Genomic DNA, 288,358 nt, shown 5'->3' with positions numbered 1-288,358 from the left:
CGGCGCGGCGGGACCGGGCGCGGGGCGGGCGGAGGGAGGGCCCCGAGGAACTTTCTCCTCTCGGAGGGCTTCCTTCCAGCCGCGGCCGCGGCCCCGCCACCGGAGCGGCCGGCTCCCGGGCTGGAGGGAGACCATGAAATGTGTTTGAAGAAGCTGACGCAGTTGGTGACGCTCGCGGCTTCCTGACGGGGACCGGCCACAGCAGCAGCGCCTTCTCCGAGGAGGGACCCGCCGAGTCGCCGCTCCGGTTCTTCCCCCGCCGGGAAGCCGCGCTCCCGGGCGCTTCGTGCGGGGGGCCGGGGGCCGGGGGCGCCAGCATCTGGTCCCGCAGGGGGACGGGCCCGGCAGCGCGCGTTGCTTCCGTTCTGATCCGCTCGAGTTATTATATAAGATGTCACGGAGAGGAAAGGGGCGAGCGGGAGCGCGTTGGCGAGGAGCGTCGGCCTGCCGCGCGTGGCAGGAGGGGCGGAGGCAGCCGGGAGGGGACCCACCTGTGCGCCCTCCGCGCCCCCTGCGGCGCGGGGTGGGGGGGGCCCAAAGGGGCGCAAGGACCTGCCCGCTCTCCTCCCAGACCCGGGAACTCGGGCAGCGGCCGAAAGGCGCCTTTTCTCTCGGTCGCCCGGCCTGGGTCTACACGTTGCTGGCTCCGGGCGTTTGCACTTCGAAACGTGTATTTAATATGAAGGAAGCTGCGTGTGCGGCCGTCACAGGACGCTGGGGACGTGTGGCCGCGAGCTCCGGAGCGGTGCATGAATCATCGCCCCGCGGACCCAGCGCCGATGATTCATGCGGGGAATGTACAGGCGCGCGTACCCGTCGCGTGCCTCTGACCCGCGGACAGCGGCCCTACTGCAGCGGCGGCGCCTGGAGGGGCGGGGCAGAGTTCCTGCAAAAGCGGAGCGGGTTTATTCTTTCGCCCCGTTCACGATTTGGGGAAACTTTGGGGGTGTTAAGGTGCCCAGATTTCCCAAGGCTTGTTCCACGTTCCTGGAAGGGTTACAAAGACTCCACCTGGCTGAATTAATGAGTCGGCGGAGGAGCGCTGATTCGCTGCGGGGCTGGGACCTGTCTCATTCAGTATTTGGAGAGTATCAAATGAGGTAGTGGGCTCTGAGAGAATCCTTCTAGTCATTGCCTCTACTTACGTACCTCTAAAATAATTAGCAACTTTAAAGGTAGTGGCTGTTAAAAGAAAAGTAAGTGGCTCCTAAGTAGAGAAGTCCTACTTAAAGATTTAGGTGGGAGTTTGTGTGTGTGTTTTGGGTTTTTTTGTGGGGTTTTTTTTTTAGGGTGGGTGGGTGGGGGTATTAATAGCCAAATCCTAAAAGTTTTCCATTAACATGAAACTTGATCATTGTGACCTCCCTGAAAGACTAAAGACTCATCCCCATCCCAACCCACCCCTGTGAGATTAAGAATAAAAATTTCTCATCACTTAGGACTTTACTTAGCAAGGCCCTCTTGATCACCTTAAGTAGCTTTATTTCCTTTTCTCCATAGTATTTCATCGCCATATGAAATGATTTTATTTAGAGTTGTTCTTTAAATCCCGTTTCTTTGCATTAGAACGTGAGCTCCACTCTGCCAGGAATCTCTTCGCCTGTTCTGTTCATTGCCATGACTACCACCAAGCACTGTGCATGGCACATGTTAGGCGCTTAGTATTTGTTGATTAGTGAATAAATGAGTTCTTTTTTCCTGATTTCTTGGTAGAAATATCTTTGACAGTTGAAATTCAGTGACTTTCTGCGTCAGGCTCTAAGAGGGTACCGCTCTAACTTTTTTTCATCCAATTTTTTTGATTGATTGGTTTCCTCCTTTGTGCTGTGTTAACTTACAGCACAAGATGGGTTTTGCACATCACCTCCTAAGATGCTGAGTCTGAAGAAAGAGAAGGCATGTGGAGCCTTGTCAAGAAGAAAGTGTGTTACTGGATAAGTCAGTGATGATGATTAAAAATATTATATGTGCTAGTTGAAAAAAAGTGAGGATATTGAAATGAAATCTGCAAAGTCAAGTTCTCACAGTAGTGTATGTTTCCACTAGTATTTAAAGTATTGATATTTCTATAGTCTCCTCTTCCCACTGATTGTGCACCAACCCCAAATTTAGCTGCAGTTTGGGGAGGTCCATAGCAGGTAGAACTTATGAAGTACTAATTTAACTAAACGAATACAGGATTTACATCTCTGCAGAGCTCTTAACTCTGCTTTGTTGTTGATGTCGCTAACTTAACTCCACAGAAGACTAGATAGAGGTTATTTAACATTATATTTCAAACATCTTAAGTGGATTGTAAAGACTTAAAGCCATAATAATAAGCCAATGATATAACGGGAGAATTATTTGACTGTAATGCTTAATACTACTTCCTTAGAGGGTAAACTTGAGTAAACCTGATTTTGTGATACATACTAAACTTGGGAAGCATATCAGTCTACCTTAATCTTGTAGCAGTATTTTTAGAACTCAGTACTTCCAAAGTCACTTCTAAAGAAGGTTGGGCATCCAGCAGTTCCCTTCCCTTAACAGTGGCTGTGGTCACTTACAGAAGCATAATCTCAAGAGTGAGCCCAGAGATAATAGAAATGTAAAGCTGAAAAAGACCTTGAAATTGCTTGGCACAAGTCATTGCTTTTTACCAGCTGCTTTCTGAGGAAACGAAGACACAGTGAGATGACTTGCCCAAGATGCAGGGTGGAGATGAGAACCAAGGATTGTCCCTGAATCAGCCAGAGCTCCCATAGGTGGAGGAGGAGTGATTTCTACCATTAGTTGATAGAACTAATGGTATAGTTAAGAAACCAATAAGAATGCACAACTTTCCTGTCATTTTAGTTTAAATAAATTGATTATGAACTCTCAGAGAATAGAACTATATATTATTCAACTTTGTACCCTCCCATGTGTCTTGGACATCTAGGGGCTCAAGGAATACTTGTTTAATGTGGTAGGACAAACAGTGTGTTTAAAATGGAAAGTATACTTAAGAATTGAAAACATGTATCTTTTCCAAGTTGAAGAGGTTTTCTGACAGAGTCACAATGTTGGCAGTAATTAGCCTTAGAACTTTTTTTCTTTAAATATATTTTATTGATTTTTTACAGAGAGGAAGAGAGAGGGATAGAGTTAGAAACATCGATGAGAGAGAAACATCGGTCAGCTGCCTCCTGCACACCCCCCACTGGGGATGTGCCCGCAACCAAAGTACATGCCCTTCACTGGAATAGAACCCAGGACCCTTGAGTCCGCAGGCCAACACTCTATCCACTGAGCCAAACCGGTCAGGGCTAGCCTTAGAACTTTTATAGCAATGAAGCTACTATGGAGTTTTCATGCCTCCAGGATTTCAAATAAAATGGTTTACAACGTACAAGTGTGTGTGCTTGCTTAGCATAATCACTCGCTGGTGGAGAAACAGTAGGAAAGACACCTGGTAGGTGTTGCTCTGCCACAGTGTTTAATTAGAAAAGTCTAAACTTTATAGCCAGATAGAATTGGGCTTGAAGCTCAGCTCTGGCCCTATCAGACAGGGCTGGCTCTCTCTAGCGAGTTACCTAACTTTTCTGAGCATTCTCTCATCTCGAAAGAGGATGGATGTAATACCACTTACCCTGAAGGATTGTTATAAGAGTGGGATAACGTAGGTAAAGTGCCTGGTGTACACTGGGCCCTTGATGAATGGTAACAGCTATAATTACGATTTCTGACTTATGTGATCCTGGGAATAGCTTAAACTCTCAAAGCTTCAGTTTTCTTACCTAGAGAATTGGTGGTTGAGATGAGGGGGTGGGAATTAAATGATCTCTAAGATTTTGTCCATCTCTATAGTTAAGAAACCAATAAGAATGCACAACTTTCCTGTCATTTTAGTTTAAATAAATTGATTTATATTGATCTAAGAAGAGTAACTACAAAAATAGTTAGTTTCTAGGCATTCCTAAGAATTTAGCATAATTAGTTTTGGTGATATTAAGTACATTTTCATTATTTTATGTGCTATATAATGGATACAAAGTTAACTTAATATTTCAACCTCCCAGCTTACATACAAGGCAGTATAAGGAGTGTACAGTTTAATAAGTCATGGGTACCCTTTCTGTGAGAGGCTTGTAGGGAGCATAAGAAAGGAAACCAAAAGCTGAATTACATGAAAGAACTGGTAGAGTGGCATAGCAAAAATGCTTTGTGATTTCAGAGAAGGAAAAATTGGAGAAGACTTAATTACGGAATCTTGAGCAAAGCCGTAAGGAATTGGTAGGACTTCAACTGGCAGTGATGTAAGGATCAGCCTGTATTAAGACTTGAAGGATATCCAGAAATGGAGGGACAAAAACCTGGGGACAGGATAGTGGGACAGAAGGCTACATGGCAGGGTTAGGACCATATTGTGAACACCTTGAATGCTGGGCGAAGGAGCCTGTTCAGTAGGCAGTAGCTAACCATCAAAGGTATTTGAAGTGGAGGGAACAATGTAATTAAAGCTGTGCTTTGAGAAGATTAATCTGCATCGGAGGAGCAATGGGTGGTCCCAGTTAGGAAGCTATTAAAATAGTCTCCAGAATAAAAGCAGTGAGAATCTAAATTAGGGTGGGGGTCAGGTGGCTTGGGTGTGACACTGTACAGGTAAATGCAAGAGGACTTGTTGACAAATTGGATGAGGGAGAAGTCAAAGACTGAAACATAAGAGTAACTTTGGATGGAGATGGCAGGAATTGAAATGGGAAGGGCCACTAGTGAAGGCACCGCAAATAGTGTGCAGTCAGCAATGTTTGTATAATTAATGCGATTATAAGTTTGAATTTGGGTATGTTAACGTTTTGTGTCTATGGACAGTCCAGATGGATGGAAGAGCCCTGGCTGGTTTTTCTCTGTGGATAGAGCATCAGCCCATGGACAGAAGGGTCTCTGTTTTGATTCTCGGTCAGGGGCATGTACCTTGGTTTCAGGTTCAATCCCCAGCTCTAGTCGGGACACGTGCGAGAGACAACCAGTTGATGTGTCTCTTCTCACATCAGTGTTTCTCTCCCTCCACCCCTCCCCCATTTCATCTCCTCCCGCCCTTCCACTCTGTCTGAAAACCAATAGAAAAATATATCTTCGGATGAGGATTTAAAAAAAAAAAAAAAAAAGAGGAAGAGTGAAGGACATCCTTATGAAGAGGGATGGTGAAGCTCCCCTGGTTCAGAGTGTGAGGGGAAGAATAAAAGACCAGCATAGGACCTTCGATATCCACTGTTTGTATATCTAGAGGGGGAGACAGACAGAGGCTGATAGGATGCTGAGAAGAAAGAAACGAGAGGAAAGCAAGGAAGAGATTGGGTTAAAAAAAAAAAAGGTGAGAAAGGAGAATTTGGAGGAGGCTGATAGGGTAGAGGGGCTGAGATTGAAGACTGGGAAGAAGTCATTAGATTTGTCAATGAGACCATTGACAATCACCTTTGAGGTCAGGGTCAATGGGCCAGTGGAGACAAAAGTCAGCTGGTACCTGAGGAGTGCCTGAATGGGAAGGAAACGGGGGGAGTCCGGGGGAGTCTGTATAAGCTATGATTGGACTGTGAAAATCTGAGAGGACAGTGACTTCAGGCAATGAAAACTTTCTTAAAAACCAAAACTATAGTGAGTCTCGAGAATGTTGTATCTGTCAGTGGAGAGGAAGGAACTGAAGACCAAGAGAAGGAGTGGGGAGGTAATTCATGTACCAGGCCCTCCGCAAGTAGGAAGGACAGGAGCAAGATAGGGTGGCCAGACATCCGGATTGCCCAGCAGTCTCGGTTCACACCTGTTATCCCAGTTTAATTATGTGGTAATATTTGGAGAAATAATGTCCATTTTTATTCTAACAGAAGACCCCTTTTTGAATAATAAATTATTTGATGACCCTGGTCATGACACAGATAAAGTAATTACTCATGAAAAAACAGATGTGGCCTGGAAAGAAAAAGAGGTTAAATGAAGGCAAAGAGAAACAGATTTAGAGAGGAAAGTTGGAAGCTGGGAGGGATGGAGGCTGCCTTTTGAAGTGGGTTGGTTCCTTTCTCTTGGGAAAAAAAAAAATAATAGAGTGGACTAGTTGATTTGCTGAACATAAGTTGGGAGTGAGAGGTAAAGTTGGGAGGTGGAGGAGAGTGGGAAGGGTTTAGAATAGCTGTGGATTTATAAGTGATAGGGACCCAAAGGTGATGAGGGCCTGACAAGTTGCTAAAAGGCCTTAGCCTTGATAGAGGGGGTCTTCCCTGTATGTATGGCTTTCTCCAGCAATACTCAAAAAGTTGGACATGGAGATGGTGTGAGTATCATGGAGACTGCGAACTCCATATGGGTGCTCCGGTAAGTAAGAAGGCAAGTGAAACCAGAATGTTGATGGTCTGGGAGAATGAGCAGGAGATGTGAGATTAGAATGTGTAGTGAATGGCTGGTTTCTCAAGAACAAGGAAAAGAGAGAAATGGGAGTGTAGAGGGATGATTCTGAGGCTAGTGGCAAAGGGTATGAGTATCTTACCCACAGAAAACTTTCAGAGTATCTTATCCTCATGGAGGGATCAGTTATGAGCAATTATGTAAATTCTAAGTGTGGCTGAATTTGAGGATGGTGAAGTGACAAAGGCATGAGGAAGAAGGTCATTGATCCTCAGGATCTATGAGGCCAAGGTGTTAAAATGATTATATATCAATGTTAGTGTCTTTTAAACATGCTGGAATACATTTATTAGTAAAGCCTTTCTGAGCTTTTAGACCATAGAGTGGAAAGTACCTTAAAAATAGGGAAGTTTTTCCTTCATTGAAAAGATGAGGAAGCTAACATCTTTTAAAGACTTTCTGGAAAGATTGCAACTTACCCAGATTACAGAAACGTGGCAGAGCTGTTTCTGGGAGGAATCTGAACCACAGTTTCGTATTCCTCTGTAGGACAGTAGAAGTAATTAAGGTGCCCACTGCACAGAGTCTTAGAAAGCTTCCTCGCCATGCAGCTTGCCCACGCCATTGTTTGTGGTCCTGGAACTCCACCGAGGGGAGTGGAGGAATCCAGTCCATGTGTTCAGACTGCCAACCAAAGGCAGGTGATGGCATTTCTGAGGAGGACCCATGAAAAGCACCAGTTCTTCCTCACCAGTCAAGGAACAGATAAGAACTCAGCCAATAGACAAAATGTTAACTTTATTATTGATGAAGGTTAGATCAGAAAGCATAGCTTGGTGTGAAGCCCAAAATAATCTCATGCACCATCTACAGCCTAGTCTAGTCTTCGATTCTACTTGATGGGAAGTTTGAGTCTTCGGAGCAGAAATCCCCAGGTTTCTGCCTTTCACTGTCCAGGTACAGAGAAAGATTGAGGCCAAACAGCTCTCATGGCTAGTATATTTGATAGAAAAACTCCATCCATTTGAGAACTGAGAAACAGAGCCATGGCTGTCACACACCAACCAAACAAACTGCTCCACCTCATGGGGAAGGAGATGGTGTAGGGCAAGCAGACAGGAGTGGATCGGGAATGTGCCTCCTTTGGAAACTGTGCGAGGGGAAAGAGGCAATTGTTCCCCTGAAATATAAAGTTAGTGACCACTCCCTAAGCTTCCTGTTTGCATTTGAGTTAAGCAAACTTCTGAAACAGCAGGTGAATTTTTATTTTAACTAGAAATGAGGGTAATGACTCAGAATGGTTAGTTCATGACTCAGCTTTCATAGTCATACCCAGTGAATCTTCCCTTCCTTCCAGGGAATGTCAGGAGACACACATATGTCATAGAAATCACCAGCTTTGATATTGTGTTGTTGAATTCAGAACTTGAAAGTTCTTTCTCCTCATAAAATATTTAAGGAGCCCTTATTGGACATGGGACGCTTGGAACCAGTCCTGATTCTGTCACTATTAGTGACCTTACTAATAACTATTCAGTGCCTTCGTTTCCTCATCTGCAGCATGGGAGAAAATAATACCTGTTCTATTTCCCAGGTATTCGTTGTGAAAGCTCTTTGCAAATAAATAGTCTTATGCAGAGGTATCAATATTACCTTCAGGGATGCAAGGTAAACTATGGAGTTTAAGAACTCTTTTAATTAAAGTGTTTCAAATAAAACAACTAAGATGACTATTGAAGTTTGGTGGGACTCTTGTTCAGACACTTAAGGGTAAATCAGGGTGACTTTTCTCCTTTTACCTCGGTCATTATGTCTAATAATTATGGCTAAGTGAGTTGAAAGCCCTGTGTTTTCACAACAAATGAAATTTCTGCCTTTTCATTTATTTCTGTTAACTGTTCAAAGTCTTTTTAATTGCCTGGCCAGTGTTGCTCAGTGGTTGAGCATCACCCTATGAACTGGGGGGTCACGGTTCGATTCCCAGTCACGGCACATGTCCAGGTTGTGGGCTTAATCCCCTCAGTGTGGGGCGTGCAGGAGGCCGATCATCATTGATCTCTCTCTCCCTCTCCCTTCCTTTCTGAAATCAATAAAAATATATTTTAAGAAATATTTTGTCTTTTTATTGTAAAATGTGACAAATATATAACTTCAAAAATGTAAATGTAGCCGAAACCGGTTTGGCTCAGTGGATAGAGCGTCAGCCTGGGGACTGAAGGGTCCCAGGTTCGATTCCGGTCAAGGGCATGTACCTGGGTTGCGGGCACATCCCCAGTAGGGGGTGTGCAGGAGGCAGCTGGTCGATGTTTCTCTCTCATCGATGTTTCTAACTCTCTATCCTTCTCCCTTCCTCTCTGTAAAAAATCAATAAAATATTAAAAAAAAAAGAAAAAAAAAAGAAAATGTAAATGTGCAGTTCAGTGAATTATTAAAAAGTGAACATCCATGTAACTACCCACCCAGCTTAAGAAATATAACATTTTAATCTCCCCCTCCCCTTAGGAATCGCTTTTCTTTGTTAGATACATGGTTTTCTTCTCAGGGAGGTCATGAGTAGTAGCCAGAATATGTGCTTTTGAGTGGAATTAGAGCAAAGGTATAATATTCGGGGGGGTTTTCTTACTTTTACTCTGTAGTTATTTCTTGTTTTTATAACTATGAATTTGGTGTTTAGGACAAGTCCTGGATTTTTCAGCCTTCAAGATCAAAATCTTCAGGCTAAGAGTCTTCACTTTTGTATCCTCTGGATGGGAGCGGAAAAGTTGTGATTCTTTGGGTATGAGAAAAGGCCTCGTGCTTAATTATTTTTTAAATGTTCTGATCATCTCTCCTTTGCCTATTCTTGGAAGCAAAACAGCTAAAACTCCAATATTGATGATGACTTTGTGCAGGAGTCAGACGCCTTCCTGGAAAGTACTTGAGCACTATCAAGGCAAATACCTTTCAGCACAGACCACCACAGACTAGATATGAAGTGGAAAGAAAAGAGTCAAGGAAAACAGCTTTATTGCATGAAAATCTGTATTTTCTTTGTTTATTTATAATCTAATGTTCTAAATTCTACCATCTTTTAAAACTGAAAGGGTTAGTAAATCAAAAGTCTTTGGGGGCACCCAGAAAAAGGTTTTCCTGATACGTGTTTTATATTAAAAAAGAAAATGATAAACATTGAAATAATTGGGAAAGTACTTTAGCTAACCTGGTGTGTCTGTAAAAACAGAAAAATTACGCATGTTTAAAAACTTGGCGAAGGCTCATCTTTTGGGGCAGTTTCTGTGGTTGTAAGATTTAGTTATAGGGACTTTAGATTAGAATTTGGTGGACTGAACATGTGTTTACTGTCAGTCCATCCCGAAACACCACTATAGAAGTGGTGAATCTGAGAAGAGGCAACAGCAGATGGGAGGTGCCAACCAATTTTTGAAGGATGCAAAGCAAAGAGACCTGGGGCAGCTGACTTAGTGTAGTAAAGAACGTTGATACTTAAGTGCCCTTAAAGAAGGAGGGTGGGAGTGGATACTGGGAAGACACAGCCAGTTTATTTCCCACCCCCCCACCCCCCCCATCTAAGAAAGGCTCTGGAGTTAGAGGCTTTGAAGTGGGGCATAAAGCTGACAATAAGGAATTGATTGAAAGTCTGTAAGTGGAACCGCACCCTCAGTTAACTTTCCCCATCGCATATGAAGGTGAAGTCCTTGCCAGAGATGGGACATTTTTTCTCTGGAGAAACTGAAGTATATGAACGGTATCCCATTCATTTAGGGATACCAAGCAACAAAGAGAGAATGGGTGAAATGCTCAACTGAAAACAGGAACTTAATGAACTTATATGTATACCAAACAGTGAGACCCTATGCTCTTTTCACCCATCCTGATCTTAGGATAGCTAAGTAATTACCTACCCAGGCAGGATATTAAAGGATTCCTCTCTGAATAAAATGAAGACTCTAGAGAAAAGTCCTGTAGATACTGACACAATAACAAAACTGACTTACTACCCATTCTTCCTATAGTGAGCCCGCTAATCAACAACTCTACTCATTCTATTCCATGAACATGGAACTTGCAAAGAGTTTTTTAGTGTCTTACCCTTAAATACAAATAGATAGCCAAAGAATATGAGACATTTAAAGAAAGCATTCCATTTTTTAAAAAGACAGATATCAGAACAAATGAGAAAAAAAAAATCATGGAGGAAACAGACTGCAAGGAGAAGAATAAAAGTGAAAATCAAAAGCAACCTGCATGTAATTAATGCAATAAGACAGGGCTGTAAAAAAGTAATGAGAGAATAACAGTCTGGGAAATTAAAAGTAACATGACAAAAAAAATCATTGGAAGGACCAGAAAATAAAGTAGAAATAAAAGCAAAAAGAAAGAGGCGAGAAAACAATAGAATTAGATTATCAGTTTAGCAAGGAGTATATCATACTAATAAGACTTCCTGAAAAAAAAACTACAGGGAAAAGTAGATGCAATTACCAAAGAAGTAATGCAAGAATTTTCCTACAATTGGAGGACATACATTTGTAGGTTAAAAGGATTCACAAAATAGCTAGGAGAATGACAAAAGATCCACACCACCAATCTATAAGATATACCATTGCAAAATTTCAAGATACAAGGTAAATGGGAATATCCTAAATCCTGTCAGGGGTAGGGGGAAGATGGAAACTCCAGATCACATGCAAAAATATTGGAAATTGAAATGGTACCAGATTTCTTAACACTGGAACCTGAGGACAATGGATTAATTCCTTCAGAATCCCAAGGGAAATCATTTGCAACCTAGAATTTTCAACACAAATTATCAATTGGAAGATAAAAACAAGACAGTTTGAGGGCATGAAAGGTCTCAAAATTTATCTTTATTCATCATTTTACAGGAAACCACCAAATGGTATATTTTACCAAAATGTGGGCATAAACCAAGAAAGAATAATAAGTTTGATTCTGGAAACAGGGAGTCAAACATAGGAAAAAAGCGAAAGAGAATTTTAGGATGACAGCAAACAGAAATTTCAAGATGATGGTAGCGCAGCAGTCCTAGAGAGAAGCCAGTCCAGATCAGAATAGGGGAAGATCCGCCAGGAGTTTCCAGATGAAAACAAAAACAAAACTGATTGACAATCTGATCCATTTGACCAAGTGCAAAATAGTCTTCAGAGGGGCTTTCCAGTTCCTCGTGAGCATTTGGGATAAATTATTGTTCCAGAAAACCTAGTAAATTAAAAAAGGATGATTATAAACTCTAGAAAAACAATAGCACAAGAAAAGACATATAGAATGAGGTTGGATTCACAGATAATATGTACATGGGTCATAGTATAAATTACTACTGTACTACAGTAGTGGACTAAGCTGCTATAATAGAGACTCCATGGAACCCAGATTCCTTCCATCTCGCTGCTCTGCCATCCTCTGAGACACTGTCCTGATCTGCTTGGTTAAAACCTGGTGGTAACATGTCTATGTTCCAGCTCATAAGATGAGGATAGAACAATAAGGGGCAAAGGTTTAAGGCCCATGCCTGTAAGTGGTACACGTCACTTTCACTCATATTCCAGTGGCAAAAATGTAACCATAAGGCCACACTTAGGGACGATATTCAAAATGTTCAACAAATGGTAACCCAGACACTGACCAGTCCTAACACAGGTCCGCTATAGAGCAGGAGTGTTCGGGTACATATGCACAATGGAATACGACTCAGCCATAAAAAAGAAGGAAATCTTTTGTAACAGCATGGATGGGCCTAAAGGGTATTATGCTGAGTAAAAGAAGTCAGAGAAAGGCAAATACCATAAGATTTCATTTATGTGTGGAATCTAAAGAACAACATAAACAAGCAAACAGAAACTGACTCATAGATACAGAGGACAGACTGTGAGTGGGCTGGTTGAAAAAAGTAAAGGGATTAAGTAGTATAGATTGGTAGCTACAGAACAGTCACAGAGTTGTAGATTACAGCACAAGGGACCTATAATAATAAAAGTGTAATATGCTTATTAGACTGGACAGCTGGACAACCTTCCGGACGTCATTCTGGACATCCTTCTGGATGAAGCCGTGGTGGCGGGGGCTGAGGAAGAGGTGGTTAGGGGTGATCAGGTAGGCAGGCAGAGTGGTTAGGGGCAATCAGGCAGGCAGGCGAGCAGTTAGGGGCATCAGGCAGGCAGGCAAGCAATTAGGAGCATCAGGCAGGCAGACAAGTGGTTAGGGGTGATCAGGCAGGCAGGTAAGCGAGCAGTTAGGAGCCAGCAGTCCCGGATTGCTAGAGGGTGCAAGACGGGCTGAGGGAACCGCCCCCTCATGCACGAATTTCGTGCATCAAGCTTCTAGTATCCTATATAATAAAAGGCTAATATGCAAATCGACTGAATGGTGGAACAACGCGCGCTGACCGCTAGGGGGCAGACACTCAACACAGGAGTTGCCCCCAGGTATTCAGTGCACTCCCACAGGGGGAGTGCGACTCAGCCAGAAGCCCTGAGCCGTGCTCACAGCTGGTGAGTGCAGCAGCAGTGGTGGGAGCCTCTCCATTGGGGAGCAGGCCTAAGCTGTCAGTCAGACATCCCCCGAGTGTTCCTGGACTGTGAGAGGGCACAGGGCGGGCTGAGGGACCCTCCCCCCAGTGCATGAATTTCATGCACCAGGCCTCTAGTAGTTAATAATAGGGGGCCAGGTGGATCCTTGAAGCATTGGTAGACCACTCTGTAAAGTACATGACTTTCTAACCACTTTGCTGTATATCTGAAATAAATACAGAATAGTATTGAGTGTAAACTGTAATTGAAAAATAAAAATTAATTTAATTAATTAATTTTAAAAAAGAAAAGAGTGCTCTGGAAGCTCCTTGCTGTCTCAGACATTAGCCCTTTGTTTGCCATATTATGGCAAATAGGGATAGAAAAGGGCCCCTAGGAGGGTTTGAGAGCAGCTTGAACAGTAGCCATTTACTAGCCAGTGTGGACGTATTTTAATAACAACTAGTACAACAGCACTGGAACATACAGACTGAATATCAACCCTGACCATTTGTGACTGCAGGAGAGGCTGGAAAAAAATGGTGATATAACTATGTGCGGCGACTGGAAGAGAATAAGCTGGTGCATAACAGGGTATCAGCAGTTATATGAGTTATAAAATTAAAGTTGGAAAGTAATAAATCAAGAACTACCAGTAATATATTATTTAGGAATTTATAATTAAATATCAAATGAGATAGCTAAATGTTTTTTTAAGTAGTTTGCCTTTGGGAAGTGGGTTTGGGGGTGAGTGGAGAGGTGATGTGGGTTACTGCTCTGTTTTCATTTTAAGCCTGGTAGTACTGTTTGAGTTTTTAAATAATTTTCATGGGTCATGTTGATAAAAGTAAAATGAATGAGAAAAAAAAGTAATGCAGTGCTAAAAAGTGGATTAGGGCAGTGGTCTAAGGAAACCTTTGGAGCAGCGGTTCCCAACCGGTGGTCCGCTGACCACTGGTTGTCCGTGAGGTCCGAAAGGTTGGTGACCGCTGGATTAGGGAATAATTTTGAATGGATCCAGAGCTTTAAAAAGTGAGGATCCTTCCTCAGAACTGTGATTCCAGCCCTCGGATGATTCTGAGACAGAGTGAGGGCTAGAATCACAGTTGTGAGGAGGATTCTAACTTAGAAACAACATTTTTAACTTTTAATATATGCTTTTTAAAAATTCAGATGATTTCCTCCATCCCAAGATTCTGACTTAACTTTGTTTTCATTAGGTCCCCAAAGGAATCAGTAATTTTTTAAAAGAACCCCAGCTGCTTCTGATGTATAGGTAGGGCTAGCTACTAGCCCAGTGGTTAGTTTCTGCTATTAAATGTTTCTTGTATTCTTCCTAGCCTCTCTCATGCTTCTGCTTCAAGTCAGATCTTCTCTGCCTTTCAATTCTGAACTAATAATGGTCTCTTTGGGGTCAGAAGAGTAGGAGGAGAGAGAGGCAGAGGTCATTGGGGTGACCATGACTAATGAGAATGGCTGTGCCGAGAGCCAATATTTGTTTCCTTCTATTTTTCAGAAGCTACATTAATTGATGACCTTGTCTTGAATTTCTGATGGAGCAATTTTAAAGCTCAAGTTCAAGTAAATTTGAATTTAATAACATTATTCTATGTCTTTGTCTTTATTGTTGCTTCTTGGGACTAAATCAGCTGCACCCTCAGATTGCCCTCAAGTTCTTTCACCTCCAGTTTTGGCCCTGGTGCTCCTAGCTGTGGTCTACCAGATGTTCGTCAATAACAGCATTTCGGTTTTGCACCTGGGATCACTAGCAGTTTTCATAGTTCCCTCATTTTCTGTGAGGCAATTCTTAGCAAAATTGATTAGCAAGAAAGAATATTAGAATTACATATATACCAACGTTAGACATCTTGTTATATTGGCCTTTGACTAGAGATTTTGTACACGTAAAAGAAAAATGGCTGTTGTGTGGATGAGAGAAATATTTAAGACCTCAGAAAAAACTGTTGTTTTTTTTAATCTAACTTCAGATTTTTAAAAACATCAATAATTACAGGTATACTTAAAGTTTCTTTTGTACTTTTTTCTGGGCCCATTTCCTGCTTCCCTAGACCCGTGGTTGGCAAACTGCGGCTCGCGAGCCACATGCGGCTCTTTGGCCCCTTGAGTGTGGCTCTTCCTAAGCCTTAGGAGTACCCTAATTAAGTTAATAACAATGTACCTACCTATATAGTTTAAGTTTAAAAAATTTGGCTCTCAAAAGAAATTTCAATCGTTGTACTGTTGATATTTGGCTCTGTTGACTAATGAGTTTGCCGACCACTGCTCTAGACTCATCGGTTCTCATGAATAGGGTGTATCTGTGATCTCCTTGTGACAGTTACACATCAAGCCAGTGCCCTGCTCCAGACCGTGGTAGCACTGGCCTCTAGCCTTCTGTCCAGTATGTAGGGAGCTGTCCTGACAGTTCCTGAGGAATTACTTTACACCTAGTACATGTATACAGCCAGGCCAAAGTGAGATCTTTAAGGTGAGGGATTGATTCATCTCATCAATAAGTCTTATTTAGAGCTTGCCCACTTGGCTGACTCTTCCAGGCCAGTGCTTCTCACACTTGAAATTGCACGTGCATCACTAGGAATGGCATTACATGGCAGACTCCAATTCATTCATCTTGGGGGAGGGGGGGGGGGGGACGGGGGGGAGCCTGAGATTCTGCATTTCTATGAGTTCCCACAAGATGCTGCTGGTCCACAGATCACACTTAGGGAAGCAAGGGTCTAGCTAATAGTTTTCAACCCTGGTTGCTCTTTAGCAAGAACTATCAGTAATATATTATTGAGAACCATCCCTAGTGTTTCTGACTGAATTGATCTAGGGTGGGGCCCAGACATAATATATACAAGTATGTATCTGTGTGTGTGTGTGTGTGCGTGCATATTTTTTTAACTCCCCAATTGACACCAGTGTGCAAATAGGACTGAGAGTCACTGTTATGAGCTCTGTACACTTTTGCTGTGACTCAGAGGTAAAGCTCTCATGTGGGTTTTGTAGCAACCTGGGAAGCATCCAGAGGGTATGAATGAATCCACCTGCTTTATGATATGAATCCACCTGCTTTATGAGTTGCTGGGTTCCTGGAGATGCGGTGGAGGTGGCTATCAGAGGGGGCAATCCTAAGAAGAAAAACTGGCCTTTCCATTTAAACCCAGGTGTCATCTGATACAGGAAGGATAGTTGAAGTGATGAGTAAAATGCAAAGTTGGTATCTCTTTATTCAAGGGATCCTTCTGTTTCCTTCATCCTTTTAGTAAAAGATCATTGAAAAAAATGTTATAAACTTTGATGCTTTGTTTTTTCTTCAGAGAAGTTTGTAAATTTCTTACTATCCCTACACATTTACTTTGGGGTCCTAATTTGTCCTAAAAAGTTGAGTGACTTGCCATCTTGATGAAGGGGCTGTTTATTCTCAGGAGCTTCCAGTGCTAATGACAGATTGATGATTTGATTTTCTCAAAAATCATAGGTCTTAGCTCAGTTCGAAGGTTAATTGTTTTGTTATTATTACAAAGATGTTCCTAGAAGCAGATAATACAATTTTATGTATATTAAAATTGTTAATTACAATTTTTTGGAGGCAGTAAACTTTCAAACTAGCAGATTAAAATTAAATATAATTATGCTGCTAAGAAATTGGAATCCTCTCCTATATCTCCTCACCATTCAATGATAAAATAGGCCTTTGATTTTATTTTCTTAAAATTATCTTGTCTCCCTCATGGCCACTGACTTCAGTAAATTCTCATTCATGTTAATTTCCTCAATGGACCTCACTCCCGCCAGTCTTGCCCTTTACAGTCCTTCTGCCAGAGTACTCTCTGGTCTCCATGATCCTCTGTGCCTGAGGATAAAGTTCAAATCTCCAGGCTGTCATCTAGAGCCTTCTGACCTGGCCCTACCTTTTCTCCACTCTGTCACCTGTCACTTCCCTACCTCGCAGTTTATTCACTTCTTGGCTGAGGACTGGGGAGGAAATGCTGGAGGCTTTATAGGAAGATAAAGGCATGAAAGAGTGGTTTAGGTGAGTGGGAGGGTAAGTAGCACAAGGACATGAAGTGTGTTTGCCTGGTGGCAGTGAAGGTCCCCTGAGGTAGGTGTTGGGCATAAAGTGAGACCACCTGGCCATTGGCTGCAGGGATACAGGTGTGGAGGAGGTGGAGCCGGCATGCTGTCAGCTGCCTGACTAAGCCATTCCACATTTGTCTCTGCTTTTGTACATGCTGGGTCCTCCATCTAAATCACATTCCTTATCTTCTTTGCCTGGAAAAATCCCTCTCTTCCCTTAAGAAGCCCTGTTGATAATTTTCTTCTCTTTCCAAATAGTCTTTTGTCACCTCCATGGAATTTGGTCATCTCCCTCCATTCTGTCCCCATTGTTCCATTAACCAGCCACTGTGATTGCACTTACCATTGCTGCGGCAAGTGTCCATTCATTGCCGTCTCTGTAGACTGTGAATTCAGCAAGGGCAGGGGTGTGATCTTTTGGTACCCCAGTTCATACCACAGCCCCTGGCATTGAGTACGCACTTACAATAAATGCTGGGTGAATCAATGGAGGATTTCTCTGTGTTGAGAATCTGTTCTTACTGAAAAGGGTCATCTTAAAAGTGAATTCAACTTAGTAGTATGTGGCGTGAAAATTTTTAGGGCTTTAATTTTTAGTCTGATCTACCCCTACCAAATATCCAAGTTAGATCTTTCCAAATATGCACACATATGTGTATGTGTGCATATGCACATACATATCTATCTACATGAAAGTGGAAGAAAGAGAGACCAAAGAGTATGACTATTAAATGTCTGGGATAACGAACTTCATAGAGGCCTGCACAGTGCCCACGGTTCATCTGTTCTCCTTCAGGCGGGCCTCTTCGCCTGGTAGGAAACAGGTTAAAACCTGAGAAACGTATGAGCCGGTATTGAACACGTCTATATTTCCAAGTTGTATTGAAGTTAGCAGTATCAAAATGTAGTTTTCAAAAGGTTTTTCCCAATCATGTAGAGACATACAGAGATTTTAACTGCCAAAACAATTTCATACAGTTGACAAATGAATAAATCCCAGAGAGAAATTCAGGGTACCTTTTTTTCTGAGGTAATGATTTTTCCGTAGGCGTAGAGGGGACTTGGGTTCTGTCGTGATGTGTCATTCAAAGGCTGTTGTGTCAGACAATGTTTCCCACCTCTCTAAGCTTTAGTTTCCCCATGTATAAAATATGAGGTTTGGTCTAAATTATTACCAAGGTCATTTTGAATCATCTGTGATTCTGGAAAGTTATGAAACACAGCCGGTAACCATGGTGAGGAAAGTTGATTGGTGACTCCAAAAATAGACTTATTTTCTCCCTCTGCCTAACATTGATGCTCTCCCATTGAGTAAATCATTCCATGTGTGTTGCCTTCATAAACCAATCTCTTTTTTTTCCATAATGAAGAGTTATCAAAAGTGAATGAAAGATTGCCTTAAATACCAAATAAACAAGCTCTTGTTTTAAATAGAGATCTGAATTATTGTGTGCCTTTGCATTCCTGTTGTAGGTATTCAGAAGGCAGAAGGTGGTGATTTAGAAACTATTCCGCATCAGTTCCTGCTAGTTTCTGTGAGAACCCTATTCAAAATATGCCTTGTTTATTTTTCCCTTAAAATATGCTTGTCTTCATTTTTGCCTTCCTGCTGGCAACAAGTCCACATCTGTAAATACAGATTTTTGTCACGATCCTTAAGTAACAGTTGTTTTTTTTCTGACTAGCTGTGTGATATTAGACAAGTCACTTACCCTCTCTGAGCTTCAGTTTCTTTCTGTGTAATGTTGGGATTTGATTTCTAAACTGCCTTTGGCTCCAAAATTATTTTATTATTTTTCTTTATAATGTTGTCATCCTCTATCCAGCCCTAAAGTGACTGATGGCAATCAGTAATCTTAAACCTCAGCTAATCTCTGTTTCTTCTTCTGGTATTTCCTCAAACCAGTATGGATAGTTTCCCCGCTCCACAGGCATTGGTAGAGATTTTTTAAAAGCTTGTATGACAGTTTATTCCATTTATTTTTCTGTACATTTTGAGACCAGATCAACTCAACAACTCAATTTATTTTACTTGTATATCTGGATAATAACATAAAAATAAATTGTTCTCATTTTTGTAGAAATAATAAACATTTTTTTCCAGCATGCATTGCTCTTAGTCTTTATTAAGGGGAATTATGATCAATAGGTACTATTGATCTTAGCTATGGGGCATATTAAAATATCAGGTCTTTGGTATTTACCCATATTCCTCATCATCAATCAGGAATCTGTTTAAATTAGTGTTTTCAAACTGTTGAAACTAAAAAAAAAAATATGTGGAAACAGGGGTAGAGAATGTTCTAGGATAGGTTAAGTTTATCTGTTTAGTCAAGAAATACTCTTTGAGTATCTACTGGGTAGTCATTGGATTATCAGTGAACAAAGCTCCTTGATGTAATGGAGTTATTTTCTCTCAGGGGAAGACAAACAATAATAAACATTAGTTATATGGTTTGTTATAAGATGGTAAGAGCTATTAGAAAAATGGAAAAGTCGATCAGGAAAAGGGGAGTGAAAGGTGGGTGGGGAGTGGAGAGCTGGGTTGCAGAGGAAATACGATGGTCAGGGAAGTAGGTGAGGTGGGCAGAAAGGCCCCTGAAGATGCCCATGCCCTAATCCCTGAACCTGTAAATCAAATTCCATGGTGAAAGGGACTTTACAGCTTTAATTAAAGTTATAGACCTTAAAATATGGGGATCATCGTGAATTATCCTGGTGGGCCAATCTAATCAGTGAACCCTTAAAAGTAGGGTAGTGATTTGAGTCAGAGAGATGTGGCTGACGTTGGAGTGATTCAAAATACGGGAGAGGCTCAACCTACCAATACTGAAGTGGGTGGGTGGGACATGAGGAAAGCATGGGAAGAAAGCAAAGACCAATAGCCAGCAAGGAAACAGGACTTGTCCTGCAAGAAACTGAATCTAGCCAACAACCTAATGAGCCTGGAAGCAGATTTGTCCCCAGAACCTCCAAACAGGAATGCCGGCCTACTAACACCTTGATTTTGGCCTTTTAGACTCTGAGCCATGGACCAGCTAAGCTATGCTGTACCTAGACTTCCAATCAACAGAGCTATGAGGTAACATGGCTTGTTGTTTCAAGTCCTTGAATCTGTAGTAATTGCTCACAGCAATAGTAGAAAGCTAATACAAGGGATGAGGACATGAGCCAAGGGTGTTGGGGAAGAGTATTCCATGCAGACAGAACAAGGAGAGCCAAGTCCTAAAGTGAGGTCCGCCTGGACTGTTAGAGGGACCGTGTGTGGCCAGTGTGGCTAGAGTGGGGAGAGCAAGGGGACATGTAGCAGGAGATGAGGTCAGAAAGGCAATTTGGCTGGAGAGTAGAGACCATAGAGGTCTTTGGCTTTTATTCCAAATGAGCTCGGGAGACATTGCAGCATTTTGATCAGAAAAGCATTATCATTTGACTTAATTTTTTAAAGGGTCATGCTGGCTGTTCTGTAAACAGACTGTAGAGGGGAAACTGGAAGACCAATTAGGAAGGGACAGCAGAAATTCTACTCTAGATGGTGGTGGCTTAGACCAGTAGCAGTGGAGATGATGAGAAATTGTCCGATTCGCAATCTATTTTGAAGACCAAGTCTGTCTCTTTGTGACTTTGATGGGGAATATGAGAGAGGGGAGTCAAAGATGATCTACAGTCTGGGGCCTGAACAACTAGGAAGATGAAGTTGCCATCAACTGAAATGTGGAAAGCTGTGGTTGGAGAAGATCAGGGTAGAGGGGGGAATTGGAGTTAAATTTGGACATACCAGGGATGAGGTTTCTGTGAGACATCCCTTTGGAGATGCAGAGTATGGTAAGTAGAATTATGGCCCCCAAATTCCCAGAACCTATGAATAGGCAGCAAGAGGGATTTGCAGATGTGGTTAAATTAGGGACCTTGAGATGGAGAGATTACCCTGGATTATCTGGGTGGGCCCCATATAAACCACCTGAATCCTTAAAAGGGAAGAATCTTTCCAGCACTGGCCAGAGGGAAATACAACTCTGGGAGAATTGTCAGAGGGATACAGCATCGCCGGCTTTGGAGATAGAGGAGGGGGCCCTGGGCCCAGGAATGCAGGTGGCCTCTAGAAGAGAGGCATGGCAAAGGAAGGAATCCTCTCCTAGGCTCTCAAGAAAGAAACACAGCCCTGCCAACATCTGCTTTTAGCAGTGAGACCCATGTCTGACCTGCAGGACTTTAAGGTAATAAATTTGCATTGCCTTAAGCCAGCGATTTTCAGCTGCTGTGCGTGCCACAAGAGGCACACTGGTGTGCCACAGGAATTTTTGGAACATTTAATACCTGACTATTTAGTCAGGGGCACTGACCTCTTTTACCTTAGATTGTCAAATAAAAATTAAAAAAAAAACCGACAACTAACACAACAAAAGCCATCTGATTTGAATGAATCAAAATTATACCTATTTATTGTGTCAGATTGGCAAAAAATACATGTTTCGCTGTGCCGCAGAATTTTAGCAATTAGTGTGTGTGCCATGAAATGAAAAAGGTTGGAAATCACTGTGTTGAGCCATTAAATTTGTGAAAATTGATTACAACAGCCATAGGAAACTAACACAGTGTAAGCTGTTGGAGGTAAGTCTGGAGGTGAGGAGAGAGAGATGGATGTTGAAAGCATAGAGTTGGCATTTAAAGCCAAGGGACTGAATGAGATCAGCAACAGAGTGAGTAGAGATAGAGAAGAGGACAAAGCATTGAACCATTTGGCAGTCAACATCAAGAGGTTAGGAAGACAGAGGGAAATAGCAGAGCACCTCAGGAATGATCGGGCAAGGAGGTCGGGGCAAACGAAGAGAGGGTGATGCCCTGGAAGGCACGTGAGGAAAGCAGATCAAGGAAGAGAGAATGACTGCTTGTGACAAATGCTGCTAATGAGTTAAGTAAGATGCACCCAGAAGGCACCTCTGAGAATCGTCTAGGCCAGTGATTTTCAAAGGGGATCCTCCATCCTGATAAAGAGGGAACCAGAGTAGTTTGTATATGCTTCCTTCCTCCTCCCCGATCTCTTCCCTCCTGCCTGGAGAATGGCCAGACTGTAGCCAGACTGTGAAATCCCATTCATTTTAAATCTCACTTCTGAGCATTTGGAAGACACTGTTGTTCACTGTGTTGAATGAATGAATTCCATAAATGCAGTACCTCCCAAACTGCGGGTGCCTCTGTGATTTCCCCTGCATCGAGGCATCCAGTTTTAGAAATTAGAAACATGTTTAGTTTTAGGACCTCTCCTGGTGCCTGAAAGAGATCATAAGTAGGTATTTGTTGTTTTGGCTTCAACGTTGATTTAAACGCAAACCTTCCGAGGAAGTAGAAACATTCTTCTCCTTGTCTGGATTCATATTGCCGTTTAGAAGAGAATTATTCAGGCCCATCAGTGTGGCTCAGTGGTGGAGTGTTGACCTATGAACCAGGAGGTCAACGGTTCAATTTGCCCGGGTTGTGGGCTCTGCTCTATCCCCAGTGGGGGTCCGTGCAGGAAGCAGCTAATCAATAATTCTCTCTTATCATTGATGTTTCTAGCTCTCTCTCCCTCTCCCTCTCTGAAATCAATAAATTTTTTTTTTTTTTTTTGAAAAAGGAAAAGAATTCTTCAGGTTTCTCTCAAGGTGATCCATTCATTCATTCAATAAATGTTGATTATCTATTGGGTGCCAGACACTGGGGGAATCGACAGCAGTGAACAGAATAGACAAAAATGTCTGCCCTCATGGAGCTTGTCTTCCAATAGGTTAAGACAGTCAATAAATAGATGGTGAGAAATGCTATGGAGAAAAATCAGTCTGGAGGAGGGAAATAGAGGCGTCAGATCACGTCACTCTACCCCGTTATGTTCCCATGGCTTCCCATCTCCAAGTAGAAGCCACAGTCCTTACAGTGGTCCAGAAGGTCATACAGACCTGGCCTCATCCCCTTGACCTCAGCGCCCTCAGTGCCCAGTTCTCAGCCACACTGGCCTCCTTGCCGTTCCTCTTTGCTATCCCTTGGCATTAGCATCATTTCTGCCTGTGGCACTTTCATTTCTCTCTATGTAGCCACCCTTCCTTCAGATAACCACCAAATTAACTCCTTACCTCTCTTTGGTCTTTGCCCCAATGTACCTGCTCCGTGATGCCTTTCCTGACCACCTTGTTTTGAAGGTCACTTCCTCTCCTTACCCTAGCCCTCCTTACTCTCCTGGATATCACAGCCCAGCAGAGAAGGTGGCCAGGCACCACCAGTTGGGCACAATCACTGGCAGAGCAGCATCCCTCCTGGGGCAGGTCTGTCTGTGGGTTGGAGAGGTGTCTGTCTTTCAGTTCTGTTGGGAGAGTTCTCAGGAAAGGCCCCGCCTCATGGCTGCACCATGGGAATCTCTGGCCTCTTCAGTCGCATGGTCCAGCCCAGAACTGAGTTAGTGGGAAGTGCCTGCATGGCATTTGCCTTTGTCACACAGGGTCTGATCTCTCTTGTGGACTGGATGTGGATTCTTGAAATAAAGGGCCGTCGTCCCGACGGAGTATTTCTCCCCCATGAATTTGTCTGGGTGTGGTTGTATGTTTAGTCTGCTCCTCCTTGGCAAGGCCATTCTTGTTTTCCTTCTCCGCGAGACAGTTCTCTCTCTCTGTACCCTCTGTGGCAGCCTCGTCTGAGTTCTCGGCTTTCAGTTTCACTAACTATGCTGCCCTTTTATGTATTTCTGGCTTTTGTTCAGAAACTGAAACTGCATTTCATACATAGCTGGTTTATATCTGCCTCATTTCCATTTTATTAAAAACTTAGCCTTTCCCCCTCGTCACTACCACTTGCTGGTCTTCCAGCATGAGAAGGAACAGTCCTGCTTCCTCGGCAAAGTTCCAGAGTCTATGATTTTCATGACATAATAAACAAAATGTAAAATGAAATTGTTACAGGTTGGGCTCCCTGGGGAGCAGATGATGATGTGGCGCTCAGGATGTTTACTAGGGAGTCATCTTCAAAGTGGGGGAAGGAAGCAAGAGGCAGAAGGAAAGTTTGGGGGTGTGCAAGCCCAAGGTCACGTTGGTTGGCCCCAGGGGGAGCCTGCAGCTAGAATTGCTCCTCAGTCTTGGCTTGGGCTGAGATGGCCAGGCGAGATGGCCAGGCGTCTACACTTCAGCATCCCTCAGTCACTGCATGTTGGCTACCTTGGGAAACAAGGGTTTCTACAGCTGAGGCCAGCAGCATCCCCGGCGAGTGCTGAAGAGGGTGTGTGATGAGGGATCTGGGCAGGTCTGGGCAGGGCCTCCCCGCTTCTTCCCCACTGATGCAGGTGTAGTGCAGCTACGGCTCCAAGATAGGATGCAGGGTTTTAGTTAAGAAGTAACCTCCATTGTCAGCTTTAGTTTGATATGGAAATTTGCTTTATTCCATTGAAAGCATAGATGTTAGAGCCTGAAGAGGCCATAGAGAGCCTCTATCCAGCCCTCTGGTTTAATGGATGGACAAAAGGAGTCATAAAGGGGAGGAAATCTCAGTTCGGTTTCTCCAGCAACAGGCCCAAGACAAGGATTTGAGAGTAAGTGGTCTATCTGAGAGGTGTTCCCCAGAAATAGGGAGAAGAATTCCCCCACACCCTCAGGGAAGTGGGCAAGTGGGAGGGAAGAAGAGGAAGCCAGTAAAGATGATTTTCAAGAGAATTACTGCTGTGGACACGTGGAGCTGAGGGAACTCAGGGAGACAGTCCACAGGGCGAGGAAGCTGGGATATTTGCCTAGCAACGTCCCTGTCCATCCTAGCTCTCTTTGCAGTCCCGGCCTGCTCCCAGAGCCAGAGGAAAAGCCGCAGGTGTTCACATGTGGAGGTGAGCCTTGAGGACACAGGAGGGGTGGGGGACAATGAGAGTCTTCCACAAGGCCTTGCCCAAAACGGGACTAGAACTCAGGTGTCCTGACTGTTAACACCGATTATTGAGCATCTCCCTACACCAGGGGTCCTCAAACTACGGCCCGCAAGCCACATGCAAATACAAATGTTGTATTTGTTCCCGTTTTGTTTTTTCACTTCAAAATAAGATATGTGCAGTGTGCATAGGAATTTGTTCATAGTTTTTTTTTTTAAACTATAGTCCAGCCCTCCAACGGTCCAAGGGACAGTCAACTGGCCCCTGTTTAAAAAGTTTGAAGATCCCTGCCCTACACTGTGCGCAAACCTGTCTAAGTAACTAGTGAGGAGAGGGAGGCTGTAGAAAGAGCAGGGGATATAGTCCCTCTTTCTGGGAGACAGTCTAATTGGAGAGCCAAGCGCACATTTGTGCCTGAAAGAACACAGAGAAGATTTAATACTCATTCGCACCAACTGGGTGGATGATACTGCTCTGAAGGCAGAGTGTTGCCTTGTCGGTGCTGAGGTGCTTGTGTGAAGAGCTGCTCCAGAAGGAAAGATGTTTTTTGTTTTGTTTTTGTTCATTTGTTTGCAAGAGATTGAGTCTGGAACAGAGTCTCAGTTGACATGGATTGGTATGGACCGAGAGGTAAATAGCACACTGGTTAAGAATCGGGGGCCATCGGAGTGAGCCGTCCAGTTTTCCTTCCTACTTCCCTCACGCAGGGGTCCTTGGACAGTGGGTGAACTAAGCTTCCGTTGATCCCTCTATAAAGTAGGGCCAGTAAAAGAAACGAGTTCAGTGTACCCCATCTGACCTAAAGTGTGCTGTGTGAGGGCGTGTGGTCCTCAGCTGTGGTCATGCTTATTGTTGATAGAGGAGAATGGGAAAGTCAAGTCAAATGGGAGAATGATTAGGGTCCGAGATCTGAGGAGAAGAGGAGAAATGCTGTGAAGGACAGCTCTGAGGTGCTGGGGGAGGACGAGGGAGGCTTTATAAGTTGAGAAGGTCTGCCCACTCAGACCAGGTTCTCATGGGAGCCCAGGTCCCATCAAAGCGAAAGTTTATGGGGAAACCCAACATGTAAAAGATATAAACAGAGCTGCTCGCCTGAAAGTGGCGTGGGGAAGCAGGGGTCCTGTCTTCCCCCTCCTCCTCAACCACCCACAGCCCCGGAGGGATTCTGAGAAACCCCGAAGCTGCAGGAAGAAAAACAGTTTCTTTTAGAAGGGTTTTTAAAAGCTACTGTTTGTTACACCTCATTTGTTCTGTATTGAGTTGGTTTTCCAGAAAAACTTTTTTTTTTTTTTTTTTTGAAACTCATCTTGGATGAAATTTTGCTTAAGTGTTCCTTTTTTTGCCTTCTTAACAAGGCTGACTGAAAACCTTTTAATCTGTTCTTGATGATTTTTGATTATCATAATGAACACTTAGTTACGGTTCTGTGCTTTAATGTGGTGATTTCCAACCTCAGAGGTTCTCAAGAGTTAGGACTGTTTACTTACACTGTGCTTTTTAAATTGCAACAAGAAGCAGCGTGGCTTCAAGGACTTGGGAGCCAGACTGTCCAGGTTTGTGTCCCCGTGTTGCATCTTATTCGCACTGTGACCTTGAACGAGTACTTAACCACTCTTTGCCTCAGTTTTTTCTTCTGTAAATTGGGAATAAGAGTCGTACTTAATCCATAGGATTATTGTGAGAAATTTTATATGTTTATAGCTTAGAATAGTGCCTGCATATAAAAAGTGACATACAAGTCGTCATCGTCTTCTTCTTCTTCTTCTCCTTCTCCTTCTCCTCCTCTTCCTCCTCCTCCCCCTCCTCTCCTCCTCCTCCTCCTTATTCTTCTTCTTCCTGTTTTTATAATTTTTCTGTGTTCTCATAGCACAGTGATTAAGCCTGTGAGCTCTGAAGCTAAATAACCTAGATTTGAAACCCACCACCGTTGTGATCTCGGGAGAGTTAACTTTCCCCCTGTAGGAGTGCACTGACCACCAGGGGGCAGCTCTTGCATTGAGCACCTGCCCCCTGGTGGTCAGTGCACGTCATAGCAACTGGTCATTCTGCCATTTGGTCAATTTGCATATTAACCTTTTATTATATAGGATTCTGTTTTTCACTGATTATATATACTTCAGTCTTTCCTGTACTCCACTGAACCAGATGTATCATCCTGCTGGTTTCCTCATTAATGATTTCAACAGATTTTTGACACATGCTGAGTTAAAATTTGTATGAGTCATATTTTTTATTTTTAAAAACTGTATCCCAACAAACCAACTACCTATTAATGGAAATTTTCTTTCTTATTGTTTTCTACTTTCTCTAAAAATTTCATTTGCTTTTCATTGCAATTTCAAAATGGAAATATATTTTATAGGTCTTTTATTTTTTTTAATGTAGGCATTCTGTGAAGAGTAGCAGTAAACATAGGTTGTTAAAAGTTTTAAACCTGAAGGTTTTAGGCTAAGCTTCATTGTGAATCTAATGATTTCAGCAAGACCCACAGAGTGTGACATCAAAAATTGTAAAAATATCCCATTTGCTGTAGCTACAACTACAAATGAGACAGTGATAATTTTAGAGGACATTTTTGAAGTTATTTGCTTTTATAAAGAGAATTTTTTAGAATTATGAATATAATTTTTAATTTGTATACGTTTCTGTCCATCTTTACTCCTTATAAAGTACTCTGACAAGTCTTGCAATAGGGAGGAAAGCTATTTGCTAGGGATGTCAGCGTTGGATAATGAACTGAACTGTGGCCTTTAAAGCCACTTGGGTTGTTGAAGTTATATCATCCTAAGGCTGTCATGGAAAACGTTTTGTGTTGGTCTCCCCTCCTTTGGTTAGAGGTTTGCTCTCCACCGATTTAGGTAGTCTTAACTAGTATTTACTTAATAGATATTAATTTAATCTAATTAAGATTTAACTCTTCTAGAATGTAAACTCCATGAGGATAGTCATGCCTGCTTAATCCACCTTGGGTTCCTAGCACCTGGCCTAGTACCTGGTACATGGTGGGCCCTCAGCAAAATATTTCTGGCCTGACCGAATCCCTACCTGCTCACGTTCACTTCATCAGACAACAAGGACACGTGAGGAACTTGACAGTAGGCAGATGATTTCAAATGCTGTGAATGCTCAATGTGGTTGGATGTGTAACCCAGGGCTTCACCAAGCTGTGAGACTCACGGGGACGTAGCAGATCCTCTGAGCTCTCTTATTAGTCTTCTGTGCCAAACACTTCCATTCTCTGCAGCATTTTGGTTTTTGCCTTTTGTTTTTTTTAATTATCCTGCTTGAAATAATGGGGAATAAATTGATATGAAATGGTAGAGCTATTTCTTTGGGGATTTTTTGTTAGTTTGTTTTTGGGGGGAGGGGTGTTTTTAACAGAGAATGCTACTTCACAAAGTTTGTTGGTTTTGTTTTAGTTTTATATATATATATATAATATAATTTTTTTTATTTTCAGATAGGCGGGGAGAGGGAGAGAAAGATAGATCAATGATGAGAGAGAACCATCCATCCCTGCCTCCAGTGCGCGCCCCCCACTGTGTGGGGATGGAGCCTGAAACCGGGTGCCTGTCCTGACCAGGAAACGAACCCTGACCTCCCAGGTCACAGTCTCAGAAGCCTCAGAAGATGATAAACGTAGGAACCCAGAAAATGCTAAGAGGGATAGCTTAGAAGATAAAGCCAATTAGTCGTTACAAAAGTTCCTCCACCCTCAATTCATTGTTGCTCTGCCCTTTTTCTTTCTCTTTCTCAAATTTCTTCCTCCTCTTTGTGTTTCTTTTGCTGAAAATGAGTACTTTTGGTATTGATTTGATACTGTGTAGGTCACCAAGTTTAAGAAACGTGTGTGTGTGTGTGTATGTGTATATATGTATATAATTTATATGTACGTATACTCTAAAATGTTATGATTTTTATCTATATAAACAACTTAAAATTTTATGGGTAAATCAAATTATATGTCCTACAGGTTCACAATCCTAGTCCTTCTCACTGAACTATTTAAGAATAAATTGCAGCCCTGGCTGGGTGGCTTAGTTGGTTGGAGCGTCGCCAGTATACTAAAAGGTTGCAGGTTTGATGCGCAGTCAGGGCACATACCTAGGTTGCTGGTTCTATCATCGGCTCATACAGGAGGCAACTGATGAGTGCTTCTCTTTGATATTTCCCTCTCTCTCCCTTCCTTTCTCTCTAAAAATCAATAAAACATATCCTCAGGTGAAGTTTTTTTTTTTTTAATAAGTTGCAGATATGACTCTTCACCTCTTAGGTACTTCAGTTTGTATCATCTAAAAAGGAGATACAGTTACCATACTCAGGAAGTATAGCATTGATACAATAGCATTATCTAATGTCAGACCTGTCTTAATGATGCCCTTTCTAACAACAGTATACATATAACAACAGGGAGGAAGTCTCAATCCAGGAACAGTCTAGGATCACACATTACATTTAGTTACCAAGCCTCTTTAATCTTTCTGTCTTTCATGACATTAACATTTTAAAAAAATATAGGCCATTTGTTTGTAAAATGTTTCCCAATGTGGGCTTATTTTATATTTCCTCATGATTAGAGTTAAGTTATGCATTTTTGGGGGGCAGAAATACTACATAGGTGATATCCCAACCTCCCAAGTGCATCACCTCAGCAGGTGCATGATGTCTGGTCACATCACTAATGACATTAAATTTGGTCACTTGGTTTAGGTAGTATCCAACAGGTTTCTTCACTGGAAAAGTCCCTTTTTCCCTTTGTAATTTAGAAATAGTCTGTTGAAATATAGTAGGACAGCTACAAAACTATGTAATTGTCCTACTCCCCAACAAACTTTCATCTAATGGTTTTAGGATCTCTGGAAATTCTTGCCTGAATCCATTATAACGATGGTGGTTGCAAAATGGTGATTTTTCTAACTTTCATTCTTTATATATTTATAAGTTGGCGTTCTCTTATAAAGAAGAGCTTTCGATTTACCCATTTGTTTATTTCCTTATTATAAATAATGACTCATGGATTCTTTTCTTTAAAGTCAGTGTGTTATAATCCCTTACTATCATTCATTTTGATGCTCAGATTATCAGGTGGGCCGATCTAATGTAACTGATCCCTAGCATCTGGGGAGAGAAATATCTAATCCCAGGAGTGAGGCATATTTTTAGTACATTCACAGTGCTTCTGAAATTTTAATTGTGTACAAATCACCTTGGGCCCCAGTTTCTGCATCTTGTCAAGCTCCCTGTTGATGCTGATGCTGATGGCCTGTGGACTGCAGCTGAAGAAGCAAAGGTGTAGAGTCTGCAGGCTGATCTGGAAGACTTAAAACATGTCTTGCTTTTCCTTTATTAGGATGAAAATGTTGCCTCATTTACATAGAAGAGACTCATCTTTTGAAGTGTATGAGCTCTGGTAGGCAGGAGGGGAGAGAACTGGGAGGGGGGGCGGGGGGAGGCAGACAATTTGAGCTCTCTTCACCAAAAAAGAAATGTTCAATGTTTTTGCTCTGTGGGAATTACGAGCTTTCTGTCATTGGCAGATTTCAGTTGCTCTTGGGCAAATAATTTTCTCTTTCCCTTTTAAAGCCATTTCTAGACAGATTGTTGCTGGCATGCCGGCATCTGCAGTTTGCGACCACTACATTCATAAAAATTCCAAATGTACATGGTGTTTTGCATTGCTTGGTGATCTTATTTAATCTGTTTACATTTTCATCAGTAATCCTTTTTATTTTCTTACATAATTTCCCTTACCCATCTGTCATCTGACTTTTACATGTTCCCTTACTTCATTCTATTAAAAATGGATGGGGTCTTCCTTATAGAAGAAAACTTTACAATCAAGGGAATCCTTCTGTGGAGGTCTTAGAGGACACATTAGAAATCAGAGGATACCCACCCAGCTGGCATGGCTCAGTGGTTGAGCATCGACCTATGAACCAGCAGGTCATGGTTCAATTCCTGGTCAGGGCACATGCCTGGGTTGCGAGCTCGATCCCAGTCAGGGGCGTGCAGGAGGCAGCAAATCAATGATTCTCTCATCATTGGTGTTTCTTCCTCTCTCTCCCTCTCCCCTCCTCTCTGAAAGCACTAAAAATATATTTTTAAAAAAGAAAAGAAATCAGAGGATACCTGATGTTATGGACTGAATGTTTGTGTCCCTCCCAAATTCATATGTTGAAATCCTACTTACTACCTTGTATGCTGTCCTTAGGAAATGGGCCTTTAGGAGGTCATTAGGAGTAGATAGTCATGAGGGTGGAGTTCTCATGAAGGGACCAAAGACCTTGCTACATCTACTCTGCTCTTGGCCACATGAGGTTACAATAGTCTGCTATCTGCAGTTTGGAAGAGGGTTCTCACGACCACCGAACTATGCTGGCACCCTGAAATAGGACTTCTAGCCTCCAGAACTGTGAGAAATCCATTTCTATTGTTTATAAGCCCCCCTCCCCCAGTTTATGACGTTTTGTTATAGCAGCCCTGAACTGACTGAGACACTTGTTGAGATAAAATTATGTTATCATCCTAGTTTAGCAGCTACTCATGAGCACTGGAGAATGAAGGCGTGAGGAACCAACCAATGATGCACACACCAACTCATCTAACTGCATCTGGAGGATTTCCAAAATGAATGTTCTGTTTGTGTTTGTTTGTTTTAATCTCTACCATTTGTATGTTTTGCTGTTTCTAGTGTCAAGATAGATAGCTGATAATAGTATTAAACTTGAGTAAAGCGTGGGCAGTTTCTGACTTATGAATGAACGATTCACAGCTTTCCGTGCCCCAGTGCTTTCTCAGCTGCCCTTCCTTCCAGAAGGCTGGCCCCACCTCCCTGCTGAGGGACTCGGGGCAGGCTTCCCCTTTCTGCAAAGCCGCTACCTGCCACCACAGCCCTTCTCTACCAGGAAGTGCGTAGCTCTTGTGATCCCTTTCTTGATCACAGCACATGCCTAGTGGAGTTAGGAGGGGTTTTATTCTCCCTCTCCGAGGAATGTGTGTTACAGAGGGTGTTTCAAATAGCCGCACTATGAAAGCCTTACTTCTCAAACCTAATCCGGAAATCTCCTAGTTAGATACATAAACAAGGAGATGCCTTCTATGTTTTCTTTGTTAGAAGATGCCACCTGAAGATTTCTAATACCAAATTGCAGTAATGAGCTTGGCCTAGTAAGAGCTGATTGCCCCACAGAGGTTTCATGGTTGCTATAGAAGCACGGGGCTGGCAGAACCGGTGGTCTGTGCAGGCCACTGTTAGGTACTCAGGAGTGTGGCCATGGCGGGGGGCCAAGCCCCTGTGGAAACAGAAAGGCTGTCTCAGTGCCTTGAGTGCTAGACACCTGGTACCAATTAGACCACACCTGCTTTCTGCTGTTTGTTCTCTCTTTAAAAAAAGTCACTGAAAATCAGAAATGTTTCAGATTCGGACCCAGATTTCTATGTATCTTGATAACCTCTCAAAACTGTGTGTAAAATCTGGCCATAGTAGTAAGAGAGCAAGTTTCCTCTATTCTCTGTTTCAGATGTACAAGAATATCACTCTGACATTGAAAAATTCTCAGGCGAGCTGCTTCACACACAGGTGCACACACACAGGCTCACACACATATGCACACACACATGCATACACATGCACACACATGCATACACGCACACACAACTCCAGAGGACTATGGTGACATCCTTCACAGTGCCCCACACAATGTTTAACATGTAGGTACTAGGAAGTGTTTGCTAAATAAATGATCCAAAGCAAAAAGGAATGTCAACTGGGCACATTTTATTTTCATTTCCCATCTTACTAGCTTTTTCAAAACAACATTTTGACTCCACATTACATTTCCAGGGCTGTATTTAAACACATGTGCATAGGCTGACTGGCTATATCCAAACACAGAAGTGCCTACTTAGTTGACATGATTAACTGAGGGGATTGGGTGGGAGGTTGCGGAGTACTCTGGAAGTTATGTGCACCGTTAATTTTACCCAAAGAGTCTCGAGATGATGTCTTAGAGCAGCGGTTCTCAACCTGTGGGTCGCCACCCCTTTGGGGGTCGAACGACTCTTTCAGAGGGGTCGCCTAAGACCATCGGAAAACACATATATAATTACATATTGTTTTTGTGATTAATCACTGTGCTTTAATTATGTTCAATTTGTAACAATGAAAATACATCCTGCATATCAGATATTTACATTATGATTCATAACAGTAGTAAAATTACAGTTATGAAGTAGCAACAAAAATAATTTTATGCTTGGGGGTCACCACCACATGAGGAACTGTATTAAAGGGTCGCAGCATTAGGAAGGTTGAGAACCACTGTCTTAGAGGGTCACTCCAGGACGGTATGCTGCATTAATTTTACTTACCGTGTGGCCATAGGGGATATTATAAATTCAGGCAGCAGTTACTGACCTGTGCTGAGCCCTCTCTGTCCCTGCCTTCAGGTCGTTTGCCACCTGCACTGATAGAGAACATGAAACACCAATACTGACACTACGCTGGTTAAACAGCAGGTGCACTGACCTCCAGCAGGAGAGACTCAAATGAGGGGAAAAGGCTGGAAGGAGGAACAGGTTGGGAAGATGTAGAATTGTGTAATAATGGATGTTAATGATGAGGAGGAGGAGACAGAGGAGGGAGGGCATTCCACTCCTTGAGAAGCAGTATAAGCAGAGGCTAGAGGTTGGTGTTCACCTTGAGTGTGCGGGACAGTGAGGAGCCTCGTCTAGTTGTGGAGCAGAGGTTCTGAGTTGGAAAGAGTGGAGATAAGGTGGCAAGGCTTGTCCAGTGCCAGGCCTGAGAGGCATTCACACTGCCGAAGATCAAAGTGATCTGGAAGGCGGTGGAACGGCACAGGGACCGTCCTGGAGCTGCTTCGCTGGGTTCCACTCCTGCCTCCATTCGTCGTGAGCTGCGTGATCTAGGCTGTCATACAAGCTCTCTGTGGCATGTTTTCCTCGTGTGTAAAGTGGACAATGATTTTATGTCTCATAGGGTTGCTGTAGGGAAAAAAAAGAAATAAGAATCACGTAACCCTCTTAGCACAGAGCTGGGTACTTGCTAGAGGTCCTCACATCCTCATTACTAGGCAAGGGAAGGAAGTAGAGGCTGACTTTAGGAAGCTGACTTTGATATGGAGGGTGGGTTTCCATTTGTTGAAAACTTCGTGGGCTGAATCTTCAGGGGGCTTTGTGGCTATGCCTTTTACCTGGATGGAGTTGAAGACAGGAATTTAGAGGTGTCATCATCATTCCCAAGTTCTACAGGAAGGGACAGGAACGTGGACAGGGCGATGTGTTGAGGGGAGCCGGTCTGTTTTCACATCTCCTTTCCACAGATTCTAAGAATGATCATGCTTGACAGTCATTCAGGAATGATTTGGTCAAACTAATTAGCAGTGTTTCTTAATAGCCACAGAGAACTCTCATGCTGGTCAGTGAGAGGAAGTGAGTTATTGGGCCAGAAGTAACTGGAAGTTTGTTTGCTTGCCTTTTTGTTTCTTGGTTAATATTTTATATTTTGTACCCAGAGACTGCTGTGCTGACAGGGATGAGATAGAGAATTGAATCTGAATGGACGGAAATGGAAAATAATGATGACTATCCCTGCAAGAATTGTGGTGCCTGGCTTAGATAACAGGTGCATGCTAATTCTGTTGTGTTTACACTTTGTGTGGATAAGAAAATGGATGGCAGCTCTCCATATAAAAACAGGAATTCTTTTCAGACCTTTCCTTGAAGCTTATTTTTTTTTAACTATGAGATTTTGAGCCGAAAGGAACTCTTATTCATCCAGGTTTGAATTTTTAGTAAGCTTGTCTTTGTAAAGATAGGAATAAGTTGCACTTCAGTCCTATCTTCATGGTGGAAGTTGTATGACAATTTTTATAGCACAAGCATTATAATACATGAAGATACAGCATCTTCAATGGATAACATTACCGAACACATTTTTTGTTTTATCACAGTAAGTTTTACTTCCTAAGGTCTGCTTGTCTATATTTTGAGTCTGAATATTATAGATGTTTCCATATATGGTATGAAGTGTTCATATGTACCATTCAAATGGTTTCAAGGGTCAGGACTTATAAATGCTAATAGTTCTGGTATAGCGCTCCAAAGATAATGCCAAGCATATACTGACATCAATTGTTAATTAAGTCTTGATGCTTGTGTCTTATACTAGTAAACAGAAAAGTGAGTGTGACTGTACTGTTATAACACATCTCTCTGCGCTGGCCACTGTTGCTCAGAGGTTAGAGCATCAGCCAGTGCATCAAAGGGTCTAGAGTTCTATTCCCAGTCAAGGGCACATACCTGGGTTACACATACCTGGGTTGTTGGTTCCATGTCCGCCCCAGTCAGGGTGGGTGCAGGAGGCAGCCAATCAATGTATTTCTCTCACATTGATGTTTTTTTTCTCTCTCTCTCCCTCCCTCTCTATTTCCATCCCTCCCTCCCTTCCTCTCTCTAAAAATCAATGGGAAAAAAATGTCCTTAGGTGAGGATTAACCAAACCCCCTCCCCAACTACATATCTCTCTAGTTCTTAGTACATGTGGTCTTGAAAATATACTATCATATGTGTGGACATATATGTATATATGTACTATGTGTTTATGCATATATGTATCAGTAATCTCTGTAACTGTTCAGCTAAACATAGCACAAATTAGTTCTATGCCAGATAATGTAAGTATTCATGGATATCAGATTCCTCTGAACTGATTCAAAAGAAGATGTAGAATTATGTGCAGTGTAAAGGGCACTTATCCCCCTCCCTCCAGGGTGCACTTCTGCTGCCACTATGCTCCATCCCTGCCGTGTCGTCTATGGCATCTTCTCTCTGTGCATTTGTGTCTTCACATGGCATTCTCCCTGGCTGTCTCTCTCCTGTTTTTACAAGGACACTAGTCCTATTAGATGAAGAGCCCAACTATGCTAGTCTGACCTCATTGTAACTTAATTATACTGTCAAAGACCTTATCTCCAAACAAGGTCACTATCACAGGTACCAGGGGTTAGGACTTCAACAACATGTTTTTTTGGGGGGGACACAACTCAACCCATAACAGGCATGTGGAATAAATCTGTGCAATATTTAACATGTAATAAACATGTGTGTGAAATGTGTGTATTTAATGTGGCATATTGAAACAATGAAGTTAATAAGCAGAGTACAGATGTGTGAAACATTCACATTGTTGAGTATGGGTATTATAAATGTCAACTTTTAAAAGCTGTCTTCTACATACTCAATGTTATTAATGACTAGTTTATTATTTGATACTTCTAAAGTGAATTAACTTATATAGTTAATATAAGTTATTAACACTATATAAAATACAGTGTTTAATCAGGTACTCATGCCTCTGCTTGTAAGTTCAGTTTCTAATTACAAAAATTATTTCCTTTTCTGGTAGAAATGAGCAACCCACTTAAAACTTTAGACTTCGTTGGTAAAAAGGATTAAAGAATAAATTGTTCAGGAAATACTGTAAAGGAAATGGTGATCTACTAATTTATAATCATCAACTTCCAATTAACTCCTTTGTCAGTATGTGTGATAAGCATCATCCTTCTAAAGTTTTTAGGAAGTGAAGTATCATTATAAATTGTTTAAGTCAAGAACAACAATTCTTGACAAACCTTGTCTTTAAAAAAAAATAAGTTAATACGTGTAATTACCTCTCTCCTGTGGGTTTTTCTGTAGTGTTCTTAAGTTAGTAAATTGAAATGCTGAATTTCAAGGGCTCCTCATTTGTAACTCAACATATAGGTAATGACTGGACCTCAGTCTGGTCACTTGTATCAAAAGTTTACTTGGAAACTCTTTTACCCTCTTCACAGATTATTCTTGATTTGCATATAACAGTCATCCAAAAGTCTAGAAGGGGAGAATATTGCCAGTCCCCGTGGGCTGCATAAATTCCTTTCAGCATCAGAGAATTAAAAGCATCCTTTTTGTCTCCTTAGTTTGTCAGGTCACATCTAGTTCTCATAGCTGCAGCTTTCTTATTTCAAGTGTGTCCTCTCTTGTTGCAGCTGCGATCCTTCAAAGGAGATGAGATGGCGAGTTCTCACCACCCTGTCCTTCAGGGCCTCTTCTCAGCCCAGGAAGCAGGCTGCTGAGGTGGGCCACAGTGAGGCTGGAGTGAACACAGACATGCCACCAGCCTGACTCCCCAGGCCAGGCCAGCTTGCAGCACTCTCTCTCTAAGTGAGCAGATAGCTTGCCCCTTGAAGCCCTGGGTTTTCTCTAGATCAGAATTCTAGAGTCTCAGGTAGAATGGGAAAACACTTGTTCTTTAAATGCCACTAAGATTGTTTGGTGTCTCGAAGGCAGAGGTGAGAGACCAAGCCTACTCCTTGGCAAACAGGAGAGAATGTTTTGGTTTAATTCTCCCTTTCTCTTTGTTGGTAGACTTTCTCCATTGTGACATAGGAGAAAGATAAGATTGTGGCAGACCTTCACAATGAAGACTCAAAGCTGGTTTCTAATTCTCTGAGCCATTTGATGATGGTGATGGTGAGGAGGAGGAGGATGATACCACCACCTTTTGGAGGTTAAGCTATGGGAATTGTAGAAGTGATCGACCCTGGGCCACAGGAAGCTTCTAATTGCTATTGTCTATGCACGTTCACAGAGATCATCTCCAGGTCAGGGACTGGCAAACTATCCCAAGGGCCAAATCTGGTTCACTGTCTGTTTCTTAAATAAAGTTTCTTGGAACACAGCTACATACATCTCTATATAGTTTTTGGTAGCTTTTGCCTGATACGGGCAGAGTTGAATAGTTGGAACTATGGCCCACAAAGCCTAAAATTTTTACCATCTAACTAACCCATTACAGATAAAATTTGCTGACCCCCTACTTTAGGTAATGTTTCATAATTGTGCAACTATATAATTGAAGAATTTCAAGGCCTGTGAGAGATTATGTACTTCAAGTCTAAAGTGATTTTATATATCGGCAGGTCAAAGCTCATGAAATGACTTGCCAAGGGTCTTACTGTTTGTTGGTGATTTTCTTATACTTTTCCTAAAAGAGAAGATTTTTCCCCCCATAACTTTATTTCAAGATACACAGAACAAAAAATTCATCATTTAACCATTTTATGTGGACAGTTTAGTGGCATTAAGTACAACAATATGAATATATTGGTACAACAATATGAATAAATTGCTCATAATATGAATATACTGTTGTACAACCATCACCACCGTCCTTCTCCAGGACTTTGTCATCTTCCCAAACTGAAACTCTGTACTCATTAAACAATTACGCTCTGTTCCCCCTGCCCCAGTCCCTGGAACTTCCATTCTACTTTCTGACTCTATGAATTTGACTACTCCAAGTACTTCATATAAGTGGGGTCATATAATAGTTGTCCTTTTGTGACTGGCTAATCCATAACATTTTTATTTGAAGGAAATATGCTTTACAGAAACAGGAAAAGTCCAGCCTTGTCCCTGACTGATTCACCACTGGACTTGGTCCAGAGTAAGCTGATCAGATTTTCTTAACGTCCTCAGCTCCAAAATGATACATCTTTTCCTGAAGAATACAACACAATATCATGATGTTCGTCACTTAAAATTACAAAGGAAGATCTCAAAATTTAAGTGGAATAGTCACAAAATATTAACTTTGAAGCTCAGGTATGTGCTTCCGGTATTTTGGTATTATTTGTGAGAACACAAAACAATACAGTGACTTTGGGAATCAGAGCCAGAGATGAAGGATGATAACTCAGGTCTCATGACCCACTCCTGGGTAGGATCAAGCATACTTCTCTGGTGACTAGTTCTGAGTTTGTCAAGTTCAGTGTCTTCCTGTCCAAGGCAGTGTTGCCTACACATTGCCCACATCTTGTGCTTTGTACTTTCCTTTTGTGAGCTTCATACTCTTCATTCCTTTTCTATTTACACAAAGTTATTTCAGACGGGGTAGAATAGAATTGATTACATTTTAGGTTACTAACTATATCACATTTAAGTTCTGCCTTTCTAAGACTATACCCAGGTCACTCAGCTGGAGTTCTGAGTGTTCATAACTCCTTAGACTCCCATGGACATATGCTATTTCCTGGTTTCAACTTGAGATGAGTAATTTAAGCCATGCTTTTCATATTTTACTCAGTTAGCACTTCAAGATAAAACTTATTGTGAAATTCTCGTAGAGGGAGGAAGGGAACCTGGCAGGAAAGTTAGGTGACCAAATACTGCCTCCATGTACTTCTTAATCGAAAATAAATTGTACTAAGGCATTTGTCTAAGTATTTGTTGGCCATCGGGCCTTAAATTTTATCCTGTTTTTATCGCTGTTTTGTCCCAATAGCAGGGAAGGTTATGGGTATGAAATTCTTAAAATCAATTCAGCAAGCATTTGTGTGCTTACTATGTACTAAGTGCATTACTTGTATTAGCTCCTATAATCTTAAAAACTCCTGAGATTTGTACTTTTATTATATCCATTTAAGGGATGAGAAAACTGAGACCAAAAATAGTTCTCTGCTCTATGACACCTAGCCAGTAAGAGGTTTTGCCAGAATTTGAATGTGAGCAGTCTTGATTGCAAATTCATATTTCATGTATTTGCGTGTTCATTTGTCCATTCATTCAACCAATATTTAATGAGCGCCTATTATGTTTTAGACTTGATTCCAGGGATACAGCTGTAATGATAAATACCTTGCCCTCACAGAGCTCATACTTTGTTAACCACTTTTCTATTAAGCCATCTTGCCTTCTCATTCATCACCTCACCTACGATGCTTTGATGCTGGTGCTTTTTTACAGCTTCTCATTAAGGAAGGTATCAAATGAAGGTCTGGTAAATGGCAGGAGTTTTTCCAGTCAGCTAGGATGACTTCTTTCAACAGGCAGAATTGAAGAAACCGTTGAAGATAAATATTGTTTGTTTCTTCTTGAATTATCAAGGATATGTTATCACAGCATCTGAGACTATTGTAGGGTTTATCACCCTGAAGGTCATGAATTAAGGATGTCTATGTTATATTATTGGTGCTATCCACTGCTTTAATTTAAGCCAGTTTTCTCTTAGCTTTTCTGCAAACGTATTTAAAAATCAACCAGCATCTTAGTCAAGTTGAAGATATATGGACATATTAACTTGCCCTTTTGTTTTCAAGAAGTTTTTTGTTGTTATTGTTGTTTTTGATCCAAGACAAAACTGTGAAACAAATTTGGTGGTTTGCCATCCTCTTTCAGATACTCTTTCTTTCATCCTCTGGCTTCCCAGCCTCCTAGCCAGCAAAATGTTTCAGTTAATACCCTGCTAAAGTGTTATAACTAAAACCTCCTGTTCTCCTATGGAGTAAGAAGTCTACTAATCCTGGTGAGCTGGGAATAGATAGCTCAAGAGATGGCTCATAAGGGCTTAATTATGACCCTTCTGGAGAATTTGCATTTTAATGGAAAACATTTCTGCTACCCCTTCATCTGAGGGGAGTGGATAAAAATTTAACACACTAAGTCTACACCAAGCATGTCAAACTCTGCTGGCGGGCCGCATGCCTCGTTTATGTTTATTTAAATGAGGCATGCAGCCTGATGGCCACGAGTTTCACATGTTTGGTCTACACTGTTGAACTAACCCACATTATTAAACATTTTGGGGGAACTGGTTTTCTTTGTGTGATTTTGAATTGCTTAGTGAAATATTTAGGTTTCCACATCTTGATTTTTTTAAATGGGTGCAGAGGAAGGAGTACTTTCTGAACATTGCATGTCTTATTTTATGTTGTGTTCCGGACCCACTGATTGTCATGCCTGGAGTATCTCATTTGTTCTACAGACAATCTTTGAATATGTCTTAGTATCAGGACCTCTGCTGGGTGGTACTATTCAACTGCTGGTGGTTCACAAAATTACCACTGAGACCTTGTATTTTTTATAGTTTGCAATGTAAAAAAAATTCTTCTCAATAATCATCTCATTTAATCTTCTATATGCTCATTATAACAACACACAAGTATATAAAGGTCTTCCCTGTAGACCAGTGATTAAGATGATACTAATGTCAATTTCCATAGGAAGAACACGAAGCCAAAGGAAATTAAGTGATTTGTCCTGACTAAAAACCACATTCTCTTGACTGAGTCTGGGGACCTTTCTTCCAAATCTAAGCCATAGCTACCTGTAAAATCAGGACCTGTTCATCCCTGTGCCTAATCTCCTTTGATACTTGAATGATTGTGTTACTGAGTTTCTGTAATGCATTTTTGCTCGAATTGAATTTCATATCTTTTTTGGGGGGTAGGACATTTTTTTTTTCTAATTTTTCTACAACCACTCCTAAACTTAGAATTATCCACATTCAGATTTGATGAAATATTCTGAGTATCTGCATTTAAGTGTTTTGTTCATTTATGATCCTCAGCAATGTTAGCTGACCTCCCGAAATAACAGTTGTGGTTCTATAGTGATGTTTTAAAATATCACAGCCCTGATAATTGGAGTAAATCCAGTTTTTCCTTAGAGTCTGTACTTATTTTAGTGATAGTCTCTGTTCTTTCTGTGGTAAATGGAACTAGCTTCAGCCAACTGTTGACATCACAGTAAAGAAATTACAGCTAGTTTTTCTGACTCTCAAAGGGGAAAAAATTGTCGACCTGTCTCTTTAGCATAATGTATTTCAAGCACTTTGAAATATTTATTTAGCTAGTTGCACAGCCTTTCACAGACTAATCTAGTCCCTGTACTTATGCTACTTATCTGTACCCACTTTTAGTATATTGACTTAATTTATCTTCCTTTTTTCTGGCTTTCTCATTTAATACTATAACTTTTGGTGTTTTACCTTGTTGTCTTTGTAACTGGCAGAGTCTTAATCATATGGGACTAATTTCTTAACCACCCATGGCATTCCATCTTTCAACTGGAGTTTTTGTCTTTTGATCAGGTTCCACTTAACATTTCATTAATAAATTTGGTGTAGGGAGGAAACCAAGATGGCCGCATAGGTAAACACTGGAGATTGCTGCCGCAAACAACCACTTCAAAAATACAACTAAAAGACGGAACGGACATCACCCAGAACCACAGGAAGGCTGGCTGAGGAGGGATTCTTCAACTAGAAGGAAAGAGAACAGCATTCCGAGGCTCAGAGGAGGCGCAGTGTGGAAAATACAAAGGTACAGAGGTGCGCGTGGAGCCGGCTGGTGGCTGAGGGTGCGATTGTCGTTTTCAATCAGGAGGGAGTCTCAGACTCTGAGCTCCAGATCCGGGCGAGTCTCTAGGGACTCAGACTCAAACGGGAGAAGCGGGATTGTCTGGCATCAGTCGGAACGTGAGGGCAGCTTTCTCTCCGAGGTTTGCAGCGGTTGCTGGGGTTCTGAGAAGCAGAGCCTCTGGGAACGGGACTGAGAGCAGCCGTAACTGCTCCCTCCACCTGCCCTGTTGATCCCCTGCGACCCGACCCACCCAAGCCCTGTGCAGAGCCATTTGCCGGATAGCCTCAGGCAAAGGCTAGATTAGCACCTCTCCAGAGGACAGAAGTTTTCCCACTGCAGACACAGCTGATTCTCACAGCCAGTCGGCCTGGTGGTCAAATCCCTCTAGTATTAACTACAACAATCAAGGCTTAACTAGAACAAGACTGCGCACAAAGACCACAAGGGGGTGCACCAAGAAAGCATAAAAAATGTGGAGACAAAAAAACATGACAGAAATGGAGGATATAGAGCTAAAAAATGCACTTTTGAGGGCTTTCAATAATTTGCTAGAAACTGCCGATAAACTTGATGAGAGCCTCAAGAAATCTAATGAGACCCTCGATGTTGTGATAAAGAACCAACTAGAAATTAAGCATACACTGACTGAAATAAAGAATAATATACAGACACCCAACAGCAGACCAGAGGAGCGCAAGAATCAAGTCAAAGATTTGAAATTCGAAGAAGCAAAATACACCCAACTGGAAAAGCAAAATGAAAAAAGAATCTGAAAATACGAAGATAGTGTAAGGAGCCTCTGGGACAGTTTCAAACGCACCAACATCAGAATTATAGGGGTACCAGAAGATGAGAGACAGCAAGATATTGAAAACCTATTTGAAGAAATCATGACAGAAAACTTCGCCCACCTGGTGAAAGAAATGGACTTACAGGTCCAAGAAGCGCAGAGAACCCCAAACAAAAGGAATCCAAAGAGGACCACACCAAGACACATCATAATTAAAAATGCCAAGAGCAAAAGACAAAGAGAGAATCTTAAAAGCAGCAAGAGAAAGAGACTCAATTACCTACAAGGGAATACCCATACGACTGTCAGCTGATTTCTCAACAGAAACTTTGCAGGCCAGAAGGGAATGGCAAGAAATATTCAAAGTGATGGATACCAAGAACCTACAACCAAGATTACTTTATCCAGCAAAGCTATCATTCAGAATTGTAGGTCAGATAAAGAGCTTCACAGATAAGGAAAAGCTAAAGGAGTTCATCACCACTAAACCAGTACTATACGAAATGCTGAAAGGTATCCTTTAAGAAGAGGAAGAAGAAAAAGGTAAAGATACAAATAGTGAACAACAAACATGCATCTATCAACAAGTGAATCTAAGAATCAAGTGAATAAATAATCTGATGTACAGAATGAACTGGTGATTATAATGAATCAGGGACATAGAAAGGGAATGGACTGACTATTCTTGGGGGGGAAAGGGGAATGGGAGATGTGGGAAGAGACTGGACAAAAATCGTGCACCTATGGATGAGGACAGTGGGTGGGGAGTGAGGGCGGAGGTGGGGCGGGAACTGGGAGGAGGGGAGTTATGGGGGGAAAAAAAGAGGAACAAATGTAATCTGAACAATAAAGATTTAATTAAAAAATAAATAAATAAATTTGGTGTATTGCCCTATAATTGTCTCTTGTGGATAAGTCTGTACTCCCTGGTGTGATTTTAATTAGTAGTCCTACACGCAGCTCATCCTTTGTAAAGATCCCTCCAAGAAGAAACTGAAGGAAAATACACAGAATATGTTTTAGATTTTGTGCAGTCATTCAGCTTTTCAGTCAATATTTATTTGAATGCCTGCCATTTGCCATCCACTCTGCTGGGGATGTACAGACAAGCAATGTGTCTACTGGGCTTACACTAGTAGTTTGTCCAGACAGGTGTATCAGATAATCCAAGACAGTGTGATGTGGGACTTGAGAGAATTAGTATGAGTTATGTATGCATGTGGTGTATGTATATTGAGGAAACTCTTAAGCAACTTTGAGGTGTCTGGGAAGGTGGCCTTTGAGATCATCCGATACCTAACAGGATAAATAACAGTTGGTTAGGTTTAGCAAGGGTGGGGAGATTGAGATAGGGTGCTCATTTGAAAGAAGACCCTTCTCTCTAGCCAGAGGGTAAAAAAGGTTCATTATGGCTGCAGCATGAAGTCCAAGGGAGATGCTGTAGAAGTGACAGGGGTCCAGAAAGGGCTTATTAAGTGTTTGGCTTTATCCTAAGGACAAGGGCTTTTTTTTTTTTTTTTTTTTTTTTTTTTTTTTTTTTTTTTTAAGGCCAGGGAGCAGCATGATCAAATTTGTAGTTAGAAAGAGTCCTCTGACTGTGCTGTGGAGAATGTTTTGGCAGAGAAGAGTTGTAGGGAGACTGCTTAAGAGTTCATTGAAGTAATGGCAAGTAGAGATGAGAGTGATCTGAACCAGGGTAGGTTAAGTGGAAGGATTCAAGAGACATTTAGCAGAGAGAGTCCTTGAGAATTATTGATTGCAGGAGAGGGCTGCATAAGAGAAAAAGAGACATGGTCAAGGGTGATTGGAAGTCTTTCAGTTCTCTGTTCCTCTCCCATTCCTCCACCATTGATTTTAGGCAGTCATAGATTTTGAGCTATAATATCCATGGCCATAAAATAAATATACTTGGACCCAGTAGGACACTTTACATTTTAATATATTCTAAGATCTCTGTAAGAAGATTTTTAGAATACAAAGGGTAGTCTTATGTGAGAAATATTCCACGTTAAAAGACTAAATAGCATTACTTAAGATATATAAAATAATTTACAAGAAAAAGTCATATTATTTAATATTTCAGGCAAATGTAAAGATATAACCCTATTTTTAAAATGTTATGCCATTAAACAGCAGTTCAACAGTTCATTGAAGACATATATTCATAAGATAAGGAAGGAATCTGAACTTTTCAGTACAGAATTACCCATCCATTGCCCAGCCTTAATGGAAATAAAAATCTAGACATAAAATATAAAGTAATGAAAACATTTGTTAGGTATATAGATCGTTTCAAGTAGTTCGAAGGGTTGTCAAGAGCCATATGTGGTTTCCTGGACGAATGTCGATCAGTGCTCAAATGAAACAAGTTACTGCTTTGGGATTATGCTTCTTTGATGGGGAATCACCAGTGTCCAGTTCACTCCTCAATACCATCCAGACAGCTATTTCCTGCCCTCTCTTCATCCATTCTTCTCTCCCTTTGTTCCTTTAAAGTTAACTTGTTTCTTACCAGACGGCCCTTCAATTCTTGGACTTGAGAAGTTCTCCTGAGAGGTGTAAAATAATATGGAACTGGTACCTTTGTTTTGGTCTTGGCTTTACCAAAATCAGCTCTGTGGTTATGAATTTGCCACTTTTCAGGATCTTGCTTTCTACCTCTGAAAAATGAGAAAGCTGAAGTAGATTAGTGATAAGGGAACTCCCAGCTATGATTCTTTTATCTGCCTTTTCTTCTTCCTGGCCCTGCATATCCAGTTGCTTCCAGGCCTTTGTTTACTGAGGGTCCCACTGGTACTTGAGATTTGTTATCAGAGCCACCCCTCATATTGAGGCTTCTCAGGTTTGTTACAGCCCCCACTGTCAGAACCAGGGAACTAAAGAGTGAGCTACTAGAGCGCTGCCCCAGGGGAGAAGAGGAGGCAATGGAGCAGCTGAAAGTCTTATGTTTAAATGCTAAGAACCTGCACGTAGGTCAGGAAAGTTACCCCTTCGTAACATTCTCTCTTGCCTTCTCTTTTGTTATTTTTTTAATCAGACAGATGTTTGAATTTTTTTTCTTTTTTGTGCTTATGCATTTTTGGTTTTGGGGGTGGGGGATGGGAAAGGTAGGGTGGTTGCTGAAGAGGGCAAAGAAGAGACCACTGAACATTTTTTTAGGAACCATGCTGCTTCTAAGGACACATTTCCTTACAAAGGTGGTAATTCTTTCCTCCACCCTCAAGCCCACCATTTGCCATATCTATTGTGAGGTACTGCTCTATAGCGTCTTTGTGACACCCCCCCTCCCTCCTTTGTCAATGTAAATCCTCCTAACATCCATCCTCAAGCTCATTTCTTCAGGGAATGCTAATTAACTCCACTCAAAATGTTGATCACCAATCACATTTAAGCCTCCTGGACTTCATGAAATGTTATTCTTTAAAATCTATATTTAAAGTAGGTTCACATGCAGAGTAGGAAAATCCCAGGTCATATTGTATATGTTGTAGTATGTATGGTAGTATCTTCCATTACATACTTTAAATACACTGGAAATAGAGTGACTAATCACATATTGATCTGTTTAGTCTCCGAGATGAAAGATCTGAAGAGTAACCCTTCAGCTATGAAGTCATTTGACCAGACTTGTTTTTCATTCTCATTGTGATTGCTGTGAGTTATTGAAGTTGATTCACCTTGGAAATGGTCATGTTGGCTTTAAAAAGATCACCTTTGCCTTAAAAATGTGGTAATTGAATGCTGTTTCCGAAAATGTATTGGTCCTGCTATGATATTACAAATGGTCATTTTAAAATGTTATGTACAGTCTACATAAGTTTAACTATAAGTTGGATATTTTAAGGAGTCCTGGTCTACCTTTTTGGTGTATTTTAAATTTGAAACGAATTTTTGAATACCTATATGGCTGCTGGCTTAGTGGGCATTGGGTTCACTGGTTTGTCACTAGAGCCCTCTTCACAGTTGACCACTCTGGTAATAACCAAGGTGACTCCTGTCAATTGGAGGTAAAGCAAATACTTTGGAGATAAAGCAAATATTTTGCATTAATTCTCCCCTCCTCTTCCAATACTGTCAACTCCCTAACCAACCATCACTGCTCTCACTTCTACAGAAGCAAAGATAATGTAATTGCAACACCTTTTCCTCTTTCTAATACTACACAAGATTGAAAGCTGCCCTTTGCGGATTCCCTTTGTCACGTTAGTTTTAACTTTTGTTTTACGGGTGGAGATCACACTGTTTTCCCTGCTACCCCGAGATGACCAGATTGCAGTCTTCTAAGAAGCGAAGAACGAGATCTGATTTATGGTTAGCAAAATAATGGCTGTAGTAGAAATTTATAAGTTTGTAGAATGCAGAATAGGATTGAATGACTTTGAAGAATCTTTTAATGCATGCTTTTGAATACACTTTTTTTTTTTTTTGCAATGAATGGTCGTTTGAAGATCTCAAAGTCCACGAGAAGTTATGACCCTTACAGTCATAACTACCTCTCCCCTAAAACCCCCTCCCCCACCATGCTCCCTAGTGCTTACAGTTGTCAACAGTCATGCTGTCGGGACCCACCCCACAGTAGCAAGTTCGTTAATGATTTTTAAAAATAAGGTGCAAATGAAAGGATGCCTTCGTCCCCCTCTTGGCCCAGGTGGGACTGGCTTGGGGAAGACGCAGCCCAGAGGAGTTTTGCCGGGTGACTCATTCTCAGCACTGACCTTTGCTGTTAAGCCCGCCAGGAAAACGACACCAGACATTGTTAGGATGAAAAACGACCGGGAGGGGCTGGCGGTGGGGAGATGGACGGAGATAAAATTGGCCAAAGCTACGTGTCGCACAGCAGCGCGCGGCGGGGCGGGCGGGGCGGCCCCGCACCTGCGTGGAGCACGGGCCCGCGGGCGTGTCGCGGGGGCGTGGCCGGGGCGTGGCCTGCGGGCGAGGCGCGGGGGCGGGGCCAGGGCGGGGCCAGTCGCTGGCGCCGGCGGTTGGAAGGGGGTGGAGTTGCCCTTGGGGGCGGCACCGGCCCTGGGCCCGAGGCCCGTCGCGCCCTCTCGTGCCCGAGCCGAGTGGCCCCGCGGAGCCGGCGCGCTCCCGCCTGCAGGGGGAGGGCGGACGGGGCGGCGGGACCGGCCAGGCCTCGGCGGGCGCTGTTTCTCTTTCACTTTCCTTCCTGTGAGGCCGGCGCGCTGGCGGGCGAGGAGCGGCGGCGGCGGCGGCGGCGGCCGCGGGTAGGTACCCGGCGGGTTGGAGGGCGGCCGCGGGGCCGGAACCCCGCCGCCCCCGCGCTCCCGCCCAACTTTGGGCCCGGAGGGCGAGCGGCACCGGCCCCTCCAGGCACCTGCCGCGGCCCGGCGCGCGTGGACCGGGAGACTCCTGCGGGGGCGGGGGCGGCCGGCCCGGGTTTGGGGGCTTCAGCGGCGCGGCCTCCCCTTCGGGGCGGAGAGGGCTGCGGGCGCCGGGCCGGGGGAGGCGGGCGTCCTCCCCAGCAGCGCCGGCGGCAGAGCGGCGTGTCCGAGGGGCCGGCACCTGCGGGGCGGGCGGGGCGGACTGAGCGTGGGGCGCCCGCGGACGTACTGCCGGTCCCGCCGCGGGAGGACGCGGAAAAGTTCCTGCCGCCCCTGCGCGGTCACTGCGCGTCCTGCTTCCTTTCTGTCGTGGGGACCGGGCTGTGGGGCTCAGGACCTCCATTCCGCCCCAGGTCCCGACGCGCTTCCCCTTTCCGAGAACTTGGCGTCCTGGGAGCTTCCCTGCGAACCTACCTGTGGGGAGGCGGCCCGAGCCCGGGTCCAGGGGGAAGGCGCGGGCGGCGCAGGGATGGCACAGGCTCGCTGAAGGTCACGCAGAGCCCAGGACCAGAACCCAGACCCCTGAGGGTTCATAATGCTCTCTTTCTGCTGCACCCTCCACAGTCTTCCCGGCCGATAGGATGATTACTCGCAGAGCCGGTTTCTTGCACTTTCCTCTTACCTTCCTGGTGGCTTTATGTATACTTACCAATGAATGAACAGCTAAGAGAGGAAAAAAGTTCCTGTTTACAGAATTAAATTTAGTACATCACCTTTTTCATGCTTGTTTCCTAAGATGATACATTTGTTATAATGAAACCTTTGAGACTTTTTTTTTTTTAAGTAATCTTATGTTCAAGTCAACTGTGCAAAACGTGTCTGGAAAAAACGTAATGATTTTCAGCTTTTACTGTGTGCTAGTTTTATGTATATTGTCTCATTTAATCCTCACCACTCTAGGAGACTGGCAGTCTTATTTTCATTTTACAGTTTGACAAAAACAACAGCAGACTTAGGATAAGTAACATTGCCCAGGTTATATAGACATTTACTAAATTCAACCAGTTTCTAGCAAAGAGTTTTGTAGTCTAATAGAGGAGATAAAGAGTGAATCTATATATATAAAGTCTGACTGTTCTACCATATAACCAGTAGCTATGACGGGCACTGACCACCAGGGGGCAGATGCTCAACGCACAGGCATGGAAACATGGAACAGACTGATGAATCTTAGAGTGAAGGGGGAATGGGGAGGAAGAGATTAACCAAAGATCTTATATGCATACTAGAGGATTCGTGCACTGGTGGGGTCCCTCGGCCTTGCCTGTGGGGATTGGGCTAAAAGCAGCAGTCCTACATCACCCGAAGGGTCCCAGTTTGCGGTGTATGAATCCGTGCACTGGACCTCTAGTATAACTATAAATCAAAATATGTAAAAGGAGCTCTAGCTGGTTTGGCTCAGTGGATAGAGCTTCAGCCTGCAGACTGAAAGGTCCCAGGTTAAGTTCCCATCAAGGGCACATGCCCAGGTTTCGGGCTTGATCCCCAGTAGGGGGTGTGCAGGAGGCAGCCAATCAATGATTCTCCTCTCTCTCCCTCTCTCTTTCTCTCTGAAATCAATAAAAATATATTTTAAAAATATATAAAAGGAAAATGTAACAGGAAAGAATTAGGGGTTAAAAACCATGGAGAGATTACACTGAGGATATCTTTGGAGAAGGGTTTTGAAGGATAGGTAGGATCTAGCCCAGTAGTTTTCGACCTTTTTCATCTCATGGCACACATAAACTACTAAAATTCTGCAGCACACCAGAAAATAGATTTTTTGTTGGTCTGACAAAGAAAAATAGGTAACTTGGATTCATTCACACCAGATGGCTATTGTCATTTTTTAATTTGACAATCTAAGAGAAAAGAAGGCAGTGCCCCTGATAAATGCAATCATGTTTTAAAAATTCTTGTGACACACCAGTGTGCCTCTTGCAGGTGACAATCGATGATCTAGACAGAGGAGAGGAAGGTCTTGTTGGATGGAGGGCATAGAGCCTCCAGAAGCTAAGAAATTTAAACGTTTTTCTGGTTGTAAAGAGGAGACACTGACATTCTTTGTCATTCTTCCTTTGACATTCTTTGCTAACCTGGTAGCAGAATATAAGATAGAGTGAAGGTGAATTGGGTGGCTGTGGATGGAAAGGAAAAGGACATCAACTTGATTTGACTACTGACTGGCTATGGGGTACAAAATGGAAACAGACCATTTTGATAGAGTCAATAATGATTTTAATTTTGAATCCTTTAACTTGTATCGCCAGGAGCTCCTAATAGAGCAGTAAAGCAGACAGAATGCATTACTAAAGAGGTAAAGATGGAAAAACTGGAGTTAATAGCCTTGATGTGATTGGTATAGAGGTGGATAGTTGAGGCTTCAGGAGTCATCAGTTTGCCATTATTCTGAATTAAATTGTAGCAGGTTTACAGACTAAAGTTACAGTAAGGCAATGTTCTCTTCATCTGTTTACCCAATTTAGAACATGTAACACTTGCTGCTAATATAATGGTATTAATACAGTATGATGAATCTAACACTGTTTTCTCTTATCTCTTAAATTATTGTGGAAACAGGTATGGGAAAGCAGAACCACCAAAAGGAGTGATGACCAGCAATCTCATGATAGATCTGGATGTTAGTTCTCATGCCTCAGGATATCCAGTTGGGAACTCCATACCAGCTCTTGGGATCAGACTTTTATCCACTTAAAAAACCCTTCATTACCCGAACTACTGAAGCCAGCCCTAGCTAACTACGAATGGCTACCCAAAGGAAACACTTGGTGAAAGATTTCAATCCTTACATCACCTGCTACATCTGTAAAGGGTATCTGATCAAGCCAACTACAGTGACGGAATGCCTCCATACCTGTAAGTAATTTTGTCATGTACTCATCAGAAGTTATGGGTTACACTTGCTCTTTTAAAATTGCCACATTTTGTTTTTATCTAGTTTTTAACTTTTAAAAAAATGAGTATTCTAATAATTATTTTAACTTTAAATATATTTTCAGGATTGAATTTGTCATTAGGATACTAGTGACATGAAATTTTTCTTGTATTATTTAAATTATAATGGTTTTTTGCTGATTTTTAAATGTTCTAAAAATAATAAGCATATTATTGGTTATAGTTGTTGTTTTTTTAAGTAAACTGTTTTAGGTTTTTAAGTAAAAATTATACTGAAAGCCCTAGCCGGTTTGGCTCAGTGGATAGAGCAATGGCCTATGGACCAAAGGGTTCCCGGATTGATTCCGGTCAAGGGCACATACCCGGGTTGCAGCTTGATCCCCCGTAGGGGGTGTGCAGGAGGCAGCCAATCAATGATTCTCTCTCATTGATGTTTCTATCTCTCCCTCTCCATTCCCCTTGAAATCACTAAAAATATTTTTTAAAAATTATACTGAAGGAATTAATCTGTTCAGAGGCTTTGTTAGAATATGCATACTTTAATCCATTGTTATTTTTTTAAACTACTTTATTGAGGTGTGGTTGACATATAAACAGCTGTACCTGTTTAATGTATACAACTTGATGAGTTTAGAGACAAGTATACACCTGTAAAACCATCACCACATCTATGCCATAAACCCATTTATCACCTCCCAAAGTTTCCTCCCATCCCCTTTTTATTACTAGAGTCCTGGTGCACAGATTTGTGCAAGGGTGGGGTCCCTCGGCCTGGCCTGCGCCCTCTCACAATCCGGGACCCCTTGGGGGATGTTGGAGTGCCAGTTTCGGCCTGATTCCTGCAGGCCAGGCTGAGGGACCCCACCAGTGCACAAATTTGTGTACCAGGCCTCTAGTATGCATATAAGATCTTTGGTTAATCTCTTTCTACCCTCCCCCGGCCCCTTTTCCTCTGAGATGCATTGGTCTGTTCCATATTTCCATGCCTGTGCGTTGAGCGTCTGCCCCCTGGTGGTCAGTGTGCATTATAGCTACTGCTCGAATGGCTGGCTGGTCGGTCGCTTAGGCTTTTATATATATAAAGATTATTTTTGATAAGAGCACTTAACATTAAATATACCCTCTTAGCAAATTTTAGGTATACAACACAGTATTGTTACCCATAGTCACCATGCTGTACAGTAGATCTCAGGCTTACTCATCTAGGATAACGAAAACTTTGTGTGCCCTTAGACTACTAACTAGTAGCTCAGCATCACTTGGGAACTTGTTAGAAATGCAAATTCTCAGGCCCCACCCAGAATTACCAAATCAGAAACTCTGGGAGTTCGACCATCAATCTGCATTTAACCAGCTCTCCATGGGATTCTGAAGCACTCAGGTTTCAGAATTACTGTTCTAAGATGATCGTATCCGTGGAACTCCAAGTTTCTTTCTCAGCTGCCCTATCAGTAGATAAAGAAAAATTTTCCTAGCCACTTATACCAGGATTTTACTTTTGTGGTTCTGCCAATATGAATTTATTTTTCTATTTCAATTAAAGTAATTCCAATAATTCTAGTTTAATGCCTATTTTCACAAAACTAGATATTTTATATATTTACTAGATTTCATTTTAGCTTTAGAGTAACCTTGGAGCAGTTTGGAGTGGGAAGAAAGAAGGGTAAAAGGTTATCTTTATTCTGTGGGTGTGGAAACTTTGAGTTAAGTAATTTGCCTAGTCTCATAGCTAATGAGTAGTGGACCTGTATTCAACTCCAAAGCCCATGCTCTTTCTCAGATAAAATGGTCTCTCTCTCTTTTTTTTAAATCCTCTCATTCAATTATATTACCTCTGCTGAACTGAAATATTATACCATAGTTTTAAACAGGGGTGCAAAATATAAACACCTGGAAATGGTTAAAATGGCAAATTTTATGTTACATGTATTTTATCACAGTTTGTAAAAAATGTAATCACAGCCCTGACCGGTTTGGCTCAGTGGATAGAGCGTCGGCCTGCGAACTGAAGGGTCCCAGGTTCGATTCCAGTCAAGGGCATGTACCTTGGTTGCAGGCACATTCCCAGTAGGGAGTGTGCAGGAGGCAGCTGATCGATGTGTCCAACTCTCTATCCCTCTCCCTTCCTCTCTGTAAAAAAATCAATAAAATATACTTTTAAAAAAATGGAATCACCTAGGAAACAGTTTAAACATACTCATGTTCAGAACTCCACCTGGAGAGGTTTGGTGGCTGTTGTGAGGTCTGGGCAGGTGTATTTTAAAAAACCTTTCCAGGTGATGCTGGTGTATATTCCCTTGGTTATTACTGGCCCATGCTGTTCAGTTGGCAATTAACTATGAATATCTTGAAGTACTAATTTACCATTGCCCTATATCATTATTTAACTTGATCAATTACCAGTTAAATGTCATCAACAGATACTTATTGAATACCTACTGTGTGCCATGCACCATTCTAAGCACAGAGGATACAGCAGTGAACAAGATAGTAAAATATCTCTGCTCTCAAGGAGTTTTAGGGGAAACTAATAATAAATATGTGTCACATTAGTAATAAATGCTATGAAGAGGAACAAAGGCAGTTTGTAGATAGGAGAGGTGGGGTTATTTTATGTAGAGTGTCAGGTTGGCCTCTTTGATATGATGACATTTGAACAGAAACTTGAAGGGATTGAACTCTGTGAATATATGGGAAGAGCAAGCATTGTAGGCAGAGGGAAGATCAAATACAAGGCCTTGAGGTAGGAATGTCCTTGGCAGGTTCAAAGAAGAGCAAATCAGTTAGAAGACCATTGCTACAGGTCAGTGGAAGATTACAGGGCCTTCACCTAGCCGTGGTCGGCAAACTGCGGCTCGTGAGCCACATGTGGCTCTTTGGCCCCTTGAATGTGGCTCTTCCTAAGCCTTAGGAGTACCCTAGTTAAGTTAATAACAATGTACCTACCTATATAGTTTAAGTTTAAAAAATTTGGCTCTCAAAAGAAATTTCACTCGTTGTACTGTTGATATTTGGCTCTGTTGACTAATGAGTTTGACGACCACTGACCTAGGGTAATGAGGTGTGAGATGGAGGTAGGGAAGAGTGATTGGGTTGTGGATGTGTTTTGGAGGAAGAGCCAATAGGATGTCGCTACCCTAGAGTGGAGACTTTATCTTATACTTCCATGTTTCCCACTATACCAAGCATGGTACCTGGACATGGATCACAGTCTGTTTTGCTTTTTTGCTTCTAACATGTGTGCATTGCTTTTATATTTGGATGTCTCCAGCAATAACTGCCAAAGCGTTTGGAAGAAAATAAGAAAGCACAAATTTTTCATTTTCTACCTATATAATACTAGGGGCCCGGTGCACAAAATTTTGTACACTGGGGAGTGGGTTCCCTCAGCCCAGCTTGCCCCCTATCACATACTGGGAGCCCTAGGGGATATCCTACTACCTGCTCCCTGCTCCCCTTGGGGAGCGGACCTAAGCCACAGTCTGGCCTCCCTTTGTGGGAGTCGACCGGCCTGATCAGGGGAAGGCACCAGCCCCATCACCGCACTGTTGCAGCCACTGCCAGTCACCGCAGCCACCAAGGTGTTTTCATTAACACGGACTCCAGTCCCTTTACCATGAAAAAATGACAACTTTCTTTAGGCATTTTCAAGAAGTGTCTTTCATAGGATATGACATTTCTTTCTTTCTTTATCCTCACCTAGGGATATGTTTCCATTGATTTTTAGAGAATGTGGAAGAGAAAGGGAAAGACAGAGAGAAACATCAAAGTGAGAGGAACACTTTGATTGGTTGCCTCCTGCATGAGCCCTGATCTGGGCGGAGCCAGGGAGGAACCTGCAACCTAGATACGTGCCCTTGGTCAGAATTGAACCCAGAATCTGCGTTGGGCAGGCTGAGGCATTATCCACTGAGCCAAACTGGCTAGGACAGGATATGACATTTCTTAACCCTCCAGCAGCAGACCTTCCTTTTTTTCTCCAGGAGTGTGGTTAAAAAAAACCCTAGATCACTTTTTGGACTCTTATTACCCAAGTTACTAAGAATATTACCAGTGGCATACAGGGAGCTTAACCAATCAGCAGTCAGAAAAGGTGTTTCCTCTGTAGTTCACACCAATTGCTGGTTTGGCCCCTGCCCAGGCCTAACACCTCTGGCGAGTCATTAGCCCTGGGCCACGGCACCCCCAGCTCCCAGCCGCCGTGGCCATCAAGGATCGCTGGCTGGCTGTGCCCCGGTTCTGGCCGCCACCACCATCAAGGATCACTGGCTGGCTTCTCCCCTGCCCAAGCCTAAAGCCTCTGGCTGAGGCGTTAGGCCTGGGCCGGGGCACCCCCAGCTCCCCGCCACCGCAGCCATCAAGGATCGCTGGCTGGCTCCTCCCTGACCCAGGCCTAAAGCCTCGGGCCGAGGTTTTAGGCCTGGGCCGGGGCACCCCCCACTCCCTGCCACCGCCGCCGCCATCAACGATCGCTGGCTGGCTCCTCCCCGGCCCAGGCCTAAAGCCTCTGGCTGAGGCTTTAGGCCTGGGCCGGGGCACCCCCAGCTCCCACCACACCCGATCGCTGGCTGGCTCCTCCCTGGCCTAAGCCTAAAGCCTCTGGCCGAGGTGTTAGGCCTGGGCCGGGGCACCCCCAGCTCCCCGCCGCTGCCGCCACCAAGGATCGCTGGCTTAACGATCGCTGGCTGGCTCCTCCCTGGCCCAGGCCTAAAGCCTCAGGCCAAGGCGTTAGGCCTGGGCCAGGGCATCCCCAGCTCCCTGCCACCGCTGACATCAAGGATTGCTGGCTGGCTCCACCCTGGTTCCCCCCGCCATCTCCGCCATCAACCATTGCTGGCTCAATGATTGCTGGCTGGCTCCTCCCTTACCCAGGCCTAAAGCCTCAGTCCGTGGCTTGGAGCCAACATATGCAAATTAGCCACCATCTTGGCTGGCGATTAATTTGCATATCTTGCTGATTAGCCAATGGGAAGGGTAGCGGTCATATGGCTAATTACCATGTTTCTCTTTTATTAGATAGGATAGATTTTATATCTGTTCTTCTCAGAAAATATTTGGGGCATAATGGAATCCCAATTTAAATGTAACTTTTTTGGAGGAAAAACAAAAGATTCTAGAAGTATAAATAACCCATTTATAAGCAAGGGTTATGTTTATGCTTGCAACAGCAATTTAACGTATAAAAAGGTGAGTGACAGTTTAACTGCATTTTCAGTCATTCTGGCCTGAAAAATCACTTGGAAGTTAACAAGCCCCTTTACTGAGAGAGAATAAAAATGGCAGCAGTGTGATGAAAAGACAGTGGAAAAAAACAAATGTGACCTTTTATCATCAACAGAGAACAAAGAACAGAGTTGATGGAGTCAGGTACTCAACCCAGTGTCTGAGGATTCCATAGTGCTAACTATGGAATAGTTATGCACATCCAGTCCTTGGAATTCTATGTATTTTTTTCTTTGTAGTTACAATAGGGCTTATATAAGGCAAAAATTATTTCACTTGTAAAATATTCTCTTATTAGTACTGATAAAATAAATAGCACCACGAAGTAGTGTTTTTCAGTCATTGGTTGGTCTTTGATATTACCTGGTTTTCTTATGTATAATGTGGGACAGATACAGTGGCATTGTGATTTAAGAGCAGTATAAAATAGAAAAGTAAGATGACCAAATTGGACAGGAGGAAAGTGAGAAGTGTTAAATGACAATGTGATACACCATAATATTTTCAGTCTTGACTTAGTCATATAAAAAGAATGTCATAACTTTGTACAAAGACTATACTTTTATGTTCCTATAAGTAAAGAATAATTTTTATTATGAAACTAATTATAAATAAAAGATTTTGGTCTTACTGTTCAAGTTTGAAATATATAAATAGCGCTTTATTAATGGTGAGCAAAACCAGATGTGGAATCTGCCCTTCTGGACTTTCTGGTCAAGTGAAGAAAGATAGAGTAATCAAGTTAAGAAATGTATAAAATAAAATTGGATGTTAATACTAGTAAGTGTGATGAAAATACTAGTAATAAAACAGAATGATAAAATAACAGGTATATGTCAGGTTATTGCAGTAGAATGGAATGCAAAATAAGGAACTAAAGTGTTTTCTGAAATTCCTAAAGCCATAGGTCCTAGATCTTCTCAGGCAGGGACATTAGTTTTTGGGCAGTGGAGGTGCATTAGGGTGGGAAATAGGGATCATGAGTGGCTCTCCCTGCTTTGATATGGATAAATGAAGTTGCTTTACTCTTCTTTCAAAATACTCTGCAAAGGCATGTCAGCTTTTTCTCTCTTCAAATCAGAGAGGTTTTTGCTCTCCCATTCTCCCATTGAAAAATTCTGGAACTAACACTGACTTCTGTATAGATGTAGAAAGAAGGGCCAGAAGGACCAGCAGGATGGCTGACTGCAGCAGCCCTTGATGTTGTTAGCACTACAGCTCAGTAGGAGGAGGAGAAAGGGGCAAGCCAATCAGAAGGAAGGGGGAGCCAGAGATGGCAGGGCTAGCTGTACCCTAGGATTCTGGCAAGAAGTTGGGGGGGAAACTTATAAAAGCTTACTATCATCACTTCCCTTCAGCAGGCCAATGACATTCTATAAAAAGATGAAAGTTTAAAAATTTAAAACATAAATATGAGTTTTTAGTTTTAAATGAGAAAATACTAGAGGAACTAAATCTGCATTTACTATAGTTATAAGTCTATAAGATAATTTTAATAATCCAACAGACCTAAGGAAATAAATATGTTCTCACAAATAATTATTGAATTTTTAAAAATAAATAATTAGCACTTTGCTAGCCTCTGGGTTAGATTGGTTAAAAAAAAAAAGATAATTGGGAACTTAAAACTCTATCAAGCAAAACTTCTCATAAGATAAGAAGAAATTTCTACACATGTATTTGGATCTTTTTCTTTTCTGTGTGAGCTCAGCTGGTGGAACTCAACATACCTAACAATGAATGAATGAGATTCTAACACTCTGTTGTCCAAACAAGAAGTATATTCCACACTTGACTCCATTTACCCTCACTATCAAAACAGGGCCAAAGTCCTGACTGGTCTCTCTCCTTAGTATCTCTTAAATCTGTCCTTTCACTTCCTTCCCCCATGACTGTCCAGGTCCTCATTACTGCTCACCAGTCACTGCAGCCCACTCTTAACCAGTGTTACAGTGGTGGTCATTTAAACATCTTGCTGTCTTCATCACTCACTCTTCAGCTAACCCAAAATTTCCTGAAGATACCCTAATGCCCCCCAAATTAAAGCTACATAGGTGTGACCGATTTCTGTCCCACCATCCAACACACACCATGTGCAAATAATTTGTTTAGCAGCTTGTTCTGCTTGGAATGCACTTCTCCTGTATACCTGGCTAGCAGTTACCCATTCTTCAAAAATCATTTCCTCCAAGATATTCCATCCACCTGCTACCACAGACAGATTTGGGTTAAGTGTATTCTTAGCACCTGATACTTGAGTACTCAATAAAGGCTTACATGAATAAGTAAATAGCCAGTCGGTTGGTTATTTTATTGTGTGTTTTTCCTTTCAAAGATTCAAATGCAGTGATAGGTAGCTTGAAAGGCATGTAGATAGTGTTGGTTAGGAATTACAAATTTTTAAAAACTACCTTCTAAAACAGGGGTGGGCAAACTTTTTGACTCGAGGGCCACAATGGGTTCTTAAACTGGACCGGAAGGCCGGAACAAAAGCATGGATGGAGTGTTTGTGTGAACTAATATAAATTCAAAGTAAACATCATTACATAAAAGGGTACGGTCTTTTTTTTTTTTAGTTTTATTCATTTCAAACAGGCCGGATCCGGCCCGCAGGCCGTAGTTTGCCCACGGCTGTTCTAAAATATAGGTGCGAGTCTTGTGTGCCTTAGGCAGGGAGAGGGAGAGATGCTGGGTTGAGGACTGGAGATTGGTGGCTCTAAGTTAAGGGCTGCTCTATCTTTTGCACTAGGGTTCTGAGGAACTTTTTAAGGTTACATAGAGGATGTATAGTTTGTTGATTTAAAATGGAAGACTTTTCACTTAAACTAAGAAGAACAAAGGACCTTTTTCCAATAGTTAAAATGTGTAGAATATAGTGCATTGGTTCTTAACTCTTTCGTGGTTAGCATGCTATAAGAATCTGGTTATTCTTTTCTCAGGAAAAAAGGGAAGGTTTAGACACAGAATTCTGTGTTATAATACAGGAAAGTTTTCTTCTTTTTGCCCTTTCAGAGATTATTGCATTAATCCCCTAAGATTGAATTATTTGGAAAAACACAATGTTGTACTTGGTTTTAACTTATGCAAAGAACAAGGGTTAATTGATAGTTAAATATAGTTGATGTGACAATTAAGTGACATGATTTTATGTGGTAATATGGAAGGATGGAGGAAGAATTTAATCGTAAAATGGTAAAATTTAAGTACTACCAACCATTTATTATTTTTGAACAAGTATTATAAATACACAAGTATTTAAATTTATAGAGAACTTCTGATGCATTGATACTCAGTGTTTAAAAATCTTGTGGTACATACACTTGCTATTCAAGGTGCTGACTAGCAGCATCACCTGGGAGCTTGTTAGGAGCGCATATCTGTGGGCCTCACTGTGGGTCTGTGAGTCAGGATCTCTGGGGATAAGGCTGGAAGTCTGTGTAATGACAAGTCTCCAGGTGACTCTGTGGTGCACTGAAGTTTGAGAAACACTGCTCTGGACCAGACATTATAATACTAGCATATCTTGAACTAGGCAGCTTGTACTTTTAATCATAGTGTAATTAAAATAAATGCTAATGAAAGATTAAACTAGTAGCTGTTATTTATTGAATGTCATATTTGGGGTCATGAGCTTTACTTTCATTGTCTTATGTAATCTTCCCAAAGACCCTTCTAGTTAGGTGGTAGTATTTAATCATTAACAGATGTTTAGTAGTATCTACATTTTATCAGTTTTTATTCTAGCCAGTGGAAACAAAACAGTAAAGAACACAGGTATAATCTGTGCCCTCCTAGGATTTACGTTCTAATAGGAGAGACAGATAATACATGAATAAACAATATAATTTCAGACGCTGTGTGTATCAAATGCTATGAGGAAAAATAAAACAGAGGAAGTTTTTTCTTGGGAATTACCATTTGAGCAGACCAGAGTAATAGGAAGGAGCAAGCTATGAGAAGGTTTGCGGGCAGAGTATTTCAGATTCATTTTTTAGCATTTTTCACAAAGACTCAGAAAGGTAAAGTGACACAGCTAATAAGTGCTGGACCTGGGTTCTGACTCCTGGAGAGCTGACTTGGGCACATCTTCATATTAAATTGTCATATTCTTAATCTTTCTTTCTGCTTGGCTATATTTTCCAAAAATTCTTTAACAACATGTGAATTTAAAATCCTATATAATAAAATCCTAACATGCAAATCGACCGAACAACAGAAAAACTGCCTGCTATGACGCACACTGACCACCAGGGGGCAGACACTCAATGCAGGAGCTGCCCTTTGGTGGTCAGTGCGTTCCCACAGGGGGTGTGCCGCTCAGCCAGAAGCTGGGCTGGCTGCTCCTTAGTGCTGCCTCAGAGGCGAGAGAGGCTCCCGCCACCACTGCTGCGCTCACCAGTGGAGAGCGCTGCTCAGCCAGAAGTCTTTTTGCCTTCAATACCTACTGCCTCCACTGCAGGCGGGAGGTAAGGAGCGAGGAGTTCCCGAGTGCGGGAGGGATGTCTGACTGCTGGCTTAGGGGGATTGGGTCTAAGCTGGCTGGCGGACGTCCCCTGAGGGGTCCTGGACTGTGAGAGCGTGCAGGCCAGGCTGAGGGACCCCCCCCCCCCCCGAGTGCACGAATTTTACCTTGAAAGGTAAAACATGCCTTGAAACCAAAAAACTAAAAGAAAACATAGGTGGTAAGTTCATTGACATAGTTCTTGGTGAGTGATGATTTTCTGAATCTAACACAGTGATGGCGAACCTTTTGAGCTCAGCGTGTCAGCATTTTGAAAAACCCTAACTTAACTCTGGTGCCGTGTTACATATAGAAATTTTTTGATATTTGCAACCATAGTAAAACAAAGATTTATACTTCTGATATTTATTTTACATATTTAAATGCCATTTAACAAAGAAAAATCAACCAAAAAATGAGTTCGCGTGTCACCTCTGACACGCGTGTCATAGGTTCGCCATCACTGATCTAACACTAAAAGCAAAAATAAACATGTAGGAAGGATTATATCAAACTAAAAATCTTCTGCACAGCACAGGAAACTGTCAACAAAAGGAAAAGGCAACCTACTGAATGGGAGAAAATAATTGCAAATTATATATCTGATAAGAGGCTAATGTCCAAACTATAGATCTCATACAACTCAATAGCAAAAAAAAAAAAAAAAAAAAATCTGATTAAAAAATGGGCAGAGATTTTGAACAGATATTCTTCCAGAGAAGCCATACCAATGGCCTTCAATAAGTACATGAAAAAGTGCTCAACATCACCATTCACCAGGGAAATGCAAATTAAAACAATAATGCAGTATCATCTCAGAATTACTAGATTGGCTATTATCAAACACACGAGTTGGTGAGAATGTGGAGAAAAGGGAACCCTTGTGCACTGTTGATGGGAATATAAATTGGTGCATCTACTATAGAAAACAGTATGAAGTTTCCTCAAAATATTAAAAATTGAACTACCATATGATCCAGCGATTTTACTTCTGTGTCTTTATTAGAAGAAAAGAAAAATACTAACTCGGAAAGGTATATGAACACCCATGTTTATTGCAGCATTATTTATAACTAGAGGCCCAGTGCACGAATTCGTGCACGGGTGGGGTCCGGCCGTCCTGGCCCCAATCAGAGCGGATCGGGGCTGGACCTGTCAGGAGGAGGAGATGGTCGTAGGTTGGCCAGCTGGCCCGCCCCAATCGGGGGCGAACAGGGCGGGCCGGCTGGGGGGAGGGGCCATGGGATGTTGGCCAGCCAGCCCCACCCCCGATTGATGTGTAGGGGGGTGATCAGGGGTGGAGTTGGCTGGGGGAGGAGCCGCTGGCTGATTGGGGTCAGGGGGCCGATCTGGGGTGGGGCCAGGTGGGGGGAGGGGCTGCAGGAGGTTGGCCAGAGGCCCTGTCCCCTGTTGGGGTAAGGGGGTAGATCAAGGGTGGGGTTGGCCAGAGGGAGGGGCTGCAGGAGGTTGGCTGGCCGGCCCTGCCCCCTATTGGGGTAGGGGGGTGATCAGGGGCGAGGCAGGCCATGGGGAGGGGCTGCGGTCCAATCAGGGTGGGAGGGGGCCATCAGGGGCGGGGTCTGCTGCGGGGAGGGGCTGCATGAGGTTGGCAGGCCGGCCCCGCCCCCTATTGGCATAGGGGAGGTGATCAGGGGCGGGGGCCGGTCGGGGGAGGGGCCGTGGGAGGTTGGCCGGCCGGCCACACCCCCAGATATGACTGGTTTGCTGGCTGCAGTGGGTGTCATAGTGACCAGTCATTTTGGTCGTACAGCGTTCTGGTTGCTGGCTTTTTATATATATAGACTAGAGGCCCGGTGCACAAGAATTTGTGCACTCGGGGAGGGGGGTCTCTCAGCCCGGCCTGTGCCCTCTCGCAGTCTGGGACCCTCGGGGGATGACCACCTGCTGGCTTAGGCCCGCTCCCCGGGGGATTGGGCCTAAGCTGGCAATCAGACATCCCTCTGGCAGCCCGGGAGCCCTCGGGGGATGTCCACTTGCCAGCGGGGAGCAGGCCTAAGCTGCAGTCGGACATCCTTAGCGCTGCTGAGGAGGTGGGAGAGGCTCCCACCACCACCGCTGTACTGGCAACCGTCAGCCTGGCTTGTGGCTGAGCTGAGCTCCCCCTGTGGGAGTGCACTGACCACCAGGGGACAGCTCCTGCATTGAGCATCTGCCCCCTGGTGGTCAGTATGTATCATAATGACCAGTCTTTCCCAGTCGTTCTGCTGTTAGGGTCAGTTTGCATATTACCTTTTATTATATAAGATAGAAGCCTGGTGCATGGGTGGGGGCCAGCTGGTTTGCCCTGAAGGGTGTCCCAGATCAGGGTGGGGGTCCCGCTGGGGTGCCTGGCCAGCCTGGGTGAGGGGCTGATGGCTGTTTGCAGCTGGTCACACCCCCTTCAGAGTGGGGGTCCCCACAGGGGTGCCTGGCCAGCCTGGGTGAGGGGCTGATGGCTGTTTGCAGGCTGGTCAAGCCCCCCTCCCCCCCAATGGGGACCCTCACCCCATGGAGGTTTGGCCAGCCTGAGTGAGGGGCTGATGGCTGTTTTCAGGCTGGCCACACCCCTTTTAGGGTGGGGGTCCCCACTGGGGTGCCTGGCCAGTCTGGGTGAGGGGCTGAGGGCCGTTTTCAGGCTGGCCAAGCCCCCCAGCGATGGAAGCTCTCAGCCTCTCCTTTTTTTCTTTTTTTTTTATTCTGAGATTTATTTACCTTCTATAATTGAAACTTTGTAGCCTTGAGTGGAGCTCAGAGCCGTCCAGGGCGTGCAGGAAGCTTGGCTTCCTCCATCGCCAGGGGCAACCCAAGCCTCCTGCTCGCTCCAGCTCTGTGGCCACAGCCGGCTGAAAGCAGGTATCTGGGGTGTATTTATCTTCTATAATTGAAACTTTGTTGCCTTGAGTGGAGCTCAGAGCCAGCTGCGGCAGGCGGGAAGCTTGGCTTCCTCCATCACTGGAGCAACCAAGCCTCCTGCTCGCTCCAGCTCCGTGGCTGCTGGCCGCCATCTTGGTTGGGTTAATTTGCATATAGTCGCTCTGATTGGCTGGTGGGCATGGCTTAAAGCGTAGCGAAGGCACGGTCAATTTGTATGTTTGTCTTTTATTAGACTAGATAGGCAAGGTATGGAAACAACCTAAGTATTCTCCGATGGATGAATAGGGAAAGAAAATATGGTACACACACACACACACACACACACACACACTGGAATATTATTCACTCATAAGGAAGAATGAAATCTTGCCATTTGTAGCAACATTATGCTAAGTGAAATAAGTTAGAGAAAGAAAAATACCATATGATCTCTCTGATAGATGGAATCTAAATAAGTTTTTTGGGTTGTTTTTTTTTTTTTACCCTAAGCTGATAGATACAGAGAATAAATAGGTGGTTACCAGAGGTAGGGGAGAAACATGAACTATTTTTGGTTTTATTTTCTGTGTTTGTTTGTTAGTTTAAATAAATTGTTTATCCTTTTTTTAAGAGAATAGGAACAAAATCAAAGGCCTAAGAAGAAGTTATATTAAAGTCTCAGTGGGTACAGATATAATTTTTTAGGGTTATACTAGAAATGAGATCACTGGTATACTTATATTACATATTTCAAACAGTATTTTGGCAGAAACTAGTCACTCATTCATGAAAGTGATTATAGTGCTCATTTTGATGATTATTTTTCAATAAGGAAGAATAATTATAGGTCTTAATCTAGATGTCATCCATTATTAATGTCAAAGAAGAATTATATGAGATGTATGGTTCTTTTAGCTTTTGAAACTGTGCATTAGATTAGCAATTTTCAACATGTGCCACAGGAATTTTTAAAACATGCAATACCTGACTATTTTATTAGTGGCACTGACCTCTTTTCCCTTAGGTTGTCAAATTAAAAAATCACAACAGCCAACACAATAGCCATCCAGTGTGAATGAATCAAAATTATACCCTTTTTTTGGGTCAGATCAGCAAAAAATATATTTTTTGGAGTGCCACAGAATTTTAATAATTAGTTTGTGTGTGCCATGAGATAAAAGGTTGAAAAATCGCTGCACTAAATAAGAATGTTTAAACAGTTGAGCAAAGCATCATAGTGGACACTAAAAGATAGATAAAAAATGAAATTGTCTTTTGGCTTCTGAGAAGAAATTATGTCTATGTCAGAATGAGTTGGAAGTGATACCAATGATGATTTGAAAGAAAATATGTAACCTAAAATACGTATTCAGAATCAGAAATCATGGTCAATGCATAGGTATGTTTAAGAGTCTAGCAGAAGCCCTGTTTGCCTGCTGTCCACAGCCTGGATCGCTACTGCCTGGATCGCATACCACCTGCTCACTCGAACTGCTCGCTCCCAGAGAGCCTGTAGTTCCATTGCGCCATGTGTGACATTTGGACCCTCTTTGGCAGCAATGACTGCCTTTCTGTTCAGTGTCTGAAGGCTATGAAGGTTGCACACAGGGGTCCAGATGCATTTTGCTTTGAGAATGTCAATGGATATACCAACTGCTGCTTTGGACTTTCCCGGTTGCTGTTGGTTGACCAGCTGTTTGGAATGCAGCCAATTTGAGTGAAGAAATATCCTTATTTGTGGCTATGTTACAACAGAGAAATCTACAGCCACCAGAAGCTACAATGCCATTTTGAACTTGAATATCACACTAACGTGGATGGTGAAATAATCCATCTTTATGTCAAAGGAAGAATTGAATAGACATGATTTGTATGCTGGATGGTGTATTTGCATTTAATTTACTGGATATGGCCAATAAGAAAGTGTTCCTGGGCAGAGATACCTATGGAGTAAGACGTTTGTTTAAAGCTGTAATTGAAGATGGACTTTTGGCTATGTGTTCAGAAGCTAAAGGTCTTGTTAACTTGAAGCACTCCAGCTTTTTTTTTTTTTTTTTAGTGGAGCCTTTTCTTCAGGGACACTATGAAGTTTTGGATTTAAAGCCAAATGACGAAGTTGTGTTGGTGGAAGTGGTTAAATATAATCACTGCAGAGGTGAGCCTCTGCACACCCTGTGACAGTGTGGAGAAACTTCCAGGTTCTTGGGATAGAAACCATAAAGGCAGCCTCCAGATCCTTTTTTGACACTGCCACTAAAATGTTTGATGACAGAAGGATTGGGTATCTTTTATCAGGGGGCTTGGATTCCAGTTTGGTTGCTGCCACCCTGTTGAAGCAGCTAAAAGAGGCCCAAGTCCAGTACCCTCTTCAGACATTTGTGATTGGGATGGAAGACAGTTCTTATTTTCTAGCTGCCAGAAAGGTGGAAAGTCATATTTTCCTTGGAAGCTTATGACATTACAACAGTTCGCACATCAGTGGGTATGTATCCAATTTCCAAGTACATTAGGAAGAACACAGCATGGAAAAGATCCAGATGAACTGATGCAGGGGTACATATATTTTTACAAGGCACCTTCTCCTGAAAAAAGAGGAGGAGGAGAGGAAGAGGCTTCTAAAGGAACTCTATTTGATGCCCTCCATTGAGATCCAACGTGCTGCCCATGGTCTGCAACACCTGAAACTAAAGAAGACTGTTACTATTGTCAAGTCCTTGCATGCCACTACCCAGGCCGGACTGACTGGCTGACCCATTACTGGATTCCCAGGTGGATTAATGCCACTGATCCTTCTGCATGCACTCTGACCCATCACAAGTCAGCCACCAAAACGAGCTCTTTCTAAGCTATAGAATGAAAGTAAATGTGAAGGTAGAGGCCTTGGGGGCTTGGAAGGGTGGCAATGACCATCATCCATCATGGGGTAAAAAAATGTCTTAAACCTAAAAAACAATCTAACAGCAAGATTGAATATAAACATTAAGAATAAGTACAGTCTAACCTGTAAAAAAACAAAAGGTAATTTCCATTTCGATACTTTGAAGACTTTTTATAGGTACTGATGCTTCATAACACACTAGTTTTTCCCAGACGACTATATTATATCAAAAATTTAAATACCAGTGAACAAAAGCTATGTTCCCGCAGAGGCTTCATTGCTGACATTTCTTTACTCAATATTTTAGAAAACTGAAACAGATTTTAGTTTATATTGACTTAAGTCATTTTAGTTGTCAAAAAGATTACTAGTAAACTCAGAATCTCTCCCCTTTATTTGAAAGCATAGGCAGGTTTCTGACTTCACTACAATAGTGCACTTGGCTCCCTTTACTGTTCCTAACCCTGTGTCCTCATTTATTCCATACATATTCACCGAGCACCTCCTCCTCCAAGTACGATTCTGGGCACCTGGGATACAGTAGGCGATACAATAGACAATAAGTAATCATAGTGTATATTAGAAGGTGATAAATGGTATTGTAAGGGAGAGCCGAGTTGGTAAGGGGAATTGCAGTCAGTGGGAAGGTGTTACAATTTAAAATAAGCCTGTGTTCTGGGTAGGCCTCGTTAAGGAAGTGACATTTGAAAAAAAGAAAAAAAAAAAGAAAAGAAAGCGATATTTGAATAGACTTGAGGAGGTAAAGGAGTTAGCCAATTACACGACTGAGGGAAGAATATTTCAGGTAGAGGGAATAGAAGGAGTCAAGAGTCTAAGGCAGGCATGTGCCTGACATGTTGAGAAATGGTCAGGCCAGTGTGGCTAGACAGCAGTGAGCAGAGAGCACAGGGAGGTGATAGGGTGGATGTGACCCACAGGCACAGTGTGCAGTTCTCATAGGGCCACTGTAAGGATTTGGCTTTTACTCTAGAGCAGTGGTTCTCAACCTTCCTAATGCCGCGACCCTTTAATACAGTTGTGGTGACCCCCAACCATAAAATTATTTTCGTTGCTACTTCATAACTGTAATTTTGCTACTGTTATGAATCGTAATGTAAATACCTGATTTGCAGGATGTATTTAGGCGACCTCTGTGAAAGGGTCGTTCGACGCCCAAAGGGATCTCGACCCAGAGGTTGAGAACCGCTGCTCTAGAGATATGACCCATTTCAGGCAGGATTTTGAGTGAGGAATGGAATTATCTGATTTATGTTTAAAAGCATCACTCAGACTACTATTGAAAACAGACCTGTTAAGAGGTGATTGCAATAGTCCAGGCAAGAGGTAGCGATTGCTTGTACCAAGGCAGTGGTGGTGGTCAGAGTGGTCAGATTCTGGTTATATTTTGAAAGTAAAGCCAAATTTGCTAATGACCTGTGTGGGGGTCATAAGAGAAAAAAGAGTCAAAGAGTTAAGTCAGTCTTAAAGGATATCTTTAAGATTTTGGTCTGAGAAACTTGAGGATAAAGATGTCATCCAATCATATAGAAAAGGCTGAGGGTGGAAGATCAGGAGGCTATTTTTGGAGACACCCAAATGGTGATGTCAGTTGGGAGTTGGATGTGTGAGTCTGGAGAGTATCAGCATGTAGATCATATTTAAACAATGAAAGTACCAAGGGGGTGAGTGTAGAAAAAGAAGAGAAGAGGACCAAGGATGGAGCTCCAGGGCGTTGAGGAGGAGTTGTCAGTAAGATAGGAGAAAGCAGGGTGGGATCCTGGGAGGCAAAGTACACATAGTGTCAAGAGGGAGAAGGAATCAACTGAGTCAACTGTGTTGAGTAAGATGGAACTGAGAATAGAACACTGGACTTAGCAACACAGAGGTCATGGATAATCCTGTCGAGCAGTTTCAATGGAGTAGTAAAGAGTGAAAGTCTGGATAAGTGTGAGAGGATGGAAAATTCCCTGGTTTTACTCATTGTACTGTGATTATGTAAGTATTTCATGTTAATGAAGGTTAAAAAAGAGGTGAAAAACAGAATGGGAAGAGAAGAATTGGAGAGAGTATAAGTAGCTCTGAAATGGAATGACAGCTGACAAGGGAAGTAGGGTCAACAGTTGTTTAAGATGAGGAATATGTTTAAATCTTCAGTAGATAGCAAAAGACTAATCTAGTGAAAGGGGAGAATACTGAAGCAGTGTTCTTAGGTCATCGGGGGGGGATTGAGTGCACAGAGCAGAGACTGGTTGCAGATAGGCACATGAAACTTTTGGAAACAGGCAAGAGCACAAAGTACAGATGCTAGTCATATGGTGATGTGAATTCTCTTCTCTTTGTTTCAGTTTTTTTTCCCCCTTCTGTTTTCAGTGAAAGAGGAAGCGAGGTCATCAGTGGAGAGTGAGATTGGGGGAGGATGTGTTAAGGATTTGAGGAGAGAGGAGAAGGTATGAAGTATTGATGGAGGGCATAATGGACTTGGGGTGTTGAGTATGACCATCTGGCAGATGAAGGACCCACTTTAGGTTCACAGTCATGAATTTAAGGTGAGATACCATCAGTGTGGTGCATGTTTTTCTCCCACAGCTATAATTTTATAGAAGCAGAGTATGTTGGATTTAGCCAGGGTTAATAGTTTAACTGAGCAAGTATAATGAAAGAAAAGACAGGTAGAAAAGTTGAAGTACAGAAGAACAAAGCTATCAGGAGTGTGTGTGAGAAATGATCATTATGATTGACAAGAATTTATATTGATCAGGAGGTTATGAGGGCATTGCTGCACTCACTGAGCTACCAAACTCTACCCTGACTCTAAGTCTGTCTATGGAAGTATAACCTTCCAGGACATTTTGGTGTCCTGCCTGCTTGACACAAGATCCTTCTCCTTTGCTGCTGCCTGCTCCTCTGTGGTGGTGAAATCATATAGCATTCTCAGTAGGAAGTGATGTTATCCTAAATGTTCTTCATGAAATTGCAACTCATGTGAGCCTTTGAAAGAAATGTGCCATGTATAACATAACAGAAGGAAGGTGTTTATTAGATCCTTATATAAGTGAAACCAAGAGATACTGTCTCATGGAAGCAAATACTGGAAAACTCTTTTTAAATAAGAATATGTATCAAAATCAGGAAGCTGTTGCCTCTTCTCTTTGCAGATGACTACAATTTACTTAAAAACTGTTAGCAGATAATAAAGTTTTCAAAGCAAACTTTGAAAATAAGTGTTACTCAAGAAGGGCACATAAAGATGATAATGTGCTAAGGAAGGAAGGAAGGAACGTGCTTCTGTGTTGACAGATAAAACGAACACCTTAGGATGATTTTACTAAAGGAGTCAGCATTTGATCACTTTTAATAAACAGAACATTGAGTGATAACACCAAGGACATGAGAGAAAAAACTATTGTTTTATTATCAACTAGAGGTCCGGTGCATGAAATTCGTGCACTCGGGAGGGGTCCCTCAGCCTGGCCTGTGCCCTCTCGCAGTCCAGGAGCCCTCGGGGGATGTCCGACTGCCTTGGAGGCGGGAGAGGCTCCCCCCCACCCCTGCTGTGCTCGCCAGCTGTGAGCCTGGCTTCTGGGCTTCCGGCTGAGCAGCACTCCCCCTGTGGGAGCACACTGACCACCAGGGGGCATCTCCTGTGTTGATCGTCTGCCCCCTGGTGGTCCATGTGCATCATAGCAACCGGTTGTTCCACTGTTCAGTTGATTTGCATGTTACCCTTTTATTATATGGGATGAGAGCAGGATTAGTGGTCAAGAAAAGAAATTTGTGTAGATTATTTTGTGGGTGGACCATACATACAAGATAAGCAACAACAATGGTCCTTGTACCTGTTGTGAAGAACACCCCCACCTCTCAAGAACTTGAAAATAAGGATGTAGGATAGCCCTTTATTAAACTATGAAATCAACATGCAGTAGTACTTCAGAGCAGGTATATGCAAAGTGAAAAGACAGAACAAGATAACTCCTAGACCAGTAGGAATTGTATTAAATATATAAAGTTAAAGAAGGAATGTATACTAGAGAAGTGTTTCACCCAAATGGGAACTGCCTATCTTTGCATGTATGATACTTCTTTTTCTAGGGTGAAGGGTCAATCTTGGAAAAAGAAGTATCATACATGCAAAGATAGGTGGTTCCCATTCGGGTGAAGCAATGTGTAGAAAATATCTTACTTGAGCTGTAAGACTATCTCTAGGGCTGTCATAGCTGCAGAGGATTAATATCAATACATAATAGATATTTAAAGTCCCTTTAGCAAGATCATCTGTTGTTTCAGATGGACACATCAAACTAATCATAGTCTGTTGCCATTCAATATTCGATTACTGATACTCCTTGTTATGATTTTATGCTCATCTGGTGATCTAATTTATAGTTATAGCTCAAATATTCATTGAATATAAGTACATTACGATATACTTATTTACACATTTTACACATATTATCTCATTTAATTCTTACAAGAACCTTGTGAGATAGATATTCTTGTTATCTGCTTTGTACATAGAAGCATAGAGTAAGTAATGTGCCTGGTGGTAGGACTGAGTTTCAGATCCAGTCTGCCTCTAGATTGTCTTTTGTCTAGAGCAGCAGTTCTCAACCTGTGGGTCGCGACCCCTTTGGGGGTCGAACGACCCTTTCACAGGGATCACCTAAGACCATCGGAAAACACATACATAATTACATATTGTTTTTGTGATTAATCACTATGCTTTCATTATGTTCAATTTGTAACAATGAAAATACATCCTGCATATCAGATATTTACATTACGATTCATAACAGTAGCAAAATTACAGTTATGAAGTAGCAACGAAAATAATTTTATGGTTGGGGGTCACCACAACACGAGGAACTGTATTAAAGGGTCGCGGCATTAGGAAGGTTGAGAACCACTGGTCTAGAGCATTATGCTGTCCTACCTTGGCCTCTGCATTACAGGGAGAGAGTATCTTCATCCCATATTTTTTCGATTATGTTTTGTCCCATGACTGATTTCCTGATAGTGAATAGTAAAGTGACTTCTGATTATGATTTGGCAGAGGGCCAAATCCTGGAATGGGTTCATCAATCAGAGGTACTCACTGGTAAGGATTTTGTGGCCAGCTTCTGGCCTCCTTTGGCCAGGATTTCCCAGTTATCTTTGACTGTCTTGGTGGAGAGCTTTTCAAAGTTAAGAGTCCTGTTGTTGATCTCCTGGAGATTCTGATTTAGTTGTTTTGGGATGGGGCCCATTAATCTGTTCTTTAAAAAATCTCATTGGTGATTGTGGTGCCCATCTCAGTTTGGGAACCACCGTTTTAGATGACACATGACTCTATTAATTTGTGCAACAGCCTAGTTCAAATCTAAGAAATGTTAAAAGGAAGAATTTCAGTTTGTAAGCTTTAGGCAGAAGTTTTATGATGTTTGTGATGGGCTAAATATAAAGATCAGTTAAAAATAACAAATCTTGTTGCCAAGGATCAAGTGTTATTGGCTATATGATGCTTAGCATAGTAGTTGGACTTTAGGCCTGCAGATGCACAGCCGGGGAGTGGATGCCATCTCTGCTACACAGCTAGGCAGCTGTGAGCAGCCATGGCAGCCTACTCAGGCTCTCCAGTACTGTTTCTCATTTGCCAAAGGAGGATGGTAACAGTCCATACTTTAATCTATACAAAGCCCTGAGCCCAGAGCCTGATACTAGGTTAGTGCTCAGGTAATGTTAGCACTTGTTGCTATTTAAGTGGTTTTTCAACTGGGAATAATATCATTGGTGAGCCTAACTCCCGTTCTGACCCAGGTGTTTCTTGTGGCCACAGCATCTTTCTGTAGGTGGCTGGTGAGAAGGAAGATTGTAATTAGTCTCCATAGAGTCTTAACCCAGACCTGGACCTTTTTATCTTGCACCTGTTGAGTTAACCAGTATGTATAGCAGTTGAGCAATCAAAGAGCTTAGCATTAAATCTTTAAGATATTTTAAAAATATGTTTTATAGCTGGTATAAACCAAATTAAAGACTAAGAATCAAAGGGTAGATTTGTAGTGATGATTTTGTAAACATCTTAGGGAAAGCAAATCTTTACTGAACTTCTGCCTTGGATTTTCTCAGGTTCTACTTTGTATAAGGTTGGACTTTATTACCAACTTTTAAAATCATGTGGGAGATGTATTTACTACCAGTTGGTTTTTTTTACTTTTTTTTTTAAGCTGTTTTATTGATTTTTAGAGAGAGAGGGAGACGGAGATCGAGCCTATAACTTGGGAGAGATGATATATCTATATAACATTTTTTTCCCTTTGTAAAGTTAAAATCTTTAAAATTTGAGGTAAAATGTGTGATTTCATATCAGAATACCTGGGTTCAAGTCTCTGTGTCATTCATCAGAGTAGACAGGTTATTTGCCTAGAGGAAACTCTTCTTCATCTGCAAAATTAGAATAACATACAGTTATCTCAAACGTTGATGTGAAATATAAATTCACCTCCAGATGGGGCTTTTTATCTCCCTCTATAACAGCATTGTTCAGTAGAAATAAAAGTGAGCTACCTGTGTAATTTAAATTGTTCTAGTAGCCACGTTTTAAAAAGGAATAATTTTAATATTTTATTTAATCCAATGTGTCTAAAATATTTCAGCATATAATATAAAAATCATTGAGATTTTTTTCATGCTAAGGCTTTGAGATGTGCTGTATTTTACATCTCAAGTTGAACTAGCGACATATCATGTGCTCAGTAGCTACACATGGCTAGTGCTACCATATTGGACAGTCCAGTTCTGGAATATAGATTAATATTTCCCATCAGCACCCTTGGGCACTGGTGTTGTCTTGGCCTTAAACAATTAACACAGCCTTATTCTTGAAACTGTGTACCTCTGGATGGATGAGCTTTCATTTCTTTCTTCAACCTAGGTTAGTATTTTGTCCTTGGGAGGACAGGCTCCTACACTCAGCCTTTGGCTGACTCTGGGCATATCATGTGCCTCTCTATTTGGTCAAGGCTGATAGACAACCAGGAATTCCTGAATCCTTGAGTATGATAAACCTTTGGAATCACCAGGGAATTGGACTTTGTAATACCCCTTCATTCTTGCTGTAATGTCTTTTTTTTTTTTTTTTTTTTTTTTTTTTTGCCTTCTTTCCCGAATTTCAGAGATTTGTCTGTTGTCCCTGGGAAAAGAGCAAATACCAGGAATCTTCTAGGAATTCTGCTTTTCAATCCTCCACTACAGTGTGGCTTAACAAGCAGCCCTTCTTTCCCAAAAGTTATTTTGACTTTTTAAAAGATTTTTAGAAACTTTTTGGGACCAAGAGATTTGTGGGTTTTTAAAAAATATTTTTTATATGTTTCAGAGAGGAAGGGAGAGGGAGAGAGGGATAGAAACATCAATGATTAGAGAGAATCATTGATCGGCTGCCTCCTGCATGCCCCCTACTGGGGATTGAGCCTGCAACCTAGGCATGTGCCCTGACAGGGAATCGAACCCTGACCTCCTGTTCATAGGCCCATGTTCAACCACTGAGCCACACGGCTGGACTGGGACCAAGAGATTTAGAGGACAGAGGCTATATTCATATCTAAGTGTTTTTATTTTTAATGTTTTCTAATACTGCGTTTTATCCACATTTTGAGAGAACTGTACTGAAGGGCGTTCCCTAATAGCTGTATGTAATGGTATAAAGAGGTAGGTAATATGGGATTCAAGGATATTTAACAAAAAAATATGCTCAGATGTCACCTTCGTAGAAAGTCCTACCTTGATCACTCTGTCTGAAATAGCCCCCAGTTCTTTTAGCCTTTTTTTGGTTTGTTTTTAGTCTCACTTATTACTAAATTGTTTGTCTTCTCAAATAGAATATAAGCTCCAGAAGGGTATGAATTTTGTTTACTCCTGCACCCCAGCTCCTAGTACAATGTCTGGCCCTCCATAAACGTTCCTTGAATCAATGAAAAGAAGTGCCGAGATATCCTCTATATGTATTAATGATTTTAAAGTTAGATACCCAGTAGAATTCTTGCCTGACCGTTGTTGCTCTAATAGTATATGTAATTTGCTTGAACTTTTCAGACCTAATCTCAGTGGTAGGAATCCTTTAGTTTACTCTTGCTCAGTCATTTAAACTTTTACTTCTTTTAAACAGTGTGGGACATGAACAGTGCTAAAAGGAATCTTTTGTAATGGAGTTGTAAAGTAGGGGTTGGGGGAGCCTAACTGTATTTTCAGATTATAAAGGGTAGTGAAATGGAGGTGGTGGTATTAGGATAGGGAAGTGAGGGAAAATTTTTAATAGTTGGTCTAAGGATTTTGGGCAAGATAGTTGGCATAGTAGGTAATAGAAGCTTAGGGAAAGGTGAGAGATTAGTATTATTTGGAGGAAATGTAGGCAACATATAGGTTTGTGGTAAAAAAAAATCCACAAGTCATATTTCTGTTATCTTAGTTTAGAATCTTTATTTAAAAATCTTAATTTTCCATGTCAGTTTTGCAGTCATTCTTTCACTTTGCCTCTCGTGCCTTTGTGCCAACTGGATGCCACTGCCATGCTTGTTGTGCTCCATGGAATCATGGGATCTGTGAGCGCTGAGCCTCATGCTCCGCAAAGACCGGAAGTTCCCTTGTAATTCCTGCTTTGTTCCAGGAGCACCCTGCTAATGAAAAGTAATCCAAACATGTTGAAAACTCACAACTTCTTCTAAGAAATATTTATTTTGCATTCAAATATATTTCTAGCAAAAGAAGTAAATTCAGTTAAGGTAAAAACCTCATTTTGGTCCTACTTCTTTAAGAAAAACAACAAAATGGTATATACTTTTTATATTGTGACAGTTGGGTTTTTTCCAGTGTTACAATTTTAAGGTTTTATAAAGTTTGATTAAAGAATAGTACTCTATCTATAGTAGGTAATTTTTAAGGACCATTTCTAATTACATTCAGTTTAAATGACGCATTTTAACCTAACGCCTTCTTTCTTCTTAGTCTGTAAGACTTGTATTGTTCAGCACTTTGAAGATAGCAATGATTGTCCCAGGTGTGGCAACCAGGTTCATGAGACAAATCCATTAGAAATGTTGAGGTAAGTAAATACATAAACGCTTAATAATTTTTATTATGCATTGTAATATTTGTTGGCACCTTGGTTCAATTAATACAGATTTTAAGAAGAAATAGAAAAATACGACTGTACATATTAAATATTTAAGAAATACATTTCCAAATTAAAATTATAACTTTATTTCAGGCTCTCAGAGTTACTTTAGTTGTAGTTTTGCTTCAGTATTTTAATATTCTACACAATACACCACTTTTGTTGAACTACATGGCAGTAGAAAGAGAGCAGACCTAATAGTGAGGTAGACTAATCTTGGTACTATTAAATTTTTTAAAACTCAGAATTTTAAAAATGACTGCCATTTACTTAAGTATAATCATATATTTTTAAAGCTGGAAGTGGTTTGTAAGATCCTAATCCAAACCCTTTTTTCCAGTTTAGAAAATTGAAATTTACCATGACTTTGCCTAAGGTCTCAGCAAACTCAAATGCCATTTCCCAGCTTCAAGCCAGGTGTCCTTACCACTAAACTTATTTTTTCCCCACTGTTTCTACCATAGCTCTATCACAGATAAACTGTGGGATCTTAGGGAAGTACACATCTAAAAACAGTAGCCTTTTGTAATGTTCATTTCTGTGTGATGTTTGCCATCATTTCATCGAATCTGGATTTGCAAGTCTTAGATTTTAGACTTGTTTTTTCTATTTTAGTGACTGTAGTTGGAGTAATTTATCTACAGATAAATGTCTAGCCCAGTGGTTTTCAAAGCATGGTCCCCAAACTATGAGTCTCTTGTTAGAAATGGCAGTTCTCAGGCCCTACCTCTGACTTGCTAAAAGTAAATATTAGAAGAAACTGGTTGGATTTGAAAGTAGTGCCTCTGGGGTTGTAGGAATCAGGATGAGAAATTACACAGATATATAACTTTGATGAAAATATTAAATTAAGAAGAGAAATGCTACTTTTTAAATATTACCATTAAATGGTCAGGGGAACTTTGTGAACAAGTTAGTATTTGAGTTAAGTCTTGAAGAATAAGGTAACAGTGGTTTGGTTGGAGAGTAGGAAAAGAATAATTGAGCCAGGATAAAGAACATGAGGGAAACAGATTGCAAAAAGACAAGGCATTCTTATGGGAAACTGCATAGGCCTGTTGGCTAGGGAAGAGAGATAAGAATAACACCAGTTATGGTTTGTAGGTTAGACTCAAGTTATAAAAACACTTGAAGCCAGGTGATGGGAAGAAATTGGTTCTTGAGCAAAGCAAATGGTGACTCTCTTCCTTAAGCATTAATTTGATCATTATGAGCATGTCAAGTTAAAGGAAAATAGGTGTATACTGTCCTCTAAGTACTGTGGTAGTTAAGGAAGTACAAGGGTGGGAAGCATGAAAAGACTATATGGGGGAAATATCGAGAAGGAACTGTTGGTGAAGCATAGTGACTTAAATGTGTGAATCAAGGAGTGGGGAGAGGTATGTGCATGTATTAAGATAATTCTTGCATTTTGAGCCTTTGGTCTCATTTCTAAATTTAATTTTTGAAAAGTATGACAGTGATATTCAATGTTTTGTTGGAGGATGGATAAGACAGTATTGACATAGATGAACAAAAGGAGGTGCTTGAGATATTAAGCATCTGTTGGAAATGTGGCACTTAAGCTCAGCAGAGATGTAGTTTGTGTTTGTGTGTGTGAATATATGTAAAAGCTATTAGCTTATATGAGGTCACAAAAGCCTACTGAAAAGGTCAAGAGAGCAGAACATTGGAAAAGAAAAATACTTAGGGACCAAGAAAGAGTAGACAGAAAAAAAAGAAAACCCAATTGTTCTTTCCTGAAAGGAGCAGTTTTAGACAACCCTATCAAACTGCTGCAGAGCAATATAGGAGAAAAATGACTTTAAAAAAGAATTTAAACATATTAAACTTCAATTCTAAAATAATTTTTAAACCTATTTAGTTGGCAGTTATGGATAATTTGGGGAAACATTAGCAAAACACAGTATGTGACAAATAATGTCGATTTTGCTTTCAAAGTTTTTCCAATTGAAAAACAGCTAACAGCTTGATATAAAGGTTGGATTTTTTAAGATGCAAGGAAAGTATAAATGTTTGTAGTTAGAGAAGAGTAATGCTGCTGAAATGCTGCTGAGCAGGATGAAGGTATGAAGAGAGAAAAGGATGTTCTGGGAGCAAGAGAATGAGAGTAAAGAAATGAAAAGGAAGGGTTACACTCTCATCAGGGAAAAACAATGTCAGATAAATATTTACTTTTTTTTTAATCTAGGAAGATAGAACAGTGATGGCGAACCTTTTGAGCTCAGCGTGTCAGCATTTTGAAAAACCCTAACTTAACTCCAGTGCCGTGTCACATATAGAAATTTTTTGATATTTGCAACCATAGTAAAACAAAGACTTATATTTTATTTAAATGCCATTTAACAAAGAAAAATCAACCAAAAAAATGAGTTCCTGTGTCACCTCTGACACGCGTGTCATAGGTTCGCCATCACTGAGATAGAGTGACAAAGTGGTCTAAATTTCTCAGGAGAGAAAAATGGAGACTGTTTCCTTTATAGGAAAGAGCCAGAGTTGTAGTAGAGATTTTGAGAGTGAATATATCAACTATTGCTGCAAAACCAACCACCCTTTAAAAAAAAAAAAAAAAAGGCATTCCTTATTCCTCACAGTTCTGCAGTTCACAGATCTAGGTGTTTCTTCTGGTCTTGGCTGGGCTCGCTCATGGTGCTGCAGTTGACTGGATAGGTAGAACCAGCTCAGATCAGCAGAGCAGCCTCTCAGATTGGGGACGGGTTCAGTGACCTAGTCTGAAATGGCCTTAGCAGGGTTCTCTTATACATGGTGCCTCACCCTCCACACTTGTTCTCATGGTTGGCAGGATTCTGAGAGAGGGGGGGCATACAAAAGCATGTAGTGCCTCTTTAGGCTTGGGCTCAGGACTAAGCACAATGTCATATTTCACGCATATTTCAAGGCCTGCCCATATTCTTGGGGTAGGGAGTTAGAATTCCTCCCTTGATTAAGGGATGGAGTCTGAGTCATGTTCAGTGGGTGTAGATCAGTGGTTCCCACATGGGGTACACGCCCCACAAAGGGAACAATTCGAGAATGAGTTACTAACAGTGAATTTTTTGCATTTCTTAGGTTCTAGGGGCCTCATATACAGCATATAAATATTGTGACATATTTATACATTTCATATCACTTCATATTATTTTTTTAACAATTTCTTAGTGATTTCTTCCTCAGTATTTCGGCTGTCCTGTCATTCTTTTATTTTTCTCTTTCATGGATTCCATGTCCTTTGGAAGCTTGTTTAGACCAAGTTGGTGGCCTTTTAGGCTTCCTCCACATGAACAGGAGTTCACTTTTGAACTCTAAGAATTATGTGTCACAGGGGAGCATGGCCAAAAAAGGTTGGGAACCACTGGTGTGGATGTGGAGAGAGCCGGGGACTAGGACTGCTTTTGTTATCAACCTACCACGTGGGAAAGGCTAGAAATACGTGTGCTCCGCGTGCAGAAGAGTTCGGTGTAGTAGATGTGCTGAAACTGCATGCTCTACATTTGCAATACACCTAAGATAGAGATCCCCAGCTGCTTATGTATTGGATTTTGATATCTTCATTGTTCCTTTATTCTCTTTTCCCCTTTGGAAGGTTGGATAATACATTAGAGGAAATCATATTTAAACTGGTCCCTGGACTACGAGAACGTAAGTTACTCTTTGGCTTCTTGAAGAATTCTGTGTTTTATGAAATCAATATTTCTATTACACATTTCATGACTGTTTCTATTATTTTTATACTTCTTTTTTCTTTTAAATTAGAAGAACTTGAGCGTGAATCTGAGTTTTGGAAGAAAAATAAGCCTCAAGAAAATGGACAAGGTAACTTTTTCTTACGTTTGTATCTGATAGCTTCTCACAAATTAGCTTTCTATAGCTTTGGTCAACTAATATCTCTCTTCAAGTTCAAGTGTCTCCTGTGCAGAATTCATGTACTCTTTTACTTATATTATGAACCTTTCATGTAAAATCATGAGATCACTCCAGTTAAAGGTAATAGGAAATTGAACTTTGGGAAGAGAAAAAGGAGATAAAACAGAAAACCGACTACTGATTCCTTTAGCTCTCCAGCAAATAATGCAAACTGAAGAAAAGAAAGAGCTATAGCCTGCAACTAAACAGTGAGGGATTTTGTTTTAGTTTGTACATTTGAATAGGAGAGGGAACTGAGATGTGGCTGACAGCATAGCAAGGGGATCTTGGAATGAAGTTTTCATAGGTGGAGCTCAGGTGATACTAATTTTTATATATCTGGAACTGAAAAATGTTTCTAGATGCTTTTGCGAGTTTTCCCCATCACCAGTGCTAAGTGTCCAAATTTCTCTTCTGGGTGCCTGGAGACTCAGCAATCAGTACATTTTTAACAATTTTAGCAAAATAATGAACATTACTGAGCAGAGAAAAGGCTTTTGGTAAGTATATAATTCACACAAAGAAAAGAAAAAGTACAACATACCTGAAATTATAAGAAAGTATCCTTTCAGGATTATTTAATATAAGATTGATTTCAAGATGACCTAAGTACCACTGAAATCTTTAAATATGTACATATGTTTTTATAGGCTCATTGTGAGCTCAATTTCCCATCTCTGGCTTTTCCATAAGATCACAGAATTGTCAATTACACATAATAATTAAGATGGGTGAGAAAATTCTCTTTCTCTTTTCATCTATAAAATGAGGATCATAGTTTCTTTAGTTTAACTTCCTGTAGTAGGAGAGGTTTGAGCATTCTAGTTTTGAATGACAGAGAAGATAGCAAGGGATTATTTCTGCTCTATAACAACAAAATAGGCAAGAAACCAGGCCTGAAAATGACTTAACTAAAGGCTTGTTTTACCCAAGTGTAAAGTACAATTTAGATAGTAGTGCTAAAGTAAAAACATAGGTGATACAAAGTTGACTTAAATGTTTGACTACCTTTTCAAGAGGAGTGGTTCCAGGGGATCATCTTCAGAAGCTGTTAGATTTAGTTCAGGGCTCTATGTATCTTATAGGTTGACTTGTGAAGGACTACTGCCTATTTTGTGTTTTTCTCCCTCTCTAAAGAAAGTATTTTGTCTTTAGTTTAGATCAGCGGTTCTCAACCTGTGGGTCGCGACCCCTTTGGCGGTCGAACGACCCTTTCATAGGGGTCGCCTTAGACCATCCTGCATATCAGATATTTACATTACGATTCATAACAGTAGCAACATTACAGTTATGAAGTAGCAACGAAAATAATTTTACGGTTGGGTCACAACATGAGGAACTGTATTTAAAGGGCCAGAAGGTTGAGAACCACTGGTTTAGATGGAGATTTTGGATTTTTTCTTGGAGCTGGGAGTTGGGTTCTTAAAAGGTGATACTGTCTAAGTGGGTTCCACATAAATATGTAGAAGAAAGAATGCAGAAGAGAACCCACTTGCTTTTTATGATACAACCATAATGCTTATACTGTAGTCATTATAGAGGAGCTAACCTGTCTTTTTTTTCCTGGGCTTTTCCATACTGTAATGCTTGGCTGGCTAATTCTTTCCACTGGAAATTTTCCCTAAATCTCTATTTCACCCCACAGTTTAGGTTTATTATCTTTCTTTATGTGGCTGCGTAGTCTATTTTCTCTCTTCCATCCAACTTCTCTGCTTTCTCTACCTGTCTGTTTCTCCTCCTATACCCTGACCACTGTGAGGATGCAGATGATAATTCTAGTTTCAAAATTGTTCTCTCAAACCTAGCACAATGCATATCTAACAGAGTTAAAGGCACTCAGTAAACTATATGTAGGCTGTAAGTATTTCATACGTTAAATACATTTGGATATAATATGAAGTATATTATTCAGATTTCCTTAATGGAGTTTTAACATTTTATAGCTGTAAACATGTTTAAAAAGAATTCATTGAATTCATTTTATTCATTATATTTAACTAATTTTATGAATATCTAATAATTTGAAATTTTGAGAATTTAGAAATGAGTACTCAGTTTTAAATTAGAATATATAGAGAATTTGGAAGTATTTTTATTCTACTTTCTAAGTGATCTAATCACCAATTGCAATTATTTTTGTGACAAAATGTAGCTAGTCCTGAATCTTTCATTTGGATGCCCCAGTGAGCCTAGACATCTTAGGCTATATTAATAAGTCAGTGATGGTTTTTTAAAAATATTTTTAAATGGTCCAGCTGACTCAACAATGAAAAGTATTGAAAGTTTCAGTTATTCTTCAAAGTTGACTTTTGTTTTGATGATTAAATATTGTTGCTTAACTTCAATATCAACTTTGAGTTATATCTGAGTTTTGTTTAAATTGTACAGATGATGCTTCAAAAGTTGACAAACCTAAAGTAGATGAAGAAGGTGATGAAAATCAAGATGATAAAGATTATCACAGAAGTGACCCACAAATTGCTATATGTCTGGATTGTTTACGAAATAACGGACAGTCAGGGGACAATGTAGTAAAGGTGAGTGGACAAGTACAGTTGTATTTTTTACAATTATTTTATTGTAAACCTTTAATAATTTGTTGATGAATTTTCCTGTTTCAAAATTTTTTCTTTCAAAGTTTTTATTAACATAATCAAGTTGAATACCCTTCTAACAGTTCCATGCCTACAAATGAAATGGCCAAGCAATTGCTTACTCCACACACCTGATTTCCAACCCCCACAACTGAACCGTCCTGGGCCAATGCCACCACCTAGTGGTTCATCAGAGAATCACACCACTGATTCTCCTGGCACCTTCTTCTATACCTTTGTTGGGAGTTTATATATTGTTTTTCCTTTTTTAAGTGTGGTAACCAACTCAGATCATTTTATGTTGGGCAATATCTCCAATCTTTTGGTTCACCCTCTTCTAATTTCTTCCTTCATTTTTCTATTTTTATTAGGAACTAAACACTTCTTAATGCTTTTGAATAATATAATTGATTGGTTCTGAAATAAAATTGGTGTCATAAAACGCCTGTGAACTCTTGAAGGCTCCCAGATACTTCCTATAGAATCTCCATTTCTAACCCTGTATCTGTCTACTAATTGAACCTTTTTGTAAAGATCTCTATACTAGAGAGTTTCAGACACCCTACTACTTGCTTTTTTTGTTACAAGGAACTTTTGTTTTTATTATAAAGGTTCACTGCTTTACCGGTTAAATAGATTTTTCTCACTTTGTCCTAGCAAATGTCAGCCCCTGAGAATATTGTAGTCCATGTTTTATTCAAATACCTGTATTCATTGTCTCTTCTTTCACTTATACTGTGTTATTTGTAAGCCAGTGGGTTGAATTTTCACTACTACATTTAATGAAATTTTTCTTTTAAGAAGTTAAAAAATTTTCATCTCCAATTAAGTGTTCCAAGCATCTTGCAACAAAGAATATAGCATACTGAGTCAGTGAATACTAATCTATGTGGATATTAGACAATGAAGATATAAATAAGAAAAAAATTTCACTCAAGGAACTTTGGTGAGGTCTTACACAAATAAACAGTTATAATACAATAATTGATTTAATTATCAATTGAATAAGGCATGTAATAAAGTACAGAAATCTTTAGAGATGTGGCCATTGTACCTATTGACCTTCCCAGGCTTCTCAAGGGCTTTTTATGCTCTCGTGGAGCACCTTTTCTTTTTTTAAGTTTTTTAATGACCTACTTTTCTCTCTCATTGAATCATTCCTATAATCCCCATTTGAGGAGGTTCTTCTTAATAGAGATTTTGATCATCCTTTAGCTCTCTAATACATGAGTTATTATCTTATAGTGAAAATTAAGTCAACATTTTATACATGAATATATTTATAATATAGTAGATTGAATATCTTTTTAAGTAAATGTAAAGGCTACTTTTCTGCAGGATTTCTAGTATGAAAGTAAGTATCCTAGTTGGGAGTTTCCCCAACACCTGAAACTTCAGGTGTTTAAAGACAAATTCATTATACTTTCACCTAATTGTACTCCAAACTTGCAATTTCAGTTATTATTGCCATTTTTCAACCAGTCATACAAGTTCACAACCTTGGAGTCATCTTGGACCTTATACTCTTTCCTTTTAGCCCAGTGGTTCGCGACCCCTTTGGTGGTCTAATGACCCTTTCACAGGGGTCGCCTAAGACCATCCTGCATATCAGATATTTACATTACGATTCATAACAGTAGCAACATTACAGTTATGAAGTAGCAACGAAAATAATTTTATGGTTGGGTCACAACATGAGGAACTGTATTTAAAGGACCAGAAGGTTGAGAAACCACTGCTTTAGCCTGTCATAAATCCTGAAAAATTCCCCATCCTAGCTGCTCACTTTATATGTAATTTTTTTGAAGCAGTCTCTTCAGTGTTTTTTTTTTTTTTGTATCCTTAATTTCTCTCTTATCCATGGTTGAGGCCACACCCTGAATGTGTGTAAGGCAGAGGGTGAAAATCAGAGTCCAGGCCAATATCAGGGTCAGACAGTAAATATTTTAGGCTCTGTGGGCCATATGGTCTCTGTTGCAGCTACTCAACTTACTCATTGTAGCCCTGAAGTAGCCATAGACAATAGTGAATGAACTGGCATGGTTGTATTCCAATAAAACTTTACTTAAGAGGTGGCCAGCCAGATTTGGCTTGAGATCTGTGGTCATAGTTTGCAATCTTTTGACCAATAGAATCAAGTCTTAACTCCTTTCCAATAGCATTCATGGCCTTTAACTAGTCCCTATCTTGGTAAATTTATCTCCCCTTATAGCCATCAGTGAAACTTCCTCTCAAGACAAGTGACTATTGCTTTCTTCATGAGTACCAACATATATGCTGACACTCATACCTGACAAAGGACTTGCATCCAGAATATATAAAGGCTTGTATTAAGATTTAAAACCCTCTAAAACTTTGAACAAGCTTTCCTTTTTGGCATGTTCCTCCCTCTTCTCACCACTTTCCTATGCTTCTGTCAAGACCCAAGCAGAGACCTCTATTCTTTTTGATGCCTTTTTTTTAACCCTAGTGAATCCCTTCTCTGAAATGCTATATAAGCCTTGCATATATCACTCAATTAGAGCTTAGTTTGTAACTTATTAAGTCAGCATTTATTGTGTTCCTTTAGGCAGCAGGCGTTGATGCTGTTTTTATTTTTCCTGGTGGTGTCCTTGAAACATGATTATACCCTTAAAGACAGAGAAACAATGTTTATGCTCCAATATAGCCTCCTCAACCATCTCATTCCTTTGCAGTAGGATGTGATTCTCAAATGTAGTGTTAGAGTAGTTACATGTATAGTTTGCACAGTATGGCTACTGCTTTGCCAATTTAAAAGCCAATGCCAAGAGCAGGAAGGCAGTGAAAATAGTAAAAACCAACCAAAATTTGCTCCTCCATAAAAGCAATGAAAAAACTGGCCAAAACTTATAAAATCAACTTTTTCCAGAATTCTAATAATTAGGCTTGCAGAAGTCATGGAGCATTAATCAAGTAAAATGTCTGACTTTGGGCCATTTTCACATGCACTGGTCCCATTCTCTACTCTCCAGCCCTGTGCCCACTGCAGCCTCTCAGGTACCAAAGGGACAAAACGGAGGTGGAACTCTTCAAAACCTAACCGCCAAATAATTGTCTTTATTTGCTCTCTCTGGTGGTTCCTGAAATACCCCACTTACAAGAGGCTTTGAAAAGCTCTGACATATTCTTGGGATTCTAATAAAAGGGCAAGCACATACACAAGACTGTATACATGCTCAGAAAGACAAATAGGTGTGAAGCTCTGCACAAGGATGTGAAAACTAAGGCAGAATTTTCAACCACCTTATTTAGTGTTGGAAGTGTGGCCCAAAACAAGGACAGAATCCCTCAGCAAAGACTGGGAAACTTATTTTTTCCAAGTGTATAAGGAAATTTTGGTTCAATCAGCCAGTCACTAGATGTAAAGAATACAGGCTTTACAGAATTGGTTTACGTAGGTCAAGAAGAAACAGGCCACAATAATAAACCTGAGGAGTCAGCGGGAATCTGATTTTCCAAGGTTGTCACATAATATTATTTAAATGCTCCGTTTTCAACAAAAAATTGAGACAAGAAAGTATAACACATACACAGTAAAAGAAACCATTATTAGAACCATCCCTGCAGAAGTCCAGACATTGGACTTACTAGGTAATAGATTTTAAATCATTCATTTTAAATATGAGCAAAGAACTAAAAGAAACCATCTCTGAACACCTAAATTAAAGTATAAGAACAATCTCACCAAAATTGAAAATATTAATAAAGAGATAGAAATCATTTTTTTAAATATTCTGGAATTGAGAAATATAGTAACTGAAATGAAAAATGCACTGGAGAGGCTCAAAAGCAAAAAAACAAAAAATAAAGCAGTCATTGAGAAACAGAGGAACAAAAAGACCTAAGGCATTTAAAGTAGAAATAGCAAAATGGCAGATATAAATCCAACCCCATTAGTAATTACATTAAATGGAAATAAATTAATCTCTAGTTAAAGGCAGAGATTGGTAAAATGGATAAAAATTTATGGTACAACTATAGGCTGTCTATAAGAGATTATATATATATATATGAAAGGCTAATATGCTAAGTGTCCCTCCACCTGTCCTACCGGTCGCTATGACACACACTGACCACCAGGGGGCAGATGCTCAACACAGGAGCTGCCAAGCTGCAGTGACTTGGCAGCGGCTGTTCTCAGGTGGCACACCCCAAAACCAGAGAGGAGGGAGCCCGCCGCACAATTCCACCTTCGGCTGTGGGTTATGTTGTTGCTGGGGCACTATCCGCCCCGAATCTAATTTACTGCACACTTGTGTTTGCGTTCCACACCCTGTACAACAGCAACTTTGCAGAGTGCCCTCTTGCACTCCGGGACCCCTGGGGGGATGTCAGAGAGCCGGTTTCAGCCCGATCCCCGCAGGCCAGGCTGAGGGACCCAGCTCACTCCGCAGACACCAAGGAAGGACTGTGGAAGGTTGGCTCCAGGGCATGTCTGGCCTGTCTTGCCCAGTCCTGCCCCATCAGCCACCTTCTAATTAATTTCTTTTCAATGTGCACGAATCTGTGCACCGGGTCACTAGTATAAAGTGTTTCTATAGAGAGAGAATGCATAATTGTTGTATTTTTATTTTCTAAGTGCCTGCAAATTAAATATTAAATTCCAGGTTGGAATTTTGTTAGATTGATGTCAAACTATCATCTATAGAATTGTTTCTGTTGGTCTTTGCTAGGAAATGTTTTCCTGGCAATACATTTGCTAAGAAATACATATTGACTGTATAAGTCTACTTTTTTCTTTTTTAATATATTTTACTTTTTTTTTTTTTACAGAGAGGAAGGGAGAGGGATAGAGTGTTAGAAACATCGATGAGAGAAAAACATCGATCAGCTGCCTCTTGCACACCCCCTACTGGGGATATGCCCGCAACCAAGGTACAGGCCCTTGTCCGGAATCGAACCTGGGACCCTTCAGTTCACAGGCCGATGCTCTAGTCTGTCCACTGAGCCAAACCAGTTAGGGCATGGATAAGTCTGCTTTTGACTTCGTGGATTTAAGAACATTTTCAAGCCCGGCTGGGATGGCTTAGTGGTTGAGTATCAACCTATGAACCAGGAAGTTCCGGTTCAATTCCAGATCAGGGCACATGCCCAGGTTGCAAGCTCCATCCCCTATGGGGGGGCGGGGGGAGCATGCAGGAGGCAGCAGATCAATGATTCTTTCTCCCTCTCCTTTGCTCTCTGAAATCAATTTTTAAAAAAGAACATTTTAAAATTGTCTACCTAATTTTCTATACATATAAGTAGAAGTAATACTTTATATCTTTAAAAGATCCAGTTGCTGGGTTTTGTGTGTTTTAGTATTGATATTTTCTAAGGTTTGGGGATGTAAGTTTGTTTTACACATTCGTTCATGGTTATGTCTACATCATCATTTTATTTTATTTTTTTAAAATATATTTTATTGTTTTTTTACAGAGAGGAAGGGATAGGAATAGAGAGTTAGAAACATTGATGAGAGAGAAACATCGACAAGCTGCCTCCTGCACACTCCCTACTGGGGATGTGCCCGCAACCAAGGTACATGCCCTTGGCCGGAATCGAACATGGGACCCTTGAGTTCGCAGGCCAACGCTCTATCCACTGAGCCAAACCCGTTAGGGCTACATCATCATTTTAATTCATTTCCAGTTTGGGTGTTCATTCTGGATTGGTTCTTATATTTCAGTGATAAAATGAGAAAAATCAAAGCACATAGAACATTGTTTTTTCAGTAAAGTATTGCCACAGCCCATCAGACACTGACTGGGTGTCCATTCCACATGACTTGGTTGCTGGGGCTCTTGTGGATTAACTGGCCTCTCTCTATTCACCCCTAGGGCTCCATAGAGCCCCATTTGAAGTCAGTGCTCCTTTTTAAAATGTCCCTAATGCTTTCAGAAGCAATATGTACATGCTTTTTATGACCTTTCTTTCAATTAAACTAATGATCTGTTCTTTACCAAAATGTCTAGAGGTATGCAGATTATCTACTTGCCAGGATTTTCTTAGTACACACATTCTCGAAGAATATCATGTATCTAAGAATTAGGAACGCTTAAAAAAAAAAAAATTAAGAGTTTTTTGAGCCAAACTGATGACATGTAGGGAAGCAAGATGTCCCAGGAACATTTTTACTCACAAGTACTAAAGAGCTGTGAACTGAAACATTTTCAGAATACATTTTGAAAATACTCGAAGTGGAAATGACATCTGTGGTTTCTTTATAAACAAGGTAGAATATTTTAATTAGTAATCTTTATTTCCTATAGGGTTTAATGAAGAAATTCATTCGATGTTCTACACGTGTAACCGTGGGAACTATTAAAAAATTTCTAAGTTTAAAACTAAAACTTCCAAGTTCATATGAGGTAAGTTAATAATCTAACCTTGATCATTTTGATAATTCTGATCTGAAGTGAAAATTAACTGAAAATACATTTAAATTAAAATTTGTGGAAACTTTGATTATTTTCACATTAAAAAATTCTTATAATGCAATATTCTATTTATGTAATCTGTATTTTTAAAATTTAACATCCTGACTAAAACATGATAGTAATACATTTAATGTTTTATAATTAGAGGCAATATTTAAATAACATTAAGTATTCTCAAAATAAATATCCAAGTTAAATGGATTGTTTTTATGCAGCATGCTTTAGTTAGTGTGTGTCTTTGTGTTTTTTATTTTTAATCAGACATTTGATTTTTACCAATTCTTCATAGACTTATTTCTTAGAATGTGAAACATTGTCAAAGGGATTTTGTAAATAATGTTTCTCTAATTTCATGGTGCGTAGAAGAGGTAGTGTTTAGCACCAGGTGAAAGCTAGTATTTTAGTGTTGTATCTGCATATATGCAGTTTAACAGTTTTTTACAGGAGAGATAAATTGCCCTCATATTGATCCCAGCACAGCTGGTAAAGTGTTCAATGTTTAGAGAATGTTTGTGATCCTAGGAGTGTGGCTATAAATAAGGGAACAAAGCTGCTATTTTTCACCTGCCCAAATGGCAGTCTTCAACTTTTAATGACCTCTTCCTCCCCTTTGGTTTCTGATAGTAGCATCAAAAAGCTACAGACCAAGCCTAGTTTCCTATATGAACAAAGACATCAAAGGCAACAGGTTTTCCTTATGGACGGTAACATTAACATGAACAGTCATCACAGCAGAAATAAAATAGGATTTGAACATAGGCATTGATAGGGATTAAATCTCTATCTTGAGGAAGCCTCCGATCCTGAACTTTTATTTTATTTTATAGAAAGGGAGAGTGATTAATTTTGAAAATTCTCTCAAATGACTGATTGATCTAGGGATTAAAAATTATTATGGTTTGGTTCTACAAATATTAAAAAAATTTCCAGTAACATCAATGTTTACATTAGGGGAAAAAATGTGAGAGTTAAAGCCCTATGTACTTGGTAAAAGTTAAGAGGTAATAACAATTTATAGATACAACAACAGTGAAAATAAAAATTGTATTTTATGCTTTGGTTTTGTACTTTATTTCCCTCTTGCAAGGTACCACGTGCAGTTCTATTTCCTTACTTTTAAGTGTGACTCATTGAGTTATTTTCTAGTTTTCAGGAAGCTGTTAGAGCTGAGAGAACTGTTATTCTCCTATGGCCTTGCTGCTGGCACATACACTGCTCTGTAGGAGAGGACGGAAGGGGAAGAGACAGTGTGCTGACAGCTCCTTGTCTATCTCAGTGCAAAGGACTTTTCCTAGGATTTTCAGAAATATTTACTGCCCCCCCCCCCATTACTTTGCTGTCCAACATGCAGGGGGATGACTTAATGAAGTATCTGACAGCTGAAGATTCTGTAACAGCATTATTAATTGGGCAGGATAGCTTAGTTGTTAATTAACAATAGAAGCAGTATATCTGGTTAAGAATAGCGTCCTAAGTAAGTCCCTTTACTTCTTTGCTTATGAATTTATTTTACAGTCTAGATAAAATGAAAGTATTATCTTGTTCTTTTAAACATAAAATGATATCTGAAAAACATTTGGAGCTCCATATAAGTCACCATAAATCATCAAAAAATCAATATATTTTAGCTAATAATTTGCCTAATACAATTAGAACCATACTCATTTTAAAGTTCAAAACTATTCGCTGTCTAGCCAAACCATTATTTTAAACCCATTTTTCTTCTCCCTTTCCATCCTTTAAATTAGATTCTGTCAGTTTACTTTTAATAGCTAGAGAACCAAAATGTTTCATTTATAGAGACTTATGATAAACATTTAATTGTGCTTTGCTGAGTTAGCATAGTCACAGTTCTTACAGACTTCTTAAGTATTTGGGGTTGTTTGGTTCTTGCAACACTAAAGCAAAGGTGAGCATTGAAAAGTACAACCCTTTTTTGAAGTTTCATGCAAGGTGAGGAGAGAGACCTGTAAGTATGAATGCAAGTGATCAACTGAGCAGAGCAGAGAAGCCACGAGCCATAGGAGACACAGGCCAGTGGCATGGTCCTAACTGTGCTGTCAATTAGCTACAGTAATTACTCAAAATTCTGAGATGCCTTGAAAGGCCCATAAATCACGCATCCACGTTCATTCATTTAACCCAGTGGTTCTCAACCTTCCTAATGCCGCGACCCTTTAATACAGTTCCTCATGTGTGGTGACCCCCAACCATAAAATTATTTTTGTTGCTACTTCATAACTGTAATTTTGCTACTGTTATGAATCGTAATGTAAATATCTGATATGCAGGATGTATTTTCAGGGGTTGCGACTCACAGGTTGAGAACCGCTGAACCTCTTTGAATACAAACTCATGAGAGGAAAGTAACTCCTTCAAATCTTGGGTTGTGAAGGTAAAAGGATTCTGAAAGATGAGTCTATAAGGCAAACCTCTGTGAGGAACTAAGGTTTCCACAGTTTCTTATTTTGTAAGAGGCAGTCACAGAAATATGTCTCAAATCTCAAAGGTTGCACAGACATGGACTAAGAAACTCTACATTGCATTTCAAAAGTATGTGTATGAACTTGAGATACAGGTTAGTAGGACAAGACAAACAGTGCTTCATGGTACTTATGTCTGAATAAATACTTATGAGATGGATCAGTGCTTTTAATAAAAATAGTGTTCTTTTTAAATAAATGGATAATACTTCTGTTTTATAATAACTATTTCAATCTTTTTTGAAATTTGAAAACATGTAAAACACATATTTTCAAAATTACATATGTTAATGGGTCTGTATTCTTTTTAAAGTTGGATGTGCTGTGCAATGGTGAAATTATGGGGAAGGATCACACTATGGAATTCATCTATATGACAAGATGGCGACTAAGAGGCGAAAACGTAAATTGCTTTTATATTTATCTATGTTTATATTTAGTTATATACCATTATGTTACTCAAATTTAACAGTATTACTAGTACTTAGAAACTCAAAGAACAAACTAGCTTGGGGAAGAGAAAAAAATGGGTTGCTCTTACTGTTTCTTTCAACTACTCCATGATAATTAGTCCCAAGTACAAGACCAGGGTCTGTGTTAAATGTAGTTGTGTTGTATCAAGGTGAGTTTAAAACCCCATCTAAGTATGTTCAGAGCTCTGCTAACCTCAAGACAGAGAAGATGGCACTCACATTTTTTACATAGCTGTATGGAGTGGGGGTAAGTTCTGCCCTGTTAATACGTTTAATGGCTGATAAGATATTTTTTGGTCATGGTAGAGAAGGCAGCTGGAGTATAATGTAGATAATTTTTTTTCAGGTACCTTTAGTGAAGTATAAAATTAGACTGAAGAGTAAGTGAGTTTGCAGTGGCTTCTGATGCCAGGTTAGATTATTGTGCCTTGGGCCCTAGGCAATATAAGAAGAAATGATTAAAAGGAGAAAAATTAAGAAAATAAAAAAAACTTAAAAGGAGAACTTTATATTTTGGACTGTATCTTTGATTAGGGTTAATTAGAAGGTTCAAGCACATCTTATCTGAGTTGTATGTAACAGTATTAGGGACATTTTAGGGACTAGGGATTATAAGGCTGATATATAACAGTAAAGAATATAGTAGTAATGCTAACAGAAATTCTCTTTATAATCTGATCACATGAATAAATATTACGACTGACTAGAAGGTTAGACTAAATGACCTCCATTTAGACCTTAAGATTTTATGGTGTTTAGGGTACAAAATGTCATGTTTTTAAACTCTGTGTAATTTTAACCTTTCTATAAGCTAGGTTTTATTATATATTTTTTTTTTAATTAAATCTTTATTGTTCAGATTATTACATTAGTTACTCTTTTTTCCCACCATAACTCCCCTCCACCCAGTTCCAACCCCACCCTCTGCCCTCACTCCCCACCCACTGTCCTCATCCATAGGTGCACGATTGTTGTCTAATCTCTTCACTCACCCCCACACCCCTTTCTCGCCCCCCCCCCAAGAATAGTCAGTCCATTCCCTTTCTATGTCCCTGATTCTATTACAATCACCAGTTCATCAGATTATTTATTCACTTGATTTTTAGATTCACTTGTTGATAGATGTGTATTTGTTGTTCATAATTTGTATCTTTACCTTTTTCTTCTTCTTCCTCTTCTTACAGGATACCTTTCAGCATTTCATATAATACTGGTTTGGTGGTGATGAACTCCTTTAGCTTTTTCTTATCTGTGAAGCTCTTTATCTGGCCTTCACTTCTGAATGATAGCTTTGCTGGATAAAGTAGTCTTGGTTGTAGGTTCTTGGTATTCATCACTTTGAATATTTCTTGCCATTCCCTTCTGGCCTGCAAAGTTTCTGTTGAGAAATCAGCTGACAGTCGTATGGGTACTCCCTTGTAGGTAACTGATTTTCTTTCTCTTGCTGCTTTTAGGATTCTCTCTTTGTCTTTTGCTCTTGGCATTTTAATTATGATGTGTCTTGGTGTGGTCCTCTTTGGATTCCTTTTGTTTGGGGTTCTCTGCGCTTCCTGGACTTGGAAGTCTATTCCTTTCACCAGGTAGGGGAAGTTTTCTGTCATTATTTCTTCAAATAGGTTTTCAATATCTTGCTCTCTCTCATCTTCTGGCACCCCTATAATTCGGATGTTGGTACGCTTGAAGCTGTCCCAGAGGCTCCTTACACTATCTTCATATTTTCGGATTCTTTTTTCATTTTGCTTTTCCGGTTGGGTGTTTTTTGCTTCTTCGTATTTCAAATCTTTGACTTGATCCTTGCGACCCTCTGGTCTGCTGTTGGGAGTCTGTATAATATTCTTTATTTCAGTCAGTGTATGCTTAATTTCTAGTTGGTCCTTTATCACAACATCGAGGGTCTCATTAGATTTCTTGAGGATCTCACTACATTTATCGGCGGTCTTACCAGTCTTTTCGAGGGCTTCTAAACAGTTCTTTAAAGACCTTAAAAGTGTGGTTTTGAACTCTATATCCAACAGTTTGCTTTCCTCCAATTCTGTCGTTTGTGTCCTGTTTCTTTGTCTCGGCATTTTTTTATGCTTTGCTGTGTCGATAGAGTGCCTTTCTGTGCTAAGTGTCCCAATTACCTAAGGTAGACACTCTTGGTGCACCCCCTTGTGGGCTTTGTGCACAGTCTTGTTGTGGTTAAGCCTTGATTGTTGTAGTTATCACTGTGAGGAATTGACCTCCAGGTTAATTGGCTGTGAGAATCAGCTGTGTCTGCGGTGGGAGAACTTCTGTGCTGGAGACACCCCTCTGGGGCTAGACTTGCTTCAATGGGGCTTTGGTGCTCACTCAGGTTTTATTATATTTTTAATATGTTTTTATTTCAGAGAGGAAGGGAGAGAGAGCTAGAAACATCAATGATGAGAATCAATGATCGGCTGCCTCCTGCACACCCCCTACTGGGGATCAAGCCTGAGACCTGGAATTGAGCCCTGACCAGGAATCCAACTGTGACCTCTTGGTTCATGGGTCGACATTCAACCACTGAGCCACACCTGCCAGGCTATTATATTTTCTCATGAAAATATAAATTAACTATAAAAACAATCACATAATTAATAAATGTAACCTCACACAAAGGTAGATAATATAAAATCTGATATAATGAGGGTTGCCATTATAGTTTAAAAACATAACCTATAGTGAATGTCAACATCTGTGGAACTTCTGTGAAACAAACCTCAAAATATATTCTTTATGTGTCATTCAATGGGTAGGATATTTGGCTATTTTTAAGAAGAAATATGTCTTGATATGATACAATAAATGAAGCACCTAGCTTCTTAGTCACAATTTTTTTTTTCTATTTGAGTCTCACTTGGGTAAAGCCTTCCTTGTGAGGCTGAATTCTCATGACCAGGAGAGAAAATACATTCTAGTACTAGTCACCAACTAGTTGTTGCTCTTGAATAACTCATTAAACCTTTCTGGGATTTTTAAAGAAAATAAAAATCTGATTATATTTGGTAAATTACTACTTGCCCTTATATGACATTTCCTAGTTTTTAAATGGTTGTGCATACATCACCCTCACTTAATGCTTCCAGTTCCAAGCACAGATTATAGAGACAGTCCATTCTCTCTTCCCCAGCTCTGTTGGGGCCTACATATGGTGATATTGCATATAATATTAATATTGTATTGATATAATTTTAGCTTCCTTTGATAATTCTTTGGACATTTCAATGTGTGCTTGAAACCATCATGATGAATAGGTTTGCCTTAAGGTTGAAGAGATGTAAATAGTCATCCACCACAAGATCTCTGCTAGCACTCACTGTCCTTCATGAGATCCCTTCCCAAAGGTCACCCACACTGCCAGTTATTTCAAGGTCAAAGCATGAAAGCTAATTCATAAAAATTGTTATTAATAGACTCTAAGTTCAATCGGTCTTTGCTACAATTAGGTTTTTGACTACACGTTTCTGAATAGTTCGAAGTTCTTAGTTATTTAAGGCATACTTTAATAAAAGGTGGTTCAAATAGTGGTTCAGTATCATGATTTTTCATTCACATAAAAACAAAACCTGCCGAAACCGGTTTGGCTCAGTGGATAGAGCGTCGGCCTGCGGACTGAAAGGTCCCAGGTTCGATTCCGGTCAAGGGCATGTACCTGGGTTGCGGGCACATCCCCAGTGGGGAGTGTGCAGGAGGCAGCTGATTGATGTTTCTCTCTCATTGATGTTTCTAACTCTCTCTCTCCCTTCCTCTCTGTAGAAAATCAATAAAATATATTTAAAAAAAAAAACCAATAGAGAACTTACCACATTTTATAATTAGTGCAACAGTAAATTATTAGCCTGTTTCATTTTTCAGTGTGATAAACCTGCTTTTGTTTGATCCCCTCCTTCAGCCTGTTTCTCCCTTAGTCTTCACAATCTCAGTAGTTCCCTTTTGGTCTCTCTGACCAAAATCCCTGAAGTCAGTCCTGGTTAGTTTCTTTCTCTTCTGTTCATCCTTAGCAAACTTTGTGACCTATGCAGTATACAACAAAGTCACAATCCCATTATGTCTTACCACCTCCACTGTACAACTCTGGTCCAGGCCCCTGGCCCCATCCAGAACTTCTACCTAAGTCTCCTACCCCCTCCCCAACCCCACCCCCATCTTTGTCCAGTAGAGCAGCTGGAAAAATCCTCTTAAAACAAGTTAGAACATGTCACTTCTCTGCTTTGAGCTCTCCAGTAACATCCAGTAGCATGTAGACAAAAGCCAGAATCCTTCCAGGAACCTATAGATACAGACCCCACGTGATTTTCCTAGACATGTCTCTGATCTTACCTTCTCTTCCTCTCCCTCTGGCTCCCCCACACTCAGCCTCACTGGCCCGTTTCCTATAATGTACCAGGCTTGCTCCGGCTCCCCAGTGTTCACCTAACTTGTTCCCTTTACCCCTTCGCTCAAAGAATTTTGCTTCTCTACCTTCTCAGTGAGGCCTCTGACTCCGACACTCTAAATCCTTTTTTATGCCTTATTATTCTCCATAGTATCCCATCACTATCTGAAATCCTGTCTCTTGTTTATGGTTTCTTAAAATATATCCGAGGGCAGGGCTTGTCTCTGTTCACTGCTAGGTCTAAGCACCAGGAGCATTGCCTAATACAGATACACAGCTCATATTTGTTTAAAGAGGAAACTGAATAAAAATTTTTCTTGTATAAGGTTAATAGTTATGTAAAATATACCCTAAAGATCATTCTATTTATTTGAATCTCAATTTCCCAATTGTTTTTTGTTAAATTTTAAATATTTTACTTGTTCCAATTAATTGTGAGTTATAATAGTAATTGATGAATTCTGACCTTTGAAATGAATGGACAAATTATCAATAAAACAATCATTTCTTTTTTAAAAAAATATATTTTTATTGATTTCAGAGAGGAAGGGAGAGGGAGAGAGTGATAGAAACATCAATGATGAGAATCATTGATCGGATGCCTTCTGCACGCCCCCTACTGGTGACTGAACCCGCAACATGAACATGTGCCCTTGACTGGAATCAAACCTGGGACCCTTCAGTCTGCAGGCTGATGCTCTATCCACTGAGCCAAACCGGCTAGGGCTAAACAATCATTTCTTGATTAAATCCCTATTAGCCTTTTCCATCTCTACCTTCCATTGCCAGCCAGCAAGATGCCAGGATGTCTGAAAGCTTGCAGTACTTTACCTGCTGGCATTGCTAACTCACTCTGCCTTGGGCTGGGATCAGCTTATTTTCTAAACCAGTGATGGCGAACATTTTTTTGGTTGATTTTTCTTTGTTAAATGGCATTTAAATATATAAAATAAATATCAAAAATATAAATCTTTGTTTTACTATGGTTGCAAAAATAAAAAAATTTCTATATGTGACATGGCACCAGAGTTAAGTTAGGGTTTTTCAAAATGCTGACACGCTGAGCTCAAAAGGTTCGCCATCACTGTTCTAAACTATTGTCTACCTTGTGGTTCCTTCACTTGCTTCTAGTACATTTTTATTGTTTTATATTTTTTTATACTTTTTTTAGTACATTTTTATATTAAACTTTTTAATCCACCTGGGATTTGTTTAATTACACACACATACCTACAACAAAACTAAGACTCTTATTGACCTCTAGGACCTCTTTTTGTATTCTGGATACTAACCATTTATATATGTTGAAGCTGTTTCTTCCCAGTTATGTCCTGGTTTCTAGTTTTGCCTCCGTTTTTTAAGCCTTAAAATTTGGGTAATGCTACCTATCTCAAAAATTTTAGTGAGAATGCGATAGTATAAAGTACTTAGCAGTGTGCCTAGCATACTATGTTAGTTATTTTATTAATAGCTTATGTTAGCTTTTATTATTATAAGTCTCTCTTCCTATACTTGGTCTCATCTGAGAGCTCACTGTTAATATCTCTTTCTGTTCAAGCCTTCGCTTTCATCATGAACTCATGTTCTTCCTGATCACCTCTTGGGAGGGTTTAGTGCCCACTCTCAGGACAGCCCGTCTTTCTCAGATGGTCCTGGTCAGTTTTATCTTCCAGCAGCCTCTGCTAGTCCATACCTAAAGTTACTACACCATGTTTACCTTGCTTTGCTTTATTTGAATTCTCAAGCAGTTTTAGAAAAAGCAAACATCTATCTGGACTAATACCAGAGAGATTAATGGAGGGAAATAGTCAGGGAAACTGCCTCTTTCCACTTCATTTACTCTCATTAAGTGCTATTTGGGACTTGTGTAGTTAGTCCAAATCTGATAGGTAGAGCTTAAAAACTCTTTTTTTTTTTCTTTTTGTTAATCCTCACCGGAGGATATTTTTTAGAGAGAGTGGAAGGGAGGGGAGAGACAGAGAGAAACATCTATGTGAGAGAAACACATTGATTGGTTGCCTCCCACATGAGCCCTGACCAGGGCCAGGGGTCGGATCAACCTGCAACTGAGGTACGTGCCCTTGACTGGATTCTAACCTGGGACCCTTCAGTCCTCAGGCTGCTGAGCCAATCCGGCCAGGGTGAGCTTGAAGACTCTTGAGAAAGGGGAAGGTTGCCAAGGACAGCAGTGCTGGGCATATACAGTGATGGCGAACCTTTTGAGCTCGGCGTGTCAGCATTTTGAAAAACCCTAACTTAACTCTGGTGCCATGTCACATATAGAAATTTTTTTATATTTGCAACCATAGTAAAACAAAGATTTATATTTTTGATATTTATTTTATATATTTAAATGCCATTTAACAAAGAAAAATCAAAAAAATGAGTTCGCGTGTCACCTCTGACACGCGTGTCATAGGTTCGCCATCACTGTCTTAGGACATGTTAATGAGCCCTAACAGAAATGCAAAGACTAACTTTTAGGGGGGAACTTGCTAAAGTCTTTGGGGAAATGGAAAATTTCTAAAATTTTATTTTAAAGGCTGTCAATATATTTGTTTTAATTATTGCTTACTTAAGTGTTCTTTCAAAGTATATATTTTTAAAAGCCGTTCTGGGATGTTAGATTTCTCCTGGTTAATTTATATCTTTCATTTTTATTTTTTTTTTTTTTTTCATTTTGAATAGGCATGCAATATTGAATTCACATATGCATAATGTTGAAAAATCATTATTAAATGATTCTTTTAAAATATGAATGATTAAACTCTAAAATGAGTTTACAAATGCATTTACTCAATAGTTTTAAAATATGTTCATTTATTGATTTACTCATAAAACATTTTTTGAGTGGCTGCTGTGGGCCTTAGCTATTAATATTGCAAATGTAAATAAGATAGAGACACAAGGAGTTCACCATCCGATGTTATTAAAATATATATGGAGACTAAGAATCTAACCTGCTAACAATATAAGGAACCAAATTTAAAACAGAAAATGGATCCCTTACAGGTTGAGGCAAATTTCATGCCCCTGTCAGAGCTCTGATATCCTTAAAAGTGATGCTTTTAAGAGGTAGTTGAGGAGGAGACCTACGAGATTAATCGTAAGACGGGACAGATGGAGGGTTTTCCCAGGCATTAGTATTTGAAGAGGAGATGGAAAGGATGGGTAAAACATTTTGGTAAAATATTTGAAGAATATTAGCCAAACTCTTATTTAGATACTAAAATTACTTCAAGCTAAATTTTACCAGTCACTATTATTAAAATCAATTTTAAAAAACCAGCTACCCTAGTTTGGAAAGTGTTTACTTAAAATGAATCATGTTGACTCATGTTTGACGTTAAGTTATATTTTTTGAATAATCAGTTTTAAATATGTATCCAGTTGTGGATGCCTCTTATCTGATGAGTTCATCTCCTCCGCAGTTTCGGTGTCTGAACTGCTCAGCTTCGCAAGTCTGCCCTCAGGATGGCCCTTTGTATCAGGTAAGAGGCACTCACGACTGTACATATGACCCTGACGATATTGCCACCATGGGGACTGCTTTCATCCCAAACTCGAGTTCCTAAGACACGTAACTTGGTGAAACTAATACTTATTTAAGCTACAAAACTTCCTTTCAAATTGTGTCCCCAAAGTGTTCCATTATTTTAGTTCTCTTGAAATATCTATTTAATTTTACTAAACTAAAAATGAAATTATTAATGTTAAGGCCATTTTTTATGAGTTAGGGATTTTTAATAATTACCACTTTTAGCCCTTGAGAAATCTCTGCTCTATAGTGGATCTCTGCTCCACACTTAATACTTCTTTGTGTGTTACTTTTTAAAAATTACTCATTCACCCACAGTGAAAGGTAAAATGCCAGATGAGGTGAAGCAAATTAATGGCAGCAGCTAAATGTAATTGTGAGCTGGTTCACTAAGTGCTTTACTTGGGTTACCTCTTTTAATATAGAAATGATAGTGAACTAATTTAATAATGCACTGAGAAAACTTGAACATGGATCTGAGGAAAGTTTATCAATAAAAATACATTTTATAAATTTGGAAAACAGAAGGGATTAAGGGTGGTATAGTAAGAATTACTGTACAGAGATGATCTATGGATTAATAATAGCATTTCTTTAAAATCCCCAATGTTTGGAATATTACTTAGCCATAAAAATAGAACAAAATCGTAACATTTGCAGTAACATGGATGGACCTAGAGGGTATTATGCTAAGTGAAATAAGTCAGCTAGAGAAAGACAAATATCATATGATTTCACTTATATGTGGAATCTAAAGAACAATGTAAACAAACAGAAATAGACTCATAGAGCCGAACCGGTTTGGCTCAGTGGATAGAGCGTCGGCCTGCGGACTCAAGGGTCCCAGGTTCGATTCCAGTCAAGGGCATGTACCCTGGTTGCGGGCACATCCCCAGTGGGCAGCGTGCAGGAGGCAGCTAATCGATCTCTCTCATCGATGTTTCTAACTCTCTATCCCTCTCCCTTCTTCTCTGTAAAAAATCAATAAAATATAAAAAAAAAAAGAAATAGACTCATAGATACAGAGAACAAACTGATGGCTGCTAGAGGGGAGAGGGGTTGGGGGACTGAGCAAAAAAGGTGAAGGCATTAAGTACAAAATGGCAGTCACAAAATAGTCATGGGGAACATGGGCAATAATCCTATATAATAAAGGCCTAATATGCAAATCGAGCACCGGGCCTCTAGTATTGTAATAAGTATGTATGGTGCCAGGTGGGTACTGGAAATATCAGGGGAACACTTTGTTGGCACTGATGTCTGTTTCCTTAGAAATAAAGATGTTCCTAACCACTGATATCAAGTATTAGAGAACAGCAGGAGTAAGACCAAATTTTCAATAATCCACACATATTTTGTGTGTGTGGTGTGTGTATAAAGTCCCTGAAATAGACAATTTTGTAGAAAATACAAGTGGACCAAAATTTACTTAGGAAGTAAGAAAATTTAAATCACTAAATCATGAAAGGCATAAAAATATTATTAAAGAACTACTTCCTCAAAGGATACCTAATTAGTTTTATGGTCATAAACTTAAATTTTCAAGGAATAGATTATTCCCGTTCTAAAAATTGTTTTATATCATTGAAAAAGATCAAATTCTTCCGAATTCATTTTACAAAAGTAACACAATCATGATAGCAAAAACTGACTCCCAATTAGAAAACTAGCAAATCTTATTTTTATAAAAATGATAAATAATATACTATATTATACTAAATATTGTACTAAAAGAATGAAAGCAAGACTAAATAGTACTTTTATCAGTAATGCAAGAAATAAAAATCATCAGTAAATGCTGAAAAGGCATTTGACAAAATTCAGTGTTAAATCCTACTTTTTCCTACCAGCTTCTGATTTTGAAAAGTTTCAAAACAAAAGTTGAAATAATAATACAAAGGAATATTCTTTACTTACACATAGATTTACCAAGTAACATTTTGCTACATTTTCTGCCCTCTCTCTCTCTCTCCTTATCAATCTTTATACATATACCTATTGTTTCTTTGTGAAACCATTTGAAACTAAATTTTAAGTATCATCACAATAGGCTACTAAGTACTTCAGCATATAATATCTAAAATCAAAGACCTCATATAGAACCAAAATACCACTACACTCACAAAAAATTTGAATAATATACTAAATATTAGAGATGTTAATTCTCCCCATAATTAAATTATTATATTTAGAGAGGTTTTAAGCACACTTTTACCAATTTTTTGTTTAACTTTTCAAAATAAGTCATTCTAAAGTTCATCAGGAAATATAAACCAGTGTTTCTGATCACATTTTTAAATGAGCAACCTGGGGACATGTGCAATGCCACATACTGACATGTATTTTAAAGCTGGAATAACTAAAACAGAGGACTAACTTACACACAGACATAGGAATAAAAAGAATAGCTTAGGAACAGACTGTAGTATGTATGAACCTATAAAGAGAGTATTTTAAATTATGGAGGAAAAAAGATTCATTTAACAAATATTGTTAAGCCCTTAACTGGGCATTCTTTTAGGTCCTGAGGATACAGAAGTAAAAATGAAAACAAAATTATTTCATGGAGCTTACACTCTAATGATGGTAACAGATGAAAAATAAATAAAATTTATAATGTTAGAATAAAAATTAAAGTAAATAAATAGAATTAGATAAGCTTGCCAAGGAAAGCTTTCTTGGTGATGATATTTGATCAAGAAGTAGTGAGAGAAATAGCTATGTATATATCTGGGGTAGAGCACTCCAGGCTGAGGGAACACAGAGCAGAGATCTGGAGGAGGGGCGTATCTGGTTGTTTGGGGCTAATCGGTGAACTCAGAACATAGATATTGGGGGTGAGGTGTGATCTAGAAAGGTTTGTGCAGGATTCAGTCCATACTTCATATCTGAGTTTCTCATGGCTTAAAATAATAAATATTTAAAGGAGAAAATATAGTTGAATAATGAATCTCAGAGTGGGGATGGCCTTTCTCCTTGTATATGTGAAAGAAAAAAATACAAACTGAGGTGACTATTAATATTGTAAAACACATGACAAATATACCACAATTGAGGAAATATTAGTAATATGACACAAAGGTTTAATGTCCTTAACACATAAAGTCCTTAACACATATAAATCTATAAGACAAAGTTCAGTTTTCCATAGAATAATGAGCAAAAGTTATGATTAGGCAAGTCACAAAAGAAGGAAACTGCCCAATAAGCATACAAAAATGGTTTACTTCTTTAGAAGCCAAGAAAACAAATAAAATAATTTTATGCTTATTTAATTGCCAGATTAAAAGGAAGAAGGGGTAGTGCTCATTACTGGTGAGGCTATAGAAGAATGAGCTCCCATATTTCTTTTGGAAATGTAAAAATAGAACAACTTTCTTGGAGTCCACTCTCTTGTGTGACAACATTTAGCAAAAAGCTCTAAAAATGTGTGTGCTGCTTTAACCAGCAGTTCTACTTCTAGGACCAACCTGGGGGTGGCGGGGAAGAGGTGAGGTAGAGAGCAGGGACTAGACCAGTGATGGCGAACCTATGACACGCGTGTCAGAGGTGACACGCGAACTCATTTTTTTGGTTGATTTTCTTTGTTAAATGAATGGCATTTAAATATATAAAATAAATATCAAAAATATAAGTCTTTGTTTTACTATGGTTGCAAATATCAAAAAAATTTCTATATGTGACACGGCACCAGAGTGAAGTTAGGGTTTTTCAAAATGCTGACACGCCGAGCTCAAAAGGTTCGCCATCACTGGACTAGACCATAGATCATTGGGTCAGCATTAATTTGTAATAGAAAAAAAAAAAAAGGAATAAAGTAAAACGTACAGCAAAAAGATACTTGTTGATAACTTACTGGTTCATTTCTGTAAAGGCATTATACACAGCTTTTAAAAATGATCATGTTAAGTAAGGAGAGTAGAAACAAGTGTATGGAATTTTTTAATGGACAAAATTATTTACCAAACAATATGTGTAGTATGATTTCAGTTTTCAAAAACAAAGAAGTACGTAGACAAAGAGACTAGAAGAATATACACCGATATGATTATGGTGTTATCTTTGGGTGGTAGTATTTAAATCAAATTTCTTTTGTTCATGGTGCTTTTCTATATTTTCCAAATCTGCAGTAAAGCCAAGTTATTTTTATGATAAAGAAAAACGTGTTTTTTTTTAAGAAAAAGAGTACATCGAAGTTAATTTTAGGATTTTCTAACATTATCACATTTAAAATACATACGTTAGAAGTATCTGTTCTTTATTTTAGTACCTGATGAGACTGGGGACTAGCAACCCTGCGAAATGTGGGTTGATTCAGTAAAATCACTTAACAACATCGGGAGGAGTGAGTGATGTGCCATAATTCATTAGAGTAAGAAAGCAACTGAAACGCAAATAAAACTTAAAGTTCATCTTAATTTCCAGTATTGTAACACATTTCATTAAATTTATTAAGCTCCATATGTTTTCATAGATAAACAAACACAAATGGTTACTTAGAGGCAAAACCATTTTTGGCCAAAAACTGAGAAAGTCCCAACCACTTAAAACCAAGCCATTTTACTTCCCTCTCTACCTTCGTGCTACTGAAATCGGTGTTGGGTTCTCCTGTGTATTATGAATGGATCTAGAACAAATGACTTAATTATTTGCAGAGTGTGTGCAGAGTCAGCATCAGGAGTGGAAGCAGAGGTGGGAGGCGTATTGGGATGAAGGGCAGGCAGGAGGCTGGGGGCTGGTAAAATGGGAAGCAGTAAAGTCAGAGTTGGATGTCTAGGTAGCAGTCTCCAAATCTGGCTGAGCTTCAACACAGAGTTTTATAAAACACAGATTTCTGTCTCCACTCCCAGACACTCTGATTCAGAGGGAACAAAATAAATTTTAAAATAAAAACAACAAAATTCATACGAAAAATGATTTTGACCGTGGAAACCCTGAGACTGACTTTTACTCCAGCCCCTAGAAAACTGGTAGTGGTGCCACCTTATTCCGCTGGGAGGAGCGAGACCTAGGAATTCCCGTTCCCACTCTCAATACCTTCCTGGCTGAATGGTAGAAGGGAATCCCACACTGGGTTTTCTCAGTATGTAGCACAGCTATGATGAATAGCGAGACCTTTGTCAGGTCATTGTCAGGATTACAGACTGTCAGTGTATCCCTTTGATTCACACGAAGAAGACAGTTCTCTGTACTGGATTTTTGCATTCACCCACACTAAGATGAAGGGGAAATAGTCAAGGGCCATTTCAGCCCTTTCTGGGTTTCATAAAAGCTCCTCAAAATTTCATTTTAAAAGGGAGAATCTGCAGCTTTAAGAAAAGGAAAACCATTGGTTCTCCAGACCCTTTCTGACTTGGGTTCTATACATGTGGTAAAACAGAGGGTAAATGCAGATGCAAAAGTAGCACCGTGCCACATACCATTTGTCTACCGGAAGCCGTTTCCTCTCTAGTACCATGTGCTGGTGTGTGGCACTTTTTCTACATAGAGTGACATGAAGGACAACCTGAACCATTCAATTACATAAGAATCAAATCGAAGTATTTAATAGGACCAACTGATTATTGAAAGGAGGCAGTAACCTAAATGTTTCATGTAACAAATCAGCTACTTTAGTTTTTTTAAAAAGCTGAAAAGAAAGTGTCGAACTGGCTAAAAAAATGTACTTTATGAAAACTCTCCCACTTTCATAGATTCATGGCAGGAGGTGTCTGTTCATTTGTGACTCAGTAGGTTCTCACAGAGTCCAGCTCTGTTGGAACCCAGACTGCGGACTTGGCTTGTTCAGCCCCACGGGTGCACACCTTTAAGGAGGCATCACAGCTTTCAGTGCCCACAGGCCCTGCCTCCCCCTAAGTGTCACATCAGTACTAGGCACATGCAACCAGTGCAAGGACTATAGGACTTTAAACTTGACCTTTGTCATATATTATGGAAAACTTTACTGATTCTAGAAAAATTATGGCAATTTAAAAATATAGAGTTTTTATAGATAGAAACAACAGAATGGTGGTTACCAAAGGGGAAGTGAAGTAGGGGTGGGCAAATTGGATAAAGAGTCAAATATATGGTAACAGAAGGAAACTAGATTTTGGGTGGTGAGCAAGCAATAGAGTATACAGGTAGCAAATTATACCATTGTACACCTGAAATTTATATAATATTAACCATTGTTACCTCAATAAGTTAAAAATATATAGAACAACATAAACTGATGAACAAAAATAGATCTAGAGACAGAGAAGCATCGAACCGACTGTCAAACCTCAGAGGGAAGGTGGGGGGGGCGGTAAGAGATCAACCAAAGGACTTGTATGCATGCATATGAACATCACCAATGGACACAGACACTAGGGGGGTGGGGGCATGTGCTGGGGGGTGGGAGTGGCCAAGAAGAAGTCAGTGGGGGAAATGGAGACATATGTAATACTTTAATCAATAAAGAATTTTTAAAAATAAAAAATATATAGTTTTAATGTCACATTATAATCACTAGTATCAGCAAATATTGGAAATTATAACTCCTTATTCTTAAAATCTTTTGTATATGATCTATATTGTTTTCATATAAAAGTCTTCCTCTCATCTGTTTTTATTTGTAGTCATACCCCATGGTATTGCAGTATCGACCAAGAATTGACTTCGGTTAGACCAAGGGGCCTGGACCCCACTGAGATGAATCCTGCACTATTTGTTTACTCATGGACAGATTGCACAGCAAGAGGTTTGTGGACTAAAGGGACACAACCAGATTTTCAGCATGCAAATAAGGCCATTGTCTGTCTCTAAATTGTCAGTTGCATTTATGTTGTTTCTATTAAGAGCAAACCAAGTGCCATTCTGCTACTGAACAACCTGTGTAAGTTATTTGTGCTGTCTCACAGTGTACAGGTCACACTGAGGTCAGCTGGGTGTCATCCCTGTTGCAGCTTTTGGAATACTTTGCTGCTTGTCCCAAGACTGTTCTAATGTTCAATTACACTAGTAATATGGCTCAATCTTTGTGGTGTTACAGTTTTCACATACTTTCTCCTTTATTCTTGTTCAGATAGAGTATTGTACAAGAAACTGGTAATTATTATATCTGGAAATGATTTTATGTGGCAAATATGTTCAGAAAAATGGTTTTTGAGCCACTTTCCTATTCTCAGTAAGCTTTCTCTGTGCAACATTGTTCATCTTTTGGGAAGAATTCCAATTATTCTTTAACATTGGAGCACATTGTAATTGTAGGCATTTTAAGTCATCTGTCAGTGTAGTCTACCAACTGCATAAGGAGGGCCTGTTAGCCCTCCAGGTTGAAAATGTGTGCGATTCTGGGAGAACTGAAGCTGGATTCACAACCATTCAAAATGTTGGCAGCTGATCACATTTACTTCTAACAAAATGACTGTGTAGGTAAGGTTCCTCTTCTCTCATAATGCCTTACGACAAGCGGGTACTGCTGTGAACCGTCTTTGTGTAGCCCATTTTATGGATGCATCACTGTATTGTTGCTCTCATTTAATGAGTACATTGTTTCTCTTTTTAAGTTGGCCTTAGGTATGTGTTGCTGTGGCATGCAGAGGGTTATGATGATTTTAAATATTAGGATCTTTAGAGCAGATAACATTAGCTATTTTATGGATTTCAAAAGTCTCAAAACAGTTGTAGATTAAAACTGTTACCTATCACATTTCCAAACCATTTGCATAAAATAGAATAAATGCAGTGTAGTAGATAAATATGCTAACCACAATTAGTGGTCTGAGGATATTTCACTTTAGATCCTGTAGCAATCAGGGGGGTGGGATTACTGTTCATACATAAGTTTATTACGGTCAGAGCTATGGGAATGGCCTTGATTTTGCAGTTTTGTTAAGTCTTCCATTCATTTTGAGATTAGTCTGCAAGTCAAAGAAAGTCTTGTTACCTTAAATTATATGAAGAACTTCATTTAAATGTTTTAAAATGTATATTTGTTTTCCAAAAAATTCATTGGAAATTGTTTCATTAATTGCTTCAGAACAAGTTAACCTCTGAAACTTAGGAAAAAACCTTGAAAGTTAGGAAAAATATTTATTTTAGAAACCTGACATGAGCACAATCTGTGTGTTACACACACAGTTTTTATACTGTATACATGGTAGATGTGCTACATTTTCCAGTAAATTGTATCACAAATTAATGCCTTCTGAATAACAAAATGCTTCTTAGAAATAAAACATTGTAGAACTCTAAGAAACACATACAAAATACAACTAAGTCTTGATGCATTTCACAATATAAAAGGCTGAAATAGCATAATTCTTTTTCCATATATCTTTGTTTCAAGTCAAATAGCCTATATTAAAGCTTTCTGTTGCTTTTGTTCTGACTTGTGAAAAAGGTTATGGCAGTAATTTCATTTGTTAGATTGTGTTTGTGCTTGGAAGGGCTCACAAGCAGAATTTAAAAGGCAGATTTTTTTGTTAAAAATCTATAAAAATGGTTGGAATAGACCATTACCATTATACTCAACCAAAAAACTGAATTTATTCTTTAGCAACAGAAATTATTTTATGCCCTAAAATCTAACTTCCTGGCATCCCTAAAAAGTTTTAAAATTTATTATAAAATTGTTAAATCTAGGTCAGTAATTAAAATAATGTTTTACATATGGGAATTTATTTTAATTGACTTAATGCAAAATGCATTGAGAGTGCATTTTAAAAACCACAAATGAGACCTGGTTGTTTTGGGGGCACCAGCCAAAACCTACAACCTTAAGTGAGTTTTATGGATACAATCTCTTTACATTTGTCCTGTTGCTTCATCATATGTAATTTCACTATTTTCCAAGGAAATATATAGGAAGCAATTATGAAATTTAGAATAGTTTTTGTGTATTTTTACTGAAATGCAATGGAATATGTGCCAAAACGTGTGGAAAATTTATATAAAGAAGGACATCAGTTGTCGTTGGGGCAAGGTGCACATTCTGTGATGATCTTGAGTAATGCTGTATTACTACAGAACCACAGACTTCTTCAGCCAAACTCTTTCGATATATTCGACTATGATTTTCTCAGTATGGGACTACTTTCATATCTATATACACTAAATCCCAATTAATTGTTCCCTAAGTTAGGTTGTGAAATTTGCAAGAAACCAGAAATAGAAAAAATATGCAGATAACTTTTGTGGTTAGTTTTATAAACTTAGGGTAGTAGTAAAACAAACTCTTTATATAAATAACCTATAGGAATAACCATTTGAATCTGCAAAACTGGGAAAATAAATAAAACTAACATTTTCTTTGGTCTATTGTTTCTTAAGCAACAACCTGAAAGAACTTTACTTCCATAAAAGGTTTTGTCATCTGTTTTCTCTGCTTTAGATATCACGTTAGTAAAAGGGTCAAGGAACCTGGGATTTGAAGGTCCATAGTTTACACATATCACTCTGAGGTAATCACATCCATTAATAGAAAAATCAGAATATGGCCTTTTCTCTAGATTGACAAAATACTTTCAGGAAGTACAAAAAAAAAGAAACTAAAAGGCTCATTAGCTCATTCAATCTGGGGTACAGCTTACCTTGGGTGATGTCTTTTCATTACTTTTAGAAAGATGTGTTACTTCTTTATTCATTGAAAACCTGTCCCATACTAATTTGCCACATTTTATAAATGTAATGAGTTTGCTCAACTATGTTATATACTCAAATGTAATCTAAATTTAAATGATTTCTTTAAGAGGAAAAAGGGTATGTTATATAATACTATGAATTGTTTAGCTTTATTGAAATATTTAAGAGAAAGTGCCTCATTGCTACCGTGCGTTTTAGATTTACTGCATACAGTTTGAGTTATCTGTACTTGTCTCTTATTATTTTCATATCTAAATAGACACTTGTAATTTAGAGTGATCACTTTTTAAAAGATTTTCATAAGAAAATACCTATCACCAAAGACATTTTACTGCTAATGAACACCATGTGGGAGAGACAGTTCTACCAGTTTGGAGTTTGGAAATTTTTAGATTGCAATTTAATTTTATGAGGCAATAACATTGAATAATTGCTAAAATATCACCAAAGAAAGACTTTAAATTGAAATTTCATGGTGAGATTAATCAAATGCAGGTTTTTTTCTTATAATTAGCAGCGCATACTTCCTTTCAAATATGCTTGTTTTTCCCCGGACCATTTGACAGGTCGTAGGAAATCCTCAAAGGTGAGAAAGAGATAAACACAACAAATAGCCTTCCTCTGGATGAAAAGTGGGAGAAAGACATACTTTCAAAGGAACATTGAAATGGAGATTTTAACTTCTAATTTGAGAAGCTTTTTCTTCCATGGAGGAAATAGAAACAAAAAATTACATTTATTTGGTTCCTGAGTTCTTAGTAATATGATAAATTTCATTAAAGACTGACTTGGGTAAAGTGTTGACATGCTTACTTGTATAGAAAATAGTACTTTCAATTGGATTCACGTACATAAATGCTTTTTCCATATTCAAAAGCAAAATTTTCATAAAGACCTGTTTCACCTCCTGTCCTGTTTCTCAGTGATTGCTCTATTGTTATTAGAATTCAGCCACACAGCCAAATTAGCAAAATGGGTCTCAGATCTAGATCATACATACATCAAATTAAGCACTTTTCTTACACCATTTTCCTTGCGAGCTCAGGCTGTGGGCCGCCTCAAAGGTAAAGCTCGCATCCTGAAGTCTCTCTGATAGGCTGTACATAAGCCTTTGTTACATACTGTGGTTTATCATACGGAATTTCCCACAGGCTAAGCTTGATACTCAAGATGTTGGTTGTAGGAGAATTGCAAAAATGAATGTGTTTGCCATAACTTTAAATGCCTGGATTAGAACCACAAAAAACGTGAAACGGTATTATAAATGACACACACACAGTAAGGAACATAGCATGTCTGCCAGATCTGACATATGACAGGTTGAAAAATATTAAATATACTAGAGACTCTGAAACCCTTGGAAAGCACAAAATAACCAACCAATGCTGGACTGACTTGATGGACCTAGTTCAGCTGTGTTTTGATGGAAAAACATGAGATTGAAAGTTCGTTAAAATGTACTTAAATATGCATTACAAGGTTTTCACCTTTTTTTCCCTACAACAATGGCATTTTCCCAATAATTTAAAAGTGATTCTCTTCCCAGTGTAATGTAGTCACATATAGTGTGTTTACTTCTTAGTCTTTTACTTTGCTTTCAAACACTTAAAATGCTTGAGCACTTCCTTTTCAGAAAGTTATGAAATTAAACTTAAAAATAATTTTAAATGCTCATTAAAATGTGTCTGTGTACCTCTTATGCCCCTTTCCTGGGAGCCAGCACTGAGACATTGTTCAGCAATGCTTTTTAATGTTCTTTACCTTTAAACCTAGAATCAAGTGCAACTTGATGTCTGTTAAATGCTGGGTCTAGTTTTCTTCCATCTTCCAGAGCTTCGTGGAATAAGAAACTAATGTAGTACAAATGAAGATTATATGTTTCTGGGCAACAGTAGAGTTAGTAAACAGATTATTTATCCACAGACGCATGTCAGTCCACTGGAGCAGGGGGTTCGGCACATTGAAAATGTAATGCGATCAGCCTCTATTGTCTGGGGTCAGTTTTCTTTTGCTGTGTTCCTTAGGATGGGGTGGGGGCCTAAGTGTCCTTATGAAGCTGTGGTCCACGACACGCGCCCGTGAGGGAGCCGGGTCCTGCTGCGCCCTCGCGTCGGGCAGCACCAGCGAGCACCAGTGTTGTAGAGTAGCCCTCACGTTAAACAAAACCATTGTAGTGTACAGTTGTGTTGCTGATTTTCCTTTGAAATATAAAATATTTTAAGCTTTTTTTTGTCGAAAGTGGTAACATCTTAATACGAATAAAAAACCTTTTTGTGGTTGTAAGATTTAGCTTATGAATCATTCAAATTGAAGTGAAAGATTACCAGGTCATTGTTAATGACTTAGTCTATTAAGAATATATGTATTTTTGTAAAGGAAACGCACTTGTAGATATTTAATCAGTACAAGATATATGTCTGTTTTGCAGAAATAAAATGCTGCTTAGAGATTCTCTTTAAATATTTTTTATTTTTGTGCTCAAATGTATTTTCTGTTGATCTATGGAATGTTCTGTACAAAGCTGTATGGTTATACTGTTGGGCTAGATACTTCTGTTTTTAAAAATCTGGACTTAGCCAAGTATACTTGACCATGTTAAAAATAGTATCTTTGTTATTAAAATTTTGATTGTATAACTTGTTGTCTGTCATCCTTAATAGTAGTTGTAGATTAGAATCTCCATTTAAAAGTATCAGGTACGACTATAGCAAATTTTGTTGAAATTTGTTGAGTATGAGATCATAAACATTTTCTAGAGTTTGAGCTGTTTAAGATGGCAGGCTGCCCCTCAAGTAATACTTGGAGTGTGCACACATGTACAGTTTCATGTACAGTTTCTTCCTTTGTTAGGTAATCAAATCTAAGTAACATCTTGGATGTAACTTGGTATCATAGAAAGGCCCCAGAAGGCTGCTCTCCGCAGCCAGTTAGGTGACAACACCTCCTGCACACTGGTCTTGGGAATCCCACGTGGGCTCCAGTAGGGCCTTCCACCCAGGAGGGCTGCGGGGTTCACAGCCCTGCCCCTCGTTACTTTGGTGCCTGGAGCTTTGTCTTATGTTCGTGATGCCAGGAGGTGGCTGGACCCCCAGGCTACAGTGAGGTGGAGAGGCGCATCCTCTCAGCAAGACTTGCCTCTCCATGTCGGTGAGCTTTACCCTCTTCAAGGCTATTGCAAATGGGGAAGGACGGGGAGGGTGGTGCCTGTGAAGGGCTCAAAAACGTGACATCACTTTCATAACATGGCATTGGCCAGAGCTCGCTCCATGACACATTCTTCTTTTCCTTTACAGTCTTTTAAGAAACTTTTTGAAATGTTCAGCCAATTAAAGAGGAATTAGGGGAGAGGAATATGCCCTATAATGGGGGTGGGGGGGGCGGAATTCCTGGTCTCTGGCCTGGGAGACTACAGAAGGGGCTGCTCCTTGGCTAAAGTCACAGACCCCAGTCACTCAAGCGGATGTCCGGCACACAGACAGCTGCACCTCTCCCTCACCTCTGTTCGAGTGGAGAGTTTGGGGAGATCCTGGCTCCCTGGGGATCTTGGCAAGTCAGTCTTCATGCCGGGTTCAGGTGGGTTCCAGAGGGTCCAGGTAACCTGGGCACCTGTGCGAAAGGCCAGGCTTCTGCTGCCCGCCCCTCGCCCCCCACCAGGTCCATGAAACAACAGCTCACAGGCAGCAGGCTGTCCAGGGAAAGTCCCATCCTCTGGGGCTAGGCTGCAAGGCCCCAGATGAGAACAGGATGGCCGTGTGACTGCATATTCTAACATATTCAGGAACGTGCCATGTGGCCTCCATTTGTATTCTTGCTTTAAGCCCTGCAACTTTAGAGGCGTGTCTGCATGGTGGCTCTGTGCTCAGGCTTCATTAGTCATGCACTATCACTCCTGTATGCCTTTGATAAACCTTTTTTTGTTAAAGCCCCTACTATGTGCTAAATATTCTGCTGATACAAAGTCCTTCAAGGATTTCATTGCCCAACAAAGTTGACAGACACATGGACAAGTAAATGATAATGCTGTATGCTCAGAGCAATGAGAGATGCATACATATAGGCTATTTGGGAGAACAGAGAAAAGTGTCTAAAGCAGGAAGCTATCAGGTTATTTTATTTAAGCTCCTCCCTCACCCACAAATCGAGGACAAATAGACTGCCAATCTGGAATTCCAAGTGCTTCCTGGAAAAACTAGAAGAATCCAACCAAAAAAAAAGCAATGAAAATACAAGAGCAGAGGAAACTTCTATAATTCTTGGGTTTATTTTGTCAGGCACTGTGCCAAGTCCCTTACATGTATTATCTCAGTCAATCCTCAGAAACTGTATGAGGTTTCATTATGGTCTTCATTTTGCAGATGAGGAAACTGGCTCAGAGAGGTTAAGTAATTTTCCTAAAGCCACAGAGCTAGTGACTGTCAGAGCTGGGATTTGAACCCAGGTCTGTCATTCCAGAGCCTATGTCTTTAACTACCATGGCTTTTAGTAAGCAACAGTTGTGCACCTGCCATATGCCCAGCACTCTTCTCGGTCCTGCATGCAAAAGGATCTTCCTGGCAATCATTCTGAACAGCAGAGCCCCACACATACCACAGACTCCTCAACTGCTAAGACCTATCAGGCAAATTCAACAGCAGTAAAAGTTACTTGTGACAAATTAAATGAAGAGCCCTTCTCAGAAAAGGAAAGAGAAAATGACAAGGCTCTAGGAGGAGGGCTGGAGATGTACAGGAGAAACTTTCAGGTCCATTCTGTTCTGTCATGTTTGGATTTATGTCAAGAATCAGAAAATACTAACAAACACCAAGGGATAAAAAAGTGAATTCAGAAAGGATAAAATCTATAGTTTTCTCTAACTGCTGTGGCTAACATGGCCCCATTAGGCACCTTGGGACTTTCTCAGGAAGTCATATCCCTGCCCCATCAGGGCCAGCCAGCACTTGTGTCTTCTCTCCATTGGTTCCCCCATAAGAATCAGCTCCAGGTATGACTGCAGCTTAAGTCTGAGCTCTCCTGGCAAACTGGGAAATTTTTAGGGGACATTTGCACTTTATCAGAGAACAAAATTTAAGCCATGGGAAAGAAACTGGAGGGGGATAAATTACAGACTATGAAAAAATTGGGGGGATGGGAGTGGAGAGAGATGCTTATAAAATTTCAAGCAATGTGTTGTTTTGATAAGGTAAAAGCTTATATGCAAGACTAATCAAATATGCCTGGGTAAGAGCACAGACTTTGTGATTAGAAAGACCTGGGTGCAAATGTTTCTCTCATTTGCTTTGGGCAAGTTATCAACCTAAAACTCAGTTTTCTTATCATTTGAGTATAATAAAAAGACAATGTCCTGAGGAGTATGTGAAAGTGCTCAGTAAAAGGTAGTCATTAACCCAAAACAATCTACAGATTCAATGCAACCCTTTTACAATTCCAATTGCATTTTTTTTTCAAACAAACGATTCTAAAATTTGTATAGAATTAAAAGAGATTGCAAATAGACAAATCAATCGTAAGAAAAAAACAAAGCTGGAGGCATCACACTTCCTAATTTCAAACTCTATTACAAAGCAATAGTAATCAAAACAGTATGGTTTTGATATTTTAAAAGGACACATAGATCAATGGATCAGAATAGAGAGCCCAGAAATAAACCCATGCATATATGGTCAATTAATTATAAAGAATATCCAATGAATATATAATAGGGATTGTATATTTAAGAATATACAATTATAAGCAGAGAACATACAATGGGGAAGGAAGTCTCTTCAATAAATGGTTTTGAGAAAACTGGACAGCCACATGCAACAGAATGACACCAAACCACTATCTGACACCATACACAAAAATTAACTCAAAATGGATTAAAGACTTGAATATAAGACCTGAAAGCATTAAACTCCTAGAAGAAAACAAAAGCAGTAAGCTAATTGACATCAGCCTTAGTGACAATTTTTTTGGATTTGAAACCAATAACAAAGGCAACAAAAGCAAAAACAAACAAGTGGAATTACATCAAATTTAAAAGTTTCTGCACAGTAGAGGAAACCAACAAAATAAAAAGTCAATCTACTGAATGGGAGAAAATACTCATAAATCATATGTCTGATAAGGTGTCAATATCCAAAAAATACAAAGAACTCCTACAACTCAATGGAAAAACAATCCATTTTTAAAATGGGCAGAGACTTTGAATAAACATTTTCTAAATAAGACATACAGATGGCCAATAGGTATATTAAAAAGTGTTCAGTATCAATCATCAGGGAAATGCAAATCAAAACCAGAAGGCAATATTACCTCACCTATTAGATGGCTATTATCAAAAGGATCAGAAATAAGTGTTGGCAAGGATATGAGCAAAGGGAACCCTTGTGCACTATTTGTGGTAGTGTAAATTTATGTAGCTACCAGGAAAAAAATATGGAGGATCCTCAAAAAATTAAAGATAGAACTACAATAGGATCTAGCAATTACACTTCTGGGTAATTATTCAAAGAAAATGAAAACACTAACTCAAAAAATATGCACCCCCATGTTTATTGCAACATTACTTACAATAGCCAATACATGGAAGAATCTAAGTGTCCATCAATGGATGACCAAATAAAGAAAATGTTACACAGGCACACTGGAATATTAGTCAGCCATAAAAAGGAAACCTTGCTATTTCATGACAACATGGTGGACCTTGAGAGCATATGGTAAGTGAATTAAGTCAGACAGAGAAAAACTACCACCATCTCATTTATACACGGAATCAGAGAGCGAGAGAGAGTGAGAGAGCAGAACAAGGCAGAGAACTGACCCTGGAAGGTTGGAAGAAGGCCGAATTGGTTGCCAAGACAGCACACAATTCCCCATGCTGGCCTCCAGGGGGCGCCATCAGCCTGCAATAGTTCTGTTACCTTTTAGGGCAAGTCAGGAGGCAGCAGGTGGACCTTGAGGGTGAAGACTGCGAAGATGCGGCCCATCACCTTCAGGGGAGGATGAGCAAGAATGAGGTGTTTACAGTCAGAGGAGGGCCTGAATTTCCTTCTCATTAACTCTGGCTGAGATAAGCACCTCGGCCAGCCTCCTACGGCCAAGGCTCTTTCATGCTTGCTTTTAACTTTGCGGGCCTCTCTCACTTTGGAAGGAAGGAGAAACCGCATCCCAGGAGAAAGAACTCTGAAAGGCTGTTAACAGCACATAATAGCGAGGCCAGCCTCCCCCAGTGCTTCCACAAGGCCCGGGGCCTCAGGGTCACCGCTCACATGAATAGGGAGCTGATTGCCAATTGCTGCTCCGCACTGACTGATGTGTATTTATTCCATTTGAAATGTTCTGAGAATGGAACTGCTACTGAAAAGGAGAGATTTGTATGAGCACAGTGAACACTCAGGCCAGACTCCCAAACCACTAGGGGGTCAGCCTTCTTTCTACATCAGAACGTGCCACGGGATGCAGAGGGGGTTCCAGCATCCTCTGATAACCTAGGAACACCTGTGACTAGGACCAACCTAGTCTCCGCCTCTCAAACCAATCAGTGGGAATTGTTAAAGACACACAGCTGCCCCAAATGGAGTTGGCCATTCAGGAATCACCTGTCAGCACGGGTTAGGCCATCTGTCTGACAGACCCGGGCCATCCCTGAAAGGAAAGTAATAGCCAACTGGCTTTTTCGCCCAATATAACTTGCTTGTTTCTGCTCCCTTCTGCCTATAATAGTCATTAATTTTGTACAGCTCCTTGGAGTTCCTTCAACTTGCTAGATGTAATGCTGCCCTATTTAAGCCGATTTTTATTCAAATAAACTCTTAAGTTTTTTAAATATGCCTCAGTTGATCAATTCACAGAATTAGAAAGTATGGAAGTAGCCCAGTGCTAACTCTGGTGTTGCCCTTTTGTGAACTCTTTGTAAACCATGTGAAATCTGAACCTCAGTTTCCTAATCTGTGAAACGATGGAGCTGGGCTCGATGGCACCCAACCCCTCCCCGGGTCAGCGCTCCATCAGGGTGATGTCCGTCACCTTAGAGGTAGTACCAGTTCTCAAAACGTTTTGCTCTCAGAACGCCATCACCGCCCTTAAAAGCATGGAGAACAAGGACCTTTTGTTTACATGGGTTATTATCTTTCAATATTTATCATTACAAGTTAACACTGAGAACATTTGAAAACACAAGAATACCCAAGTACACATACAAAGCAATGATCTCATCACCCATCGGAGAGTCTCAGAAAACTGCCGTGTGAGAATGAGAGTGAGGTGTAATAACATCTTAGTCTGGTGAGGAAATAGTTTTATCTGTAGATCCCCTCGGAAGGGTCTCTAAGACCGCACGGCCCCCAGACCCCACCGCTGTGAGCACTGTCGGTGTAGTGAAGGCCCCAAAGCCAGTACCTGCACCTGAATCTTGGTTTTGCTACTTGCTGAATACGTGACCTTGGGCCTGTTACTTCCCCACTTTGAGCTCCACTTCCTGGAAAGCTGCAATACTGACAGTACCTCACTCACTGGCTTTTAGAGGCTTCATCAAATAACACACAAAAAATACTTCAACAAATATAAGTGCTCATAAACATGGGCTATTATTCATCAACCAGAGATAAACGTTCATCAAATAAGTACATTTGGAAACTTAACAACAGAAAAAGAAATAAAAATAAAACACTTACCAAGCAACGAAATTGCCGTTTCCCGCCGGCGCCAGACCAGCAGGCGCGGGCAGGAGTTTCATGGAGCTTTAGGCCAATCTTCGGGTCCCTGGGCCCGAGCCGCCCCTGCCCTGGCAGAATCCAGAGTGAGCGCTGGGCCCAGCCAGACCTCCGTCCTCACTGCCCTTGGGTGGTAACTGCCGCCAGCCAGGAGCCTCCCAATTATACTGAAGGCTCCTCCCCGCACACCTGCCCAGCATGAGCCCAAGTGAGCAATTCCCTGCTTCCTCACCTGAGCGCCTCCCCAAACACACGGGCTTCTTTGGCTACTTGGCAGTCAGTGCTGGTCACGATGGGCTGCCCTGGGAATTTCAGGTCAGACTCCATCGGGATGAGGCTCTCTCCCAGCCCTTACCTCTGCCCCTTAATTTTTGCATTTGCCTTGGTGGATGTAATGCAAGGTTATGACCTCTGAACGTGTATTGCATTCACCTGGAGAGCTGAGCTACAGCTGACCCTGGAACAACAGTTTGAACGGCGTGGGTTTTATTTTGGAAACAGTAGGCTAATGGGACACATATATAATTTTTCACATGACCCACTGGCCTGACCACAGTTCATTTGTCCCAGAGTTGACACCCAACCCAAGGTGGACCATTGGCTTCTCTGTTAGGGATTTGGGGATTTGACACTGACAGTCTCCCTCTGGTGACTGAAGCTGAAAGGTACTAGCACAGCTGGGTGGGAGTCTCCAGCCACATGGAGGGATGCGGTCTGTGTGGACAGAGAAGGCGGCTGATGCCACGCAGAGCAGCGGAGACCAGGGAGAGGCCCTCCGTGCTGTTGGGGAGCCTGGCTTTAGTTATCCCTGGATGCGTCTGCATCCCTGCTCTTTCCCAGGCTTGGTGTTTCAACATTTCCTTGGACTTTGTGACTCAACCAATTCCCCTTTGAGATGGAGCTCATTGGAATTCTGGTCTGTCTCTCATAACCACAGCCCTGACCAAAGCAGGTGTTGGAACAGCTTTAGGGTGATTAGAATGAAAACAAAAGAGAAAACAAGCAATGGTTCTAAATTCTCATTTTTGCTGCCTCATGTCTTTCTTAAACATGAATTTTAGGGTCAGTTATGTAATGTTTAAGCAAACTTTATTGAATTGTAACATACCAACAAAACCACACACATACATACACACACACACGAAGCACTGAGCAATCATAACTTTTCATAAAATACATACCTGTGTCACCAACACCCAGATCAAGAATAAGCCCAGCCGGTGTTGCTCAGTGGTTGAGTGTCAACCTATGAACCAAGAGGTTGCCAGTTCAATTCCAGGTCAGGGCACATGCGTGGGTTGCAGGCTCAATCCCAAGTGGGGGCATGCAGGAGGCAGCCGATCGATGTTTCTCTGTCATCGATGTTTCTCTCTCTCTCTCCCTCTCCCTTCCTCTGTCTGTAAAAATCAATAAATACATGCATATATTTAATCAGAGCATTCCCAGTAACCCGGAAGGCTCCTCACGCTCCCCTGCCGGCAGTAAATGCCCGCATGGTAGCCACTCTCCTGTCTCTGACATGGAGATCAGTGCTGCCTGTTTCTGTGCTTAAGGAATCAGACAGCATGTTCTGTCTTGTGTCTGGCTTCTTTCTCATTTGTGAGACGCATCCACGTCGGTGCCTGTGGCTGTAGAGCCTTCTCATTGCTGAGTCATATCCCCAGCTTTGTCTTTTAAATCTTATCTTTGCTTATGGACAGTAGGCTGGCAGTCAGTCCTGGGGACCTAGCAGGGAGCTAATTGTATCATGATTTCTGGATTCAGCAGCCCACTTCCTACAGGTCAAATTCGATGGCCTCCGAACCACCTTCGGGCATGAATGGTCCCAGCCTTTCGTTCTCTTGGGGATGCATGGCTCGTGATGGAGAAAGACCTACCTCAGCAAACTGCCTGGAACTTTTCAGCGGAGAGAAATCGCTTTGATGACGCTGGAAGTTTTATTGAGAAATTACACTGCTCAGCTCAAGTGTGGGCACAGGCTGCTTCCTTCTCGTGAAGGAGGAAAAACAACAAATGACCTGCCCCATGCCTCTTCAGAACGGAGCTTCTGAAAGAAAAACTCGGCACAGCTCTCCTCCAAAATGACCCTTCCCAAACCTAATCAGACCTCACTGTTTATTTCAGCAAACTGCATTCTACCGATAAATAATACATAAGGGCTTTACGATAAATAACCCTTAAGTGAAACTGTATCATGACTTCTGGAAGACAACACCATTCTTCTAATGTTTTACCAAGCAAGCAAACTAATTGATCCACAGGAATTTACTCTGATTGAGTCCAGGGACCCATAATGGCCAACAATCTTGTCTGAATGAGGTCTGAGAGTCCCACAATTCCTATCTCCTCACAGTTCTTCTCTATGCTCTGCCCACCCTCAAGGCCAAAGTTTAATGGCCTCCACCTTGAGGCAAGTGATACAATAGCTACCTGGTGGGAGAGGGCGCAGAGGAGGCAGGGAGGAGCCGCCTGGATCCCCGCCCTCGCAGGTGTCTAAGGCAGACTGTGCCCCTTGCTCGTGAAGAATGTTTGACGAGAGATATTAAGGGGATATAAGTGGGGAGCCAGATTTGCTTTTATCCCCATCCTATCAGTCTCACCTCTTGCTAAATATCTTTCTTTTCTACCTGTTGTGGTTTGCATCAATTTTGTACAAATGTGGCATTTCTAACCTTGAAAATCTCCAAATTATAAAACTTTAAATCAGTTTAGATTGCAGATTATAGGTAGAAAGAGTCCATATTGCAAAACCCTTGTTTTCTTCCATTTCTGCATTCAGGCCACTTTCATCTAAACTTGCTTCTTAGACTCTCTCTCTGGAAAGTTGCACCAACCAACCAGCATATGCCAATATCCCCAACTTTCCTACCCTTATCTCCAACCGCACAGTCTCTGCAGGAATATGATTAGGAAGCTGAGGTCTAACAGGTGACAACTTGCCAGACGCCCCAGACTCAGAAATTCTGAAACATGGCTCTTGCTGTTACAAAATGCGCAAGAGCTGCATAAAGAAAGAAATGAAGGAGGTGACCGCCAGTAGAAGCCAGGAACAAGCACACCTCAGTTCTTGAAACACCAGTTTTACTTTTTTATTTATATATATACACACACACACACACACACACACACACACACAGGTACACGCCAGTTTCCCCTGCCTGCTCCCCCTTTCCAGAAATTGTTTCAGAGCCTACAGCAAAGGGAAGCACTTTTATTCACAAGTAAACACGCGTTTGAAAAGGGACTTCAATACACATTTTGAAAACAAGGTGAGTCACAGCAAACAATGTAAAATATGTGTCTGAAAATAGATTAAGATACACCCTTCCTATAACAGGAGGATGTCATAGTTTAATCGGAAGAACAAAGGGGAGTATAACATTAAGAATTTCTTCATTGCCCTGGCCTGTTGCTCAGTAGTTAGAGCATCGGCCTGAGGACCAAATGGTCTCAGGTTCTAGTCCCGGTCAAGGGCACGTACCTTTGTTACAGGCTCAATCCCCAGCACCTGGGTCAAGGCACGAGTGGGAGGCAACCAATCGATGTGTCTCTCACACATCAATATTGCTCTCTCTCTCTCCCCCTCCACTCTCTCTAAAATTCAATGGGAAAAATATCCTTGAGTGAGGATTAACAAACAAAAAAGAATTTCTTTGTTCACTGAGATTTTTACTTTCAGAAATCATGACATGAAGTTCTGTCCATCATGGATGGTCCCTCTTAACTTAATTTAAAGGTAGGATGTCTGCCCTCATCAGGGTTCCACTAACAGGCAGCTGATTTTCCTCCAGGAGGAGGGTTCATGCCAGTGTACCGCTGAGCCTTCTAACTTTGTGCTCTTACTCAAAGTCAACATTCTAACTGGGCAACATGCTGCACAAGCAGGGAATTCACACTGAACCCCGTGGGGCTGGGAGGTCTTGGTGGTCCCAGCACTAACACCAGCATCCTGGGGCTCACCACATGGTTCTGGTGGTATAATTCTCGCCATGCAAGGGTTTGCAACTTTTGATGTTATTTAAGCCAAGTCAAATATCCTTCCAAACGTGACTGCTCCTATTTGGTGTGGGGTTGAATGTTAACCAGCTCTCTGTACACAAGTTCAGCACATTTGACCAAAACAGAACTATGTTCCAAAGCCAAGGTTGATAATGGTATATCATGTCCACCAGTTCATCCCTTATGGTTAGCATTCCTGGCACATGGTAGGTGCTCAATAAATACTTACTGCATAGACGAATACATGAAAACAGTCATGCCCACTCAGTGGCTCAAACAGCACTTGCTTTGAACAGTTCCCTGGTCACACTGAGTTGTTTACTGTTTACTAACAGTGAGGAGCAGAGCCAGACATGGAGAAACCAGATTGCATATTTGAAATTGTTTAGCATTTCATTAGATTTTGAGTCTTGCTTTTCTCGTTAAATAGTGTCTATCAACATCTACTCTCTTCCAGGTGGAGCTCTAGGCAGAAAGCAGAAAGTTAAAATTTCCAGAATGAATCTCTTCCTAAATTGTTCTTCCTCCCTCAAGCCCCGCCCCCACCCCCATCCCCACCCCCACCCCCCCCAATACCTGGTTCTGAGCCAGGTGGCTGTGAGGTCCGGCCCTGACACTGCTGCAGTGATTGGTCCCACACGACCACATGTAAGCCTCTGGTCAACCCCAACGAAGTTCCCTCCATGTGTATGAGCCACTTGGATACCCAGCTCGGTTGAGCCTTCGGATGACTGCAGCCCCAGCCAGTATCTGCCAGCAACAGCTAGAGAGAGCTCAGCGAGAGCTGCGGAACTGCTCTCAAATCTGACTCCCAAAGTCATAAGCAAAATTAAATGATGGCTTTAAACCACTGAATGCAGGGGCAACTTGTTACACATTACTAATAACTGGACCAATCACCTCTGGCGATTGCTACCATTAAAAAAAATCCTTGAGTGTTTCTCCCATATTCCTGAAGGGGGAAGTGTAGCATGTGTCGTATTCAGGGCAAGCACACTCAGGGACACAGATGCACACCCTTTTTCAGTGAATGTCTCTGTCCCTAGATAAAAACAGCATCCAGAGCTTGGGCACGTGGGATCCGTCCAAATGTAAAGTAAAATCACGGAGGAATTCTGGAAATAGAAGCAGCCTCTGCTTAATTGAGACAAGCAATGCAAAACCTGTGTAAGACGAGAGTCACAAGAATAATTATTAGAGGCTTAAACAAAGTGATGTTTCTTAGTTACTGAACAAAGACTTGGTTACTAGAAAAGCTCCGAAATTACTCTCCTCTGAAAGGAAATGAAGGGGGAACATTCACAGAAACATCTTGTGACTGAACCAGCTCTGCCCCCACGTAGGGCAGCGATGCTGACTTCCGTCCCCTAAAACATCCCCGTGACCAATCTCTGACAATTAGTGCAAATGTAACAAATATTCTCTCCAGCCAAGGCAACCGTAGGAAACCTTTCCATATGGCACAGTCAGGAGGGTTTGCAGGCTTCGCAAATTAAACCTTTCACCATCACAAAAGGAAAGAATCACACATGATCACATGTGCTTTCTTGCTTTGTTCCTCTTCCCATCAGAAACAGACCCCATCCACGTGCAGCTGAGGAGGAGGCTTCCTGAGGCTGTGCCCTTCCCCGCCTGCCCTTTTCTGTTCAGCCCTTCGGCACTCCCCACATTTGGGAACAACTGGCCCAGCTGGCCTGAGGGGCAGTTAAAAGACAGCTGAACTGTCCTCATTCACCTGTGCCCGCAGCCTGGCAGGCCAGAGCTGCCCCAGGCCAAGAGCACATGAAATAGGGGTTTGGTTCTGGCAATGCCTCCTGCTCAGCAAGCAGCTCCCTGTAGCTGGCCCCAGGACTGGTCACTGAGAACTGAGACCTACTTCTTGGCAGCCCCCAACTTGAGCAACCTCCTTGCAAAGATCCCTTAACTATCCAGAGAGGCGGCTGCTTGCAAACTGTGCTCTGAAAAGCTACACTGGACATACCCAGGGGTCACCACAGAGAATGGAAGACGGGAGAATGAGGTGAGTGGAGCTCTGAGCCTCCCACCCACATGACAAGCAGAGCAGCTCATCTTTTTTGTTTCACATATTTGGCTTGAAATATTTCATTTTTAGAAAAAAAACATGCTGCCCCTAAAAATTATTTAAAAACCACTGCAGAGCTCTGGAATCAGAAGACTATAAGCTTAAATCCCAGCTTTACACCTTACAAACCCTCACTGAATGTCTCTGATCTCAATTCTTCTGTAAAATGGGGATAATGATGCCGAACTCATGGGTATGGGGAGGATCGAATGAGATGATGTGTTCAGAGAATCTGGCACATAGTAGTTGCTCAATTAATGATGAAGGTTGGGGCTTTAAGGGTCAGTAAATATTACTTTCTTTTTCCTCAAAGTTCAGGACCAATTGAGGAAAAGACAAGAATCAGATCAATAAAGGACCAAAGGAGCAAGCTGTTTGGAGAATAAGGTTTAGCTCGGTGGCAACAATAGGCTTTCCAATGCTTTGTCCCAGAATTAAACTTAACCACTCACTTCCAGGTAGAACTGGAAATCCCTCGAGGGAAGGACGGCTCCCTTGCATAATTTATAACATAGAGAATCTCTCTGCAGAAAGGCTGGTCCCAAATAAATAAGGAGGAAAAGGCTGTGTTACAGATACTCAGTTCTCTCAAATTCACTAACAGACAGGTCACCCAGGGCTGAAATGTACAGTTGTACATGTTGTTCACTGCACAACTGCGAATTATACCATTTATTATCTTTTTATTTTATTATTATTTTCATTTGCCCTAACAATAAATCTAGTAGTTTCCATAGGTCACAGTCAACAATACCATTGATTTTTCAACATTTTTAAGACAGAAACTGAAGAGCAAAGTATCCACTGGAAAAGTATCCAAAGAGAAAATTCACCAGATTTAATCACAGCCATCACTTGACAAGCTGTGTGTGTGTGTGTGTGTGTGTGTGTGTGTATGTGTGTGTGTGTGTTGTTGTTGTTGATGAAGATGATGTTGTTGTTGTTTTTGAAAAATGAAGGGTGGATAAATCCCATTCTAGTCAAAAAGAATAATGCTGCTTGGTGAGAACTAGTAACATATAAGAGCTGCAGGTCACCACTGGTTTCTTCATCTGGGATGCTTGTCCTTGGTCGTGACAGACTTCACACACCTGCTGAGCCATGTGACATAAGCCTTGTCACTCATCTGTTGTCAGGGTAGCCTTTGGAATAATTTTCCAGGGGTGCTTTTTAGTTGGTACATTTCACTTCTGTAGTCATACAAAAACTTGCTCTCTGCCCCCTGAGTCATCAGAGTATTTCTATTCACCCTCCCAGGGTGTTTCTTGCCTGGAATCTACGCAGATAAAAAAGGCTTTTACAACAAGTCTTCAGCCTCTTTTAAAATGAAGGCTAATCCTGGAAGGGTACCAACAGCTCACCCTGATGTCACAGTGTTCAATGAGCATATACCCTACTGAGATGCAAAGCTTAACACAGTGTGAAGATAAGTATGTCCCCTGATCTCTCTAAATACACTCAATTTAACTAGTATTAACACTAGTCTTGAGTTGCCAGAAATACTTGGAAAAGAAACAAAGATGAGTTAGTTTATTTTGGTAACGTTCCCTTGTACCTCCTATTCCTTCCTTTCTGCTGATGGGGTTTTGCCATATTTGGTTCCGAGAAATGGACAAGGCTCTTATCTGTGGGATACAAGAGAGAAGGAGCAACTTCAACTGTATGGTAGACAGTAAGGCCTTAACAGAAATACAGTATTTCTAAGGGCAGAGGCTTAAAAGATTTGGTGATGGTTCTCTATAACTACAGAATTTCTCAAAATTTTTTTATCTCCAAAAACTCCATGGATTTGAACAAGAAGCCATATGGAGTGAAAACAGTCACTACCATTTGTTGAGCTTTTACTGAGTTGTGTGCCATGCAGTATGCTAAGTGCTTTATTTTCCATATTTTTTAAATATATTTTTTCATTGATTTCTGAGAGGAAGGGAGAGAGAGAGAGAAATAGAAACATCAATGATGAGAGAGAATCATTGATTGGCTGCCTCCTGCATGCCCCCTACTGGGGATCGAGACCACAGTTGGAATGTACCCTGACCAGGAATCAAACAGTGATCTCCTGGTCCACAGGTTGATGCTCAACCACTGAGCCACACTGGCTGGGCCTGTACTTCTTTTCATCCTCACCACACCTCTGTGAACTCAGTTCTATTATAATCCCCACCTTATAGAGAAGGAAACAGAAGATTAAGTAACTCACCACAAGGACATAGAGCTGGTAAATTCCAGAGATGTACTTAGATCCAGGCAACTGATCCTCTAAGAGTATGTAGAATGTATTGTTGCTCTTTAAAAGAATCAAACAAATATAACTTGTATTGATTTTTTTAATAGTCTGGATTCAACTAGATTTGAGGGGTTAAACCAACAACAGAATTCTATGGAAAATTATCTTCCTTATTTCTAGAGGCAAAGGCTTCTTGGTTTGTGGAATAACCCTGATTAGGAAGGTAGGTCCAGCAAGGAGCTCTGTTAAAGAAAATTGTTCCTACTTAGGGGGCATATAATGAATTCTGAACAACAGCAAAATAGCCTCTGCACTGTTGTGCTGACAAAGGCCCATCCTTAAGCTTCTTGCCCAGTTCTAAACTGGGAAGGAATTTTATCCAGTCAGGACTGGGGTAAAACCCCCATCTCATTTAAAGATGCAAAATACCTGAGGGGCCTGGAGCTAACTCAAGCCCCAGTGGTCTTCATACCAATATGAATGAGGGATCTTAGAGTAAACGAATAAGTGAATGTTTTTTACCTAAAACTTGGGATAAATTTGTATGAAAATAAAACAAAACTAAAGAATCTTTTTGAAAAGTTCAGGATGAAAATTTCTTAATGCATGTTTCTTAGGGCTGTTGATCTCCCAAAAGAAATGGGATGCTGTGGTGAGAAAGCTGAATCATTTTAAGTTTCATTGGATTGATTTACTGGTTACGTTTTAAAGGCAACAATACATTTTTATTAATCAAACAAGATTTGAAACCATTATCTATACAAGGGTGAAGTGGTCGGCAGCTTTTTGTTCTCTGGATACAAAAGATTGTAAATAAGCTTCAGTGTTTGGAAATTGCCTATTACTTCATCAGAAACATGAGATTGGGGAAGATGGGAGATTGGCATCGGAAACAATGTAGGAAGTATATTATGGTCACCCCGAAACCTGTGACTCTGCCTTATGCCCCATTAGAATAGAAAGCAATCCTAGCGCTAAAAGGAACTCAGAGAGAATTCTGACCCAACTAAAATCAAATCTGGACAATCAAAGAGCAACCTCAGGAGCTAACTCTATATATTACCCATCAGTGCCAGTCATCACCATTTTCCTTCAAAACTCACTGAACTACTGAGCACAATGCTGAAGAGTTGGGGTGTAAGGTGGAGAGACACACTTGGTTCCTATAACAAGGAGCTCACAGTAAAATTGAGGAGACAGGGCGTTTCCATATCAAGATAGATCACGAATCTAACCAGCATTTGAGACAGTTGATGCATAATGGCCCAGAAAAAATACTTTAGTCCTTTAGACAAGCAAAACCCTGGGGGCTGGGGAGGCAAGGTCTGTAAGAGGAGGTAAAGATCCCAGCAAGGTGAGGGGCAAAGGCTTTCAAAGTCCAGATCTCCATCTTGAATCTGGTTTAAAAATTAATATAGTTTTAATTAACATAAACTCAAGAAATTATTTATGCTCTAGCTAGTTTGGATAGAGTGTCGGCCTATGGACTAAAGGGTCCGGGTTTGATTCCAGTCAAGGGCATGTACCTTGGTTGCAGGCTCCTCCCCAGCCCGGGCCCTGGTCGGGGCGTGTGCAGGAGGCAACCAATGGATGTGTTTCTCTCACATCGATGTTTCTCTCTGTCTTTCCCTCTCTTCCACTCTCTCTAAAAATAAATGGAAAAATATCCTGGAATGAGGATTAAAAAAAAAAAAGAACAAGAAATCCTTTCTTTAATTGCTAGGTATAACTTCTTGTTGCGTTTTTATTGGTTTCTTTAGGGTTTATAGTATACATATTTATCTTAAGTCTATATTCAAGTGATATATAGTCTAAGAATTTTACATTATACATTCTTCCCTCCCAGACTTTGTGCTATTGTTGTCCTACAGTTTACTTGTACATGTGTTATATACCCCACAATATGTTGTTATATTTTTGCTTTAAACAGATTATTTCTTAAAGATTTAAAATATTAATAATCTATTGTTTTATTGTGCTTTCTCTAACAAGAAATCTATTTTCATTCTTTTTTTTCATTCTTATCCTTGTTTCTCTATATGTAATGTATCTTTTTTTTCCACGTGACTACTTTTAACATTTTTTTTTTCTTTATCACTAGTTTTAAGCAATTTGATTCTAATGTGCCTTCGGGATAATTTTCTTCATATTTATTGTACTTGGATTTGCTGAGCTTCTTGTACCTACAGGTTTATTGTTTCATCAAATTTGGAAATTTTTCAGGCATTAATTTCTTCAAATATTTTTTCTGCCTTCCCTCCTTCAGGGACTGCAATTACACAAACATTTGGCTGCTTGACTTTGTCCCATCGTTCATCCTCCTGCTCATTTTGATCATGATGTTTATCAGTCCCTCTCTCTGTGTTTCCTTTGGGGTATTTCTATTGCTACGTCTCCCATCCACTAACCTATGTCCAATCTGCCATCATCACCACCCGGCGCATGTTTCACCTCAGACAACATTCTCATTCTACACTTTGGATTTGGATATCTTTTATGTCTTCCATTTCCCTACTTATGCTCAATAGTTGCTCTGGTTTCTTGAACACATGGAAAACTGTTATAATAAGTGTTTTAATGTTATTGTTTACTAATGATATCTTATATGCCATTTCTGTCCTTTCCAAGGGCCTACATTTCCCAATAGTATAGCTCCAAATCCAGATGAGCCAGAATTTTCTAAAAGAAAAGTCTGCTTTTGCCCTCTACTGGAAGCGCCAGGAAGAAACGCTACTGAAGACAGTACCCAGGGTCATGAACCGGGCAGCCTCACCAGGGACACGGTAAGATGGGAAAGACTTACCCAGAGCTCTGAGACTCGCCTAGCTGTGTGCATGTTGCTTCCTCCTTTGATAAACAAAATGTGTGTATTGGAGTTGAGTTCTCTGATGAGTATATGTATACTCGTAACAACCTCAAAAATCATCTAGAGATTTTGTCAACCAGAGGTTGGCAAACTATGACCTGTGAGCCAAATCTAGTCACAGCTATTTGTTTAAGTATTGTCTACGGTGGTTTTAATGCTATAATGGCAGAATTGAGTAATAGCAACAAAGATGATATGGTACCCATAGCCAAAAATATATTAAATAGCCCTTTACAGAAAAAAGTTTGCTGACCTCTGATCTAGACAGGTGGTCTTCCCAACCCTGTTCTGTAATGTGGGAGCAGTTCTGTAGGGGCGCTCCGGGGTTTCCACGGGGAGTGAAGGGAAGGGGACAGCACCCCCCATCACCACATCACAATCTCCACTTGGATATAGCAACTCTCTTTTTATCTATGACATTGCTTTTTAAAGCTCCTTTGGAAAACAGCATTTCAGAAAATTTAAATCTACTGTGCTATTTTGAACATATTTTTTTAGATATGAAAATGAAAACTGGAGAACAAAAATAAACTTATTACTCAATGTAACATAGTTCCTTATATCCCAAATTTCATGGTTCCCAAGTCTCAGAGTTCTTCACACCATCCTGAATGAAAATCAATTAGGAGAGGGCTCTCATGAAGGGCCTCTAACCACAAACAAACAAAACCCCACAAAAAAAACCCACTCGAGTTTCCAAACTATGACTAGAGAAAGTCTGCCTTGGGCTAGAACTCCTGTAAGCACATGACCCGGCCTGTGGCAGGCATGCCCATTGACTGATGCGGCACTTATGGAGCTGTCCTACACGTGAGAAGAGGTGTTGCTTAGTCAACCTCATGTGCTGGGTGACAGCAAGCAATAATATGAACCCGAAAAGGTTGAGCGGCCCAGAAATAGAGATCAGAGGGCGATAAAAACTAGAAGAGAAAAGCAAATGTGGACATAATACACAGATGCGCTGGGGACACAGGGAGGGCTGTGCCAGGTTAAATTTGCTGTCAGAACAGGCCTGGATGGAAGCGTGTGGGCTCTCAGGCTGCAACAACTTGGGGCCACTTTAAACCCTTCTTCATCGAGAGGGAAGGCTGGGGGACATAAGGAGAAAGGCAGGGAAAGACCACTGGGGTAGCTTTTAACCTCTCCTCAGCTCTGACCCCCAAACCTACAAACTCCACTCAACAAAACACCTGTGAGGACCCACCCTTCATGAAAGGCGGTTTGGTCTGTATTTATTCTTCCTCCAGCATAAACTTTGGGGTCTCATACTCCCCCCTCCAAGTAGCATATTGCTATGGACTGGATGCTTGTGTCTCCCAATAAATTCACACATTGAAGCCCTAACCCCCCCAATGTGATGGGAGATAATTAGGTTTGGACAAGGTCAAGAAGGTGAGGCTCTCAGAACGGGATTACTCACCTGATAGGAACAGGACGAGACCCCAGGGTCCTCCCTCCACCACGGGGAGGTTTAGGGCAGAGGCAGCATGTTCGGGCCAGGAAGAAAGCCCTCACCAGAACTGGTCCGTCAGCACCTTGGTCTTGGACTTTCCAGCCTCTAGAACTGGGAGAAATAAATGTCCTTTATTAAGGCCACTCAGTCTTGAATTTTATTATAGCAGCTCAAGCTGACTAGATACATATATAAAAAAAAGATTTTTTGTGAGATTATTTGAGTCAAACTGACAATAATTGCCGGGAAGCTAACCCTCAATGGGTTGAGAAAACGCTCCCCATATCAAAATATTTTTTCAACTTGCCCCTCGCATGAACTCTCCTTATTTATTGGCAACCCCAAGCTTCCGTTGAGCAACGTTATTTGTGATTATTGCTTAGTCGCTGTGAAATGGGTAACCAATTATGTTTTCCTCTTTGAATTGGCTTTTGGAAATCTTAGCGACAAATTTAGTTCCCTCCCCCCGCAGCAAGTGTGTAAGGACCTCTTAGTATGCATTCTTGTAATAACTCATTCCTAGACCCATTTGATGTTCCTGACTTTTTTCTTCTTCCCTGTTTTAAATGAAGGGTGTGCATCTACAGAGACGTATCGATAGCAGCAGCCACCCCTTACGTCAGCCTGGTGGTGGAAACGAAAACTACCACAGGGCAGGGGAATTGGAAGGTTCCTCGCTCTACGGAGGGTTTTTCCTGCCCTGCTGAACATTGGCAAATTCGAGTTTGACTGCTCTTGTTGTTGCTGAATACCACTGGTCAGCATCTCCCAAACAGTTCATAGAGGGAGCTTTACATGGACATCAAGGCTGGAAACCAAGGTCTACCTGCATGACATAATCCCCCATTGTGATAGCAGGAGCGGTGTGGGAATTGTAGAGATCCGTGGAAGACTACTGGCAAGTCAAACCTCATAGTAGTGGAGGTTGGTTTGTTTGTTTATATTGAGAGATAATTTCAAAAGCCTGTGTGTGTAGGAAGCTCACATGAAGGGGGAACTGGAACCATGCCTCTGACAAAAAAAAGGGAAAGAAACCCTGAGAATTTTGAAAAGCTGTCTCACCCATGAAATATGGCTAGAAAACAACACCCACAGCTGGGAAAGTGCCAATAGATCTTGAAGTAAGTAGGGCCCTGGGTGGAAAAAAATTGACATAAGTCACAAGAAATGAAAGCCCATACCACATAAGGCTATAAGGCCCAAATTTCCCTTGTATTTCAGGAAACCAAAGTGATTAACATTAAAATTGGTCTAGGATTTGTAAAGCTACTAGGACTAAAACAAAGGCAAACTCAAAATAATTCTGTAGGGATACTTCTGCAATTCAGGAATTGCAGGATTCGCCACCTACACACACACACACACACACACACACACACACACTCCACACACACACTAATATAACTTCACAATAAGCACTTCACAAACTATAAAGGAAACAACTGACCACGAGGGAGAACCAGCAGGTGCAACAAACAGGAGAAGCAGCATGTCCATGGTCTGGAGTAAGCAGAGCCATCTCTGAGACAAAAATAGATGTATGCTTAAAATAATTAAAGACATCACAATGAAAGGACACAATAGGATGCAAAAATTAATAGGCAGAGAGGGAGAGAACAAATTGAACTTTTAGAAATGAAAAGTCGTTGAAATATCAGATGAGACTGAATAGTGAATTAGTGAACTGGAGGAGAGATTTGAACAAATTACTCACAGTGCAGCACAGAGAGATAAAGGTAGAAGTTATGAAACAGAAACAGAAATATGGAGACTGGAGTGGGCAAGTGAATCCTATACGTATTTAACATAGAAAACACAAAGTGGACCAGAAGATTAAGGAGATGATTTTCAACAAGCTATTGCAATGGATGGATCTTCGCTGATGGGGAAGGTGCCGTGAAAAGGCCGAGCACCTGGGGTTTCACAGAGGCAGGTAGTCCTGGAGTCCCATGGAAGTCACAGGAAGGAGAAGACAGGTCTCCTAACTGAGGATACCGGGCAGGGTGGTCCTTTGAGGTTAGTTGTTTCCAGAACACAGAAGAATTGTCAGGGAAGGACGTGTTTTTAACTATCCCACTTTCTGGAAACAAAGATCTCAGCTAAAGTTCAACATTGCCAACAGGAGCTCCAGAAGGACCAAGATGAAATGAAGAAAATAGAGGGAATTTGAAAAAGATAAAGTCTCAAGAACCAAGATGGCGGCATAGGTAAACACCGGAGACTGCCGCCGCAAACAACCACTTCAAAAATACAACTAAAAGACGGAACAGACATCACCCAGAACCACAGGAAAGCTGGCTGAGGAGAGACTCTTCAACTAGAAGGAAAGAGAACAGCAAACCGAGGCTCAGAGGAGGCACAGTGTGGAAAATACAAAGGTACTGAGGTGCGCGCGCAAAGCGGGCTGGTGGCTGAGGGCACGGTTGTCGTTTTCAGTTGGGAGGGAGTCTCAGACTCTGGGCTCCAGATCCGGGCGAGTCTCTAGGGACTCAGACTCAGACGGGAGAAGTGGGATTGTCCGGCATCAGTTGGAATCTGAGGGCAGCTTTCTCTCCGAGGTTTGCAGCGGCTGCCGGGGTTCTGAGAAGCAGAGCCTCTGGGAAGGGACTGAGAGCAGCCATAACTGCTCCCTCCACCCTCCCTGTTGATCCCGCCCCGCCCAAGCCCTGCGCAGAGCCATTTGCCGGATTGCCTCAGGCAAAGGCTAGATTAGCACCTCCCCAGAGGACAGAAGTTTTCCACACAGCTGATTCTCACAGCCAGTCAGCCTGGTGGTCAAATCCCTCAGTATTAACTAAAAAAAATCAAGGCTTAACTAGAACAAGACTGCGCACAAAGACCACAAGGGGGTGCACCAAGAAAGCATAAAAAATGTGGAGACAAAAAAACATGACAGAAATGGAGGATATGGAGCTAAAAAACACAATTTTGAAGGCTTGCAATAAACTTGTGGAGAGCCTCACAAAAACTAATGAGACCCTCGATGCTACGATAAAGAAACTAGAAATTAAGCATACACAGACTGAAATAAAGAATATTATACCTAATAGCAGACCAGAGGAGCGCAATAATCAAGCCAAAGATGTGAAATTCGAAGAAGCAAAAAACACCCAACTGGAAAAGCAAAATGAAAAAAGAATCCGAAAATACGAAGATAGTGTAAGGAGCCTCTGGGACAGCTTCAAGCGCACTAATGTCAGAATTATTGGGGTGCCAGAAGATGAGAGACAGCAAGATATTGAAAACCTATTTGAAGAAATAATGGCAGAAAACTTCCCCCACCTGGTGAAAGAAATGGACTTACAGGTCCAAGAAGCGCAGAGAACCCCAAACAAAAGGAATCCAAAGAGGACCACACCAAGACACATCATAATTAAAATGCCAAGAGCAAAAGACAAAGAGAGAATCTTAAAAGCAGCAAGAGAAAGAGACTCAATTACCTACAAGGGAATACCCATACGACTGTCAGCTGATTTCTCAACAGAAACTTTGCAGGCCAGAAGGGAATGGCAAGAAATATTCAAAGTAATGAATACCAAGAACCTACAACCAAGAGTACTTTATCCAGCAAAGCTATCATTCAGAATTGAAGGTCAGATAAAGAGCTTCACAGATAAGAAAAAGCTAAAGGAGTTCATCACCACTAAACCAGTATTATACGAAATGCTGAAAGGTATCCTTTAAGAAGAGGAAGAAGAAAAAGGTAAAGATACAAATTGTGAACAACAAACATGCATCTATCAACAAGTGAATCTAAGAATCAAGTGAATAAATAATCTGATGTACAGAATGAACTGGTGATTATAATGAATCAGGGACATAGAAAGGGAATGGACAGACTATTCTTGGGGGGGGGGGGAAGGGGAATGGGAGATGCGGGAAGAGACTGGACAAAAATCGTGCACCTATGGATGAGGACAGTGGGTGAGGAGTGAGGGTGGAGGGTGGGGCGGGAACTGGGAGGAGGGGAGTTATGGCGGGGGGGAAAGGAACAAATGTAATCTGAACAATAAAGATTTAATTAAAAAAGAAAGAAAGAAAGAAAGAAAGAAAGAAAGAAAGAAAGAAAGAAAGAAAGAAAGAAAGAAAGAAGAGAAAAGAAAAAGATAAAGTCTGCCCTAGCTGGGTTTGCTCAGTGGATAGAGCATCAGCCTGCGGACTGAAGGGTCCTGGGTTCGATTCTAGTCAAGGGCACATGCCCGGGTTTCGGTCTTGATCCTCGGTAGGGGGCGTGCAGGAAGCAGCTGATCAATGATTCTCTCTCATCATTAATGTTTCTATCTCCCTCTCCTTCTCCCTTCCTCTATGAAATCAATAAAAATATATAAAAAAGATAAAGTCTGAGAATTTTTCAGAATTAAAAAAGACCTAAGTCCCCAGAATTATGAAGCAGATTGGGTCCCACATAAGGATAAACAAAACAAAAGCCAAACCTGTGCTCAAGGGAGCAAACCTGCAACTATGAAGAATGATTGCGTTAGGGATGTTTTTCTTGCACTTTTTTTTCATCTTCCACATTTCGAGTATTACTATTGTTCTACAGTTTTAATATTGTTCTACTATTGATTGCTTCCTGAAACTGAGAATTTAAGTAAAAGCAAAATCAGTTATTAGATGAGAAGATCTGGAACGCCCCTAGCCTGGACTGCCCTTCCCTGTCACAGGGAATTCTTCGTAGGACTTGCCACCATTTTGGGTCTCTCCCCTTCCGTCCTTACATTTCTCTTTTTTTCACCAATCTAAGACAGTTGTTTTCCCCCTTCTAAGATGCCCCTGAGAAACCCCACAATTTCCTTAATTTATTTTGCAGAAAAATTCAGCCTTCCTTTTCTCTCTCTCTGTATTTTTATCTCTTTTTCTCCCTCCTTTCAGAACAAGCCCAACGAAGCCTTCAGTACATTTCCCTAAAGAAAACATCTCCCCTGATACAAATTATGCCACTACTTAGGTATATGGAAGTTGCTCCTATTGGTATTTTATAATAAATAGCAATTTTTTCCAGAAACAATGATTTTCTCTTTTTTTAAAAAAAAAATTTTTATTGATTTCAGAGAGGAAGGGAGGAGAGAGAGATAGAAACATCAATGATGAGAGAGAATCATTGATCAGCTGGCTCCTACACTGGGGATTGAGCCCACAATCTGAGCATGTGCCCCAACTGAGTTCGAACTGTGACCTCCTGTTTCACAGGTCAACACTCAACCACTGAGCCACACTGGCTGGGCCAGAAACAATTATTTTTCCTCCCTTAATTATCAAGCTCTACTTGTAGTAGTTACCATGGCTTTTAATTCATCTTTGACTCCTAATTTTCCATGCTGGGCCAGGTGTGGAGTGGAACACATGAATGAGATAGGGATTCTCATACACACATGGCTTTAAAAAACTCTCAAAAGTGTAAAGGTTTTACTATATCTTCAGGCCGCATAAAATTCAATAAGCCAAAGCAGCTACATCAAAACTGTTTCTGCCCGGCTGGTGTGGCTCAGTGGTTGAGGGTTGGGAGGTCCTGGTTTGATTCCTGGTCAGGGCACATGCCTAGGTTTTGGGCTTGATCCCCAGTGTGGGGTGTGCAGGAGGCAGCCGATCAATGATTCTCTCTTATCACTTATGTTTTTATCTCTCCATCTCCTTTCCTCCCTCTGTAATCAATGAAAACATATATTTTTAAAACTATTTCATCAAAATGCTAGGTACACACATCGCAGTAATATTCCTGTCTTCCAGATGGGTAAACTGAAGCTCCAAGCCTTCATCCAGTTTACAGCTCCCAAAGCGGGGGAGTGGTTGAGCTGGGCTTTCAACCCACATCTTCTGAATCAAAACACCACTCCCCTTTAGCGACACATGGCAGCCCGTGGAGTATCCTTCTCAATTTAATACGTTTCATTTTAGCCTAAAGAAAAAAACTGAAGGCTATGGTAACTACATATACTTTAATTTTCTTCCTACATGTCACAATGAGTTCAACTGGGAGTTCAATTCCTCTTTACAATGGAAGTTCCCGGAGCGTAAACAGGGAAAGAACACAGGCGATTCTTCTAGCAAAGCTTTCTTTTTTCCTTATAAAACAGCATGTGAAGTCCTATCGTAAGCTGTGACAATAATACTTAGGGAAATCAGATTGGCCTCCTCCACTGCAGATAAAGTGGGTATCTTGGCGGCCTGTGCTTTTCCTGCCGGTGGTGTCCCAGCTGCCTGGAACAGCACCCCCTACAGGGCGAAGTGTCTTTCTGGCAGCACTGCCTGGAAGCTGCTGCTGCAGCCTTCCCATGTGCCCTGCGGACCTTGGGCAAGGGGGGCAAAGAAATCTTGCTTTTTAGACTTCGGTTCAGCGGAGAGCAGAAGTTGCATGGGGCCGGTGAGTGGAGTCATCTGTGTATTCATCCAGCAAATATTTGAACACCTACTATGTGCCAACATTGTGCTAGGCACTGGGGGTGAGGGCGGGGGCGGGGGGATGCTAACAAGAGGCACAGTTCCTATCCCCATGCAGCTCATAGGTGAGGCGGGGAGAAACAGACATTAAACGGATGCTAATTACACAAGTCACTCAGATGTCACTGTCCCTGCAAGCTGCCTCTCTTGATAAAAAGATGAAACCTGGAGGTAGGACACAGTACCTCTCTTCTTCCGATAAGTAAACAGACAATCTGTTCGGCACCAAAAGCACTCGTGAGCAACACAGGTGCTGCCCCAGAGCTGGAGGAAGGGGTTCGGTTCCCATTGTTACAGACGCAGTGAAATTTCCAAATTCTCTTGGGAAAAGTCTGGTCTCTAACCTGGGATGCCATCTGCCCTTTGCTGAAGCAGCTCTGGAGCTCGCTGTCTGTGTCTTCCTCTTCCAGTGTTGTCCCCTGGAACTTTCGTTCTGTCCCCCACCTCCACCACATCATGGTGAGCAGCTTGGCTCTGCCTTCAACTCTGCCTCCAGCCTGCTCGCTGGCAGCATCTGTGGGCTCAGCAAAGAAATGCCTCCAGGGGCTGGACCCACCTCCTCTCCACCTCCTCGGAATATAGCTGGTGTGTTGGGGGTGGGGGCGGCATAACAGCTAACACTGGTTGTGCTACATTTAAATCGGTAGTGATTATAATTGTGATAATTTGCTAACGGGAGAAACACAGGTGCCAGAAGACTGAGGAAGAGGCCAGCCTGGTGTGGTGGCCAAGAACAGCTGGGCTCGGCCGCCCATCGGGCTGGCCTCCTGAGCCCGCCTGCGTCTCATTAGGAGCAGCCAGATCTCTGTCTGAATAATTCTCTGGGATAGAGCTTCTTCCGGGATGACATGATTCACACGGGATGAGAAACTGTCTCTCTCCACTAGGAAGTGGAATAAAACAGCTGACTCACACTTCACGCTTCTGTTTCTGCCAAGAGTAGGTGATGATGTCTGTTACTCAGAAGTGGGCTAGAGCTGAATCTGCTTGGTCGGACTGACTGGCTTGGCTGGGAAGTTAAAATCCAGGTAGCAGGTGGCCAAGGGGGGCATGCTGGGTTAGGTTCCCGGGTTCCAGATTCCAGTAGAGTCCTGGAGTGTGGCCATTCACACTGTTGGTGGTCTGGACCCATTCAGGACAAGAAACTTCAGATTCAGAAGTTTCCTCCCACCAAGCCTCACCTCCCTGGATGGCTTCTGGAGCAGGCGCATGTCCCAGATGTCCTCTGAACATCCCAGGTATCCTCTGAACATGTCTGATATCCCAGACCTGGAGCATGGAGCGTGAGGCTTCAGGGCCCAGTGGTGGATGCCAGGTGTAGACACTACAGAAGTCCAAGTTGAGAACATGTGGCAGAGACCAACCTCAGAGACTGAGCTGGGAGCAAACCTGACCACCACAGCCAAATGCAAGAACCGTGGCCAGACCTAGAGTACTGGACAGTCAGCAGGTCTAAAGGCCTGGTGCCCGTGGGCTGCAGTATGTTGGGAGGGAGGCAAGGGCTGGCACCTGAATTCATGTGCCTCCTAATTACTGGCAGTGACAAAGGGAGTCAGCCAATAGAATCCTACCTTTTCTTTTACCAGTATTTCCTAAACATGTCCCTTGAGTCATTACATATTGGAGATACGGTAGTCCTACCATCTACTGCAAAAACAAACAAAAAAAGACCTGTGATTTATCTGCACACAATTACGCCACAGTGAGTACTGCTCTCTGTGGTCTGCAATATGTCCTCACAATATGTGCCATCTCAGTAAGTACACTGTACGAGCTGAGGTGACAAATGTTCTTTAGCTTTGCTGTCATGACCACTAGGGAGTTTATACATCCTCCCACCCTCGTGGTTGCAAGACGTGACTCTGTTGTTTTAAAGACTAGCTTGCCAATTCAAAAGCAATCACTTTTGAGCCTTTCCCTTGATACTCACAAAACTAAAGAACTGGCACATTAAATTATTTACTGTGTGGACTCTGTAAACTTATAGCCAGCTGACATTTACTGAGCTTGGCACTCATATTAGTGAATCCTCACAACAACTATGTAGTTAAGCACCTTTATTATCCATGTTGTGTAAACAATGAAACTAAACCTTGAAAAGATTAAGTAACTTAAACCAGAGTGATTCAATGAATAAATTATTGAAAGTCATCCAGGACTCAGATCAGAGTCTGTCTGGTGCCAAGTCCATGTGCCTACCACGCTGTTCTTCCCTGGGAAAACATGTCAGGTACCTTCATGAGCCTCTTCTGACGTCCCTTGGGTTCACAGTGCACTGATACTGCACCTTGGCTCCCTTGTCCTCCACAGGATGCTCTAATCCTAACAACTCTCAGGGCTGAGACTCCCCATTGGTCTGATTTCATCAGGACCACTCTCTTTCCTGACCCTCCTGCCCTTGATCAAGTCCTTGAGGAGGTGGTGGTTAGGGCTTCAACACAGGAATTTTAGGGACCATAATTCAGTCACTGACAACCACATAAATAAGAGCTGCTGTCTTTCCTCTTCTCCCTTCTCTCACCCCAACCACAGAAGAGGGAGAGCAGGAAAAGGAAAAAGGTAACCCAGACTTCCTCCCCTCCGAAGCCCTTAACTGAAGTCTGCCCTGCACTGGCAGGTTTGAGGAAGAGAATGAATATGAACTTGGGTGTGAGATTTCGTTTTAAACTACTCTAGAAAGAACAGAACATTTTAATAGTAAAAAGTGACCAAAAAGCTATGAGATATGCCCAAGCTATCATTAAGGGTCAGAAAGGGAGATTCCATGGAATATGGCTGGAAGAAGTGATTGGAGAGAAAACTAAAACAGTTTCTTATCTTTGTTCTATTGAGTGTAGGCTGTTTAATTAACCAATTGCAATATGTACTGTTATGGAAAGAAGTCCACAATATACAGGGTGGGGCAAAAGTAGGTTTATAGTTGTATGTGAAACACAGTTTATTCTTGTATTATTTATTAACTAGAGGCTCGATGCACAAAATTCATGCAAGAGTAGGCCTTCCTTCCCCCAGCTGCTGGCATCGGCTTCCCTCTGACACCTGGGACCCGGGACCCAGGCTTCCCTCTATGAGAAGAAACAAGTCATCTTTTCTGTCAAAGTTTAGACAGCCGCCATTTGGGGCTGCGTAACTTTGCAGGTGCCATATTGACCGCATGGCTTGCAGCTCCCCTGGGGCTGCCATCTTGAAACGGCAAAGGCCAACTCCTCCCTTTGAATTAGCCAATCGTGAAAGACTGTGCGTCTGAGCTCCAATCAAGAGCAAGGGACAGGTCACGAGTGTCAGAGATGATAAAGCCGAGCAGACCGCCTGCTCGGTGTGCACGTGCTTCCAGGCCATGTGTGTGCACCCTTCTACGTAGAAGTAAAGATATTTGCCTTGCTGCCTGGCTCCCGAGTGTGTTTTGTGTTCTACCAGGACCCCTGAATTTAGGGACTCACCTTATTTCTAACACCTCCTCCAGCCGCAGGCAGGCACCTGGGACCCGTGCTTCTCTCTGGCTCCAGCTTCATCCGGAAGGACATCCAGAATGACGTCTGGAAGGACATCCAGTCTAATTAGCATATTACCCTTTTATTATATAGTATTATATTATTATATAGTACTATATTATTATATAATATAGTATTATATTATTATATAGTATTATATTATTTTTCATACAAACAACTGTAAACATACTTTTGCCCCTCCCTATATAATTTAGTGATTAAAACAAATTAGAGAACACTATGCATATTATGATCCTACTTGGATTTTTTTTAAAAAGGTGATAGCAGCGTATTATTCTTGGCTGCCTCTACCTTTTCTACAAACACTTTCCCCAGCAATCGGTTGACTATGTGACTCCAGCTGACTTCTCATGATATCTCATGCCCCTGGCGAGAGTGATTAACCAACAGATTGAACCAATGAGAAACATTCCCTGGGATTTTTTTACGCCAGAAGAACAATGCCTCTTTCCTCTCTGGTCACAAAGTTGCAAGGCTAGAGCTAGGAGCTGCTGGTGGTCACATCTCCTGAGCATCCAGTGTGGAAAAATGAAGCCAACATGTAGAAAGACACTGAGATGAGAGATAAAAAGATAATTCCTACCGGGCCAGTGTGGTTCAGTGGTTGAGCATCGACCTCTAAACCAGGAGGTCACAGTTTGATTCCTGGTCAGGGCACATGCCCAGGTTGTGGGCTCCATCCCCAGTGTGGGGTGTGCAGGAGGCAGTCAATCAACAATCTCTCATAGATGTTTCTATCTCTTTCCCTCTCCCTTCCTCTCTGAAATAAATAAAAAAATATTTTTTTTAAAAATCGACTCCCAATGATGCTCTAGTCCCAGTTTCAATCATCTCCATGGTCAATTCTACCCTTATCCTCCCAAAATTTGGGATATATGAGCCAATTAAGCCTTTCTTTCTGTTTAAGCCAGTTTGCTTTTATTTCTATCCCTTGAAACAAAGAATCTAAAAAATATATGTATTTATGTGGTATAACTGTATCTCACCAAAAATATCTGGAAAGCTACACACAAAATTGTTAATGGTGGTTAATTCTGGTAAATGACATACTTTTTCTTTATGCCTTATCTATATAATAAAAGCCTAAGCGACTGTTATGGCGGAACGACTGGTCAGTATGATGCGCACTGACCACCAGGGGGCAGACGCTCAATGCAGGAGCTACCCCCTGGTGGTCAGTGCGCTCCCACAGGGGGATTGCCAGTCAGCCAGAAGCCAGGTTCACGGCTGGCGAGCACAGTGGCAGTGGTGGGAGCCTCTCCCACCTCCACAGCAGCACTAAGGAGCAGTGAGCAAAGCAGTAAGGAACCTACCAGTAAGGAGTTAGGGATCCTGGATTGCTAGAGGAATGTCCGCCTGATGGCTTAGACCCGATCCCCCTAGGGCCTAAGTCGTCAGGTGGACATCCCCCTTGGGGATCCCAGACTACAAGAGGACGCAGGCTGGGCTGAGGGGATCACCACCCCCCCCGCCCCCGCCACCCCAGTGCATGCATTTCGTGCACCAGGCCTCTAGAATTTTAATATCTTTATACCATTTATTACCTTGTCAATAAAACACATTTAGGAAAAGGAGAATATAAAATAGTATAGCACTGATAATAGCCAAAAAAAAAAAAAAAAAAAGTATGACTATACATTAAATAAGATTGGGAAATGAATTTAAAATAATGAACATTTAGCTAAACATTCTCTATGCCCCCTTTCCATGTAAAGTTGTTTAAATTCTTAATACCATTTTTAAAAGGCAAACCCAACACTACAAACAGCTAAAGAAACAATTAATTCTAAGATATTTGAATAAGTCATGTATAGAGAAAGCACTAAATGTGTACAGGACAGTCAAGCGATACCTGTGGTATTGACCAAATGAAATGGATATGAAGAGAGATGGGGTGGGGGGAGTGGGGAGGGAGAGAGGAAAGAAAGAAAAGAAAAGAAAAGAAAAGAAAAGAAAAGAAAAGAAAAGAAAAGAAAAGAAATGAAAAGAAAAGAAAAGAAAGAAAGAAAGAGGAGGGGAGGGGGAGGGGGAGGGGAGGGGAGAAAAGAAAAGATAAGAAAAGAAAAGAAAAGAAAGAGAAAGAAAGAAAGAGAGAGAGAAAGAAAGAAGCGAGGGAGGGAGAGGAGGGAGGGAAGAAAGAAAGAAAGAAAGAAAGAAAAGAAAGAAAGAAAGAAAGAAAGAAAGAAAGGAAGGAAGGGGGAGAGAGAGAGAGAGAGAGAGAGAGAGAGAGAGAGAGAGAGAGAGAGAGAGAGAGAGAGAGAAAGAAAGAAAGAAAGAAAGAAAGAAAGAAAGAAAGAAAGAAAGAGAAAGAAAGAAAGAAGCGAGGGAGGGAGAGGAGGGAGGGAAGAGAAGAAAGAAAGAAAGAAAGAAAGAAAGAAAGAAAGAAAGAAAGAAAGAAAGAAAGAAAGAAAGAAAGAAAGAAAGAAAGAAAGAGAAAGAGAGAGAGAGAGAGAGAGAGAGAGAGAGAGAGGGAGGGAGGGAGGGAGGGAGAGAGAGAGAGAGAGAGAGAGAGAAGAAAACCAATAAAACCTTAGGCCCTAGCCTGTTTGGCTCAATGGATAGAGCGTCAGCCCAAGGACAGAAGGGTTCTGGGTTTGATTCCAATCAAGAACACATATTTTGGTTGCAGGCTCGATCCCCTGCCCTGGTCAGGGCACATACGGGGAAGCAACCAATCAAAGTGTCTCTCACATCGATGTTTCTCTCTGTGTCTCTCCCCTTCCTTTCTACTTTCTAAAAATCAATGGAAAAATATCCTCAGGTGAGGATTAACAAAACAAACAAACAAAACCCTCAGAATCTGCTCTGTGGGGCTGCATCTGGGTTACACCTTTGGGAGCAGAGACTCCAACTCACCCACCTGCTCCCTGAAGCAGCACCCATATGTTACTTGATGCATTGTTGGTCCTGGCCTTCGTTATCTATTGCATCACAACATGTAGACTCTTAAGAGAACACCATTTAGTATCTCAGAGTTTCTATGGGGCAGGAATCTGGACATGGCTTAGCTGGGCGCCTTTCACTCAGGGTGACTCACTAGGCTGCAATCAAGGGCTTGCCTGGGGCTGCAGTCATCTCAAGGACCAACTGGGGGATGATCCTGTTTCAAGTTCACTCCCTTGGCTGCAGGCTGGGGTCGGGCTCTTTCTGGCTGTTTGCTGGAAACATTAGCTCCTTGCCACTTGGGTTATTTCTAAGAAGGCAGTTTGCTTTCCCAAAACTGAAGGAGGGAGGTAAGGGGGAGGGGGGTGGGAGGGAGGAAGAGAGAGAGAAGGAGAGAAAGAGAGAGAGGGAGGGAGGGAGGGAGAGAGAGAGAGAGAGAGAGAGAGAGAGAGAGAGAGAGAGAGAGAGAGAGAGAAAAGCAAGATGAAAGTCACAGCTTAGGGCGGTGGGGAGTGGGAGGTGGGTACTACTGGCATCTAGTTTGTGGAGACCAGGGATGCTGCTAAACATCCCAAAATGCACCATACAGCTCCCACAGCAAAGAATTACCGCCCAAAATGTCAAAAGTTACTAAGGTTGCGAACCCCTGGCCTTGAGTGTTGAATAGTTGGAAACCATTTCATGAACATTATTTCAGTCCTCATCCAATGAGGTAAACATTATTATTGTACCTCCCTTTCACTGTTGAGGAAACTGGGGCTTAGAGAAGGTCGATGGCTTGCCACCTAACAGGCATGTGGGGAGGCTGGACTTGAACCAGGTTGGTCTCACTCTATTGCCAGGCTCCTTGGTGAAACAGGTGAAAAGAGAACAGGTCTGGGAGCGGGAGGGGATAAATGCCCTCTCTGCCAGGAAATGGGACAGAAGTCACTCCCGTCGCTCATTTGAAATTTGCAATTAGGCAAGAACATGAACCTGAGCAGACTGTTCCCTGGGAAGGGGTGGGCTGGCCATGCCCAGGTCTGCCTCAGAGTTGAGCTGGCGCTGTGGGTCCCTGTGGTCCCAGAACCACAGTGCTCGCTCTGACTGCACTCTCTCCCCGCCGCTGGGGCCCAGCTGTGCCTCCAGATGAGTCACTGGTGGCTGCTCACAGAGCCGTGCCACCCCCAGCCATTCTGCTTTCCACACTGTAGGCCGGGCTTCCTTTGTGCCCAGAGACAGACCGCCAACCAGATCACGCTGGGAAACCACCCAATAAACACGTTTCCATCCTTTTCTATCCACCTGTGTGCCCCACTCCCACGCCCCTCTTAGACTTTAGGACTTGCTTCCTCCTGACCCGACCCTGTCAGTCAGTCAGGATTTGAACATTTCATTTTCCGAATGATCAGACCATCCTGAGATAAGTTATGCCCTCTCGCTGTGCCCTTCCCTTGGGGGTCAGCCCGTATCAGTTGTGCTCTGTATTTGAACAGGACTTACCCCTTCTGGGATGGAAACCTGCAAACCTAGTCTGCAGTGACTCTCAAGCAACAGTGAGAGGCTCTTGGTGCCAGGAGTTGTAGAGGATTTGTATGAAGAATTTCCAGCTGTGTGAGCATTATGGAAACTCAGTTCTTATGTAAAATTTTATATTTAAAAAAATGGGGAAGAAGGAAATTTTTTTCTCCACCCTAAGGCTGTTAGAAGAGATGAACCTTTCATCAGCTGAGAATTTGTAGGTATGTGCCTGCTGGGATTTCTAAGGGCACACATTCTTTGGACAAATATGGCCTTGGCATATAGCCAACCTTGTAGGAGCATCCTTCTTGCAGCTTCCGTCTGTGGTTGAGTGACTCATGTCATCTTACTTTGTTTTTACCATAACCTAAACTGGGGGGTAGGTGGGGAGAGAGATTGAATTCTTCATTTGGGCTCTTGGTGGACCAATTGCAAAACTGCGCAGGCTTATAAATCCTCCTTCTGTCAGCTGATATTGCAGCAGCTGCATCTAGAGACAGACAAATCCCAGTCTGGAAATGGTAGTTACAAACATGCATAGGGCCTTTTAAAATTAACAGGAAAACAGGAAGCAGAACCACACACACAAAAACACCGACTAGTCAGGTGACACCTAGTAACCTGTTTCTTCTGCCCAGTTATCTCTGGTTTCTGACTGGTTGGCATGGTTTAGCTTTAGTTCTCTATTCAAGTGACCAGTTATTGGGAATTTGATTAGAAAGAAATTTTCATTCAATGTTATCTTGTTTTTTCCCTCTTGAATCTTTTTGTCATTTGATTATTATATATAGAAATTCATTACCTAGGGGTTTTCAAACTGTTTTTGGCAATGACCACAGTAAGATACTAGTTTTACATTGTGGCATAGCGTGTGCGCACGTGTGTGCGTGCGCGCGCTGCGCGGCGCAGCGCGCGCACACACACACACACACACACACACGCACGCACTCCCAAAACTAAAAGCCCAACAGAAACTATATTTCCTCTTACTATGTGTGTTTCACTTTAATATGTCAATTCCATCCCATTCTCATCTAGTCTATTAAAATGCCTCTTGTTGCCCATTAATTTCACAACTCATTAAAGGAATATACCCACAGTGTGAAAATATCACATTACCTATACTGTGGTTTAAAGAATAACAATTTATAGCATTCTGATGAAATTCAAAGTGTACCGAGAAAGTGAATTAATTAGCATTTTCCAGGATTTGTTTCTGTAGGGACAGTACTATTGCTCATCCAGCTCTTTAGTGGAACCATAATGTACCCATAATTTCACACTTTTCTCTCCCAGTTCTAATGATTGGTTATGAAAACTGTGTCATTATAATAAACTCTTTCTACACCCTCAGACAGGTTCTTTAAGAGCTCCTTTCTTAAATTTCCCTTTGAGAATCTGAATTAAGTGAAGTCCAAGATTATCTGTCATCACCATATCACACACAGTGGCAAAGCCAGGCATTTCATCATTTCATCCATAAATATGCCATTATGTATAAAAAAGCTATTTTAAAGACAAAACCCAAATTTTATCACACTTAAATGTTTTAATAATGATTTTTTAGTAAAAATATATTTTTATTTCAGAGAGGATGGGAGAGGGAGAGAGAGATAGAAACATCAATGATGAGAGAATCACTGATCCTGGCTGCCTTCTGCATGCCCCCTACTGGGGATTGAGCCCGCAACCCAAGCATGTGCCTTGACAGGGAATCAAACCGTGACCTCCTGGGCAGTGATTTCTTAATATCATTCAATATCCAATTAGTATCCACATTTCCTTAATTATCCTATAATTTTTTGTTTGGTTTTACTTTTTGTTTATTCTAATCAGACTCCAAATAATTAGGGCCATGTATTTAAATTGGTTGATCTGTCTCATAAGACTCTTTCTTAGTTTCCCCATGTGGGGTGGGGAGTGGCATGGTACCAAGGTAAACTCCAAGACCTCTTTAAATAATGGGATATGTCCAAGATAATATAAACTATTTACTTCAACTTGTTTGTCACCATGCCACTTTCTAAGATATTGCTGCGGTCTGACTTACATCACATAGACTGACCCATATGAAGGGTCTAGTTCAGTGAGATTTGACAAATGTACACACTGTAACCTCTACGCCAGTCAGGACAGATAGAGAATGTCTTCATCATCCCCCAAAGTTCCCTTCTGTGCCTTTGCAGTCCTCCACCCCTTCCCCAGCCCCCAGACAACCACTGCTTTGTTCTCTATCAGTAGAGATGAATTATGCCTGCTCTGGAACTTTATATAAATGGAATATACAGGATAGACTCTTGTCCTGGCTTCTTTAGCTCAGCTTAAGTTCTGAGATTCATCCATCCTTTTGCATGTATCAATAATATTTGTTCTTTTTATTGCTGAAAAGCAGTCTATAATATGGATGCACTATAATTTGTTTATCCATTCACCTTTTAAAGAATATCTGGCCGAACCGGTTTGGCTCAGTGGATAGAGCGTCGGCCTGCGGACTGAAGGGTCCCAGGTTCGATTCCGGTCAAGGGCATGTACCTTGGTTGCGGGCACACCCCCACTGGGGGGCGTGCAGGTGGCAGCTGATCGATGTTTCTCTCTCATTGATGTTTCTAACTCTCTATCCCTCTTCCTTCTTCTCTGTAAAAAATCAATAAAATATATTTTAAAAAAAGAATATCTGGATTATCTCCAGCTTTGGGCTATTTTGAATAAAGCTATTAAAACAAATGTATACAAGTATGTGTGGGCATATGCTTTCAGTTCTCATGGGTAAATACCTAGGCGAGGAATTGCGAATCAGTGTAGGAATAACTTTATAAGAAACTGCCAAAGTGTTTCCCAAAAAGGTTATGTCCTTTTACATTCCCACCAGGGATGCATGAGAATTCCAGCAGCTCCAGATGTTTTCCAGCATTTGCTGTTGTCAGTCTTGTTTTTATTTATGTATTTTATTTACTTTTAAAATATCCATACCTACAATCCTTTTATTTATTTGTTTTATTTTGAGAGAGAGAGGAAGAGAGAGGTATAGAGCACTAGGAACATCGATGACAGAGGAACATTATCAATTGGCTGCCTCTTTCATGCCCCGACTGGGGACTGAACCTGCAACCTGGGCATGTGCCCCGACCAGTAATCGAACCTGAGTGGGGCCTCTTGGTCCCTGGGTTGATGCTCAATCTCTAAGCCACACCGGCTGGGCATCAGTCTTGTTAATTACAGTTATTCCTGTGCGTTTGTAAGAGGATCTCACTGCAGTTGTGATTTGCATTCACCTCATGATAGAAGACTGAGCATGTTTCCATATGCTTACTGGCTTTGTTGTATTCGTTCTTTTGTGAAGTATCCAATTTGTTTGCTAATTTTCATTGGGTTGTTTTCTTACTATTCACCTGTAGGAATTCTTTATATATATTTTTATATAGTCTTTATATTTTTTCCTTGATATATTTTCTCTCCCAGTCTGTGGTTTGCCTTTTTATTTTCTTAGTGGAATCTTTTAAAGGGCAAATTTTTAAATTTTTGATGAAATCCAAAGTATCATTTAAAAATTTTTTACAATTTGTTATTTTTATGTCCTATTTAAGAAATCGTTGCCTACACCAGGAAATAGTCTCCTATGTCTTCTGTTAGAAGTTTATAGTTTTAGCTTTTATGTTGAGATATATTATCCACTTAAAATAAATGTTTGTGTATGGTATGAGGTAACTGTGGTGGTTCATTTTTGTCCATATGAATATTCCAATTGTTTCAGCACCATTTGTTGAAAAGACTATTCTTTCTTCATCTTTGCTGAAGATCAATATATGTGTGGGCTGTTTCTGGAATCTTAATTCTATTCCAGTGATCAAAATGTTTATCTTTATGCCAATACTGTGCTCTCTTAATTACAGTATTAAAAATAAGTAAGTTGTGCCCAGCCAGTGTGGCTCAGTGCTTGAGCATTGACCTATGAACCGGGAGGTCACAGTTCGAGTCCCTGTCAGGACACATGTCCAGATGGGGCTCAATCTCCAGTAGGGGGAATGCAGGAGGCAACTAATCAGTGATTCTCTCTCTTCATTGATGTTTCTCTCTCTCTCTCTCTCTCTCTCTCTCTCTCTCTCTCTCTCCCCCCCCTTCTCTCTGAATAAAAATATTTTAAAAAATAAGTAAGTCTTGAAATCAAGTAGCATAAGTCCTCCAACTTGCTCTTTGTCTGAAAAAAATTAGCTACTCTAGCTCAATTGCATTTCCATATAGATGCATGTCAGTAGTAAAAAGGAATGAAATATTTATACATGTAAGAGCACAGTGACTCTAATTATGCTGAGAGAAACCAAGCAAAAAAGGAGTACATACTATTTGAGTCCATATTCTAGAAAACGCCAAATAATCTACACTGACCATCTGCAAACACTGCACTGCTCTGAAATGGGCCCTGAAGGCTGAATGATTCATCAATAAGCCCTCCTCCACCACCACTGCGCCTACATCCATTTGACTTTGGGCCTTAGCTAATTGGATGGTTTATAGGATCAGTTTTAAACTTTGCATAAAGGAGGAGTCTGAATAGAAAAATAAAAATATATATGATTCCATGAGAGGCTACAGCTAGAGTTGCACCCCATCAAAAAGCCTACCATTTTTGTAGAGCGGGACAGTTAAAGGTCTATCAAAATATCAGAGAAGATAAACAAAAGAATAACACTACCTCATATTTTAATTTCTTAATTGGGCCTCTCACTAATCCTCTGTAAAAAGCAATAAGCTGTTAGCATTCCCATTTTAAAAATGAGGAAACTAAGAATCAAATCAGGTAATTGACTTGGCCAACGTCACGTAGGTAGATGATAACAGAACTCAGAAAGGCAAAGTCACTGTGAGTAAATTTACCAGTATGGCTTGTTACATGAGAAGCTCAAACCAGCCCTGGGAACAGACAGGACCAACTATGAGGTGTGATTTGAGAGATGCCAAACCATTCACTCCCTAGCTTGTCATGGGGCCTATAATTTTAGTATTAGTCATTCATTTTTAGTTTGAGCCATCGATGAGCTGTTAAAATGGAAATTTAATTTTCTTACATTTGTACAGCAATCCACACTTTTCCAAATGTGTTCTATATTTAATAATACCTAATATCTATTATGAGCACTCTCTATGTGGCAGGCACTATATTAAGTGCTTTTGCATATAGTTACCATTTTTATCTATATAATAATTCTAAGAGAAAGGTACTATAAATATCTCCATTTAAATATGAAGAAACTAAAGCATAAAAAGTTTAAATATCTTGCTTTATGTCATACAATTAATTAGAAAGAATTAGGATTTGAGTCTAGGTCCAGAATTCTTCCTTTTAACCATTAAACTGATATGTGATTAGATCCAATTCAAGGTTTTGCAAAATAAAAACATTATTCAACCACCTTTTACAGATGAACCAATGGAGACCCAGAAAATGTAAGTGACTTGTCCAAGGTTTCCTGGATAATTATTAGGTGATTCTTAACTAATCCTGGAAATCATGACTCCTAGTCAACTATTTCCAATATACTAAGTCAAAAGGATTATTAGTTAAGTCATTATCAGCAAAAAGAAAAATTGGGGCAAAGACAGCTCCATTTTTATGAGAGCTAAGGTAAGAGATTTTGAGACACTAAAAAGCAGCTTGAGAATTTTTAGCCCTCTGATGGTGACAAAAAAATATGAATCTCATGCTATCAATACTTATTGATTCCATAACTATGTTCTCAGTAAAGGAATATATCTCTAAACAAAGCAAACAAAAATGCCTGCTTTCATAGGATTTACATTCTAGTAGAATATCAGAAAACAGTACTGATGATGTAGAAGAATTATACTGAAAATAAAGAGATATAATATGAAGCAGAATTAAAAGTGAATTCAGCCCTCACCAGTTTGGCTCAGTGGATAGAACTTCGGCCTGCAGACTGAAGGGTCCTGGGTTTGATTCTGGTCAAGGGCATGTACCTTGGTTGCAGGTTCAATCCCCAGTAGCAGATGTGCAGAAGGCAGCTGATGGATGTTTCTCTCTCATCCATGTTTCTAACTCTCTATCCTTCTCCCTTCTTCTCTGTAAAAATCAATAAAATGTATTTAAGTAAATAACTAACTAACTAAATAAATAAATAAATAAATAAAAGTGAATTCAGCAACAACAAAAAAATTCAAATCTACTCCTTTAGTAAATCACTTATTTCCCATATGCTTCTTCCAGAAAACAACCCACTGATGTGCAAAATGTTGTTACCTGGAGAGTTTTCAAAACACAATGGTAAACTTGATGGTGAAAGTTACAGGCTATGAAAGGAAAAGATAAGTTCCACCAAACAGTAAGATAGGATCAGATGGAGCTGTAAAGACACAGATTTTCCATCCTATTAGAGCACATAAAATTTTCAAGAAAGTTGCCTCGCCTTAAACAACCGATGTATCAATAAAATCTTCTAAAAGCATTCCTTCGTAAAGTCCTCTTTTAGGTTATCCAACATTCCTACTACTAAAAAGGGCTGTGCCCGCAGCCATCACGGAGCCGGGGAGGCTGAAAAACTATTTCTAGTCCTGTGCAAACTACCTTCACCATCATCACTTAAGAAAAGCCCAGCTTCTCCAGTTCTCTACTTGGGTTTATAACAAACTCATCAGAACTGACAAGGGATGAATTCTTAGCTCAGGGTAGAAAAAACCCTTTGATTTTTGAGTTGCTAGGCAGCAGCTGTTCCCAGGCCGAAGGAGCCAGCTTTGCTTTTATCTGCAGTTGTCAATCATGCCCAGGAGGCAGAGCCCCTGGAAAAGCTCATTTTTCTCATCTCTCCTGCTGGTCCCGTCCACACCAATTCTGTGGGATTTCTTTCAGGACCACACTTCACTTTCAGGGCTCGATGACTCCCAATACCACTTCGTTCCTACAACTCGGGAGGGTGTTCCCCTCTCCCCAAACAATGTATCTGCTCACCCAAGGCAGCCTGACATTCCAGAGGCTTCACTCTTTGGGCCCAATGACTCTACTGTACATTGAAATGCAAATCCAGTCCCTGTGACTGACAGGTTTGGGTAAATGAATTTATCAAATCATTTCCACTGGGAAGGTGGGTGTCCTAGAGGTGAGGGGAGATGAACAGAATAGCAGAGCAGCAGGGAGAGGAAGAGGCAGTGACAAAAGGAACAGGGAATCCAGGAAGGGAAGCTGGGAGCACTGATGACAAACCTTTCAGCTCCTCGGTTTCGTTAAGAGATGGTCTTATACTTGGCAACTAAGCCAGGGTCTTTCACTAAACAGCCTAGCAGCATCCTGCTGTCCAACCACGTAAATCAGGAAGGGAACAGGAGGTCAGGATGAAGGTAGGTGCAGAGGACCCTGGGATACGAATGCTGCGGAAAGAGGACCAATTACTTCCAGCTGCTGGGACTGCTACCAGCCCTTCACCCTCAGCCTCAGGTGAAGGAAACCCCCAGACCAAAATCTCCTCTCCTTTCAAGGGGTCCCACATCTAATAACTAAGTCAGCGGAATAGAGCCCCCCATGACACCTCTGCAGTTTCATTCCACCTTCGTAACTCCCGTAAGGTTGGCTGAGGCATTTGTAAGGCTGTATCCATGGCTCCCTATGCTCGGTCCTGCTTCCTTCCCTTCCTTTCTTAGGCTGATCTCTAAAAGATCTGCATGCCAATCTCCATCTCAGTTTCTGCTCCCTGGGGACCCCAAACTGTGATAACAAGGCTTCCATTTCCCAGAGGAAGCTCACCCCATCCTACACCGTTAAATAGTTGAGGAGACTGGGATGTCCTGGGCTGCGGTAATGGCTGCCTAATGCACTGTGTAGGCTAACACTGGGAAATTTGGCTCATTGACAAAAGCAGTCCAAACAGGCCCAAAGAAGTCTTCCTTTGTCCCTAAGGGAGGTCCTGAAAGCTTGGCTTCTCCCACATTAAACAACAACAAAAAGGTGATCCATTTCCCTGAATAAGCATTCACTAAGATGACCTCTTTAACAAGAACAAAATTATTCGCTGCCATCATCATTGTCATCATCATCGATGTTGTTACTAGTTAGTATTTCAAGTGGTTATCTCCAGATCTGATATTCTAGGAACTGGGGAACAAACCCCTATTCATTCATGTTCCCATTAAGGTTTCACAAACTAAGATCATATCTCTATTTAGTCTTTATATTTCCTGATCAAAGTAAACTTAGTTCTCAGATTGTCCAGCTAGAGATATTTCCCTGTCTGCTTCATCATTCCAATTGCCTTTCTCTGGAATTGCTTCACTTCTGCTGGGACTTTGGAGTCATAGTGATCCTGTGTGTGTCCTTTGTTCTAGCTGTGTCTGGACCAGAGCTTTGAACCAGCTGAGATTATAGTCTTTTGGGTGCTCCCAGTGGTCTCACTGAAGATGTTCAAGCTGACTTCCCAGTAAAGCTATCCACTGGATCAGGGTGACTTTAGAGCTTCTCTGGCATATGTAATAGCTCAAAGTCCATCCCATAGTACATTTCCTCACATACTACTTTATGTTCCCCTCACTGACACTCGGCTGCTAATTTTCTTAGAAACAACTTAAATGTGTTTCTAAGTTGACATTTCACTCCCTCAAACAATTTATTATCTCCTGTAAACGTTGAAGCTTGGCTACAGATGTCCTTTGCCAATATGTTCCTAATCATGAGCAGTAACTAGTTCTGTTCTGATTACTCGGTATTTCATTATTTAGACCTCCATGAAATGCCCATATTCCTACCTTTTCTTTCTTGTCTTAATTTTTCCTTTGCAAAATAATCCTACAAAGTTGATGCATGCTGGGGACTGAGGCAGTGTGGTGGCAACCATAAGGCTATCCTAAGATACATGCTGATCCAGAGATACCATGGACATACACATAACTCACGGGTTGACTGGTCATTGGCCAAAAGAACCTGGAGGCTTGTCCATGTTTTCCCTCAGCCCTACAGTGGGTTTTGAACTCCTTGACTGGCCTGAAACCTGCTCCACTTTCTGGTTGTGATCTGACCAATTTCACAGTCCTGGATATGACCTCGTTAGCCTTCCTCAGGTTGAATTCAATCCCCAGAGATTCCAAATAGACTCAGAGTAAGAACAGAACACAAAGTTTCTTGTGCAATTATCACCAATGGGACGTGGGCAAATTACCTTATAACTTCCAAGATAGACAGAATGACACAAGTAAAACCTCACCATTGTGTTCAAGATGTGAAGCATTGGTAAATTCCGCGTTATTTTTCAAGCATACTTTAAACAAAACCATGGGATTCTGCCACATATTAGAGACTGTAAAGAACAATGTGTGCATAGTTTACAATATCACAAGGAGTAAAAGCATCTATGATCTCATATTGATCCATGAAGAACTTGGAAATGGGGCATTTTATAAGGTGTGAATATTAAATCTATTCTTCCTGGCTGTGAATCATATCCCTAAATATAGATTCATGTGTATGTGCATGCATAAAATTGTGGCATCTTCCCTGTTGACTCAAAGGATTTTATTTCGACTTTTCATTTCTAAGAAGTCACTGTGCTCTCCTCCCCCTCCTTTTGCTCCCTGTAAGATAACAGGGACAAATTTACACAACTAAAGCACAGGGTATTTTTAGGACCAAGCTACTAAAGTTAGCCTTCTTGATGGGAATCAAAACCAGCACATCATATTTCAGGACAAGCTTCTCATCTAATGACTATTGATAAGGCAGCATGCAATTCATGCATCCTGAATCATAGGAACTGAGAACCTTAAGCAGGATTCAATGCTTTGCTCTTGTAAATTTCCACATACACTATAAATATGTATAGGTCATTGTTGTTTCATTTTGTTTTGTTTTTAAAATATTTTTAAATTGATTTCAGAGAGGAAGGGAGAGGGAGAGAGAGATAGAAACATCAATGATGAGAGAGAATCATTGATTGGCTGCCTCTTGCACGCCCTCTACTGGGGATCAAGCCCACAACGCAGGCATGTGCCTTGACTGGGAATCGAACTGCGACCTCCTGGTTCATAGGTTGATGCTCAACCACTGAGCCACACTGGCTGGGCTGTTTAGGTAATTGTTAACAACAAATGATGATAGATAGATGATAGACAGATAGATAGATAGATAGATAGACAGACAAACAGGTTTAGTTTATATATTTGGGTAGAGTCACTTTAAATATTTAACTTGGTAATCTTCCTGTGCTTAAAATGCAGTGTCAACTATTTTGATTTCTTTGTAAATATCTATAATAATAAAAGCATAATATGCTAATTAGACCAGACAGCCAAAAAACCTTCCAGACGTCATTCCAGACATCCTCTGGATGAAGCCGCAGTGGTGGGGGTCAAGTCAGAGGTGGTTAGGAGCAATCAGGCAGGCAGGCGAACAGTAAGAGGCGATCAGGCAGGCAGGCAGAGGAGGTTAGGGGCAATCAGGCAGGCAGGTGAGCAGTTAGGGGCAATCAGGCAGGCAGGCAAAGGGGTTAGAGGTGATCAGGCAGGCAGGCAGGCAGAGTAGTTAGGGGCAATCAGGCAGGCAGGCAGGCAGGCAAGCGGTGAGGAGCCAGTGGTCCCGGATTGCGAGAGGGTGCAGGCCGGGCTGAGGGACCACCCTTCCCCCACCCCCACCCCCATGAGTGCACGAATTTCGTGCACTGGGCCTGTATTTAATTTATAAAACACTCAATGGCAGTTCAACTACTTAGCATATAGCAATGTATGTGACAGTATTGTAACAGGAAAAGTAGACTGACTAAAAGAAGTGCTCAATAAAAGTGCTAAATTTATATAGGTCTGTGGACAGGGGGTTTTCAGACCTGTGAGTAACAAGGATGTTTTGCTGGTCTACGAGATTATTAACTGCACTACTAAGACTAAGTCATGAACACTTACAAGAACCAAGCATTCGCATAATTTTGTAGATCCTAGCACGAAGTTCTCTCCTCTCTAGGCAAATCCAGTCCTTACCCCACCCCCATTCTGGTAAACTACAGTAATGAGAAACCTGGACTCACAGGTTATAGGTGAACAGTAGGGTGAAAACAGAACTTAGGTCTGGGAATTCTTACTTTCTGTTAAAGCTTGAGTGTCATAATTTTTCCTTGTTCTTTCCCAGGAAGTAAAATTCCAAAGAGGTGCCAATTATGACTTAATCTATGATCATGCATTGTCAGTAAAATGACAAGGGGGTTGTATGATTTATATTCATTCCACTTCAGGCCATTTAGAAGCTGTCAATGATCATTTCTGATATTTTTCAGTGTCTTATATACTAAATGCAGATTCCTTTTTTCACTTTTTCTCCTTTCCTTCCTTCTGCCCTTCCTTTTCCCCATCCCCTTCCCCCCCTTTCCTCCCTTCCTTTCTTTTAATGAAAGATATATTCTTTTTATATGATCTCCAGTTGATAACTCTATATAGAGAAAGACAACTACAAGGAAAAACCTTTGTTCAAACATGAACATTTTTTGTTCCATTCAGAGCTGTTTGTTCTTTGGGCATTTTCTGAAAAAGGCTGAAGAGACAGTGTGTCTATCAGCGTCTGGTCCGTAGCAAATTGCCAGATTACGATGTTATCCAAGGGTCTGGAGATTAGAGTAAATGAATGAGCTCTTCCTTTCTAGTTTTATTTATTACCTTAATTATTTAGAAGGAAGAAAGGGAGGGAGGAATGAAAACTGATTTGTGAAAGCCAAATATTAACCTATTCCAGGCTTCCAAAGTAACTTTGCCTACTGAAACAACAATTCCCCTAAACACAGTCATAAGAACCTCTTCTCTCTCACAATTTTTGAGATTCATCCCATATATACAATTTTAAAAAATCATCTAAGTGTCAGCTTTAGGCATGGGGACATGTTTTATTTTGTAGGTATGTGTACTGTGTACATATGATCAGGAAGAAAGTCAATTTGTTGAGGTGCAAAGGACACACAGATCTGGGTTCTGGGCTTAACTCTGCCACACTGTTGCTGTGTGACTTTGGGCAAGAAAATTCACCTCACCAAGTTTTAGTTGTTTCATCATATATTAAAGACTTTACATCTACAGTGGTTTTATACATTTCTCCTTGTATTCCTCGAAACTTTTATTGTAAATCTTCATTGAATGCCATTTGATTCATAAGGACCCATGACTATATCTTCATTGAGGAAACTACACTTGATCAAAATAAAAGTGTTCACTTTTTTGCTACCACTTATTGCCTTCCCTTGAATTCTACATTTATCTCATCATAATGAGTCTTTTCCTTTTTTTAGCCATTTTGATTGACTCACTGGGGGTTAAACATGGAAAAGCTTTATTACACAAATAATGTTTTTTAGCTGAACTGAATAACTGTTAACAATATTTCAGTCTGATCGCATAAATTTCAGTCAATATCAGGTTATTGGTCCAGCCAGTGTGGCTCAGTGGTTGAGCATCAACCTTTGAACCAGGAAGTCACAGCTTGATTCCCAGTCAGGGCACATGACCGGGTTGCAGGCTCCATCCCCAGTGTGGGATGTGTAGGAGGCAGCTGATCAATGATTCTCTCTCATCATTGATATTTCTATCTCTCTCCCTCTCCCTTCTCTCTGAAATCAATAAAAATATATATCTAAAAAAACTGGGGGGAAAAAACCACAGGTCAATCAGTGCTGTTGTCTAGGTTGCCATCTAGTGATCAAAATTCTGCACAGCAGGCAAGGAGCCCTGAGGCTGTCAGGACTGAGAGCGACAATGCTCCTTGAAATTCATTCTGTTGATACCCTCACACTCCAGTTCACCCAGTAGGTGGGTGCATGCCAAATGCCCAGTTAACTGCTGTGTGATCTGAAGTGAGTAACCTCATCTCAGCCCGCACCCGACTTCCTCTCCAGCTCCCCATAAGTCTGGATCTGCCTGGAGAGCCGAGGGGTCAGAGCCAGGGGAAGGTACACAAGAAGCAGAAGTCCTTCCTGGAGACGATGGGAAAACTGAGCTGGAGGAAAAGGCGAAGCCAACAACTGGGCTGAATAGGTGAGGCCTGAAATTCGTGGCAAAGTCAGGTGGAATCAAAGTCAGGGAAGCAGAATTTCAATGTGATTCGCCGAGAGGGGGTGGGGAACTCTGTCAGCACCCGCCCTCTCAGGGAAGGAGGAGGGACTCACAGGTCACACCTGTCTACCAGGAAGTTACCATTTTCCAGCCTAGCTCGGCCTCTTACCGCTCAATGCCTCTGGATCCACCCAATGTAGCTGACCCCACCCGCATTCTCCATACAGAGCCCTCCCTGTCAGGGCCTCCCTGCCATTCTCCACTTTCAGGCCTGTAAAAAAATCCCAAATTTAAATTTTATTAGAGAGCTGGGAGGTCCCAGCCCACTTGTCAACCTAAGCCTGATCGGAGAGGGTTAAATAACCCAACACTTAGGTCCCCATTTGACTTCCCATGTGGACTGTTCAGTGGATTAAACAAGCAAGGAGGGGGTGAGCCATTGGCTTCCTAGACAGTAAGTTGAATTGGACAAACCTAATCAACCGGAGGTACCTCACTTGAACAACCAGAAAGAAAATGAGTGGTCGGCCCCAAACGACATTTAGGCTTCATAAATCTTGTGGAGAATTTATTTCAAATGCAGGTTCCAGGGCCCCTCCTCTGAGATTTTGATTCCTGTACATCTGGGATAACACCTGGGAACCGGGGTATTTAAATTCCCCCGTGAATGCAGGTATTTTCAGACCAGACTTTGACAAGCAAACACCTGTCTTTCAAACACCTCTGCCTAGGTGATAAAAAGGGGTCACCTCAGCCCTGCCTGGGAGACAGTCCATCTGTGCAGGCTGCATCCCTGTTGTGAATTATGTAGCGGGGCTACCTTGGTTCTGGTGTGGGCTCGGCTACCACCTCCTGGCCATGGTTGACTTCCTTTGTCACTTGCCTGCAGGGAGGTAACCTGCAGATCTACTGACATGAATACTCTGCTCTGTCCACAGCTGTCTTTCTCATTATATGAATCAATACATTGGCAATCACTCATTTTCATTTCTGTGGCTTTGCTTACTACTGGTCCCCTCCAAAAAGCCGAGCTTCTCTCCCGGTGCAGACAAAGCTCCCTTTCTGCCTTTACAGACACTGAGCCTTCCTGTGAGCAGATCAGTCTCATGTGCTAACACGTCCAGAAGAATGTTCAGAACAGTAATTTCCAGCTCAAACCATCTGCTCTCAGCCCAGCAGCATCGACTGTACTCAGAGCCTCAGCCCCGCCCACTTGGCCTTTGTTCTCAACTCCCAGGGCCACCCACAGTGTCACCCTCTCCCAGGGCCTTGGGGAGACACCCCCCCCCCTTCTTTACTGAGTGCTTCTTATTCCCTACCACTTCTTGTCTTTCAGACACCTCTGCTCCTTGTTCTCTGATCTCATCTCTTTCCCTCCTCGGCTTTTGGTCTGTGCTGTCAATCATCTCAATCTGTCTGCTTTCTGCTCTTCTCCCCACCATCACCCCCTCCTCCCAACAGTGGAGCTACCGAGTTTCCTGTCCCTGCTAGTGTCGGAAATTCTGGAACAACAAAAGACCCCTTTCTGTTATCCTTGTTTAGTGCACGCCTGACCCCAGAGAGGAGCTGGCTGTGTGCCAAGTCCCAGGGACAGGAGAAGGCGGAGGAAGACTCACCCACCAGCAGGGTTAGAGCCAGACCCTCCTTCCTGTGTTCCATTCACTTCAGGGAACACCACCCCTTGTGAACAGCCTGAACCACATGCATTATTAGCATTCACACTGCATCGCCATTCAAGGAAAAGAACAGAAGAAAGGCACACGGAGATTAGACCAATCTTCCTTCCCAGGCAATCCCGGCTCTTAATAGCGGTCTTGACTGACAGGCTGCACTTCTAGCTGTTTACCTCAATAGATGAGGGACAGCCCCAAAGAGCTTCTTTTCTTTAGTAACCTGCTATTAAGCCTCTCCTTTATGCCTTCTATCAAGTTTGTCATCCTGTCCTGCCAATTTCTGTAGCCACCATCGTGGTTCTCATTGTTCTAATTCTCATCAGCACCCTTCCTGGCTACTCAGGGGGTCTGATTTCTGTGTTGTCCTCTCTCTCTTACTAGAGCAATCTCCATGACGTTCACCGTCTCACTTGCTGGCTCAGGATCCTACCGGGGCAGGCAGACCCAGGCCCCTCCACAGCCCAGCTCCACCGTAACTGACCCTACTTCCCAGCACAGACTCCTCTCTGCATCCCATCCTGGTCCAGCACCCCAAGGCTCCACCTCACACCTGCCTGCAGTGCCCCCACCTGGACACTCTTCAAAACTCTACCTCTTCCCAAAATGCCAGCCTCAAACTGTGTTGTTTAGAATAGGCAGCTAGGATGCAAGGCTATGGGGAGGTGGCGCTGGGTCACGGGTTCGAAGGTTTCGGCTCTGAGACTTCTACTTGCCAGCCATGTGACCTTGGGTAGGCAACTTAACTCCTCTGAACTTCAGTGTTATTAGGCAATAATCATACTTAGGCAATAATCACAGGGCTGTCTTTCCAACCTGAACTTGCTGAAGGGTAAGCTAGGGAAGGGTTTTACTTTCCTCCAGCTCAGGTCTGCCACAGGGTTAGAACAGCTCTCCCTTCCTGGTCCTTGAACAACAGCTTTCTAGGAACTTTGGGTAAAAGAACAAATCTCACTTCCAAATACTAAGAAGTCCAGTCCAGTGCAATACATAACTAAAAGCTCCTCCCTCTGCCCCTCTCTTCCTCCTCCCCACCCCTCAGGTTTGGCTCCTGGCTGGGAGACCTGCTGCCCTCCACCCTTTCATCCCTTCCTGCTCTTCCACTCCTTTGCCTGCGTCTGGGTCTTCCAGAGCCAGGGCAGGAGCGGGGGGAAAGAGAAGAAAAGTGGCCAAGTCTCTACTCAGCAGGTGCTCTCTGAGGCACAGATGCCCTCTGGCATGACAGGAGACTAACGCCTGGCTCTCGGTGGGCACAGATGCGTGGATTGTTTGGAGGCCCCTCTGAGACCTCTGCACTGCTCCCTAAACAAGGCCTCGCGTTCTTCAGCCGGCCCCCGGGGCCTGTGCCCAGCAGCACATGACACACGGCCTCTTCTTGGAAGAGGGCCGATTCAGTGGGGTCTCAATAAGATGGATGGAGCCAGTTATCGTCCTCAGCATCTAATTAGCCCAGGGAAATCTTGTGTCTTTGCCAACCAACACCAGGCATGCTGGCTCCACAAGCTCCCTCCTCTCCTGCCACTGGGCAGCACAACCTTCAGAATCTGCAAACAAAAGGCAGCTCAGTGTCTACAGCACAGCCAGTCTCTTCTTGTTGCTGAGCCCTAGTCATTTTTTATCCCATTTCACCTCGAGGGAAGATGGAGCGCAGAGCTTACCACTAGGTCAAGAACTCAACAACGCTTCTGCCTCAATGACATTTTCAGTCACCTCTCTCTTCCAGGGTCTCTTTGCAAAGGCTAGAGATGGGTGAAGGCAGTGGGAGATGAAAGATCAGTTGGGCATCCTCTCAGTCTTGCAGGGATGTGTCTAAGACTCCAGTTAAAAATGTGGGGCTACTTAGCATCTATTGTACTCAAATTTGGAAGCCTTATCGAAAAGTCCAAGACCTCAAGAAAAGTTCCTTTCAACATTCAACCGATGGAGAACAAAGCAAATAATGTCAAATTCTTGACACAGAGCCAGGCATTGCATACACTCAATAAATGGTCATTATCAGGTGGCTGTCCTCTAAGAATGGACAAAGCAGTACTAGTATATACATATGAGGTAATCTGATGCTAGTCCTCTCCCAACTTTGTGTACTATTTATCTGTACACTGCAATATAAATCTATTATAGACTCTCAATCATTCTTTCATATGTTTATGTATTAGATTTTTTAACTAAAATGTAAACTTGAAAGAAGTATGTTTTTTCTCTATTCCTTATAACATCAAAAATGGGGCTAAGCATGTCCTAATTACTTAAGTAATATTTGTTGATTAATTTCCTCTCATTTTTCTTTATTTGATCTTCAATTACATTCAATTTAGGATTTGATCACATTTTTCTTTGGTGATCGTCCTATTGTGGTGTGGTATAAGAAACTATAAATTTGCTGAGCGTAGATGTCAAAGTGGTTCCTTCTTTGTCATCTCCTTTTCAGTTTAACCCATGAGCAAAGGTGAATAGACAGAGACGGCAGAGCACAGGTTGCAGGAGAAAGGTGAGGCCCAATGAGTACATTGTACTTAATAGAGAATGAGGTCATTAGTGACTTTCTGAAAAATAGCTTAATTCTTAGAGATTCCTACAGGGGAATCAGACTGGTTAGCAAAGGCTGCAAGTCCAGTTCAGATTCAAAGGAAAGGAGACAGAGGAGAGCACCTGCAGAGAAAGACTGGCCAAGGAAGGAGAGGGGATGGGAGCAGGGTTACAGGTCAGAGACAAGGCATCAACAGGCATATGTTAAGGTTGACAAGGGACCCAGGACTGAGAATCTAGGAAGAACCTGGCCTACAACAGGCATTCTCAACTGGAGGGGACTTTGCCCCTGAGGGGACATCTGATGCTGTCTGGGGACATTTTTGATTGTCCTGACAGGGGGGACTTCTGGCATTCAGTGGGGAGAGACCAGAGATGCTGGTGAACATGCGACAATGCACAGGACAGCTGGCCAACCCCTCCCCACCCCACTTCCTGCATGTGCCCCTCCCCTCAACAGTAAAGAATTATCTTGCCCAGAATATCAATAGTGTCAACGCGGAGAACTCTTGTCCCAGAAAGAGGCAAAATGGAATGAAACAGACACCATGAAAACTAGCAGGAGTAAGAATTGGAGGTTACCGACAGGATTCAGGGGAACTTTCCAGAACCCCAGTTGGGAGGTATAGCTTCTCAGGACCTAGCCAGGGGTTTGGAAGCCATTCCCTCCACCTTGCTCACATTGGGACCCCAGGCTTCCCTTTCTGCTCTCTGCTTCCCAGCACACGGCCAGGCTGCCACTCCACCCCTGACCCCAAGTCTGTACAGAGGCATGAGATACAATCATTGTGCTTACTTGGCTTCTCAAAGGGAAACCTGGATTGGCCAGTCCTGGCAACGAATGCTCTGGCTCTGAGTCCGACCTGTAATCAACTACAGCCAGAGGGCAAGCTCCTGTCCACCCCGCAGGGCTGTGGCAGGCACTGCAAGAAGCATTTTCCTCTCAGAGATGTGAAGAAAAAGAACATGTGAGGCAGAGGGAAGAGAAGCCTAAAGAGCTCAAAGCGGGTGGCCTGAAACCTTGATAAAAGAGATGGCCAAGTCCCCTGCCCAGAGTGGATCCTCTGACAAGAGTGTGGGGAGATGCAGAAGTGGAGAAGCTGAGAAAGAACGGCTGCAGAGAACTGGCAAGGGATCGAGCAGGGGCAGGGGATGGCCAGTGGCTCTGAGGGTCTCCAGGGAGAGGCGCCCACTTACCCTGCGAGGAGAGAGGGTTCCTGCCGAGGCCCAGGGTCCAGAGGGCCCACAGATCACAGCCACTGAAGTCTTTTTTTGTTGTTCCTTTTTTGGCATTGTGGAAAGTTTTTTGTAAGTGTGATAAGTGATTAAGCAAATGGGAGTTATGGGAGACACTCAAGCTAAATTGGACTTTCCAGGACAGATGATGAGGGCTGAGCGTTCACAGGGCGTCACCTACTGCACCCTGGGAAACCAGAGAAAGGGGGCGGGGAGGGGGGGGGACTGTCTGGGCAAGTTTCCCCCTCCCCTCTGCTCAGGTGGTGGGCGAGTTATCAATGTACACCCTTCATTGTCTGCTCTGTGATAATGCAGATGGGCCCTTCAAGCATTTTTCCTGCAGCAAGCACAGTGGTAAGCTTTATCAGCAGGGAACATTGGAAAAGGAAGAGTTTCTCTCCCTAGTTGCCATGTGCATCCACTTGCGTCTTCTCCTCCCTACTGCACAGCTACTGGTATAGGAGCTGTGGGACACAGAACAGCCGGCGAGTGCCCAGCATGCAGCACTTTGGCAAACTTGCAGCCGTGGCCTGGGGACCACTTCATTGTGGCCCTCTTGATGTGGGTAACTTGGCATATGCTCTGCATACACACATATAACACACACATGTTATGTTATACATAAATAAATGACATAAATGTGATGTGTGTGTATTAGCAATGATCTCTGTGCTGTGGGATCGTGGACAATTATTATTTTACTATTACATATATGCCAGGAATCTAGGCCAAAGAAAAGATATGTGATTTCTCAGATTTTATTTTATTTTTTTTTTAATATATTTTTATGGATTTCAGAGAGGAAGGGAGAGATTGGCTGCCTCTTGCACACCCCACAGTGGGGATCAAGCCTGCAGCCCAGGCATGTGCCTTTGATCGGAATCGAACCTGCAACCTTTTAGTCCCCAAGCTGATGCTCTAGCTACTGAGCCAAGCCAGCTAGAGCTGATTTCTCAGATTTCAAAAGATAATCTACTTTCTCCTTTCTTTTAGAAATGAAAATCCCCCCAGTTCAACTAGTATATATCAGCAGATTAACTGTCCTCACGTAAGTGCACGGAACTATTACACTGAGTTCTTGCATTGCTTTGCACGTGGTGAAATACTCAGAAACACGCAGTCACTTCAAGTCTACTATTACCTGTTACTAACAACTATAGCAGCCCGCCTGGGGGATTTGTACAAAACATAGAAAAATACATCTTGTATTTCTTTCTCAAAACTTGGGAGGTAGGAGGAGAAATTAAAAGGAATGAAGAACGCAAGCAAATGTGAGTAATTACACGTGTGAATGTGTAATTATTCCTTTGGAGTGTTTCTTTTACCCTTGCAAATGTATGTTCTGAAACCGCACATGATGACTGGTATGTACCCTGAATCTCTACCTTAATTGCCTTATTGATCTTGGTGTTCCATGAAGGAAAGCCGCAGGAAGGAGAAGGGCGGTGTTGCACTGGGGATGGGTTGCATTTGCAACAGTAATTCTGCTATAATATTTGGTGAACCCAGCTCTCTGCCCTCTTTCCTGTGGGTTAGAAATGTTTGTCTCTAATGCCAAAGTAAACTTATTCCTTAGCATTTAAAAGAAACACCCAAGTAACATAATCTTAATGTGTTAAGTCAATTTCAATTTCTGAAAGTGTGTGTGTGTGTGTGTGTGTGTGTGTGTTAAATTCTTTTCCAAGTCTCTTGGATCATACACCATTGTTATTTCTTGAGAATAGATACTTCCTAAGTTACCCACTCATATTTTTGAAATTTGCCAGGATTTGAAATAATTTGATGCATTTTTAGTGTCAAAATTATCGTTGGAGGAAAGTTCTACACACCAAACGTTCACCCCAAAAAAGGGGACTCTAAAAATACAAATGTTTGGTTGCTCGTGCCAAGAATCAAGGCTGGAGAAGAACTGAGTTCATGCCTGCCCAAGTTAGAGAGCGAGAGAATCTATGTCTCACAGCACAATCGTAACCTGACGTAACCCGAGGACCCAACATAATGTCCCCATCGTGGCTTGGAGGCCCTTCCCAAGGTGCCCTTCCTCAGAGGGTTGGGTGAGGATCCGATGAGGTGAGGCACATGAGACCGAGTTTCAAACGAAAAGGCCCTTCCTATATGTTAGGTAGTTTTGGCAAAAGGGAATACACATGAAACGTGTACTATTGTACATATTTGTATCTAAGTGGAAGTTTGGAATAGCTGATGCTTGTTACAAAGAATGAAGGGAGTTGGGAAGGGAATGCATCTTTACTGACCGTTTTTTCTGGCCCAGGCACTGTTCATACAGTCTTATTAATCCCTCCAGGAATCCTGGAGGTAGATATTAATATCTCTATTTTACAGATGAGAAAATTGGAGATCAGAGAGACCAAAACATTTGCCAATATCACACAGCCAGTAAGTGGCAGAGCCAGGATTTGATCCCAATCCGTCTGCCTTCAGAACCCTACAGGATGCTGCTTTTGTAGAGGAAACAATCTTGGGTCATAGCCAATTACCCTGCTTACACCTCCACCCCCACCCCATTCCACAGACCTGAAAAGGGCAGAGTTGGGGAGAGAGCACCAGGAGAAACTGCCTACGGCATGCTGCCCAGTGGTGGCTGAGCTGGGGGCAGTCCAGGACTCTGCACAAGAGTTGACTGGATGCCAGAAGCTAGGAAGTGGCAGCATTTTCTGCACATATAAAGGAAAAGATATTCACCCCCACAGCAAGTTGGCAGATCCACAAGCCACTGGAGTCTGACAGTTCAGTAAGTGTATTTTTTAAGCTCTAACTTCCTCCTCCCCATAAATTAAGGAACATAAGAATTTTAAAAGCAATGGCAAAAGAAAATTAGTATTATATATTTAGCACGGGGAGGATCAAAACTATAGTGTATGTTTTAACAATAAGCTATTATTAAGAAATAGTCATTTATTTAATATTATATAAATTGTATTTCATATTATATATAGATATATATTATTTCTGATAGAGTAAAATCATGACTATGATGTAAATGCCTATTTGATTAGTATGTCCCAACTTTCTAATATAGGACCTATAGGTTTGTGAAGCATGTTGTGGGTATGGGTGGAAAAGCAGGACTACAGCATCAGGCTGTAGCATGTTTCAATCTCACATGAGAGGCACTTAGCTGTCACCTGGACATATTGTGCATTTTAATCTATACAGTAGGCCCTCGGGTTACGTCGGAGATCCGTTCCTACTGCACGATGTAACACGATTTTCACCGTAAGTCAGAACCCACCTACATAAGCACCTACGTCACTCACGTGGAGCACATACACAGCAGTGATGAAGTGAAACAGTAAAAGAAATTTAAAAGAAAGATAACAATTCCTGACCTTTACTTGTGGTAAATAAATAATAAAAAACATAAAGCACATATGTACATACGTCGAAATGACAGAACTTTTTTTTTATAAATAAGTGGGAGATGGTGACGCAACCACGAAATGACATACGTCAAGTGCGATGTAACCCAAGGACTGTCTGTATATATAAAAGCCTAAGTGACCAAATGACCGTTCGCTATGACGCGCACTGACCACCAGGGGGCAGACGCTCAATGCAGGAGCTGCCCCCTGGTGGTCAGTGCACTCCCACAGCAGGAGCGCCGCTGAGCTCCAAGAGCCTCTCCAGATCGGGACTAACTGGGCGCCAGCCTGTGGCAGGCGCAGCAGGGCCAGGATGAGCGGGAACGGCAGGCAGGAGCAGCAGGTGGCATTGGACTGCCAGTTTCAGCCCAATCCCCACAGTCCATGCCAAGGAACCCCACCAGTGCACGAATCCGTGCACCGAGCCTCTAGTAGTTAATAAAGGACCAGCTTCCTTTACTCAGGCTGCTCCTTCAACCATGAAGCAACACACACACACCAGGAAAACTCCTATCATTTATCAAGGTGCCTCTCAAGTGCAATGTGTTTAAAAGCCCTGCCAGACACACTTAGGGAGGATTAATTACTTTCTCCTCTGCATACTCATAGATCTTTGTACATACTTCTGCTGTAGTTTCTTTTCACACTGTGCTATGGTAAATACCTCTACTGCTAGACCAAGAAATCAACAAGAGTAGGAACTATGTCAACATCTCCGTATTCTCAGAGCCTACCTCAGTGCGAAGCATACAATAGAATCTCAATGTGATGAACAAAACTACCTGAAAGGAAATGTTTACTGCGCTAATACCCTCATATCACCACTAGAGGGCAGTGTGATCAAGATTAAACACCACTGTTCCTGCTGAAAAAAATGCTTTTAAAAAGCTGTATCTTTTTTTTTTTTAATATATTTTTTATTGATTTTTTACAGAGAGGAAGGGAGAGAGATAGAGAGTTAGAAACATCGATGAGAGAGAAACATCAATCAGCTGCCTCTTGCACATCTCCTACTGGGGATGTGCCCGCAACCCAGGTACATGCCCTTGACCGGAATTGAACCTAGGACCTTTCAGTCTGCAGGCCGGCGCTCTATCCACTGAGCCAAACCGGTTTCGGCTAAAAAGCTGTATCTTACTTCTCAGATTCTTTGTATATTTTTGCCATGCCTTTTCATAAATGATGTATCTAAATTTGAGGAAATATTCCAAAAATGTAAGAAGAACACTTGAAACAGAGGCTAAAAGGAGTCTAGGGATGGATTGCCTGGCCTGGAGAGAAGAAATCACACACTACCAAGGAGATTGGAGATGCTCCTATTCCTCTCAGCTATGAAGCAGCTCTCTCAACGTTACTGCTATATCTTTTCACATTTAAAGTGCTTGCTCCTCCCCATTAATCCCAGGGTGAAGCATCATGGCCTTTATGAAAATACAAGAGAATAAGCAGTTATGGGCCAATGCTGAGACAATACAAATCAAATACAACCTTCAGTCTAAAAAAAGTTTCTGCATAGCTACTTCAGAAGCATAGCAATTCTATGCTATACCTGGTTTTCCTTCTGTTTAGATTTCAGGCCATTGATGGGACAAGAATTCAAGGGGCACATTTCTAATGAGATATATCCTTCATAAAATGTAAATCAACTTGGGGAGAAACTCAATTCAGCCATGGTCACAGATGACACCTCCTCCATGAAACCTTTCCTGACCCTCCCAGCTACAAGTAAGCTCTCCCCCAGTTCACTCCCACGGTTCTTTGTGCCTCCCTCACCTTCTACCTGGCATCATATTTATGTAGGTATGTGCCTTTACTGGCATTCCTACAGGGTAAACGCATGTTTGTTCATCCTCATCATGTGAAGATTAATACTAATATCTTGCATGTAGTAGGTGTTGAGTAAATTTTGTTTAATAAAACTAAGTGGAATTGAGTTTGTGTTCCAGTAATTAGGAATCTCAAGCCTGCTTTTTTAAGTCTGTTTCCACTTTCTTTTCACACAGCTGCTTTATCAGTAGCACTTATCAGTTTTAAACTCAGATAGATTCTTGTTTGATTTAAAAATGTCCTATCATTCACATTTAGAGCCAGTGCCACAATTTAGCTAACAGTTACATGCAGGCATACCTCAGCAATGTTGCAGGTTGGGTTCCAGAACACCATGTCGTAGCGCAATAAAGCGAGTCATAATCTTTTTGCTGGTGGAGGGTCTTGCCTACAACTTGTAAAAAACACACCTGTGAAGCACAATAAAGCAAAGTGTGCCTGTACTTATTTCACCTAACTTATTTCATCTGAGTTTTTAGGGGTAAGATGTTTATCAAGATCAAGTAAATCTGTGTAGCAGTTTTTGATAATAAATGTATGGCTTTAATGTAGGGGTTACAAGTGCGCAATAGCCAGTAGTTTCAGTTTCCTTGTCTACAGCACACCTCTGTCTAGGGAACCAGTGGACTAGAATCCTTTTACCTGGAATATTCTGGTTGCATTTTTTCTGAGGTTCAGTTTTCTACTTCAGTATTAGAAAATTAGCAAGAACTTAGCTGCTAAAGACAAGAGCCATTTAAGATCAGCTGGACTAGGCTGGGTTCTCTGCTTAGGGTCTCACAGGGCTGAGGTCAGGTGTTGGCCAGCTGGCTCTTGTGTGGAGACTCTGGGAAGAACCCACTTCTAGGTTTATTCGAGCTGTTGGCAGGTCCAATCTCTTGCAGTTGTAGGGCTGAGGTCCCTGTTTCCTGGCTGGCAGTCACTGAGGACTCTCTCCCTCAGCTCCTTTCCTATTTATGGTATCCTCCCTCATCAAATCCAGCAATGACCTTTGGAGGAATGGGGGGCAGAGAGAGAAAGAAACATCTATTTGTTGTTCCACTTATTTATGCATTTATTGGTTGCTTGTTGTACGTGCCATGACCAGAAATCGAACCTGTCATCATTGATGTTTCCCTCTCTCTCTCTCTCTCTCTCTCTCTCTCTTCCTCTCTGAAATCAATCCTATATAATAAAAGCCTAATATGCTAAGTGTCCTGATGACCAGTTGGCTGTTCAACCAATCAAAGCATAATATGCTAATGATATGCTAAGGCTACTCAACCGCTTGCTATGACATGCACTGACCACCAGGGGGCAGATGCTCCAACTGGTAGGTTAGCTTGCTGCTGGGGTCCGGCCCATGGGGACTGAGCAAGATGGGCCGGACATGCCCTGGAGCCCTCCCGTGGTCCCTCCCTGGCTGGCCAACCTCCCGCATCCCTCCCTGGCCCCAATTGTGCACTGTTGGGGTCCCTTGGCCTGACCTGCACCCTCTCGCAATCCGGGACCCCTCAGGGGATGTCGAGAGCTGGGACCCCACTGGTGCTAATTCTGAGCCTGTGCCAACTCCTATAACCAGACACAGAGACATGGTTCTAAAACACATGGATGGGGGTGGGGAGTGTGCATTCAATGGAAGAGGAGGGAATGGGTGCTGGGAAGACACCACAATGCCCACTATTCTTCCCAGACTCCACAGTCACTCCGATGGTATAGTTGCATCCAGAGAGCACCATTCTCACAGAATGCAATGTGAAGGCTGCCCTTTCCCATCCCCACCTGACGACTTTGCACTTTTGTATGTTTACTCGTTTTGTTTCACAACATCCATGCAAGAATAAGGAAACTAACTCAAGGACAGAGTGATTTTGCCAGGGCCACATAATTAGTTAAAAATGGAAGAACCAGAATTAAAATCCAAGTTTCAGAATTCCTAATCTTTCTCTTTCAAATATCTTCAGTTGAAATATAGACGCATCTTTTCTAATTCTGAAGTTTATGCCTTTACAAATGTCACTACAATTCCTATTAACCTTAGAATTAAGATAACATGTTTTATTTGAATGGGTTTGTATCTTCACAATGGAAACAATGTGGTAAGCCAGTCAAAACTCAAACAATTTACTAGTTCTGGGGTTTGTGTGTGTGTGTGCACACTGTGTAACAGGAATGTGTTCAGCTGCAAATGACAGAAAAACCAATTAACAAGAATTTAAACAAGATGGGAATTTGTCTCACAAAACAAGAAATCCAGAGCTGGGCAGTCCAAGCTGGTGCGTCAGTTCCATCATTTCAGAAAAGTCCCAGATTTCTTTATCTTTCCACCACACTGTCCTAAGTGTTTTGACATTTATCCCCATGCTTGCAGCCTCATAGGGACACGACTGGAGCACCATATCCACACACATCTCATTTCAGGCAGGACGAAGGTAGCACAAACCAGACCAATCATCTGAATGAGCACAGCCCATCACTTGAAGCATTTTTGTAACTCTTCTTGGAAACTGTAACTCTTCAGAGACCCTTACAAGGCACATCAAGAAAACATATTTTTTCATTTACTCTGAGCTTACCAGGTGCCTCCTCACCAGTGCACTCCGGACAGTGTGCTGTATGTGCGGATCCAAGGAAAAATTAGGCAGGCGCTTCCTCTCTTCTAGTAAGCCTAAGGGGTAACAAACAACTAATGTGGAATGTAATCGGTGTATAGGTGTATGTGCAACATGCTCTGGCAGCAGAAAGAAAAAACACACACAATTGATTCTAATTAAAACATTAGGAAAACGCTTTTTTTTTTTTTTTTTGCAAAGAATTCAAGTGAACGCTATACTAGGGATTTCAGTTTTGCTTTGAAAGACCATTGAAGTATTTTTTAAAAATATACTTTTATTGATTTCAGAGAAGAAGGGAGAGGGAGAGAGAGATAGAAACATCAATGAGAGAGAATCATTGATTGGCCGCTTCCTGCACAGAGATTAAGCCCGCAAGCTGGGCATGTGCCCTGACCAGGAATCAAACCATGACCTGATGGTTCCTAGGTCGATGCTCAGCCACTGAGACATGCCAGCTGGGCACCACTGAAGTATTTTTAAACAAAGGACTGCTAAGAAGTCATGTATTTTGAAAAGGTCTTTCTGGTAGCCATTGGAGCAGGTAAAAGACTGAAGGCAATACCAGCTGGCAAGCTATGTAAATAATTTGGGTTAGAGATTTGAGGGCCTTGACTAGGTCAATGGCCATGGGAATCCAGAGAAAAAGAATCGATTCAAGTGAGGTCTGGTTCGAAATATAATGCTTGATGATCATCTGTTCTTCAGTCTTGGCTCTATATGTCATTGTGCAATTTTTAAAAAATTCATCTTCTAAAGATAGATTTTCCACACCACGGGGGGTATTCTAAAGAATGAGTTGCACAGATTCAAACAGATCAGTATGTTCTGTTTCTATAAAGACAAATCAAGAAGCATTATGTATGTAGACAGATAGATGATAGATAAATAGATAGATGGATTTTGTAAAGATATGGACCCATGTCTTAGTGATTAGCTGATGTTGAGTAGGATCCAGAGTTTATTTTTTTCATCTTGCTAATCTGCATTTTCTATCTTTTTCTATAATTGACAATGTATTGTTTATGTAAAAAAGGAGCTATTTTTAATAATTTCAAAAAGCTATAGTCATTAAACCTGAGGCGTTAAAACAATGTTACCAATGTCAGCATGGCTAAGGTAAGTTTATTTCCTCAAGTGTACTACTTTGGGACAATGCTCAAGTTGAAATGTGAAAAAGATTATTTCTTTTAAAAACAAACAAACCAAAAGTTCACTATTTCAGAGCTATTCCTTCAATAATTAAGGTATTGGTTATAAAGCACTCCTAAATGGCCTGTCAGAACTAACTTCACTATTGTTCTCTAGATTAGTATCACTTGTAATTTGGTCTCCTTTTCTTTCATGGAAGTAACCACTTCGCTAACTTTCCCATCCTTCCCTCCCCCAAACTCCCATTCCCCACAGGCATAATTAATGAGCGCTGGCTTTCAATCTAGACTTAGGGATATGAAATGTTCCTCCTGCCTAATTCCCAGTTTATGCTTGGATGCCATCACTACTGCACTTCTCGCTGACACTTGCATAGCTGAAAAGTATCTTCTCTACGCTTTTGTACAGAACTCTGTATGTCCTGCTCTCTCTCCCACCTGGGCTGCCGGAAGCATGTTGCTGGTGGTTGGGAATGTGTCTCTCAAGCCCACTTGTTCCCCTGGAACCCTCACTGCAGCTTCCCAGGGTCCTCTTCCCCCCTTCCAGCCCCCACCCCGGAGTGCAAGCGCTTGAAGGAAGGATGGGGTGGTGCACTGAGAGCAAGCTATTTAATAAAAAGCAGAAGAAAACATCAACAAATTAAAATTTCCGACCTGCCTTATTCTGCCAATATTTAAGCATTTTTTTCTATTGAATGTGACTGCCTGTACAGACATACACACTTCTATTTAGTCTCACACATGAAAAGAGAAAGCATAAGGCATGCAATTCTCATCCAAACATTTTAATCACAAATTTCTAAATCCAGTTGAAAACAATAGGAAAGGAATATTTTTCCCCCTAGTATTCTATCAACCTAGTTTGGTGGCACAAAATATATTGATTTATAGTTAAAATAAAAGCTTCCACTTATAAAATAGCATTTGAGTTATTGCTGTACCAAAAGATTGCATACTGACTTGCTAAAAGTATGAAATAAGTGTAGGTTTCTGTGTATAGGATGAGTATTTCAGAGGCTTAATAAGGAAGGAAAATCCTGGGAAATAATTTTAAAAATATATTTTAAGGAGAATGCTTCAAAGTAATGTATTTATACATATTTTCCCTCCAAGCCTAATTATCAATGAAATACTTTTTGCTGACTATATGGCATTTACTCCATACCTTTTGCTAATTAACATTTATTTTATTTTTTATTTAATATATTTTATTGATTTTTTACAGAGAGGAAGGGAGAGGGATAGACTTAGAAATATCAATCAGCTACTTCCTGCACACCCCCTCCTGGGGATGTGCCCTCAACCAAGGTACATGCCCTTGACCGGAATAGAACCTGGGACCCTTCAGTCCGCAGGCCCGACGCGCTATCCACTGAGCCAAACCGGTTATGGCGCTAATTAACATTTAAATAGGTGATGACTGCAACTATATTAAAACTAGAAAGCCTTTTTCTAAATGAAAGTTAGAATTTATTATTTTTATAAGGTAATACTGAATACTAATTTTATTATATTCACTACATTTTTGCCTCAGACCTGCTTGTTACAAATTCTGGGTTTGAAAAACATGCAACTTAATCTTATGATGCACTGTAATTAGTACTGAGTTATGCTAATAAAGGAAATATGTGAAACAATAGATAGACATCACCCCATCCTTCGGTTTGTTTCAGAGGTATTTTTGGTTCCTATATTTGCATCTGGGTATCCTTGATCTGAAAATTCAACCTCCAATCAAATAAGAAAGCCACAATCTAAAATTCTGAAGACCTGAATGTCCAGGAATTCCCTATTTTCAATAGGGGAAAAGCGCTTTCTCACTCTCCTTTCCTTCCGATCAGCAGGTGACTCCGCCCCAGCTCCCCTCTCCCCCTCCCCACTGAGAAAAGGAAAAGGAGGGGGCGACAAGAAAGGGAATTGTCTTGGTGGCTTGGTGGTGGGGGTAAGGGGTTGTTTTAATTTCATGACTGAAAGCTTTCCTCTTCAGTTTTAAAGTTCTTGCCCATATTAATGATCTGACATTTTAAGGATTACGCAGCAGAGTTTGGGTCTGTCCATCTGTAACTTATAAAAGGAAAGGAACATGAAGGGACAGAGGGATAGGAGGCAGCAAAGGGATGCGGGGAGAGAGCAAGATGCAGGCGCGTGGGAGCGGGAAGGGAGAGGCGGACTTGGCAGTGAAAGGGGTTCGGGAAGAACCGGAATGGAAAGTGTGGCCTGGCCGCCCGGCCCTGCGATGGCGAAGGTGGAGCCTTCGACGTCTCACTCCCTCTTCCCCAGGCTTTTCCTTTGTAGATGGGGGTCCTCAGGACATCTAGAAAGGATCGGCCACATGGAGAGGAATGTGCAGGCTGGGGACACAGGCCTCTCTTGGGAAAGGAGGGGGCGGCAGGGATGGCAGGGATCAGCAGCGGCCCGGGACAACCTGGTGGGCGCAGGGGAGGGAAAGGCCCCCAGCCCACATCCTGCGGGTCTGGGCGTCCCCAGCCGGACGGTCCCCGCCCGACAGGCGCCCTTGGGAGCTCTCCATCCATCGCCACCTGAGTGAGAGCCTCCGGTACGGACTCCCCACACCGTGTCCCCGACACACCGCAAACGTGGCGTCCCGGCGTCCCGGCGTCGGCGGCGCACCTCCGCCCTGGGGCCTCGGGTAAGAGGGGGTGGGCGGGGACGGCGCGGCCCGCGCCCCAGACCCACGAGTGCCAAGCCGGGAGCGGCGGGGGCGGCCGCGGGGTTGGAGCGGCGGGAGCGGCGGCGGCCCGGGCGCGCGCGGGGGTGGCGGCGGGCGGGGCATCCGGGTGCGCGCGGGGCGGGCGCGCGGCGGGGGCGGCGCGGCGGCTGCGGGGGAAGCGGGGCCCAGAGCCCTCTTGCGGTCGCGGCGGCAGCAGCGCCAGCCCAGACGCAGCCCGGCCACCGCCGCCGCCTCGCGCTCCCGCCGCCCTGGCCGACATGAGCGAGGCGGATCGGGTGCCCTCGCCTGCCGCGCCGCTGGCGGATGAGAGGAAAGGGAAGGAGAAGGAGAAGGAGCCGGAGCGCGAGAAGCTGCCGCCCATCGTGTCCGCGGGCGCCAGCGCGACTGCGGTAGGTGCCTGGCGGCGGCCGCGGGGCACCCGACGGCGGGCATGGGGAGGGAGGACCAGGGGCACCCAGGGGCCGTGTCTCCTCGGGGATCCCCCGGAATCCCCGGGTAGAAGCGCCTAGGCCCCCTTCCCGGGGCCGAGTGAGAGCTGTGCCCTGTGGACCGCCGCGATCTCTTGGTCAGCGCACCTTCCACCCTCGGGAAATGGGGTGCCCGGGTCCGCGGGCCGTTTTCGGTTATTTTCTGGGTGGGAGGGAGCATTTTCTCTAAGGACCAGCACCTTGGAGTCGGCGTTATCTGCCGGATGAGGATAAGGTGCCCGGCGGGCGGGAGTGGGTTTTCCACTGAGCTGTCTGCCTGCCTACCTTTGAGAAGCGGAGATTAGCCCTTTTCCTTCGCTTTTCCTTCCTTCCTCCTTCCGATTGAAGGGGCTCCGCGGCGAGTTTCCACTTCAGTGAGACCTTCGCGTTGCTGTCGGGGTGGTGGGAGGCAGATGCCTCGGTGATGGTTTTCTTCTTCCTGTGGTACAGACCTGTGGGGGGAAGTGGGTGGCCTTTTAACCTGTTTATTTAAACTCAAGTTGCCTAAACTTGACAGGGATGATTTCCCAGCTGGATTTTCCTTCTGTTTATTTGATGAGCGCTCTCAGGCTTCAACTACATTTTGCCAGATGATGTAATGGCACATCCCCGCTCCCCTGTTTTTACTGGTGGCTATGACTCTGGTTACCTGGGAGCTCACACACACACAAAAATTTCTGATTTTTATTTGAAATCACATTTAAACACTTTGAGAGTTTGCTTCGGTCCATTTAAAGATCATCACTTGTCATGCGGCTGCCAGTGACAAATAGGAAAAGTTTGGAGAGCATGACACATGTTTTTTATTCCTCCTTGCAATTCATTTCTTAAAACCTCCCTCTTCCGTGACTAAAAACTTAACTAAAATAACTCATTCTTCTTTAAAGTAGTGGGAATAATGTTTCGATTTAGTAAGTGTTTCAAAAATATCGAAGGGCCATGATAACTGGAAATTGTTAGGACGAACTCTTTACATGAAAGCAGCGCAGCAAAGTGGACAGTAATAAATGGCACATTTTAAAATGTGGGTCCAGATGATTGGTCAATTGGAGTTATGGTTAGGAATTACTTGGGGAAATGCTTTGAAGGAATATGTCACCCATCTGCTGGCAAAACCAGTTCCTTCTGTTGGTACCCCGGCCTCCAGGGCGGATCTAGGGAGTTATTAACTTGCAGCTAGCTTGTGTTTCCACAGTAGCTGTTCTAAATTGATTAAAACAATGCATGTGCGTGCTTTCAGAAACAGGTATCTGAATGTATGTAGGTCCTCAAGTGATCACCCTTCCAAAAATATTCACTTATCTTAGGATAACTGAAAACTTGAAGGTTTGGAATAAAAACTTGGAGAAATTGATGCAGTGTGCACACAGGTCTACAGACTGTTATCTGAAACCCTTGGGGCTTTGGAATTCAGAGTTTTCAGATTCTAGAAAGGTAATGTAGTACATATATAATATCCACCATAACACCTAATATTCACCATAATCAAGCATATTAAGAGCTCTTCAGTGAAATGTGTCTGTGTTCATGCTAAATGAAAGCAGATCAGGTTGGATTGTCAAAGAGCTCAACAAAGGTCTGTTTTGTCACCAAATGAGTTACAAAAACCTTTTAGTTTCAAGAGCTTATAGGACTTTGGAAGTGTGAACAACAGATTATGGACCTGTACTACTAGTCAAACAAAAGAAGAGTTCAATTTTTTTTAAATTTTGACTTAAGCTCTGAGAAAACATAGGCTAAATTAGGAGAGAATGGGGATAAGTAGAAAAACTAGAGATTCTGAAGGCAATTTCTGGTACCTTACAAGGTTTTTCAGGGATGGTAGCATTTTTTCCTTTCCTTTTTTTTTTTTTTAAATGGCATTCAGAATTTATGGGTCTTTGAATTGGCAGGTTTGCCATTACCACCGATGTTTTGAATCATCACAGGAGGGAAAATGACTTATTCTCAGGTTTTGCAGCAAGAGTTAGAAGAGCAAGGGGGAAGATGAAGAACTTGATGATGATGAGGAGGAGGAGGAGGAGGAGGAGGATATGTGTGTATGTGTATGTGTGTATTTGTCGAAGAGAGATTTCTAGAGCTGGAGTTCTGAGTTACAGCAGTGAAAAGCCTAAGTCAAGAAAATATGTTCTTGGTCCTCCAGGGCAAGGGAGCCAGGATAGCTGGGATGGTGACAGAGTTCACCAGCAGGTGAGGAAGGCCTTGGTGTGGGGGCAAGGAAAGGCAGCTAGTGTCTGGTTTGTTTTTCAGCCTTCACATGGATTAAACAGAGCTTCTAGGAGTTTGCTTAGGAACCTGATTGCCATCAATAACGTTTTTCTTTGTCATTTTATTTTTAAATATATATATATAAACTTTTAGAAATATATATATATTTATTGATTTCAGAGAGGAAAGGAGAGGTAGAGAGAGTTAGAAACATCAATGATGAGAGAGAATCATTGATCAGCTGCCTCCTGCATGCCACTACTGGGGATTGAGCCTGCAACCCAGGCATGTGCCCTTGACCAGAATCAAACCTGGACCTTCAGTCCACAGGCTGACACTATCCACTGAGCCAAACCAACTAGGGCTAAAATATATTTTTATTGATTTCAGAGAGATAGAAACATCAACGATGAGAGAGAATAATTGATCAGCTTCCTCCTGCACACCCCCTACTGGGGAGCAAGCCCACAACCTAGGCATGTGCCCTGAGCAGGAATTGAACCATGACCTCCTGGTTTGTAGGTAAAAACTCAACCACTGAGCCATACCGGCCAGGTTCTTTGAGCCATTTTAGTGATTCTTCCTTTTTACCCCAGGTTAACAGCTCTATGTAGATTGTGTTTATGACTTAAGTAATGTAGCCCTGCAGTACTAGCTTTTTTCCAAAAATTATGTCATGTTTTAATGAAAGTTTGGAAATAATTTAGAGTGATAGTGCCCTAAAATAATTAGAAGGCCAGGCTGTGATGACCCTAATTAAGCCTAAAGAGTTAGGACTATATCCTGGAAGTTTAAAGACAGGTGCAGGGCTGGGACTGACGGTGTTGGAAAGTGGAGACCTAAAGTGATCGATCCTAAGATCACCACAGTGTGAAGGAAGTCCATTCTAGCCAGGAAATACCTAACACAAAGGTCTTAAAACTGACAGACCACAGAGTTACCTTGATGCATGTTAAAGCCCTAATTTACAGATCTCACGCTAGCGTACCTTGTTTTCAACCTTTGATACACAGAATAACCTAGGGCCGTGGTCGGCAAACTGAGGCTCGCGAGCCACATGCGGCTCTTTGGCCTCTTGAGTGTGGCTCTTCCTAAGCCTTAGGAGTACCCTAATTAAGTTAATAACAATGTACCTACCTATATAATTTAAGTTTAAAAAATTTGGCTCTCAAAAGAAATTTCAATCGTTATACTATTGATATTTGGCTCTGTTGACTAATGAGTTTGCCAACCACTGACCTAGGGGAACTTCTAAAGCCATATTTATCCAAGCCCAAATGTAGGCCAATTATATCAATTTCTAGGCATGGGACTCAGGCATTTTTTTAAAATTTCAGGTGTTGCTAAGATGGAAAATTGACACTTCATGTACTGAATTAGAAGCTCTATGAGATCTGTATTTTAACCAGACTGCCCGAAGTCTACATGGTTTAGGGAGCAGCATTAGAAGTGGACTAGTGAAAGGTATGGAGGCACAGAAATCAGGTGTGGTGGGGGAATGGTGAGAACCAGCAGTTAAATCAGTTTGAGTTAGAGATGCCCAAGAGGCTCAAATTAGAGCCCTCACAGGACTGTCAGTGTTGGGGTTGGCCTTGCAGCTGTGGAGAGATGATGCCAGTCCACTGAGTGGAGAATATGGAATTTGAAATAGTGCATGAGGATGAAGGTCTGATGATGTAAATCAGGGGTCCTCAAACTTTTTAAACAGGGGGCCAGTTCACTGTCCCTCAGACCGTTGGAGGGCCGGACTATAGTTTTAAAAAAAAAACTATGAACAAATTCCTATGCACACTGCACATATCTTATTTTGAAGTAAAAAAACAAAACGGGAGCAAATACAATATTTGTATTTGCATGTGGCCCGCGGGCCGTAGTTTGAGGACCCCTGATGTAAATAGTGAATCTACTGAGGTTGACAGCTTAGAGTGGAGCTGAATATTATAAACTAGTTGCTGATGTAACACAGAAGTTAAAAAAATTGGTGGATGGGAAAGGAGAAAATGGTCAAAGGAGGAGCAGAAATAACAGTGACAAGTGAGGATGAGTTTGTCTACTTCACCATTTACATCAGGTAAACAGGGAAGGGAGGTTTTCCACAGGATAGGGAGGCAAAGTCGGGTTTAAGAAAGAGCCCGATTTTACTTAGGTCAGGGAGGTGAAGGGCAAAGGAGGAAACCAGTTTGGGATTTTAAAGGGAAGTTGCCCACAGTGAAGACCAGGAGATGTGTCAAGTATGTGGACAGTGAGGGGAAGAGTTTGAGGGAAAGAATAAGGGTGTGCAGAGGATTGGATGGGAAGTCGGTAATAAGAATGAGAAGTCTGTATATGTTGTGTTGGATGTACATAAATGGGCTGTGGAGCCACTGTGCCAAAATGTAACTACCAGTTACCATCTATTGTTTAGCTTCTGGGTAGATGTTACAGAAAACACAAAGGTAAGGGACTTTTTGTTTTTGTTTTGTTCTGTTTTTCAAAAAAGGTTCCAACTTCAGGGTAGGCAGGGCCAACATATGACATCACAAAGCAAAGCAGCGTGTGAAAGCCATAGAAACAGTTTGCACTAGAGGAAAACAGAGAGAGATCACTGTGTGCAGAGCTGTGCAGAAAGGCCTTGATGTAAAGGTAGTCATTTAAGCTGCTGGCTGTCGAAGGGTGATAGGACTTGGATGGGCAAAAGAAAGTGGGGAACAGCAATCCTGTGGGGAAAGCAACATGAACAAGGCTTAAAGGGGAGAACTAGGGAGTAATAATGGAAGCATGCTGGGACTGTGTGGGAAGTGGGTAGGATTGCATGGGGGCTGGAGCCAGATCACCAGGCAGAGAAATTTGGACATTTTTTTCCTGTGGTTAGTGGGAAGCCATTGGAGTTTCTTAAATAAAGGAACAACATAATGAAACCAGTGGTAATGGGTGGAGGTACTTAGGCTGGGGGGGGGGGGGGGGGGGGGAGAGTGTGAAGAGAAGAGCTTTGTAGTTAATTCCTGAATTGATGGGTACATCCACTAGGGTGGTAGCCATGTGATCAAGTGTGAGGGATGGAAGAATCTTCATGATGTGGAACCTAGCTAGATAACAGGAATGAAAGAGAAGGAAGCTTAATAAAGAGAAAAGATGCTAGAGTTTCCAGACGAGTTCTGTTAGAAAAAAATGTTCACATAAAAAGGCAATCCAGCCCTAACCGGTTTGGCTCAGTGGATAGAGCGTCGGCCTGCGGACTCAAGGGTCCCAGGTTCGATTCCAGTCAAGGGCATGTACCTTGGTTGCGGGCACATCCCCGGTGGGGAGTGTGCAGGAGGCAGCTGATGGATGTTTCTCTCTCATCGATGTTTCTAACTCTCTATCCATCTCCCTTCCTCTCTGTAAAAATCAGTAAAATTTATTTTTTTTTTTAAAAAAAGGCAATCCAGCCAACATCACTACAAATAAACATATGTATGTGTGAACTTACATAAACCATGCCCATCTAGGTGTCTGAAACATCTCATACACGGAAAATCTTGTGCCTTTTGTCCATTATGTTCTAAACAACAGGTGAGATGACAAAGACTGAAAGTTATAGGGGCGAAGGTGTTTTAAGCAATTTAGTAAGCCATGGATATTATAAGAATATATCATATATGATATATATGTGATATATTACAAAATATATCATATAAAAATATGTTATATATTATATATTACTAGAGGCCCGATGCACAAAGATTCGTGCAAGAATGGGCCTTCCTTCCCCTGGCTGCTGGCACCACCTTCGCTCTGGCCAGAGCCGCCTTTCTGCCTTCCTACACTGCCCAGAGGCCCAGAGTGGCTGGGGTGGTATGGAACACCTGCATCGTCTCCTCAGCGCCTGTGTATGCAAATTAACCCGCCATCTTTGTTGGGTTAGTTTGCATATGCACTCCTGATTGGCTGGTGGGCGTCACAAAGGTATGGTCAATTTGCATCTTTCTCTTTTATTACTGTAGATAAAAATATATCATTTCTTGCTACCCTATTCTGTGGAAAACCTCCCTTCCCAGTTTACCTGATAATCATATATATTTCTCTGCTTTTTCTTCTGTTTTTTTTCCTGGTATTATAGTTTAGTCTTTGGGTGACAGATCCTTTCTTGCATTGCAGAAATGTTAAATTCCTAAGCTTCATATGAATAACTAGTTGTTCCTAAGTTAATATTTGTAACTTGGTGACATTTTGTAAGCAGTCAGTAAACATTGGGGGGGGAGGGTGAGTGCCTCTTAAAAATTAAAATCAGACATTTTACTAATTCACTTGAATTGCAGTCCATCTGAAGTTTGAGCCTAGTCACTAAAGAAAGCTGTATTTCAAATTAACTTGGTTTTGATCCACATTTTTCTATTAAAGAACAAGAAATTGGTGAGGAATGGTGACTGCATCAAATCACGTTTTAAAAGTATTTTACCGCATATGGTAATCTACTGATGCAGTTTCTTCTTTTCCTATGTTATAAATTAAGTGAATAAAACCTCCCATGCCACCTTGCCTTCCTGATAAGTCTTGAAATTTCTGAGTTTCAGGATCAACATTTCTTTTATATTAAGTCAGGTTAATTTTCAGTTATCTATAAGATTGATTGTATTGTGATGTTTTTGGTGTTAGAATTTTGTTTCAGAATCCACATCCTTATCTCAGCCTAGTCTCCTGTGAAAGATGTGGTTTCTTTCACCTAAAGAAAGCGACTCCTCTTGGGCTGGTGTTATTTAGATTGGGAGGGAAGTTCTCACCTTGAAAGTAGCTAACTTTTCACATCTCACTAGAAGGATGTAGAATAAAGCCTCAGCATCCCAACTGTGAAAACACATACAAGAAAAAAAAACCAAAACAACTTGACCCAGTAACAGGGCCTAAAAATAGTCTCCTTTATAGACTCTAAATACAGTGGAGGCTTCTCATCTGATGTGGCCCCAACTGGTAGTTTAGGTTAGTTTATTTAAAAAGCTGCTAAAACAGTTTCTTATGTGCTTTTTATTTTAACCTAAGACATAAAAATATTTTTTCACCAATCTTTTAACACAGTAACCTTTACTCAGTATCTCAGGAAGCCACTCACTCTTTTTTTAAAAAAAAATTGTTTTGAGAGAGGGAGGGGAAGAGAGAGAGAGAGAGAGAGAGAGAGAGAGAGAGAGAGAGAGAGAAATTTGTTGTTCGACTTATTTATGCATCCATTTGTTGATTCTTGTATGTGCCTGACCAGGAATTGAATCCTCAACCTTGGTATATCGAGATGACGCTCTACCCAACTGAGCTCCTGGGCCAGGGCCTACTCTTTTGTAAAGTAGTTTTTCTGTGCATCACAGATAGTCCCTGGACTCATTGGGATGGAAGCAAGTAACTTATTGCTAAAATATTCATCTTTGGATTTGAAAACTAAATTTCACTGAGGTGTGGCCAAAAGTGTTCAGATTGCCATTGTCTTTACGTACACATCAGAAATTACCAAAGCAGGAAACTCAGTTCTTTTTCATTCAGACATCTTTTATTCTTTGTCTTTTGAGTATTTTATACCATATTTAAATTTGTTACCTTTCCAGCAAATCCCTTCTTCCAAAATAATGCAGGACATTGTGAATCAGAATATTAATTCTGTTCTTTTTTCCTAAAGGTATATGTTGGGTTGGATCTAGTTTAGGAAAATCTATCTAGATCAGCTCTGTCCAATTAGAATAATGTGAATCACAAGTGTATTTTAGAATTTTCTAATAGCCAGCTCTGGCCGATGTGGCTCAGTGTTTGGAGCATGGTCCCATGCACCAAAGGGTCATGGGTTTGATTCCTGGTCAGGGCATGTACCTAGGAGTCAACCAATCAATGTTTTTCACATCAATGTTTCGCTCTCTCTCCCACCCTAAAAATCAATTTAAGAAAAACAAAACAAAAAAATTTAATGAAAAAAATTTTCTAATAGCCACATTAAAAGGAATAACAATAAAGAGGTAAAATGATTTTAATAATGTATTTTTTAATCCAACATATCCAGAAATTTACCATTTCAACACTTAATCATTATAGATGCATAGTAAGGTATTTTACCTCTTTTTATACTAAGTTCTTGAACACTGTATTTTACACTTACTAGTTATCTCACTTTGCACTAGCACATTTCAAGTGCTCAACAGTCAACACTAATGGCAAATGGCTACATTACACAGTGCAGATATAAATTACATCTTCTTCCCAAGATTTCTTAGATTCATTCTTAGTTCTAATTACCCTTTATCCCTATTGTGGCAGTCCTGAAAGTGTGGACCCTCCACATCCTATATAATAAAAGCCTAATATGCTAAGTGTGTGGTCAACTGGTTGGCCGTTCAACCAAAGTGTAATATGCTAATGATATGCTAAGGATGCTCAACCACTCGCTATGATGCACACTGACCACCAGGGGGAAGACAGTTGATTGGTCTACCAGTTGCTATGATGTGCACTGACCACCGGGGGGCAGACGCTCCAACCAGTAGGTTAGCTTGTTGCTGGGGTCCGACCAATCAGGACTGAGCTAGATGGGCCAGACATGCCCTGGAGCCCTCCCGCAGTCCCTCTCCGCCTGGCCAATATCCCATGTCTCTCCCCCGGCCCCAATCATGCACCAGTGGGGTCCCTTGGTCTGGCCTGTGCCCTCTCGCAATCCGGGACCCCGAGGGGGATGTTGGAGAGCTGGTTTCAGCCTGATCCCACAGGGGGAGTGCTGCTCAGCCAGAAGCTGGGCTCAAGGCTGGCAAGTGCAGCGGCAGTGGCGGGAGCCTCTCCCACCTCCGCAGCAGCACCAAGAATGTCCGACTGCTGGCTTCAGCCTGCTCCCCCTGGGGAGTGGGCCTATGCCAACAGTTGGACATCCTCTGAGGGCTCCTGGACTGAGAGAGGGTACAGGCTGGGCTGAGGGACGCCCCCCCACCCCCGGAGTGCATGAATTTCGTGCACTGGGCCTCTAGTCCTTTTATAAGTCCTTGAGGTCAAACTACTTTTACAAAGATACAGAGAGGTTATTTGTCTTATTCCTGCTCATTCTCTCAGGAGTTGACAGTGTAGTTTTCTAGAGGCTACATGACTTGTGATATTGCCAAACTGAGTGCGGAAGCAGATGTTAAGAATCCAGATGCCTTCTATTCAACCAGGTGTTAAAAATTCTTCTGAAATTGAACATGTCCTGGTGACTCAATCCTCTTTGACACCTGGCATGCAGACAGCTGAGCCAGTGCAGTCCATCTCCCTGTGCATTTGTTACATGCTGTCTCTTCAGTAAATAAAACCTCCAGTCTGACCTGTCTAAATAGATAGCTAGACTGCAACACTAATTTTCACTTGATATAATTTAAAATGCAAGCATTTCCAGCTTGTTTGCAAAGCTAGTAGTTTAAAATGTTATAATTAATGAGTTTTATAGACATAGAAATTCAATTTAAAATGTTTTAATTCGGAGACTCTAATATAATGAGATATTATGACTTTTAAAAGTTTCATTAGGGAACAGAACCAGCAATTATTCCTGTATCAAATTGTTAGAGAATGTGAACAGAGCCCTGGCCGGTGTGGCTTGAACAGAAATGTTTTATCTTCTAAGGCAGCTTTTGGGGATAGAAGATGAACAAAGTAAATTATACTAAAATATTGAATATAATAGAACTTGGTGTTCAATACAAAAGCTATTGTGGAAAACCATGAATAACCTTATTGGGGTCTGATAGAAAAATATAAAATTTAACTCAGATATAATCTGTTCCTCAGTAAAGGTTTAAAGTAGGAACTAGTGTATCAAAATAAAATGTTAAATAAGGTTGACAATATTTAATTATGTGTTAGCAGGGGCAAAACTGGTACTCTAAGTATTTGTTTATTTAAATTTTTTGAAATTATATTATAATCTTACCTATAAGCTGTGTGATTATACTAGTATAGTCAGAAAGACCATTCAGGTCTATGTTAGGTACTTGTGATATATGAACATGAAATTTTTCTGCTGTTTATTAAACTCTTGGTCAGCCCTTACTTAGAGAGTCCTTTGTTATGCCAGGTTTAAATATTTTGCGTTTTTTTCCTCAATGAATTCTTAGAGTGTTTCCCCCACTGTGTTCCTTGTTTGTACTTATCTTCAACCTATAAAAGCTGGTTGGGTATCCTGCTACTCTCTGTTCTTCAGCACATCCAGCCCGTATTTGTAGACTGCCCACATTCCAGGACTTCATCTGGAGTGCTCTCCTTCTGAGGGACTCAGATAACACTTCCAAACTCCCAGGAAACCGGATGTAATAACTGTGGTAGATGCAATTCTTAGAAGACTTGTAATGTTCTCTAACGTTTAATTTAGTCTGAGGTTTGATGTAATATTAATACCAAATAACTTCTTGATTTGATTCTCTAATTTTTAGCTAATCGGTTTACCGTCGCACAACATACTGCCCTGCTTTTCCTCATGAAAAGTCTTGGGTTATGTCTAAGATTTCTCTTGTGCAAGCTAGTATGGAGCAACTGCCATTGTGAGGGTTTGCTTTTATTCATCTATAGTAGTGCACTGTCCACCTAAGAAACTGTGCATAATTAATTTCATGTCATCTCAAGGATAAAGTATCAAGAGCACAGTCACCTTACAAACAAGAGACTAATTGGGCCAAGGATTTTGTTTCATGTTGTTTAAGTTTTTTTTTTATTACAAGGAACAGGAAATCAGGCCATTTATGCCTCCTTTTGGGAAAAATGAGATTTAATGAAATGATGATGTGGATTGGGACCATAAAGTAAACAGGAACAAAAACTGGCTGTTCTCTGTGCCTCTGCTGTTCTCACTCTTGGTTGATCACTTATTTCCATGTTCCTCCATCGAAAATTTAGAAAAAACTCTTCTAATTGACATCCCAGGAAGTATCAATGTCCTTTATCCCAGGCTACCTACTATGTAGCCTACAGATGATGCCTTTCAGTTGAGTGTCTATCTGCTCCAATCCATGGCCATTCTTGCACAAAGAACAGCAGTGATGCTATGGGGACCGTAGAAGCAAACATTGGATTTGGCAGCTGTGTCTCTTCCCTCAAACCTTTGTACCTTCCAGCCACTGGCCTATCTCCCCTTCCATAAAGCTTCTGTACAGAGCAACCCTGCTCATTGCTTTCATCTTCTAAGTTCCCACTCATTTGTCCATCCATTTCATAGTAGTTTCTGCCACCCATCCCCCTGAATCTGTTGTCTCCACTGTCCCCATGATTTCATAGTTGCTCATTCTTGAGACCTAACCACTTTTCATCATGTGACACTATTGACCACTTTTTTCTTGAAACTTTATCCTTTCCTAGTTTTTAATACCATGCCTTTTTGGATATCTTATCTCTTTGGCCATTCATTCTTAATCTTTGTCAGCTCAGATTATACATCCCAATATTTCCCACGGTTCTGACCTTGTATTAGTTTTGCATAACAGTTGCTACATAACAGCAGAATAATGATGACCCTATCAGTTAGAAATATATCATTATTTTGGTGTGAGAAGCATGCTTTTGCCTAATGAGCATTAGTTCCTTTTCTAGTCATTTATAAATCATCCTATATAATAAAAGCCTAACATGCAAATTGACCAAATGGCAGAACGACTAGTCACTATGATGCACACTGACCACCAGGGGGCAGACGCTCAATGCAGGAGCTGCCCCCTGGTGGTCACTGCACTCCCACAGGGGGAGTGCTGCTCAACAAGAAGCCGGGCTCATGGCTGGCGAGCACAGCGGCAGTGGCGGGAGCTTCTCCCGCCTCTGCTGCAGGCGGGTGGTAAGGTTTGAGGAGTCCCAGACTGCAAGAGCCCCAAACGGCGAGAGGAATGTCCCGAGGGGTCCTGGACTGCGAGAGGGCACAGGCTGGGCTGAGGGAACCCCCTCCCCAGCCAATGCATGAATCTCGTGCACCAGGCCTCTAGTATTTATATAAACTAGTCTAGAATTTTCTCCAAGTTTTTACATATTCTTAAATTATATGCCTTCTTTATGGTGAGATGTCAAAATATGTCTAGTCTTCTGAAATCTGAAATAAAGCATCTTACTTTGTTTATTCCTTTTTTTAAAAAAAATTTATGGATGGTTCTCTGATTCTCTTTACACTTTACATTCAGACCTGAACTAGCTGTTACCATTTTGCCAGCTTTGGCCCAGGCTGCTGCTGTTCTTCATTCCCTGTTACTACGGTCTCAGTTCAGACTTCATTTCTTCCAATAGGTCTGGTCTAGCTTCTTGTATTAACTCCTCTTCAGTCTATTCCCTATACTGCTGCCAGAGTGATTTTTCTAAGGTATGGATGTGATCATGTCATGCTCTGCTTCTAAGTTCTCACTGATTTTTCTCTGTCCCCTTCCAGGGTAAATCTGTATTCCATAGCCTGAAGGCTTCAGGATAAAGTCCCTGCCTACCTTTCCAGTCTCAAATCACTGGGCCATTCTCTGTTTCATATTCTATATTCTAACTACACTGATTTCTAAATCCTATTACTGCTCAGTCTTAGGTAACATCTATGACAGTTATCAATGAAAAAAACATCCTTAATATATTAAATTATTGTAGATATTTATAGCTAAGTTAACAAAGGGATTACTGAGGGGCCATTCATTGACTTCATTTTTCCAAATGTGTTATTTTTGTTAATGAGCATGTATAAATGAAGTCTACAGTGTATCAAATTTGGTATTTGTTTCCACTATTATTTAAGATGTTCTGATAGAACAAAACATACAAATGAGCAACTTGGCCCAGTAGTTAAAAATCCTTACTTAAATATTCTAATATTTATATCAAGGAAAGATTTCCTTTTTCAAATGTATAGTTTATTTTGGTTTTATTTTCTTAATCAACATACTAGTTCTGTGAACTTGAGCATATTGCTTCAATTTACCAACATTATGCAAATAATGTTATTTACCAAGTTTATCTTTTTACCTGAACTTTTAAAATTGCATCAAAGGACAAGAAAACCTTCAATGAATCGACCTGTGAAGTATCACATGCATGTTAACTATTGAAAATATTTGTGGAAGTCAGAAAAACTGTGTTACCTAAATACACAGTTAAAATAGCAGTTAACATGAATGGAGTGTGTACTTTGTATAAGGAGCAGTGCTAATTATTTTATGTGCATTATCTCAGTTTAACTTCACAATAACTCAGTAAGGAAAGTACTATTATTATCCCCATTTCCAAACGTTATTAATTTATAAGCAGTTAGATGATATGACTATTTTCATTTTATACCTAAAACAATTTAGTCCCAGAAAAGGTAAGTCAATGTTATATACATGTTTTGTCTATCTATCCAATATCATCAGATCAAAATCTCTATTATAAATGTTTATGATTTCTGTAATAAAATAAATATAGCTAGTAGGAATTTTGCTGCAATGTTACCTTTTTGGGTTTTTAGGGTTTGGACAGAGGATCCAAAGGCCAAATTTCGACTTTCAACAGTTCTGTTTCAACTGTCAGCCAGAAGCAAGAAGCCGCTGAAAACAGAGGTTCACCCACACACCCTGCTTTCCCTAACATCAAGAACGGTAAAATAAACAAATTTTATAATTACTCATAATATACATAATCTGAATATCCTGGCTGACAGTATACTTTTAAACTATTGAAAGAATAGTTTTTAATTACCCAGCATTGTTCTGATAGGTCTAGTTAGTTAATACAATGAGAAAAATATATAAACTGTGTAAATATTTACAGAAAGGAGCAAAATCATTATTTTTGAGTGGTGAAATACAAAGCTTATGAATAATAAGGAAGTTTGGTTAGGGAGCCAGACACAATGCAAATATATAAAAACAATAGATTTCCTTTATTTGAGCAGTAATCAATTAGAAGACTTGACGGAAATCATATTGAATACTTAGAAATAAACCTAAAAGAAAGTGAGCAGAACCTAAATGAGAAAAACTATAAAACTTTACCAAAAGACTAAAAGGTGGTGTGAAAGGAAAAATTTAACGTAAATATTATAGCAATGTCAGGTACACCCAATGTGCTCTCTATGTTTAGTAAATTTTCAACAGTTTTTTTTTGGGGGGGGACTTAGGAAAATGATGCTCAATTTGATCTATCAGAATAAATATCTGGGAGGATGCAAGAAAAAATGAGGGGTGAGCTCAACCATCGTCGAACCATATATTATAGAGCTTTGCTACTGACAACACAATCACCAAGAGAGCCAACCAGATGGAAATAGATCAGTAAAGAATGTTGAACACAAATGGTATTAAATTATTTTAAAAATGGAATTAGGCCAATGGGCTAAGCTGTTGAAAACAGTAACTTTAGATTAAAAAATACACACACACACACACACACACACACACACACACACACATATATATCTATACAGTATATATACTAGAACACAGGACATTGTTTTTATAATGAAATTCTTGGAATGACAACAATGCCAATGGCCATAAAACAATGCCAACAGCCATAAAAAATTGGTAAGTTTGAAAACATAAGAAAATTTAAAACTTCTATAGGAATTTAAAAAGTCATAAAGTTAGCCCGGCCATTGTGAATCAGTGGTTAAGCATCTACCTATGACTCACGAGGTGACAGTTCAATTCCCAGTCAGGGCACATGCCTGGATTTCGAGCTGGATCCCCAATAAGGGGAGTGCAGGAGGCAGCTGATCAAGGATTCTCTCTCATCACTGATATTTCTATCACTTTTCCCCTCTTCCTCTCTGAAATCAGTAAAAATACATATATTTTTTAAAGTCAAAAAGTTTAAGTTCAAGCATCTCAGTCAGTGAAAAACGTATCCTTGATTCATAAAGATCATGAATATATCTGTAAAATAAGCATTCCATTAGAAAAGAGGCAAAGGGTAGGAACAGACTAATCAAAGCAGGAAATATGGACAATTTATATACATGTGCAAGGATGCTTAGTCTCACCAGTATTTAAAGAAGTACAAATTAAAACAAGGATTCACAGTTCCCAACTCATTTGCAGAGAATGAAAGGATTTATATCTGTATTACTGTCTGAAGAGCATGAAAATTGGCACTTTTATGAGTAAAGCGCTTGAAAATTGATTTAAAAAAAACTCTCTGGAGGGCAAATATTGACCTATACTCAATTTTTTAAATGTTCATATACTCACTGACCCAGTAATTTCATTTCTAGGAATTTATTTTAAGGAAACAGTGTAACATAGTGTAACATGGAAAGAATGTACATTATTTATAATAGTTATATTTAAAGCAATCTAAATGAATGGGCTAACTAAATTATGGTAATCCATATTGTAAACACTATGCTTCTATCAAGAAAAATGTGGTATGTATATAAAGTATCAAGGAGAAATGCCTTCAGTACATTGTAAAATGAAAAATGCAAGTTATATACTAACAGGTGAAACATGACTCCAATTTTTTCAAGTCTAGGCAAATCTTTTTTACTTTTTTGAGCATACTGTATAAAGAGGTAACAGAAACCATTCCATTAGTGGCTTCCTCAGAAAAAGTGGGATTGGGTGCATATTATTAATATGTTCTATTTCTATGTACAACTCTATATAGTTTTATCACAGAAAATGTACATCACTTGCATAATTTTAAGTACCCCTTGCTCTGTAGCAAGACAAAACAAATCTGCAAAAGTGTAAATGTCCCTCACACCCGAACAGAACAAAACAAACCTAGAAATGTTTATGGACATAGTTTCCGGTAAATTGACTGTGTCCATAAACTGCATGTGGTGTCGGTTACTTCACAGGTTTTTTGTGAACACTTCAAGTTGGTACTGAACCTATGCTACACTGTTTCAGGGTAGTATTTACATTATCCCATAACCTCCTTTGGGTGGACTGTTGATTCAGTTTTCTTAGCCCCTGATTCCACACTGATTCCTATCATCTGTTCTGTCTGTACTAGTATCTTGGTCTCTGAACCCAACTTGCTAACTTGTATGCCCACACGCTGCCTGCCGCCTCCTTGGGTGGAAGTATTGACTCTGAATATGTCCACTTACTTGAGCTCCCACCACGTGTGGGCTTCCTTCTCCCCCTCATCTGCACCAGTCTTGCGGAGTCTCGACGCAGTCCTAACAGAAACTGGAGTATTTGTACATGCCAGACTAGAGGAATAGACCTCTTAGCAGACTTCCTTTACCTTCTTGGAGCTCCTAGTGCTGATTTCTCCTAGCTGTTCTGTCCGGATGCCACCTGAATTCCGGTGTGGCATGGAGTCAGTATGTCAGGACTACTGCAGAAAGAATTCTTTTACGGAAGGGGAATTAGACTAAGTCTTCCAAAAGTAAACATGTTTGTAATTCCTTGATCTTTTGGGAAGCCTCTCTTACTTGCCAATAACGTTCTCTCAACGATGCATCATTCCTGGCAGTTAGTACAGCTTTCTTCCCTCTTCTCTGATAGCAAGACCTGTGCCTGGTATTTTCTCACAGCTTGTCGCCCCGTCTGATCTTCAAGTGGGATGAGAGAAGCTGCAAAAGCCCAGCGTGGGCTTGCCTAGCAGCTGAGGGATGCCTTTCCTCCTGTAGACTACATGACGTGGTATGCCTGTGGAGTTGGCTGTCCTTTTCAAGATCAGCAAGTGTGGGAGTTTTACCTACTATAACAGCTGCCGGGATGACACATCTTTAGAGAAACAGTGTACATGAGAAGTAATGGGGGAGGGGGTAGCACTAACTTCTCTCTTACTCTTTTGTATCCTCCTTTCTAACGTGATTATGCCCCTTTCAGACTTATTTAAAACTTCTTTAAACAGCACAGAACATCTTTAAAAGAAATGAATCCATTTCGCCCTAAACCTTTAAAAATATCTTTGCACTCCTGGGTCATTCAGTAAAGAATAGACACGAACTCTGACATTCATGTCAGGGGCCCTGGCTCCTCTCCCCACTCAGTCTATCTCGCGAGTTTACTCTAGAAGAGCCCTGCGTGACATTAAGTACAGTTCACACACTCTGGAGAAAGGCATCTCGTGACCTTTGCCACGCTGAGAGCCAAGGGAGGACACAGTGGCCTTTGGCTCAAATAGTGATCAGAACTGGGTATGGGGGCCTCTGACCTATTCGCAGGTGAAGTACCACAGCGTTTCAGTTTCTCCAAGAGCAACTTGAGAGGCAGATGGGGAAACAAGCTGTTAGAAGAAACCCTGCACAGGACTTGCCGTCTGGGGAGAGCAAGGGACTTGCAATACAGTAGTTGCTTTCAGATTCCTGTCCAAGACCTCACATGACCCCATCTCCAGGTTTCCCTGGAGAATGAATAAATTTTGGACTAAATCTCGTAGATCTTTCCCTAGGTCAGAGTGTGTACCTTGCACGTGGCTTTGCTTAACCCAGGCCCTGGGAGAGGTGTTTCTATCAAGAACTCAGAATAGCTTGCTGCATTTAGTTATTTACCTGTCTATCTCTTTACTGGTTTGTAAGTGCCCTAAGTTTTTCTTTTGGAGAGGGAAAGGGCCATCCTTTTATTTTTTTTATATTAAAGTTAATATTTTGAATAGGTAACACATTTATGTGTTTCAAAAATCAAAATCATAAAAATAGGTGTTTCAGATGTCTCACTTTCATCCTCTTCCCTGCTGTCTTTTGTATTCTTTCCTGTGTTGTTTTTTTTATAAAAATGAAAACATGTAAATATATACTCTCATTTTCCACCTTTTCTTAATGAAACAATAACTACATACACATTGTCTAGCACCTTATTTTTTTTTAGTTTTGTATGCTGGATATCTTTCCATAGCAGGACATAAGGAGCTTCCTTATTCTTTTTTACAACCATATTACATTGTACTGGACATACTAAAACTTATTTAACAATATCCTATTAAAAGAGATTAGTTGTGTTCATTCTTTTGCTATTGTAAACAATGCCACAATGAATGACTCTATACATGTCATTTTGTTCATATATAGGTGTATCTATAGGATATTTCTAGAAGTCGGATTGTTGGGTCCGAGAGTAAATGCATTTACATCTACTTGAGTGTTGAATTCACCTGTGTATCTCCAGGATCCAGATCCCCTGGTACATGGAGTCTTTACTCGGTGCTTCAAATGACTTAACTCAGTGAGGAAGTATATGGGGGGCACTTTTTCTGGGTTTCTGGTCAGTTTGTCCTGTTGGAATGTCAAACCCATCTCAAGGCTATAATAAATTCTCTAAGTTATGTCAGAGTAAGGCATCTATTCCATTAGAGATAACCTTCTATGAAGAGGACTTTGGATATTTTTATAACTAGACCCATACAAGAACATTTCACCTGTGCTTTTGTTGTGGTTTTACAAACACACACATCACTTAGCTTAGTAAAAATTACATCTCCCCAAACCAGTGAATGTACCGCTTTATTTGGCTCTGATGGCTAACATCCTGTGAGTCAGAGTCTTTTCCCCCTCTTCCTTCCTTTCTCTCTCCCACTTCAATTTTATTTCTTTCCAAATGTTCAGAAAAGTCCTCCTATAGTGATATAAACACCAGCTGTGATGAGTAATCCACTCTGGACTCTCCCGGTTCCAGCTGCCTGCCACTACTAAGTAGTCAAAAGCCAAACCAAGGTACCGTGGGGCCTTGACTTACGAGTTTAATTCGTTCCGAGACCGAGCTCCTTAAGGAGCTCGTTAACTCAAATTACTCTGTCAACTCAATGCAAAAAATCAGCCAAGAGACAGCTGGTATCTCAAAAAACTCGTTAGTCGGGACCCTTGTAAGTCAAGGCCCCACTGTACTGAACTACCTACTCCTAGTAATTGGCACTGTGACCCGTGACAAACTTAGTTCTCATGACCTTCGTTTATAGAAAGAGGAAATGGGGCACTAAGTTATAAAATACCCTTCTACACCTAAGTTTTATGATTTAGAGCAATGATGGCGAACCTTTTGAGCTCGGCGTGTCAGCATTTTGAAAAACCCTAACTTAACTCTGGTGCCGTGTCACATATAGACATTTTTTGATATTTGCAACCATAGTAAAACAAAGACTTATATTTTTGATATTTATTTTATATATTTAAATGCCATTTAACAAAGAAAAATCAACCAAAAAAATGAGTTCGAGTGTCACCTCTGACACGGGTGTCACAGGTTAGCCATCACTGATTTAGAGGATTAATTTTTCAACATACTGATTTTTTTTTTTGCTCCCTGTTGAGTTTTGTTGACATTTCATAATTCACTAGCGCCTACTTCCATGTAAACATAGGGTTCAGTTTTGCTACTTGTTTTTAGACATGGTGGAAGGTTTCGCATTACTCGATAGTGGGAATAACATGGGCTTTGTAACTTAACAGGGTGGGTTTGAATCCTGGCTCTGCTGTAACTTACCAGCTGTATGATCCTGGAAAAGTTATGTAACCTCTCTGTGCTGGTTTTCCCGTCTGTAAAATAGGATAGTAAGGAGCTACCTCATAAGGTGTAAGGATACATGAAGAACAGCATTTGAAAGTGTTCAGTTCCACGCCTTATGGAATTTAGTAAATGTGAGCAGCTGTGTTGTGGGGAAAGGGAGTGTAATGGGGCTGAGCCGCTCTGAGTGAACACATCCATGCAGCCCCACTTCCCTGAGGTGGCCCTTGAAGGTCTCCAGAACTTTGGGAACAACTGATTTAGGCCATCTCTTTCAAAATGTCAAAACTGAGGCCTAAGGAGTGTCAATGGCTTGTGAATGTTATGAAAGTTAGTCACTGTCAAGCAGTAGGACCTCGTCCCTACTGGTGCTTTTTCCATTCTTATTATTAATTACAAATTATTTGAGAAGAAACTTCGCAACACTGTGTCACCAGCAGCAAACCTTTTATATCAGCCTTTCCCCTCCAGCAGTAGGGGAATAAGGAACCGGGAGGCCCAGGTTCCTCCTACCGAACACCCAACCTACACAGAAACTCCTGTTTCCCTCGGAAACCGCTGTTGCCATCTGGCTGGCTGGCCAGGAACAATCTTCCATCTTCTAATCATGGGGCCAATTTCAAACGTTTTGGTGACTAGAGTTATGGAAAGCTACATGTTACTAGTTTTCAAGGACAGTCAGCCCATTATAGCGCCTTGAAAACACTGAGCTGGCAAAATGTGCCTGATAATCTCGCACCCTTCTACATAGTTGTATTATGATCTTTACATTTTTAAAAATATGCTGCCAGCCTCCACCATAACTTTGACTCTTCTTGCACTGGTTCAAGTGTTTTAATGTTTCTAAGCAACCAACTAAAATTGGCAACACTATTAAAAGAAAGGGGAAATGATTACTGCTTATCCTTTTAGCACAGAGCGTTCCCAAGTATTGGTTGAATGAAACCTAAATGACAGGTTTTCACTGATAAATTTATTTTGGCCTTTTTCAGTGTATTACAGTATTCTGCACTGCAGAAAAAGCTGCATCTGATAGAACAAAGATTTGCCTGTTCTATTTATAATATCAGTTTGAGATTTAATTAATCTCATCACCACAGTTATTGATTTTCTCTTTTGAATTAGACTTTAATAACCATCTGGGAGAACAAGCTGAAAGCCTGTCTCTGGAAACAATGCCTTGATATTCTGGAACATGAGAGCAGCTGCAAGCTTTTATACCTCCTTTCTTAATAGCTGAATGTCACTTCCTGTAGTTTGGCTCTCATTCACTAATGTGAGCAAAGATTCTGCTTTTATTTCTGACTCAAGTTCCATTAACATAGTACGCTAACATTTCACATTACTCTGCAGTCCACATTACCTTTGGAACTAAAAATAAATCCCATCTGGGCCTCTGGTTCAGACCTCATGCTGTAATTCTCTTGGCCTTGGCATTACTAGTTCTCCTATGTAAGAATCTCGCCACTCTCGGCTTTGCCAAAATCCATTTCTCTTCCTAATTAAATTGCACTCTTCCATCTCAGCATGGGCTTAATAAAAATGAGTGGGTATAGAAATGTGTATATATGCTCTGTAAGTGAATAAGGTAATTTTATTTTTGAAATCAGAGTCTGTTTGTATCTAATAGTGGGTGTTTACAGCCAGGTTGGGAAAGGTGAGTGTGGGAAGGGACAGGAAAGGATGCTGTCTGGTGAAGAGGAAGAGAAACTGTAGAGGAGCCTCAAAAGGTAATAGTAACAAGACTGGTTAGTGTTGGAGAGAGGAGACTATGTATCATCTATTTCTTTCCCATTAAGAAAGATTTCTGAACATAATAAGAAATCATTTGTTGAGATACCAAATTTTACTTGCTACAAACTGAGCTTCTGTCCAATTTGTACTTAAAGTACAAATTACTAGAAGTTGGATATTTCCATATGTAATAAAGAATATAAAAACCAATTATAGACCTGAATGAAATGAATTTAGTCATCTGTTTTATATTGTCAGCATCACTGCTCTCCTAAAGCTAATGAGCAGTGTTTCTCAGTGTGACCCTCAGACCAGCAGCATCAGCAGCATCTGGGAACATGTTAGAAATGCCCCAACCCAGAGCTACTCAGTCACACACTTTGGGGGAGGACCTCGTAAACTGTGGTTTAACAGGCTCTCCAGGTGATTCTGATATACAGTAAGTTTACAAACCATTACTGTTGAGTATAAGAAACTGACATCTCTGTACTACCTTCTAATATGAAATTTACTTTACTATAGACCTTAACACTAATGAAATGTATCGTAGTCTGTTGAAGTCAGTGGCAGAACCCAAGGATAGGTGCTTGTTTGCGAGAGTGGATAAGAGAGGCAGGAAGACTGCAGAGCTGTGTTAGCACTGTGATAAGTGATACGGCTATGTTTGCTTACTTGAAAATATATCCTGATTATATTAGAGGAGAGTTAAATTCTAGATATGTACATTTCCTTATTGTAGAATTTACAGTCTATAAGATACTAATCTATTCTATTGGCTTAGAAATATTAATACTTGAGAAAACATAATAACCAATGTAAAATGTTTAGAGGGTGGGCTCAACAGCACAATGAAAGGACAGGAATTAATGAGCTGGAATATAGAGCAATGGAAATTACCCAGTCTAAACAACAGAGAGAAAATAGACTGGAAAGAAAAAAACGAATTGCTCAAGAGACCTGTGGGACTATAACAAAAGATGTTACATCCTTGTCATTGGAGTCTTGGAAGGAGAGAAAAAAGAGCGTAGGCTGAAAAGTACTCAAAGACATGACTGAAGGCTTCCTACATTTGTCCAAGAGACGTAAACCTAGAGATTCAAGAAGCTGAGCAAACTGTGCACAGGATAAACCCAAAGAAATCCACATTAGGACATATAATTAAATCTCTGAAAACTAAAGACAAAAAAAAAAAATGCTGAAAAGCAGCCAGAGAAACATGACACCTTACCTAGATAGAGGAAAACCATAACAGCAGATTTCTCACAGTAACCATGGAGGCCAGAAGGAAGTGGCTGAAAGAACTGCAAACCCAGAAGAATCCTATACCTGGCGAAAATATTTTTCAGGCTGGAGAGGAAATCAATATATTCTCAAATGAAAGAAAACTAAGAATCTGTTACCAGTAGACCTATCCTAAAACAATGCATTAAGAGGTTCTCTAAGCAAAAAGGAAACAAAAGTAGGAACCTTGAAACATCAAGAAAGAAGAACAAGATAAGCAAAAAATAGGTAAATACAACAGACTTTCCTTTTCCTTTTGTGTTTTCTAAGTTATGGTTAACAGTGGAAACAAACATAACACTGTAAAGGAGGTATGATTTCAGCTAGTAAAATGATGACATCAGTAGACTGGTAAGTTATCTATATATATAAAAGCCTTGCCCTAACCAGTTTGGCTGTGGATAGAGCGTCGGCCTGCGAACTTAAGGGTCCCAGGTTTGATTCCAGTCAAGGGCATGTACCTTGGTTGCGGGCACATCCCCAATAGGGGGTGTGCAGGAGGCAGCTGATGGATGTTTCTCTCTCATCGATGTTTCTAACTCTCTATCCCTCTCCCTTCCTCTCTGTAAAAAAATCAATAAATTAAAAAAAAAAAAGCCTAAGTGACTGTCCGATCATCCAGCCGTCCAACAGGTAGCTGTGACATGCAATGACCACCAGGAGGAAGATGCTCCAACTAGTAGCTATGATGCACATTGACCACCAGGGGGCAGACACTCAGTGCAGGAGCTGCCGAGCTGTGGTGACTTGGCAGCTGTGGTTCTCGGGTGACGCACCCGGAACTAGAGAGGAGGGAGCCCGAGTCCGGGATGTGTCACCCGAGAACCACCCTCTCGCAATCTAGGACCCCTCAGGGGATCTCAGAGAGCCGGTTTCGGCCCGATCCCCACAGGCCAGGTCGAGGGACCCCACCTGTGCATGAATCTGTGCACCGGGCCTCTAGTGTGTATATAATATCTGGATATCTGGAGCAACTTTTCAGAAATACTGCAGATAAATCAAAATGGAATTCTGAAAAGTGTTTGCATAACCCACAAGAAGGCAGGAAAATAAGAAAAAACAAAAAATAAAATGGTAGACTTAAGCTCTAACATATCAATAATCTATAATAATAAAAGCATAATATGCTAATTAGACCGGACATCCTTCTGGATGAAGCTGGGGCAGCGAGGGAAGCCTGGGTCCCAGGTGCCTGCTGGCAGCTGGAGGGAAGCCCAGGTCCCGGGTGCCAGAGGGAAGCCAGTGCCAGCAGCTGGGGGAAGGAAGGCCTACTCTTGCACAAATTTCGTGCATCGGGCCTCTAGTTACATATAAATGGTCTAAAACAGGGGTCCTCAAACTTTTTAAACAGGGGGCCAGTTCACTGTCCCTCAGACCGCTGGAGGGCCGAACTATAGTTTAAAAAAAACAAACTATGAACAAATTCCTATGCACACTGCACATATCTTATTTTGAAGTAAAAAAAAAAAAAAACAGGAACAAATACAATATTTGTATTTGCATGTGGCCTGCGGGCCATAGTTTGAGGACCCCTGGTCTAAAAGGATAAGCAGGGCAAATCATCAAAACCATAAGATAGATCTCCTGGGCTAGTTTCCGGGCAGGTGTAAGCGAAGGAAGCATCTGGGCTGTTTGATGGATCTGAGAAAAGGAAAGCTGCAAAATAAGCAACAGGTATCCATTGGAGAGCTCAGGAGGCCAGTGAGAACAAAGGCTGAAATTGGGAGGTACTGCCAAGAGCAGATGAATGCAGAGAGCTCATGCTAAATCTGAAGGGAGCATGTCACCCCTATGAATTCTCAAAACTGAATAACTAGAGCCCCTACCAGACCCAGGCCCTATACTGAGATTAAATTTGATTGATTTGAGTAGCACTGGAACAATAGGGATTAAGGAATGAAGATACCTAAATTAAAAGTGGAAGAGGGAAACAGAGCCTGGAAATCCCAGAAAGCCAGCTACCATATATTTGAGTTCCACATAAAAACAAAACAAAGGGGCTACACCCCCTCCTAAAAGTTTGGGAAACTAATTTCAAATAATATTGGCAGCCCAGCTGGTGTAGCTCGGTGGTTGAGCGTCAACCCATGAACTAGGAGGTTATGGTTTGATCCCCTGTCAGGTCTCATACCTGGGTTGCAGTCTCGATCCCCAGTAGGGGGCATGCAGGAGGCAGCAGGTCAATGATTCTCTCCACCATTGATGTTTCTACCCCCTCTCCCTCTCTCTGAAATCAATAAACACGTTTAAAAAAAATATTGGCAACAGAAAATGAGCAAAATCAAATTCCAGAATTTGTTTTAAAGAATAGTTCATTGGTTTCTTAGAGAGAGAAGAAGGGAGAGGGAGAAAGAAACATTGATTGGCTGCCTCCTGCATGCCCCCTACCAGGGATCAAGCCCACAACCCAGAAATTCGCCTTTGGGAATCGAAATGGCTACCTCCTGGTACTAGGGATGATGCCCAACCAACTTAAGCCACACCAGCCAGGGAAAAGTTCTATAATTTTTTATTACAAAATGTTATTGTACTAAAAAAGAATAAGAAACAGAATAATAGCCACTTGAACAATGAGAGCCCATCAGAAACACATATCCACAAAAATAGATAAACCCTATTTCAAGATGAGCTGAAATTCATTAAGAAAATATGACACTTGAAAGAACATGGAATTATAAACATTGAGAAAGGTGGCAATAAAGAAAAGAATTAAAAATATTTTTAAAACTAGGAGAAACACAAAAGTAAACAAACATAACAAATCATGCCATAAAAGGAATTATAAGAAAAAAGGTGGAAATGTTTAAAAATTAATGAAAGAAAGATAAAAAGGAATCTGAGAAATTAACATTAAAATAGGCAGAGTCTACTCAACATATGGGTAGTTGGAGCAAGGAGGGATTGGTAACACTATCCCTTGACTGGTTAGTGATTTCAAAGGTGTTTGTTTTATAATAAATACTATTCATTAAGCCATATGTTTGTTTTATGAGATTCTTGTACATTCATTTTATTGCATAATTAAAAGGTTATAAAGTACAACAAAAAGAACAAACAATGAACTATTTGCAAACGGAATAAAATAAAAATTTCATGCAAATTCTTAAGAAAATGCTAAAACTCCAACAAAGAATTGCTGAGAATGCAAATAAATGATTTGGACATATTCAAAGAGCTAATAAACATTTAAAACATTGAATCTCACTGAAATATTCCCTGAAAGACAACTTTTGGGAAAAGAGCAGGGGAAAGAAACTGTTTTACACCTCTAGATAACTTTTAATGTAAAATACAGCCTAATATCTGTTATGGGTGAAGTTGGGGTAGGGGCATTAGACCCTCCTGTAAGTGCCCTTCCCTATGGTAGGACTTTCTGTCACATGACCCCAAGGTGAATGCAACACAAAATAATTCATTTGTCTTCTGTTCATGTTGAGTTAGCCTGGCATTTTATAATTTGGAAAATTTTATGATTAATTGCTCTGAATGCTTTTTTATGCTTCACAGTGAGAGACCTACCACCAATTTCCCTTGATGTTAGACAGAAACAGCGTATCTCTACAGATGCATCATCATCTGAAATAAAGGCTGCAGTTCCTCCAGAATCTACCCTTCCTATCCAGCCCAAAACTATGAAAGACTTTCAGTAAGTTGGAGTTCACTATTATATGTAGACATATAGTTACCTGCATGTCAGTACTTTATATAATTCAATAGTTCTGTGTGAGCAGTTGATCTTGTGGATCATGATAAGGTATTAGCCAAGAGTGCAGTCACAAAAGACTAGAAGTCTCAAGTGGAAGATGAAAACAAATGTCTAAGTAACAGGTAAGGGGTAGATGATGTTGCAGCAAAAGAAACACTAAATAAGAGAATATGAGTCAAAACAGGCAAAGCAGGAGACAAAGGTAGTAATAAAATAATAGAATGTTTCCTTTTTTAAAAATAAGATTTTAAATGCTATGTAACACATGAACCATAAAAGCTATGTCACTACTAAAAAATTCCACTGGATATATGAAGGAGCAAAGGGATAATGAGAAAGTAGAGATAGAATATAAACAAAGTCTCTCTTTGAAGTGAAGAAAGAGTGTTACTTGTAATAAGCATGTCAAGAATGAACTTTTCAAAAAGCAAGTAAATGGGAAAGCTGAAGCTGGATGAATATATCAATCTAATTAAGAATTGTAGATCCATAAATCATATTTACATTAATTGGAGCGTTTCTGTATTCAGCTTCAGTATATCAAGTTGCATGTTTGGTGACATTTATGTGTAAAGTAATGCTATTTTATCTGAATAATATTTCCTTCTATTATGGTTAGTATATGTTTTCATTTTAGGGAAGATGTAGAAAAAGCTAAGTCGACAGGAGATTGGAAAGCAGTACATGATTTTTATCTAACAACATTTGATTCTTTCCCAGAACTAAATGCTGCATTTAAGGTAATAATACATAAAACACATTTTTCATTTTAAATTAAAAAAAACATAGATGATAAGTTTACCTCTTTTTTCTACCCAATAATTGACTTAAGCAACTGTTTAGAAAAACATATATGTATTAATTTCTGAAATTACTTATATCACAAATATTGCGTGATATCTTAGATTTTATTTGTATTAAATGTTAATATTTGTCTCCATTCTTTCAGTTTTAAGTTATTAAAATAATTCTTCTATATTCATTTTTCATTTTAGCAATTTTGCCCTGAAAGTTCTTTTTTATCATCATACTAGAAAATATTAGAAATTACGAAGGAACAGTTATGATTCAAATATGAGTAAGAACAGTCTTAAAATTTTATATACACCTAATTCTTTAATTGGGTTTGCAGAAAGATGCCACCACCTCATTTAATACCATTGAAGACTCTGGGATTAATGCTAAATTTGTGAATGCTGTATATGATGCCTTACTTAATACTGTAAGTATTGTTTATGAACACATGCAAATAGTATAATTCTTTGTCTCTTCTGTATTTCAAAAGCAACTACACAAATATTGTAAAAATCACTGTGATGTAATTTTATAGTAAATATAGTTGGAATTCTCAGAAAGTTAAGATTGTTTTTATTTTTATAACTAAATGAGAATTAAGCAGAAAATATGTTTATGTCCAGTCCTTGTTTAGGGAGTCCTACTAATGTAAAATTATGCTTCACTTAGGCAAAAGGAGGTCAGTTATTTGATTGTATTGGCATTGCATTGAATCTGCAGATGGGTGGTTCTCAAATTTTATCATCTATCAGAGTCACAGGAAGGGCTTCTTAAAATGCAGAGTTTCAGATTCAGAATGTCCGGGATAGAGTCCAAGAATCTGTGTTTCTAAGAAGTTCCCAGGATACGTTAATGCTCCTGATCCAGGGATCACATTTTGAGAACCCTACTTCTATAGATCAGTATGTGAGGAATTGACATCCTTTCAATCCATGAACATGGTATATCCCTCCAATTACTTAAATCTTCTTTAATTTCTCTTGGTAATGCTTCAGTTTTCTGAGTAAAGGTCTGACATATCTTAGTACATTTGTTTGTAGGTACTTGATTTTTTTATCCTATTGTAATTTCATTTTCTAATTGTTACTAGTATAGAAATACCTTCATGTATTTATCTTTATTTACCTTGCTAAATTCATTCATTAATTCTCACAGTACATCAGATTTATTTGGATTTTCTATATAGACAATCATGTTGTTTGTGAAAAATGACAGTCTTATCTCTTTCCAATCCTTGTACCTATGTATGCATGCATGGTTGTAGTTGCCTTATTATATAATTTTGAATAAAATAAGTTATAGCAGACATTCCTGCTTATTGCTAATCTCAGTACTTCACAATTAAATATATGAAAGGGTAGTTAATAACATTTGTCATTAGAGAAATGAAGATAAGATTATATATCCATTCAAAATTAGTAGAAAAAAATTTAAGAACCTTGGCAAGAATAGGCAATACTGTGGAGCACTTAGAACTTTCATAGCATGATTGGGTAAGTATAAACAACCACTTTGGAAAACTGCTGGGCATTATTGCTAACACATTTTGCTTATGCATACATTGTGACCCAAAATTCCCACTCCTGGGACACTTCTCTGACTTTTTCTGACTTGGAATGATATTAATATTTTATAGACACTAAAAAATTAAAAATATACAACATGAGGGGAAATCCTTTAAAATGTAATACAAACAGAAAAAAACCCCACCTAGCTATACTTCGAATATTATAACCATACCTTAAAAAAAACCTAAGCCAAGTAATTTTTATACACAGTATTTTATATATCTTCAGTCTAAAGATTTTTTAAAATATGTAAACAAATCTTTAGTTTTTCTTAGTTTTTGGCATTAAGACATCATAATGAACTCAGGGATTTTAATAGATGGATATGGATACGTGTGTGTGTGTGTGTGTGTGTGTATTTCCTAACCCTGTTCTCTGAAAGGGCCTAGAAGCAATAACACTCCGTAGCAATGAGCACTTTAGCATGCATGGTTTCTAAATACCATTCCTCACAGAAAGGAACCAGAGTTCCCTGGAGAAATGGCTAATTCCAGGACTGAGATAGGGAAAATACAAGATGAACCTATCAGTTTTTCACCATTAAAATTGTTGACTCAAGGATTTTTGTAGATGTTCTTTACCAAATTGAGGAAATTTCCCTCCATTCCTAGTTTGCTGAGGTTTTCTTTATCATGAATTGGTGTTAAATTTTATCAAATGCTTTCATAGCTACTGATATGATCATATATTTTCTTCTTCAACCTATTGATGTGATGAGTTACATTAATTGATTTTCAAATGATGAGCCAGCCTTGCATACCTGGAATAAATCCCACTTGGTTATGGTGTACAATTCTTTGTATACATTGTTGGATTTGATTTGCTAATACTTTGTTGAGGATTTTTACATCTGTGTTCAGAAGAGATATTGATCTGTAATTTTTTTCTTGTAATACCTTTAGGTTGGTATTAGGATAATGCTGATGCCATAGAATAAGTTAGGAAATATTCTCTCTTCTGGTTTTTGGAAGAAATTGTAAAGAATTGGTATCCTTTCTTTCTTAAATTTTCAGTAGAACTCACCAGTGAAATCTTCTGGGCCTGGTGTTTTTTGTTTTGGAAAGTTATTAGTCATTGATTCAGTTTCTTTAATAAATATAAGTCCATTCAAATTATCGATGTGTGACTTTGGGAGATTGTATCTATTTTATCTAGGTTTTTAATTTGTGGGCAGAGTTGTTCATACTAGTTCTCTGATGTCCTTTCAGTGTCCAGGTATCAGTAGTGATGATCCTGCTTTCAGTTCTGATATTAGTAATTACTGTCTTTAATCTTCCTTTCTTGGTTAGTCTTGCTAAAGGTTCATCAACTTTATTAATCTTTTCCAAAAACTAGCATTTGGTTTTATTGCTTTTTCTCTATTAGTTCCCTGTTTTCATTTATACTGATTTCTTTTCTAACCTTTATTATGTATTTTCTTCTGATTACTTGGACTTGATTTCCTGTTTTAATTTCCCAAGATTGAAAGCTTAAATTGCTTATTTTACATCTTTTTGTCTAATATATTCATTTACTACTTTTGCTGTATCCCACAAATTTCAATAAGTCATATTTCCATTTTCTTACACAGCTAAACAAGTTTACAATATGACCCAAAAGTCATACCCTAGTTGTCTACCCAAATGATTCGAAACTTATGTCCACCCAAAAACCTGCACACAAATTTTATAGCAACCTTATTCAAAATTGCCAAAAATTGGAAGCAACCCAGATATCCTTTAATAGGTGAATGGATAAACAATCTTTAAAGTCACTTTAGTAGCTAATCCTAATTATCTTCTGATTTTCTTTTGCCTACAGCCTCAAGACATTCAGAAGACAGTATTAAAGGGAATCATTAACAGCCTGTTACGAGAATGGAAAGGGTAATTGTAATTAATATCTAGCTAGTCAGTATAGATGGTTAGTTTACACATCTCATACACCTTATGTTACATATGTATGTATTTTACCGAGTCAATTTTAGTTGTTGTAATAAAAACAAAGATAGAAAGAAGTTATAAACCATTAACAACAAATGTTTTAAACTTGAGATTTGTGACTTCTCAGGATGGTCTATGGGTGGGCTTCAGAAGATCTCTCAATCCTTTAACATCATATATAAAATTTGTTGTGTACAGACATGAGTGCTATACAGATACGGGATGGGTAGTTACATGTAACCTAGGATGAAATAATATGGGCTTAAATTTAGCCTTGGACTTTCTGATAGCCAAAGCAAAATTTTTTATTTCTAATATAAGGAAATGTAAGTTTAACTGCTGAAATGTTTTTTCTTAGAACTAAATATTGAATCATTATTTAAGGAATGATGGGCAATGCAACTGATAATGTTCTGAACTGAGAATATGTAGAATATAAAAATATACTTTCAAAAGTACATATTATTTAAATTGATATTGTTTCTATAATTTCAATTAATAGCTTCTATAAAGTCATATGAGTACCATAAAATTATAATTTACATGTTTATATTAAGCCCAGTCTAAAAATATTACCAAACTAGAATTCTTAAATATAATGTCAAATGTACCTTTATATATTTTAATAACATTGTTCAAAATTTAATAAATTTTCAAAGAGATGCCTGGTTATTATAGAAAAATTTTTTAAAGCTAGAGTAGTGTAAAAAAAGTACAAATGTTTACATTTTGCTATTTTTGTCTAGTCATCTTTTAAAATAATTGAAATCATAACATATAATTTCATGTGATTTTCCTAATTTATCATTCTAGTAATATATTTGCATTTTCCTTGAATTTTATATTTCTGGTTGAACACATAATGCTTCATTAAAAATGAAGAGAAAATTAGAATGTAAAGAGCATTCGTAGGAGAATGTGGAAGTCCAGTGGTCTGAAACTGCTGGAATCTCAGTCCCCTCTAGTAAGCAAACCCTCAAAGCTTCCCCTCTCTGCCCTTGAAAAGTGTGTCCAATACAGATTAAAATGACAATGTGACAGGACTCATGTTTCAGAGGAATGTGTGTGCAGTACCTAAAAGTCTTGTTTTATTTTGAACTTATTATAACAACAACAAAATCTAGTTTATTGACTATTATGGGCTAAGCATCTTCCTAACAATTTTACATGTGTTTCTCATTGAATTTTTACTACAATTCTATGAGATAGGTAATATGATTTTTTCATTTTACAGTTGAGAAAATTTACAGAGTAAATTGCCCAAGTTAACCCAGTAAGTGTGTGAGTCAGGAGTAGAACCCATGCGGTTTGGCAAAGAGCCTGTGATCTTAACCACAATTTCTATAGCCTGAACTGTATACTGTAGTGCAATACTAGTGCATAGGCCAGAGAGTTGGAAATCATAATGGTGCAGCTATAAAATGGAAAAAAGTAGGGCTCTCCTATCACCAGGAATTTTAACATTTATGAATTGCCTTGAGTGTTTTAAAATATTTTCAAATATAATTTCTAAGACAAAACATTAGTCCCATTGAGAAAATAGTCTGAAAATTATGTAGAATATTATAGACAGAAATGGTTTCAATTTGGTTTAAACCTAAATAATATAAATCATTATTTTGTTGAGATAATTCTCCTACAAAGAAATATTACTAATTTAAAAATGTTATATATATAAGCATATACATATTTATTTCTAACTTTAATACATGTAATACATAGTTATATTTCAGATTATGTGGCTTTATACTTTGTAAAGGTCGTCTAGTGTATTTTGGGCAACAATTTATATTTTCATACTTAATTTATAACTATAACAGAAAGGTAAATTATTATTTCATCATTTTATTTTCTTAAACGGAATTCAAGAAGATACTTGGAGGTGAACCATTTTCCCCCCAACATTGAATTTTGAAAAATTTCAAATTACAGAAAAGTTTAAGATAATGAAAACTCATTCACCATCACCCGAATTCACGAGCTGCTCACTTTTTGCCACATTTGCTTTTGCTTTTTCTCCCTCTGCATGGAATCTGGTTTTAGTAAATGGAAGGCATCGTGATACTCTGCCCCTAATTACTTCAGCATGTATTTCCTAATCACATTTTTCTCTGTGACCATAATACATTTAGTATTCATTTAATACTCTCTAAAATACAGTCCACATTTAAATTTCCCTAGTTGGCTCAAAAGTGTTCTTTAATAGTTGGGTTTTATTTTTCAATCCCGGATCCAATCAAGGATCATTAATTGCATCTAGTTATCACATAGGGGAACCATTTGTAATGCAAGAAGTTACTTAACTTCCGAGTGTCTGTGAGTGTATTTATTAATAGGTCTTCAGAGGACAAGTAACACTCATCAGCTTGGGGAATAACAAAAACTTGGTCAAATTTGATCATGTGGAAATCCAGATTAACATGGCACAGATTAAAATTTAGTTACTTTTCAGAGGTATTCAAAATAAGATTCTTTTCATTAGAAATATACTAGATGTATTCAAAGTGTGATTTGACTTGCAGACACTTCTACAACTTTCATTTCAGTAATAGACCTGTACTCACAAACCTATTTCTTTTTTCAATGCACAGATATTTTTGAGATCTCAGTTATCCTTTATTAAAACAAAAACATAAGTATTCTAAAATTGTTCATTATTTTCCAGACTCTTAACTGTTTCCAGAGTTAATCATAATATTTTCCTCATAAAATAGCCTAGTTAACTCCATTTTTAGTTATCTTCAGAATCAGCCTAGAGTAGGCACACAGGAACCTATATTCTCAGCATATTAGAGATATGTTACTGTCTCAATAATAATACATATTAAGTCTAGTTTTGGGCTTTTATCAACTCAATTCAATGGATCATTTTTTATTATATACTGTAATCTCTAATCAATTATACTTCTTTTTCAGTCCACGAACAAAAGATGATCTTAGAGCATATTTTATACTTTTACAGGTAAGAAAGCAAGAATTTAGTTATCTAATTTAGACCTCAGTCTATGCACGTATATAGGTGAAATTATATCAAATATTAAGTATTCTTTTGAGCAACATTATTGATACTTTTGGACTGCAGTTACTTGTAACTAGAGAATTAAAGCTACAACAAACAAACAATGGGAAGCTAATTTATCTCTGGGATTAAATTTTTAATTCTTGCCTTCCTGCTGTGGTATTCGGGCACAAACAGAAGGGAAGAACATCTTCCCCCTCCAATTAATCTCCTTTCTTATAACTAGAATGGGCTCCAAAACTTTCTTTTATTTTCTAAGTAGTAAGTTTCCAATTTCTCTGTATTTTCAATAAATGCTTAAGCTAGAATACGAATAGAAAAATCAAAGTGGTTTATATTTGCAAAACAAAGATGATGGCCCTAACCAGTTTGGCTCAGTGGATAGAGCATCAGCCTGCGGACTCAAGGGTCCCAGGTTCGATTCTGGTCAAGGGCATGTACCTTGGTTGTGGGCACATCCCCAGTGGGGAGTGTGCAGGAGGCAGCTGATCGATGTTTCTCTCTCATCGATGTTTCTAACTCTCTATTCCTCTCCCTTCCTCTCTGTAAAAAATCAATAAAATATATTTTTTAAAAAACACAAAGATGATGAACTTTTTCTTCTTGAGAGCTACAGATTCACAGATAGAAAAAATTAGGTCCAGACAAATGAAAAGCAATTTTTAGTTTTTACTATTTTTATGAAAGAATTATATTAATACCATAGCTAGCACACTGCATCTGTGTCATTCTTTACAATTTGCAAAAGGTGCAAATATGTTATTACCTTATTTGAAGGTAATAAAAAAATACATACTAAATAGGATAGTGTTTAGTTCATTACTGTGTTCAATAAAAGGAAATATGCAGGGTAAAGATAGAGAAGTGGGAAGAGAGGAAAAAAGAAAAGTGTGTGTGGGGAGGAATAGACAAGAAGTAGTTGAGAGATGTAAGGAAGGAAAATAGGGAGGAGGAGGAGAAAGGCAAAACTAGGGGAGGAAATATATATATGTAGAGATAGTGAATGCTAGAAAACAACATGAAGCTCAAGTTTTTGAGGACTGTATATTAGCAATAAGCTCTGCTCACTCAGACCCAGATCTGTCCCAATTCCAAAGCCCGTGCTCTTTCCACTGTACCTCAGCAGAACTGTACCAAGTCTGCTAATTAAATAAACAAATAAATTATTGTTTTAAAGGATTTCACCTAGTATTTCATAACTTCAAATCTCGTCTTCTGAATTTACCACTTAGCTCATTAAGCTTAGTGTCTTTCTTTTTACATGTTAACAATATTTTAACACAATTACTTTTAATATCTCTCTCAGAATCCTCAGTTTAATAACACATCTACGTACGTCATCTATGCTCACTTGCTAAGACAGATAGCTGCCTTAGTTGAAGCTGACCATCATTTCTTAGTCCACTGGGTTAAAAAGTAAGTCCTTCTATGATATTAAGAACCTTCATAATCTTGCGAGTTTTAAGTTTGCTATGAGTTAAAAATATTAAATGTTTGCAGGTCTTTAGAAATGATACTTATACTTCACAGTGCCTCAAAAGGCAATTATATGCATATATTTTAGTACTACATAAAGGATAATTAAAAATCTGTTTCTAATGTCAGTAACCATTTTGCTTGTGCAAGCTGTGGTTGAGATTTCTGTCCACTGTTCTTGCTTTTATGCAGTGCATTTCTATCACTGGTTTTTCAAACATCTCATAGATGGTGCCTGGATTTGCTCAGACATTAATATTTTAATTTGTGTCTTTTTATTTCCTATCTCTGTATCAATATAAATTTCAGCATTATTTACATGATGCTTTTCCTTCCCCAAAAGCATCTTTATAAAATGTAGATTAGCCATCAATATCAATTTATAAAGGTATCATACTTTTTTCATAGAACTATACTCACATCAACAATTACTTTTCTTCATGATTGATAACAGAGGCAAAATATTTTCAAAATTAATTTTAAAATACAGTTGATGCTCATTATTCACAATAGTATCCTATATAATAAAAGCCTAATATGCTAAGTGTCCATATTAGGTCATCCAGTTGGCTGTTCAACCAATCAAAGCATAAGATGCTAATGATATGCTAAGGCCACTCAACCACTTGCTATGACGTGCACTGACCACCAGGGGGTAGACACTCCAACTGGTAGGTTATTTTGCTGCTGGGGTCCAGGACTGAGTGAGACAGGCCAGACACGTCCTGGAGCCCTCCCATGGTCCCTCCCTGGCTAGCCAACCTCCCATGTTCCTCCCCGGCCACAATCGTGCATCGGTGGGGTCCCTTGGCCTGGCCTGCGCCCTCTTGCAATCCAGGACCTCTCAGGGGATGTCAGAGAACTGGTTTCGGCCTGATCCCACAGGCCAGGCTGAGGGACGCCACTGGTGTACCAGGCCTCTAATGTTCTATAAATGTACTGTGAATAGTGAATTAGTGAATACTAAACTATTGCCCCTAAAGGAAACACAGGGTTAGGCTCCTGCGAGCTTTAAGGTCAACATTTTCATCAGCTGATGACTACATAACCTTGCTTTACCTATACTTCTATTTAAAGACATCTTATTTAATATAAATTGTTGTTTCATTAACACTGAATTTACAGTCAACAGCACTCTAATTCATGTCTGAACAAATGTTATCTAACACAAGTGTATCCTCTGTATGGTATACAACATCCTTCTTGTACTTAGGAAGACTGGACAAAACTTTAACACTACTTTTGGGGGCCATTTTAGAACAGCAAAATCACTAACAAAAAGCACGAAATGTGAAAAACATGATACTACGCAAACTGCATAAAGGCCGCTTGCTTACAGCATGACAACTAGAACAAGACAGAGCATTCCTTTTTCAGCTTCAGCTGGGAATGTGCACATTGGGCAACTAAAATTTTTTGCCACTGTTTGCACATCTACAAGTGACAATCAAAGAGCCACATTATCAATTTGGGGGTTACAATTAATTTTAGCAAGTAGGTGAATTTGCACATACAGAGTCTGCAAATAATAGAATTGACTGTTGAAAGCCTTTACACATCTTAGTTTTTGGCATAACATGAAATGTTTAATACTAACTTTATAGTAATATTAATGTTTATTTCTTATTCAATTAAGAAGTAATATTCCAGGTAAGATCTTCCATCTTTTCAAATGTTTGGCAATTTAAAAATAGAATTTGGGGGGATATTCTAAAAGTTTATGCATATAGAATGCACTTTACTATCTAATGAATATATTGCCAAAATAGACAATGTGAATTTTGATTGGAATTATTTCAAAATCTTTACCAGATTATCCCAGAAGAGGTTCAAACAATTGGTAGAGAGATTGCTGCAGTTTATTTCTTTACGACTGTTTCCTGCAAAGCCTGAAGAATTTCCACCCCTAACAAAATGTTCCTGGTGGATCCCATCAGCATCTAAAGTGCTGGCTTTACTTAGTAGGTTTTGTTCTTCTATCATCTTTACTTTTCTTTTGTTAAATATTAGAGACATTTCCATAAGGATCTCAACGTACTATGGAGGCATTCTTACATTTTAAAGCATTTCTTTGAAGTGGAGAGTTGAAATTTACTTTGTTTTGATAATGGAGTTCACAGTTAATTAACAAGCATGAGAGAGCTTTATGCTTTTTATTGGGCAGTATTCTGTGTTATGACTAACTGCAAATAATCTGCTACGTAGTGACTCCTAAGAACACAAGAACTTCTATGAATTCCTGAGGGATGCTGAGGAGAGAACACACTTATGGCGGGAACAGAAAGAGCAGATGGCCATCTGGGCGTTCCTTTTACTATACTAATACAATCCCCACCACAAGTTCTTTTGAAAAAAACAAATTATTGGCTCCATTTTGATCACAATTATAAAACTACTTTTTCCATTGGAAGCTACAATTGCTTAAAATAGGAAAAGACTACTTGGTAGACATTAAAATGTTATTATTATTAGAGTAAACCATGCGCATGTTGCAAAAGATCATTATGTTAGAATTTATCTTTACAGATACTGCAAACAATTTGGTCCATCCTCCCCTTATTCCTTATACCGATTTCTATAATTCTACACTGGATCACATTGATCTCATGGAGGAATACCACACCTGGCAGAGCTTTGGAAACTCCCACAGGTACAGTCAGAAGCTCATTTGGCTACTCACCTAAATGAAATACTATTCAAAATAATGACTGGGTTTTAAGTTTGTGTAAATAAATTTAAATCTCCCCATACCTTTACATATAAACTTATAAATGTAGTTTAATTATTCAGCCTTGAAATACTGTACTTGTGAAAGCATTTTCTTTTTCTGTTACATTTTGAATTCACATGCATGTTCATTTGTTTTTGGTTTGGTTAATAACATCTTTTTAAGAAGGGAAAGGTACTATCTTAATATGCAATTTCTTGTAGCTTCTTATTCTATATGCTATTGTCTAGGACAGGGATTAAAAAACTTTTTCTGTAAAGTACTAGTACTAGATGGTAAATATTTTTTGCTCTTTGGGCTATACAATCTCTGGTCTGTTGCAGCACAAAAATACAACCTTAGACAATATGTAAATGAATGGGGGTGTCTGTGTCCTACAACACTTTATTCATAAGCACAGGCGATAGGCCATCTTTGTCCCATGGGCCATAGTGTGCCAGTGCCAGATCTAACACAGTGATCACACACATGTGCACGTACACACATACATTCACTCCTTTTCTTCCTTACTCTGTAGGAAAAATGGTTGACCTTTACATACAATATTTAAAAAATGGATGTTGGAGAAAGATCTTCACCACAAATGATTTATTACAATAGTATAATAGATTTTCAAAACATTTGACCAAATTCTTTAGTACACTGCCCCTTATATCCACACTTACTATTTGAATTGAACCAGCAAGATGATCCCAAACAGTTTATTCCCAGACCAGGAGATGTCCTGGAGAGTTCATGGAGACTGACTAAAAGATATGGGATGGATGTAAGTAACCCCAAACCACAGACTAGTTTATAAACTGGTTTAAGCTTCCAGGGACCCTTTCTACAAGAACTGGCCTAAAACATAAAATGTCTCTCAGGACATATTTCAGTCCATATATGAACACTTGGAACTGAATAAAAATTCCATTTCTGGGGACTTCTGTCAGTGTGATGAATACTTTCTTGGGAAAGTTTATTTTACAAAGAAGCTTTTTTTCTCCAACTTTAATATAATTACAACGTTGTAGACAAAACCACAAAACAACTCCAGGAGTTATTGTGTGTATTTTAGTGACAACTTTTAATACAGAGCACCTCTAACCACTGTACCACAGCATTGTACCAAGAATGAATTAGACTTTTATCCTATGGTCCCTCCAGCCCTTGGGAAGCCAGCCTGGACCTAATGTGGGACCTGGAGCCCTAGGGCAAGTCACCGCTGGCCATGAGCAGCCTTAGCTGTTTAGTATCTCATACACATAGCATCATTCTTCTAAGTGCCAGGACTAGGGACACTCATTTCTTAATTTTAAGTTAGCACTTAGTGATTCAAAATCATTACACATTAGTACTGAACAACTCTTACTGTTTTTAACAATTTCGATCCAAGGGAAAGATATTTCATTTTCAGTTCACACTAGTGCTACCTCCTGTGTCCCCATAGTGCCTTCATGGCACCTGGTGGTCACGGATGCCTTGCCTGACTGCCCTCGAATGGATTCCAATGAAAACTGATGGATGCATCGCAGCCACTTCTGATGGAGTCTAACTCCTGAAGTGTCAGTACTGCCATGCTAGTTCTCTCCAAATGCCTTTCTCTCTTTGTCTGTGGCTCTTTCACATAGCATAGAATGAGCTCTGACCCAGGAAAAAAAGTTGTTTTCCTTACCTTTGATCATAATGTTGTACCTTTACAAACACATATCATTTCATATTACTATATCATTAAGTGCAGTACTAACAGTAACATACTTTTATTGGTCTTCAATTTATTACTCTGCTTATTACTATAGTTATTACAAGATTTCCTCATTTCTGAAGCTCTCATCTCAGAAATATCCATTTAATAATGGATTTTCATATTACTTTCTGTACTTGAACTTTCTGTCCTAATCCTCCTTCATCAACACTCTGCCTCCTGGTTCTGGTGTTGGCCATATTTTTCACAGGTAATGATGTACAGGTGACTGTATATAAACTGGAATTACTATATAACAATGTAAGTAGTTAGCACATATCTCATTAGATGTAGCTTCCTCCAGAAAACAAAGGTACTGCACCCCTGGTAATGACACACACTTCACAGGGCTGTGGGGATTAAGAGAAATTATGTACTTGAGATCATTTTGTAAATGAAAAGACATAATTCAAAAGTAATGTTACATTGTTAGAAGGGGTACCTTACATTCCCTTAGTATAATTTTGCTAAAAAATACACAATTTTGCTTTTTCTGTTTCCACTTGTTGGGCAGGTTTTCCTTCTGTCAGTACCCATTCGTTATTTCTATAGCTGCAAAAAAAATCATTATTCAGAGAGACTCAGAGCAGCAGATGATAAGCATCGCAAGGGTAAGCCAGCTACGTAAGCATATTTGTGCTGACTATAATCAATATAGTAAATAATTTAATACATCAAATGTCTTATGAATTGTTCTAGCATAATTAGGAAATGTTGAAAGTAAAATTCACATTATATTTCCCCAAAAAGTGTTTAAACCTGTTTATGATACAGGAAAAAGATACCCCTCACCAACTTCTGATTATGTTATAAATATAGCAGAAAGATTAAATGTGTCTCATAAATCCAAAGTACTGGGAACTTGTTGGACATTATTTTGTAGATACCATATTCCAGCTTCAGTAACGAGCAGAGAGCTCTGGTGAAAATCACAGTGAGGGCAAGGAGTGCCCGTATGAGCAAACTTCTAAAACGTTTTCTTGGTTTTATGAAAATCAAATAGAAACAACCATAAAATTGAAGATGTAATCAAGTGTCATCTTAGAAAACTGAGAAATATGTCCAAAGAAGGTAAAATATGTTTTATGGTTTCTTAGGAAACCAAATGCACAGAGGCCCATAGAAAATGGGGGAGCTGTCAAGTTGGCTTTAGTCGAGTTACGGAGCAGGACAGAGTTTATCTCTGGCCCGCCCTCATCACTCCCTACCACTTGTGTTTCAGCACAGCACAATCAGGTTATATACTTTAGTTAGTAGGCATCAGATTAAGTGAGCTTTTTTTATTAGAGCTTTAGACTAGACACTTACATGGTCATATATTTTGAGTATCTGACTTTGGGACATGATTACTTACAACTTTAAAAATTAGAGGAAAGGTTGGTTGCAGTCTTTTTAAAATAAAAAGAGACAGAGTAAAAAAAAAAAGTGGTTTCCATGTCTTGTCTGAGAATACAAAAAGAATGCAAAAGCATAAATCACATTACTTCAAAATTGCATACAAAATAGGAATTGTTCTTCAGTAATTCAGTTCCCAGAAGGTGAGTACTTTTTTCCTATCACAGAGCTGGACAAGAGATTTGAGGGACTGGTAACATCTCAAAGTCAGCTTACACCAAGTATGGGGATATTAGAAGAAATGTTACTAACTATGTGGAAGGGAGTTCCATAGCCACCCTACTCCCTTCCCCCGAAAAATTTCAATAGGTTTATTTAGCACCAGAATTCTTAATCTTGGGTAGATACTGGCTCAAAGATTAGTCTATGTAACTAGTCATTTTGACATTTTTTATTAGTTGCATTTAAGCAATTTCATGCAACTTTTTAGTATTTTGTTTTTACATTGGGCTATTTTTTTTATATTTGTAAGAAAAAATCTAAAGAGCTAGAAGTTTATATAAGTTCCTCTGAGCAGTTTTCTGCTGTCACTCCCCATTTTAAGATAACAAATAACTTCTTCAGTGGAACTTTCCTTCCCAATACAAGGAGAGTGGCAGCTGTAGATTGTCCCAGGCTGTCTTCCACACGGCATGGACACAAGTTATAGAGACGGAAGAGTCAAGTGGCATTGTCGGTTCTTATGGGTGTTTCCCAACATTTTTAACTTGTAAACTACCATACCACTTGGAATTAAGGATGTGAATATTTTGACGTGAGGACAGCCTTACAGCTAGTTACTGTAAACAAGAGATTACTTACATGGTATAATCTAAAGTTGTAAAAGAGATTCCCAACCTAAAAATAACTTCCTCAGACTATATCTAAAATGTCACTACTATTACTTCTTTCATTTGAAGCACTTTTTATTAAATACTAGAGGCCCGGTGCATGAAAATCATGCACTAGAGGGGGGTCCCTCAGCACGGCCTGTGCCCTCTCAAAGTCTGGGACCCCTCGCTCCTTACCACCTGCCTGCTCCCTGCTCCTTAGCGCTGCTGCGGAAGCAGGAGAGGTTCCCGCCATCGCTGTGAGCCTGGCTTCTGGCTGAGCAGCGCTCCCCCTGTGGGAGTGCACTGACCACCAGGGGGCAGCTTCTACATTGAGTGTCTGCTCCCTGGGGGTCAGTGTGCATCATAGCGACCGGTCTGGTTGTTCCACTATAATGGTCATTTAAGCTTTTATTATACAGATGAATTCCTGATGGGAGGAATAGTCACTGAGCCTTGTCATGCTCAATTACCATCCTAGTATAAGTGTGGGGGGACATTTCCAGTGTGATGGCTTCCCAGGAGGTTTAGACTGGGAACAGAAGGTAGGAAAGGGTAGTTTGAGCATGAAAGGTGGGACCCAGAGAAGAGAAAAACTATTGAAAGCCTTTAGAAATAGAAATTAGAGAAATGAAGAAGGGTCTGAATTAGAATGTTTTATTATAGTAACCTACCAAATCATGAGAGTAGGATTAATAATAGAGATTTGGGATATTAAAATTTTATGTACTAAAGCAAATTGCTGCATATGCCAGTATTTAAAATGTCTGAAATGACAGTCTTTAATCTGTACAACAGTTCATTTAGTTTGCTACCAAAGATGAGGTAATCTGAAGAAGATTTAGATAAATTAAGTATGCAAATATGTAGACTTTATATTAGAGGATATTAATATAGTCCTTATATTTTTTAATTTTTTTACATACTCATTTTTTATATTTTGGGAAAAAAATAGATATTTTTAATCACCCATGTTTTCATCACTCAGACATAACTTTTAACATTTTGATAAATGTTCTTTTGATATTTTTTATGTATATTATCTTTTAAGAGCAAGAGTTGTATCCACAATTTTGTTCCCTGCTTTTTTTCAGTTGTGCCTTCCTTAAACATTTTCCATTTACATAGTTTTTATGACCATCATTTTTGATAGCTGTATTATATTCTATGAGATAGATACAAATGTAGTATATTTCTAAAGTTTTGCTTTTATAGTAATGCTATGACCATCTCACTGTATGAAATATTTTCTGTTTTTAGAATTCCTAGAAGTAGAATTATTGGGACAAAGAATATGAACATTGTTAATGTTTCTGATAAATACTGACCAAACTACTTTCTAAAAGTAGACTAATTATGCTTTGAGAGTAATTCAATATCTAAAAAACCTTAAGCCAAGTTTATCATCTAAGTATATGTTTCAAATGTTCCCACACCATGCTATGTATTTATTAAACAGAGAACCTTGCTATTTAAGAGATGAGATATGTGGAAACTAAAACATAGCACACTTTACTATAGAAGGTGAATTATTTTTGGTCCTCCATTTTGGATCCCCTTTGGTTACCATTGTTTCAAAGCAAAATAATAGAGCATTTTCATAAATCAAATTTTGTATAACTGAGTTTATGAAATTTATATGGGATATGGCATAGAGAATAATATAGTGATTTTTACTGAAGTTTAAATGTTTTAAGTGAAATTACAATTTAAGTAAAAGTGAAAATGTTTGCTTTCTTTTTCAATTAGCAAAGTCTGGTGGATAAAGTATCTCGAAGACAGAGACCTGATATGAATATGTTATTTCTAAATATGAAAGTAAGGAGGACACATCTGGTTAGCGATTCCCTTGATGAGGTATAGATCATTTATTCAAAAATGATATTCATTGATTAAAGCTTTAAGTACATTCTATAATTCTAAAATTTTAATAAAATGCCTTATTTCTTTATGCTAATAAGTGTGCTTCCTTATATTTTGATACCATAAAGTCAGTTCTGTATTCACAATTAAGCCCATTTTTATATATTTATTAATAGTTTGTTGTTAATTCCCCAAAAAGGAATTTTATATAGAACTGTATGGCCCTAATCGGTTTGGCTCAGTGGATAGAGCGTCGGCCTGCGAACTGAAGGGTCCCAGGTTCGATCCCGGTCAAGGGCATGTACCTTGGTTGCAGGCACATCCCCAGGAGGCGGTGTGCAAGAGGCAGCTGATCGATGTTTCTCTCTCATCGATGTTTTATCTCTCTATCCCTCTTTTTTCCTCTCTGAAAAATCAATAAAATATATTTAAAAAAAAAAAAAAAAAGAACTGTATGACTATGTAACCTAGATTGTAGACCCACCTTTATTACTAGTTGGGGGTGTAACAAGTCATTTTAACTTTGCCGAGCCTCAAATTACTCATCTAATAAAATTAGGGGTCTAATCTATAGGGTATATTTGGTCAATTAAGGGTCAAGTCTACTTTGATTTTATGTACTATGTATTATAGAGCTTCATGCATGTACAATTCTTAGCCAGATCTGCATGAGGCTATTATAAGTTAAAGGCTGATTTAGTTATGTAATTTTTAAAAGTTTAGTACTGAAGGCAAGTTAGAGAAAAGGAAATGAATTATTTTATATTGTAATCTGTTAAATTAGAATCTTGGAGACAATATGAACCTGGGATACAGTCAAGGTACCTGACCTCCTCTAATTCTGTTTCTTAATCTATACAACAAACTTAGTAATACCTAGTTCACAGTGTCTGACAGATTCATTGGATGGATGGATGGATGGGTGGATGGATGGATGGATGGATGGATGGGTGGGTGGATGGGTGGGTGGATGAATGGATGAGGGGGTGGATGGGTTAGTGTTTTGGACACTGTAAATAAGATACTGACTACCTAACACATTTTCCAGATTTTAAAAAGTTAATTTCCTTGTTCTCCTCTACTATATACTTTCTTCAAATAGTTAACCCGGAAAAGAGCAGACTTGAAAAAGAAGTTGAAAGTTACATTTGTAGGGGAAGCTGGTTTGGATATGGGTGGCTTGACTAAAGAATGGTTCCTTCTTCTAATTCGCCAAATTTTTCATCCAGATTATGGTGAGTATTTAATTTTTATGAATAGTATTTCTTTGTAATTACTAGATTCGATTAGGCCCTCTTATTTTTAATCTACCCTATGGTTTTACAGATTTTTTTGTCAACCATAAATCTTGAATAATTTTTTAAGGACTATTATTTAAATTTTAAAAATTGACCAAATTGATTATCGAAATGTTATTTTATTGGGAATCCTACACAAAATATATAGACTTGAAAGTATATATTTGCAAGGGAGCATCCACTTCCTTTCCAAATAAGCCAAATGCATGGGAATTTAATTTGTCATTGAAATAAAGAACATTTGAAATTTTAAAAAACTAGTTTGCTCTTCTAAACTCATATTTAAAGCCTCTCTCATTAAATAATGAGCCACTTTAATGAATAAGATTCATTAATTTTTAAGACAGATATAATCATTTGAAATTTAAATGTGGGTTTATTTTACTTAGAGAAAACACCTACCTAATCATTATTTTTATTGTTTTTTTTCAGAGGAGAGTTTTCAGTGTTTATTTTTCTTTATTTTGTATGTATTATATATATCTCATCTTTCTGGTAATGGGAATTAGAGATGACATGGATAAACTGAAATCTCTACATAATCCTCAAAATTAATTTTTATCATAACCAATAACTTATAAAACTGGAATTTTTATAAAGAAAATCAAGTGATTTTCTGTCTTTTTACCCCATGTTTCAGGATACCAATGAACAGTAAAATGCTCCTGCATGCTCTTTGTACATAGATTTGATATATTTTAACATGAGAGATTGTTTGTAACAGAACTATTACTGAACTGGTTTGCTTCTAACAGATGAAATGTCATATATATTTTTACCACTCTGATTTTTAAATCAATCACACTAATGAAATCATGTTTCTTTTTTTCAGGCATGTTTACATATCACAAAGATTCACACTGCCATTGGTTTAGCAGCTTTAAGTGTGATAACTATTCTGAATTCCGATTGGTTGGAATTGTATCCTTTAAACTTTCCACTAGGAGGTGCTAGGAGACTAGAGATTTTTAAAAATTTTATCTGAATATTAGAAAACTGTTTTCAAGCATTTTACTCAAATTAAGCATGCTTGTCAAATTTACTAATAGATTTTCAATAATCTTTATTATTTGTAGTATCACAGCTACACGTCAGCAGATTTAATTAATTGAAAGGAATGACTGAATTTTTATGTTTTCCTGAAAACCTTATCTCCAAATAAAAATATTTTATATTTCATATATCATCTAATTTAGCAGAAAATTAAGACTTTTAAAAATCAAAGTATCTTCTATGCATGATTAGTTGTTTTTGTTCTAAGTACAAAGTGAAAAAACTAACAGAAAAATCATTTATTTCACTCAGTTTACTAAATCGAAATTGTGGAAATTAAATCTAGGTCTTTAATCTGCCCCTCAAATCCTAAAGTATTAATAAAAACTGAAAATATTGGGAATATTTAAAGTATATGGCATTACTTTAAGTATTGTTAAAATTACATAAACCCCTGTGCCATCCTCTGACCCCTGTCAGGTGTACTACAGAAGGCATCTTGTATTGAGTGGAGATTGGACAAGATACCTTTCACATTAGCTTTTTTAATCTAAGAAGTATAATTGTGAAAGGATGGAAGAGTAAATCAATGAGCAAGCACTGGAGATACATAGGTTAAAAGAGGAAAATACTATCCTCCTTTAACAAGTTCACCATTTAAATGGGCAGATGACTACCATGCAAGATAGTCAGTTCTCAGAGTCAAATGACCACTTGACATTAATTGCTAAGGAGTTCTGAGGAGAAAAAGATTCAATATAGTCCTCCCACAGAAGGTAGACATTTAAAGACGGAGCCATTCTATCTGATTCACACAGGTCTGTAAAAGAATAAGACACCCGTCAACCTATAACCAGGAGGTCACAGTTTGATTCCCAGTCAGGGCATATGCCCAGGTTGTGGGCTTTGTCCCCAGTGGGGGGGCGTGCAGGAAACAGCCAATTAATGATTCTCTCTCATCATTGATGCTTCTATCTCTCTCTCCTTCTCCCTTCCTTTCGAAAATCAATATATATATTTTAAAGACATACAGTGGAAGAATGACTAGAACAAAAAGCTGTGTTATAGCACAATGTGTAGGTCCAGTTGATTGAAGCAGAGGGCACACTGGGAGTTATACAAGACACCTTCAGGAGGAGAGTTAAGAGCTATCTTCCTCTCTGAAATCAATAAAAATATATTTTTTAAAAAAGAGCTATCTTATGGAGAGCTTTGAATATCTTTGTTGCATTTGTTGGAATAAATCCTGAGAAATGTATATGAAAATTGAGAAACTAGATGGAAAAAAGGTTCTAGAAACAAAGATACACATTGAAATGGTAAACTCAATATGCAATTTTGTGTATACTGTCATGTCTAAAGGTCCAAGGTGCCAAGTTCCACAATATAGAACACTTAACGATTCTTAGACTTTTGTTTCTATTGTATTGTTTACAGTAATCATTTGTTAATGTTTCAACTTCACTGAAAACCTGAGTCATTGATGCTTCTCATTACACTATGAGCTATTTGGATTTCCTGATACATGTTTGTCACACTTTACATTCTCATCACAGCTTCCATTTGAGTGATATTTTCACTTTCTAATATTTGTACTGCAGTATTAAATCTTACTGAGCTATCACATTTTTAGAATAATGTTATACATAAAATCATTAATTTGCTTATTGTTTTCTTTTTTAATGTTTTTTTATAAATTGATTTTTTTTAGAGATAGAGGAAGGGAAAGGGAGAGAGAGATGGAAACATCGATTGGCTGCCTCCTGCACGCCTCCCATTGGGGACTGAACTGCAACCCAAGCCTGTGCCCTGAGCAGGAAATGAACCAGTGACCTCTTGGTGCATGGGTCAATGCTCTACCACTGAGCTACACCAGCCAGGCACAAATTGTTTTCTTTACAATAGATATTAGTTTCTATTCAGTCATTACCCAAAGGAGCATATTAAGCATATTTACTTATGTTGCATATTTCGAGTTAAACAATTACAGTAGGTTCTCACTTAACATTGTCAATAGGCCCTACAACTTTAAGTGAAATGACATATAACGAAACCTATTTTACCATAAGGTAATTGATATAAACAAGAGTTAAGTTCCTGCAGCAGCTGGTCAGCATTACAATGAAACAATACTGAATGAAACAATGTTATTCAAGGACCTGCCATAAATCTAAAATTATTATAGCCACCACATCTCATTGTTAATGTGTATTTATCTCACACAAAGATAATCTGTAGAAAATAAGACTAATGCCTCAAAAGCATGAAGACATATAGGAAAAATGTGAGACAATAGTGGATTGTGATCATGTAAGCGGTGGAGAGATCTACTGAAGGTGAGGAGAACTAAAAATTGAGAACAGGCATAATGATTGAGAAAATGTAGTTAGTTCTAATACTTCATTTTTATTTTATTTATTTATTTTTTGGTGGAGGGGACCGAGAGGAGAGGGAAGCTGCTGGGAGGTGGGAGCGGGGTCTAATACTTCATTTTTAAATATGTTATGGCTTTGGCGTTTACAGGCGAAACCTATAATAATAAAAATTTTTGAAGATTGCATGATGAGACATAACAATTTTTAAAAGTATGATTGCTTATACCACAAGGGGCATTGGAACTAAGAGTAGGAACAGTGTAGTACAGTACAGGGTTTTCAAACTCTGTTTGTAGCACATGACGCCTCATCCCCATTCCTGCTTTCACCAGAGCATAATGATTTAGTGAGAATGGAAGTTTCCTGCAGCAAATCCTGTAAGGCTACTTCCTCATCTGTTAAATTATAATTAAAAGAAGTTTTTAAAGTGAAAAGTGCATAGAACTTGTCACTAGAGTGAATATTCATAAATGTAACTACAGTAGTATTGTGGTTTTTGCCATTATTGCTATATCATAATTAAAGACATATATTAGAACTTCTTTTCAATATCGGTCTCTTGCATACACTGCTCAGTCTCTGTTACTATGGTTACCAATAAAATAGCATATCCATTCCTTAAATTATTAACCTCATCCTGCCATAGCAAATTGAAATACAGGCTGTCTTCTAATTTTTTTAAATTGTTTGTAGTAATTTGTCCAGCCCATATAAGATTTCCTTTTGAGCCTACAAAATGAATGACTTCCTTAATAACTTGATAAATAATCTTTATTTGATAGTTGAAATATGAAATTTGTTCTGAAACCCCTCTTTCAGCAAGTGGATGTTACATTCTGCCATATAACTGATAAATTAAATACAGTTGGCCCAGAGGCTCAGTGGTTGAGCATTGACCTATGAACCGGGAGGTCACGGTTTGATTCCCGGTCAAGGTATATGCCCTCGTTGTGGGCTTGATCCCCAGTGGGGATTGTGCAGGAGGCAGCCGATCAATGATTCTCATCCTTGATGTTTCTCTCTCTCCCTTCCTCTTCCTTCCTCTATGAAATCAATAAAAATATTTTAAAATATAATTGGGCAAAGTTTATATAACATCTGTAGCTTTTTAACTTTAACCCTTTGAGTAAACTCCAAGTATTAAAGGCCTTTCAGATATTACCATAGGAGAGTAAATGTCCTGTTAGCTTATCAACAGTGTGTATGTATGTCTCTGTGTGCGTACCCATATGTTTATTCAGCTCAGCTCTCTTTAGTCTGTATTTAATTTTAAAATAGATAAAATGGTTACCAAAATTAGTAGTGTGTTCAGTGAGTTCTATTAAATAAATTGCTGCTACTTATAAAATCACCATCTTTGTTTAAATTTAGAAAGTATTTATTATATATTAATTTTTTGATATGTGTGAAACTGTTATCTGTTGTGATCTTAAATAAACTTTTCTAGAGAAATCATTAAATACTATCAACTAAATCCCTCCTTTTTACACAACGTGGTAATTATGTGGGGAAAGGAAGTATGTGGGATTCATTAAAAAGTATTAAATCTGAAAGAAGTATACAAGAAATAGACTGATGCATAATTTAAAACTCACTTGCTGTCATGGATTTTATGTTAATACTTAACATTTAGTATGCATAGCTTATGGGACTAGCTGTTTATAACAGCATTACACTGGATATTCGTTTCCCCCCCTGCTGTTACAAGAAATTATTGAGCCCTCCCATCGTTCCTAGTGATCAGAATACACCAGTGGGCATCTGCAGTGTCACCACTGATGACTTAAGTCAGATTATGCCTGTAAGTATAAAGCTACTAGCATCATATTCCTTAATGCTAGCATCCTCTACCTGCACTCTTTCTCCTCCTAATGCTATTCTTATTTTTAAATATGGTTTCTCTCTACTTTTGTAACCTATCTCCTTTTTTATCTGGATTTCTCCTTTCTTGTGGAGACACATCATTCACTTTGCAGCACTCTTCAGCTCTTATACCATAAACAGGCTTTGAAGTCAGAGTTACCGAGATTTGAATCCAAGCTCTGCCACTTATTAGCTCTGTGAACTTAGCTAAGTTGTTTAAAGTTTCTGAGCTCTAGTTTCCTTATGTGAATACTGAGACAGTAAAACGTATGTATTTGGGGATTACAGGAGATAAGAAAGCACTTAGTAATTGATTACTTCCATGGATCCTTATTAAGATGATACTGTGCAGTATCGTTAACAGTGTACGCAACAGCATCTCTTAAAACAAAACAACATGAATTTCATGGGACTGTCTCATAATATTCCTCAGTCAAAATTTAGATTTCTGATCAAGTTTAATCTAAGGTGAAAATTTAGTAGAAAAATGTATAGTATGCACATCCTCCTGACAATCCCTTATATTTTTTACTGCTTGCAAAATAGAGCAGGCTCTGATGAAGAGATCTGCCTTCTGTAGTCTTGTCTCTGCAACATACTGTACTTAGCTGTGACCCTGGATGAGTCACTTAATTTTCTTACCCATAAAACAATGGGAATAGACTAATCTCTGAGTTACCATCTCATTTTAGTTTTTTGTGATTTTTTTTGCCCCACGTATTTAGTTTTTGCCAAATTTTTTACTGATAAATTTCCTAATTTTTTTGGTGATTTTTGTCACTAAGTTGCCCAATTCTATGATTAAAGCTATTTTAATTTGATTTAGACCCAGCTTTTTTTTTTAGTAAATAATGGATATTTTATGAATGACTACGCCAATATGTTGTTTTATATTATGGAGCTGAAGATTTCCCTGAGCCTATATTCTTTTATTAGCTCTTTAATAATGAATCCGGATTGTGGCTATGAGATCAACTATTGAAAAAACTGTTTCTGTACATGCATCAATAAAGACTGAAAGCAAACAGGAAAACTGCTGCTGTGTTAGGATGGTGGAATGTGGGTAATTTTAAAAAATGTTTTATAAATGGATTATTCATTTATTAATTTTAAAAAGCACCTATTAAAATTGGCACCTAATTTCCATTTCATAGATGCTAAAAATATACCCTAAAATTTTAACTGCTTTTTTATTCAATTCTTTATCATATGTATTTGTATACTGTTTTCAAGAAGAGGGAACAGGAAATTGAAGAGAAACATATAGTAGATATGCTTCTTAATATAAAGACAACATCTGTGACTGTAGGACAAAAAGTAGAGAAAGTAATCAAAATATTCCTCAATGGAGACTTCAATATGGTGTTAATAAATGCGATAATTTTCCAAGACCATGTTAATGAATACTCCACTGCTTCTCTGAGAGGTGAGCCATGACTTGGAGCAACAGAATTGTCCAGAAACAATAAGAAATCTTACCAACAGTCTTGTGAAAATTACACTGGAGGGTTTATGTTGAAAACAGGAGAGGCAGCATAACCTAGAATTAGTATGTGTACTATCTCTTTTGCTTCTGCTAAGCCACTCTCAAATATGCTGTATTAAATAAGACCAGGGTATTCAAAAAGCACTATTCTGTAACTTCACACACACTTTAATTATACGTTTACAAAAATCATTTTGGAAGTTTAATTGAATGGGTAATAAATATTTTAGAGCTAGCATATTACAGGTAAGGGTCTAAGATTGACAGTATTGATGGACAGTTCTCAACAAAAAATAGGGTTTGAAAATGCAAATGCTGGGGTAAAAAGGTCTACAGTCCTGAATGTAGCAGATCTGAGTATATAACTTCATGACCTACTGACATTGTATTTTGTCATTAAAAACTTAATCTTTGAAAGAAGATGATAAGTCCCTTCCCTTGGGTTCACCTGATTGTCCCTGGAGTTCTTAGAAATCACAAACTCGCCCTAACTTGTTTGGCTCAGTGGACAAAGCATCAGCCTGCAGATTGAAGGGTCCCAGGTTCGATTCCAGTCAAGGACATGTACCTTGGTTGCAGGCACATCCCCAGTAGGAGGTGTGCAGGAGGCAGCTGATCAATGTTTCTCTCCCATCGATGGTTGTAACTCTCTATCCCTCTCCCTTCCTCTCTGTAAAAAAAATCAATAAAATATATATATTTTTAAAATCACAAATATCCCAATTATAATTTTCAGCACCCATAATTTTTATTAATAATTGCAATCTATGCCTATCTATATTTTGTATAAAATTTTCTGTTTTTAATGGATGGAAAACATTATTTATGTAATCTCTTAATTTAAAATAAAGTAAAAATTTTTTCATAAAACCTAATTTTTTAAAAATATTTGGTTACTTTTTACGTTTGTTTAAATCTTTGCTCCTTGGTAGCATAGTTGTAACCTAATTCAGGAAAATGTTTTTTCCAGTGTTCTCAACTTCTTGGATAAAAGAAAGGCATTGTAACGGAAATATAGACCCCACTTACATGCATGAACGCTGTGTTTTTGTGTTTTAAAGATGTACCCTGAAACAGCATATTTTTAAGAATGTAAGTTGAAAATGAGAAATACTGCAAACTTATAAATAGTAAGTTGCAGACAGCAGTGAATCATGATGAGAACTATGTTCTTAGCTTGCTGCATAAGAACAGTATGAACTGGATATTTACCTCCTATATGACCTTTTCCAGTGAAAAGGTAGATGGTAGAAATCATTAACAAATACTTTGTGCTCTGGAAAATACATCTCAATTATTATCTTTATTTCAAAATCTGAAAGTTTATCTGCTCTATCTCACATGTAGGTGAGCTGTACATCTGCTTTTAGGAAAAATCATTTGGTTTAAAACCACAGATAATAGATTTCTTTTTATAGGAGCTGGCCCATGGATTAAGTGAACTCCTGTCATATGAGGGCAATGTTGAGGAAGATTTCTACTCAACATTCCAGGTACAAATAGCTTTCTGTTAATCATGTATTTCATATATGAAAAATGCCATTTGTTATGAAACACCCATTATTAGAAAAGATGAACAGGATTAGTCAAGACATACCAATAATATCCCCTATCACAGAGGATCTTAACCTGATGAAGTAGACAACGAAGACACAGGTGAACGAGCAGTGAAAAAAGTGCTTAAAGAAATTCACCAAAACTCATTTCCACTCGGGAGCCTACCAATAATTGGGAAATGGAAATTAAAGTAATCCACATAGCTCCAAAACACCTAAATGGCCACAGGTGTTTTGTGAATATCAGTAAAGTGTTTAACATTCAACAGAGAGGGTTAAGTTAAAGACCTACTTTTTTACCTTGCAATGCATGTGATTTGTACTAAGATGGAGAAAAACTGCTTTTTAAAATTTACAAAGCTGTTCACTAAAGCCTGTTATATCAACCATACCAATAAATATCTTGTGCTGGAATCTCCCATCAGGTTTTTCAGGAAGAATTTGGAATAATTAAGTCCTATAATTTAAAGCCAGGTGGTGAAAAAATTCCAGTTACCAATCAAAATAGGAAAGGTAAGTTAGACACCATTTCTTAATTCAAATGCATTAGTGTTTACCTTTTACTTTCACTATGTAACAGATGGAAAATTGCTTTTCAGAATATGTACAGCTTTATATTGACTTTCTTCTCAACAAATCCATCTATAAGCAGTTCGCTGCATTTTATTATGGATTTCATAGTGTGTGTGCTTCAAATGCCCTTATGGTGAGTTTAAATCTTTAAATTATGCTTTCAGTTAGGTTTTATAATGTGATAATAACCGACAAGTAATTCCTTAAATATTTTAGTAGATAAGCTTTTAAAATAGAAAACGTTTTCTACTTTTTAAAGGCAGAGCTAGAAAAAAAATACTTCTCCCATTTCAGCCTTAACTCTCTGAAGAGAAACAAGCCCAGTCAGCTCCATTCTTCTCCCCTTGTGCTATGTCTTATGCTATGTCTTTTAGGGCTTTAAAAAATTCCCCCAAGCAAAGTGGGTGAAGAAATCCTGTGGGCTCAAGGTCTTAATACTGAGGGGCAAAGCACAGAAAACAGTTAACACATAAGCTCAGGGGCAAAAGCCACCTCTTATTGACTAAAGAACATATTTATAACTGCTTCCTGCTGCTTTAAGAATCCCTTGACAACTCCGAGTTGCCTTTTACCCAGAAAAAGTAGTTTGTCTCCAGGGTCATGATGGACTCTGCCTGGTTTGCCTTATCTTGAGGCATATGAACATGGGGCAGCCTCTTTCTAGAACTCCATGTTGAAAATATAAGGTAAAAGCACAGTTTTCTAAAGAACTGGTGCTCTTCACCCCAGCTACCCAGGGCAAACTCAATCACACCACTGTTATTTCCCCTCAGGTTGATTATGAGAGTTTGGAGTTAGGTCTTTCATTTGAATTACTTTTTATAGGAAAGAGCTAGTTTCAGAGTAACCTTTGACACGTATGTGTTGTTGAAAGGACATTTGAAAGCGGAGCACTGAGTTTTGTCTGTGACACACTGGTAATTGTGGGGGTGGAGGGAGGGGAAAAGGAATTAAATGGCATAGCATGGTTTTTCTTTTCCAGTTTTAATCTCTTTAAGTGGAAGACAGCATATGTAGGTAAAGAAAACCAGTGAGTAACACAAGCAGACTGTATCTAACCAAGTACCTAAACTCTAGAGTGCACACATCCTGTGCATTACTGGAAGGGATATGGAGGTATTGGAAGGAGGCAGGCAGATCAGTAGAGGCTGAGACAGTTTCAAGCTGGGTTTGGGGGAAGAACTGTAATTTGGATTCATGTTTAGTCATCTGCTTGTTTTTCGGGCAAACTGTAATTAATGTTTGCAAAAGGGAGAGAGAGCCTTAGTAGTTTGACAAGATTTATGAAACTTTTAAAAGCAAAAATATCTTACCTCAGTAGGAAAAATATAAATGGAGATTTTTTTTTAATCATTTGATTTACTGCAAGAGAAGTCATGATTTTTGTAGTTTGATTCAGTGAAAATAGTTCCAATTTCACTTTTTTAAATTATCATGTTTTATTATCATTTTTGGTAAATAATTATTGGCAGCTGCTTCGCCCAGAAGAGGTTGAAATCCTGGTGTGTGGAAGCCCTGAACTGGACATGCATGCTCTGCAGAGAAGTACTCAGTATGACGGCTACGCGAAAACTGACTCGACTATAAGGTAAGCACTTCATACTTCTGATAGCGAGGTCACAGAAGAGGGGATGAAAGACAAAGTGGTTTCGTTTATTTGTGTAACTGACAATCTCAGGATCAAGTCAGTCAGCTGAACTATTGTGGAGTTCAACACCGCCTTATTTAATTTCTAAGGAGAGAGTGATATCAATAAGTTTCTACAAAAGTATAGAAATTTTACTTTTCAAAAAATGACTTTGGTTCTAGAATTTCAGGGATGCTACACATCTAAATAGGATTTTAATAGCAAATGTGCTGGAAAAATAAGAAAAATTATGTGAGAGAAAATTGGCTGTTGTCCTACCCACTGTTGGGCCACTTTTATAATTTTATAAAAATGTATATTTATAATAAAGTTAGTCAAAAACCTATTAATATATAGAAGCTTGTCATTCCTTAATTCCACAGCAAGAGTACTATGTATGTTTAGGGAAGTTTTGTTTCCTTAGAGCTTACTTTTATGTTACTTTATTCCAGCAATTGTCAACCTTTTCTAGTTACTAAAATTCTGCAGCACACCATAAAATATATTTTTTGCTGATCTGACAAAAAAAATAGGTATAATTTTGATTCATTCACACTGGATAGCTATTGTGTTGGCTGTTGTCATTTTTTTATTTGACAGTCTAAGGGAAAAGAGTTCATGCCCCTAGCTGAATAAGTATTGTATATTTTAAAAATTCTTGCGGCACATTGGTTGAAAATCGCTGCTTTCTTCTGATCCTCAAGACGTTCATATAAATTTCCTTTGGTGTTCTCCAGATACTTTTGGGATGTTGTGCTTGGATTTCCTCTTGATCTTCAAAAGAAGTTGCTACATTTTACTACGGGAAGTGACAGAGTACCTGTAGGAGGAATGGCTGATTTGAATTTTAAAATCTCAAAGAATGAAACTTCTACTAATTGGTAAGATTTCCAGATTAAAATTTTATTTTTAATCTATAAGTTTTGCTACTAATATGTTTATAATTAGAGGATTCTTTCATAGAAAAATCTTGGGAGTAAACATGGCCTTTAAATGCGAGAGACTGTGGCTTCAGTTCCTCTATTAATTTTCAGACATACCAATACTAACTGATAATAACCCCTTTCCATTAACTTTTTGCTTTGCTAAATCTGCTGCTTTGTGGTCTCTTTTAGAACTAGCTTGCTTTTAGTAGTATACTGCCTAATCCTCATTTTTATTTAAAGGTGTTTTTTATGAAAAATACTAAGGTGGGGGTTTGGCTATTATCATCAGTACTAGAGATCCTCTAGTACTAGAAGTACCTCTAGTACTAATCCTCTTTTTTTTTTTTTTTTAGTCTAATGCTCTTTGCATATGAAAGTGATGACAATAATGATGGCTTTAGATTATTTTCTAATAATGTTGATGAATTAATGTTGATCTACTTATTTTCCTAACCTTGTACTAGCAATTTCTAAAGCTGATTTCGTAGACAGTACTTTGATTATAATCATTTTTCCTGCTGCCCCATATGTTTCCTGAATTCTGTCAGTTCTTTTCATTCTTGAACTGGATTTTGTCCTTTCCCACTGCTATCACTGACAAATATTCTGATGGTGTGGAGTTCGTAGAGACTGAAGGAAGGAGTCTAAGAAATCTGTAGAAATCTTGAAGAAAGATGACAGTGTCATCAGATAGAGGCTGGGGGAGCTGATCACAAGGAGTCAGATGATGAATATTGCATGTGCATTGAGGACAGCAGCAATAAAAGTGTGGGTAGCAAGTGTCTCAAAAATTTTTTGTTTCTTGTTATAATCAAGATTAAAATAATAGTAATAGTCATACTATCTACTATTCTGCTAGGTGTTTTATATAGATAGCTCTTTTAATCTTTTAAACAACCTAGTTGGATAGTTTGCCAAATCATGGTGATGAGGAAACTGAGATTTGGAAACATGAAGCCATTTGAACAAATGAACAGCTAGTAAGTGAGGGAGACAGTATTCAAATTCAGATTTGTCTGAATCCAAAAATAATGCCTCCAGAATGAAAGTCTGATGAGAGCAGAGACACAGACTATCCTGTCTGTAAACCTAGCCCCATTTCTGGAAGTGTGCCTAACTCATAGTAGGTCCTTCATAAGTCTTTGTTCACTAAAGGAAAGAACGAGTCATCTCTTGGTAAAGTAAAAGAGATATGAATGGTATTATGAAAGGTGCTCAGCAGTCATTCTGTGTGTGTTTTAGTATCTTTAAAATTTTTTTCTTTCCCTAGGTTGCCTGTGGCTCACACCTGCTTCAATCAACTTTGCCTTCCCCCCTACAAGAGCAAAAAGGACCTGAAACAGAAATTGATCATTGGAATTTCTAATTCAGAAGGTTTTGGACTTGAGTAACCTAGAAGACTTGAAACATATTTTATATGTAGCATTCACTTCCCTCTTATTGTGCCTTTAACCTTTTTATGTTTTCATCTCAAAACACCTTGACAAAGATCACCAACTTTAAAATACTGATTTTTTAAAAAAATCAAATATGAGTATGTTAGTGGAGGCATGATTTTCTAAAAACACAGACCTTGATTGAGTGGGGAAAAGAGCAGATGGCAGAGACAGGTGGGTTCAGTCATTCTTTTTTATAGCACTTTATCACTCCATAACGTAGTTTGTCGCAAGTGTTCCACTGGGGAGCAACGTACCGTAAAGAAAGCACCGATGGGGTGGCGCAGTGGAACCTAGTGGCAGATTGTATGCTGCAGGACACAGTAGCAACACAGACAGCTGCATTATCATTCATGTAAGGCATGTAGCCATATTTTCATATAGAGGTAAACAACAGTATAACTGCAAGTGCAATCTACAGGGTTTTTTTGATATACTGGCTTTCGTCCTAATAAGATTCAACTATTGCTGAAAAGCATGTAAATAATTCCATAATGGCCTGAGAATAATGGGATTTTGATAGTGCCATTTATTGCTAAAGATTTATTTTTACAAAGTAAATTCAGGGTTTTAGATGTGTATACAGCTTTTACAAATCAATAAAGATGATTGTACAAGAGTGTAACTATTTTCAGATTAATTGGATTCGGGTTATATTCTTTTAAGTATTGTTAGTCTGCATGCACACTGGCACTACTTTAAATATAATGTAATATTTGTATAATCATTTCTTCTTAAGGGTTGGATATTAGAACAGAAATCAGATAACTAATCATTGATAAATTAAGTCAATTATAAGCACAAAAGAAAATAACTGTTTTATATATACTTTGATTGATGTACAAGGCTTATTTCTAATATTTTTTGATCACCAGTTGTACTGCAACACTAATTTTTAGAAAACCTTAGGATAAAATATTTGACAAAAGTGAATACAATAATAACATTTGTGTTAAAATTATGTACTTGGTGTAAAAAATCAAGTTCAACATTTTGACGACAATGTTTTGTTTTTCACTGGATTCTGAATATAGGAAATTCAAAAGTACTCTTTTTTTTGGAGTTTCTAATAAAGTAGCATGTAAAAAGAAACTGTATTTTAAGTCAGACAGTAAATGGTTTTCTTAATTTACAGCAAATGAAGCAGTTTTATTAGCATGCTACAAATATTTCCTAATCAAGACTTCTCTATTATTCTTTGTTAGTGTTATTTCAGAAAACTCTGAAGATATATTTGCAATAATAATGAAGCCAGCATTTAGTACCAGCATCTAGTTCTTCCCACAATTTTTTCTGAGCTACATTACTCTCTTACTGCTATGCTTCCTGCACCCAACCAGCAGAATTCTTTTAGGGTGGAGGAACTAATCAGCTTGTTTTCCTGCAGTTTTGAAGCCAACCCATGAATCTTTAAGGAAAAGGAGTTATTACTTGGTTTACTATTCTCTTTGAAACAGACGTGACTCTGCTTTTTCATTTGGATATACTATTTAAAGGATTTTCTTAAAAATCTTGGAAAGCCTAAGAGAGTTAAAGGCATGTTGGTTTCATTTTGTTTGTTGTGTTTTTAATCCATATGCAAATAAAACTGCTTCTTTCGTAAGCTGCTTGAACTAGAAAGTAAGATGTTTAATGTAGGTTACTACTAACTAATAAGCACAAAAGAATCATGTATAAGAAACCAGACTTAAGTGTTTTAAATAAAATGTAAACAAAGTTTTTATTTGGTAGAGATGGAAAACTGTGCTGGCTTGGTCTGCATGTTTAGTGATGTGCTTGTTTACTGATAGTTATGTCACTTTTAAATGAGAAGTACACAAGCAAGCCAGACTTTTAAATGACAAAGTCCATAAATAACTGGAAAATTTTTGTTGTCTATTGTTTAGTTAAAATGTATAACCATGTATCACTTAATTGCACATTGCCTTTATTTATTTATGCTGTTTTTGGTTTACAGTGTAATAATACCTCATTAAAAAAAAATACCACTACTGTTATATTTCATTAATTTAAACAGCTAAAAATTCATATAGTTGCTTTTTTTATACACTCTGTTAATGAATTCCTGATTTTTGTATCTGCCACAGTAACTTAAAGCATTACAATATTTACAAAATGTCCTGTCCTTTTTAAATCTTTGCTTAGTCATATTTTTGTCTGTATGATCAGAAGTTTTTAACGGTTCCTGTTTTTTGTACAAATCTGTACTGTATTAAGTTGTTAACTTCTGAATAAAAATTTTCAAATATTAAGTTATACAATCAATCAAATTTCAGTTTATTTTTTAAATATTAAGCAATTAATTAAAACCATAAGTTTAAGCCGAAACCGGTTTGGCTCAATGGATAGAGCGTCGGCCTGCGGACTGAGAGGTCCCGGGTTCGATTCTGGTCAGGGGCATGTACCTGGGGTTGCGGGCACATCCCCGGTGGGGGATGTGCAGGAGGCAGCTGATCAATGTTTCTAGCTCTCTCTATCTCTCTCCCTTCCTCTCTGTGAAAAATAAATAAAATATATATTTTTTTAAAAACCATAAGTTTAAAATATCTAATAAATGCAAACTATTCTCTTCATTATACTGTCTCTTAAACTGCTACTTAGGAAAACTGCTAATATAGATAGCTTCAAAATGTGTGTTGTTATTGACCCCAAATATAAACAATTCTTTAACATTATTTTTATTCTGAAACAATGTGTATCCTGTGTATGGATGGTCACACTGATATTCCACCAAATAAATAATGCCATGGAGGCAACCCAGAAATTAACTACCCCCAGAAATTAACTAAGTATGACATTCCAGTAGCAACTTCAGAACTTCAGTATTGCTCCCCAAAAATGTTTGCCCCCCCCTTTTTTTACATGCCCACATTTCCTATGCTTAAGAAAAAAGAGAGGAGAGTATGAGGATGCAGGAGAAAATGTCATTAGTGGAAAAAGATAGGTAGCTGTATGGAAGACTAGGGTGGGTTTCCACAGGGGAAAGTGCAAGATCAATTCACCCAAATGGCCACACAGGCTTGTAGTCCAATGTAGTGGTTAAGAATTGAGCTTTGGCCTTAGCTGGTTTGGCTCAGTGGATAGAGCGTCAGCCTGCAGACTGAAGGGTCCCAGGTTCAATTCCAGTCAAGAGCACATGCCCGGGTTGTGGGTTTGATTCTCAGTAGGGGACGTGTAAGAGGCAGCCAATTAATGATTCTCTCATCATTGATGTTTCTATCTCCCTCTCCCTCTCTGAATTCAATAAAAATATATTTAAAAATAAAAGAATTGAGCTTTGGAGCCAGACTGCCTGGGCTTGGGTCTACTGTTTCCTTGGGCAAGTTACTTAATCTCCCTGTGCCTCAATTATCAAATGAAAATAATGTGTAAAATGGAACTAATAAACCTACCTATTTCATTTAAAGGGTTAGGAGGATTAAAAGCCCTTACACAATGCTTGGTGTAAAGTAAGTAATAAAATGTGATACATGAGGAATCATGGTGCTGTGATACCATCTCACAACCACTGCTTCTGAGGCCTTCTGGGGGTTTCTGACTATCAGATATTGGGTGCAACTACAGATAACACAAAGTGCTTTCGAGGCATTAAAATTGTGTTAGAATATTTCTGACTCTAAACAGTGCTTTAGAATTTATCCTTATAGATGTCTCACTATGCAAGGGTTTTTAATACTATTTTACAGATTGTGTAACAAGATGTAATTTTAAAATTCAAAAATAAATGAGTTTATTTTTAATGAAACATTTCAAATGTAGAGAAAATTTTCAGAGTAACAATAAAACCATATTCCCACTTTCAGAGCTAAAAATGTTAACATTTTGCAAGATTTTTAAAAAATAAAATATGACAGATGGAGTAGAAGCCCCTTTCTCTGTGCTTCTCAATCGCAATATATTTTCTCTCTTTTCCCCATTAAACTGCATTTGGTGTGATTACCAATGTCTCTGTAAACACCACACAGTATCATTATAGTTGTATATCTAATATCATACTCTACAAACTTTTTATACTCAATATTATCTTTTCTAGATTTATCCCTGATTATACAGTTAGACATAATTTCCCCATTTTAATGGCAGAATAGAATCCTATTAAATGAATATACCAGTTTGTTGAGTCATCCCACTGAGGAGTCATTATGGTTCTTGCATTTGTATCTCTTAATTCTAGAAAATTCTTCAGCCATTTTTTTCTTTGACTACTGCTTTTCCCTGTTCTCCCTAACCTCCTGTTAAACATATGTTGGACCACCTCATCAGCCATTCCATCTCTATGCCTGATCTGTTGATTAACAAACACAGAGTGGTTGTTTTGTTTTGTTTTTTAGTGGCTGTATTTTTCATGTCTAGAAATTCTTTTGGTTCCTTTTCAAGTCCACCTGCTCTTTTTTCATACTATTCTTTCCTATCGTTTTCTTCTTTAATATTTCTAGCCTGCTTGTTTGATACTCTTGGATTGTTCTACTCTCTTCAGTTCTTGACATACTAATTCTTTTTTTTTTGTTCGTTTGTTTTTGTTTGTTTTGTTTTTTTCCTTTTCCATTGATTTTCAAATTCTTTTTTTTATTTTTTTATGTTTATTTATTTATTTATTTATTTTTTGGCTTAAAGTGTTACAAAGGGTATTACATATGTGTCCTTTTTTCCCCCCTGCCCTTGACAATCCCCTGGCTTCCCCTACCCCCCAGTGTCTTATGTCCATTGGTTATGCTCATATGCATGCATACAAGTCCTTCGGTTGATCTCTTACCCCCTTCCCTTCTGCCCCCCAACCCTCCCCGGCCTTACCGCTACAGTTTGACAATCTGTGTGAGACAGCTCTGCCTCTGTATCTATTATTGTTCAAAAGTTTATAATGGTCTCTATTATCCATGAATGAGTGAGATCATGTGGTATTTTTCCTTCATTGATTGGCTTATTTCACTTAGCATAATGCTCTCCAGCTCCATCCATGCCGTTGCAAATGGTAAGAGTTCCTTCTTTTTTACAGCAGCATAGTATTCCATCGTGTAGATGTACCACTGTTTTCTAATCCATTCATCTACTGATGGGCACTTAGGCTGTTTCCAGATCTTAGCTATGGTAAATTGTGCTGCTATGAACATATGGGTGCATATACCCTTTCTGATTGGTGTTTCTGGTTTCTTGGGATATATTCCTAGAAGTGGGATCACAGGGTCAAATGGGAGTTCCATTTTTAGTTTTTTGAGGAACCTCCATACTGCCTTCCATAGTGGCTGCACCAGTCTGCATTCCCACCAGCAGTGCACAAGTGTTCCTTTTTCTCCACATTCTCTCCAGCACTTGTCGTTTGTTGATTTGTTGATGATAGCCAGTCTGACAGGTGTAAGATGGTACCTCATTGTTGTTTTGATTTGCATCTCTCGGATGATTAGTGAATGACATACTAATTCTTTATACCTTCATCTACTGCCTCTCATAGTGAGTTGTTTTCTTATGTATTTGTAATTTTGTATTTTTGCTTTTTTAATTTTGTGTCCTGAATAGTAGAAATGCCTTACCAGAGTTTCATGTTGTTCTCAAACAAGGCCTTATGGTTTCCCCCACCAATTTTGATGTTCACTTCTTGGATTAGGGTCCCTTTTCTATTTCTCTAACTTTGTGACCCCTCAAATATAGTGGCACAGGTTAGGGCTTATGAGTAGGGTTTTTCTATCCCCCTTTCATAGACATAACAATCCTTTTAAACTCTTGCTTTAAGAAGTGGGATCAGTTTTGGCTCCTCACCTTGAATCAGGCCTAAGGTATGGCTGTTGAACTCATGTGGGCATTAAAATCCATTAGAGGGTTCATCACCCTCATAAACCACCTAATCCTGCTTACTACTTTTGGTTTTTTGTTTCTTCCTCATTTCCCTTATATGATGACTTCCCTTCCTTTTGATCTTGGCCATTTACATTTTAAGATTTTTGTAGAGATATGTTGTCTAAAATTTATAAAAGTTAATAGTGAACGGCCTCTTCCATTTCAGCACAGCCTGTACAAGCATGCCCTTGATTCTTTCCCCCAATCCTATATAATAAAGAGCTAATATGCTAATTAGACCGAACAGCCAAACAACCTTCGGGACGACCTTCCAGATGAAGCCAAGGCTGTAAGGGCCGACCAAGGCTGCGAGGGCTGAGCCCCTTCCATGCATTTCATGCATCGGGCCTCTAATCCAATGTATAAAACTTTTGAGCACATTGTTCTCTGTAGATTATTTGCACCAGTGTTCACTAATTTGTTAATTTAACATTTGTTTATTGAGTTCCTATTATATATTTTAAAATATATTTTTATTGATTTCAGAAAGGAGAGGGAGGGAGAGAGAGAGAGAGAAACATCGGTGAGAGAGAATCTGACCTCCGTTTAGCCACGTGTGTTTACTCCATCAGCTAGAACCTGAGGGGGGTGGCCTGACAGACACAGGAACCTACCCCTGGCAATAATGTCCACCAAGTGCCTGGATTGGAAGTGCGTGGTCAATGAGGTAAGTGCGAAGAGGAGATAAGTCAGGGAAGACTAAGTTGAAGTTACAAATAGATTCCCCAAACTCAGTAATAGTTCATTTCTAACTCACTTAACAGAAATTGACCAGAAATTGAATCATGACCTCCTGGTTACTAGGTCGATGCTCAACCTCCTGGTTCATAGGTCAATGCTGAGCAATGCTAGCTGGGCTGAGTTCCTATTATATTATAAACTGGGGGCTGGTCTTCAGCTCCATACATCACTTGCTTATTCTTTACAGATGTAAGAGCAGTTATAATGTTGAATACCTATGTTATGAAGCACTAAAATGTGTGCCACAGCAAGAAAATATCCCCAGGATTTCCATGACCATTATACAACTCAATGTTTTCATGCCATTTAGATATTACAACTCTGAATGCATGGGTATGCACAGAATAGGAACATTAGTCACCACTGAGTTAAGCTGCCAGATTTGTCTGCAACCTGACTTAACTTTTCCTATGTGCACACAAACAAATTACAATGAAAGCCAGAATTATTTCAGTAGGGTTTCTCAAGGAGCACAATCTTGTGCTGTGTTACCACTTGTATATAGGCCACCTTTCCTTATAAGACTCAATATGCCTTCCTTACTTGTCTGTTTCTGTCATTGTTAATCTTACTCTCCTGATTTGCTTGGCTTGTAAACATGAATCTTATTTTACTTTTCCTTCTCTTCAATGTCATGTTAGCAAAAGCTTCATCTTTATGTTGCTTCTCAGATTTGACCCTTCCTTCTACTCTATTCTTACAGCCTCCTCTTTGGTTTAGATGCTCAACCCTTCATAGCTAACCATCCTCCCTAACTGTAGACTTACTTTTCCCCCTTTTTTCCTAAGGTCCCTGCAGATAATCTTTATAAAATTACTAGAGGCCCCGTGCACGAAATTTGTGCACTGGGGGGTGGGGTCCCCCCTCAGCCCGGCCTGTGCCCTCTGGCAGTCCAGGAGCCCTCAGGGGATGTCCAACTGATGGCTAGGCCCACTCCCCAGGAAGAGCGGGCCTAAGCCAGCATTTGGACATCCTTAGCACTGCAGAAGAGGTTCCCACCACCGCCGCTGCATTCACCAGCCATGAGCCTGCTTCTGGCTGAGTGGCGCTCCCCCTATGGGAGCGCACTGACCACCAGGGGGCAGCTCCTGCGTTGAGCATCTGCCCCCTGGTGGTCAGTATGTGTCATAGCGACCGGTCAGTCCATCGTTTGATTGACTTGCATATTACCCTTTTATTATATAGGATATTATATAGGATGTTCTTATCCTGTGCTTCTATCAAGTTGTCTTAAGATATATCTGTTGTTTATCTGACCACCTTCAAGTCCAAAGCCTAGCATTTGTTCCACTTTTATTTTGCATATTCCCCAACACCAACTTCCAAAAGGTCTCCTGACACACCCTGCTCAGTCCCATCCCTGCTCAGCCTAATGCTCCTAAGGTGCTCTTCCTGCTCCTCCTTCAGCTCTATCCCAATCCAGCTCAGGTCCTCTGCTCTCCACAACCTCTCTGGTACAGAATTATTCTCTGCAACCAAACTGTCCTGAACCATCACAACCACACTGCCCCTAAACAAAAAAGCCAGCTGGAAGGCAAATTTTCCTCTTCTTCACACTCATCCACCTACCTTCTTTTCTCAGGTAGCACTTAGTATCTTCAAACCTGTATATGATTCAATGTGTGCATATCAACAGCTTGAGAACAGGTATTTCCCTGTGTCCCCACCTAGCAACTAGCACAGTACAGGGTCAGTAAACTCAGATAAAATCCTATCTGACTTGTTGACTTGACTGGGCAGGTGAAACACTCATCAAATCAGTGGAGTGGACCAGAGACCTGCATGAATAAATAGCTTCATCTTTAGCAGCCTATTGCCCTGACTCACACAAACCTGTTCGCCTGATGGCTGTCAAGACTTCAGTGTCTTACCTGTCTACCCACCTAACTAGTTAGCTATGAGTTATTAAAACAATGGAATGATTCCACTGATGGAGGAATCTTGCTCCTCTTCCTACATACCAACCTTGAACCATGAAAAAAGGCTTTTGATTTCACCTCTCCCCTCAGGGAGTGTCAAGATGAGAACTTGCTCTCTGACTGCCGCCCCCAAGGGAGGGCAGCTGCTCTTTGATTGATGAGAGCCTGGTAGCACTGGCCCACGTTTCACAGGATCTATGTACAGAAAAGCTGCCCCTGGCCTTGCTCTTCTCTCTAGTTCTCCTGGAATTTCTGGCCTGCTTGAGCCTAAGCACAGTGGGCACGTGATCTTCAGTTTCCTCTGGTCAATGCCCACCTCCCAGAGACCCACCATTCTCTAGCTCCTCCATTGTCTATGGGAGGTAAGTGCGAAGAGGAGATAAGTCAGGGAAGACTAAGTTGAAGTTACAAATAGATTCCCCAAACTCAGTAATAGTTCATTTCTAACTCACTTAACAGTTCCAGGCAGATATTCAGGTCAGCAGGGCAGCTCTCCACGTCATGATGCCCAGGCTCCTTCCATCTGTGGTTCCACCATCCTCTGGGGCTTCACTGATATCTGTATCCTGCAGGCTGAAGGAGAAAGCATGATGAATTACCCAGGTTTTCAAGGGCCAGGGCTGAAAACAGCACACACTGCTCCTGCTCACACTGCACTGCAGAGAACCCAGAAGGTCACAGACTGGATTCTCAGGAAGCAGGTGTAGACATGAAGTTTGGGAGGTGCAGGAAATTTATTAGGAATCATTATCTGTAAAATGAAGGGGGAGGAAACAGAGTTGGGCAAAGGGAGAACTCAAGCTGCAACTCAGTCCTGACAAAGCAATGGCCAACCCAGTGGGGAGCTCTGGAGCAAATGGTGCCTGTCAGAGTCTTCCTCTACTGGACCAAAATGGCCAGGCTTCCTTGTCCTGCTTCAGGCCAGGCGGAAGGCAGTCATACCTTGGGCGGGTGTGACATTGGGCGAGGTGGCTTTCTGCAGCTGAGGACTACCCTGAAGGAGCTGACCGCCAGAGACGGTCTACTGACTGTACTTCCTGCACCTGGGCAGCAAGACCTTCCTTGAATGAGGGTCTAGAGGCACACCTGCATGTCTACCATACCTGACCACACCTAACTGCAAGAGAATTTGAAAAATATAGTCCATCTCTGGGCCTAAGAAGAGAGGGAAACAGTGTGGTGACAGCTAGCAGTCAGGCATGTTGTCAACATGTTTGACAAACTGATTTTACAAAGGAGCCCGCACGTGGGCGTTAAAGGACATAGCCGATAATCTGACCTCCGTTTAGCCACGTGTGTTTACTCCGTCAGCTAGAACCTGAGGGGGGTGGCCTGACAGACACAGGAACCTACCCCTGGCAATAATGTCCATCAAGTGCCTGGATTGGAGGTGCGTGGTCAATGTGGCTCCCGTCAGCAGCTTTTATTTCTGAATTGGACTTCTTTGAGAGCGTGAACAGCCCAGCTCATCAGTGCCCCGAGGAAAAGGGGGAGATGAAATGGCCTGAAAACAAAGGTCCTTCCTGTGTCCCCACTTAGCAACTGCCCTTGTTTATGCCTAGGCCCATCAGCCTTGACCTCTGAGGTCCTGAGGACCTACAGTCACTTTCTAGGTCCAAGACAGAAACCTGGAGACCTAGAAAAGAATCCCCCACCTTGTACCAAGTGACCTACTTTTCTCTTTTGACTGGCACTTCTGAGGTTGCAGTGGTCAAAAAAAAAGTTGGGAAGCTCTCTGTGCCTGTCACAGCTAAGGACACAGCCACCAGGCCCTCCTCTTTACTCCCGCACATGAAAGCATTGGGAAATTTCAAACCAAGCACAAGTCCTGATCAGCCAGGTAGCTCCTGAGCATTTGGAACTACAGAGAACCAGGGCTGGGTACCATCCCACCTCCCTGAACAGGGAACCTGGCAGACTGCCTACGAAGATGGGTGAAGGTCAGGAAGGTTGCAAACTTGGCTGGATGGGCAAGTCTGGGCTCACCTCCTCATCCTATCACCTCTCAGTGATGCCCAAAACTTGGTATTCCCTTTAGGGAACAGAGGATCCATCACAGAACCATCTCAGGCCTGATAAGGCCCTAGCCTAATCAAATGACCTCACAGAGCCTCCAGGATGCAACCATTCAATGGGACGAGAATAGCAAGTCCACCTACCTCTCTGTTGGCCTTTTAAATCTTGGGTCTGTGGACTCCAGAATCCATGCACTTCCTCCTAAAGACCAATGGGCTCCCTCTGTTATTTTTATTTTTTATTTTTATAACCTATAATGACTTCTGCAAGCTGACCCTAGCTTTCCCAAGGGTCATGTTATACTGAGTACTGGGTTAGTTCCTGGACATCTGGAACCACAGATGTTTCATGATCTTAGACCAGGGCTGGGCAAACTTTTTGACTCGAGGGCCACAATGGGTTCTTAAACTGGACCGGAGGGCCGGAACAAAAGCATGGATGGAGTGTTTGTGTGAACTAATATAAATTCAAAGTAAACATCATTACATAAAAGGGTACGGTCTTTTTTTTTTTTTTTTTTAGTTTTATTCATTTCAAACGGGCCGGATCTGGCCCGCGGGCCGTAGTTTGCCCACGGCTGTCTTAGACAGTATTTGTGTTTGGATCCAAAGGAGACCAAGACATTTCAGCATGCAAAGACACATGAATGAAGGTGGTGTAGTTATTACTGCTGTAACAAATCACCACAGATTTAGAGGCTTAAACAACACAAAGTTATTATCATACAGTTCTGGAGATCAGATAGTCCAGGACAATCTGCCATTTCAAGATCCTTAACTTAATCACACCTGCAACATCCCCCTCACCGCATAAGGTTGCATATTCACAGGTTCTTGGATAAGACCTGGACATCTCTGGAGGCCACTATTCTGTCTACCACAGATAGTTTTCCATTAGTTCAAACAGTCCAATGGCAGACAACATGGGCGTAATAATAAGGAATGGTCAAGATGGCAAAGTGAGCCTTTTCCATTTATTCACTAATTTCCTATAACAATCCAACTATCATTCCTGTGGTTCTTTAATTTAACTATATCTGAAGTATTTGAAAAATAATTTCAGATATTCTCTGCCTGAATAGAGCAGAAATAATACTGAAAATAGAAGAAAACAAGCTTTATAGACTTCATGGTTTCTTCCCTTTTCTAGTCCCCCCAATGCATTAAGATCTCTTCTTGTTGAAAGGAATGAAATAGATGGACTTGTACATGAAAAGCAACCTTCAGAGCAGCATGTTTAATGTGATCCCATGTCCATAAAATAATAGATGTTTTTTGCCACATAGGAAATATCCACAAGAATATAAACCAAACTAATAACATTGTTATCCTGGGGGCTATGGGCAGCAGGCAGGAGGCAGCAATAGAAATCTAGAGATTTTCAGTTTCTAAATCATAATTTCTGTAATGTTTAATTATACTTTTATTATATGTTACACATTATATTATACAATTATTTTATGTATATTATATTTTGCTTTTATATATTAAATATTTTATGCAAAATATTATATAACATAATATATAAATAAGCGTATTTATAACAATGAAAAAATAGGACTGCTTATTTATGTTAAAAACTAAAAGGCTCTTCTAAAATACAGCTTTTTCTGGAGAATAGCATCAACCAAAACTTCAGGATTCTGCCCAATCAATGTGAGTCTTAGGCCTTACCTCTGAGTGCTATCTATTCCCTCCTTTCCAATTCCTTCTTAGAACTTAGATCTGCCCCCTACCATTGCAATCACAGGAAATGTAGGTCAGGTAATAAGTAACCAGAGTTTATTTTCTTTGGAAAATAGTACACTCAAGCAAAATAGGCCAGTTCCCACTTTCCAGGGCAGAATCCTAGAGCTTTGTCCGGGGGAGGGACCCTGAGGTCACTGAAAGCAAGCCCCTCGTTATACCCAGAACTAGGTCACCAGCTCGTACGCAGAAGCACTGGGATTCAAGCCAGTTCTGTGGGACTCCTGAGCCATGTTCTTGCCCCTTGATTGCCCCTGGCCAACTACTGAACATCATCTTTCCTGGGGCTCCAAACTGGGCTCCAGAGAGCTGGCAGGGCCCGGGTATGCAGTAATGGCTCCATTCATGCCCCACTTGGCCTTGACCTGGGACACTAGTGACCATGGGGAGTGACTGCGAGCATGTCACCCAAACAATTAGCCCTGAGACAGGCATGTCACAAACAGATCAAAGGTTTTTGGGGGTGGGGTCTGGGCAGCTGCTGCAAAGCAGCACCACCTGCATTAACACTGCAGTCTTGACAATTTCTTAAATAGCCTTTGGCTCTTTACATGTGGTTTTACAACCAGGCCATTCTCTAGAGCAGTGGTTCTCAACCTTGGCTGCACATTAGAATCACCTGGGAATCTTTTTAAAATCCTGATTTCTGGGCCTCATCCTCCGGAAATTCTGTTTCTTTGTTATGAGGTGGGGCCACAACATTAGTAACAAAGAAACAGAATATCCGGAGGATGAGGCCCAGAAATCAGGATTTTAAAAAGATTCCCAGGTGATTCTAATGTGCAGCCAAGGTTGAGAACCACTGCTCCAGAGTGAACTAAATGTGATATGACTCACAGACCCCAAAATGGTTCTGGCCAATGCAGAATCATTCTGGGGTCTGTGCAGACAAATGGGAACGGCTTCCAAAAATTACTGGGAGTGTTTACATCACCCACCGAGCTTCGGGAGAGCTGGAAGAGTCTCAATGCAGAAAAGCCTGAGGTCCACGCAGAGGGTCAGGACAGGAGGTCACAGGATACAGCACATGTGCCCCAGGGCTCACCAAGGAGCAGGAGTCCAGGCAGAAAGGCAGCCTTCATGGCAAGCGCGCACACACACACACACACACACACACACACACACACACCACACTGCGTATAAGCCTGTGTGTGAAAAGTGGTCCACCACCGAGAATCCTGTTTGGAGTGCAGGGTGGATGCAAGACATCAGGAAGCCCTATCTTCCAAATGCAGGCATTTCGTTCTTTCCGAGTTCCTCTGTTCAAAGGCCTGGGCACTACAGTGAGGTGATTTCCGCACCACTAAAGCTTGATTTGTTCAAAGGCTTGCTTCTTGTTTGCCTCTCTTACTGTGGCCAATTATCACAGCCTGGCTGCAAGGGAGGCCCGAGCCCACAGAACCTGAAACCTTCCAAGCTGGGTCAGACCTCAGAGACCACCTGGGAGGGATCAGAGTCACACCATCCGGGGCTTTGTACGCAAGATCGCAACGGAGATGAATGGTCTTAGGGCCTCCAGCGTTCTGGGAGTCCTCTCGGGAGAGGGGCCGCTTTTGCGCCTCCGATTTTCAGTTTCCCTACCCAGGGTGTGCCAGAAAGGAAGAAAAGGCAGGCGGTCCCGGGGCCCAACCACCTAGGCAGTCTTCCCCCCCTCCTCCACCGCTGGACCTCCCTTCCCCTCCCAGAGCTGGAAGATTCCCCCGGGTAGGGGCGGGAGCTACAGAAGGAGCTAAAATAAGCCAGGCGCCAGGGTCCCAGCCAAGGGCAGGAGAGGACGCGGACGTGGGAAGGACGAAGACGGGACAAGAGGACCAGGAGAGGAAAGCAGGGGAGGTCGTGCGCTCACCTCTTCATCCTCTTCCACCGCCTGAACTTTGAACATGTCGCGGTGAAAGTGCACTAAACAGCGTGGACACTCTTCGTGGTCTCGTGTGCGTGCGTGCAAGCGTAAGCGTGTGCGTCTCGTGCGTAAGCGTGTGCGTCTCGTGCGTGCGTCTCGTGCGTGTTCGTGCGCGCGCACGTGGGCTCGTCAGCAGAGGGAACGAAGATTGGAAGGTTTCCTCTCTCACTTTGGAGACCTGAACTGCGGGAGCGCGGAAGAGCCTTGCAGCCACGTACAGAAACCAACTGAGAGAGGCTGCCTTGTTTGGCGTTGCCCCCCTGCCCCATCGGAGAACCTCAGGGCCTCCAAAACCCTAAGGAGAAACAGTCACCCATCCATCCAACCCCTCAGGGAGCAGCTGCAAGAGGAACCGGGGGCAGGGGGACGTGCTCCACGCTGGCACACCGGCAGGGCCCGGCACGGGCTCCCCGAGCAGCTCGGCCTTTACCAAGCCACTCCTCCTCTTTTCAAAGTTTCTTGGAGCCCCGACAGTCATGTCACCTTGCAGGAAGGCCTGGGGTTGCGTCAGGACGGGTCCTAGACGGTTTGGGAAAGGGTTTGACACTCCGGGCTCCGCAGAACCGGGTGGCCCAGCGCTGAGGCACGTGATAGGGATGGAGGTCCGCCTTCTGCCTCTGCTCACTGTGCCTGATGCCTCTAACCAAGCTCCTGCATGGCACCAAGGAAGCTCTCTGAGTTCAGAGGGGTGAGGCTGGAGAGGTGGAGGTGTGTGTGTGGGGGGGGGGGGGGGGGGGCGGGATGGACCATGGCAGCACGATAGTCTCTCTGGTGTCTCTGAAAAGGCAGTACAAACAAGAACTTGGGAGTGATGTCTATAAAGCAGTGGTTCTCAACCTTCCTAATGCCGCGACCCTTTAATACAGTTCCTCATGTTGTGGTGACCCCCGATTTTATTGTTAACAATTGAACATAATTAAAGCATAGTGATTAATCACAAAAACAATATGTAATTATATATGTTTTCCGATGATCTTAGGCGACCCCTGTGAAAGGGTCGTTCTACCCCCAAAGGGGTCGCAACTCACAGGTTGAGAACCGCTGCTATAAAGCATTTGAGACTTGATCATTGGTTGGCATCAGCTATCAGAGCCTCTTATTTCTCTTACCACCCTCGCTGACCTCCCCACTCCTCCCTAAGCCCTTGTCCAGGCAGTTAACACCCAGAGCACCAGGATCTCCACCCCTCTGCCCTCCCCTCATGGGACCTCTGTCCCAGTTCACCACCCTCTGCCTGTAAGATCTCAGGATCCTTCCTGCTAACTTCAGTCCCCAAAACTCTGCCCAAGGACTGGACACGCAGGTTTGTCTATAGTCCAGATCTGGGCTGCCTTCTCTGCCAACTTGGAAATCACAGAGATGAACGAAGATCCAGCCCCACCCTAACAAAGCTCTCCAACTGGGAGAGAGATGGAATCTATATGCACTAGTCCCATAGAGTGTATGACACAGGTTGCTGTAGGAGAGAAGCATCAAAGAGCTGTGGAATCCCAAGAAGGGAGCCATCATTCTGAAATGAGTAGACCTGGGACAGCGAAGGAAGGGTCAGAGGGTAAAAAGATGATGAGCAAGGAGTCTTGGGTCAGGCAGACTAGGTAAATCTTCCACCTCCTACAGTGTGACTTTAACACAGTACCTGTTAACACCCTGAGCCCAGTCTCACCAGTCATGTAGGGATAATACCCACCTCACAGGGTTATTGAAGACTTACTGAAGATTGTGTACTTGGAACTTGCTTCCTTGCGGATGCTCAATAGGCATTATTTCCACAGAGGAGGAAACAGTGTAAACTCTCTGAGGCCAAGGCCTAGAGTAGAGTTTAGGACATGGGCTCTATGGAATCAGAAGAACTGAGTTTGAATCCTGACAAAGTAGGTGGCCTTCCTAACTTCAGTTTCCTCATGTATAAAATGGGAATGATAGCCCTAGCCAGTTTGGTTCAGTGGATAGAGTGTCGGCCTGCGGACTGAAGGGTCCTGGGTTTGATTCCGGTCAAGGGCACATGCCCGGGTTTTGGGCTCGATCCCAGCATGCAGGAGGTAGCCAATCAATGATACTCTCTCATAACTGATAATTTCTATCTCTCCCTCTCTCTTCCTCTCTGAAATCAATAAAAATGTATTATAAAAATAATAAAATAGGAATGATAATAAGACCCAACTCAGAGGCCTGTTGGGAGGACTAAATGGAACAAGCTTAGTTCAGGACCTAGTATTTAATAAGCACTTAATAAATGTCAGCTATTGTCACAGCTTATGGGTTCATGCAGCCTTGCCCAACTGGTACATGTTACTCACTGGCCCAAATCCCATATGGCCTCCTGGGTGGACATGAAGTGAGGGTCTCTTGGAGGCCGCAGAGAGAACAGACACACCCATGGGCTCTGGTGAGTCCTTTTATAAAGAGACCATTCTGCCAATGTTGCACAAGCTCAACTAATGTCAACAACCTGCCTGTTTGCTCCTCTATCCCATGATTCCAACCTGTTTGTCTGAAACTTTCTTCCTGATAGATGTTTTCAAGTTCAACTTCAAGTAATCAATAGTATCATCAATATAGTCAACCCTCTCTTCAATTTAGTCACTATAAACACGAGTCAGGTTGGACTTTGATCTTGCTTCTGAGCTGTTATGATAACACAGTAGTAAATAATGTCTGTCCAGCGTATGCAGCATCTTTGCCACACACTGCCACACTGGATCCCCACAACAATCCCATGAGACCGATGGGGCAAGGATGTCCCCGCTGGTGGAGAGTAAGTAGACCTTCAGCAGCTGCTCTAGTTTTTCTAAATTGTCATTGTTTTAGGGGTCGGCAACATGGAGAGGGGAGGCTCTTGAAAACTGGCATTCACAGAAACACCCTGCTGTGGGTTAATGTGGGGGTGGCTTGGAACTAATAGCCACCCCTGGGAAACACCAGACCTTCTATATCATCTAATTCAACTTTCTCATTTTACAAATGGGAGAAGTTGAGGCCTGAAGAAAGGAAACAACTTACCCAGGGTCATAAGATGGTCAATGCAGAGCTGGAAACAGCACTCTAACATTTTGCTGACCACCTATTAGGTGCCCAGATTAAATAAAATTTAAAAGGTTTCTTTATTGCAGAACTTGTCAGTCTTGATTATAACAATGTACATTAGTTTCTAAAAAGATTATTTTTTTAAGTTTTTCTAAAACTTAAGTCCTTCCCCCCTCAAAAAATATATTAATATCTTGATAAATAACACAGGTCGTGTTGGTGTCATCCTGCCTATCTGCTTGCATCTAAAAAGATATCATTTCTTATGCCAACCATCAATCTTGATTAAGATACAAACAGGGACTTCTTGAAAACAAGCAAAAAAAAAAACAAACTCAAGAAAGTTTCATATGAGTACTAATATGAGATTACATTGGCTGCAGGTCTTTCCTCCATTACCTGATGCCTGGAACTTACTTACCCACCAAATAGCAGGTAAAGCTTGAGGGAGTGAGCCAGATTGTATTCTTCAAAGATGGCTGCAAAAATATCTCGTCCTTACACATTCTCTCTCTTACAAAGCAAACTTGCCACATTTCCATCAGAAAGCAGAGTCAATTCCTCTTCCCCTTGAATCTCAGTGGTCTGTGACCGCTTCGACCCATAGAGTATGGCAAGGAGTAACACTGAGTTAACTCCTGGAGCTGAGTCATAAAGAGTAATGTCGTCTCTACCTTGCTCACTGGCATATTCAAGGCCATGTAAAGAGTCCAACTATCCTGAGGCTGCCATGCTGTGGGGAAGCCCAAGCTACACGGAGAGACCATGTAAGTGCTCTGGTCAGCATTCCTGGTCTTAAGTCATAGCAGCCAAGGCCCAGTCATATGAGTAAAGGCAAGTAAAGGCACCTGCAGATTATTATAGCCCCTACCTGTCTAGTTACCTCAGTCTTTGAATCTTCACAGCTGATGTCCCAGATGTTATGGAGCAGAGACAAGCCATTTCCTTTGTACACTGTCTAAAATCCTAACCCAAAGAAGCTGTGAGCATAATAAAAATGCTTATTGTTTTGAGACACTAAGTTTTGGGGTAGTTTGTTATGCAGCAATAGTAACTGGAATAGGGAGGGTGTGTGATATGAGCATGAATGAGCATATTTAAATTGAGGGGTTAGGTTGGAATCAGTATTATATTTAATATCAATATGTGATTCTCTCCTGTATACTTTTTTGATTGGCTTCAACTTTTTGACTGGGGACTCATTTATTCAATAATATGGATTAAGATCCAGTTATTTGCAAGACCAAAGGGACAAAGCACAGATATGGTACTACCTCCACAGAGTTTCTGTTCCATGTGGATACTTAGTCAAATACTAGCATCACACAACTGGAAATACTAGTACTCAACAGGAGGGAGGGACTGGGGCAGGTAAAAGCAGAGAAACCCCTTGGTAACTAGGAGATAAATAAAGCTCTAGATGCTCGAAGCCATGGAGACAGTAAGTCAAAAGGCTTAAAGCCGGAAATGGTTATCCAACCAGCTGCGAATTCGAAAATCCCATATGTGGTACAACATTAAGCTGCTATTTTAGAAATTCTTTCATCTTTTTCAGAGGCATCTCAGGAGCCCTTCCTTCCTCTTGGAAGGCAGCCAGTTCTCTGTAGAAATCACTTCATCAGCAGGATGAGGCATTACGCACGCAACTGTATAATTCTGGAAATGTAGCTTAAAAATACTCTCTCTCGAAAGAAACATCACAGAGCAGTGTTTCTGTAAGCACCAACTGGGCAGCTTTGGATGCATTTTTTTCTCCCTTTTTTCCCCCTTTGAAATGTCAGACTTCTGGCACCTGCAGGGTGAGTGTAGTGCAACATTGTTGATTTTCTTAAATGAGTGATAATTTCACTTCTGAGTTACTGGGACTTTTTCATTATCACCAATGTCCACGGCACCACCAGCATCCTCTGAAACGTTCCATTTAACTTATAATTATTCACTGAGTATCTGTGTGAGACACTGCATCGGGAGTTGAGATGGAGTAACAAACAAGGCAGTCATAGTGTCTGCCTTTACCTAGCCTGCACTCTAGCAGGGACAGCAGCAAACAATCGTAAGAATAACAGGTATTACAAAGAGAGAGGAAGGTGCAGGGTGCAAGCAGGGGTCAGGGAAGTCTGTCTAAGCAGACACTAGAAGAAGGAGTAGGAGGTAGGCAGACAGAGCTGGTGGAGGAAAAAGCATGACCAAGGTCTGGCCACTAGAGAATTGAAGGTACTTAAGGAAAACCCCTGGATGGAGAAAGCAGACAGGGAGCAGCATGAGATAAGGGTGGGTGGGCAAGGCTGGACTCAGGCCGAGCCTGTGAGCATGTTGAGTATTGGGATGTCGTCTGAAGTACAATGGGCAGTGGTGTGAGCACACACTAGTGTCTGGGAAAGATCACGCTGGCTTTAGTATAAAGTATGAGTTGGTGTGGGCCAAGAGTGATGTCAGGCCAGGTAAAAGGCTACTGTCATAGTCCAGGTGAACAATTTTGCTGGCCTGGACTAGTACAGTGCCAGAGGCTATAGGGGATGTAGAAATAGGAGTTGGGAAGCCAGAAACTCTGACTTTTGTTTAATAAAACACTCTGATGGCCCTTTTCATTATAGTAAGAAGTGGTCCAGCCGAAACCGGTTTGGCTCAGTGGATAGAGCGTCGGCCTGCGGACTGAAAGGTCCCAGGTTCGATTCCGATTCCGGTCAAGGGCATGTACCTGGGTTGCGGGCACATCCCCGGTGGGGGATGTGCAGGAGGCAGCTGATCGATGTTTCTCTCTCATCGATGTTTCTAACTCTCTATCCCTCTCCCTTCCTCTCTGTAAAAAATCAATAAAATATATTTAAAAAAAAAAAAAAAAAAAGAAGTGGTCCAGAGGTGGAGGAGTTAGACCAAGGGCACCAGGTTCCTGGCCTAACAGTGTAAGAAGTTGAGGTCTTCATGGGCAATCTCAAAGGAAGGGGTGAGGACGCACAGGAATGGGCAGACATTGATGCAATGGGAGTAGCGGGGAGCCCAGCAAGATGGCAAAGGGCTAGGATTCTGGGGAGAAGCAAATACCAGTGAGAAGTCTTAGGTGACAGGGATGGTAGAAGAGCATTTAAGGATCTGGGTTCTGTACTGTGTTGCTACAGTTTAATGAGTTCTCCACCCACACCACCCCAGCTTCCAATTCCCTCTGAATCCCCTGAGAGCTATGTGCAAGCAGCATTTGGAGGAAAGGAAGGGAAATGAGCCGTGATCCATGTGTGGGTGGACACTCGAAGGAGAAAAGCAAGTGGCCTTAAGAAGAGGATGGTGAGACTTTGCAAAAGCAAAAATTGGAACGAGAGGTGACCATAAGAAAGGCACAGGACCCTGGGATTTTCTGCAGGCTATGGAAAGGAGGCTTGAGGCCTTTTTAGTCAGATAGCACAGGTCAGGTAGAATGTTAAGTAAAAACTCTACTTGTAGACTTGGGATTCTGATTTAAAAACCAACTATGAAAAGTAATTGAGCTTTCCAGCAGTGGTGAGCTCCCTATGAGAACGTGCCTCTCATAAAGGACCTCCTTCATCCCTCGTCCCTCTCGAGAAGAGAAGAGAAGAGAAGAGAAGAGAAGAGAAGAGAAGAGAAGAGAAGAGAAGAGAAGAGAAGAGAAGAGGAGGGGAGGGGAGGGGAGGGGAGGGGAGGGGAGGGGAGGGGAGGGGAGGGGAGGGGAGGGGAGGGGAGGGGGAGGGGAGGGGAGAGGAGAGGAGAGAGGAGAGGAGAGGAGAGGAGAGGAGAGGAGAGGAGAGGAGGAAATAGGAAGAAGTGCCTCGTACAGAGCTCCAGTTCCTATGTCATGGGTGTGAAATGCCCAGATGCTATCCAATCGCCATGCCTGTAGCCATGTGCAAACTGGGGTCTGGTGTGTTCACTGTTCCACTGTCTCTGCCAAGTACAGGAGCAAAAGGAAGGCTTACAGAAGGATGACCTCATATGGAAGCAGCACTAAAAACACCCAGCATCAGGGTGAGTGGAAAACCATCCTGAAACACACATTTTGGAGATTGTATAATTAAGTGTAGGAATTAATTATATTTATGCGATAATGGCATTGTATATGGGTGGACTGATTTTGTTCTTCGGTTTTAAATCTTTTCTGTTACAGTGATATACTGAGGTATTTATGTGTGAAATAATGCTACACCTGGGATTTGCCTTTAAAATGTCCAGGGGAAGCCTGGCTGGTGTGGCTCAGCTGGTTGAGCATTCATCAAAAGGTCACTAGTTCAACTCCTGGTCAGGGCACATGCCCAGATTGCAGGCTCGATCCCTAGTGGCGGGTGTGCAGGAGGCAGCTGATTGATGTTTCTTTCTCCCTCTCTCTACCTCTCTCTACCTCTCCTCTCCTCTCCTCTCCTCTCCTCTCCTCTCCCCTCCCCTCCCCTCCCCTCCCCTCCCCTTCCCTCCTCTTCTTCTTCTTCTCTCTCTCTCTCTCTCTCTCTCTCTCTCTCTCTCTCTCTCTCAACATATTTTTAAAAATAAACTATAAAATATCCAGGGGAAAGAACATACACAGGAAAGCCCCAGATCCAGATGGCTTCCCAATAATATTCTATCAACCCTTTAGGAACAGATCATTGCGATGCTATTTGAATTGTTCAGAGTACTGGAGATGGATTCAGTCATTTAATCATCACAACAACCCTATGAGGCATGTAGTAAGTATCCTTATTTTACTTATGAAGTCCCTAAGTCCAAGAAAATGAAGAATCTAGTTCAAGGTCACATATTTGGATCAGGGAAACAGATTTGAAATCAGGCGATGCAATCCCAGCACAAGTTCCCGTAACCTAGGGCTTCCACATATGGTCCTTGTGAATAGCACCCCCCGGAGTTGTTCAGAACACAGCACAACCTTCAAGAATGTTCGTGTGGGCCTATGTTAACCACTATGCTCTTCAGCCTTTCACAAATAAATGAGTGAGTGAATAATTACATGAACAACGAATGAGGGAATTCTCTTCTTTGCTTCTTACTAGTTCAGTCTCAGCAGATGGGTTCCCTAAACCCTGCCTTATTCTCAAGAAGGCTGAATGCAGAGGTATCCATGCCAAGACTGCAGTGATTAAGTTCCAGCAACCTCTTTGCTAACTCTGCTTTATTGCTTGGGAACAAACCAATTATCAAGATTCCCTGTTGGGAAATGAAGTGATGTTGGCCTGGTTCCTTTTGGCTATCTTGGCTTCCTCCAACTGAGAAGGACAGTAGTCAACCCCTGACAGAAACCCTGGCCTGAGATAAAGGGAAAAGCCACCGACACAGTGGGATGCAAAAGAAGCCAGAGGCCTACCCACCCAAAACCTCCCTGGACTTCTGTGCTCGAAACTCCTGCCATTAGCTACTCTTGCCTGGATGAAGGCCCAGTTTAAAAAAAAAAAAGTGACTCTAAGCTGAGGGTAAGAGCATCAAGATAACACTTAGTAATACTTGCACATAAACACAGATTTCTTCATCAACAAACTAAGAGAGAGTAGGACCAAGAGGAATGGTACCCAGATGGGTATAATGAGAGAAGAGAGGAACCCCAAAAAGTCTCAAGTGTGGAGCTGTGTATTGGGAAGAATATGCCTCTGTCTAGAGCTATTTTGGAAGGAAGCATGGCCTGTGAAGATGGGGCCAGGCAGCATGTGGACATTGAGACCAACAGAAGGAGGATCTGGGAGACTGGGAGTTATAAGAAGAGAGAAGACTAAGAGAGGGTTGTGATGGATGTGTTGGTTTTCATTTTTGCATGTCCAGCATACTCTCACATGCTCTTCCCTTTGGATTCTTGGGAAATTCCTCCCCGTGTCATAAATTCCTCCCCTGTTGAGGCTGTCAGTCACAGTGTCTGACTTCATCTCAATGAAATGAGTATGTGACCCAGGCTAAGCAATCTTTCATGAGATTGCTATATGGACATTGAGAGAGAAAAGTCTGCAGTTAGCACCTTTTTTATGGTTAACTTTTAATTTTAAGTTTTCAAAACAATTCAAACGTATGAAAAAGTAATAAGAATAGTATGATGAACTTAGTATGCCCTTCACCTAAACTAACATTTTGCCAAAATTGCTTCATCATTCTCTTTCTCTCTGGATATTCTATTCTATTCTGTGATATTCTAGTATTGTTGTTGCTATTGTTTGAACTATTGCTGTGTTTGATATACTTTCTGAAATCAAATGGACACCTAAAGACATCCTGCAACCAGCACTTGCAACATTTTGTCACTTGCAACCAGCGATTCCTGACTCATTACAAAGGTAATAAAAATATATGTCACAATTGGAACAGAAATCTGAATTGTAAGGAGCCTTACTGATAATCTCATTCAAATCCACCTTCCTTGAACTTTTATTCTATGGAAAGAAAGCCCACAACATCATCGAAAGGAAGTATAGGAGAAAATTCTAAATGCCAGTGACATGATGACCAGCATATTACCCCATCGTAGGCAGGTTTGCACTCTGAATAACGGTGAATGGTCCCACACTTACAAGTATTGGAGGTTCAATGGATGGTCTTAAGAGGCCCAGAGCTTCTGGTCCCTGAAGTTGGCTGGCAGTTCAGTAATGAATTCCTCACATTACAGAATAATCAGGAGACATGACTCCCAATCAGTTTTCCCTCTGATGATTTTTAACTCTAAATAACCACAGGGGCTATGTCCTTGTGAGAAGGAGAAAATAAAAAATGACTCCATAGAACTGAACATCCAAGTGTTTGCCACAGTGTTGGCAAAACCCAGCATGACCAAAGGTACACACAGCCACAGAGAATGACTCTTGCCTAATTAAGACCTTGGAGGAAAATTCTGGACTATTCAAGCACTTCTGCCTCTTCCAAATCTCTTTAGCTATAGTTCCCCCCATTTCAATCCATTAATAATCCTAGTCTCGGTTTGGGACAGAGATAAAAGAGAGTAAAAGCCATGGTCCATGCCCTCACAGAGCCTGCATATAGCTGGGGACAAAAACAATTGGAAGCAAAACTGTGGGTTCTCTGAATAGTGTATTCAGGGGAATCGGGGAATGGGGTGGTCAGAGTGGCTGAAATGACCGAGGAGACTTCCTGGGAAAGGACTTGAACTAGGTCTTGAGAGATGAATTGGCTTTATTTATTTATTTTTAATATATTTTTATTGATTTCAGAGAGGAAGGGAGAGGGAGAGAGAGATAGAAGCATCAATGATGAGAGAGAATCATTGATTGGCTGCCTCCTGCACGCCCCACACTGGGGATTGAGTCTGCAACCCAAGCATGCGCCCTGACCGGGAATTGAACCGTGACCTCCTGGTTCATAGGTCCACACTCAACCACTGAGCCACTCCAGCTGGGCGATTAGTTGGCTTTAGACTCATACAGAAGGGATGGGAAATGTGCATCCAAGCAAGGCACAGAGGCAGAGATGAAGTCAGTACATTCAGCGCCCACCAGGGAGGCCAACTGGAGAGGAGCAGGAAACCTGGCCGATAAGTAGGATGAGGTTGGGAGGGAGGCTATTAAAAACAGATGGAGAGTAGAGGGAGCAGTTTGATCTGTTGGGCCCTGCCAGCACACAGGTCGCTGATGCAGGCTCGTGGGCGGTGGTGTGGCTGAGGTCCACAGGGAGAACTGGGGACAAGGAGCATCACCAGGACACCCCCTGAGCCCAGAACAGAGGCCTGGGTTTTGGAGCCTGTTGGGGAGAGAGCCAGCCAGAACTAAGAAGCATCACCGGGACACCCCCTGAGCCCAGAACAAGATGGGCAGACTGGAGAAGCTCAAATAAAGGCAGAAAGGGCAGAGCTGCAGGTTTAGGCACAGAGAGAAGTCACAGACCAGGAGGCCTGGCTCTAGGGTTTCCCAGCCAGGACAACAGAATTTCCCCTTGTGCAGGCTGAGGACACACACAGAAGCTCCCCATCTGCATGAACATTCACATTTACACCCCGGGGTGCTTAGGAAATGGCTTGGCAAGGTCCTTCTCTGCTTTTTGGAAATCTCTCTGAGGAAATGTTTGCTTCCCCTTCCCCCTCTCCTCCTTCCCAAGCATCCCCCTGCTCTCTCCCTCCTCCTTCCCCATCTTCTCCTCTTTCTCTCTCCTCTTACCTTCCTCCTCTTCTAACTTTCTAGCTTTCAGGGGAAAAGCAGCCACAGTCCCCTCCCACTGTGCCCCCAATTCCTGGAGGACAGACCCACCCTCTCTCGGAGCCCAGGAGGTATCAGGAAGATGCCTGAACTCCTCTGCCCCCTGCTCCCACCAGCCTGGCTCCCATGGCCACATCCATAGAAACCTTTCCAAAGGAGAGGGTCCAGTGACACGGGGAGCCCCTGTTCCTCTCAAAACTCCCCAAGCTGCTGCCAACCAGCTTGGGAGGAGAAGGAACACAGTGGCATTTAGGACAGGCAGGACATTAGCTCACTAGGACAGCTGGCTTCTATTCAAAAGAACCAAGTGGTTTTGATCTCATAAATATTTTTTGTTTCTTGGTCATCCAGTGAGTGTTTATGGAGGGCCCGCTGTCTGGAAGGCCTGTACTGGTTGCCAAGGCGGATACTGAGCCGTTGATCCCATGGCTCTGAGCTCTGTGGCCATACAGCCAGCACAGCCCTCTGTCAGCCTTGGTATGTCTCCTCAAGGGGGCAGGGCTGCCTCTCCTTGCATGTGTGCCTGCAAGTGAGCACGCACACATGGCATACACACACAGTGACTCACCCAATATTAGGAAAACATCGTTCCCAGTTGGTAGGAATGGGCGCTTGCAATTCTAGATGGGAATTTAAAACTCCGGGTCAACAGGGAAACCAGCGGTAACCACTTCACTGAGCCACAGTCAACTCCATTAATACATCTGGTGCCTGTGAAATCCTGGATCTCAAAAAGAGTGAGAGCAACAGAGGAAGGAGGGAGGGAGGCAGGGGGGGGGGGGGAGGGGAGAGGGAAGAGAGAGGGAAGGCATTTGACCTACATAGGCTGAGATTTCTAAGCCCTCTCCTTTGTGCAGCTGTCCTCCCAGAAAAAAACCACTGCACACAGCGCTCTGCACACTGGGGGTGCCCACAAATGCTGTGCAAGGGGATGTGGAATTTCCCAGAGAAGCCTCTAAACCACCTGTGGTCTTGGCTGCAAGGTGGCAGCTTCTACGCCAGCCTCTCCCATTTGTAATTTATCCAAAGCCATTTGGTTAAGCTCAGAGCCCTGAAACAGTCCCATCACCCATAAACAGGTGGTGCTTATGTCAAAACTTTGGATCGTGGTGCACATCCTTGAGGGCTCTTCCCCAAGGGCAAGGGTTGGAGGATGTGACCAGTGTCTGAAATTCATACCCAAAGTACTGTTCTCCCTTGAGACTTCCTCTGCAATACATACACATGCACACCACCCACATAAACACGCAGACACATATGTACCTGTGTACACACATTAACTTCCTTCTTTTCTGCTTTGTGCACGTTTTTTGTAATTAGGTAACGGGCTTTCTGACATAGGCAACTATTACAGAGCTAATGATTTAACCTAATAATCTAGATCCCTCAGTGTCAGAAGTTAGTAGATAGGGCATATTCTTCTCTATCTTTCTCTGTATCTTTCTCAAACATAAACATTCATCAAGGAATTTTAGATCTAAAAATAGGGTCATTACTAAACTTGTGTTTTCAGCAATTTGCATCTTATTTAACACCATATTTTGGACATTCCTTCATCTCAGTGCATATCTAACTCTTTTCAATGGCTGCATGGGCGCACACACACACACTTAATCCACATTTACTTATGCTAACATAGACATGTGTGTATAATTATATATGCACACACACACACCCCACCCCAAGGTGATTCATGCTGGCACTGGCCCCAGCCTGCCAAACATGAGGTTACTGCTGTGTGGCTTCCCCCTCACAACCACCTTCCAGACCTCACTGGCTACTGTCAGAGGTGGTTGAAGACTGAGCATCTGAACAGGCTGCTCTTGAATCTTCCCAGCTCCTACTCAGACATCCAGGGGTAAAATCTTTAGCCTGGGAACATGGACCAAGCACAGGGCCAGGCAAACATATTTGGAGGCTGCTATAGTGATGGGAGGAAAGAGAGGAAATGGACCAGTCCAGTAGGGGCTCTCTCTTAGAGCAGCAGCAGACCCCCAAGGGTAAGGATGAGAAACCTGGGTTCCAGCCCTAGGCGGGACACTGATTCACTGTGTGACCTCCAGCAAGCGTTCGCCCTCTCTGGGCCTCTGTTTCATCTTCCGTAAAACCAGGGATGAGCACTGACTGATGTCCTTACCGCCCTTCCAGCACAAACACTGAGTCTTGAGTCTCCCTCTGTGCTGGGAGCTCCCTCTCACATCTATCCTCCCCGGGTTCTCTGCCCCCTCAAGTTTGAGGGTCACTGGGAGGGAGCTGGTGAAGCCAGGGGAATGGCTGGGTCTAGCCAGATAGGCTGGCAGAGAGCCGTCTTGAAGGCCAGAACCAGACGAGGGTTTCCTAGGCCAGGGCAAAGCCTTGCCACCTCCTCCCCTTCCCTCACAGGCAGGAAGCGCTCTCGCTGTGCTTGGGAACCACGCTGCACAGTTATTACACCTGGTGATGCTACATGCTTTTTCATCTTAACTTTTTTTTAAAAAGGTAATTTTCAGCAGACTCTGAGCACTTTCTACCTTGCTGAGTGAGTGCTTGTCTGTTCTCCCCTTATTGAACTTGGCCCTTAAGTGCAGTTTCTACTATTACTCATCTCCATATCCCCAGGGTCCAGATCGGTCCTGAGATATGCTGAGTGCACAGTAAATATTCCTTGTCTTACTAATTTATTCTAATTGCAAATGTGATACATTCTTGTTGTTAAAAAAAATTCCATACATGAATGATTATACTTAGTATGTGGAAAGTTTCTCTCTCTCTCTCTCTCTCTCTCTCTCTCTCTCTCTCTCTCTCTCTCTCTCTCTTCCATGTAAAATAATATTCCTGTTTCTGATTCCCAGTTTTCAGTGGTCATAGTCTATTCATTCATTCTTTCCTTCATTCACCAAGCGGTTATTAATTGTGCACTATGTGCTAGGAACTGTGCTCATAGATATATTTAAAATACTAAACTATAAATTTTCTACCCTTGCCCCCTTCACAGGTATTTTCAACGCCCAAAATGAAGAGAGGACATGGGAACGATCATGCCCAGATTCAGACAGTTGCACCTGAATTTCCACCCGCGCTGACCTACTCCCTTTCTGCCTCCTGTCCACGCTCCTCCCTCTGACTGGTGGCCACAGATGGTTAGGAAGAGAGAAAGGGGCAAAAAAGAGAAAGAAAAAGGAAAAGGTATTGCTGGGTACCCTTGGCTTTCCTTGGAATGGACAACTGAAATAAATGCCACCCAGAAAGACGAGGGCTCTGGATCCTCTTAAACCCACCACACCCAGCACCACCAGTGCCAGACCCCTGCTAGAAACTCTAAGTGCTTTGTGAGTATCCATCTCCCAGAAGTATTTAATCCCAGTCTTGCTCAACCAGTCTCAGCCTTAACTGTTTATTTGGGCTGGGCTGGGAGCAGAACCTGTGGCCGCCCGCAAATCAGGTTACTGGCACAGCCTCCGGGTATTGATTGATTCAAAGATTACAGTTGAGCAAACAGGAGCATGTTAATTTTTAATTTCTCTTTGTTGATTGATGGTCAGGATTTCTCTTTGTCCTGTGACCTATAGTTACCCAGTCAGAAGCAACAGGCAATCATTGCCCTGCAATGAAAGTCCACTCGTCTGGCCCAAACTGGACTTTTAAAAGCAGCTTCCATATTGATTTGGCCTCAGTCAACAGTTAGAGAATCAAGGGATTTCCTCTGAGTTGGGCAAACCGGAGCAACATAGAACCCAAGCTGAGCAGCAGGATCCTCTGAGGATTAAAGAGGAATTCCCAGGGGAGGTCTTTGAGCTTTGGACTTAGGGTAGGGATGGGGCCTTTCTTCTAACAAAGGAGAGATGTGACAAAGAAATGTTTCTCTCCATGGCCCCCAATTAATGATGTCACCACTTACCACAGACACCCTCGTGTCCTGGAGCCCAGGTTGTTCTCGCCCACAACACGACGAGAGGGCAGAAAACAGCAGCAAAGTATGCGTCACCCCATCCTCCCAGGAGCAGTCTGCTGTTCAGTGTGTCCCTTAGTTCACATCGACCTCCTGCCATTCCTGCAAGGTCATGGTCAGCACCCACAGGTGTGGAGGAGGAAACAGGGTAGCTGGCCTGCCCGCGGTTGCACAGTTCTTCAGTCACTTAACGCAAAGATCTGCCATATGCTCTTGCTTTTTCCCTTTGCTTTGTAGAGGCAAAGTGATTTCAATTTGAAAACCATGATGGCTTTCACAGATCAAGAAAAACCACAGAAGCGATTTTTCCCATCTGGGAAGGAATAGATTCTTCTATTTTATGCCATTTGTCTACCCTGTCATTAACTGCGGAGAAAACATTCTATCACTGTCCTTTGTGGCCTGAAGCCATTTCCCAAGAGGAGGAAGAGGAGGAGGAGGAGGAGGAAAAAGAGGAGGAGGAGGAGGAGGAAGAAGAGAAGGAGGAGGAGGAGGAGGAGGAGGAGGAAGAGGAAGAGGAGGAGGAGGAGGAGGAGGAGGGAAATGAAAAATTTGGTCAGAGCCTGAGTAAAACTTAAAAGTTCATCAGACACCCACTGAGCAAGGATCCACTCAGTTGGTTATTTTAAATAATTCCCTCTAGAATAAGACTGTTTGAGCACATGTGAGGAATATATATCACCAACTTCAACTTCATTCACAGATGTTGAAGAGTGACTAAAAAAGGAAGGGAAATGTTGTTCAGTGCTCAGAGATGAATGTACCAAATCATACAAGCCCCACAGAATTTGAGAACTGAAAGAAGACTAAGAAATCAGTAGAGTAGGTCAGGACTTGTAACCTTTTTCTGGAGAGCGATTTCTGAGTTTCCTTAAATTTTATAATCACAGGAGACATAATTCTTGGTGTGGCTGGGGAAGCAAAGGGTGGCGTTTACTGAGCACATAATGCTACCGTTTCCCTGCTTTAAAGTTTCACAGTCTCCCCACTGCCTGCAGTAGCATTTCTGTGGAACATCAGTCCCGTGGGGTTCTTCTCTACAAAGGTTCACATGGTGACGTATGTTTGGAAAATGCTACATGTCATATCCTACTCTTGGATATTTGCAATGCACACCCACAGGATAAATGCTGTTGCACAGAGAAGTCCGGGAAAAAAGAAAATTTCATTGGCCCTGGCTGGGTAGCTCAGTCGGTTAGAGCATCATCCTGATACTCCAAGGTTGCGGTTCCAATCCCAGGCCAGGGAGCATACAAGAATCAACCAATGAATGTATAAGTGGAACAACAAATCAATGTCTCTCTCTCTCTCTCTCTCTCTCTCTCTCTCTCTCGTTCAAAATTTCATTAATTTTATTCACGCCAAGCCCTCAATCATATGTATGATTATATCAGGTAGAATACAGCTTCAAGCGACAGGAACTCTGGCTCAAAACTGCGATAAACAATAAGGATGGTGATAGTTCACAAAACAGATGTTCAGTTAGTAGGGCAGGCTTTGAAGACTTTTCCTCAGGTTCTCTACTCTGGCAACCTCAGTGTCAGCTCCTCTTTAGGTAGATCATGAGCTGGCAGTGCCAAGCACCACATTCAGGCCTGATACCTGGCAGAGGAGAAATAAGGAGAAATTTCCCACAAGGCTTCTGGTATTTATTCAGGCCTCAATGCCCAGATCCAGGTCACATGTCCACTCCTGAATCAACCATTGGCAAAAAGAATGGCATTTCCCTCTGATCAATCCTCCTCAAGCTCCCCTGAAGCAGGTGGCTGCATGGAACAGGAGTACATTTCTGAACAAAACCGGAGCTCTGTTAGGAAAGCAGAAGAGGAAGGGTAGGCAGCCAACGGTGTCCACTACAACCACAGACCTCCTTTTATACCTAACACCTTGTGATGGTTAATATCATGTGCTAGCTTGACTGGCCCATGGGTGCCCTGACATTTGGTCAAACTTTATTCTGGGTGTGTCTGTGAGAATGTTTCTGGGTGAGATTAATATTTGAATTGGTAGACAGAGTAAAGCAGATCACCCTCTCCTATATGGTGAGCTCATCCAATCCACTGAAGACCTGAATAGAACAAGGCTGAGTAAGAGTGAACTTCTCCTGCATGAGCTGGACCATTACTTTTTTCTGGCCTTTGGACTTGAACTGAAACTTGAACTCTTTTGGGGTCTCATGCCTGTTGGCTTCCAGACTGGAAAGTACATCATTATCTCTCCTGGTTTTTCGGCCTTTGGAGTTGGACTGGAATGAACACATCAGCTCTCCTGGGTCTCCAGTTTGCTGACTATAGGTACTGGGTCTCTCAGCCTCCAGTTCCTTATGATAAATTCTTAGATAGATAGATAGATAGATAGATAGATAGATAGATGAATTGATAGATGCAATTATTCTCTATTGGTACTGTTTCTCTGGAGAATCCTACCTAATACACACCTATTAATGTCCCTCAGAACTTTGGCTCCTCCATTCACTTTGTAAAACGTTGAAAAGCTTTCCCAGATAGAGTTCAAGTTCTCTCATATACTAGTAGCACTCAAAGTCCATTATGGTTGGTTCCATACTATTTTCTAGCCTCATGTATTTTTCTCCTCTTCTAGCAAATAAAATGCTCTTTCAGACTCTTGTTCTTTTGCATGTGCTATTCCCTCAGCTGGTTGCCCTTTCTCATCTATCAAATACCTACTTATCTTTCAGGTATGGCTCAAGCATCGAATCCCTATGTATTCGTCAATGAACATTAACTTCCTTCTCCACAATCCACCCTCAATCTGGTTAAGAGCAATCACACTGGGTCCTGGCTCTGCCACTTACTAGCTGTAGAAACTTAGGCACGTGATTTAACCTCCTTTTCTTTCTGGAAAATGGAGATTGTGTATCCTCAGAGGGTTTTTATGAGGATTAAATAAGCCAGTACTTGCACAGGCTTTGAACAATGCCTGGTGCACTATAAGTGCTCAGTAAACATTAGAGATCATTCTGGAAACCCACCACATTTTTTTGTATCCCTTAATGAAAGAGCACTCCACACAGTAATGAGTTACTTCCTTACACATTTGTCTCCCCAAAGAAATCATGATTTCTTCAAAGACAGGAGGTCTCTGAAATTCCTAATTGAGACTTAGCACAATATATGGTACTTGACTAGTGTTCAACAACTGCTTTGTGAATGAGTGGCTGAATGATCTTCACACTTCAGGAAACTGAAATTCCAAAAAGGTGGAGTGAGTTTCATAACATCATATAGACAGAAAGTGTCAGAATTTGGAATCTGGGTCTCCCGACCTCTGAAATCAGGAGCTCTGCAGACACCTATAGATTGCTTCTCACCATGTGACAGCATTCCTATTATTCAATTCAACAAACTTTTTTTGGAAAACCTACTATGTGCCAAACACTCTGTTGGGCATCTGTGATGAAGAAGACACAATCCCTGCCCTCAAGGCATCACATAACCTTTCCCTGAACCAAAGCCTCCAGGCCAGGCTTCCTACATCCAGGTTTCTGCCCCGTAGGGCACCATCAGAATGACTTCTTGGTCTTACAGCCTCTAAAAGCACAACCTCCTAGGAATAATATACACACTCCCGCCTGATACTGTGGCAACCCATTCACAATTTAATTTTATTTACCCACACAGGTTGGTACCTGACGACTGGCAAATTCAACCTTCTCATTTGTGAGGACAAGACTTCCTACCACCCCACAAACCACATGGCAGACGTATTTCCATCCCTATACCTTTATTCCTTTGGTGCCTCCCACCTGACAAAGTGCCTTTGCTTCTTGGTTCCTGCAGTTGAAGGATCAGTCTAAACCAGTGATGGCGAACCTATGACACGCGTGTCAGAGGTGACACGCGAACTCATTTTTTTGGTTAATTTTTCTTTGTTAAATGGCATTTAAATATATAAAATAAATATCAAAATCTTTGTTTTACTATGGTTGCAAATATAAAAAAATTTTATATGTGACACGGCACCAGAGTTAAGTTAGGGTTTTTCAAAATGCTGACACGCCGAGCTCAAAACATTCGCCATCACTGGTCTAAACTATTCAGAGTACTTATCTGCCCTACGGATACATCTCTGTCCTAGGTCCAGGTCATAGTTCCTGTAATCACACCTACCTGCCAAGCCCTGTCCCTGTCCCTGTCCTCAGAACTTGGTTCTAATGGTTTCTAAACCCATTACTATGACTATATTGAGCCCAAGTCACAAAGCCACTCCCCTTTCCCTATGGTAAGCCCTCCTCTAGAGACCTTAGAGTAATTTTCTGCCAGTGATTTGAAGGTCCTGGCCACCCCAGGCCACCCCCAGCAGATTCCCTTCAGTTCCAAGCTCTGCAAAAGGAGGTGGTGCTCCTGTCCTTTCCCACCCAGAAGAATCCTGGGCCTTGTATGCAAATTGACCCAACCTTCTTCAGAGTGCTGCAAACCAAGGGGAGAAGCAGTTGCCATTAAGCCACAAAAGAAAACAAGTCCCTATTACACCTTTCTCCCAAGCCAATAGGTGTCCGCTGTATGTACTTAATAAAGAGACACCATTTGGGTGACTCTTCATGAACCAAGGTGAGCAGCTGTGTTCATCTTCTCAGAGGCATGCTGGCCGCTTCCCACTCTAAGTTGGTTTTCAGCTTGTTCCCTACCTGGTAGCATATTACATAGCCACCTCCTGTCTTATCCTTCAAAGGCCCTGAAAAATCTAAAATAAAGTCTCTCTTCTAAAACTCCTATTGTGCTTATATATAGTCCATCTCTTGATTCATTTGCTTATTGAACACATATCTATTGAGCACCAACAATACCAGTACCAGGTCCAGGCACTGGGGATGCAAAATTAAATGGGCCTCAGCTTCTGCACCCAGAACCTTCCTATCAATTGGATCTTATATTGGCCTATGTTGGTCAGTGTGACAGTTACCAAAGCCCTGTGCCCACAGCTGTAATGCCAGAAGGCCACTCACTCTATTGTAGTCAATCTGGTGGGTGATAGGTAAGGTTGCAGCTACGATCAAATTGCAGCCCAGCTTCTGCCTGCCGTGGTCATTAATAGTACAGTACCTCTTTCTGCCTCCCAGCCTATCAATACCTGCTCTATTTGAAGGACTGTGAAAAAGGATCTCCTTCTATCCTATAGAAATATTTGTAAGTGATAAGGCTAAAAGCATCTTAGCTGAGGCATACACACTCAGGGTTGGGTTGGATTTCTGAAAAGGATGTAACCTGGTGCATTCATCAAACAACTAATTCAGTTTCACAAATGTTTAGTATATAGCAACTGCCATATGGCTTGATGAGTAGTAGACAGTTTCAATCATGTTGGACTTTCCCTCTTTTATTGTTAGTTGCAGCTAACAACAAACCTATTGTACATAGAGTTGCAGCTAACAACAAACCTATTATACATGGAGCTGTTTTGTAAATATAAATTCCTCTTCGAGTGAAGGGGAAGTAAAAGAAAAAGTAATGCCTGGGAGTATGTGGGTAGCTGCCTAAAAAAAAGACAGGGGGTTGTAGTTGAGTGACATGCTGGACATTGAGAAAACTCTCCCCAGGCTCGGGGAGCCAGGTGGAGGAAACAGTAAGGTTTCTGAGTGAGTGTAGAATCCAGGCGAAGGCACCAATAGCACGTTTTGGCTGTGAAAGAGCTGTACTCGATGTCCAGCCAGAAAGGACCAGTTTCTCCAAGAGCTGACACTGAGCAGACAAGCTTGGCCAGACTGAGCAATGAACAGAATGCATACAGGCGGGCCGAGCTGGACTCGGAGACATTGGAGCATACCTGTAAATTACCTGCTTACACATCACATAGGCCCCGAAATTCCTCACAGGGGAGTCAAATTCAGCTCTGGAAAGGTCATATGCTTCAGAGATGACTCACCACAAAACAAGTTTAAGAGAGAAAGAGGAACAAGAAGTCACATCTTCAGTCTTAGCTCACAGGCAAGAGAAGGAAAAGGTCTCAGTTCCTTTGGGGCTGAAAGTGACCAACAGTGAAAGGGGGAGCCTCCCATTTGAGGGTATCCCAGGTAACCTTACCATCCAGGAACTGACCAAGAGCTAAGATAAGAATTGTTTGTCTGCAGGAGGAGGAACCACGAGTTCTCCCATAGGGGCCAGTTGGCAGGGAGAAAGCAATCATGCTGTATACTTTGGCAGGGCCCTGGCTGCAGCCTGGCTCTCCTCTAAATGGTGGATACCACTTAAAAAATATATTTTACAAAGAAAGAAAGAAATTGAAAGATAGATAGAAGAGAGAGAGAGAGAGAGAGAGAGAGAGAGAGAGAGAGAGAGGGAAAAGAAAGAAAGAAAGAAAGAAAGAAAGAAAGAAAGAAAGAAAGAAAGAAAGAAAGAAAGAAAGAAAGAGGCAAGTTGCCCTAGAAGGAAAGCTCAGTTGGTAGAATGTTGTCCCGATATGTCAAGATTGCAGGTTCGATCACCAGTTGGGGCACATACAAGAATAAAACAATGTAAATAAGTGGAACAACAAATCGATGCTTCTCTCTCTCTCTCTCTCTCTCTCGCTCTCTCGCTCTCTCGCTCTCCCTCCCTCCCTCCCTCCCTCTCCCTTCCTGTCTCACTACAAATTTAAAAAAGAAAGAAACAGCAAGTTGTCTGACTAGGAGGGAAGTGGCCCAGAGTATGACATTGTGACTCACTGCTGGCCCTAGTCACTGATGGAGTTCATGCATATTTATAAAGGGATCCTTGGAGGTAGAATTATGTGATACCAGTCTCTTCTGTGTCCAGAGGGGGAGACAGCAATTTACCTGGGAGCAGATTTTTATATTAATGAGAATATACTTGCGTGACCTTTAATCCAGAGAAAAAGAACAGGCAATTTTTCCTGGAGACTAGCCAAGGCTGCCCTTTGTATGCAGAGTCCTGAGGCAGTGGGGCCAGGAAAGGATGACAAGCAATTTCCAAAGAAGCCCTTCTGGAAGGGAAGGAACCAGGTCCACACCCCTCTTCCCAGAGAGGAAGGTTAGAATTGAGTAGCCCTGACTACCACCCCCCTAGGAGGAAAGAACACCAAAAGCCCTGGATGAACTTGACACAAGGCAAAGGGGGCCCTAGACTGGTGTCCTGAGTTTCATACAAAGTTAAGGCAGTTGGTGTGTCACAGGGTGAGGACATTGGACACAAGGTGCCTTGGGTCTCCAGCCACCCTGATCATGCTCTGGAAGCATCCATTGAGCATATAAGAGAACTGAGAACTATGAACCTGGGTCCAAGAGTGCTGCCCAGCTGTGATCACTCAGAGCTCTCTGCACTGTTGGACCAATGTCCATGGTCAGTAAGGGATAAAATGCTATAACCAAAACATTGACTCTATTAGGGTAATAGAGCACTCCAGTTCTCCGTCTGCCTAGATTTGGAAACGGGATTGATAGCCACTTGTGATTTTTGGCTAATTGTGAAGGAGAGGAGCTTCAAAAGCAGGCTATCCAACTTTCTGCTGCTGAGAGCAGAGGAGCTAGAGCAACTAACTGGAAAAAAAAAAGAAATTGAGATGTGACCATATTTATACTTCAACCTAACAATGTGGTTAAGGTTTTCCAGAAATGAGAAAGATATGCCCAACAATGTCCTACAGCAATAAAACAGGTGACTGGTGAGTTACAATCTGGTAGGAAGAGGGAGGAGCCTGAGGAAAAGGGGCCTTGTCGCAAAGGGTGCCTCAGAGAGGTGAGACCCTGGAATGAGCAGCAGTGTCAGGATAGCAGGAAAGACTATGAAAGTAGGCTGATGCCATGGAAGAGACACTTCCTCTATGCGAAAGGCCTACCTTGGCCATCAGCTAGTCCTCATCTTCCACTTCAAAAACTATAGAGATATTTAGGATAGACTTAAACTGCCACACAGGGATTTAATTTTTATATATAAGGCAACAGAGAGGGTTCCTGTCCTCAGCCACTATCACCGACCCAACTAGAGTAATGGGTCACAAGTCTCCTGTGGGCCCCGCTCACGCCACTTACTCGTGTCCATATGAGCACTCCCATGAAGGTTAGCTATGCCCAGTGTTCTAAGACTCAGCCATTTCTTGGCATTGGTTCCCTCCCAGCTTTCGTAACACCCTTTAATGATGGGCAAACTGAAGTGGTGCCACTCCCACACATTAACACCTCCTGCAGCCAAGCTGTTCTTGAACTACTCCCAAAACATCTTCAGAGGGGAGACCCTCTTCAGAGTCCCGCTGGGCCAAGCGCCATAGATGCCATCCCAAGAATGACTGTGGAGAGTCAGACTCTGCCCATGGAATAATCAGAGATGAAAATGACAGACACCAGGACACCAGCTTAGACTCCAGTGACAAGGCCCAAATGAATGTCCAGTAACCCCACACTCACTGTGGCTTGTTCACCATTGGATCTCCCAAGCCTGGCACAGTACTTGGCACACGTAGATGCTCAGCAGATGTTTGTTGAATGAATAAAAGAATCACCAAGTCAGGAGACTAGGATTTTCTCTGGCCCTCCCTGTCATTAATTAATGTGTGACTTAGGACAAACCACTTCTCCTCTTTGGGCTTCAATTGCCATTTAAAAAATTAGATAGTGAGGTTATGTAAGTTGTTCTATGATTCTAAGAGTTCCTCAAGAAATGAAATATTGTTCACTAAAAAATAAATATTTTATATTCCTAGGACACCATTCATTTTGTTATTAGGGTACAAATTTGGATTTTGCATAATATTTTTTGAAACTTTATTTCCTGGTCTATTCTTAGCCTATTCCAAAGGGATGATAAGGTCAAACTGAAAAAGTGAAATTAATTGCCTCTTAGTTCTACCTCCAGGTAAAATTATGACAGAGACCTAGGAGACTAAGGTAGGTTCCCATGTCCTCTGCAGACCCCTCATTCTGACACCACCCACCCTTGGACACACTAGTGTGTTGGGCCATTAATCGGCTGGATCTCAATCCTGGCACATGCCTCCACATCAAATCTGTTTTTCCTCATATCCCCCTCAGAGCCTATTATGTCAGCTTATCTGTTGGATTAACCACGCCATGCTAATGCCTTAGGATCACAGGGCTGGTAACAAGGCCCAGAGCAGGACAGTGATTTGTCCAAGGCCAGACTCTAAATCCAGGTGTCCAATTCTCTGACTATGGTTCATTCCACTGACCAGGAGTTCATACCCTGGTCTGTACGTGAAGGTCTCCGGGAGGGCTTTGTAAAGTACTGTACTCGGGCTCCACCCCCAGAGTCAGATTTCATTTGTCTGGATTTAGGTGCAGGCATCACTAACTTTTTAAAATATTTTTATCAAAGTATGACATATATACAGAAAAGTCAATAAATCAAAAATGCACATGTTAATACATTTTCACAAACACCCATGAACTTAGACCAGTGGTCGGCAAACTCATTAGTCAACAGAGCCAAATATCAACAGTACTTCTTCAAAATAGACTCGCCCAGGCGGAAAACCGACTTCTGCGCATGGGCCACGAAGTTTCAATCGCACTGTAGACTCGCCCGCACGTGGTATTTTGTGGAAGAGCCACACCCAAGGGGCCACAGAGCCGCATGTGGCTCGCGAGCAAAAGTTTGCTGACCACGGACCTAGACCAACAAACAGAAGATCCCTAGCACTCAAAACTCCCACCAAAGATAATTGCTATTATGATTTCCAATACATAGATGACTTTATGTAAATGAAATATACAGAATGTCCTCTTGTACACCTGATTCCTTTTGCTCAGAATTATGCTTATAAGATTCATCCATACTGTTCATTCTCATTGCAGTGCAGTATTTTATGGTGTGACTATACTACAATTTGTGATCATTACATCAACACATTACATTTGGGTAGTTTCCAGTTGGGGATTTTGTAGTGTACATTCTATAACATATCTTTTGATGAATATATGTATTCATTTTGTTGTTGTTGTTGCTGTTTTTATTTCTTCTTTTCTTTTATTTTTCTTATATTTTTTTAAATTTTGTTTTATTGCTTAAAGTATTACATATGTCTCCTTCCCCCCCACCACCATGTATTTATTTTTAATTGTGTGCTTAGGCATGGAACTGCTGTGTCATTGGGTAGGCCTATGTTTAGTTTTAATAGATACTGTGAAACAATTATCTAAAGTGATCATATCAATTTTTACCCCCAATCTGAATTTTAAGAGTTTCAGTTATTTCCAAATCTTCACCTACACTTGGTATCACCAATTTTATTGTGTTGTCAATCTGGTGAGTGTGTGAGGATATTGCATTGTTTTAAGTTCCCCTAATGATTCTAATGAGCCACAAAGATCAGAACCTCTGCTTTATCCCTACACTCATGACCACTTGTAATTTATGAAAATAATGCTCTTTCTTTTATAACTCAGAACCTCTATAATCTATATAATAAAAGCCTAAGCAACCGTTAGAGCAGAATGACCAGTTGCTATGATGCACATTGACCACCAGGAGGCAGATGCTCAACTCAGGAGCTGCCCCTGGTGGTCAATGCGCTCCCACAGGGGGAGTGTTGCTCAGCCAGAAGCTGGGCTCACAGCTGGAGAGCACAGCAGCAGTGGTGGAAGCCTCTCCTGCCTCCACAGCAGCATGAAGGAGCAGTGAGCCGAGCAGGAGCAGTGAGCAGGCAGGCAGTAAGGAGCAAGGGGTACCAGACTGCTAGAAGGATGTCTGACTACCAGCTTAGTCCTGATCCCCAAGGGGAGTGGGCCCAAGCCGGCAGGCAGACATCCCCTGAGGGGTCCGGGACTGTGAGAGGGCGCAGGCCAGGCTGAGGGATCCCCCCGCCCCCCAGTGCATGAATTTCATGCACTGGGCCTCTAGTATTCTATAAGCCAAACCCAAAGTGTTAGGCCACTAAAATAAAATTTTTCAGAAAAACTTTTTCTAATATATACAAAAAGTAATTGGTGGATAAAATTTTGCCTAATTTTAAGTTCTCCAGTAAATTTTTCTTATATTTTTTGGCCTCTACTGCTGCTTTCCACTAGTGAATGCTAGCAATCAGCAAAAGAAACAGATAGGAAATGAAACAATAACCTCTTCCACGGAATTGTAGAATATGCAATTTTCTTCTGTAAGTGTTTTTGGTAACCACAAGGATTTTCTGCTAAGTGTACAAGTTTCTCTGTGCTCAAGAGGCCCTTAGCATCCTTCATCTTCCTCTTAGGCAGTGGTTCTCAACCCTCTGGCCCTTTAAATATAGTTCCTCATGTTGTGACCCAACCATAAAATTATTTTCATTGCTACTTCATAACTGTAATGTTGCTACTGTTATGAATCATAATGTAAATATCTGATATGCGGGATGGTCTTAGGTGACCCCTGTGAAAGGGTCATTCGACCGCCAAAGGGGTCACGACCCACAGGTTGAGAACTGCTGCTCTTAGGGATTCCATCTTCCTCACTCATAGGGCTAGGAAAAGGAAGCCCTATGTACCACGTGATCCTCTCCCAACTACAACTGATTGGATCAAGAGTAAACACTTGATTCAAGTTGGAGCAATCAGAACCTCTCTCTTTCACAAATTAGGAATTAAGATTTACATAGCAGTATTTGGAGCCATTCCGCTACATAAAATTGGAACCAAATTGGCATCAAGTTACCTGAAAGCCACATAAAAGCTGGTATGACATTAGTATGAGCAGAGCTTAGGAGTATACCTACAAGAGAATCTAAGAAGAAAACTAAATGTCGATTGTACAGAATAATTTCAATCTCAAAAATCCAAATTATTTTAGTTTTCTGTTATCATGGCAGAATTGAGGGAGATGGATGTCAGCCACTTTGTGTCATTAAATCAAAAAGGCATGGAGTCTGAAAGAGAGGACCAGACTCGGGGGAAAAAAGCCCTTAGCATGTTAAGAAGAATGATCCTGAAGAGATCCTCTTTTTTTTTTTTTAATATATGTTATTGATTTTTTACAGAGAGGAAGGGAGAGAGATAGAGAGTTAGAAACATTGATGAGAGAGAAACATCGATCAGCTGCCTCCTGCACATCTCCTACTGGGGATGTGCCCACAACCCAGGTACATGCCCTTGACCGGAATCAAACCTGGGACCTTTCAGTCCGCAGGCTGACGCTCTATCCACTGAGCCAAACCGGTTTCGGCCTGAAGAGATCCTCTTAAGTAAGGATGATAATGGAAATTAATAGTTCAGACATCACTAATAGTAATTTAACACATATTAAATACCATTGATTATGGTATTTGATATCATTAAGTATATCACTATTTTGTCATTTGTGTTGTCTTTATGGTATATTTTAATGAATGTAAGATAATTCGTAAGTTTTTGTCAGTTCATATACAATCATTGTCCATTTAGTATCATTTTTTCCTGTATAGTTCTAAATCCTTCAAATATAAATTATCCAATGGGGTGGCTATTTGGTACTAGACCTCCAAAGTTGCAGGTATTGAATTAACAGAAAGGTTATGACAGAATCAGCAATGGTCTGTTTAACAGGTTATTAGTTTACATTTGATAAATGTCTGTATCCGTCAGGATAGGCTAGGTTTTGCTATAACAAAACTCCAAAATATTAATGGCTTAAACAAACAAACATGTATTTTTTGGTTCACACTACATTTGCTGTAGATAGGAGAAGAGCTCTACTTACCATAGTATCATCAGATGGGGTCTAGGCCAGGAGCAAATCTGCCTTGGACCTGTCGGTAGTGTGTGGGTTCTTGACTCCGTGCACAAAAGATTTCACAATACGAGTCCAGGTGATTTTGAGATTATGTTTATTAACGCTGGGGACAGTGAAACAAAGGAAGGGCTTAAGAGGGAACAGGAGAGAGCCTAGGCAGGACTGCTTTGGCTCATCGAGAAATAGAAGTCACAGTATAAGAGCTGAGCCAACATGGGGCTGCTGTTAGCTCACTGGAAAGTCAAAGTAAAGGGGTCCTTAAAGACAGGTTCCGGGTTAAGCTCAGGATGTGCTGTTGCTGCCTGCTCCTCCCCTGGTTGCAAGTCTCGTGGGAATCCTTAGTTTAGGAGAAAAAGAGTGGAGATACAAGGCATGGGTATGCTCTAGTGACAGCTCACAGTGGGTCCTTTGTCTTGAGGCTTTTTATCTTTCTTTGGCTGGTGGGAATCCTAGGGGAGATCTCAGGGGAAGGTCTTAACAGAATATTCATTGGCTTTCCAGGTGTGTCCTTCAGTCTGTTGACTCATCAAAATGTGCGTACAGAGAGGTCAGGAGAAAAGGAAGCCCTATGTACCACGTAATCCTCTCCCTTAGTTTTATTTTCAAAGAATGTCATCGAAGAGGCACCGGAACCAAGGCCATTCTATCCCAGGACAGTCTCAAATGTGTAAATCATTTGCTTGTGTCCTTGGTTAGGGAAGATAAATATCTTGTGACTCATTAGCTGGCTGTAAATTGCTCAAATTATTTGGCTTTGTTTAATTATTTTGTCTCAGTTTCTCTTATTCCACTTACCAAGGAATCTCCCTAGCTTCTTACTATCCTGTCTCAATAGCAACCCTAGGACTCTGGCAAACAGAGGCTCCATCTCAAGGTGGACTTCCACAAAGACTGCAGCACAGGGAAGGTGAGGAGGAGAATCATACGCTGACTTTAAAAGTTTCCACTACCATTTCTTTGGCTAACGCATGTTATACGGCCACGCCTACCATAGGCAATGGAGAAGCACGTTCATTGTGTGCCTGGAAGAACCAGAATATGTGTGACTAGTCTTAACAAAGAATGTAGTGTGTGTGATCACAATGTTATACTGTGTGCCTGTAATACAGCTAGCTTTTCTGCTGGCAAATTTGCTTCTTATTTGTATGATGGAATTAAGTAAGTCAATAATTCATGGTGTTCCACAGGTGCACTGGCACCTGAGTTCATTTGAAAACTGCTGACCTTAACCCATGGTGGGAATTCCAGTTAGATGGGGAGTTATTGGGGGCTGGCTGAAGTTCACATGTACCACACCACACAGACAACCTTGGCTAGCATGCCTCAGGCCAGTCCACTTTCCAGCCCATGGTGTAAATGGAATATTGTAAATCTGGCTCTAGTTTGGGTTTTGGTGAGGTTAGAACTAAAGAAATGGAGCAAAATAAATAAGCCACTCTGAAGGAAAAAGAATCCAGCTTGGTGTTTTGAGTCCTGTTGACCTACAGTAAGTACCACAGTGCCACCACACCTTCGGGGGTGAGGGTCAGTGAACACCACAGTGTTATGTCATGAATAGGCTGTAAGTCTCAAAAAAGTCACCTTTCTTTTCTGAGCTGTGAAATGATGAAGTTGGAAAAGAACAATTTTTAAGCATACAACTCTTTGTGGAAATATTTCATATTCAGAGTCCCAATGTGTAAAATCTATACAAAGTGATGATACATCCCCTTGTACCATACAGCAAACAACAATCCCCCCCAAAAAAACCTTCACATAGAATCTTCAGAGCTCTAGGGAACATGACTTGAAAATGCCAGGATTATGCAACCTCAAAGATCCTTTCCTGTGGTTGTTATCCTAGCTTCCATGCCAGCACCTCCTGGTCCCAAATCTAAAGCAGCAGCCAGCACACAATCCCTCTTCCCCAGACCATGCTTGGCCCAGCCTGGCCCTCGCCCCTTCACTCCTCCTACACCAAACAGCCTTTCTCACCTACTTCTCATGTCCTGAAAACCGTATTGCAATCCTAAAGCTCTGTCCCCAAAGCTGCCAGCAATGCTGACATTTTTGCCTCTATGTGTGAGAGGTCAAGCCTTGCCTGTGATTTAGAAATCCCGCAAGCCAAAGGCCTTGTTTCTATGCCTGGGTTCCTTTTCCATGTCTGTTCTCATCAAGCGCAGCTTTTTCATCACCCCAGCGTCACGAGGGTTGCGAATTGACGTGCAGGGAGGCTCCTGTCCCCTCTGAAAACCCCTTGGTAATTCTCTAGGTAATTAATGAGAACTCTGGGAGACACTGGGGATGCCTCTGGAATGTTAAACAAAATGGCTTTTATTCTAGCTGCCTCGCTATGCTGCTTCCGCTCCATAAAGGGGCTGATTGTGCTGTTGATGGGTGTGTCTGGAACATCACTTGCCAACACAGCCCAGGCCTTCCCTTGGCCTGTTGAGTTGGTCTCATGTCAGGGTGTTTCTGGTGGAAGAGGGACAAGACCTTTATTTTAAGACTCTCATAACAATCAGAAACACCCTTTCCAGTCACTGGCATTTAAAATGTTGTACCATTTGCCAATAAGCCCCGTCTTTATCTAGGCCATTTGCTTTGCCTTTATCTGAGCCATTCTCTAGCTGCTTGTTATTTACTCAAAGAGTGGTCTGGATCCATAGACATCACATGGGAACTGGCTAGAAATGCACAACCCCAGGCCCCTCCCCAGACCTACTGGATCAGAACCTACATTTTAACTAGATCCCTGGGTCATTACTCTAGAAAACTGTAAAAGTTTGAGTGACTTGGTCAGTGGTGAGAACTCAGCTGTTTCAGAAAAGCACGTCGTCAGAGGGCACTGGTCCAGGAGTCAGGAGACCGGCTTCCTGTTCTGATTTGGCCACTAATTCACCTGGTGACCTTGGCCAAGTCACTTAACCAGTCTGGAATCTTTGATGATCTGAACTCCCGAGTCTCCAAGTGCCTGCTCTGAGGACAGGAAACAGGAACGTGAGCTCTCTCCCAGATGCTGAAGACATGGTTTTATTGCCAAACATTTCACAGGAAATTGTCCCCAAGATCTAATTAAGACAAAAAGAGGAGCTCCAGAACTGCTACCATAGTCATTTTGTTTTGTTAACTGTCCCTCAGTATTTGTTTTATCAATGCCAGCCTCTCTATGGCAACTAGGTTGCCTGAGGGTACCTTGGGTACCTCTCTGCAGTTGAGCTCTCTCAGCTTCCAAAATATGAATGATCATATCAGCCCTGCCTGCATACAGCGCCATCATGAGGATCTGCTGAGAGAGTACCTTGAAAAGTCTGACATGCTGACACACACACACACACAGCAAATTGGCAGAGCCTTCTGGGGAAGGCCATTTGGCAATATGATAGTTTGAAACCTTTAAGATATGCTTACCCTCCCATCACATCATCCACTCGGCGTAGACCCTGGGGGAAAATCGTGGATGAGTAGGAGGCTGTTTGTCACCATAGCATTGTTAGTAATAGTGAAAAATTGTAAACAACCTAAATGTTCAACCACAGGGAACTGACTAAATAATACACCAGTAATAATAAACAGTTAATGGTGGCACCCCGTAACAGAATTCCATGAGCCATGGAAACAAACGATGCTGAAGATGCTAAGTATTGAAAGAAGTGGATAGCTGTTGGTGATTTTTCACTGACGAATGAAAATATACTGAAGACTATAGTACAAAGTATGATTATGTTCTGTGTAAAAATAAAGTGTATAAATATGCATTGGAAAAAGATGGAAATCATGGCACAGGCCTTCCCTTGGCCTGTTGAGTTGGTCTCATGTGAATACTGGTGCACTCTGATTATGGGTAGTTTTATGTTCCTCATTATATTCCTTAGTTTGCTTCTCTCTATTTTCTATCGTGCAGGTACATTGCAATTTTAATAAGGAAAAAGTATTTTTAAGAAAGAAAGGCATAGCATTCCTTACAAATTCGAAGTACTGTTTTTACCATCATTGAACTCATTAGTGGAGAAAGCCCCCTCTGACTAGGGGAGAGGGGACCCAAAGAGCAGGGTCCCACATTGGCCACATTGCTGCCCTCACACCCACCATATGGACAGACTTTAGACGATACGCAGCATATGCAGGGGGAGAGGGGAGCTCTCTCTTGCATTCAGGGACTGAGAGGAGAGGGGAAACTAGGAAGGAAATCATAAATTCTTACTGAAGAACAGAAACAGACTCGCACAGCCCTGCAAACAGAAAGGCAGCAGGAGGAGGGGGCATGCCTCCTACAAGGCCATCAGATCCAAAGCATTACTCTGAAGCCAGGGTGTGGGAGGTAGGGGGACAGCCTGCAGACAGCATTTCTCCTATCTCCTTGGGCCAAGAGCAGCGAGACCAATTGACCTGCCAGATGGTCCTTCTAAAACCCAAAGGAAGGTTATTTGTTTTCAAGAGTGAAAAGAAATTTGATTCTATGAGTCTTCCCTCCCAGCTCAATGGCAGGTAGATGTGTTTTCTCCATTTTAAATACCTCCATCTGGAATAGAAGAGAAATAACAGTAAAGGGAAGCCTGCTTTGTCTTTTTTATTATAAATAACTAGAGGCCCAGTGCACGGATTCATGCACCAGTGGGGTCCCTCAGCCTGGCCTGTGGGGATTGGGCCAAAACCAGCTCTCCAACATCCCTCGAGGTGTCCCGGATTGCGAGAGGGTGCAGGCCAGGCCAAGGGACCCCACCAGTGCATGATCAGGGCCAGGGAGGGACCGCGGGAGGGTTCCAGGGTGTGTGTGGCCCATCTCGCCCAGTTCCAATCGGCAGGACCCCAGCAGCAAGCTAACCTACCGGTCAGAGCATCTGCCCCCTGGTGGTCAGTGCACATCACAGCGACTGGTCAAATGGTCGAATGGTCAGACACTTAGCATATTAGGCTTTTATTATATAGGATTATATAGGATGGTGTTGGTGGTGTTGCTTAGTGGTGATGGTGGTTAATGGTTGTGGTGGTGGTAGTGGTGGTTGTTAATGGTGGTGGAGGTGATAATAGAGGTAGTAGTAATGGTGGTAATGGCAGTGATGGCAGCAGTAGTAGTAGTAGAGGTAATAGTGGTAATAGTAACATGTGTCAGGTATTTTACCTGTATGGCTTTATTTTAAATCTTCATAGCAACCTTATGAGATGGGCAGTGTTATGAAAGAGGAACACAGGACTCAGAGAAACATAGAATCCTGGCCCAGAGTCACATGGTTAGTAAGGGCTAAAAGCTAAATCCCAACTAAGTTTGTGAACTCCAAAAACCCTTCCTTCTACTATACTACACTAGAAAATTAAGATGCTGCTAGTCACAGCTATATTTATCAAAAACCTGATGATTATAGGCTAATTCAGTCCTGTATTTGCACCCATACATGGCCTGAATGGTCTACAAGAGTCCAATTACACTCAACAAACCCAGAATGCTTTCTGAAAAATTCAATGGCTTTCTACGTCAATAATTAATGAGACTCTCAAAATATTTTGTCTCCACTAAAGAACCACTTCACTTTCCAGGAGATATTATTCTTCTGCCTGGATAATGTATCAGGCAACATTCCCTGATTTGGCTATCACCAAGTGGGAGGCTTTTCCTGTTCTCTCCCCTGCTAGCACACTATTTGCTGATGAGAAGAATTTGATATAAGACTAGTCCACTCTGACACTAGCTAAGACTGTTTGGTTCAAAAGAATGAAAAGAAATTTTATTTTTTCAGCTTTTATAGAGTGATCTGTTAAGTCTTCCCAAAAGGAACCAGGCCAAGAGACATTGTGAGAGTTTAAGAAACTTTATTACATTTTCTCACAGTGGGCTGAGACCAGTGTGTCGGTGTTAGCCCTGAGGAGGGTAGTTAGGTTCTCTTACATATGGTAGAAGTATGTAATATAGGGTCAGGCTGTGGGTGCATGAGTTGGTCAAGCAGAGAGGAGGGCACAAGTCAGTCAAGGGAGGAGAGTGCACAGGTCAGTCAAGCAGAGAGGAGTTCTTATCTAGCTTCTGCAGGCACCAGCCGTCTGCCCCAAACTATGGGAAAAGGCTTATAACAGTACTAGAGGCCTGGTGCATGAAATTTGTGCATGAGGGGGGAGACCCTCAGCCCAGCCTGCACCCTCTCACAATCCGGGACCCCTCGGGGGATGTCAAACTGCCAGTCAGACATCCTTCTTGAAATCTGGGACCGCTGGCTCCTAACTGCTCGCCTGCCTGCCTGCCTCATCGCCCCTAATCACTCTGCCTGCCTGCCTGATCGCCCCTAACCGCCTCTGCCTCAGCCCCCGCCACTGGGCTTCGTCCGGAATGACGTCCGGAAGGTCGTTTGGCTGTCCAGTCTAATTAGCATATTATGCTTTTATTATTATAGATATTAATATTAAAATAAATGTTCTGGAAATTTCAGTCTGCTCTAGGAAGGAGCTTACAAAAATTCAGAGCCAAGTTTAAACAGGAAATTCTCAGGAGTAACAGGTATCCTGTCAGTGACAATGGACAAGCCTGGAATAATAGTTCCCTATGGGAGGCATCTGGCAGTAGGACTCCAGATGTTTGTAATCCACACATTGGGGCATTTATGAATTATTTCCAGTGCTCCATGCATACTTCCAACAAGCAATGTGCAACATTTTAAAATCTTGCATATTGTTTGTTCTTTATATATTAAAACTAAGAATATAAACTTTATGTCATTTCATAATTATTATTTGCCAATAAATTGTTATCTTGGAATGTTATATCTTACAGAAAAGCAAGGTTCTTTGTCAGCTGTTTTATGGTCAAGTCTTTAACCATGTCATTTTAAGATTGTCATTTATTCTAGATATAAGGAAGCTTATTTTTTTCCCTAGAACAATTTGGTAAATATATCTTCATAAGAAATATGAAAACACTTATATGTTTCTTCCTATCATATCCCTCCAGAATTTGACAACTCTCAATGAGTGAGTATTATAGTTCCCATGGCAATGTGTTTATTTGCATAAATCCAATAAGAATCTATTATCTTTATAAAATCAGGTTCCCATTATGGTTTTATTAACCAAGACTTTGACTGGAATGTCATATCTGAGAGACATGCCAGGATTCTGGATGTCACTGAAAGCCTTAAGGAATAAAAGATTAACTTTAAAGCCAGCAAGACTACCTTGGAGAAATGGCTGGTACCTTGCTTGTTCACTTGGTTCACAGCAATCTTTCCAGGTGAGAAACAAAGGTTGCTTTTCTGAGAGACAGCAGAAAGAACCGCAAGACATCTTGGGGACCTCAAGAACCTGAGGAATCCACCCAGACCGTTATAGGCCAAGCCAGATGGCAACTGTGTGGCTTGGCTCCTGTGCCCTGAAGGGCTGACTGAAGCTCAATCTGAATATTCCTTATCAGTTAAATTCCAGCAAAGTAAATCTAAAAGAGCCTATATAATCAATTGCTATTCTTATTGTGTTTATACAAACAATCAGGTGGAGTTAAAACCTAATGTAGTCTCTTTGATGAAAATGAGGATGATTTTAGGGAGAGAAATTCTGTTCCAATAAAAATCACAATGCCCAATTATAGGTATTAAACTCTAGTACAATTAACTGCCTTGAGAGTTTTGTTATATATACTATGGACCTCAACACCTGATAACATTACCAGAGATGTTCTAAACTACAGACAATGTATCAAATTGTCATTGCTTGCTTGCTTTCAGCAAAAGCTTTGCATTTAGAAATCTTCTTAACTGGTTTATAATTTGCTATATTGGTTTAACTTTTGTGTTGTTCTTTCTATTTCATAGGGATGACCTTATTAAATACTGTATGACCTTATTAAATGCCTGATTACTTGTTTACCTTGAATTAAACCTATTACTTATAAGTCCCCACGAGAACCTCAACCTGAGACCTACACTGGTGAGCCCATTGAGCACCTCAAGATCAAGAAACAAGAATTTATTATAGATAAATTATGTGATAACTAAACATTGATGTCATTGTCCTCCACTCCTCACAGCATAGCCACCCTCCTGCCACAGTGCTAGCCTTCAGGACTGTCCACTACAAACCCCGCTCCCTGGGTGGCTCTCATTCGGACCCTTGGACTCTCAGGCAGGGTCGATGCCCCTTAATAGCATGGAAGTCACTATAGAAGATGGACCTTTGCCCATGCTCCCCAGGTATGAGTCTATTATTAGGGTTAATATTGTTAAAACGAAGAGGGAAGAATGTTAGGATGAACGACCCCTAATCTCTCCTGCTTGGACATGTTTTCTGAAACATGTATTTTTATAAGCCTTTCCCATAGCTTGGGGCAGATGGCAAGCACCTGCAGAAGCAAGATAAGAAGAATTCCTCTTTGCCTGACTGACCTGTGCCCTCTCCTCCCTTACCTCCCTTGACCAACTTGTGCACCCACATCCTGACCCTATATTGTATACTTCTACCATATATTCTGGTAAGAGAACCCAACCACTCCCTCGGGGCAGACACCAACACACAGGTCTCAGCCCGCTGTGAGAGAATGTAATAGAATGTCTCGAACTCTCACAACGTCTCTTGGCCTGGCTCCTTTCAGCATGGACCTAAGAATTTGATATCTTCCTTTTTCCAGTGATGAAACTGTGAGTTGAAGGCCATTATATAGCAGAGATATTTCTGCATCTATCTGTCCAGAGAACTCCCATCTCTGCTGAGCCAGAAATGTGGGGATTGTCTAAGGATCAAGAGAGAGGTATCCCCCAAAGGCTAAATAAAGCTCTTATAGAGAAGCTCTAAGTATCTAAAAAGATACTTATGGATTCAGGTTATTCATTCATCAAGTGTCTTCCATGTTCCAGGCACGGTTCTTGACACTACTGACTCAATAGGAAGCATATTAGACAGAGCCCCTGCACCAAACGAGCTTAGGGAGGGGTGGGAAATGCACCAGGAATGCTCTCAGCTGCAAGTAACAGAAAACCCAGCAAGCAGGAACTTTTTATTTATTTTTTCTTTTCTTTTTTATTTAATAAATCTTTATTATTCAGATTATTACAGTTGTCCCCCTTTATTCCCCCCATAGCTCCCCTCCACCCAGTTCCCACCCCACCCTCTGCCCTTACTTTTTAAAAAGCAGAGTCATTTTTCTCCGTAATAACAAGTCTGTGGGTATACGGCCTATAGCTGGTGTAACAGCTCGGTTGTGTCATCAAAGTCCTTGTGTGTTTCCCTCCTTCCAATCCAAATCTTCAGCATGGTGGCTTTTCTGTTTTGTTTACCAGGTGTCTCAAGATGGCGATGGCGGCCACAGCTCTAATATTATATCTATGTTTAAGATAAAAAGGGAGGGGCGAGTGGTGCCAGCAATGTCTGAATATTTTATTCAGAATATAAAGGCTTTCCAAAAAGTCCCTCAGTTGACTTCTGGTTAGATTGCACTGGCCAGAATGGCTATATGAACCAACCCTTGCTGTAAGGGACACTGGAAAAGTAAGTATCTGGTGAATGGAATTACAGTGAATGACTGACTAATCATGATTCAACCTCTGAGGCTAGGCCAGTGGTCAGCAAACTACGGCTCGTGAGCCACATGCGGCTCTTTGGCCCCTTGAGTGTGGCTCTTCCTAAGCCTTAGGAGTACCCTAATTAAGTTAATAACAATGTACCTACCTATATAAGTTTAAGTTTAAAAAATTTGGCTCTCAAAAGAAATTTCAATCGTCCTACTGTTGATATTTGGCTCTGTTGACTAATGAGTTTGCCGACCACTGGGCTAGGCCATTGCCATCCTAAACAAAACCAGGTAATCAGAAGAGCTAAACAAATCACGCTTTGTGGGGAGAGAGGAAGGAAAGCAGGTAGCTGACACAAACTGTCACGATGAGTAAGATTCAAACCAGCGTGAGGAGTTAAATGTCTAATGCTGTAAACACCCAGCCGTGCATGAGGCTGAAGATGTACCTTGGGATCCCAGGTACACCTCTCTCAGGGGGAACACAGGCCCAGGACCAGAGGCAGCAAGAGCTGCTCTAGAATCAGTAGCTGACAATGTTGTATGTGAGTGTTCTTATGTGAACAGCTGCCTCCATGTGTCCTGGGCTTATAACCTGTCTGATCACCAGGAATCTAGAGGTCTCTTTGCTCCCTGTCACCATTCCCAATTCCTTGTTCTTTAGTACTTAGAAGCTTTTCTTTGGACCGTGGATTTCTAAGAAATGACCTTTTCCTTCCTTAGGCCCGTGCTCTCCGCAAAGAAAGAAAAATATAGTCATAATGGTTAAAGAAATGATGGTGTATCTTTACAATAAAATGCCATTTGACAGGTAGAGAGAGTGATGCAATTCTATATGTGCTGATATGGAGAGTCCTCCAAGGTGTTTTGTTAAATGAGAAAAAGCAAGACAACACACAGAGCATAATACCATGTGTAGGATAAACTCTGTGGTGCTTGTAAAACATGTCCAACTCTGTGACGCAATCCCTTCACCCCTCTGCCCTGGAGTGTGGGCTCGATTCAGTGACTCACTTCTAATGAACAGAATGAAGCAGAAGTTGTGGTTTTGACTTCAGAGACCAAGTCATAAAAGGTACTGTGGCTTCCTCCTTACTCACTCTCTCTTAGATTACTCACTCTGGGGGAAGTTAGCTCCCATGTCACAAGGACACTTAAGCAGCCTATGGAGATATCCATGTGATAAGAAACTGAAGCCTCCTGTCAACAGCCATATGAGTGAGCCATCTGGGAAGAAGGTTCCACACATCCTGTCAAGCCTTCGGATGATTGTAGCCCCTGCCAACATCCACACATACAAGAGACCCTGAGTTATAACCACCCAACTAGGTGCTCCTGCACTCCTGATTTAAGGAGCTATGAGATAATAAGTGTTGGCTATTGTAAGCCACTAAGTTTTGGTATAATTTGTGATGGAATAATGCATAACTAATATGACCTCTTATTTGCATAGGTAATAATAAGGCTCAAGCTATTATTCTGTGTTAGTTACTGTTTTAAAAATGCCAACATTGAATCCTCACAATAACCCTGTAAACTAGAGACCAATATTATCCTTATTTGACAGAGAAAGAAAGCAAGGCACTGAGAAACAAAGGAATTTTCCCAAAGAGGTAAAGCTATTTGAACCCAGGCAACTTAGAGTGACTACTTATAACCCCTTACACTATACAATACTCTTATAATATACTATGCAAGTCCTCACAATGTTGTTGGTAGGTTCTTGGAAACTGTGACTTTAAGAGAAATGATGTATCATGAAACCAATTTTATCAGAGGCTAATTTTATAAACAAGACTTAAGTTCCTATGGCATATTTCTGTTTCACAAAACACATCACTAAACTTCTAAATAAAGACCCAAAACATTTCTAATATTAAAAATTAAAATAAATGTGAGCTATGCATACATTTAAGAGACATTAATAAAAACAAGATCATTATTTTCCAATCTGTTTATTCCAGTCCAGGGTCCCAAGTGGGAGGAGCCTATCCAGGCAGCTCAAGGCGCCAGGTGGGACCCAACTCGAACAGGATACCCTTCCATCACAGGGCCACTCACACACACCACACTCACTCAGACTGGGATGATGTAGATACGCTGATTCCCCTCACAGGAACATCCCTGGAATGTGGGAGGAAACCAGGATCCTCCGAGAAAACCCATGCAGACATGGGGAGAATGTACAAACTCCTCACAGACCCCGCAGGAGTCAATTTTTCTTCTCATCAATGTTATAATGAAATGACGTTATTTGAGGACCTGCTAAGTATACTACTATACTATACTATACTATACTATACTATACTATACTATACTATACGATACGTGTGTTGCAGGTATTGTGCTGCTCTGTGTGGTATGTTCATAGAAAAAGTATGAAAGACACATATCTAACTGTTGGCCACAGTTACTTTTGGGGACAAAGGTTGAATTGGAGAGAAAAAGGGAAAAAGGGAATTTTCTTTTTTTTTTTTCTCAACCTACTTCTGTAATGTTCAAAGGTTTTTACAACAAAAAATGTATTAATGTAATACTTGTGTAATTAAATTTTTAACTGAGCTGGCTGACAGGTGTATGGTGTTCGAAGAAATGAAGTATTAGGGAAAGAATAAGCACATCTGACCAAGTACAAGTCATCAGCCATGGACTTGCTTACCAGTGAATCAGACTGGCACCTTCTGTGGATTTGCAGATGTAGAGGGAGCATTCTCAGCCCTTGCCCTCCAGCACCTCCAGCCCCTCCAGCCCAGAGATTCCTCCTTTTCCCACAGCCCAGGAGGCCGGTAGAAGGTACACTCTCCCTGACACAAAGAATTTTCTCAAGATATGTCAAGGAGTCCTTTGTGCATGTTAGTACATGATGCATGGAGTCCTGTCTGGAGATCACAAATAGTGCTGGTGGCCAGGACACAGGGAATCTATTTTCAGTCTGGGCCTGAGCCTGGTTCAGGAATAGACTCTAAGAGCAGAGTGGTTGGGGTTTCTCCCCTTGTGCCTGAGAAGAATCATGTGGCCAGTGTGCTCCCTGACACTGTCCTTGTCACTGTGATGAAGATATATTTAGTGCCTGGCCTGTGACAGAGCTGTCACTGGAATCTCACTGCCTTGGCAACTCCAGGGCACTGATCCCAACCTAATCCTATCTATATTTACAAGCTCAGTTTGGGAAGTGATGATAAGAGTTATCTTTCTTATGCAAGACTATCAGATCAGCCAGCCCTAGTTGCATTTTGGGCATGGGGTGATGGATGGCCTTGAGCTTCTGATATGTGAGAAATCACACCACTGCCCACTCCACTCCCAGGTGGCTGCAGCGTGGTAGGAAGTTCACCTAGCGTGTGGGAACAGGGTTGTCACATGTGAGTGTCAGATGCATTATGAAAAAGTCCAAAGCCCAGTGGGTGTGGCTCATGGTTGAGCATTGACCTATGAACCAGGAGGTCACTGTTGGATTCCTGATCAGGGCACATGCCCGAGTTGTGGGCTCATCCCCATTGTGTGTTGTGCAGGAGGCAGCAGATCAATGACTCTCTCATCATTGATGTTTCTATCTCTCCCTCTCCCTTCTTCTCTGAAATCAATAAAACATATATTTTAAAAAAGACCCAAGAAGGCTTTTTCCTCACCTCTGAAAGAAAGGAAACCAGGGCTCAGACAACAAATTCTTGCCCCAAGAGTCTCCATTTCTTGAGCAACAACCACAGTGATATCATTAATTGATCCCAGTAATCTTTCCCACTGAGCCCTCAAAATTATCCATGGGTGATCATCTCTAGACACCTCTACCAAACACTACTAGTTGCTCTCTAAGATGAAAATTATGAGCCATCTTGGGCTGGAGGGACTAAGAAAGACATTAGTGGAAGACTTGATTGGGAAAGAAGGAGAAATGGTGCCAGTTTCAGAGGGTGGAGGTAAGGGGAGAAAGCCTGGGTGCATCGCATTGGCAGGGAAGAATCAATGAGGGCTGAAGGCTCGGATATGGACATGAATATGAGTTGGTGGAGACAATGGGTTCAAGAGCAAATTAGGCCCTAACCAG

The 288,358-nt window shown here is 41.0% G+C and overlaps 2 protein-coding genes, 1 long non-coding RNA gene and 1 pseudogene across 9 annotated transcripts in view; 3 read left to right on the top strand and 1 right to left on the bottom strand.

Moving 5' to 3' along the window:
• Nucleotides 1-111,725, top strand: part of PCGF5 (polycomb group ring finger 5) — a 111,948-nt gene extending 223 nt beyond the window's left edge. Inside the window, exons 1-10 of one of the 4 annotated variants that reach the window (XM_070432720.1) lie at nt 47,992-48,056; nt 50,736-51,032; nt 75,503-75,599; nt 79,255-79,310; nt 79,425-79,484; nt 81,963-82,111; nt 88,441-88,539; nt 91,405-91,494; nt 99,374-99,433; nt 106,083-111,725. In XM_070432720.1, the coding sequence (XP_070288821.1) occupies nt 50,921-51,032; nt 75,503-75,599; nt 79,255-79,310; nt 79,425-79,484; nt 81,963-82,111; nt 88,441-88,539; nt 91,405-91,494; nt 99,374-99,433; nt 106,083-106,130 (771 nt within the window). In that variant the 5' untranslated portion in view covers nt 47,992-48,056; nt 50,736-50,920 and the 3' untranslated portion in view covers nt 106,131-111,725. Of the gene's footprint in view, nt 1-47,991; nt 48,057-50,735; nt 51,033-75,502; nt 75,600-79,254; nt 79,311-79,424; nt 79,485-81,962; nt 82,112-88,440; nt 88,540-91,404; nt 91,495-99,373; nt 99,434-106,082 lie in introns of those variants that run through there. The other 3 variants (XM_070432719.1, XM_070432722.1, XM_070432721.1) reach the window with 3 other exon arrangements.
• On the top strand, nt 64,968-69,704 carry LOC139021890 (asparagine synthetase [glutamine-hydrolyzing] pseudogene; annotated as a pseudogene).
• Nucleotides 111,726-130,385: 18,660 nt separating the features above from the next.
• On the bottom strand, nt 130,386-175,833 carry LOC139021893 (uncharacterized). Its single transcript, XR_011473565.1, has 3 exons — nt 175,583-175,833; nt 140,289-140,384; nt 130,386-130,521 (listed from the first exon to the last, which is right to left on the bottom strand). It is a non-coding gene; the product is annotated as an uncharacterized lncRNA (long non-coding RNA).
• HECTD2 (HECT domain E3 ubiquitin protein ligase 2) lies at nt 175,060-235,161 on the top strand. Of its 4 annotated transcripts, XM_070432715.1 has the most exons (21): nt 175,060-175,219; nt 188,907-189,036; nt 201,361-201,499; nt 202,197-202,299; nt 202,692-202,781; nt 205,723-205,787; nt 208,761-208,806; nt 210,170-210,279; nt 212,152-212,300; nt 212,866-212,989; nt 215,305-215,401; nt 218,744-218,851; nt 219,960-220,092; nt 220,988-221,076; nt 225,166-225,324; nt 228,291-228,365; nt 228,854-228,941; nt 229,028-229,134; nt 230,474-230,589; nt 231,366-231,509; nt 232,825-235,161. In XM_070432715.1, the coding sequence occupies exons 1-21, from the start codon at nt 175,088-175,090 to the stop codon at nt 232,943-232,945; spliced, it is 2,325 nt and encodes a 774-aa protein (XP_070288816.1). In that variant the 5' UTR covers nt 175,060-175,087; the 3' UTR covers nt 232,946-235,161. The 4 variants fall into 4 exon arrangements, 3 of the variants coding, with proteins under 3 accessions (XP_070288816.1, XP_070288817.1, XP_070288818.1); XM_070432716.1 differs by lacking the exons at nt 228,291-228,365; nt 228,854-228,941; nt 229,028-229,134; ... (1 more) ...; nt 231,366-231,509; nt 232,825-235,161 and having other exon boundaries at nt 225,157-225,222; XM_070432717.1 differs by lacking the exons at nt 225,166-225,324; nt 228,291-228,365; nt 228,854-228,941; ... (2 more) ...; nt 231,366-231,509; nt 232,825-235,161 and adding an exon at nt 219,642-219,678.
• The last annotated feature ends 53,197 nt before the right edge of the window (nt 235,162-288,358 follow it).

Source organism: Myotis yumanensis, unplaced genomic scaffold, assembly GCF_028538775.1.
Source record: "Myotis yumanensis isolate MYYU_CA2020_CCGP unplaced genomic scaffold, mMyoYum1.0.hap1 SCAF_13, whole genome shotgun sequence".
NCBI classification, from domain to species: domain Eukaryota; kingdom Metazoa; phylum Chordata; class Mammalia; order Chiroptera; family Vespertilionidae; genus Myotis; species Myotis yumanensis.
The sequence above is the reverse complement of the archived record's forward strand: the minus strand, read 5'-3'. Positions and strand labels throughout refer to the sequence as shown.

Coding starts and splice junctions, on each gene's coding strand:
- HECTD2 (XM_070432715.1), top strand. CDS start 175,088: ATGAGCGAGGCGGATCGGGTGCCCTCGCCTGCCGCGCCGCTGGCGGAT. Junction 189,037..201,360: donor TTTCCCTAACATCAAGAACG/GTAAAATAAACA, acceptor TATGCTTCACAG/TGAGAGACCTACCACCAATT. Junction 220,093..220,987: donor AATTTTTCATCCAGATTATG/GTGAGTATTTAA, acceptor TCTTTTTTTCAG/GCATGTTTACATATCACAAA.